Source organism: Equus caballus, chromosome 1 (assembly GCF_041296265.1).
Source record: "Equus caballus isolate H_3958 breed thoroughbred chromosome 1, TB-T2T, whole genome shotgun sequence".
NCBI lineage: Eukaryota > Metazoa > Chordata > Mammalia > Perissodactyla > Equidae > Equus > Equus caballus.
Genome location: NC_091684.1, coordinates 132,032,759 through 132,309,219, shown reverse-complemented (window position 1 = coordinate 132,309,219; position 276,461 = coordinate 132,032,759). Strand labels below are relative to the sequence as shown.

General features: G+C 45.5%; 6 protein-coding genes, 2 long non-coding RNA genes and 1 pseudogene across 41 annotated transcripts; 5 read left to right on the top strand and 4 right to left on the bottom strand.

Moving 5' to 3' along the window:
- Positions 1-24,124: 24,124 nt before the first annotated feature.
- On the top strand, positions 24,125-28,409 carry LOC102147590 (ubiquitin-like protein 7). Of its 2 annotated transcripts, none has more exons than XM_023653729.2 (5): positions 24,125-24,353; positions 25,238-25,287; positions 25,534-25,701; positions 26,079-26,132; positions 26,528-28,409. In XM_023653729.2, exons 1-5 carry the CDS (start codon positions 24,182-24,184, stop codon positions 26,546-26,548), a joined length of 465 nt encoding a protein of 154 aa, XP_023509497.1. In that variant the 5' UTR covers positions 24,125-24,181; the 3' UTR covers positions 26,549-28,409. The 2 variants fall into 2 exon arrangements, with proteins under 2 accessions (XP_023509497.1, XP_023509493.1); XM_023653725.2 differs by having other exon boundaries at positions 26,355-28,409.
- Positions 28,410-63,381: 34,972 nt separating this feature from the next.
- ARID3B (AT-rich interaction domain 3B) lies at positions 63,382-114,878 on the top strand. Of its 2 annotated transcripts, none has more exons than XM_023653670.2 (9): positions 63,382-63,602; positions 66,136-66,782; positions 92,426-92,497; positions 92,697-92,769; positions 105,848-106,031; positions 107,213-107,493; positions 107,623-107,877; positions 109,341-109,439; positions 112,374-114,878. In XM_023653670.2, exons 2-9 carry the CDS (start codon positions 66,213-66,215, stop codon positions 112,535-112,537), a joined length of 1,698 nt encoding a protein of 565 aa, XP_023509438.1. In that variant the 5' UTR covers positions 63,382-63,602; positions 66,136-66,212; the 3' UTR covers positions 112,538-114,878. The 2 variants fall into 2 exon arrangements, with proteins under 2 accessions (XP_023509438.1, XP_023509430.1); XM_023653662.2 differs by having other exon boundaries at positions 63,458-63,602; positions 109,338-109,439.
- Positions 114,879-117,466: 2,588 nt separating this feature from the next.
- Positions 117,467-162,922, top strand: CLK3 (CDC like kinase 3). 23 transcript variants are annotated; one of them, XM_070233500.1, is made up of 17 exons: positions 117,517-118,119; positions 119,512-119,575; positions 119,707-119,933; positions 124,951-125,280; positions 125,894-126,024; positions 137,936-138,087; positions 138,722-138,938; positions 140,846-140,942; positions 141,220-141,286; positions 143,635-143,751; positions 144,491-144,657; positions 145,854-145,948; positions 146,035-146,164; positions 146,420-146,502; positions 146,981-147,060; positions 147,348-147,438; positions 148,084-148,497. In XM_070233500.1, exons 5-17 carry the CDS (start codon positions 126,013-126,015, stop codon positions 148,258-148,260), a joined length of 1,485 nt encoding a protein of 494 aa, XP_070089601.1. In that variant the 5' UTR covers positions 117,517-118,119; positions 119,512-119,575; positions 119,707-119,933; positions 124,951-125,280; positions 125,894-126,012; the 3' UTR covers positions 148,261-148,497. The 23 variants fall into 23 exon arrangements, with proteins under 23 accessions (XP_070089608.1, XP_070089644.1, XP_070089621.1 ...); XM_070233507.1 differs by lacking the exon at positions 119,512-119,575 and having other exon boundaries at positions 117,467-117,525; XM_070233520.1 differs by lacking the exon at positions 119,512-119,575 and having other exon boundaries at positions 117,489-117,525; positions 119,707-119,997.
- On the bottom strand, positions 133,915-137,661 carry LOC138917398 (uncharacterized). The gene is made up of 2 exons (XR_011425348.1): positions 137,311-137,661; positions 133,915-136,407 (listed from the first exon to the last, which is right to left on the bottom strand). It is a non-coding gene; the product is annotated as an uncharacterized lncRNA (long non-coding RNA).
- Positions 149,015-208,842, bottom strand: EDC3 (enhancer of mRNA decapping 3). Of its 8 annotated transcripts, none has more exons than XR_011425309.1 (9): positions 208,633-208,783; positions 190,165-190,246; positions 188,509-188,719; positions 185,755-186,074; positions 170,389-170,724; positions 158,204-158,357; positions 154,194-154,411; positions 150,918-151,460; positions 149,015-149,131 (listed from the first exon to the last, which is right to left on the bottom strand). XR_011425309.1 is itself a non-coding variant. In XM_070233593.1 (8 exons), the coding sequence occupies exons 3-8, from the start codon at positions 188,670-188,672 to the stop codon at positions 151,126-151,128; spliced, it is 1,527 nt and encodes a 508-aa protein (XP_070089694.1). In that variant the 5' UTR covers positions 188,673-188,719; positions 190,165-190,246; positions 208,730-208,786; the 3' UTR covers positions 149,015-151,125. The 8 variants fall into 8 exon arrangements, 4 of the variants coding, with proteins under 4 accessions (XP_070089694.1, XP_023509472.1, XP_005602980.1 ...); XR_011425331.1 differs by having other exon boundaries at positions 208,730-208,778; XR_011425320.1 differs by lacking the exon at positions 190,165-190,246 and having other exon boundaries at positions 208,730-208,842.
- A 25,905-nt stretch (positions 208,843-234,747) lies between these two features.
- On the bottom strand, positions 234,748-241,800 carry CYP1A1 (cytochrome P450 family 1 subfamily A member 1). Of its 2 annotated transcripts, none has more exons than XM_023653657.2 (7): positions 240,671-241,800; positions 237,419-238,280; positions 236,760-236,886; positions 236,582-236,671; positions 236,366-236,489; positions 236,133-236,219; positions 234,748-235,969 (listed from the first exon to the last, which is right to left on the bottom strand). In XM_023653657.2, the coding sequence occupies exons 2-7, from the start codon at positions 238,253-238,255 to the stop codon at positions 235,660-235,662; spliced, it is 1,575 nt and encodes a 524-aa protein (XP_023509425.2). In that variant the 5' UTR covers positions 238,256-238,280; positions 240,671-241,800; the 3' UTR covers positions 234,748-235,659. The 2 variants fall into 2 exon arrangements, with proteins under 2 accessions (XP_023509425.2, XP_014589581.3); XM_014734095.3 differs by having other exon boundaries at positions 237,419-238,283; positions 240,671-241,710.
- Positions 241,801-253,553: 11,753 nt separating this feature from the next.
- Positions 253,554-258,765, bottom strand: LOC138924398 (uncharacterized). The gene is made up of 3 exons (XR_011439439.1): positions 258,487-258,765; positions 254,501-254,626; positions 253,554-254,093 (listed from the first exon to the last, which is right to left on the bottom strand). It is a non-coding gene; the product is annotated as an uncharacterized lncRNA (long non-coding RNA).
- On the top strand, positions 254,786-255,947 carry LOC100051534 (actin-related protein 2/3 complex subunit 1A pseudogene; annotated as a pseudogene).
- On the top strand, positions 258,523-265,391 carry CYP1A2 (cytochrome P450 family 1 subfamily A member 2). Of its 2 annotated transcripts, none has more exons than XM_001493886.6 (7): positions 258,523-258,990; positions 260,073-260,912; positions 261,473-261,593; positions 262,043-262,132; positions 262,401-262,524; positions 263,665-263,751; positions 264,727-265,391. In XM_001493886.6, exons 2-7 carry the CDS (start codon positions 260,082-260,084, stop codon positions 265,022-265,024), a joined length of 1,551 nt encoding a protein of 516 aa, XP_001493936.3. In that variant the 5' UTR covers positions 258,523-258,990; positions 260,073-260,081; the 3' UTR covers positions 265,025-265,391. The 2 variants fall into 2 exon arrangements, with proteins under 2 accessions (XP_001493936.3, XP_014589589.2); XM_014734103.3 differs by having other exon boundaries at positions 258,875-258,990; positions 261,509-261,593.
- The last annotated feature ends 11,070 nt before the right edge of the window (positions 265,392-276,461 follow it).

The following is a 276,461-nucleotide window of genomic DNA, read 5'->3' as shown; positions in this document are numbered from 1 at the left end:
AGAAAGAGGGGCTACTTCTGATTGGACTCTACTCAAGGAATTAATTGAAGGACTAAGGTGAATATAAAAAAATGAGGTTGATCACAGCCAGTGTGCACAAACATAAAAGCATCACTCTGGAACTTCCCAATGTAGGCCTGGGACTAGGGCAGCGACTGAGCAGAACAACTCGACTGAAGCAGACCAACTGCAGGGTCTGGGAGGGCCTAACAGTGGAGGTTAATCACCCCTCTGCTGCTCCGATAAGATAATGTGAGAGATTTTCACAGTCTCTCACTCTGCCTTTCAGGCTGAAGCCCAGGTCCCTCATGGCTGTCCCCAAAGTCCCCCTTCCCCCAGCTACCCCTTCTCTAGATGTAACCTCTCTTTCAGAAATCCTTCCTACCTATCCAGTCTTCTTTAGGCTCCTTCCTCTCCTATCTACTAAAGCTTGCACTTGAACCACATAATTTAGTGTTTTATTAAATTTTGTTCAGTGCTGTGCCTTAACCGCCTGCAGGAGAAGACAAGGACCCTGTCTTCATTTTGTTTTCCTCAAAGTGGAGCTGAATACACTAGATACTCATGAATTTCTTGTTTCAGTTGATTTCATTATAATCTCCCCAGGGAAATGGACAATGACTGTCTGGCACTCCACTTTATCTTCAGCAGGGCCTGACATGTAGTATTTGAGCAATAAATACTTGTTGAATGAATAATTCAGGCCAAAGCTTCTTCCAAATGTGGCTGTCTTGCTGTAGCTTGTTGATCCCAGGAAAGAAAGTAAGCCTCTCTGAGTTCTGATTCATTGCACTGTTCAAAAACATTGTAATAATAAATTATTAAATCAGCAGATGAATGAAGGCATAACCCAGGGCCAAACAGGTTCTTTGGGAACCAATTTACCAAGTAGGTGCTGTACACAGAAGCAAGGGTCAGATTCTAGATAAAATTAGAAGAACCTGGACACAAGACAAAGATGCATGACCAGACGTGGTAAAAAGGAAAGTGTTGGGGCCCAGTCCCTTGGCCAGTCCATATTTGGAGACATTGATACCCTCATTAGTTCTCTCTGAGAAAGTGGTGGACAGTTACTCATTAAACCTTCAAGAGATTGTTTGGCCCAATCATTTAACTATTGTAAAACAAATTAAAAGAATGCACATTTGCATTCTTAACTTTTTTCCGTTTATAAAATTAACATGGGGATTTCTGGGTCTGGCAAGGTAGCAAATAAAAATCGTCTGTAGGGGCCGGCCTGGTGGCACAGCAGTTAAGTGTGCACAGCGGCCCGGGGTTCACTGGTTCACATCCCAGGTGTAGACATGGCACCACTTGGCACGCCATGCTGTGGCAGGTGTCCCACATACAAAGTAGAGGAAAATGGGCATTGATGTTAGCTCAGGGCCAGTCTTCCTCAGCAAAAGGAGGATTGGCAGCAGATGTTAGCTCAGGGCTAATCTTCCTCAAAAAAAAAAAGAAAAGAAAAAATCATCTGTAAATACTCCTGCTACAAATAAATGTATAAAATAATACACTTATTATTATATCACATAGCTGTGGTCACAAGAGAAATGGGAAATCCTCAGATGGCAGAAATGAAAGGGGAATTGGAAACAAGGCAATGAGCTTGAGAGCTGATAGGTACCTCTCCGGAGAGATTAGCGGTCCTAGAAACCTTGCTTGGAGATTTTTGTGTGAATACTAAAGTACTGGGCCCCTCCAAGATCGAAACTGACACGACTGCACAAAGTTGAAACCCTTAAAAGATTTGCACCCTAAGCGAAAGGGCAGACTACAAAAACAAACAAACAAAAAACCGTGTATCAGCACTAAGAGAGGGCAAGACAAGTTCTGTCTCTGCTTCTCTCTGAGGACAGGGCAACTGATATGTGAAAGAATAATCCTCCCTGAGAATTTAAAACACTAGTCCTGTCCTTTGTGCAAGTTTGTGGTCAAACTTTTCCAGAAACATCCAAAATTGCTCCTGGGGTCTGCAGTTTGACATACAGTAACAGTACTATATAATGTCCAATGAATGGATACACAATGAATGGATACACAAACTGAGGCACTCTATTGAGAGATTAAAGATTCAATGGCAGAAAAAATATGTAGTTGGGTGGGTTTTGTGTGAGTGAACTTGACTAGACTGAGGTGTGCTATTTAATAAGAAGAAAAAAGGCAAATAACCTGTCATTTGAGTGTCTACAAATTTCAACTTTTAATCCAGTTTATTCTTTTACAGAAAGCAACAAAACCTAGATCTATATGAATAAAAAGTACAAAGACTTAAGACATGAAATTAAAATAAAGTTAGGATGTTCAAAGTGTTATCTTGATTAAGTATTACCTCTAGTTTTATAAGTCAACTTTATTTAGAAATAATTTACATTCAACAAAATGTACACTTTCTTTTTTTTTGCTTGGTCCTGGGGCTCTTGGTAAAGCAAATATAAGTCCTCTTTGGAGCAACACTATCAGAACCCATGCCATCCAACAGGAAAGGAGAAGGCTAAGCTGCAGACTTTACACAAAGAATTAGCAAATATTCATGGAAATAAGCCATTGTAAGAGCAAAGAACAAGCAAGAGTCACAACACCAAAAATGTCAGATATTACAAAGTCAATAAAAAATAAAATAAGCATGATAAAATTTGTTAAAAATACTAAAGAAGATATCAAGCCTTTGAGAAAGAACAAGACATGATGAAAAAAGAACAGGCATATATAAGAAGAACCAAAAAGAATTTTTAGAAATAAGTATTGTCACGGAAATGAAGAATTCAACAGATGCACTTTCTTCTCAAAAATGTATATTGTGTTGGGGCCACCCCCATGGCCAAGTGGTCAAGTTCGCACACTCCACTTTGGCGGCCCAGGGTTTTGCTGGTTCAGATCCTGGGCGCGGACCTAGCACCACTCATCAGGCCACGCTGAGGCAGGTCCCACATAGCACAACCAGAAGGACCCACAACTAGAATATACAACTATGTACAGGAGAGCTTTGGGGAGGACGAGGAGGGGGAGGAGGGGGAAGAGGAGAAGAAGAAGAAGAAAGATTGGCAACAGATGTTAGCTCAGGTGCCAAAAAAAAAAATGTGTATTGTGAATATCTTCTCCCAGTTGGTTGCTTGCTTTTTAACTCTTTTAATAGTATTTTTTAAGAATTTCTTAAAAGTCCAATTTATGAAATTTTATTTTGATGAAAAGTGCTTTTTGCATCCTATTTAAGAAATCTTTACCTGCCCTAATTATGAAGATATTTTCCTATGTTTTCTTCTGTAAATTTTATCTTTCACATTTAAGTCTATGATTAATTTCAAATTAATTTTTATGTATAAAGTGAGATAGGAATCAAGGTTCTTATTTTCATATGGGTATCAATTGATCCAGCACTGTTTTGGCTTTTAATCCTGTCCCTGCTGAATTTCAGTGGTAGCTTTGTCATAAATAAGGTGACTATTATGTATGGGTCAATTTCTGACTCTATTCTGTCCGGTTGATGTATTTTTGTATCCTTGTGCCAATAACCATACAACTTGATGTCTGTAGTTTTAGTGTAGTTCTTGATGCTGGTAGAATAAGCCCTCCAACTTTGTTTTACTTTAGGATGGATCTATCACCAATAGATGACAATTGTTAGCTTTTTTTATGCTTCTAAAAATATAATTATATTGAATTAAATAAATACAAGTATTCAACAAAATTTAGATTATCCTGCACATGTATTTAGTAATCTACATATTTCACTGAACTTGTTATTTCCCCATGTGCTCAATTTGTCTTCAAGAACATGATATTTTTACTTTTTATTTTAAAATAATTTCAAGTTTACAGTAAAGATGCAAAAATAGTACAAAATAACTCCCTCATAACCTTCACTCAAAGCACCCAACTGTTAACATTTTACAACATTTACCTTATCATTCTTTCTTACTCTCTCTGTATACATATTATTCTTCTCCTACCCCCATTTCTGAGCCTTTTGAAAGCAAGTGGCACATATGATGCCCCACTACCCTTAAATATTTCAGTGGGTATTTCCTGAAAACAAGGACACAGTCTCCTACATAGCCACAGTACAAGCCATAAGAATCAAGAAATTAATATTAATACAGTCCAACCATCTAATCCATAGTCAGAATTCAAATTTCATCAACTGTCCCAGGTAGGTGGAGGCTGATCACCTCACGGCTGTTTTCATCGGTTATGTGGGAGACTTTCACAAAGTCTGTCATATCAGTCATTAATCCCAGCAGGCTTGGTTCCTTTTAATGGAGAATGGCATTTAGAATCCAAGTCTGGATGCCAGATGTGCTTATTGCCACTGGGATGTCATCATTTCGAGTTCTCAGTGGATAGATCTAGGAAATATGTGAATATTTACCCACACAAACTCATTCATCTCTATTTCTATTTCATATATATGTTTTAACACCAATACTTCAAATTCCAATCCAATATCATGTATTTTTTTCTAGACTTCCCCTCTATAATTTTACCTCTCTTCTTCAAAATGCCTCCCGTTTTCCACAGTATATTTACTTGCATTTGCTCATGTTGAAATCCATGGTTCTATCATAGTGGAGCCTCTTCAACTTGAGGTCTTAGTCCTTTCGACATATGACCCTAGAAGTTTTTGATAGTTTCCTTGCTATCTGCCATAACAAGAGTTCCAGGTTCATCTTGTACATTTCCTGGCCCAGACACGAGAATGAGCCATTTCTTCAAGAAACTCAGATGGTTTTTAGTGAGAAATTGTATTTCAAGACCTCAGTCTGGGCCCTGGGGATGCTTGTTGCTACTGGATTGGTCATTATTTCTAAGCTGCTTTAATGGAGCCGGGGAGAGATGGAGAGCTAGATTTATAGTCAGAGAGAGAGAATTTATACTGCTACTTCAAATTCAAGACTACTTTTTTTTCGCATATATTCTTTTCATTCTACTCCCTCTGCTCCTTTCCGTTTTAACAGATGTATTACATATTATCAGAATCTATACTCATTAAATACTTTACCTTCTTCCTTTTAACTCTTTTCATTCTCCAAAGAATTCTATGTTTAATGTTCACCACTAGTTTTTTAAAATTGGAACACCTTCACGACTAGATTTCTGAGGAAGGGCCACAATATTCCCTGAACCTTTTCATATTAATAGCAGTTTGTCTGTGGCCTTTACTCTTGAAAATCAGTTTTCTGAATGTAAAATCCTTGGCTCGGATTTTTTCCCTTGAGATATTTCATTTTCTTTTGATGATGAAAACCTAATTTTCTTTCCCTTATAATTTACTTGCTCTTGTCACCTAGTTACCCAATGAATTTTTTCCCTTTTTCTATAAGTTTCAGTAATTTTACCAGACTATATCTTAGTGTTGTTTGTTCTAGGTCGATAGTCTCAGACATGTGGTATGCTGTTTCAAAATGAGGTTTCAAATACTCTTTATTTCAGGAAAGCTTTCTTGAATTAGAAGTTTCAGAATAGTTCTGCTCTCTTGCTTTAGTTTGCTTCTTAAGAGTACTCTTGCTATCCATATGTTGGATCTTCATTATCTCTCTTCAATGTTTATCATTTTTTCTCAAGTCTTTTATCTCTTTCTTCATTTCTTTTTATTTTTAAGATGTTCCTCCTTTTCAAACACTTTATATTTCTCTTATAGCATAATCTGTTGCATTTATTCTTTCTTGCATTCCTTTTGGTTTAGACTACCTATTGTATTGATTTTTTTTTCCTTTTATTTGTAATTTTGTTTCCTGAGATCTGTCACCTCATTTCTGAGTTTTCCTAGTTCTAATTGATGTTCTGCTTTCATGTCTTATGCCATTTTCTTAAGCTCTTTCAGTTAATTTTGCAATAGATGATTATAGTTTTTATCTGTTTCTTGCTCATGTCTTATTGGTATGCTTTTATTGTCCATTGGAATGTAATTCTGCTCCTTCTCTAGACAATTGCACTGGCAGAATCTGACATAATTATTTTGATCTCTGGAGTTTACTGAAAGCTTCAAGTTCAAGGGGAAGGCTTGGAGGGTAAATTGCAGTTAATATCAGTGAATTTCAGCTCCTAGCACAGTAGCAGCTATCCATCCCCAACCAGCCCCTTAGCAGGCAGTTGTGCATGTATTTCAGGAACAGCTTGCAGACAGCTTGCAGGAGCCAGGGTGGGCAAAAAGGACCCTGTCCTCCAAATATTGGGGATCTGTGCTCTGATCACTGATTGTTGCTTCTGATCAGACAGGTGCAGACAAAGAGGAGGATAGCCATTGTTGTGGCACCACCCCCATTGTTGCAGGTCCCTCCACCTCTGACAGAAGGGGCTTTCAGAGGATTTAGAAAGCCAGCACCCTTTCCCTCTCTCTTTCATTTTTCTCTTTTTCCCCATTTGGAAGCCAAACATTAAAGACTGGGACATTCAAAAACAACTGCATACATAGGGAAAATTAGAAAGTGACCATGCATGCTCAGGGAAAGGTACAGGCTCAGAAAAGACCTGAGAAGACCTTAAGTTTATACCTCATGTTAAGCCTTAGCAAAGAGACAGTCTACAAGAAGAAAAAAGTAAACAAAAATTTAAAAATAACAAAAAACAGAAAGTGCTAGGGAAGGGGGAGAATCTGATTTGAAGAGATACAACATTATTAGATTCAAATGTCCCATTTTCAACAAAAAATCCTGAGGCATACAAAGAAACAGGAAAGTATGGCCCATCCAAAGGAAAAAATAAATCAACATAAACTACCCCTGAAAAAGACCTGATAGCAGACCTACCAGACAAAGATACTAAAGCAACTGTCTTAAAGATGCTCAAAAAACTAAAGGAATATGTAGAGAAAGTCAAAAAAATGATGTATGACCAAAATAGAAATATCAATAAAGAGATAGAAAACCTAAAAAGAAACCAAAGAGAAATTCTGGACCTCAAAAGTACAATAACTAAAGTGAAAAATTCACTAAAGAGGGGCCAGCCCCATGGCCGAGTGGTTAAAGTTCTGTATGCTCTGCTTTGGCAGCCCAGGTTTGTGGGTTCAGATCCTGGGTGTGGACCTACTCCACTCATCAGTGATGCTGTGGAGGCATCCCACATGCAAAATAGAGGAAGAATGGCACAGATGTCAGCTCAGAGGTAATCTTCCTCAAGCCAAAAAAACAAAAGGAAGGTTGGCAATAAATGTTAGCTTGGGGCAAATCTTCCTCACCAAATAAATAAATTAATTCATGAGAGACATTCAAAGGCAGATTTGAGAGGGCAAAAGAAAGAATCAACAAACTTGAAGATAGGACATTGGAAATCATTGAGTCTCGGGAACAGAAAGAAAAAAGATTAAAGAAAAGTGAACAGAGCCTAAGGGACCTGTGGGAAACTATCAGCAGGACCCACATACACATTTTGGGAGGCCCAGAGGAGAAGAGAAAGAGAAAGGGACAGAGAGAATATTTGAAGCAATAATAGCTAAAAACTTACCAAATTTGATCAAATACATGAATGTTAACATCCAAGAAGCACAACAAACTCCAAGTAAGATAATCTCAAAGAGACCCACACCAAGGAGCATTATAATCAAACTTTCAAAAGACAAAGACAAAAGAAGGAATTTTCAAAACAATAGGAGAGAAGTGATTCATCACATACAAGTGATCTTCAATAAGACTGTCAGATTTCTCATCAGAAACATGGGAGGCCAGAAGGCAATGGGCTGATATATTTAAAGTGCTAAAAGAAAAAACTGTCTACCAAGAATCCTATATCTGGTAAAACTGTCCATTAAAAATGAGGGAGAAATTAAGAGATTCCCAGATTTAAAAAGGTAAAAAAAAGCTGAGGGGGTTTGTTACCACTAGACTCGCCCTTCAAGAAATGCTCAAGGGAGTCCTTCAGGGTGGAATGAAGGGACACTAAACACTAACACAAGGCCATTTAAAGAAATAAAGATCTCAGTAAAGGTAAATACATGTGCAATTTTAACAGCTGGTATTATAGTAACAATGGTTTGTAACTCCACTTTTTGTTTCCTACATCATTTAAGAGACTAATACGCTTTTTAAAAAATTATTAGGCTAAAAGGTAGTATTATTGTAAGTTTGATTTATAACTCTACATGTTGTTTTCTACATAACTTAAGAGACTAATTCATTTGAAAGAATTATTACTTTATGTTTTGGGACACATAATGTATAAAGACGTAATTTTGTGACATCAACAACTGAAAGGGGTGGGGAAATACCTATAAAGGAGCAGAGTTTTTGTATGTTAAGTAAGTCAAGCTGCTATAAATACAAATGAGAGTTTGTATTAAGAGTTTGAATTAAGAGATTCCCAGATTTAAAAAGGTAAAAAAAAGCTGAGGGGGTTTGTTCCACTAGACTCGCCCTTCAAGAAATGCTCAAGGGAGTCCTATACAGCTATAGGATGTTAAATGTAATCCCTGTGGTAACCACAAAGAAAATAGCTACAGACTATAAAAGAAGGAAATGAGAAATAGTTGAAATGTTTTACTACAAAAAATCAACTAAACACATAAGAAAACAGTAAAGCAGTAAATGAAGGACCAAAAAAAGCTATAGGACATATATAAAACAAATAGCACAATGACAGAAGTAGGTCCCTCCTTATCAGTCATTACCATAAATGTAAATGGGTTAAACTCTCCAATCAAAAGACGGAGATTCTTAGAATGGATAAAAACACATGATCCAGAGTGATGTCAGCATCATGGCAGAGTGAATTTTTCCCTTTGTCTCTCCCCTCTAAGTTACAACTAAACAGACATTCATTAACTAACAGAAGATTCCCTACACAACCCAACAGGATGCCTGAGAGATCCATGCAGCTGTGTGTCTAAAGGTGGGTGGACTGGATCCCCTGGAAGCAGTGGAACTAGGTGAGCAGACCCCTCGCCCTCCTCAGAGACAGTGATCTAGGTCATGGATCCTTACACAGCTGCCAGCACAACTGTGAGTGGACGCGTGGGCAGCCCAGCCCACATGCAAATGCTTTTAGAGTGGTAGCCAGGCCCACAGGAGCACCTACCTACTGAGGCAGTCCACCCACATGAACACTCCCCACCAGCTCAGCCCATGCAAAGGTGCCCCACCCACCAAGAGCAGCGGCTCAGCTGTCCTGCCTGAAAGCACAGCGGCCCCACCCATGGGAGCACAACCTGCCTGCTAAGCACAATGCCTGGCCACAACCAGCCTGCCAAGCTCAGAGTCCTTGTCCACATGAGCACAACACACTGAGCTGCGATGGCCAGGCCACATGAACACAGAGTGGCTCAACTGGCACAACTACCAGCAGACAGGGCAGGATCAGAAAACACAGCTCCTGCCCACTCCCAGTGGTGGCAGGTGGAATCTGCAATCTGATACTACAATTCATCAAACACTGTGAAGAACTACAGTAACACTGCAGAGCAGAAGGAAAATGACGAGTCTCCAGAAACCAATCCTGAAGTCACAGAACATTACAATCTAAATGACACATATTCAGAATAGTTGTTATAAAGAAACTCAATGAGTTACAAGGAAACACAGAAAGACAGTTCAATGAACTCAGGAACAAAATTAATGAACAGAAGAAATACTTCACCAAAGAGATTGAAGCCCTTAAAAAGAACTATGCAGAAATTCTGGATATGAAGAACACAATTAATGAGGTAAAAAATAATGTAGAAACCATAAAAAATACAGTAGACCTTATGGAGGACAGAATTTGTGAATTAGAAGATAGAAATACAGAAATGCTTCAGGTGGAATAGGAGAGAGAACTAAGGTTTTTTTTAAATGAACAAATCTTTGACAAATATCCAACTCAACTAGGAAAAGTAACATAAGGATTATAGATATTCCACAGTGAAAAGGGAGGGATAAAGGAGCAGAGAGGTTGATCAAAGAAATAATAGCTGAGAACTTTTCAAACCTGGGGAAGGAACTGGATTTACAAGTACATGGAGCCAATAGAACTCCTAATTACATCAATGCAAAAAGACCTTCTCCAAGGCATATATTAAAACTGGCAAAAGTAAATGACAAAGCAAAAATGTTAAGGGCATCAAGGCAGAAGAAAATAACCTAGAAATGAACCCCTATCAGGCTTCCAGTGGATTTGTCAGCAGAAAACTTACAGGCTAGGAGAGAATGGAATGATATATTCAAAACACTAAAAGACAAAAGCTTTCATCCAAGAACACCCTATCCAGCAAAATTATCCTTCAGATGTAATGGAAAAATAAATGCTTTCCCAAATAAACAAAAAGTGAGGGAGTTCATCACTACTAGAACTGCCTTACAAGAAATGGTAAAGGGAGCCCTCATACCTAAAACAAAAGGGCAAAGATTTACAAAGCTTTGAGCAAGAAGAAAAACAGACAAAATCAGAAAACTGCAGTTCTATATCAGAATATGCTAGCAGACAACTATAACATGAAATATAAAGAGAAAGCATCAAAAATAACTATAAACACTTCAATTTAGCCACAAACTCACAACACAAAAATGAATGATTTGTGACAAGAATAACTCAGAAGGGGAAGAGTAAAGGGACGGAATCTGCTTAGGCTAATAGAGATAAGAGGCTAACAGAAAAGGGACAATCTTATCTGAGATCTTTTATGTGAACCTCATGGTAACTACTAAAAAAACCAGAGCAGAGCCACAAATCATAAAGAGAAAATTGAGAAAACCACCAAACTGAAATGGCACTCAGAAATATAAGGGAAAAGAAACAATGGAAGTATAGAACAACTGGAAAACAAGAGTTAAAATGGCAGCATTAAGTACTCATATATCAATAATCACTCTAACTGTAAATGGACTGAATTCCCCAATCAGAAGACACACTGTGGGGTCCAGCCATGGCACACTGGTTAAGTTTGGCACACTCTGCTTTGGTGGCCCAGTTTCGCAGGTTCAGATCCCAGGTGCAGACCTACACTACTCATCAGCCATGCTGTGGTGGCCACCCACATAAAAAGTAAAGGAAGACTGGCACAGACATTAGCTCAGGGCTACTCTTCCTCAAGCAAAAAAAAAAAAAAAAAAAGACATAAAGTGGCTGGATGGATTGAACAACAAGACTCAACCATATGCCGCCTCCAGGAAACACATCTCAACTCTAAGATAAACATAGGCTCAGAGTGAAGAGATGGATGATGATACTCCAAGCAAATGGCAAGGAAAAGAAAGCAGGTGTTGCCATACTTATATCAGACAAAGCAGATTTCAAGATAAAAAAGACAATGAGAGACAAAATCAGCAGTATAAAATGATAAAAGGGACATATTACCAAGAGAACATAACACTTATGAATATATATGCACCTAACACAGGAGCACCAAAGTGTATAAAGCAACTATTAACAGACCTAAAGGGAGAAATTGACAGCAACACAGTAATAGCAGAGGATCGCAACACCCCACTTACATCAATGGATAGATCATCCAGACAGAAAGTCTACAAGGAAACAGTGGCCTTAAATGAAACACTACCCCAGATAGACTTAATATATATACAACATTTCATCCAAAAATGGCACAATACATTTTCTTCTCAAGTGCACATGGAACATTCTCAAAGATAGGCCATATGTTGGGAGACAAGGCAAGCCTCAATAAATTTAAGAAGATTAAAATCATATCAAGCATCTTTCTGACCACAATGCTATGAAACTAGAAATAAACTACAAGAAAAAACGCCGGAAAAGTAACAAATATGTGGAGACTAACCAACATGCTACTGTACAACCATTGGATCAATGAAGAAATCAAAGGAGAAATAAAAAAAATACCTGAAGACAAATGAAAATGGAAACACTACATACGAAGTCTTATGGGATGCAGCAAATGTGGTACTAAGAGGGAAATTCATAGCAATACAGGCCCTCCTCAACAAACAAGAGAAATCTCAAATAAGTAATCTTAAACCACACCTAACAGAACTAGAAAAAGAACAAAGTCCAAAGTCAGCAGAAGGAGGGAAATAATAAAAATTAGAGAAAGACAAATGAAATAGAGACTAAAAATACAATAGAAAGGATCAATGAAACTAAGAGCTGGTTCTTTGAGAAGATAAAATTGACAAACCCTTAGCCAGACTCACCAACAAAAAAGAGAGAAGTCTCAAATAAATAAAACTGGAAATGAAAGAGGAGAAAATACAATGGATACCACAGAAATACAAAGGATTATAAGAGAATACTATGAAAAACTATATGCCAACAAATTGATAACCTAGAAGAAATGAAGAAATTCTTAGACTCATACAACCTCCCAAAACTCAATCAAGAAGAGACAGAAAATCTGAATAGACCAATCACAAGTAAAAAGATCAAGACAGTCATCAAAAACCTCCCAAAAAACAGATGTCCAGGACCAGATGGCTTCTCTGGAGAATTCTACCAAAGATTCGAAGATTTAATACCTATCCTTCTCAAATTATTCCAAAAAATTGAAGAAGATGGGATGCTTCCTAATTCATTCTACAAGGCAAACACTACCCTGATACCAAAACCAGACAAGGACAACACAAAAAACGAAAATTACAGGCCAATATCGCTGATGAACATGGATGCAAAAATCTTCAACACAATATTAGCAAATCAAATACAGCAATATATTGAAAGGATCATACATTATGATCAAAATAGGATTTATTACAGGGACGCAGGGCTGGTTCAACATCTGAAAATCAATCAACGTGATATACCACATTAACAAAATGAGAAATAAAAATCACATGAACATCTCAATAGATATAGAGAAAGCATTTGACAACATCCAACATCCATTTATGATAAAAACTCTCCATAAAATGGGTATGGGGCCAGCCCTGGTGGCCTAACGATTAAGTTCAGTGCACTCTGCTTCGGCAGTCCAGGTTCGGTTCCCAGGCGTGGATATACACCACTCATTTATTGGTGGCCTTGTTGTGACAGTGGCTCACACACAAAATAGAGGAAGATTGGCAACAGACATTAGTGCAGGGTAAACCTTCCTCAGGAAAAAAAATGGGTATAAAAAGAAGGTCTCTCAACATAATGAAGGCCGTATATGACAAACTTACAGCAACATCATACTCAACAGTGAAAAACTGAAAGCCATCCCTCTGAGGACAGGAAAAAGACAAGGGTGCCCACTCTCACCACTCTTATTCACCATAGTACTGGAGGTTTTGGCCAGAGCAATTAGGCAAAAGAAAGGAATAAAAGGAATCCAAACAGGGAGTGAAGAAGTGAAACTCTTGCTGTTTGCAGACAACATGATCTTATATATATAGAAAACCCTAAAGAATCCATTGGAAAACTATTAGAAATAATTAACAACTACAGTAAAGTTGCAGGGTACAAAATCAACTTACAAAAATCAGTTGCATTTCTATACTCTAAAAACAAACTTACAGAAAGAGAACTCAAGAATACAATTCCCTTTACAGTTGCAACAAAAAGAAGAAAATATCTAGGAATAAATTTAACCAGGGAGGTGAAGGACTTATAGAATGAAAACTATAAGACATTATTGAAAGAAACAGAAGACGACATAAAGAGATGGAAAGAGATTCCACATGTATTGCACATGGATTGGAAGAATAAACATAGTTAAAATGTCCATACTACCCAAAGCAATCTGCAGATTCAATGCAATCCCAATCAGAATCCCAATGACGTTCTTCATGGAAATAGAACAAAGAACCCTAAAATTCATATGGGGCAACCAAAGACCCTGAATTGCTAAAGCAATCCTGAGAAAAAAGAACAAAGCTGGAGGCGTCACAATCCCTGACTTCAAAATACACTGCAAAGCTATAGTGATCAAAACCACATGCTACTAGCACAAAACCAGACACAGATTAATAGAACAGAATGGAAAGCCCAGAAACAAAACCACACATCTGTGGTCAGCTAATCTTCAACAAAGGAGCCAAGAACATACAATGGAGAAAGGAAAATCTCTTCAATAAATGACTTTGGGAAAACTGGACAGCCACATGCAAAAGAATGAAAGTACACCATTATCTTACACCATACATAAAAATTAACTCAAAATGGATTAAAGACCTGAATGTAAGACCTGAACCCATGAAACTCCCAGAAGGAAACACAGGCAGTACACTCTTTGACATTGATCTTAGCAGCATCTTTTCAAATACCATGTCTACTCAGGCAAGAGAAACAAAAGAAAAAATAAACAAAGGGACTACATCAGACTAAAAAGCTTCCGCGAGGTAAAGGAAACCGTGAACAAAACGAAAAGACAACTCACCAACTGGGAGAAAATATTCGCGAATCACATATCTGACAAGGGGTTAATTTCTAAAATATATAAAGAACTCATACAACTCAACAACAAAAAAACAAACATCCCTATTTAAAAATAGGCAGAGGAGCGGGCCACCGACGCACAGTGGTGCGCAGGTTGAGAGGCCTGCTGTCTCTCCTCCGCCCCAGCCTGGATTGGGCTCCAGACTGGCGAGCCCAGGCGGGTGGCGTGGGTAGTTGGGCCCGCGCTCGGCACTGGAGTGCAACCAGGGATTTAGATGGAGGTCCGGAGCCGCGAAAGCCCGCTCGTGTCTCTCAGCTTGCTGCGCCCTGGGGCCGCCGGACAGCGCCGGGGAGAGGCGGGAATAGCTTCTCCGGGCTTTGGTGTCTACCTCTCGTTTCTCGGCTCTTTGGTTTTGGGTCTCACACGCTGCCGGCCTCCCTCCGTGTCCCGCGCGCCCTGCAGGGCATAAATAACTTGTGGGGCGCAAGTTATGCGAGGAGGACCACTAGCGGAGGGACGCGGGGCGGGAGTGCAAACGCGGGAGCAGCCCTCCTTTGCGGTTCTGCATCGCCAAGGTGAATGCTGCGCGCTACACGTGGTCCTTTCCCCGCCCCGCGCCCCCGCCTCCTCCTTCCCCCCACCCCAGGAAGCATAAACTGGGCTCTTCTTCTGGGGCTCGTTTCCGAGGGCTCGGAGACTCCTGCATCTCTATGTTGTGTCTTCTACGGAAAGGAGAACTTCCGAAGACTTGGAAGCCGCCTGAGATCAGCAAATTGCTTTTGCGTTCGCAGGGAACCGTGTGCACATTTGTGAAACCAGTGAGCTGTAGAAGTAGTTTAGCGTTGGTTAGGTTGTGGTTAGCATCAGGTCTTAGTGGCCATCTTGAGCGGGTCATTTAATCGTTTTTTGCTTTGAGTTTTTCATCTCGAGCACGGTATTGAAAGTAGTAGGTACTGCCCAAAGGAGTTGTTAAGCTGTTTGATGGAGATGTAAGTTTTGTGACACTTAAAGGTTCTAGGGACTGTTCATCTTAAAGAGTATGATTATAACTTGATTATTAGGAAGTTTACGGTAGACGGGGCAAGTCTTGCGTTTTCAGTTCTGAGAAGCATAACTCGTTTTATACTTGCTTTCTCAGTTTCTAATAAGTCATAATTTATTTATTTATTTATTTATTTTATTAGTATTATTTTGTGTGTGTGTGTGAGGAAGGTTGGCCCTGAGTTAACTTTCATTGCCAATCTTCATCTTTTTGCTTGAGGAAGATTGTTGCTGAGCTAACATCTGTGCTAGTCTTCCTCTACTTTTTTGTGTGGGATGCCTCTGCAGCATGGCTTGAGCAGTGTGTATGTCCTCAGAGGGGATCCGAACCCCGACCCCCAGGCTGCCAAGTGGAGCGGGCGAACCTAACAACTACCCCAGCAGCTGGCTCCAATAAATCATAATTTTTTTTCTTTTTATTAAGATTATGATAGTTTACAACCTTGTGAAATTTCACTTGTACATTGTTAGTCATGTTGTAGGTGCACCCCTTCACCCTTTGTGCCCTCCCCTCACCCCCCCTTTCCCCTGGTAACCACCAATCAGTTCTCTTTGTCTAAATGTTAACTTCCACCTATGAGTGGAGTCATACAGAGTTTGTCTTTCTCTATCTGGCTTATTTCACTTAACATAATACCCTCAAGGTCCATCCATGTTGTTGTGAATGGGATGATTTTATCCTTTTTTACAGCTGAGTAGTATTCCATTGTATAGATATTTCATATCTTCTTTATCCAATCATCAGTTGCTGGGCACTTAGGTTGCTTCCATGTCTTGGCTATTGTAAATAATGCTGCGATGAACATAGGGGTGCATGGGACTTTTGGAATTGCTGATTTCAAAGTTCTTAGGATAGATACCCAGTAATGGGATGGCTGGGTCATAAGGTATTTCTATTTTTAATTTTTTGAGAAATCTCCATACTGTTTTCCATAGTGGCTGCACCAGTTTGCATTCCCACCAACAGTGTATGAGGGTTCCTTTTTCTCCACAACCTCTCCAACATTTGTCACTTTTTGTTTTGGATATTTTTGCCATTCTAACAGGTGTAAGGTGATATCTTAGTGTAGTTTTGATTTGCATTTCCCTGATGACTAGTGATGATGAGCATCTTTTCATGTGTCTAACAGCCATCCGTATATCTTCTTTGGAGAAATGTCTGTTCATGTCTCCTGCCCATTTTGTTATTGGGTTGTTTAATTTTTTGGTGTTGAGCTGTGTGAGTTCTTTATATATTATGGAGATTAACCCTTTGTCGGATAAATAACTTGTAAATATTTTTTCCCAATTAGTGGGTTGTTTTTTTGTTTCAGTCCTGTTTTCCCTTGCCTTGAAGAAGCTCTTTAGTCTGATGATGTCCCATTTGTTTATTCTTTCTATTGTTTCACTCGTCTGAGGAGTTATGGTGTCCGAAAAGATTCTTTTGAAACTGACGTCAAAGAGTGTACTGCCTATATTCTCTTCTGGAAGATTTATTGTTTCAGGCCTAATCTTTAGGTCTTTGATCCATTTTGAGTTTATTTTTGTGAATGGTGAAAAAGAATGGTCAATTTTCATTCTTTTACATGTGGCTTTCCAGTTTTCCCAGCACCATTTGTGGAAGAGACTTTCTTTTCTCCATTGTAGGTCCTCAGCTCCTTTGTCGAAGATTAGCTGTCCATAGATGTATGGTTTTATTTCTGGGCTTTCAATTCTATTCCATTGATCTGTGTGCCTGTTTTTGTACCAGTACCATGCTGTTTTGATTACCGTAGCTTTGTAGTATGCTTTGAGGTCAGGGATTGTGATGCCTCCGGCTTTGTTCTTTTTTCTCAGGATTGCTATAGCAATTCAGGGTCTTTGGTTGCCCCATATGAATTTTAGGATTCTTTGGTCAATTTCTGCAAAGAATGTCATTGGGATTCTGACTGGGATAGCATTGAATCTGTAGATTGCTTTAGGTAGTATGGACATTTTAACTATGTTTATTCTTCCAATCCATGTGCATGGAATGTCTTTCCGTCTCTTTATGTCATCATCAATTTCTTTCAGGAAAGTCTTGTAGTTTTCGTTGTATAGATCTTTCACTTCCTTGGTTAAATTTATCCCAAGGTATTTTATTCTTTTTGTTGTGAGTTCTTGAGTTCTTTTTCTGTTAGTTCATTGTTAGCATGTAGAAATGCTACTGATTTGTGTATGTTGATTTTATACCCTGCAACTTTGCTGTAGCTGTTTATTATTTCTAATAGTTTTCCTATGGATTCTTTGGGGTTTTCTATATAGAAAATCATGTTGTCTGCAAAACAGCAAGAGTTTTACTTCTTTGTTGCCTATTTGGATTCCTTTTATTTCTTTTTCCTGCCAAATTGCTCTGGCCAACACCTCCAGTACTATGTTGAATAAGAGTGGTGAAAGTGGGCACCCTTGTCTTGTTCCTGTTCTCAGAGGAATGGCTTTCAGTTTTTCACTGTTGAGTATGATGTTGGCTGTGGGTTTGTCATATATGGCCTTTATTATGTTGAGGTACTGTCCTTCTATACCTATTTTATTGAGGGTTTTTATCATAAATGGATGTTGGATCTTGTCGAATGCTTTCTGTGCATCTATTGAGATGATCATGTGGTTTTTGTTTCTCATTTTGTTAATGTAGCGTATCACGTTGATTAACTTGCAGATGTTGAACCATCCCTGTGTCCCTGGTATAAATCCCACTTGATCATGGTGTATAATCTTTTTGATGTATCGCTGTATTTGGTTTGCCAAAATTTTGTTGAGGATTTTTGCATCTATGTTCATCAGTGATATCGGCCTGTAGTTTTCCTTCTTTGTGTTGTCCTTGTCAGGTTTTGGGATCAGGGTGATGTTGGCTTCATAGAATGTGTTAGGGAGTGTTCCATCTTCCTCAATTTTCTGGAATAGTTTGAGTAGGATAGGTATTAAATCTTCTTTGAATGTTTGGTAGAATTCTCCAGAGAAGCTGTCTGGTCCTGGACTTTTATTTTTGGGAGGTTGTAAGAGTCTAGGAATTTATCCATTTCTTCTAGGTTGTTCAATTTGTTGGCATATAGTTTTTCATAGTATTCTCTTATGATCCTTTGTATTTCTTTGGTATCTGTTGTGATTTCTCCTCTCTCATTTCTAATTTTATTTGTTTGAGTCTTCTGTCTTTTTTTCTTAGTGAGTCTGGCTAAGGTTTTGTCAATTTTGTTAATTTTTTCAAAGAACCAACTCTTTGTTTCATTGATCTTTTCTACTGTCTTTTTTGTTTCAATATCATTTATTTCTGCTCTAATTTTTATTATTTCCCTCCTTCTACTGACTTTGACTTTGGGCTTTGTTCTTCTTTTTCTAATTCTGTTGGGTGTTGTTTGAGGTTGCTTATCTGAGATTTTTCTTGTTTGTTGAGGTGAGCCTGTATTCCAATGAATTTCCCTCTTAGGACTGCTTTTGCTGCATCCCAAATGAGTTGGTGTGGCGTGTTTTCATTTTCACTTGTCTCCAGATAATATTTAATTTCTTCTTTAATTTCTTCAATAATCCATTGTTTGTTCAGTAGCAAGTTGTTTAGTCTCCACATTTTTTAAATCATAATTTTTAAGCCATTTGGTGAATGATGTCCACAATTAGTTTGCAATTAGTAATGCCTTTACTGGACATCCTTTAGCTATGTAGAAACTATGGTACAGGGCCAGTTTGGGCTGCTTTGCCTCCTTTGTTTACTCTGTTAGTTTCCTCGCTCCCCAGGACCTTTCCCCTTGATGAGGAGGGAAATAGTGGGATACCTCTCCTTGCCCACTTCCCCTCAGCAGACTCATGACAAAAACAGCCCGCTTACTATTAGGGAACTGCTACGAAAGCTACCTTCATCCATAATAATTGATGCATAAGCTTCACGATTTTTGTTTCTTCTCCAAGTAATATTTTAAGTATCTCCTATTTGAGGCCTTGGATACATTGAAAATATTTTAATGTACATGTTCAGTTTTCCTTCTTTAGTACTTCTCATGGTTGTGCATGGTTGTTCCTATAAGTAAATTGTTGGATCTTCCAGTAATAAATGTTTTCAGTTTATATTGCTTTAGAGTATCATCAGTTGATGCTATTGAGAGATTTGCTACTGATGTCTGTATAAAGAATCAGAATATCTCAGGACTCAAGTGGTATTGATGTGATTTTCTCCAATAACACGGAGGATGCATGATGTGGTGGGAAGATTATGATTTTGATAATGAACAAAAGAGATTTGAATTCAAATTCTGACTTGGTAATTAATTATATTTGTGATATTAAGGCAAATTGCTTAAACTCAAGCCTCAGTTTCCTCATTTGTAATATGGATATAATTTCTTTTTTACAGGTTGATGTAATATTAAATGAGTTAATGTCTGTAAAGTACATAATAAATCTTAGTTTCTTTCCCCTCTCCTTTTTTTTTAGAAGAAATAAAAAAAAGTACTTACTTTTCAAAATGTCAGGATAAATTCTAATCTTGAGATTGATAATCTAAGTCATCAACTATCATAATGACTGCCCAGACTGTTGTTTTTTGTTTTTAACCCAAGTCCAGAAATTATTGGAGAGAGTCTAAAATCATTTTGACTAACACCACAGTGTTTGGAATTTCTAGCCTTTGATCTCTGTGGTTTGATTTCCCTTCCTCTGGGGAGAGCAGATGAGCGATATATTCTATAGTACAGATGGAGTGAACAGGTTCTAAAAAAAAAAAAATAGGCAGAGGATATGAACAAACATGTTTCCAAAGAAGATATACAGATGGCCAACAGGCACATGAAAAGATGTTCAACATCGCTAATTATTAGGGAAATGCAAATCAAAACTACAATGAGATATCACCTTACACTTGTCAGAATGGCTGTAATTACCAAGACAAAAATAAGAAATATTGGAGAGGATGTGGAGAAAAGGGAACCTTCGTACACTGCTGGTGGGAAAGCAGTACAGACAAAATGGAAGACAGTATTGAGATTTCTCAAAAAATTAAAAATAGAAATACCATACAATCCAGCTAGCCCACTACTGGCTATTTATCCAAAGAACATGAAATCAACAATACAAAGAGATTTATGCATCCACATGTACATTGCAGCATTATTCATAATAGCTGAGTTGTGGAAGCAACCCAAGAGCTCATCAACTCACAATTGGATAAATTGTGTATATATACACTGGAATACCACTTAGCCATAAAAAAAGACAGAATCATCCCATTTGCAACAACATGAATGGACTTTGAGGGTATTATATTAAGCAAAAGAAGCCAGACAGAGAAAGACAAACACTGTATGATTTCATTCATATGTGGAAGATAAACAAACACATGGACAAGGAGAACAGATTAGTGGTTACCAGAGGGGAAGTGAGTGGGTGAGGGGCGTGCAAAAGGGCTAAAGGGGCACATTTGTATGGTCATGGATAATAAGTAGACTATTGGGGGTGAGCAAGATGCAGTCTATACAGAAACTGATATATAATGTACACTTGAAAATACACAATGTTATAAACCAATATGATATCAGTAAAATAATTTTGTAAAAAACTACACAAGGGGCCAGCCCTGTGGCCTGGTGGTTAGGTTTGGGCATTCTGCTTCAGCAGCCTGAGTTCATGCATTCAGATCCCAGGCACAGACCTACATCACTTGTCAGCCATGCTGTGGCGGCAACCCACATACAAAACAGAGGAAGATTAGCATGGATGTTGGCTCAGGGCAAATCTTCCTCAAGCAAAAAGAGGAAGATTGGCAACAGATATTAGCTCAGAGTGAATCTTCCTCTGCAAAAAAAAAAAAAGCCACATGACCCAACAATATACTGCCTATAAGAGATTTAGTTTAGATCCAAAGACACAAATAGATTGAAAGTGACAGGATGGAAAAATATATTTCATACAAGTAGTAATCAATAGAGAGCAGAGATGGTTATACTAATATCAGACAAAATAGACTTTAAATCAAAAAAGTTTACAAAAGACAAAGAAGGGCATTAAATATTAATAAAGAGGTCAACACAGCAAAATACAACAATTATCATTGTAAACATTTATGTACCTAATGATAGACCATCAAAAATATATGACACAAATTGACAAAATCAAAGGGAGAAATAGTTCTATGGTAATAGTTGGAGACGTCAATGCCTGACTCTCAATAATGGATAGAACATTCAGACAAAAGATAAGGAAATAGAGGATGAAAACAGCACAATAAACCAACTAGATCTAACAGACATATACAGAAGGCTCCACCCAACAACAGCAGCAGGCACATTTTTTTCAAGTGCACATGTGACATTTTCCAGTATAGAAAGTACATTAGGCCACAGATTCTCAATAGATTTTTTTTTTTTTTTAAAGCTTGGCACCTGAGCTAACAACTGTTGCCAATCTTCTTTTTTTTTTTTTTCTGCTTTATCTTCCCAAACCCCCCACACATAGTTGTATATCTTAGTTGCAGGTCTTTCTAGTTGTGGGATGTGGGACGCTGCCTCAACGTGGCCTGACAAGCGGTGCCATGTCCACGCCCAGGATCCAAACCCTGGGCCACCACAACGGAGCACGCGAACTTAACCACTCAGCCACGCAGCCAGCCCCTCAATAGATTTTAAATGATACATTATCATACAGAGTATCTTCTCTAACCACAACAAGATGAAGTTTGAAATCAATAACATAAAGAAAAATGGAAAATACACAAAATTATGGAAACTAAAGAACATCCTTTTAAACAACAAATGGATCAAAGAAGAAATCACAACAGAAATTAGAAAATACTTGGAAACAAATGAAACAAAAACAGAAATACCAAAATTTATGGAATGCAGCGAAAGTGATGCCAAGGGGGAAATTTATGGCTATAAATCCTCACATTGCTTGTCAGTGCAATTGAGTTGATGCTGACTCCTAATGACCCTGTGTACAGCAAAGCAGAAGCCTGCCTGGTCTTTTTTGTGCCATCCTCTCACCTTCCAGCACCAGAACAGACAATGCTCTGCTGCTGTTCATATGGTTTTCATGGCCAATTTTTTCGGAAGTGGGTGGCCCCAACTTTCTTAGTCTGTCTTAATCTGGAAGCTCTGCTGAAACCAGTCCACCATTGGTGACCCTGCCGGTATTTGAAATACCAGTGACGTAGCTTTCAGCATCACAGCAACACGCAGCCACCACAGTATGACAACCAACAGATGCATGGTGTGGTTCCCTGACTGGGAAAAGAACATTGGCTGAGGTGATGAGAGCACCGAATCTTAACCACTAGACCAACAGGGCTGCCTAATCCTTATGTTAAAAATCAAGAAAGTTCTCAAATCAAAAACCTAACTTTACAACTTAAGGAACTAGTAAATGAAGAACAAACTAAAGTCAAAGCTAGCAGAAGGAAGGAAATAATAAAAATTACAGCAGAGATAAATGAAATAGAGAAGAGAAAAACAATAAGGAAAATCAATGTAACCAAAAGTTGGTTCTTTGAAAAGATCAGCAAAATTGGCAAACCTTTAGCTAGATGAACTAACAAAAAAGGGAGAAGACTCAAATTACTAAAATGAGAAATGAAAGTGGGGACATTACTACCAGTTCTAGAGAAATAAAAAGAATTATAAGAGAGTACTATGAACAATCGTACAGCAACTAACTGGATAACCTGGTAGGGATGGACAAATTCCTAGAAACACAAAACCTACCAAGACTAAATGACAATAAAATAGAAAATCTGAACAGACCTATAACTAGTAAGGAGATTGAATCAGTAATCAAAAATCTCCCAATGAAGAAAAGCCCTGGATCTAATGGCTTCACTGGTGAAATCTCCCAAACATTTAAAAAGAACTAAGACCAATCCTTCTCAAACTTTTCCAAAAAACTGAAGAGGAGGAAACACTTACTAACTCATTTTACAAGGGCAGCATTACCCTGATACCAAAGTCAGACAAAGGGCTTCACGAAAAAATTACAGGCCAAAATCCCTTATCCACACTGATGCAAAAATTCTCAACAAAATCCTAGCAAACTAATTTCAGCAGCACATTAAAAGAATTATACACCATGACCAAGTGGGATTTATTACTGGAATACAAGGATGGTTCAACATATGAAAAATGATCAATACAGTAATACACCACATCAACAAAATGAAAGAAAAAAACCACATGAGCATCTCGATATAGAAAATGCATTGATAAAATCTGACACTCAAGATAAAAACACTCAACAGACTAGAAATAGAAGGAAACTACCTCAACATAATAAAGGGGCCTTCTTAATGAGTTTGGATTTTCTGAGCATACACCAGCTGGCTGGGGGGACGCAGCCGGGGGAAGGGGGAGAAGGGAGAAGGGAGGGGAGGGAGCCAGGCCAAGATGAAAATCCCCAGTGTTCTCACAGTAGAACAGTGATGGGGTGCTGAGTGCTCCTCACAGATGGTCGACCCTCCGCCCTCCTCCTTAAGGGATAGCATCTTGCTCCTGCTTGTAGGCTCAGAGGGAGTAGTGTCCACTCAGGTCAGCCCATCTTCTGAGAACCACAGAACTTGTTCTAAACCACTTTGCGGGCCATTCGAGGTTTTCTGGTATCAGGCTTTTCTGTGCCCTCGGAGAGATCCTCCCCGACTTGTAGGCCAATCCTTTCATGGGCTTGGAGGAGTGGATCTGAGGCCCTGAGAGGGAACCACAAGTCTGTCCTGTCCCCGCCCGCCCGGGTTCTCCCCGCGGAAGTACCGGGGAGGGGACGGCGAAGGTTCCTGGGGCAGCAGGCACTTCGCGCCCCTTTGCGCAGCCGGGAGGCTAGCAGGGCTGTCGGGGCGGGGGAGGGGCGGGGTGGGGTCAGGCGTTTGACTCCGCCTCCTCGCGCTGGGCTCAGCCTGCGGTCGGGCGCTGGCTCAGTCTAGGCTGCTCTCCGCTGTCGCTCCCGGGCCGCGGGATGACACCGCCTCCGCCCCGATGCGCCGCCCTCGGCGCCCCGCGCGCCCGCGTCCCCGGTCCGCTAGCTCGGTCCGGGTTCCCGCTGCGGCTGCTGCTGCTACTGGTCTGGACGGCCGCCACCACCCAAGGCCACCCGAGGAGCGGACCCCGCATCTCGGCTGTCTGGAAAGGTAGGTGGCGCCGCGCGGCCGGCGGCGCGCGGGATCGGACGCCGTGCGGGGCGGGTGCGGAGTGTGCGGCACCGGAGGGAGTGCGTGAGCGCGGCTCTGCGGGTCTCGGGCTGTCCCCGCGGGGAGCGTGCGGGTGTGGGTGAGTGTGTCTGTGTGAGCTGGCACGCGGGAGCGGGCTGCAGCGCGGCGCCGAGCGAGCGGCGGGGCCCGGAGCCCCGGCTAAGTCGCTCCAAGTCCGCGCGCAGCCGGGAGCCGCAGCGCCGGGGCGCAGGGGAAGGGAGCGGGCCCCTGTCTCGGCTCAGAGCCGCTCTCGGTTCTCCAGGGCCGGGGCTTCTGTGCAGGGCCCTTTCTCCTTATGCATCTCACTCAGAGCCTCGCTCTGCTGCGTCCCGGCCCGGTGGCTCGGTTGGAGCTCCTGCTGTGGCTACTGCTGCTGCTCTGTGCTGCCACCACCACTGAGGCCACCCGAGGAGCGGCCCCCGCATCTCCGCTGTCTGGAAAGATAGCTGGCGCTGCGCGGCGGGCAGAGCGTGGCTCTATGTCCCAGGCTGTCCCCGCGGGGAGCTTGCGGGTCTGGGTCCGCCCGCAGCCCGGAGCCGCACGGCGGGGACTGACTTCTCCTCCAGGAGCATGCCCTCCAACTGGTACAGGGAAGTATCAGGTGAGCCCCAGGAGAGGTAATGCAGGTCCCCTCAGGAACCTGCAATGGCCCAGGGATTTACTTTACTCAGCAGCCATGTGTAGCGCTGGCAGGGGGTGTTCCTTTCGAACTCAGAGTCAAGGAGAGAGGAAAATATGAATTTGGAGAGTATGTGAGCTGAGATTCTGGAGCTACACCTGTGCCTTTCTGTTCTTCCTCCGGAAATCTGTTCTCCCTCCTCCAGGTGGCTTCCTCTTTGAAGGGCTCTCTGATGATGAGGACGTCTTTCACCCTGTAAGTGGCCTGGCTGCCTGCCCTTTGCGGGAGATGGTGCTGAAGATGGGCCCCTCCCTGGGACCTGGCACGCCCAAGCTGGGAGGTTGGCATAGGCCATTTGGTGGCCAAGTCTCTGTCATACTGTTCCTCTCTGAACCTGGCAGCTTGGGGAGTCTTCCCCAAGAACGGTTCCTGGAGTGGGGTGGGGTTCACATGGGAGTGTCACAGTGCCGCTTCCCTGATTCTGGTGCCTCCTATCTCCAGAGTGCCAGGTCCACGCCCTCTAGCAGCACACCCAGCTCCCGCCCAGCCTCCCTGGGCTACAGTGGAGCTGCTGGACCCCGGCCCATCACCCAGAGTGAGCTGGCCACCGCCTTGGCCCTGGCCAGCACTCCGGAGAGCAGCTCTCACACGCCAACCCCTGGCACCCAGGTATGGAGAGAGAGCCAGAGGATGGAGGCTGGGCCCCCAAGGGAGAAGCTCCCTAGCAGTAGAATGGGTTAACTTTTGCTGGCCCTGGTGCTAGATCTGGTTTGAGCTGAACTAACCTGTGTGGTTTCTGCTACCCTATGTGGCCCTGGTAGACAATGAGGGGAATAGGAACAGGACCTATGGACAGCTTGTTTTTTCCTTTCCCTCATCTTCCCCAGCTAGAGGCCTGTTCGCTCTGCTCTCTAGCTCAGGAGCTTTCACTGGCTCCACCTGGCCTGTAAAGTGAATCTGAGTTGGTTTCTGTAGTTTTTTTAAAAGCCCTCCACATCCTCACCGTTGCCTTCCTGCCTCTCTGAATTTGCATCTCTTCCCCACAGCCTTCTCCTTTTCACAGTGTGAGGCCCTACCATGCAAGAAAGAAGCCCCAACAGGTTAGTATTAGAGTTCATACTGACTAGACTGCTCCAGTCCCTTCAGACCTTGAAACGGACCCCTTGCACTTAGCCGCTATTGCAGTGGGCAAAAAAACCTCCCAGTTTCGGCTGCCGTTCTCAAAATGGTCAAGCTTTCCAGTAAATTTCTCTATTTATAAGAATTCCTATTCTGAGAACTGTTAGATGCCTCATTATTTCCCTCTGCTTCTTTCTGCATAGATGCTGATACCATGCAAGTCCTGTGGTTGCCAATAGTTTGCCCTCAGCAACTTGTATTTTGGAGTTCGTGGAAATAGCTTGTCACCTAGTATATTATTCTGCTCATGCTGCCATAAAAAAAATACCACAGACTGAGTGGCTTAAACAAAAGAAATTCATTTCTCACATTCTAGGGGCTGGAAGTTCCAAGATAAGAAGGTCCAGCAGGGTTGGTTTCTGGTATGATGAAAGTCGTCCTCATCATCAGAGAGCCCTTCAAAGAGGAAGCCACCCGGAGGAGGGAGAGCAGATTTCCAGAGGAAGAACAGAAAGACACAGGCGTAGCTCCAGAATCTTGGCTCACATACTCTCCAAATTCATATTTTCAACTCCCTTTGGTTCTAACTGAGAGTTCCCGAGGAATGCCCTCTGCCAGCGCTACACATGGCTGCTGAGTAAAGCAAATCTCTAGGCTATTGCAGGCTCCTGAGGGGGCCTGCATTACCCCTCCTCCAGCTCACCTGGCACTTCCCTGTACCAGTTGGAGGGCATGCTCCTGGAGGAGAAGTCAGCCCCCTGCCGTGCGGCTCTGGACTGAAGGCAAACTAGGAGCCACTTAGCCTGGTTCTGGCCCCACCACTCACTCGCCTCAGCGTTCCAGCCCTCTCCACCATGCCAGCTCACACATACACTCTCACATATCTCCAGACCCACACGCTCCCCGCGGGGACAGCCTGGGACATAGAGCCACGCTCTGCCTGCCACACAGCGCCACCTACGTTTCCAGACAGCAGAGATGCGGGGTCGCTTCTCAGGTGGCCTCAGTGGTGATGGCAGCCCAGAGGTGCAGCAGCAGCCACGGCAGGAGCTCCAATCAAGCCGTCGGGCTGGGATATAGCGGAGCTGGGCTCTGAGTGAGACGCATCCTGGCGAAGACAGTGTTATCCCGCAGCCCAGCAGTGACAGTGGCGAGCAGCCTAGACTGAGCCAGCAACTGCTGGCTGGTCCCAGCAGAAGGAGGCGGAGTCAATTTAATAAATATGCAAGACATTATGCCAGGAGCTGTGGAAATGTAAAATGAAGTACACACAAGAAGTTCATAGTCTGGGAGGGGACGTGTCTGTGCATTAATTATTCCATGAATTTTTTTTTTTTTTTTTGGTGGGGAAGATTTGCTCTGGGCTAACATCTGTGCCAGTCTTCCTCTATTTTGTGTATGGGACACCATCACAGCATGGCTTGACAAATAGGGTAGGTCCATGCCTGGGATCTGAACAACAATCCCAGCACCTAAGCAGAGCAGGTGGGGCTTAACCACTATGCCAGGGGGCCGGCCCCTCCAAGAATAATTTTAGATATAAAATATGAAATTTACCCTTTTCTGTGCCACTAAAGCACCCTGTGCTTCTCTCAATTATTGTATGTGTTTCCCTATATTGTCATTAACTTCATTTTCTTTCTCCCACACAGTGGTAGATTGTGTTGGTGGCCCAAGTCCTCACCCTCCCTGTATCCATGCCATTGTCTAACTTTTCAGTGCCCATCCTCCGTGAGTGGAGTAACCTGCCCCGCCCCTTGAGTCTAGCTTGGCCATGTGACTTGCTTTGGCCAATGGAATGTTAGCAGATATGGTGGAAGCAGAGGCTTGAAATGGACTTGAGCTTTGGGAGCTACCGCTTTGCACTTCTGCCATCACCATGAGATCAGGCCTGGACTGGCCTGCTGGAGGATGACAGACACATGCTACTGAGCTGAGTCTTCTGAATTGCTCCCGCCTAAGCCAGCCTAGGTTCTCTGCCTGTCAGACAACCTACAGACATATGAGCAAGCCCAGCCAAGAAAAGTATACGAGTTATAACTGTACAACTTGATGAATTTTCACAAAGTGAACACATCTGTTTAATCACTGCCCAGATCGAGAACAAGAATATTAACAACACCTTTGCAGCACCTCTCATGCCCCTTCCCGGTCATTACCCACCTCCTCCTCCAAAGGTACCTATTATCTTGACTTCTAGCATCATGGATTCGTTTTTACCTGCTCTTGAACTTCTAAATGGAATGATGCCACATATAGTCTTTTGTGTCTGGCTTCTTTCATTCAACATTATGCTAAGGAGATTCTTCCAGGTTGTTGTGGATAGCAGTAGTTTCTTCGTTTTCATTGCTTTACAATATACCAAGGTATGGATATAACAGAATGCATTTATTAATTCTGCTGTTGATGTACATTTGGGTTATTTCCTATTTAGAGCTATTATGAGTGATGCTGCAATGAATATTCTTGCACGTGTCTTTTGTTGAGCATATGAATGCATTTCTGTTGTATACATAGCTGGGAGTAGAATTATTGAGATATAGGGTAAATGTATGTTCAGCTTTGGTACATATTGCCAAAAAGACTTCCCAAGTAGCTGTACCAGTTTACACTCCAAGCGGAAATATATAAGACTCCTGGTTTCTCTACCTCTTTGTCAACACTTGGTATTGTCAGTCTTTTTAATTTTAGCCATTCTGCTTGGTATATAGTAGTATCTTATTTCGGCTTTAATGTAGATATCCCTTATGACTTCTGAGCATGACTACATTTTCACACAAACATTTGAATATCCTCTTTTGTGAAGTGTCTGTTCATGTAAGATTCAAATTTGTGCCTTATAGACTCTTCTACTGTAAGATCAGAAGGGCAGCTAGGCAGGTCATGAGGCTCACAGCAACAGATCCTGAAGGTAAAAAAGAATTTTGCATCAGCTCAGACCCAGCCATATCAACATCAAGAATGACGCAGTGGGGTTCCAGCATAAGAGCCTGAACTCTGAGGCCTCAAATCAATATCTAAGAAGTAGGTGATGGGTTGGACACATGGCAATGTGGGAGTCTTCAAGGGAAACCCGTTTGCTGGTTACTCTTAGCTTCAGAGGTTGCTAGAGGTCTTGGAAACACCAGGGCTTCAAGGTCTGGTTCTCAGCCATGCAGCCTCAGAAAAGAGCTTTTGCAAGACACGAGTCAGAAATTAATGTAAAAATCAGAATGCTGATTTATTAATTTACACTATGAACCAGATGACCAAGAATTCCAGTCTCTGATTAGGACACTCTCTCCCTATAAGAAAACACATTGGGATGTCAAATATAATCAGAAGGCTGCATGGTGAGCTGGAATCAGCACCAGAATGAGAGAGGAGCATTGGGAATAACAGGAGTGGGCTTCCAAGACCCTCATAGTGAAGATGGATCTGCCACTGGAACTGGACGGGTGTGATCTCGAGCCTGGCCTCCCTCTCCCCAGTCAGTGCTCCGAGGAACACTGTCAATGTCACTTCAGAGGCTGTCCTTTTGTCAGTGTTTCCAGTGCTAACTAATCCTCTCTCTGATTGACTCTTTCTTTCTTCAGATGTCCTGGAGGACATTTGTTGGTTGTCTTCCTATCGTCCATTTCCCCACCTCACCCTCCAGAGGTCCCTGGCCCCTTTTCAACAGACCATACTTTCCATCTGGGGATCCATGGTTTTCCTGGGATAGTTCCATCCTAGATCTCGGTTTGGAGCTGACCACCTAGGCCAAGTCAATCAGCACATTCCATCGTCTGAGCCCAGTGATGAGTTAAGCATGTTAGCCACAAGCGCTGGCGTCCTGATACTCTGTATTTCCTACTAGGCACGAATGAGAAAGCTTGTAGCCCTAGGAGCCATCTGAGGACCACAAGAGGAGTCAGCTTCAGATTATTCTGACACAGAGAAAGGCAGAGTGAAGAGCTGAAGAGAAACTGATTCCTGGTGATTTTAGTAAGCTGTTGAGTCAAGCAAGCACAACCTCTGGACTTTTCAGCTCTTTGAGCCAAGAAATTCCTTCTCATGTGCAAAACAATTTGCTTTGGTCTGGCAGACCTAGTTGACTATCCAATAGCTGTTCTCCTCTTCTTCCTTACTTAAGGAACCTCAATTTTATTGATATTTTAAAAATATTCATCTCCCCATACTCCCCTGGAGCTAAGGGTGGCAATGTGGCCAATAAGGCACAAGTGAAAGTCACTGGGTGGTGCATCTGGGAAAGTGATTGATTTCCTCATTTAAAAAAAAGAAGAGTGCAGACTCAACTGGCGCGTGCATTCTGCCTTCCCTCACTCCCTTCTTCCTGCCTGCAAAGCAGACACCATACCTAGAAGAGTGACAGCCAACTTGTGATCACGAGGCCAAAAGACACACACTAGGGATGGACAAAGAAGACAGAAGGAGCTGGGTTCCTTGATCAGCTGCATGAATCCCGGACTGCCTATCCCAGACTCCTCATAACATGAGAAAAGTAAACCTCTTATTGGTTTAGTCACTTTGTTAGGTTTCTGTTAAATGTAGCAAAATGCAATCCTACCAGATAGAGAACTCAGTACACTAACGTGGGAGGCTGCAAGTAATAGAAGCTGAAACATGGACTTTGTTTAGTGGTGGAGATGGAGTTTGGGGCCGTGAGGGTACAGACTTTGCAGACTGGAATGCCGATAACCTTGTCATGCAGTGGTGAAACGTTTGGTCCACTGCTGTTCTGTGGGAGACACCGCACATGCCAACCAAGTCTGTAGTGTTAGGGGAAGTGTTAGAGTAATTCAGAATGGCACATGCTAGTGACTTCTCTCCACTTCAAAAAGTCCTGAAGGAGACTGATGAACTAAAGTTATCCAGGCTAAAGAAAAAAGGGAAGGAAGTACCACTTCACTAAGGAAAACACTCTCCCTGGGGCCTGCAAAACTCCTTTGAATGAGCATCTCATCACCTGGAGACTTGCAGGGCTGAAAAAGATCCTTGCTTCTGTTCTCCAAATAGGAGTGGTGGCTGTCAAGCAATAGCTAGAAGAAGAAAAGACTGTTGTCCTGGGTCTTTCTTGAGTTCTTCCTTTAAGAATCACCATTAGGGGCCAACCTGTGGCTGAGTGGTTAAGTTTGCATGCTCCACTTTGGTGGCCCAGGATTTGTGGGTTCGGATCCTGGGCGCAGACCTACACACCACTCATCAAGCCATGCTGTGGTGGCATCCCACACAGAAGAACTAGAATGACGTACAACTAGCATATACAACTATTTACTGGGGCTTTGGGGAGAAAAAAAAGAATCACCATTAACAGAGGAAGTAAGGTCTGCAAAGTGTTCTTTATCCACCAGAGCTTTTTGTTTCCAATTGTCTCAAGTCAGTAAACATTAAGTTGAAGGCTATAGGGATGGGCAGAGCACAGAGACCAATAGGTAATAGAGGAGGATTTTCAGGTTTTAAGACAGGCCGTATAGGAGCTTTGGCTGTGGTTACTCACACATAAGACTGAAGAAGAAGCAAATAGACTGGAAGCCTATAACATTTTTGGGGGAATCACATCACCAAAATGAAAATTTAAGAACCTGGCCAGCCAAAGCTTATCATTTTTCTACCCCAGGCCCCTGAGCACACCAACAGAAAGGGCATCCTCCCCAAAGTTCACTTCAGATATGGCTAAAGAGGATAATGAACAAGAAGTCATGTTAAAAGAAGATGGAACTTGAACCATGGAGCACAATAGGAAAGAGAGTTCCTTCCCGAGAGGAGGTCAGCGGAGGAAGGAATTCCTGTCGGGGAGGGAGTCCTAGCTGCTGCTGTCTAGCAGAATCTGGTATTTGCTGTAGATCTGATGTTCGTTATACTTTGACGTGCTTCCCATTCTTCCCTTTCCCGTGTGGGAGTTTTATTTTGTTCCTTCTCCACTATTATAAATACTATATGTTGAGGGAAGATAACTCATCTTTTAGTTTATAGGCTACTGGACTATAAGGACTCACATCAGGACTAAATGGAGAAAACTGCGTTTGGGCTAGATATTCTGGCTTTTTTTTTTTTTTTTAAGAATGGCATCTGAGCTATCATCTGTTGCCAATCTTTTTTTTTTTTTCTTCTCCCCAAAGCCCCCCAGTACATAGTTGTATATGCTAGTTGCAGGTCCTTCTAGTTGTGGCATGTGATGCCACCTCAGTATGGCCTGATGAGTGGTGCCATGTCCACACCCAGGATCCGAACAGGCGAAACCCTGGGCCACTGAAGCTGGAGCTCGTGAACTTAACCACCCCGCCACGGGGCCAGCCCCTATATTCAGGCTTTGAGGTGGATGCAGCATCTGGATGAGACTTTGAAACGGTCCCGAGTAGAGAGAGTGTATGTTCTGCCTGTGGCAGGATGGATAGCCAAAAGTGTGGATGGTGGCAATCACTGCTTTCTTTCTACCCAACGGCCATTCTTCTTTTGTTCTTTACTAGCAGAGCCCTGAATTTGTTTGGGAAAGCAATTTGCCCAGCTAAAAATGACCAGAGTTTTTTCGCCAGTGAGACATAAGCAAGACTCTGCTGAGGATGTCCGGGAAAGCTTTGCTTTCTGATTATAGGTGTCACTCTTCTCCTTTTCACTTCTCTCGTCTTTTCTTGCCTGAACCAGGTAGAAATTGAATCTTCATGAAAGAATGAAGAGCATTGGAAATGGTAAATATATGAGTGTCAAAGACTGCTTTTTCCTCTTGGTTTCTTTCTTTCTTTCTTTTTTTAAATTCCTTTTTTTTTTTTTAAGATTGGCACCTAAGCTAACATCTGTTGCCAATCTTCTTCTTCTTCTTCTCCCCGAAGCCCCCACAGCACACAACTGAGTATTCTAGTTGTAGGTCGTTATGGCTGTGCTGTGTGTGCTGTGTGGGATGGCGCCTCAGCGTGGCTTGATGAACACCCAGGATCCAAACTGGTGAAACCCCGAGCCGCTGAAGCAGAGCGTGCGAACTTAACCACTCAGCCACAGGGCCAGTCTTCTTGGTTTCTTTAAATGCATGTGGCTATTTAAAAATAATGTAGGAGTTTCCTTTTTCCATGCTCTGGAACATTTTAAATAGCTTTGAAGGTTTGGTAGATTCTCCTCTGAGTCCTTCTGGGCCTTGTGACTTTTCGAGGAGTGACTTTTTAATTTGTTTAAATTTTTTATGTTTACTAAGGTCGATTTTAGTAAATAATATTTTCCTAGGAAATTGTCTATCTAATCAGGTTTTCAAATGTGTTTGTCTAGACTTGTGAAAAGTACTATCTTAAGATTTTTCATTTTTCTTCTGTTTCAATGGTTATTTCCTCCTTATTGTTTCTTATCTTGCATATTTTTGCCTTTTCTTTTTTGTTCCTGATTAGGGTAGCTGGTGGTTTGTCTATTGATTGATTTTTTTCCTGAGAACCAGCAGTTGGATTTATTTTTTTTTTTTAGATTTTTTTCTGTTTCTAACTCATTAACTTCTGCTCATATCTTTAACAGTTCCTTCATTCTGCTTTCTTTGGATTTACTTCCTTTTTTTAAAAAAAAAAGATTGACACCTGGGCTAACATCTGTTGCCAATCTTCTTTCTTCTTCTTCTTCTTCTTCTCCCTAAAGCCCCCAGAACATAGTTGCATATTCTAGTTGTGAGTGCCTCTGGTTGTGCCATGTGGGACACCACCTCGGCGTGGCCTGATGAGCGGTGCCGTGTCCACACCCAGGATCTGAACTGGTGAAACGCTGGGCCACTGAAGCAGAGCGCGAGGACTTAACCACTGGGCCATGGGGCCGGCTCCTGCTTTTTTTTTTTTTTTTTTTTAGCTTTTTAATAGATGTTTAATTTTACTGCTACAGGTACTTATTTTTTATTTTGTTGAGAAAGATTAGCCCAGAGCTAACATCTGCCACGAAACCTCCTCTTTTTTGCTGAGGAAGATTGTCCCTGAGCTAACATCTATGCCCATCTTCCTCTATTTTTTTTTTATATGTGGGACCCCTGCCATAGCATGGCTTGATAAGCTGTGAGTAGGTCTGCACCTGGAATCTGAACCAGTGAAGCCTGGTGTGTGGAAGCAGAACTTGCAAACTTAACTGCTGCGCTACTGGGCCGGCCCCCGGTACAGGTATTCAAGGTAATACATTTCCTTCTAACAGCTGCTTTTACAGTATCTCATAGATTCTGATAAGCTGTGTTTTCATTATTGCTATTTCATAAAATTCTGCGATTTTGGTTTGTATTACCTTGTTGACCTAAGAGTTGCTTAATACAGAATTTTTAAAATTTCTAGGTCGAAGTCTTTTTGTTTTTAATTTTGTTGTTATTTTATTGCATTGTGATGCAAGAATGTTACTTATACTATTGCTATTTTTAAAGTTTTTGAGATTTTCTTTTGCAACCTAATATATCATCAATTTTCACGAATGTTTCTTCTGATTACTCAGTAGCTGGTGGTCTGATCCACCAGGCTCAGCCCTGTCCTCAGTGTTTGCCCTCTCAGGACAGGATCCTCTTCTTCTGGGGATAATCCGAACAGATGTTGTTGGTCTCTGGCCTCCTCTAGGACCTGGCTGCGCTCTCCTCTCCTCCACACGGCTTCCCTCCCCCACTCTCCCTCGGTTCAGATGTGAGCTCTGGAGCTGGCTCTGTGGGCTTCAGGTGCTTATCTCCCATTTACATGGCAATTGAAGTTTAAGGTCTTCTCGTCTCCTGGGGTCATTTAATTTGCTTTCATTGTTGATCCGTGTGGTTTTGGGGGGATTGTGAAGGGATTGAGGCATCAGGAAGCTTTGTACTTTCTTTTTATCACATCTTTACTGCTTTTTCTTCATTCCTGCCTTCCAATGGCTTAACCAAATTTTCTTTTTTGCCCTTTCCCTCCCATCAACATTGAAGTCACAGATCTGTGTCTGTCCTCTGTGCGGTAACCCTGAAAAGTGTAGCATGTACATTTAGCTTAGCAAAGGCTAAAGTTAGTTAATATCACTACCTTCCCTCCCAACAAGATAAGGCCCTTGAATGCTTTCACTCCCGCCATCTTCCTCTCATGTTAGTATTCCTTCACCAAAAAATTTTGAGTGCTTGCTCTGAGCCAGGTTGATACAGTAATGAACAAAAGGTGGAGGGGAGAGAATCCCTCTTCTAATGGATTTACATTTTAGTGCAGAAGAAAAACAAGGTACAGATTCGAAATATGTAGCATGTTATACAGTGAAAAGTACTAAGGAGCAAAAAATAAAGTAAGGTACGGGAACATGGAATCTCCCATGTATGTGCGTGTTGTATGTAGCTAAGCATTCAGATATCTTGGGAAAAACATTCTGGGCAAAGAGAATAGCAAGTGCAAAACCTAAAGGACTTTTTGATGTGTTTAAGGAATAGCAAGGAGGCCTGTGAGGCTACAGTGAAGTGAAAGAGGGAAGAGTGGTAGGATTTGAAGTCACAGAGCTGATGAGACCAAAGTAGAACCTTACAAGAACTACAATATGGACTACAATCCATATTAAGGATTTTGGCTTTTATTCCAAGACAGGCACCCATTGAAGGATGCTGAACAGAGGAGTGACATGGCCTGGCGTATGTATGTATGGTTCCAGGACCACTCTGGTTCCTGTGTTGAGAACAGATTGCCGAGGGCAAGCCACTTAGGAGGTTACTGCAGTAATCCCTGTGAGAGATGGTGATGCTGGCCCAAGATAGGGAGTGGGAGGTGAGAAGAAGTGGTTGAATACTGTGTGTATTTTGAAAGCTGAGCTGACAGAATTTACTGACTGACCAGTGAGGTGTGAGGAAAAGCAGGAGGACAACGATGACATCCATAATGTTGACCTGAGCAAGAAGAGAGTTGCCATTAACTTCCTGTTGACTAGAAGTTAGTCACGTAGTATCATAGGCTGAATTCTGAGAATGCCCCCAATGCCCTTCCCCTTGCATAATCCCTTCCCCTTTGAATATGGGTATGATCTAATTCCTGTGATTATGGTATAGCATATGGCAAAAGGAAGACTATCAAGGCGGGCCTAATCTAATCATGAGCCCTTTGAGAGCACAGTATTTTGCGGCTGGTGGGCAGAAGGGAAAGTCAGAGAGATTCAAAGCATGACAAGGACTTGCTGTAAAGGTGGAGGAGACCACGTGAGAAGGAGCACAGGCAGCCCCCAGGAACAGAGAGCAGCCCCCAACCAACAGCCGGCAAGGAAATGGAACTTCAGAACCATAGCTACAGGGAACTGGATTCTGCCATCAACCTGAATAAGTTTCGAAGCAGGCTCTTCCCCAGAAGCTCCAGACAAGAGCTCAACCCAGCAGACACTTGATTTTGGCCTTGTGGGACCCTGAGCAGAAAACTCAGTCAAGCCCAGACTTCCGACCTACAGAACTCTGAGATAAAAAGTGGGTGCTATTTTAAGCTGCTGCATTTCTGGTGTCTTGTTACTCTGCAGTAGAAAACAAATACACAGGCCACATGTAGCTCTCAGGGAGACGGGGAAACGGCAGCTCCAGCTGGGCATTCGTGTGCATGGGAAACTTGGCGGAGTGGGGGAAGTTCTACAAGGAAAGAAAGAGAAGAATGAGTATGGGGGGCGGGGAGCGGGGGCGATTGGGTGTTCTTCCACACAGTAAACCTGCACTGTCCAGGACAGCGCCACCAGCCACGTGTGGGTACTGAGCACTTGAAATGTGGCCAGTCCAAACTGAGATGTGCTATAAGTATAAAAACCCACTAGATTTTGAAGACCCTGTATGACACAAAGGAAGGTAAAATATCTTAGTAAGTATACTTTATATTGATTACATTATGAAATAATATTTTTGATATATTAGATTAAACAAGATGCATTATTAAACTTAATTCCAACTTGTTTCTTTTTATTTTTAAAAAATTTGGTTACGTATGTAACTTAAAATTTAAAACTACATATGTGTCAGAGCTGGCCTGGTGGTGTAGTGGTTAAGTTCCCACTCTCTGCTTAGGCAGCAGCCTGGGGTTCGCAGGTTCAGATCCCAGGTGCTGAGGACCTAGCGCCACTTGTCAAGCCATGCTGTGGTGGCATCCCACATAAAAAATAGAGGAAGATTGGCACAGATGTTAGCTCAGTGACAATCTTCCTCAAGCAAAAAGAAGAAGATTGGCCACAGAGTTGGCTCAGGGCCAATCTTCCTCACACACACAAATTACATATGTGAGTCACATTATAGTTTTATTGGACAGTGCTGCTGTAAACTCTTTTGTACACATCACGGTTTTTTTACATGTACATGAATTGAATTTTTTTAAATGTTATTTTGTTTTTTCATTCAACACCACAGGTTTAAAAAGGCAATGTTCCCATAAGAAATAAGGGCAAAGAAGGGAGTTCCTAGTCACACTCAGCAAACATGTTTTCCCAGACTATCTTAATACACTAGGCAATGCATGGATGTATATAGGAGGAGAGGCTGATGGAGAGATTGGAGGGTCTCGGAAGGAAGGAAAAGTTATGACATTAGATGACCACTATCACGGAGATGGAGACGGTGCTTATACCATCATAATTCATCCCTTGAGGGTGGGCACACCACAGTCTCAAATAAAATCTAAGTTCTAGTAGCAAAGGGCAAGGGGCGGCTGTTATGTAGGTAGATTTCACACCTGTCTTTAGGGGAGGATGAAGAAAGGAGTCTGTCACAGCTCAGCCTCACCAAGACACATGTACTGCCCTCTGGTGGACTCTGGTGGCACTTCAGCTGAGCCGACCAGAATCCCCCACTTACCACCTCCACCACCCCTATCCAAGCCACCTTCATCTCAGGCAAGGATTATTCTAAGAGGTTCTTAATTGGTCTCCCTCCTTCCATTCCTGTCCACCAGTATGATCGTTTAAAACCTTCATCAGATCTTGTTACTCCTTTGCTCAAAACTCACAAGTACCTTCCCTTCCCAGGTAAAGGCAAACTCCTCACCAGCCCTGTCCCCTACCCATGTACCACTCACTCACTCCGCTGTAGCCACACTGGGCTGCCTGCTCTTCGTCTGCCAGCATAACACGCCAAGCGTGCTCCCACCCTTGCATTTGCTGTCTCCTCTGCCCAGAGTGTGTGGAGTGCTCCTTCATAGCTGTGCTCAAATGTCACCACACCAGCTTATCACCCTAAGTAAAAAAACAGCCCTCCTCCCGCTGTTTTATATCCCCCTCAACTAGATTCATTTTTTTTGTCATAGCATTTAACACCCTGTGACATAATGCATATTTCCTTATTATGTATATTATATATTTATTACCTGTCTCCCCTGTTAGTATGCATATATCAGAAAGGCAGGAGCCTTGTCTGTTTTCTTCACAGTTGTATCCCCAGCACCATGAACAGTCCTTAGCATGTAGTAGGTATTCAAAAATATTTGTTGAATAAATAAATGAAACAAGATCTGAACAATGAAGAGGCATTGTATGGCCTTCGCTGTTTATTCTCAAATATGAAGACCATGTCACAAAAAGGCCAGCTCCAAAAATTTGTATAAAATTAAGAAAATTCTAATCCCCACAGATTTCTTTTTAATTGGATTAAATTACTTTAGAATTCATTTGGAAAGAATAAAGCATCTGTGAATAGCCAATAAATGTAGGGGGAAGTACACTAAGGATGCACTTGGCTTCCAGATATCAGAAGACACTGTAAAGCTACCATAATAAATTCCACATGAGACTGGCGAAGGAATAGACAAATAAACCAGTGTAACAGACTAGAAAATCCAGGTATAGGTGTCTGTTGATAAGAATATAACACAGGAAAGGTGAAATTTTAATTCAGTGGGAAAAGGATGATTATATAATAAATGGTGCTGATATTATCTACCAGGAAGAAAATCAGACCTTCATTTTATACCATTTATAAAAATAATCTCTAAGTAGATCAAATGCTGAAGTATAGCTGGAACTTTTATTTTATTTTATTTTTGAGTAAGATTGCCTCTGAGCCAACACCTGTACGAGTCTTCCTCTGTTTTACAGTCTCCACTGTGTAGCTTGACAAGAGGCACCAGGTCCACACCAAGGATCCTGGCCTCTGGACCCTGGGCCACCAAAAGAGAAGACACGAAGTTAACCACTATGCCACCAGACTAGCCCTCTGTAGCTGGTACTTTTAGAAGCCTAACGTAAGTTCAGAATATTGTTAATTTTGTCCTTATGCCTATATAAAGACATATAACTGATTTCATCACAGTTGCAATTTATAATGCACATTCTTGATCTCTTTGCTTTAAAAAAATCACATTGCATGGCTGGGCTCAGAGTGTTGAAGCCCAAGCAGTGAGGAGGGAGTTGGTGTTGGGGAGCGGGGGATCGGTGGGGTCGGGAGGGAGGTGTTGGAGCCCAAGCGTGAGGAGGGTTTCCACAGGGCAGCGAGGAGGTACAGCAGCCACCCAGCTGGGAAAGTCGGAGTCGGAGCCAGGTGAGGAGAGGGTTCATGAAGAGGCGGGACAGTGGTGATACAGAAGATGCAAAGGGATTGATCAAAGAAGTAAATATTTTGAGAACAATGGGATGATGGGAGCCAAGTTTTCCATTGTCAAAAATGAAAGGACAGATATAGTAATGGAGAAACCAGACAAACCCTATGGTGTTGGATTGGAATTGGAATGGTTTTTGTTTAATATAAATAGATATAATGTATGTGTAAGCGTATTATGTATGTATATGAAAAACATATATTCCCTATATCTGCCCACAGAGAGCAAATGGGAGCAGAGACATTCTAAAGCAAGGAGCCCATTTAGCACTCAGATCTTAGATTCTTAGTGCTAAGAAGCCTGGCAAAGACCATCTTACTCAAGTAAATCAGAGAATGAAAGTCAACATCACAAGTAACTGAACAAATTGAAGTTGTGCACCACCTGATAGTATGCAATGGGAGGAATACAGGATCACTGCCATGATATTCCCGCCAAAGTGCATAACTTGAATCTACACATGAGAATACCTCGGACAAACTGCAATCAAGGGAAATTTTACAAGATAACTGGCCTTTTATCATCAAAAATGGTCATGAAGGTCAAGGAAAGACTGAGGAAATGTTCCAGACTAAAGGAAACTAAAGAGGGATGAAAAACAAAGGCAAGGTGTGATCCTGGCTTGGACTCTTTCACAAGAACAATGTTGGGACGATTGGTGAAACTTGAATGGGGTCTGTGGGTTAGACTGTAGTTAAGTGTCATTGTCAATGGCCTGGTTTTGATGGTCACGTTGTGGTTTTGTAAGAGAATGTTGTTGTTTGTAGAAAATACACACAGCAAAGTATTTGCGTGGGTGACAGGGCATATTGCTAACAACATGCTCTTAAATGGCTCAGGACAAAAAAATTCTTTGTGCTAGTCTTGCAGTTTTTCTGTAAGTTTAAAGTTATTTCAAGATAAAAAGAAAGGAGGGACCGGCTCCATGGCCGAGTGGTTCAGCTCACGTGCTCCACTTCAGCAGCCCAGGATTTCACCAGTTCGGATCCTGAGTGCCAATATGGCACCGCTCATCAGGCCATGCTGAGGTGGCATCCCACATGCCACAACTAGAAGGAGCCACAACTAAAAAAAATATACAACTATGTACTGGGGGGATTTGGGGAGAAAAAGCAGAATAAATAAATAAATAAATAAATAAATAAATAAATAAATAAAAAGGAAAAAGATCTTGTTTTAACCACTGATCCAATGGGGGGAGAAAGAAACACAAAACTGCACAGGTACAATTCGAATCTACATTTCTGTGTACCTGTGTACATACTTCAGTATAAAATAATTGTCAACTTTTAGAAAGAATGAGTTGATGTATTTCTAGGAAGAAAGGAGTGTCAGGCACGGAAAGTCAATCTGTGATCACCCGTACCAGTAATCCATATTATCCATTCTAGTGTAATTCCAGACACTTGTGGCACACCACTCCTGCTATATTGATTCAATGCATGTTCTGTATTCTGGAGCATGGCACCCTTCTTTGCAGAGTATTGCTTCTGCTTCCGCTGTGCCTTCAGCAGATTGCCCCAGCACTCTTATCAGGCAAGATTCCTCTTGCATCAAGTACAGCATAGGATATGACCATTAGTACCAGGGTCATGGGTCTAGCTCCACAATTCCTTTGCTGTAAAGTGGGCCCCTGGTCTGATTCAGTCAGGTGGGATCCCATGATAGTGCATCTTCATGGTGCTGGCTGAGACCCTCTGGGCAGGAAAGGCAAACCCATACCTGGGATATGTGTCTGTTCCTGTGAGAATGAACTACTGGCCCTTCCAGGATGGAAGGGATCCAATGTGCTCTGGGCCTGCTTTAGGCTTCACTCAAAGCTGTCAGTCCTTCATGCCATAGACTGAAACAGTATCCCTAAGGTGTATAATATGCTCACTCTAGAACCTGAAGAGGCCCACCAGGTGGAATGCTTCCTTCTTTGTGGCTGTTGTAAGACACCCATAATTTGTCTTTTACTTTGGAGGGCAGTCATCATGCCCCTGACTGGACTCCTAAAAATATTATGCATGTATAAGGCCCTGAATCCTCACAGAGCTGCCTCTGAAGCGCATGTGTCTTACCAAGGTCTCCAGTGTGCTATCCACTCTTGTTCCTCTGGCCCATTAACGTAATGTCATCAACGCGATGGGTCACTGTGATACTCTGCAGTATGTCCAGATGTCCAAATCTCTTCAGACTATATTATGACATATGGTAGGAGACATAACATAACCCTGGGGTAAAACTTTAGGTGTATATTGTTCTCCATTCCTTGTAAACGCAAATGCTTTCTGTCCCTTTTTTTTCTGATTGGAATAGTAAAGAACGCATTTACCAAGTCAATGATTGCATAGCACACACCTGAGGCCAAAGTAGCCTGCTCTAGCAAATATGCCACCGCTGGCACAGCAGCTGCAATTAGGGCTGGAGTCCCTGGGTGAGCTCGTGGTAGTCTACAGTCACCCTCCAGGATTCATCTGGGTTCTTGCAGTGGTGAGAAGGGTGACTTAAAAAGAGATGGGATGGGCGGCCAGCCCAGCGGCATAGTGGTTAAGTTCGCCTACTCTGCTTCGATAACCTGGGGTTCGTAGGTTCAGATCCTGGGCTCATCAGACCTAGCACTGCTCATCAAGCCATGCTGTGTGGCATCCCACATAAAATGGAGGAAGATTGGCATAGGTCTTAGCTCAGTGACAATCTTCCTCAAGCAAAAAGAGGAAGATTGGCAACATATGTTAGCCCAGGGCCAGTCTTCCTCACAAAAGTTAAAAAATGAAATAGAGAGAGGGAGATGATGGAAACCAGCATCCCTGCATCCTTAAGGATGGAACTAATCTCTGTTTTCTCACTCCCAGCACTTTTCTATGTTGATCCCTAGGAGTAAGCCAATCCCAATTATACACTCAGGGACTGGAAAATGACCATCAAGTGGGTCCAAGAGCCTGGTGGACCCACTGTAAGCCAAACCTAAGACAGGATTCCACTTATTACCGGGCCCCCATCTGCCTCCCAAGCTCTAATGGGGAGGGGACAGATGATACTTCAGGTCTCTAGTACCAGTGTCAACACAGAACATGTGTCCAACAGACCTTGATATGGCTGGGTATTCCGCCTTTCCCAGTACAGTTGCCCAAGCAAATGGCCACAGGTCTCTTTCGGAAAGAACTGGGGGAAACATTAGCATGGATTCTTGCTTAGGTATTGAGGGTCCTTCCTCCCATGGACCCAACCACCTCTTCAGTCATGGTCTGAAAACTAGCTCAAGTCCAGACAGTGGGCAAGGGATTGTGATTTTTTTATTGGGGCTATTGCCTTCAGTCTTTAGTCATCTATCCTAAATTTCTTCTGCTGGTACAAGCTAAGTGGTGTCCTTGACCATTGCCCGTCTATTTTGCCTCTAGGGACGCTTTGCTCTGTTAACTGTCTCCATCAGTCTCCGTGGGCCAGGTGTTCCCGGCTGCCACTCCAACCTTACCAGCCGCTGTGATTGCTGTGATTCTCCAGCTTCTGGAAGTTAAGCACTACCACCTGCCTTTATTGTTTCAGGGTCCGATTATCCCCATTGCTATCAGTAAACCAAGTTCTGTAACCGTCTCTTCTATCACCATCCCTAACCTACAGAAGAGAGCCACCACTTAATTAGAGATTCTGGTGGGCCTCTCACCAGCAAATTCTTTATGGCTTTGGTAAATAGCGTGTCTTTTGGTTCTTTCCATGGAACATAATTATTTGGCAGGCCTTCTAATTATCCGTAGTCCATCTGGCATACCCACTTCCTTGAGTCTTTTAATCCCACCTCTATCACCTTCCTTAGCTATTCTAACATTTAAGCTCCCTTTCACACAGGTCATCGCTCTTTTTAAGCTCTAGGCCCTATCCTAGTGATGAATTTGTGCCATCTCCTGGTCCTTGCCAGGACATTGAATCCTGTAACTCAAAAGAGAGATCCCAAGTCAATAAACTCTTCCCTTTCCAGTTTTAAGTTCCTTCTGCCTTCATCAAGCACCCGCAGAAGCCAGTTCCACGTGTGTCCCCTCTGGCTCCTGCTAGTACATGCTGGCTGGGCCTTGCCACTCCTATGGGGCATAGTCCCTTTCCTCCCTTAGCAGGCCCAGCACTTCCATAGCTGGGTTACCCCGCAGCTAACCTCATACAGGCCTGCAGGCTGGGAGGGGAGGGGGCAGATCCTGAGGGGGTACCTGTTGCTTTTGGGGGGACAGTTTCGGCATTGTCTTCCAGCAGAGAGGGAGTGCTGGCTCCTGCTACGGAGGAGTGGGCCACTTCTGCAGGCTCAGAAGATTCAGGGGAATTTGTAGAGCTAAAATCTTCAGGAATGGCCAGCCTGATGTCTCCATTCCATGTGTCAGAATCCCAGGTTTTTCCAATGAGGACCCTGACTTCAGCGTAACAGATCTTCCTTAGTTGGGCATTTAACCATCTTTAAAATCAGTCATTCACACTATTAAGTCCTGGGCTTTGTCCTCACCTTCTCCACTCTCCCACTGCAGGAGGTGTGGGCTTCTTTGTATGAACCAAAGACCCTCTGGTTTTCATAACTGGCTTTCACTTTCCTGTTACTGGCCCTAAGTTGTTCATTATCCAGTAGCACATCCGTGGAGCTTAGTAATAGCCACTCAATTCCATCATCCTTATAGCTACTATTCCCTCCATACATCTCAAGCATTCTCCATTGTGCCTTCTAGAGCATTCCATTCTATTGGTCCACTCCCCCAGTTCACTCCTGGTTGTGCTCCACCTTCCTCCAGTAATGGCATCCTTGTTGTGAGATGGGTGGGATCCAGTTCCAAAACTCCATCTTATCAGCTTTCTCGTCCACTTCTGTTACCAACTGTTGAAGGTCACTTTCTCAAGAAGGAGATGCTGAGACAGAGCTTGGGATATAAAATACTTATTAGAGATCTACACCTGTCAAAGGAAGGGAGTGAAAGCAGGGTTGGGCAGGGAGAAAGTCAACCTGTGCTGCAGGCTCAGCGAAGTCTCAGCCAATCAGCAGATCACTCTGGAGTGAGAAGTCCCATCAATTGTCCAGCATCAAATTGAAATGGCTGGACCTTTATGCCCCTACTTTGCTCAGTCACCAGATGAAAGTTGCCCCAGGAAGGATGTGACTTCAGACAAGCCAGCCCTCTGCAAGCTCTGAGGGAACTGACAGCTGGAGACGGTCTGCTGACCCCTCCACCTGCAGTTGACCAGTAGGTCCTTCCTTGAAGGGAGATCTGGGGAACACATCACCAGGTGTCCCACGGTAACATGAGAGTGCATAAACCTCAGGGTGCAGCTTGGTGATTTCACCCAGGTAACCATCACCCAGTTCAAGAAATAGAAATTACCAGCACCACAGAAGTCTTATTTATCCCTCTTCTCAGTCATTATCTCTCCCCCAAAGTAACTATCCTTCTTCTATCACCATAGATTCATTTATCTGCTTTTTTAAAAAATTTTTAACTGTAGTTAAATACACATAACGTGAAATTTACTATATTAACTATTTTTTAATGCTTTTTTTTTTTTCTGAGGAAGATTGGCCCTGAGCTAACATCTGTTGCCAATCTTCCTCTTTTTTTTTTCTCCCCGAAGCCCCAGTGTATAGTTGTATATCCTAGTTGTAAGTCATTCTAGCTCGTCTATGTGGGATACTACCACAGCTTGGCTTGATGAGCAGTGCGTAGGTCTGTGCCCAGCATCCTAACTGGCAAACCCTGGGCCACCGAAGCAAAGTGCATGAACTTAATCACTCGGCCACGGAGCCAGCCCAGAATCTTAACCATCTTTAAGTGTACATTTCAGAAGTGTTAAGTAGATTCACGTTGTTGTGCATGCATCTCCAGAACTCTTTTCATCTTGCAAGACTGAATCTCTATACTCATTAAATAACAATTCTCCTTTCTCCCTACCCTCAACCCCTGGCAACCACAATTGTACTTTCTCTCTCTATGATTTTGACTACTCTAGATACCATATATAAGTGGAATCATACAGTATTTGTCTTTTCGTGGCTGGCTTATCTCACTTAGCATAATGTCTCAAGGTTCCATATTGTAGCATGAGTCAGAATGTCCTTCCTTTTTAAGGCTGAATGATATCCTATTGTATGTGTCTACCTTACTTTGTTTATCCATTCATCTGTCGATGGACACTTGGGTTGCTTCCACCTTTTGGCTACTGTGAATAACGCCACTATGAATATGAGTATAGTCATTTACCTGCTTTTGAACTTTTTATGAATGGGATAAATTATACCATGGGTATTCTATTGTGGCTAGTTTCTTTCCTTCAATGTTACATTTGTGAAATTCATCCATCTTGTTGCATATAGCAATGGTTTATTCTTTCTCACTGATATATGGTATTCCATTGTGTGACCACACCCCAATTTGCTTATCCATTCTACCATAGATGGACATTTAGGTTGTTTCCAGGTTTTAGCTATTATGAATAGTGCTGCTATAAATATTCTTGTTCATGTTTTCTTATTCTTGTTTCTCATCCTCAAGAGTACTTGATATCATCAGTCATTTTAATTTTAGCCATTCTCGTTGGTATAAAGTGGTATCTCATTGTGGTTTTAATTTGTATTTCCCTGATGACTAATGACGTTGGAAAACTTTTCATGTTTATCAGTCAATTGCATATTCTCTTTTGTGAAGTGCTTGTTCATATCTTTTGCCCTTTTCTTAATGGTGTTGCCTGGGTTTTTCCTTATTGATCTTTGGTATTGTAGTATGTATATATATTTTCCAAAGGGTGTTTAATTCTCCACTGCAGATGGCATGGCCTTCCTCCAGAACCCCAGGGATCCTTCTGAGGCTTGCCACAAATTACACAACTGTCCTCTCCCGTCTCCCATACACATATGTGTGTGTGTGTTCTTGATAAGTGTCCATTGTTGGATATATGTATTGCAAATATAGTCTTGCTGTCTGCAGCTTGCCTTTTTGCTCTCTTAATGGTGTTTTTGATGAGCAATAGTTCTTCATTTTGGTGTTTGAATTATCGATCTTTTTCCTATGGTTAGTACTTTTTGTGTTCTGTGTACTAATTATTTTTAAAATATATATAAGAATAAACATGTATCTATTGAAATAAAATATTCTTTTGTGACCAACCTAAGATTATGCTGTGTAACCCCAGCGGTCCTCATTGGCCTACTGGATGAAGCACAAACTGCCTAACGTGAATCCACAGTCGCACCGCTGCTAAGCCCCCCTGCCTCCTCTCGTTGCTTCCTTTTCTGTACTTCATCCTGCAGCTATTCCAAGCATTGTTCCCTCTCCTACAGCATGGTGTTGCTAACCAACCACCCTGCGCCCGTATCAGCAGTTCTGGAAACAGTGTGTCAGGAACTGTAGCAAACACTCCTCCTCTTTCCCACAGAGCCCTGATTGTGTTCAGGCGTCCGCACTCCTCCACATAGCCCTGTGCTTCAGGGGCAGATGGCCCAGCTCTGAGCTACTGAAGGGGCATCCTGATTGCCTAATCCAATCATGGCTCCACATCCCTCCGGCCGTGGACATAGGACCCAGTTCTGGCTGCGGAAATGCCAGAGGCTCCTGGGAAAGTCATCTTTGTTCCTGCCAAAGAGAACAGGAAGAGGTGCTGCATTTCTTACTTTGGACGTTGTGGGGCCTGAGGGCAAATCCCATACAGTGAGCACAGAGATTTACCTAAAAGAATCCGGGCCTTTGGTGATGTTGGGTGCCAGTGTTCACATTGTGCCTGAAGAACAACCTTCTGCTAGTCTATATTTCCTCCTGATTTAAGCCAGTTTGAATCAGGGTTTCAGTCCCTTTCAGTTGAAAGCAGCTAGTGACCTGGGTGAATGACTGAAAGTGGACATCCTTGGTGGACTGTGATGTGCAGGGCCAGCTTGAGGAGTGTGTGACCTGTGCCACGACATAAGGCCTCAAGGTGAGTAGGACACAAACACACTCTTGGTTTATTGTTCTGCTGTTACTGTTTTGAAATTCTTAATAATTTATGTTCAAGAGGCCAAGCATTTTCATTTCACACTGGGCCCCCCAAATTATGTAGCTGGTCCTGGTGATGTGACATTTTTTTTATCTCTTTGTTTTTCTTTATCTTCCCTCTCAATCTTTGAATCTTCACAGCTTCGTCTTCAAGACACTAGGCCAGATGTGTCATCTGTGAAACCCACCAGCTTAACTGTAAAATGGGAGATTGAACCATTCATCAGCTCATACCTCTGGATACCTTCCAACACTGTTAAGAATTCAGCTTTCCTCCCACCCACTTCGGTAAGCAATGACTTTTTAGTATCCAAAAGTGACCTCTACAAGGCAAAGTCCAAGCCCCCGACCTGGCATTCAATATCTTTCTCAATAGGTTGCTCACGTCCATCTTTCAACCTCAACCTCCATTACTCTCCAGTGGGAATCACCCACTTCAACCAAAATGAGAACAACAATAATAATAATGAAAACAATGCATTGAATAGTAGTTTACAGACTACATTCACACATATTACAGCATTTAATCCTCACAGTAATTCTGTGGGACATAATTTAAAAAATAATTACCCTGTACCTTTATTCTATTACAAACAAGAATTTGCTTACCAGCATTATATTTAGTCCAAAAGTCCACAAACTTAATAAGTATCATTAGTTACTAGTCACTTTTAACAACTTTTTATTTTGAAGTAATTTCGGACTTACAGAACGGTTGCATGAAAACTACAAAGACCTCCCATATACCCTATATTCAGATTCCCCAAATGTGAACTTTTTACCACATTTGCTTTATCATTCTCTCTCTATATATGTATATATAATAAATATACACACATGTAAATGATTTCTTCCTGAACTATTTGAGAGTAACTTGCAGATATGATGCTCTTTTATCCCTAAATACTTGATTGGGTGTTTCCTAAAGCAAGGACATTCCCTTACATAACAATAGCAAAATTATAAAATCCAACAAATAGCATTGATGCAATAATACTCTCTAACCTAGAGACCTTATTCAGACATTATCAACTGTCTCAATAATTTATTTTATAACAAAGAGGAAAAAATCATTTTTCTGCTTCATGATCACACATTACATTTAGTTGACAAGTCTCTTTAGTTTTTTTCAATCTGGAATAATTCCTCAGGTTTTCTTTACCTTCTACAACCTTGTCACTTGAAGAATACAGGCCAGATATTTTGTACAAAGTCCTTCCAATTAGGTTTACCTGCTTTTCTTCGTGATTAAGTTCAGGCTGTGCATTTTTGGCAGGAATATTACAAAAATGATGCCGTGTTCTTCTCAGTTCACTAAATTAGGAGGCATGTAACGTCTATTTGTCCTATTATTGGTGATGTTAATTAACTTTGATCCCTCGGTTAAAGGTGGTATCTGCCAGGTTTTTCATTGTAAAGTTATTCGTTGTCCACTGGCAATTAATAAGTATCTTGTGGGGAGATATTTTGAGACGATATCCTATTCCTCATAAAACTTTCAGCTGCCAGTTTTAGTATCTATTGATTCTAAAGTTACTAATTCTTTTAATTGAAAAAGTATACATGACCCAATGGTTAAAAAAATCCACACAACGTAGTGAACAGTTCAGTACAATACAGTGAAAATTAATTCTTCTGATATCAGATCCTGACTCCCTCTTCCTGTCACCTGTTTTTTGTGTGTCCTTGTGGCAGAGACAATGTCACATGCTACTGAAACCCATTTCCTTTTCTTCTTCTTGGGCCTGAAGGATGACAACATTTCCTACCCTGCTTTGCTTGAGGCTGCACCCATAAGACTAGTTCTGGCTCAAGGGCTATGAACAGAAGTGATATGGGCAGTTCTGGGCCGAAGCATTTAGCGTTAGTGTGTGACCCTCCAGCTTTCCCTTCCCTTGCTGCGACAATTGTGGAGGCCATACCTTTAGATGGTGGAGCCACAAGATGGAAACAGCCTGGATCCTTGAGTCACCAGATGGAAAATACCTATCCTGAAGAGTTTCCCATCTCACATTGGACATGTGTATGCACAAGAAATACAAGCCTTTGCTGTGGTAAGCAACTGAAATTTCAAATTTAATATGTTGCTACAACATAATTTAGCCTATCCAAATAAAATTCTTCTGGAAATGTTCCTCACATATTAAAAAAACATGTATTTATGCATAATTTTATTGTATGTAAATAGGTACATTATGAAATATTCTGTATGTTCCTTTTCTTACCTAACAACATTTTTGAGATTTTTCTACATCAGAACATATAGCTCATTCTTCTTAAGAGTTGGAAAGTGCTCTATGGTGTGAATGTACTTTCTTGAGTTTCTTGAATAAGTACTACATACATATGATTTAAAATTAAGATGGTTCAAAAGAGTATATGTGAAAAATTCTCCTTCCCACAGCTTTCCTGAGCCAACAAATTTCCCACCAAAGGTAACCAATATTTCTGGTTCCATATGTATACTTCCACAGATGTGTTACATATAAGATGTTTAAATGAATCTCACTTAGTCTCAGGCTTGGCTGAGACCTAAAACAATAAGGCCATATTCAAAGTTAGATGCAAATCCAACAACACAGGATTTGCCATGGGAGAGTATAGAAAACCAGTCTTTCACTCTTAGTTCACCACCCACCTCCAGCTTACAAAAGATGTTGGAGAGGTTGAAAAATGATAGGAGATTTTTTAGAGATAGAGATAAAGTTTTTAGAGAAAGCTATTGGTGTAATGAGTCATTGTCACCACCCCTAAGGAGTGTATGACCCTCACCTCGTGCTGATAGAAGGAGTTTTGCTGGGATCCCACAGCAGTACATGGTATTCCTTCCAATGTGAGAGACATGGTGGCTGATGTCTGAGTTATGTCTGGGACATGTAAAAGGTGAAGGGCTGGCTCGGGCATCCTGTGGGGTTGGGATGAGGCTGTGGTTTGGGATGGAGTAGCACTCTCAACAATGGTTCAAATGAACATGTTTCCTCTAGTCCAAATATAGTACGCATAAGCCAGAGTTCTGGGGAAGTAATGTCTTGGATCCTGTTCAAGAAAACTGCCTAGAGAAGTGAGTGGACTTCAGCAGAAGGAAGGTAGAGGCATATAACCAGATGCCCTGAGTTTCGAGAAAGAATTGTAAACAAACAGCTGTAAACACAATGCATTCATGTATGGGAAAGAAACCGCAGAGATAAGATCCTCAAAGATGGTACGAGGGAGCTTTAAGAACTCAGGAATACAGCCCCCCCACCCCAAAAAGGAGTAAGCCTTAAACATCTGCAAACCCTTGAGAATGCAGGTGCCACTCACAACAGTACTAGTCAAGTACCAATGTTACTGTCCCCTCATTACTTCCTCCATATGCCCCAACCTTCACAGGTCTCACGATTGTGTAAGTCCTTCACGAAAAGGGTGCCTGGCTGCAGGTGCAAATGGGCGCTGGAATCCAGCCTGCTTTCCACTCTCCAAACCATAAGCCCCAGTAGAGGGCTGTGTCTACTTGGAGGAAGAGTTGCTTTTTCCTACTTCATGAGAAGCAATTCTCTCACCGTGGAATTGCATCCACCCAGAAGGGGAATATTTTTCTAAACTACGCAAAGACACCAGATGGACAAACAACCACTCAGGGATCATCTTTCTAGCAAGATGAAGAAAGGAGTGGAAGCACTGAACGAGGGAAGAGTGAAACTGGTCACACACTCCTTTTCCATAGGCGTTGGCCCACCTTATAGAGGCCCAAGCTGGGAGAGAGAGAGAAGCTTCAGTTTTAAATAAATTTTAGTGTGATGACTATTAGAGGGGGCTGGGTATTTTTGTTACTTAACTGATGATGTTTGGGAGACCAGCATGACAGGAGAACTTTTAATACGTAAGAGTGATCAGAAAAGTTGAGGGACCTGACCAAGTTTTCCTCTAAGGGGGCAAGAGAAAACTAGCCCCAGAGAATAAATTAATGGGCCAGTAGAAGACAAAAATTAAGATGTTTTCTGATTTACACCCTGTAGTGGAGACCGCTAGCTCCCTACTAATCTACATTCTGTCCTTTAGGCACAAACCCAGGCTATATTTCCCAGTGTCCCTTGCAATTTGATATAACCTTTAGACTAAATTCTTTTCAATGGAACATGAGATGGGTTAGGGCTAATGCGATGGATGCCACTTCCAAGACCGACCTATTAAACACCCTCCCCCCGCCTCCCTACACAAAACTCTTTCTCTCCTCTTCTGCCAGCTGGATGGAGATGGTGATAAAGGCACAAAAGTTGACAGATAGAAGGAATCTGGGTCCATGAATGACAGCAGTGATGAGAGCTGCCCTATGAAGCTAAACACCTGTCCAGATTACTATGTGAGCAGAAAATAAACCTTCATTTTGTTACATCATTATATTTTAGGTTTGCTTATATTAAAGGAATCCCAATTCTTTCAAATCTAAAAAAAATAAAACACAAGTAGAAATTATTTCTTGCCAAGCAAGAGAGAATTGCAGGGAGACATATAATCTCTGTGAACAACGTAAAAGATAGGGTTTATAGGGCTTGGGGAAAATGTGGGATTTAGGTTAAATATAGATGATTGGCTTTGATTGGCTCAAAGCAAAATGGGGTTAGTCATTGATTAGATGGATTTCAAGAACAGACCTATTGGGACAGGGTTTGGTGTCTGTGGGTCATTCAGCCCAAGACTGATATTGACTGATCTTACAGTTTCCTGTTTAAATACCTGAGAGCATGAGTAAGGTCCTTCAGGCAAGAGTGGAATTTTCCATTCTCATTTACCTTTTGGTCCTCATTGACAGGTCATGGAAGAGGCCGTTAAATATTGTCTAGAACAGGGATGGGCAATTTTTTTTTTCTGTAAAGGGTCAGAAGGTAAATATTCTAAGCTTTGCAAGCCATACTGTCTCTGTTTCAGCTACTCAACTCTGCTGTTGTAGCACAGAAGCATCATAGACAATATAGAAACAAATAAGAGTGGCTATGTTCCAATAAAACTTTATTTACAAAAACAGATGATGGCCCAGATTTGACCCACAGGCCATAGTTTGCTGACCCCCGGTCTAGAACTCTAGATCTAGTCTATCCAGACTAGATATGGTTTTGGTTTTTCCTACAGGGTGAAATGGTGGTTGTGGTGATCACCATGATTTCATTTTGTTTTTGATTCAGGATCATCTTTTGCTCCATCTGATGAGACAGTCACCACACGGTAGAGGTTAAAATTCTGGCCACCAACTAGACAGTATACAACTGCAACATAAACAAATATACGACTAGGAGAATCAGGAGGAACCGGAAAGCTCACCAAAATCAAGATCCAAGTTTTCAGAGATTAAACTCCCAGAAAAGAACCACTTCTTGACCTGAGTTATGGGAATGAGACAAGGAGTATTGACCAGGTTGTTATCTTTTGAAATTTTTTGAAGTTTCTCTAACTTTTTTGATAATGTTGAAAATCCGTCTGAGAGATCTTTGGGAATATAAGCTGCTTAGAAGCAAAGAGATCTGAAGTTTCTGAGGAAGTGTATTGCCAAAAAGCCCACAAGCCTGGCCTGAATAAATAAGTAAAGCCATGAAACAACACTTGAATCTGCAAACTTGCGCCATCAGGAATCAAGTTGTCAAAGCTGTATAGTCAGTCCCCAAGGAAGGCAAGTTCCCCACTTCACGTAGAGCCAGGGACAACAATGGCTGGGCGAGAACTTGCCAGAGGGCAGAACCAGGGCCTAAGGAGAACAATGACAGAATTTTTCCTAAAGAGCAAAATTGGGTCTAATCTAGGAACTTCCTTCACTGTCAGGAAAGGGCATCTTCATACATCTCAGGATTCCATAATTGCTTTTGACATGACTGTTTTGTGTTTCCCATTCTCCCTTTTCCAAATAGGAGTTTTTATGCAGTTTTTCTGTCCCCTCTATCACTGTATATTGCGTGGGTGGGTTTATTGGGATAGTGATGAAGTGGCAACACCTTGGATTTTAGTTCACAAGTTGCTGGACCATGAGGAAATTCATCCAGGCCGATTAGAAAAGACTGAGACGGGGCTGGCCCGGTGGCGCAGCGGTTAAGTATGTACGTTCCACTTCGGCGGCCTGAGGTTCACCAGTTCGGATCCTGGGTGCAGACCTATGCACCACTTATCAAGCCATGCTGTGGCAGGTGACTCACATATAAAGTAGAGGAAGATGTGTACAGATGTTAGCTCAGGGCCAGTCTTCCTCAGCAAAAAGAGGAGCATTGGCAGCAGTTAGCTCAGGGCTAATCTTCCTCAAAAAAAAAAAAAAAGACTCAGATCTAGCATTTGATATGAAATGCTGTAATTGGGTGGGACTATTTGTCATCTTTCTTGGGGGAAGGGTGAGTATCTTTGCTGACCAGAGAGACAGACTGTAACAGAGACCTCTTCTGTTACAGACTGTAACAGAGACCATTATTCTCTTTAGGCACACAACTAAACTCTTTCCCACATTACCTTTCAATTTGTGTGTGGCCATATGACAAAGTTTTTTCCAATGTAATGTGAGTGGAAGCAATGTGCACCACTTCTGACCTAGTGGATGGTAGACCACAAGATGGAAGGAGCCTAGGGCCCTGAATGACAGCAACGAAGGAGAGCCACCTCCTTGACTTGAATATCTGTTCAGGACTGTTAGGTGAGCAAGAAATAAACTATTTTGCCTAGTCATGTTTTGGATCTATTTGTTGCAGTAGTTTAGCCTACATTAACTGATACACACCCCTTGAGTCATGCTTGTTCAACATAATGATTACATATGTACATCCTTTTTAAATATAATTATTTATTTATTTATTTTTTTGGTGAGGAAGATTGGCCCTGAGCTAACATGTGTCAACCTTCCTCTATTTTGTATGGGGGACGCCACCACAGCATGGCTTGATGAGTGGTGTGTAGGTCCACGCCCAGGATTCGAACCTGTGAACCCCCGGCCACTGAAGCAGAGCATGTGGACTTAATCACTCGGCCACTGGGCCGGCCCCATCAAACATAATTACTAACGGAAACATACTAGACACCCTGTAATGAAGCTTGCTTTTTTCTTTAATGTCTTGGAAAGGGTTCTATATCAGTATATTTAAAACTTGTTCTTCTTTTCTTTCTTTTTCGCTTTTTGATAGCTTAAGTATCATGTTAATTAACTAATTACCTACTGATGGATGTTTAGGCTGTTTCTAATCTTTTGCTAGTGTCCTATGTTCAGCTTCTTTCAATTGGTACTCTGCAAATGCAAGGCACAGGTCAGCTTGGTGTTTAGCATTGTCTAGTTTTACTCTCTGACTTAGGACTTGACTTAGCTTCTTTTAGCCAAAGTACAAAGCTAATATGCGACCCTACTGATTCTCTGTGGCCCATTATTGTAAAATGTATATTGAAAAGTAAACTCAAATGGTTACAAGTCAAATTTTTACACTGATAGGAAGAATATGGCTTGGTGGTTACCAGCATGAATTATATAGTCAGACAGCCCTGGGTTCAAATCCCAGCTCTGCTACTTGTAACAGGGAACTTAACCTTGGGCAAGTTATTTAACTCCTATAAGCACTAATTTTCTCACTTGTACCATGGGGGTTACTGTGAGAATTAAATGATAATGTAAGTGAAGGGCTTAGTGCATGATAACTATCAATTAACAGATACTGTAGATTTTTCCTTAATATGGAATTTTTTCTAATTATCAAAGAAAGCAAAAATTAAATGTGAGTCTAAGGTTAGGACATATAACTATCTTTATTGTTAAGACGGGAACTTGTTTTTCAAAAGATTAAATCATCATTCAATGTTTTTTTCAAAATGATTTTACCTACTTTTTGGTAACTTGCTAGTTTCTCTTTAAATTCTACCACTAACATCTCCCCATGTCAATAGAAATGTATTGACTTTATTCTTTTTAATGGTTAAACCATTTTTGGGGTAACTACAGTATTCGTTTTTAATAAGTAGAGAGCCCTCAAATCTTGTGACTATTCATTTGAATTTTGGATCAAACTATGAGCATTAGATTGTATTGGGTCAGGGCTGATCCTATACTGTAGGTTCAGAAAATGCGGTCATTGCAGATGCCATAACAAATGTTAAAGCAAACAACACAGCGGCTTCCTCGCTTTGGGAGGGAGAAGGGAAGGAGTTGTAGAAAATGTACACAAATGTACATGCCATTCTCCTAAGCCCTTGAATTCCAGAAGTGAAACTGGAGGGCTGTGCTGTCCATATTAGGAAATGAATGGTTGCTTGATGACCACAGCATTAAGCTAAGTATTTTGCCACTTTTTTAGGGGGGAGGCATGGAAGGGAATTGGTCAGGAAGATATTATTATTAGATGAATTAGCTTTATAACCCCTCTATTCTCTTCCAACATAATCTCAGTGCAGTCACAGGCATTATAAAACCAAACTTTCACTTTAACTGGAGAGACTGAAACCCAGCTCAGTCTTTAAAGATGAAGTTTCTGAATCAGATTCCCAAATGAGGTTATCTGTCATTCTCTGAAATTGCAGCAGGGTTAAAAACCTGTGTTAAGATTGGTTTGAGGGGCCGGCCCCGTGGCCAAGTGGTTGTTAGTGCACTCCACTGCGGTGGCCCAGGGTTTCACCGGTTCGGATCCTGGGCATGGACATGGCACACTCATCAGGCCACATTGAGGCAGCGTCCCAGCTAGAAGGACCCACAACTAAAAATATACAACTATGTACCGGGGGGCTTTGGGGAGAAAAAGGAAAAATAAAATCTTAAACAAAAGATTGGTTTGAATCAATCAAAGCATTCAATATGTGCTCCTGCTATAAAGCAGTAAATGAAGGCCCAGGGTACAGACAACCTTTTCAACCTCTCTGCCACTGAATATATTTCACCGTAATAAATATCAGGAACTCCCATTATACTATACTTAGTTTCCTTTAGCTTAGAATCAGGGATAAAATATCATTAAGCTTGCAACAGGAATACAGCTGTATGGCATGTGCTGTGTGAGGGCAGTAAAGATGTGATGAAGGCCAGCCCCAGCAGCCTAGTGGTTAAGTTTGGTGCACTCCACTTTGGCCACCCAGGTTCAGTTCCCGGGCATGGACCTATACTACTCATTTGTCAGTGGCCATGCTGTGGTGAAGAAGATTAGCAGTGGATGTTAGCTCAGGGGGACTCTTCCTCTGGGAAAAAAAAAAAGATATGATTATCCAGGGGCCCAAACACCTCAAACCTAACAAAAGCAAGTGGGAAACTCCTTTTCTACACCTTCTATTTAGGAAACTTCTTTTTCACTGAAGTTTCTCTGGGCCACCTTGCATCCTCAGAGCTCATGTTTCCAAAATACTTGCCTGGTGTCCTCCATAACTCCTCTATACTTTTCTCCTGAAACTGAAAGATTTTTTATTTTTAACTCAGAAAGGACAGATTTTTTTTTTTGAGGAAGATTAGCCCTGAGCTAACATCTGCTGCCAATCCTCCTCTTTTTTTTGCTGAGGAGGACTAGCCCTGAGCTAACATCCGTGCCCATCTTCCTCTACTTTATGTGTGGGACGCTTGCCACAGCATGGCTTTCCAAGCGGTGCCATGTCCGCACCCAGGATCCAAACCAGCGAACCCCAGGCCACCCAAGCAGAATGTGCGCACTTAACGGCTGCACCACCGGGCTGGCCCCTGAAAGGACAGATTTTTGTTTTTTTTTAACTCAGAAAGAATCCTGGCCAACCTTGACAACAGAAAATGTTTATTAATATACTTTATAACTCAATATTCAGTGTTGGTGCTTGGAAATAAATATTTTTTTTGAGGAAGATTAGCCCTGAGCTAACATCTACTGCCAATCCTCCTCTTTTTGCTGAGGAAGACTGGCCCTGAACTAACATCCACGCCCATCTTCCTCTATTTTATGTGGGACGCCTGCTGCAGATGGCTTTGACAAGCAGTGTGTAGGTCCACACCTGGGATCCAAACCGGCCCTCCCAGGCCGCCAAAGTGGAATGTGCGAACTTAACCGCTGTGCCACTGGGCCGGACCCTAAATATTTTTGATAGATGTAAAGCCCCTGGGCACGTGTAGGTGTCTATGGACACATTTACAGGAACTGGTTGGCCCTACAATTCTCCCAGGCAGCCACGCTTTTTGCTAGGCTGACTTCAACTTGGGCATCCTCTCCTAAGTCTTAACAGTACTTGACAGCATCTTGTTTATAACAGCTCTGTCAGACGGGGGGGCCAGATGGCTCCCAAAGAGCCCCGACTAGAGGCCCAGACCTGTAACCAGATGTCTTGTTCTAGGACAGATGGCTTGAACTGCCTCCTATTCCCTTTTGCTCTGACAGGCTGTGGGACTGCTGAGTGCTGGGGCCACCACAGAAATCTGGATGGAGCTGTGCAAAGACAGCTTTCAATTAAGTATCAAGGAGAGTGACATGATCCAATGTTTTCAAAGATGAGTTACTCGGGGGGCCTGGCCCAGTGGTGTAGTGGTTAAGTTTGCACGCTCCACTTCAGTGGCCCAGGGTTCGCGAGTTTGGATCCCAGGTGCAGACCTACACACCACTCATCAAGCCATGCTGTGGCAATGTCCCATATACAAAATAGAGGAAGATGGGCACAGATGTTAGCTCAAGGACAATCTTCCTCAAGCAAAAAGTGGAAGATTGGCAACAGATGTTAGCTCAGGACCAGTCTTCCTCACCAAACAAACAAAAACCCCCCCCAAAAAACCAATGAGTCACTTTGGGATTGGCCTTTTTACTTGCCTTAAAGTTCTGACTACTTCCATTCCCAGGTGAGTGAAGAACAACATGGTGCACTTCATCAGGATGTTGGCAAATCCCAGAGTCACAGGAATGGAAAGGACCTTTGTGGTGAGAGCAAGTTGAAAGGGAATGTGAGCAAAAAAATTGAAAGGGCAAGAGAGCATCTACCTGCAGAGGAATGCTGGCTGCCATAGGCCAGCGGCCCTCATTACCTTGAAGACATTCTCAAATTTCAGCTTTGGGCCTCAGGAACTAGGTGCTGGCAGTTCCTCAGGGTTGACTGGCTGGGGGAGGCTGACACATCATATAACTCATGACATCAGATACCAAATGGCAATTGACTGCTTTAAAATGCAAACTACAACACCACAAATACGAACAGTTCTGTGAAAGAAAGGACCTAGGAGTCATGGGCATATCACCCTCTGTAGGAACACACACCGGAAGCCCAACCAGACTGCAGATAACATTCCTGGTGTATCCATCTCCACAGCAGCGAGGTCGCCTCAGGAATGTGTTGACTTGATATACCTCCTTTCAGGCACCCCCTGGACTGTCACATTCTTTCTTTTACACAAGTTAGCACCATTTACTTAGCAGAGGCTTTACACATGCTAACAGAGGCTCCTGAGGCTATACCTTGATCTCAGAAGAAGAAACATTAATCTTCTTGTTACATTTTAATTTTCCATGACAGTAAAAGGTACAGTAACTGCAGGACAGTCCTCTTCTGCCTTCCTAGGGTAATTAATCCTGAAAAACCTCATGTGGGGCCAATGTAAGTCAAAAACGTAATCACCGTTAATTTCAGTGGGAAAACATTTTATATGTTCCCTGAGTCCCAAAACTGATGCCCCCCATGCTAAAATACCAAATCTCATTAAGACGGACACAATTACATCAATAATTAACATTGGCTGGGGCCGGCCCGGTGGCACAGCAGTTAAGTTCGCACATTCCGCTTCAGTGGCCGGGGTTCACTGGTTCTCATCCCTGGTGTGGACATGGCACTGCTTGGCAAGCCATGCTGTGGTAGGCGCCCCACATATAAAGTAGAGGAAGATGGGCACAGATGTTGGCTCAGGGCCAGTCTTCCTCAGCAAAAAGAGGAGAATTGGCGGCAGATGTTAGCTCAGGGCTAATCTTCCTCAAAAAAAAAAAAAAATTAACATTGCCTATCATAAACACAAACTAAAGACATTTTCCCTTCATTAGTTATGACTGATTACATTATTATAAAATATGGCCATTTACCTGTTGTTTGTTAGCTTTTGTCATGCACATTTAAGATTAAATTTATAATAAAACTTACATACAAATGATACCAAATATTTGTACAACTCAACCTTTATTTTAAAAAAGAGTAATAAAATCAATGAAAACCATGCAAATGGTATTACCTTTACTAAACATGTGGAAATATAAGAGACATGATGTGTAAGATTATTTCTGCTATAAATAAGCAAAACTATGAGAAATCTGATGGGAGAACTTAAGGTAACATAAGCCAACTTCACCAACTAACATAGTGAAGATGATCCACAGTGGCTCTCTTCTTCAGGTGCTAGCAGCTCCAAGAAATAGACCCAACCAAACCCAGCCTGTTGATGCAAAGAAATGCCTTGGGTATCATTTAACTTTTATTGCAAAACAAACCACCTCAGAACTTATTGGTTTAACTTTAAAGCAATAAACATTATTTTTCATTGGTCTGTGGGTTTGCTGGGGGGTTCTTCTGGTCTAGGTCAGTACAGCTGGGCCTACATGGTCTACGATGGCCTAGCTCACACGTCTGGTGGTTGGCAGGCTAGTCGGTCTAAGGAGCCAACCTCATATGTCTAGCAGTTGGTTAGATGTCAGATGGGATGATGACCACATCTCTCATCATGCATCAGGTTAGCCAGGAGTTTTTCACAAGGTGGTGGAAGAGTTCTCAGCAGCAAGAGAGAACAAGCCATAATTGTAAGCACTTTTCAAGGCTTTTCTTGATCAGATTTGCTAATGTCCCATAGAACAAAGTAAATCACATCACCAAGCCTAGATTCAGAGAACGGAGAAACAGACTCCACCTCTTGATGAGAAGCTGAAAAATACCGTGGCTATTCCAGCCAATCTACTATAGCTTGGAAGCCAAAGCAGAGAGATTAAATGATATTACTTGTAACCAGATGGGTGAATATCTCAGGGTTTAAACATATTTCTATGAAGGGAGAGGGACTTTTCTGTTTCAACTACTGAGGTCATCTAGTACGGCTGCCCTCTTGGGTCCTCTACACCTGAGGCAAAGAGATAAAACCAAAGAAGTAGGCAGAGGTTAGGGCTCTGCAGGCCACATGAAAGAATTTAGGTCTTGATCCCAAGAGCAATGGGAAGCCATACAGTGTTTTAAGAAGGAGAGATAAGATCACTTGGGCTGCGGTGAGCACAGTAATTCTAGAAGCTCTGTCAGGAATGGGAATAGTGAGATAAGGCTTCAGTCACAGAATATGGCATCAAGAGAAATGTTTTTTGGTTTTTTTTGAGCAAAAGATGGTTGAAACTAGAGCTTGTTTGAATACTGATGGAAGGATTCAATATTGCAAGCGGTTAAAGGGAGAACCCTGAGAATTGGGAGGGAAAACTTGAGCACGCATGAAAAGTTTGCCTTTTAAAAAAAATCATCATATAATAAAATTGATTATATCTTTGTTGTACAGTTCGATGGATTTTAACACATGTATGGATTCATGTAACCACCACCACAATCAGGATACAGGAGTTCCATCACCCCAAAACCCTCCTTCTTGCTATCCCTATAGTCACTCCTCCATTCCTAATTCCTGGCAACTGCTGATATAGTCTCCATCACTATAGTTTTAATCTTTTCAAGAGTGTCATTTTGAGACTAGCTTCTTTTACTAAGCATAATGTCTTTATTGTTATGTTATTATAACGCCAAGTTGTTGGGTATATCAATACTTCATTCCTTTTCATTGCTGAGTAGTAGTCCATTGTGGTCATTCTGAAAGTAATCCCCAGGTCAGTAAATGATATCACTATTCTACCAGGTACTTGGCCCAAAAACCTTGGCAACATCCTTGACTCTATTCTCTAACCTATACTTCCAATCCACAAGGAAATCCTGCGGGCTTCACTTTCAAAATACACTTGGAATCTGACCGCTTCTTACCACCTCCCCTGCTATTACCTAGTTCAGGCCACGATCATCTTCTACCAGGACTAGTGGTTCCACTCTTACCCTTCCACTCCCATAGTCTATTCTCCACACGATAGCTAGACTGATCCTTTTAGAGGCTTAAATCTGATCAAGTCAGTTTTCTGCTCCAAACTCTCCAGTGGTTTCAGTGGTAACAATCCAAAGTTGTCACCAGGGCCTACAAGGCCCCACATGATTGGGCACCTGGTTACCTCTCTGAGCTCATCTCCTACCACTCACCCCCTCAATCACTCTATCAGCTGTAGGGGTCTCCTTGCCATTCCTATAGCACGTCAAGCATGCTCTTGCCTCAGCGCATTAGAACTTGCTATCTCCTCTGTCTTGAAAATTCTTTCACTAGATATCCACATGGCTCACCCTTATCAAGTCAATTTCAGTTTTTGCTCAAATGTCCCTTACCAATGAGTCCTTCTCTGACTAATATCTAAAATAGCAGCCACCTGACACCACTGTCTAACCCTGCTCTGTTCTTCAAAGCACACGTATGTTTTTCTGTCTCCATACACTACAAAGATCCTTGAGAACAAGGAATTTTTTTGTTTACCACTCAACAAGCACCTAGATGAGTGCCTCACCTGGCATATAGTGAGAGTTCAACGAATATTTTTGATTGAATACTAAATTACAGGAGGGAAGGACAGGATAGAAACACACGTAGATTTCTAGATTTTAGGGCATCCTCCATTTTTCTGTTACTTATACAGTAGGATAATCAGGGGAAAGAGTATGGGAAGTGTGGGGTTAGAGATCTGCAGACAGTGGAGAGCAAGTTAACTAGAAAAATATAATGAAATTTCCTGGCACTGTTCAGAGCCCATTTAAGGCTGAAATTACTAATTTAGTGATGCCAAACTATTCAGCAGGACAATTTTCTGTGACAGAGTACAGACATGAAGAAGCATGTTGGTCCATTCAGGGCAGAGGATTTGGCTGGGGAAAAGGTAGTACTGGGGCAGGCTTAAGAATAAGTAAGAGCAGGATTGTAATGATGTACCTTGAATCTAAAATGGATAAGGAGGGAAGTGAGGAGTGAGGATTAAGTACAGGCTTTCAACAGATTGGAGGTTCTGATTAAGTGAAAAAACAGTTATGGTGAAGTTCTTGAGCAGTCAAGCTTAAAGGATATCAGGCTGTGATTGGACAGAGGGATGTTCTAATTACTGAATCGTGATGCGATAGCGGTTCTGGTGACAAGGTCCAGGGTTTTGACTGGGATTGGGAGGCTGACATAAGGGTCCTTAGAGATGAGGCTCGGACGTTAAATGAGTTGTCCACATTGACTCTGAAATTATCAGGATGGAAGATGGTTAGAGGAGAGAAAGTAAGACAAGGAGCTGGATGCACAAATAAGCAGATGATCTCTACACTGGCAGCTGACAAAGTCTAAAAAGTAAGCGTCAGAGAGGCAAAGGTTTTTACAAGAGGCGACAGTACTGGGCACGCAGCCCCTCATCTTTGGAACCTGGGAAGTGAGAATACTAATCCATAAGAAGGGGTTCCAGGGAATGCTGCACCCTCAGGGGACGGCCAGGTCTCCGTCCAAGGAGTGTAGAAATTCAGAGAAAAGCCGATCTGGAAGCGGGAATCTCAGAGGAAGACTCATTGTCCTGTATTTACCTTCTTCAACCTACCGCCCGCGCCACAACAAACTCCGCAAACCAGAAAACACACAGAGAAGACTGCATGCAAACCAGCTCTTTTCAACTGCCCGCGGAAGTGCTCACACCGGAACTCCTCCGTGTCCGCGCTTTCCTATTGGCCGAAGCTTCCCCCAGCTTCAACCCGCTTCCGCCCACGACTCAACCGGGCGGGGCCATCCCTAGAAGTCACTTCCGCCTGACCCCGCCCATCGTTCCCTTTTTGGCCGCTTCCGGCCTCCGGCCCCGCCCCATCCTTGCGGCCCCGCCCCCGCCCCGCCCCGGGCCGGCAGCCCGGCCCCGCGGCGCCTCTTCCGGTGCGGGCCCCGCCCCGGCTGTGGCCCCCGGCTGCGGAGAAGTCCGAGACGCAGCTGCCGCGCCGGGGCTGAGCGGCCGCCTCCTGCACTGCGGGCGGACCGGAGCGCCCCGCGCAGGTAAGGCTCACGGGGCCCGTCTCCTTTGGCCGCCGCGGGAGCGGGGGTTGTGGCAGGTGGAGGGGACGGAGGAGTGGGAGGGGAGGCAGGTGTGTCAGGGGAGACGTGAAGGCGCGGGCTGGCGGAGCGTGGGGCCGTGGAGGAAAAGTGAGAGCTCTGGGAGGAGCCCGGAGGCGCCCTGCTCCCATCAGGGTGATTTGAGATAAAGGAATGGGAAGAGTAAGGGGCCCCCGGGAACTGAGAGGGCAAGGATAGGTGGGGTTGGGGTGATCGGAGAAGAGCCAGCGGATTGGCTGTGAGGGCTTGGTAAAGGTAAAAGTGATAGGGCTGGACCTGGGGGCGGGGGGGGTGGTGTAAAGAATGGGGGAGGGGGCTGGAGTAACCTGGGAGGGAGGTCTGGGGCTGGAAGGGGGCCGGGGCCTGAGGGATCCGCCGGCGAAGGTAGAGGGAACGGTGGGCGAGGCCGGGTTCAAAGCTGCAAGTAGTCCGTTGCGCTGGGCTTGGTGGTCCGGGAACTTTAGGGGAAATGGGGGAGGGGGCCGTATGAAGGGATGAAGTGGCTTAGATTTCTGAGACGTTAAGTTTTCTAAGTGTGGGCCGGTGGTATTGTTGTTTGGATCAACTGGCTGCTTAGGGACAGGGGGAAGATGGGCTCTTTGGGGGAGGGCGTGTGTATTGAGTTGTAGAACTGAGTCATCTCAATCTTACTAAAGAGGCCGTGAGACACCTCCCCCTCTGCTGGGGACAGCATGCAGAGAAGATGGTGCCACAAGACAAGAAGCAGTTGTTCAATGACTGGCAGGACTTGGTTGAAAAATTATCCTGCTTGTGATCGATTGACTGTGATGATTATAAGGAAAATTAAAATGACCACCGAGTTATTTGCTTTATTCTTTTGTTTCATTTTCTTTGAGGCAAATTGTTTTTATTTTATATGAACTCTTGTCCACTGGATTTAATGTGGGTGCAAATCTTTTCATGCTTTGTTACACTATAAAAAGGGCTAAGCAGAACGAAAGTATTGCTACAGGCATAACTCACACTTTCTAAGGTGCCAAGAGAGGAAGTAAAGGCAGTAAGAGGCAAATTGGAATTTGAATCTTTCACAGAATACACAGACTACAGAAGGCAAAAGCAGTGTTTCTAAGATAAACAGAAAATGAGAATTTTTTAATCTCCGCTTTTTGCCTAACTTTAAAAATTGTACCTTTTTTCTCTAACCCATTTAAAAACTCATAAGTCCAAGCAGTTTTTATTGCTAGGGATGTGATTATTTCCCCATGAATTTTTGGAAATGCTAAAAACATTTAGGTTTTTAAAATCTTTCTCCGCAATCCTAAAACACTTCCACAGAATGCAAATATCAAGTCCTAACCTGTGCCACCCAGGTCCTTCTTTCATGTGATGACAACATTGTAGCCATGTTGCAAGTCCTGTTCACCTAAAATTTGCGCATGCATAGTAATCCGTTCAGTTTTGGAGCTTGCTGAAGAAAGTGAGGTTTGTGGGGGTGGGGGCCTGGAGAGGAAGAAGGGAAGTGGGGGTTAGAGGAGGAGAGGGTGTGAAAGGGGAGTGTGTTTGGAGACTGATTGGTAAGAATGCTGATAAACCTGCCCACAGAATACTTTTGGCCTGAAAGCCTTTTCTTTTTGTATTCATCATAGAATATCATAGAAGTGAATCAGAAAGAAAGGGGATGTGAAGAGATTTACTTGGCTGTTCATAAAAAAGAAACATTGACTTGTTGTTTAGACACTGTTGATATCTCTTTCAAATTAATTAACTTTAAAATCTCCAGAGGAACTCCCCCTTATTTGTTTTTGAGTGACTATTGCAATTTGAAACTCTTGCCTCCTCGCCTGTTTTCTTTCTTTCATGTTGTTGAAATTGGATTCTTTTTGAGGCTCTAATGTCAAGTTAGCGTGGTTCAGCCCACAAATGCTGGCAGTTTGATCTGGGAAATTTGAAAAGTTTAAACCCCAGAGCATTCTGCTAGGTTCTGCTTTTCTGTGAGAGAAATCTGTCTGCCTGATAGTTGTGTGTCTACCTGATGGTGCTTTCTCTGATGGGCCTGGGAACCTAAGCACTATTCTCTCTTTGGTAGGCAAGCCCTTCTTTCCCTTTATTATTGTGGTTTTCATACTCACAACCTTTGTACAGTGCAAAAACCCAGTTGCCTTCTCAGTAATAAACAGATTAATGTTTGATAATGTTGAGGGAGAGAGCACACAGATGTTTGCAGGCTAGATATTGTCTAGATTTACGTCTTTTTAAACCCACAGTAGTCACCACTACTGAGATTCATCCCTTATTTCTCCTCTTAAATCCTATTCCTCTTCTTCATACTCTTCCTTACCCACCTACCTCTCCACTCCTCCCCGAGTCCCACCACTCACTCACCTTAAAACTGAAGTTTAGGGACATATGTTTAGTGTTCAGAATTCATGCCCTTTCCTGGAGAAAAGAAAGCCTTCTTGTACTTGTTTTACATAGTGTTTTTTTTCTCTTTTGTGGTTTCTATCAATCACTTAAGGTTTAGGCCCAGTGTGCCTGCTGGGCTGTGCCCACATTCAGAGCCATGCCAATCTGTGGGTGAAGCTTGAGGTAGTGATGGAGCCACAGCAGCAGCAGAAGCAGCAGCAGCAGCAACAGCAGCAGCCGCCACCACAGCCGCCACCAGCACACCTGGCTGCTCTGCAGATGGATACCAGAGAGAAACAGGGACAGCAGATGAGAGAAGCCCAGTTCTTGTATGCCCAGAAGCTGGTCTCACAGCAGACTCTCTTTTCTGCCACACCTGGGAAGCCTTCTGGTAGCCCTGCCCTTGGTCCCTTAGCCAGAGTTCCGCAGGCCCCAGCAGTGACCCGAGTTTTTGAACGGAGCAGTGTGAACTCAGAGCCTGAAGAAGAGGAAGGATGTTTGGAAGATGAGGAAGGGGATGACGAAGTTACAGAGGTGGCTGAGAAGGAGGCCCAGGCTGCTTCAAAATATTTTCATGCGCAGAAACTGGCTCGCCAAGACCCCAGAGCAGCACCTGTGTCTGGTCTACTTCCAGCACCAGGGCTCCCACCACATGGACAGCAAGCTAAAGAAGACCATACCAAAGATGCTTCCAAGGCCCCACCTTCAGTCTCCGCAGCTGGGCAGCCAAGCTGGAATCTGGATGAGCAGCTCAAGCAGGTCAGTCTTTCTGGCATGTGAGGTCCTTTATTCTTCCTAAAGGCTAACCAGAGAAGGTACTAGATTGCCAGGGCTAGGGTCTCTGCCAGTCTGTGCCTTCTCGTCCCACTTCAGTGACCAGCAGCCTAGATATAAAAAGACTTTGAATTTTTTTCTCACATTTGTTTTCTTGATTAAAGAAATGAAATGTGTAAGTTATTCCTAATATAGATTGTTCCAGGTTTGATGTGAAAGAATATAAGTACAATCCCTTTTTTTTTTTAAAGATTTTATTGTTCCTTTTTCTCCCAAAGCCCCTCGGTACATAGTTGTGTAGTTTTAGTTGTGGGTCCTTCTAGTTGTGGCATGTGGGATGCCTCCTCAGCGTGGCCTGATGAGTGGTGCCATGTCCGCGCCCAGGATTCAAACTGGTGAAACCCTGGGCCACTGAAGCGAGCGTGCAAACTTAACCACTCTGCCACAAGGCCGGCCCCTCCTTTTTTTTTTAAGGAAGAATGAGGTTGCAGCAATGTTATGAGGCATATCTAAAAATGAGATATGTGACTCTAATTATAGTTTTTCTAGTAGTAACGTAAAGAGCAGTCTTGCCTAAGACAGTGTCTTAGCCCCAGGCTAACCCAGGTTCATGCCCTTTAAGGACAGTTTTGTTGTTTTGCAGCTAAACAAACATCCTTGCTGAGAAGCTTTTGCATTGTATGTATTTTCCAGCAAAGAGCCTTGTAGACATGATTTTATTTCACCTTATATATCGCCTCCTTTGAAACAGGAAAAGGTAGACCTCACAATTGCCTTTTTAGCCAAGGCAAGTTGCAGTGATTCCAATACATCGCTGAGCATAAGAGTCATCTAGGGAGCTTTAAAAAATACAGATTCCAAGTCCTAATGAATTATCTCAGGGGGTGGAGCCTAAGGAACCTGTGTTCTCAACCAAGCTTTGACTTCTAATTTCTCTTCTCTTTCTGACCTGTAATGCAGCTTTTCCTCACCCAAAGAATGGGAGTGATGATAAGTTGTTCCGGGTTAAGTGTCTTGTTGGTGCTTAGGCAGGAAGTTCATGATAAAGCTGGTAATATCTGTCTGGGTACTCCCCATAAGCATATACTCTTCATGTAGTCCACTGGTGCTGTTTAGAAATCAGTTGTGAGGAGCAGTGGGTTTATTCAGTGCAACTGAGAAGTCGTGTAAAAAATGTCCTTTGGAACCTGAAAAATCAGCATCTTTGTATCAAGGAGCCCTGTGCAGTTGATCTGAGTCTTACAATAGCAGTGTTTGCAGAGTTTCCAGAGCCAACAAAGTGAGGTTCAGATCCCATCTCTTCCATTCATTACCCTTGTGATCTTTCGGTAGGGCTCTTAATTCCTCTGAGCCTGTGTCTTCTCCTCTGTGAAATAAAAATACTGAAGTGTACCTCCAAGGATGTTATGAGGACTAACTGAGCTAGCACATGGTAGGTAGTATTGCTCCAGGCGCACTTTTATGCAAATAGTGCCATCCTCTGCTGCATCCACACAGACATGCTCGGAAGCCCCGAAGGTGCTGAGATGCGTAGAGGTTTTCCCTCAGATCACCTGGGAGGTAGTGGCAGAGCTAGGAGTAGGATCAGAGAATCCCAGCTTCCACGACAGCGGCAGCCTGGCTGCCAGCCCAGACCCGCCTCCTGGCTGATTGCTTTGGTTTAGCAAAACATCTGTGACTTGCCGGCCGCCCCCGCATTGCTGTGGGGTTGGCAGAGTTCCATGCCGGCTGCTGAGTCAGCTCATAGTGGGATCCCGCCCTGACAGCACTGGGAAAGTTCAGGCCCGAGGCGGCTGGGCTGCCCCCACCTTGGCAGCTGGCCAGCCTCTGCATGTGTGCGGTCGTTCCTAGAAAGTGCAGCCGCGTGCGAGGAACAAGTGGAGCTCCAGAGCCTGTCTGTCTTCAGGAAGTGCAGCAGGTGTTGAGGTCAAGCCATTAGAGCTTTGAAGAAAGAGACTGTTTGGAACGGGCGTGTGCAAGCACACATGTGTGCACCGTGGCCGGCACCCAGCTCTGTGTTCTGGGCGGCAGCAGCCCCATGGCTACACAACTCCGTGCTCAGGAGGGTGGCTCTTGGCTTCTGAAACCCTTTGAGTTCATTTTAGGTTTCTGAGGCTTACTCGCTAATTATAGACTGCCTGGCAGAGCACCTGCCAAAATGTTTTTAAATGCCAGCATAGCTGAAGCCTAATCTTGCACCCTAACTTTACCTCCCCCTGGGTTTGGAGATTGAGAACTGGGTTAGTAGGTCATTGGGTAACAGTGACTTAAAACCTTAGATGTGCATCTCCTTTTCCCCTTTTGAATTTAGTTTTTCAAAACTGATTTGGCCTGTGTCATCCTCCTTTGTCTAACCCCACTTTTAAAGTAGTAAATATTGTGTTTGGGAATTTAAAAAAAAACTTTTTAGTTGTGCTTTGGAAGGGGGACTAAGAAAATAACATCCTTAGGGAGAGCCTATGGGAACCATTACAAACTATGAGACTAGCTTTTTTTAATTGTCCAGTCTTTTGTCTCTTATGCAATTAACTTCTAGAGAGCAGAAGTAGAGTGTCACTTGCTCCAGCAACAATTAACAAAGATCTTTTACAGTTGATGCAAAATGATCTTGTTAATATGTTACAGTGTCCATTTTGTTCTTTTACACAACAAACTTTTACAGAGGCTTGTTGGGTCAGGCCTCTGTTCCCTGGACAAAGGCGTGCTTCTCCCTCAAAGAGCTCGGGGTCTAGTGGAGGCAGAGCGGGAACCTCAAGGGAAACTGGGTCCTGAGTCAGCTGAAGCGCAACTGCCCAGTCTGAGCTGTGCTGCAGATATTTTAAAATAGGATTTTGTTTCAAACGTTCCTACACCAATACAAAAGTTGATTTCGTCTACAGCATAGCTTGGTAAACCAACAGGAGTACTCAAAGTAATTTTAAGAGGTTGGGGAGGGACAGGCAGCAGGCATTTGTCAACTGAAAAACAAAATTTGAAAAGCTTAAGGGCTTTACAGATTATTTTTTGTGTCTGAAATTCCTTTCTTAGAACATGTAAAATCAAAATTATTTCATGGATTCTCTTTGAAGAAACTCTTAGAAAATAATTGCTGAGGCCTGGATTGTTAGAAAGAGCATGGCGTTCTCTGACGCCAGAGTAATGGGAAATGGATAATGCCGTTGAGCCGAGGGTTCTAAAGCCCATCAGATTTCCATGGGCAGAGTAAATAATTGTAAAACAAGACAAGAAACAAAGAGCTGAGTGTCCCTTCTCTCGAGGGAAATCAGTAGAGCCCTGTCAGCATACAACCAACTGGGGGGTGTTGCTGGCCTATTAGGTCTTCTGTCCTCCTGGGAAGAGGTCGGTTCAGGCAGTACAGGCTTTGTCTGTCTTGAGCCCATTAGTGGAGCTAGTTTTCCAGAAGGGCACAGACTGTCTCCCATAGAATAGAAAGATGAGCGATGGCTTGATAGGCATGTGGGAGCCAGAGTGTGTGTGTCTGATTCTCTGCATACTTTGGCAGGCAGTCAGTTTGGTTACTGAATGTGAAGAGGAGAAGGATGCTTAGTCTCCAGAATCTATTACCAAGAGTCCCTCTAAGTAGTAAGGTCTGGTCTCCTGGGCTGGGCCTATTTTTCTTGGTATGTACTGCATGTCTTTGAAACATCTGATGCTTTTTGTAAACATTGTACAAACTATTGCCTGAAAATAAATAAGGTCATAAGCTTTCACCAGTTTCTTTGTAGGTCTCTCTTGCATGCCCTCAACTTCTATAGTAACAGTGAAATTCATCCAGATCAGTGTTCCTCAACTGGAGGTGATCTCCTCCCTACGCCCCCACCCCCCCACCCCTGCCCCCGGGGGATGTTTGGCAGTGTCAGGAGACATGTTTGGTTGTCATGACTGCTGCCTTGGGGGGAATGTGCTACTGGCATATAGTGGGTAGAGGCCAGGGATTCTACTAAACATCCTACATGCACAGACAGTCCTCCACAACCAAGAATTATCTGGTTCAAAATGTCAGTAGTACCAAGGTTGAGAAACCCTGCTTTAGATTGTGTAATTAGAAAGAGATCATATGTTGTGCTTTCATCAGACACTGCCTTGGACTCTGTTCATTTGTGTTTTGGTCTTGGTAACTGAGAAGTTTGGCAACCTTGAGTTTTCTTCACTTCTGTTTTCAATAACCATGTTGAGTTCATGTCTTCACCCATAGTCCTCTGGGTGAGCAGACTCTGTCACTTGAGAGAGGATTGGGACCTAGAACGTGCACTCATTCTTCCAGCCCAGCATTCCATGATGTCTAGGATGTCTGTGGTGATTTGTGAGAGAGCTTGATTGCTCTTCTAGACATTAACCCCAAAAGATTGAGGTGTAATTACTCAGCAGACTTGTTACGTAACAGATTTAATTATTAAATCAGCCTTGATTTTAGAGCCAAAAGATGGGCATTTAGATCCCAGCTCCACCACTTGCTTTCTATAGTACTTGGGACAGGTGTCCTAACCCACCTTTCTGAACTCGTGCATACATCTATCCCAGTGGATGATAATCCTCTCCTGCCATCCTCCCGGAGCAATTTTAAAGATATTACAAAGGTGGAAGAGGAATATGAGTGTGAAAGATCTTGGAAAAGCTATACCATCATACAAAGTTTAGGTCGAATTGTCATTAGCACCTAAATACTTGTTGAAGCTATAATTTTTCAGTATTTACTATCTTTGTAGGTAAGATGCTCCATAAATCCTAGACTCTAAAACAACTCCTTTTCAAGTTTTCAAGAACTGTGACCAAACTCTAGTATTTTGGAGTTGTCTGAAACATTTCAGGATTATGTGAGCTAAAACCGTTGCACTTTTGAAGCCACTTCTTTCCATATTAAAATAAGGATATGTGCATATTTGTTCTTTAGTAAGCTTTATTTATATTAAATTCTTATAAATACATGATCAATGACTTAACTTGGGTCCTTATCCATCTTACCAGAGACTATTCCCTCCTGATTTTTGAGGACTTGCTCCATCAGTGAACTCCCCATTCTCTTTAGACTCACTCTCTTCTGAAGCCTTTTCCACATTCACCCGTGTTCTACTATCTCCCAAATTTAAAACAATCCCCTTTAATCATAAATCTACCTGACTTGATTGTTACAGGGAAATGAGAAGTCGCTTTTTAAACGCTTTCCCGTGACTACAGTCTCCTTCCAGCTTGTTCTATAGTCCTAGCTGTCCCCCACTCCTCACAGCAGAGCTTCTCAGAGGGATTGTGTGCGCTCCTTACCTCCACTCTCACCTCCTACTCACTCCTCAGCGCATTTCAGTCTGGACTCTGTTTCTTCCATGTCCCTGAAGTTCCTCTTGGTAAGGCCTCCCAGTGACCACCATTTTGCGGTGCCCAGCCTGCCCTTACCGTATTTGATTTCTCAGCAGTATTGAATACAGTAGTTCCCTCTCCTTGAAACAGTCTCTTCTTTTACTTTCTATAGCCCCTCTGTCGGCTTATTTTCCTTTATCTCTTTCTCTTCTATCTGACCTCTAGAGCTCCAAGTTCCCTAGGGCTAAGATTTAAACACTCTTCTCTGTATGTTCCCCCTGGGCAATTTCTTTCACTCTCATGGCTTTAAATACTATCCACAAGCCACTGACTCCAGTATATATGGTTTGAGCTCATGTTTCCATTTGAGCTCAATGGATATATTCCCAGCTACCTTCTTGACATTTTCCCTTAGAAGTTTTACTGGTATCTCAAGTTTAACACATATAAAGCCGAACTCTTGATTTCCAACCTACTCCCCCACAATTATTTCCTCCTTTATTTTCCTTCTCTGTAAATGGCATTTCTATCCACTTGGTCATTCATATCAGAAACCTTGGAGTTGACTGTCTTTCATACCTCCTACTCTGTCACTCCATCTAGTAATGTCCAGTCCATCACGAGGTGTTACCAGTTCTCTCACCTAAATATCTAGAATCCTGCCACTTCTCTCCTCCACCATCATTTACCTAATCCAAGCTCCCTACCTACTGCTGTAGCTGTCAACAGGTTTGTGTCTCCGCCCCTCCCATCCATTCTCTACCCAGCAGCTAGGGTGATCTTCTGAAAAACAAATCAGATTATGTCACTCCTTTAACACCCTCCAAGTATGATGTCACTTGCTCTAATTGGAAAAGCCAGAATCTGCATAATCTGATCCCTGCCAGCTTCTCCAGCCTTATTTTTACCAATCTCCTGACCTGTCACTGTACTGCAACTACCCTGGCCTTTGCATATGCTAGTCCTTCTGCCTAGGACACTCCTCCAGGTTAACTCTTACCCAGCCTTCAGTCCTCACCTTAAACATCACTTCTTCAGAGACACTGTCTTCACCTTTAGTATAGATCAGGGTATATGCTCTCATTAAACATTATACTTTTATATTTGTGTTCTTTGATATCTGATTCCCATACTAGATGGTAAAGCTCCAAGAGGACAGGGACCATCTGTGTTTTGCTTGTCATTGTATACTAGCACCCAGCAGAGTGATGACAAATAAGAGGCACTGAATAAAAATTTGTTTCTTCTACTTTCTTTTAATTTGCCTTGTGGCGTTTTGTTTGTTTGTTTTTGTGAATGGCACCATTTCATTTCTTAAAAAAAAGTAGACTTTATTTTTTAGAACAGTTTTAGATTCACAGCAAAATGGAGAAGGTGCAGTGGTTTCCCATATACTCCCTGCCCCAACATACACACAGCCTCCCCCACTATCATAATCCCCCACTAGAGTGATAGATTTGTTGCAGTTGATGAGCCTACATTGACACATCGTTGTCACCCAAAGTCCCTAGGTTACAGTAGGGTTCACTCTTGGTGGTGTACATTCTGTGGGTTTTGACAAATGTGTAATGACATATATTCACCATTATAGTATCATACAGGGTAGTTTCACTGCCCTAAAAATCCTCTGTGCTCCATCTCTTCATCTCTCCCTCCTTCCTGAGCCCCGGCAACCACTGATCTTTTTACTGTCTCCATAGTATTGCTGTTTCTACAATGTCATCTAGGTGGAATCATATAGTATGTATCCTTTTCAGGTTGGCTTCTTTCACTTAGTAATACACCTTTAAGGTTCCTCCATGTCTTCTCATGGCTTGATAGCCTCATTTCTTTTTAGCGCTTAATAATTTTCTGCTGTCTGGATGTACTACAGTTTGTTTATCCACTCACCTACTGAAGGACATGTTGGTTGCTTCCAAGTTTTGGCAAGAATGAATAAAGCTGCTATAAACATCTGTGTGCAGCTTTTTGTGTAGACATAAGTTTTCAACTCATTTGGGTAAATACCAGCAAGTACAATTGCTGAGTTATTTTGTAAGAAACTGCCAAACTGTCTTCCAATGTGGCTGTACTACTTTGCATCCCCACCAACAATGAATGAGAGTTCCTTTCGCTCCACATCCTTGTCAGCATTTGGTAGTGTCAGTGTTAGGAATTTTGGCTGTTTTTTTAGAATTATTTTATTAAGGTCGTATTGACTTATAACATTGTGCATTTTTTTAATTGAAATTTTCACTGAGAAATTGTAGATTCACGTGCACTTGTAAGAAGTAATTTAGAGAGATCCCTGTACACTTTGCCCAGTTTCTCCACCAGTAACATTTTATAAAACTATAGTATACTATCACAACCTGGATAGTGACATTGATACCATCCACTGATCTTATTTAGATTTCCCCAATTTTGCTTGTTCTCTGTGTATGTGTCTGTTCTATTTTTAAGCCTATTTTGTTGTATGTTTAACATATCTAGATTTCTCCCAAGGTCGCACTTTGCTGTATCCCACGTTTTGGTATGTAATGTTTTCATTGGTTAGTACTAAACATTTCATAATTTCAGTTGTGATTGCTTCTTTAACCAATGGCTTGTTCAAAAGTTTTTTAGTTTCCAAATATGTGGGGTTTATCTTTTTCAAAATATTAATTTATAGCTTATAATTAAGCTCTAACCATAGTGATTAGAGAACTGGCATGATACCAATTTTCTGGAATTTCTTATGATATCCTTTGTGTTGGCCTTGTATATGATCCGTTTTTATAAATTCTGCATATGTGCTTGGAAAGAATGTATATTCTGTTTGATAGATGTGGGGCTATATATCTGTCTATTTGATCGAGCTTATTAATTGTGTTGTTCAAATCTTCCTTATCCTTACTAAGTTTTGTTTGTGTGATCACTTCAGAGAGAGGTGAATTAAAATATTCCAGTGGAAGACTGGCTTTCTTTTGATTAGTATTAGTACATTTTTTTTCCTTACACATTCCAAATCTTTATATCTTGAGATCACATATAAAAGACCTATAATCTCTGTCTTTTTTTATTAGGTTATCTTTTTTATTAGGTTAATTTAAGCCATGTAGTTAGTAGGATTGTGATACATTTCAACCTGTTTTTGCCCGCTAACTTTGGATTTCCTGTTTAACCATACTTTGTTTCTGGTTTTCTCCTTTCCTATCTTTTGTTCATTTGATTGAGTTTTCTTTATTCAGTCTTTATCTCATCTACTGGTTTAGAAGTTATACTTTCTGTTTCTGTTCTTTTATTGATTACTTTTAGATTTTTTACTTGCCTTCTTTCCTTTTTACACAACTTCCAAACGATATTAGGACCTTAGAAATTCTAGTTTTAACTTCCACTTCTCTGCTACCATCTTCCAGTTTATTGTGGCTAGCAATTTATATCCAATTTGTTTTAATCCCTTCCCCAAATTAGTTTTTTTCCTCCCCTAACAGTCAATATTTATTTAGACTTCCCAGCAAGTTTATCCGTTTTTTTCCTCCCTCATATCTCACTATTTCCCTTTGGGCTCCGTCGTCTTTTTCCTTTTTTCGTAACTCTCTTAGCAGAGATTTGTATATAGTAAACTCAGTCCTAGTGTGTCTGAAAAAAGTTTTAATTTATATCTTTGGTTTTTTTGCCCTTACTTTTCAACGATTGTTCATAGCTCTAGATTCTAGATTGGCCATAATTTTCCTAACACTTTGATGGTATGATTCCATTGTCTTCTAGCAACTATTTTTGCTGTTGAGAAATCTATGTTCAGTCTAATTGTCACCTTTGTGAATTCTTTTTCTCTTTTGTAGCTTTTAAGACTTTTCTTTTTGACTCTGCTATTTTTCACTTGAACTACAGTATTTTAGGTCTGGACTTATTTTTATTTATCCTACTTGGGCCCCTGGTCTGCTCCTTCAACCTGATTTCTATTTTTTTTTCCCCTTGGCTTCTATTTTTTCTTGACCATTATTCTAATAGAAGTACTTGGAACCTTCTCATTCAGTCTTCTATATATCTTTTTTTTCATAACCTTCTCTCTTGATGTCATTCTCCTGCATTCTGGAATATTTTCACATTCTGTTTTCCAATTTCTAATTCTTCATCTCTATTCTACTTAATAACTTTTAAAAAAATTATCTTAATACTGTGTTTAATTTCTGTACATTTTTTTGGCTTTTAAAAATCTGTTCTTATCATATGGTTTCTAGTTCTTTAGCTTTTTGAACATCTTTAACTTTTTAAAAACTTTATCTTATGGAATTGTTAAAACTTTTTTTATGGAAATCTCAAACATACAAAAAAGAGAATGGTAATGAACCATCTGTGTTCCTTATCCAGCTTTCAACAGTTACCAGCATTCTGCCATTCTTTAAACATGCTTATTTTATTTAAACTTTTAGATTATTCTGTTGTTATCCTTAATTCTTGGGGTGGAAGTTCTCCTTGTGTCCTGTTACTCTCGCACCTGATGGTTTATTTCCTCTTGTGGTGATGTGTTTTTGTTTTAATGTAAGCTCATTTTGAGTTGGGACTTGTTTCCATGGAAGTTTCGTGTGCTTTGGTTTATGGAAGCATTCGTAAGGGAGTTTTATTTTCTCCTCTACTGGGTCCTACAAGTTTAGCTGGTTGTCATTGGTTTGGCGTAATGTGAATTTGGGGTCTACATCTGTGCCTGGTCTACAGTCTGTTTCTTGTAGACCCTCTTTTTCCCTGAGGCCTCTGGCAGATGGCAAGGTTCCTTGCTTCGATTCTCCAGCGTGGTAAGCAGTTTTTTAGGCCCCAGTTCAGAGGGGTGGAAGTGTAGTCCTTCATGGCCTCTGGCTTTGTGCATTTATCTCGATTCTGGTTCCTGGCATGCAGGGGGCTGGTAGCCTGGACTCTCCTCCTTTGGGGGTGATTAAATCCCCAGTCTTCAGCCTTCAGCTGTTAAGAAGTCTATCCGGATCCCTTCTCCCTTGAGCCCTTCAGCTTCCGTGTCTGCTCACTGCTGATTCCTTCCTTTTTGTTTCTGGCGCTGTGGACTCTGCTGCCTTTCTGGGTTTCAAGCTTAGCCCTGTGTGTAGGGGGTGGAGTATTACATTGTATCCAGCATTTCTAAGCAAGGTTTTCTTTGGAGAGGGAGGGAAGCGGTAGAGTTCCTCCACATCAGACTATCCTCACTCCTGGTTTTGTTTTCTGCTTTTTTATTTGATTTTTGATTTTTAATAACTTAGACTTGATGTCTCATGTGCCAAGTACTTGCCTTCTTTCATTGCGTTGTGTGAGGCAAGCCCTGATAGTATCCTCCCTTCACGGGTTTGTTTTTATTTTGCAGAGGAGGGAAGAAGGGTGGAATGGGCTGCTTGCAGTCTGGTGGGGCAGCTGGGCTCTGAACGCAGGCGGCTGACTGCAGCCTCCATGCTCACCTCTCCCCGTGTTCCCTCTCGCCCCATTCCAGACAGAGGAGGGTGAGGATGATCTTCTTCGGTGGGCTCCTTATGTCAAAAGTAACTTTGATTTATTTTTCCTGATTGTCAGAGTAATTCAGACTCATTAGAAAATATGGAAAATACAAAAATTTGTAAAGAAAAAAATATAGTCACATAACTTAGATATAACTGTAAACATTTTCTTATATTTCCTGTGTTTACAAAAAAATCCTATTATAGGGATATTTTTTGGTTTTATGTATAATTTTGTGCCCAACTTTTATTACCTAACAGTCCACGAGCAATTTTTATCATTAAAATTTATTTTAAAGTATTATTTTAAAATAGTTTAATTTTTTAAAAACATATTACAGAAGTTATATTGACTCAAATAATTTTAGAAATATAGAAATGTGAAAAGTAAATGTCAACCTGACTTTCCATGGCTCATTGTTGTTACCAGTTTGGTCTTTACCTTTTCAGAACTTTTTCTCTTCACAAATACATTTTTGCTTGTTTTTAACAAAAAAAAGGAACTCTACGTATTATTCTACAACTTGCTTTTTTGACTCAGTATTATGGCTGTCTTTCCATATGTGTTCATAAAGATCTATTTATTAACGTTTTTATAATCACTTATCTCACAGTTACATAAGTAATGTGAATAGATGCTCATGAAAAATTAAAACAATATAGGAAAGTAAACTTTATACTATAGAAAAATATTAGAGTGTCCTTTTGCCCACCTGCCCTTCCCATCCACCCCCTTATTCCAGAGGATGCCACGGTCAGGTGTGAATCAGCCTCTAGGGCTGTTTCTAGATATTTAACTACCTTAAGTGGGTGGTCCCAGAGAGTGTGTGTGTGTATGTTTAGTATAAATATAGACTCTCTTCATGGATGCTGTATAACCCTGTGCCCTTGTGTCTGTATTTCTGTAGTAGATTATTCTAGAGGTTGAATTTGCTGTATCAGTGGGTATATGTATATTACTATCTTTTCAAGTGTTTATGTGCTTTTTGTATTTGTTCTGTGACTTATCTTGCTTGTAGCCTTTGCCCATTTTTCTTCCTTCCTCCCTTCCTCTCTCTCTCCCTCCCTCCTTCCCTCCCTCCACCGTCCCTCCACCCTCCCTCCCCCTCTTCCCTTCCTTCCCTCTCCTTCCTTCCCCACCTTCCCTCCTCGGAGCTAACATCTGCTGCCAATCCTCCTCTTTTTGCTGAGGAAGACTGGCCCTGAGCTAATATCTATGCCCATCTTCCTCTATTTTATACGTGGGATGCTGCCACAGCATGGCTTGATAAGCAGTGGGTAGGTCTGTGCCTGGGATCCAAACCAGGGAACCCCAGGCTGCCGAAGCAGAGCACACGAACTTAACTGCTGCACCACCAGGCCCCTTTCTTTCTTAATCATAAAAATCATGTGAGATTTACCATCGTAGCAAATTTTAAGTGTACAGTACATATTGTTAACCGTAAGTACAATGTTGTATGGCGGATCTCTAGAAATTTTTCATCTTGCACAACTAAAACTTACACCCATTGAATAGCAACTACCCTTTTCCCCTCCCCACAGACCCTGGCAGCCACTATTCCTCTTTCTGCTTTGATGAGTTTGACTACTTTAGAGCCTCATGTAAATGGAATCATGTAGTATTTGCCCTTCTGTGACTGGCTTGTTTCACTTTATTTACATTTATTTAAATTTTTATTGAAATATTTACATTATTTAGCATAATGTCATCCATGTTATCACATATTGCAGGATTTCCTTCCTTTTTATGACTAAATAATATTCCAGTGTGCATATACCACATTTTCTTTATCCTTTCATCCATCAACGGACACTTAGGTTGATTCCATATCTTGGTTATTGTGAACAATGCTGCAATGAAGACGAGAGTACAGGTATCCCTTCAAGATTCTGATTCCAATTCGTTTGGATATATCCCCATAAGTTGGATTACTATATCATATGGTAGTTCTATTTTTTACTTTTTCAGAAACCTCCATACTGTTGTCCCTATCAGCTGTACCATTTTACAATCCCATCAGCAGTGCACAAGGATTCCAGTTTCTCCACATCCTTGTCAACACTTGTTATTTTCTGTTTGTTTGTTTTTATAATGGCCATACTAGCAGATGTGAGGTGACATTGTGGTTTTTATTTGCATTTCCCTGATGATTAGTGATGTTGACCATCTTTTCATATACATGTTGGCCATTTGTATGTCTTCTTTGGAGAAATATCTATTCAAGTCTTTTGCCTATTATTTAATTGGGTTATTTGGTTTTTTGCTAAGTTGTGGAAGATCCATGTTTTCAGTGCTAAGTTGATTCTAACTCCTAGCAACCTTTTGTACAGCAGAGTGGAGCCCTGCTCAGTCTTTTTGCACCATCCTCTCACCTTCTGGAGCTATTTCAGACAATGTTCCACTGCTATTCATAGGGTTTTCATGGCCAGTTTTTTCAAAAGTGAGTGGGCCGGTCCTTCTTCCTAGTCTGTCTTAGTCTGGAACCTCTGCTGAAACCTGCCCACAATGGGTGACCCTACTGGTGTTTGAAATACCCATGATATAGCTTTCAGCATCACAGCAACATGCAGCCACTACAGTATGACAGCCAACAGACAGGTGGTATGGTTTCCTGACTGGGAGACGAACCTGGGCTACAGCGGTAAAAATGCCGAATCTTAACCATTAGCCCACCAGGGCTGGCTTGGAGTTCCTTATATCTTTTGGATATTAATCCCTTATCAGAGAGATGGTTTGCAGATATTTTCTCCCATTCTGTAGGTTGCCTTTTCACTCTGTTGATTATTTTCCTTTGCTGTGCAGAAGCTTTTTATTTTGAGGTAGTTTCATTTGTCTGTTTTTACTTTTGTTGCCTGTGCTTTTGGTGTCATATCTAAGAAATCATTGCCAAGACTAATGTTGTGAAGCTTGTATCCTATATTTTCTTGTAGCACTTCGGCAGTTTCAGGTCTTATGTTTAAGTCTTTAATCCATTTTGAGTTGATTTTTATGTATGGTGTAAGATGAGGGTCTAATTTTATTCTTTGCTTATGGATACCCAGTTTCCCCAGCACCGTTTGTTGAAGAGACTATCCTTTCCCCATTGTATATTCTTTGCACCCTGTCAAAGATCAGTTGACCCTATGTGTGTAGGTTTATTTCTGGGCTCTGTATTCTGTTCCATTGGTCTCTGTGTTTGTCTTTATGCCAGTATCATACTATTTTGATTACTGTAGCTTTGTAATATGTTTTCAAATCAGGAATTTTGAGGCCTCAGCTCTATTCTTCCTCAAGATTATTTTAGTTATTCAGGGTCCTTTGTGGTTCCATATGAATTTTAGAAGTTTTTTTTCTATTGCTTTAAAAAATGCCTTTGGGATTTTGATGGGGGTTGCATTGAATCTGTAGATCGCTTTGGGTAGTATGGATGTTCTAACAATAGTAAGTCTTCCAGCCCATGAACATGGGATGTCTTTCCATTTATCAGTGTCTTCTTTAATTCCTTTCAGCAATGTTTTGTTGTTTTCAGTGTACAAGTCTTTCACTTCCTTGGTTAGGTTTATTCCTAAGTAGTTTATTCTATTTAGTGCTGTTATAAATGAGATTTTTTTCTCTTAATTTCCTTCTCAGATTGTTCATTTTCAGTATATAGAAACACAACTGATTTTTGTATGTTTGTTTTGTATCCTGCAATTTTCCAGAATTTGTTTGTTAGTTCTAATGGGTTTTTTGTGTGTGGAATCTTTAGAGTTTTCTACATGTAAGACCATGTCACCTGCAAAAAGATAATTTTACTTCTTTCCAATTTGAATGCCTTTTATTTCTTTTTCTTGCCTAATTGCTCTAGCTAGGACTTCCAGGACCATATTGAATAGAACTGAAAGAGTAGGCATCCTGGCCTTGTTCCTGCTCTTAGAAGAAAAGCTTTTAGTTTTTCACTGTTAAGTATGGTATTAGCTGTGGGCTTTTCATATAAGGCCTTTAAAATGTTGAGGTAATTTCCTTCTATTCCTAGTTTGTTGAGTATTTTTATCATGAAAGGGTGTTAAATTTTGTCAAATGCTTTTTCTACATCTGTTGGGATAATTATGTGATTTTAATCCTTGGTTCTCTTAATGTGTTGTGTCACATTGATTGATTTTTGTCTGTTGAACCATTCTTGCATCCCAGGGATCAGTCCCAATTGGTCATGGTGTATGATCCTTTTAATGTGCTGTTGAATGTGGTTTGCTGGAAGTTTATTAAGGATTTTACATCTGTATTCATCAGATAGTTTTGTTTTAGTGTCTTTTTCTGGCTTTGGCATCAGGGTAATGCTGGCCTCATAAAATGACTTTGGAAGTGTTCCCTCCCCTTCAATTTTCTGGAAGAGTTTGGGAATATTGGTATTAATTCTTCTTTAAATATTTGGTAGGCTCACTCATGAAGCCACCTGGTTCTGGGCTTTTCTTTGTAGGGAGGGTTTTGATTACTGATTAAATCTCCTTACTAGTTATAGGTCTTTTCAGACTCCCTATTTCTTCGTGATTCAGCCTTGGTAGGCTGTAAATTTCTGGGAATTCATCCATTTCTTCTAGATTATCCAATCTGTTTGCATATAATTGTTCATAGTAGTCTCTATTTCTGTGGCATCCATGGTAATGTCTCTTCTTTCATTTCTGAATTTATTTGTCTTCTCTTTTTTCTTAGTTTAGCTGAAAGTTTGTCAATTTTGTTGAACTTTTCAAAAACCAACTGTTAGTTTCGTTGATGTTTTTCTATTTTCTGTTTTGTTTATTTTTGTTCTAATCTTTATTATTTCCTTCCTTCTGCTAACTTTGGGCTTACTTTGTTCTTTTTCTAGTTTCTTGAGGTATAGAGTTAGGTTGTTTATTTGACATCTTTGTTTATCATATTTATTGATCATGTTTATCCCTGTAAACTTCCCTCTTAGTACTGCTTTTGGTGCATTCCATGAGTTTTGTTATGTTGTGTTTTTGTTGCTTTTACCTGTTTTTCTACTCTGTTATCTTTTTCTTATTGATCTGTAGTAGCTCTTGGGCATAGGCCCTTGTCTTTGTGTGTCAGATATTTTTCACAGTTGTTGGTCTTTCAACATGATTTGTAGTTCTTTCATTAAGTAGGAATTTAAAATTTTCGTGTGGCTAAATCTATTGATCTTTCCCTCAGTGGTCTCTGTCATAATTTAAAAAGCCCTCCCCTCCCCAGGATTATAAAAAAATATATTGTTACTGTTATTTTATGGTTGTTTTTTTATATGTAGATCTTTACTCCACCTGGAATTAATGGGAAGGATGTGGAGTAGGGATTGAACGTTTTTAAAAGGCAATGTTCTTTTTAAGGCCTGCACAATGGTCTGTCACGTGGATAGCACCTTCATTTGTTGCCTGTTCCTTTAGTGTTAAGACATTTAGGCTGTTGCTAATTTTTTGCTATTATAAATAGAATTGTACTGTACTTCTATTAATTTTTGTGGGGTAGATTCATAGAACAGTATTACAAGATCAGGAGAAGACTGAAAAAGTGAGGCTGTTATGAGCAGGGACTTGAAGGTGCACTGCTGGCATTTGATTCTCAGCTCCACTGTTTGGTTGCTTTGCAACCTTCTGCAAATCACTTTCTTGTACCTTGGTTTTCTCATCTGAAAGATGGGGGTTATAATAGTACCCACCTCAGAGCGTTGTGCTGAGGTTTAAATGTTTGATACACATAAAATACTGGAACAGGGCCTGGCATGTAGTAAGTACTCGATTCTTGCTAGTTGTTGCTGCTGCTGCTGTTTTTATTGTGATGGGCATTTTAAGGCAAGTGACTTTGTGGAAAGGTCATGCCATTTTTATATTTCCTTTATGGGAATATAGGAGATCCCATTGTCCCAACCCTTGTTACCATTGAATATTATCATTTTTTAAAGCCTTGCTAATTTTACTTAGATAATAGGCTCCTGTTTTCTCTTTTTTTTTCTTTGATGCACCCTCTTCTGTTATCCTCTTGAACCTAAAAATTAAACTGCTATCTTTAGGAAATGGTTTATATTGCCTTTGAGATCCTTTTTATGGACTTGTGTTTTAGAACTTGAAGCCCACCTTTTAAGTGTGCGATTTTTTTGCCCCAAATTCATCACTTAGCCTGAGGCACTTCTTCTAAGTTTATTCCTGTGGCTTGTTCTTCAGGTACTGACGTTCATTTGAGTTCCTACCATCTGCCAGGGACTGTGCTGGGTGCACAGGCCTCATCGAGGAATAAGCTTCTGTCCCTGTATGAGAGAGACTCATAGCGTGGGAGAGGTGGCAGACAGTGCAGGGACAGCTGGCATCAGAGTTGGAACTTGTATGCCATAGGACCACCCCCTGGGATGGGGATGTGGGGATGGGAGAAGCCCTAAGAGAAGCTCTCAAACTGGTAAATGGGGTTGACTTTTAAACAGAAGTACAAGTGTGTTCTGTCTGAGGAAACCTGCTCTGTGGAATCCAAAACTTGAAAATGAAAGAGGGACTTTTTTTTTTACTGTATAAAATAATTTATCATAGCATTTTTTAAAAACGTGGTCTTCCTATATATTTAAAATATATAGTTTGAAAAAGAGAAGTTTTTAGGAAACTTGTCTGAAGCACTGCCTTTGGCGCTCAGTTTCCCCTTCTGTCAGATGAGGGGTTCTCCCGCTCTGCTCTCCAGCTCTGACTCTGAGCTCTGTGGTGTGCGTGGTGTCAGCGGCCATTATGAAAGCTCAGGTGGTAGGTGGCTCTCGGGGTTGAATGAGCAGTACTGCCAACTTGGATTCTGCAGAGAACAGGGCCTTCCTCTGTGGCTCTCAGACTTGGACTTGGCTGGGCCGGTTCACTCTTCGACATAGAGCTGTCCTTGTCGCCAACATTGCATTTTAGTTTCTCTGCCTCCTTTTGTAGGAACAGAGCATTTCTGGGCAGTCTTCTTGATTATTGACTGCGTGGACTGATTGTGTGCCTAGATGGAAAGGTAGGCCTGCCGCCCTCTCTCCCTTCCCCCACCCATCCTCCTTTCTACTGCTTCATCAGAAAAGTGTCCTTAGTCTTTTTCCAAGCCACCGAGTTTGAATTGATCTTTGTTGCTAGTAAGAGGTGGGGAGGCACTTTCTGGTTCCTGCTAAAGTTACCTGACAGCGGAAGGTGTGCATCTGATAATTATAACTCTAGTGCTTTCCAAGGCCCGAGCGATTTAGCTAAGAGCAGTAATCCTGATCTTATCAGGAGGGTTTTGTAGTCCAACAGTGTTGCTTATAACAGTATCTGTTTTACTTCCTGGGCTTCCCCTCTCCTTTTAGGATTCTCCTATAATCCTGCCCATTACCCTCTTGTGCATGTCTCCTTACCTCCTGGAATCAGTTAAAACTGGTAGGAGGACAAAGATAGCTTTCTTTTCTTCCTACCAAGATCTGGGAATTGGACTTTTAACATTACAACATCATCAGCCTGGCCAGCAGTAGAGCAGTCACAAGTGCGGTACAGATAATACCTGCAGAGCCACAGACCTAGCCAAAGAGAAGGTAGTTTATGCATTGCTTATTAAAAAATAGTAACAATACTAGCAACAGCAGTATTCAGCCCAAATCAGAACTTCAATTGCATTTTGTATTTCAGAGTAATTAATTGGTGTCCATGAGCGTGGGATCAGCCCCTTACTAATGACTACTTTGAGGTTCAGGTCCTAGGCATTTGCCCAGATCCTTCACCTTGGGATTCAGAATCTATCCGATTGTAGAGAGTAGACAGAAAGGAAACACGTTACTCTTCTATATCTTCAGAGAACACTCAGGAATCTCTATAGAAGTTGTCAGTGTGCATGATGGTGTTCTAAGGACGGGACAGTTTCTTAGAGGTTTCAGAATACAGGGAGCCCAAGTGAAGAATAGGCAGCTTAGCCTCTGTGCTTTGAACCTGGAGGCAAGGGTTAACTCTTGCCTTGCGGGGGAGTGAGGAATGGGAACTAAAATTGCTTTGGACATCTGAGCTGTGCTTTAATAAGATATTCCAGGTGGTCAAGGAGTAATCCTAAAATAGCCTAGATACTTAATTGCTTTTAAAGTCAGGCACTCCTGTCTCTGGGGAGGTACAGCTCTCAGGAATGCAGTGCTGGCTCCTAAGGTCTTAGAGGCGTGGTCTGGTTGGGCTTTTTTTAAATCCCAGGAAAAAGAAAGGCGCAAGGTAGTCTTCTTGTCAGGAGACACTGGATAAATACTCCCTTTCTCCTCATTGGAAAGTTGGCAGTAAGCCTTTGGCTCCTGCTGCTGCCAGCTGCCATAACCTGGCTTTGTCTAGGGCTGTGGGATTGGTCTTGTCGCCCCCCACCCATCCCCAGAGACAGTGGCCTATTTTCATGAGTGCTCAAAGGCTTCCTGTTTGATCCTCTGCCCAGCGTCTCTCCATTTCCGTCAGAACATACCTTTCTCACGATTAGATTCAGATTCATCCTGCCCTTTCTCTTTCATCCCCTCAATCCAGATCCAGTTGATTCTGATTTGGCTGCTGCTTAAAGTCCTTCCTCCCTGGGCTGCTACTCTGCCAGCCCCTGAGCGGGCTCTCAGTGTGGGAGACTGCCCAGTGGCCAGCACTGGCTTCCCTCTCAGATCTTCAATACTGTTTACAAAAGTAACATATTGACATTGTAAATCATTACTGAGGGGCATTAAAAATATATTTTATTAAATGAGTCATACTGCTCTCTTGCTTGAAAGACCAAATATTGTGAAGGTGTCAGTTCACTAAATTATTTTATAATTTCAGTGCAATCCAAATTTTCTTTGTTGGCAGGGGAGAGCAAGTGATGGGTCTTGACAAATGATTCAAAAGTTAATACAAAAAAAAAAGCAGGGGCCGGCCCGGTGGCACAGTGGTTAAGTTCGCACATTCCGCTTCGGCGGCCCAGTGTTGGCTGGTTCAGATCCCGGGTGTGGACATGGCACCGCTTGGCAAGCCATGCTGTGGTAGGCATCCCACATACAAAGCAGAGGAAGATGGGCACAGATGTTAGCTCAGGGCCAATCTTCCAAAAAATAAGAAAAAGTGTTTTGATTCTTTCTCTCTCCATTAGACTGTAAGCTGTGCCAAGTCAGAGGCTCTTACCTGTCTTGTTCTTTTCCTCTCAGAATCTTTCACAGTATCTGGTATATCCACGGTGATCAACGTTAGTACGTAATTGAATATCAGGAAAAAATTGAAAAATGAAAATCCCAATCCAAGTAGGTGTCTACATACATTTGTGTGTATATATTACATTTTTTCCAACAAAATTGGGCCATTAAAATAATCTAAAACGCTGATTTAATCCTTTGTGTGTCTGTTCAGAAAACACCCACTGCCTCCCTACAGTTCAGAGTGTAAACTTCCTCCTGGTATTCAAGGCATCTCACAGCCTGTTTCCACTTTAACTACTCTGACTTGCATCCTCCCTGCCAAAACATGCCTTGTTTATCCCCTTCTCCAGGCTCATTTAAACTGTAAATCTCCCCCACCCCTCCTCCACCTCCCGGGCACTTTGTGTCCTGGTACTTTGACTCGCTTTGTTCAGTGCTCTGTGTGTTCAGCTTGTTTTGCCAACTGGGAGGTAAAGCTCCCAGTGGTGGGACCGCTGGTTTTTTTGTATCCTCCTCAGCAGCTTGCACAGTGCTCGACCTCGGGTGGGTTCTCAGGAAATCAGTGTTGAATGAATTTGGCATAGGATCTTCACTTCTCAGGACAGAAAGGAGCCCTGGAGGCCCTCTCGTCCAGCCCTGTCTCTTGTTGGATTCCACACCATGACATCCCAGACAGATGGTCATCTAGGGCTAGGAAGCTGCCCATCTCCTGAGAAGGCCCACTGCATTACTGGGCAGTTTGGATTGTTAGAAAAGTCCTTCTATCAACCTGAAATCTTCCTGGTTACTTCTGCCAGTGACTCTAGTTCTCCCCTCTGGGGCTTTCGAGGAAAACAAAAAAAAAACGAACAACAAAAAAACCCTGCTTCCTCTTCCACAGGCAGCCTTTTAGATTTTCAAACACAGTGAATACATTTCCCCCTGTCTTTCAATCTCCCGAGGCTGAAGTGTTGGGGAAGCACTGTTTTAATTTTGAGTAGCAGTCAGGTTAGACTTAGAGTCATTATTTTTTGAAGGCTTTTATGTGCAAGTCACCGTGCTAGCTGCCATATTTCTCTGATCCCCTCAGAGGTGTAACCTGCTTGTCTTTCTTTCCTGATCCCCTGTCCCCTGGGGGAAGATGGGGGCCCATCCTACCCAGAATGTTCTGTTTGGGAGGTAGTGGTAAAAAGTTAGCAATTCCTTTTTTTTTAAGGTATGCTTTTTATTTACCTTTTTGGTGAGGAAGATTGGCCCTGACCTAACATCTGTTACCAATCTTCCTCCTTTTTTTTCCTTCCCAGTGCCCCAGTACATAGTTGTATATCCTAGTTGTAAGTCCTTCTAGTTCTTCTATGAGGGCTGCCACCACAGCATGGCTTGATGAGTGGTGTGCAGATCCGTGCCCAGGATCTGAACTGGCGAACCCAGGCCACTGAAGTGGAGCATGCAAACTTTAACCACTACGCCATTAGGCCACCCCCCGGCAATCCTTATTTCAGTATCCCAGATAAGTCTCCTGGGCAAGTGTTGTGTGAGGGCTGGCTTTCTGTTTGGCTGCCTCTCCCAGATGAAGCCAGTGAGATGAATCAAGAAATAAAAAAATCTCCCACTGATAGGAGCCTCCCAGAGCCATGACTTGACGTTGTCGGCATTGTATGGTCAGAGGATTTCATTCTTTTTCTCCCTCTCTCCCTTCCTGATATCCCTACTCAGAACTTTCTACTGTTCTTTCAGCCCACATGGCAGCATGGTATAACAAGGAAAGCCAGACAGCCCTGGGTTTAGGTGCTGGCACCACGACTCAGAAGCTCTGAGGCCTTGGGCAGGTGAAGTTACTTGCTCTTTGAGCCGTTGTCTTCCCATCTCTAAAATAACCACCTCAACATAGTAGAATTAAGTGAGGAAATGCTTCTTAAGCGTTTGGCCCAGTCCTTGATACACAGAATGTGCACAGACACTAGCTTCCTGCTTCCCTTTCTCCTTCCCCCAACCTTCTTTCACTACCATTTTTGAGGGATTTAAAGGCAGAACACTCTGTGGCCTCCCAGGGGAAAATGAGCTAGTGTGGATATAGTAACCAAAGCTAGTCTTGGGTGAATATTTGGGAATAAACTGTCTGTTTCCTGTGAGCCCCTGGTGAGATCAAAGCTGCTAAAAGAGAGTTCTCAAGTAGGAGAGGCTGAGAAGGTTGTAAATAGCAATAAGTGACCACTCTGGCTACTGTTGACTTCTCGCACACATTTCTGCCTGCTGCCCATGGGGGAGTAACAGAGCCTGTTCCCTGGGCAGGTGAGACGTGCATGCAGCGCCCCCTTATCTGAATTGTGTTTCTCTGGAACCTCTCTGGATCCCTAACCTGTTGAGCTGGCTCTTTTTGGATATGTTTTCCCTGTACTTGCCTCTACCACTCCCTGTTTCCTCCATCACTACCATATCAATCAGACACACTCAACATTGAAGAAAAGAATCATTTCTCTGGGCTGATAACTGTCCAACAGTCACACCCACACCATGTTGATAGACCAGGAACCCTCCTGCACGTAAACCTGAACTGCATAAGTGAGCTATGTTGTGCAGCAATTGGTCGGAGTTAAGAATCAAGAAAATAACTGCTGAAGCCTGTAATCCTCCCAATGAAAGGAGGAGAGAAGAGAGGTGTTGTGGGGTTGGTGGTCTCATGGGAGAGCCCATCCCTGTCTTTGAGCAGATATGTCAGGGCTTTCCATGTCCTGGGGGCTGGGGGTACCCTGCCAGGATGCTTACAGACTGGGAACATAGGCAGAGGCACAGGGAACCAGAACCCAAGGGGACACAGCCCAGAGGAGAAAGGCATTGATTCTGCCTGGTGGGGAGAGGCTAGAGGCTTCGTGGAGGAACTGGCATTCCAGCTGGACTGTGAAGGATGGGCATGGTTCAGAAATTACTCTCACCTCAGCCAGAAAATCTTGTGAAGCAGAGTCGAAGTTTAACGGCCCCAAGACAGAGTAATGCAAAGAGAGTGGATGTTTCCCCATCAGCCCCAACTGAATATTTTCAATTAAGCAATGGACCATCCTGGCCTTGGAACTGGACAAAAGAAAACGCCTGCACTCCTGGGCAACTCTTGTGCGCGTCTTCTTTAAATGGTAGCTGACATTCCTATCCATGGAATGGGTCAAACAATGGCATTGCTCAAAGAGTTTAGTGTCCCATTTCTACCCTGTTCTGGCAGGTTTCTCTGTTCTTTGTGATCACTGTCAGGGGCGTTTCAGGCTAAAATCCAATCACTAAACAGATTTTTAAGCAAAATAGTTCACCCTTAGTGCAAGGTCTGACCATCCCACTGTTCAGATTCTGTTGCGGTTTGGGCAGAGCTGGAGAAAGTGAAGGGAGGGGGTCATAATGACCCCCAGACCCCATCCTCCAAGGCATTCTCCTCTGTTCCTGGAGCTGAGCTCTCACACTTGGGTGTTTATTTTCACACGTAGTCACACAGTGGTTACACTGACGGGCTTGTTTTTACACTCCTCTCCTGCTGTAGAAAACTCTGTCTGAGAATCTAGGTTGTGGATTCCATCCTCTCCACCCAACAGAGTGTTAAATAGTTTCTGAGTGAGCATTCGGAGTGCCTGAAAGTTACTGTAATTAGCAAAAAAAACTGTTTTCATCTCCCTTGGTGACCAATAGAGAAAGAATCCTCCTGTGAACAGAATCAGCTTCAGATCTCCAGCTGGAGAGAGTTGGGAATTGAGCTGCCACAGTAAACAGCTGACATAACAGAAGCTGCAATGATCCCCCATTAAATGTCTTTCAGCCGATAGGGGCTCCCACGATAATTGACTTTCCAGCAGGAATTACTGGCTCAAACGAAATCACTGGGCATTAGGGCAACCTACTGCATCCTTTGAAAGGAGGACTGTAACTCTGTTCGGTTTTGCTGACCTGACAGGCATAATTCATCTTGATTATTCATTGTGCTAGATGACACCCGATTTCTGTTGACTGTAATTACAGTGTCGGGGTGAGTTTTAGCTTCTTTTTTTTTACTAAACAGTGTTCCACCTGCTTGGTTGTTGGCCTCCCTGAGCTGAAGGTGCTTGAGGAAGATTCCTCCAACATCTGCCTGGGAGATGCTGAGTGCACAGTCAGATGGCATTTACTGAGCACTTCCTTACACGTCTTTTACTAGATAAGCAGGGAAACAATTTGGTGTAGCCTGTTTCATTTCAACTGACAGGGTGTCACTTCTTCTTGGTTGTACTTACCTCCCTCTGTGCTAAATTGCTGCTCTCAGGCAGTGGGTCTACATCTCAGAGCCTGCTTTGAGCAGGGGAAGCACAGGATGACCCCAAAATATAACTGAATAATACCTCCACTTTCAGGCAAGCTCTATTAAAGGGAGAGGATGGACTAAGACCAGGCTTCCATTTTGTTGGCTTGGTTTTACAACGAAATCCCTGTACCAAGGATTTCCTCCAAAGAATTTCCAGTCCAAAGAATGTCCTCCCAAGAAACCCGTTCCCCATCCCCAGATGCCCCTCCCCAACCACTTAACACACCCCAGCCAGCTGTGTGGCATGTGTGTGCATGTGCATACATGTGCCTGTGGTCCTAGGGGAGAAATGAGAGTGTGCCGGGCTTAGTGCATTTGGTCCCATCCACTGGGTCCTCCACTGGCCAGTGGAGCAGCAGTGAACGGCAGCTTTCTACTGACGTTTCATAGTCCCCACTAGCAGAGGGCCTCTTTGACTCTCTGTATGGTGTATGTGTTTGTATATTTTCTGAAGAGGTGCTTAATTGGTTCAAATAGCCAGTTAATGTCTTTTAACAATGATTATAGTTCATCACGAATTCCCTGGGGCCTAATAAGAGCCAGGCAGTGTGCTGTATGCTGGACGTGCAAAGATAGATAAGACACCTTTGCTCCCAAAGAGCTTACAGTATGGTGGGGATGACCGATAATTTCAAAATAAGATGTTAAATTCTAAGCTTGAAATGTACGGAGGTTGCTTCCAGCGTTGTTAGCACAGCTGGGAGTGACTGAGGCCTCCCTGAGAGATGTGCCTGCTTTGGGGAATAAGAGTCACCCAACTGAATAAAGGTAGGAAGCGATTTCAAGAATGTCAACAAAGGCATATTTGCCATTTCCTCCTGTTCAGTTGAATGGTGTTGGTCTAACCTAATCAATTAAATTAGGATTAGGTTTTCATTACTTCTCGATGAAAATGAACTCCACCCTACTGGCACTGGAGTCTCTGTATTTTGGGAATAATCTCAGGTCCTGGGGGCCTCATATCACTCGGGAGTTCTGATTGCTAGACTTAGGGCTTCTAGTGGTGAGGCTTGGCTGAGAGACCACAACTTTGTCTAGGTCTTGCTCCCCTTGACCTTTCATCCCCACTTAGAGTGTTGCGTGGCAAGCCAGGCCAGGTATCTTCACAATATACCATAGAATGTACAAACACATAGACCATACAGAACCTGCAGAAAAGTGCTACATCTCAGAGTATTGGCTTCTGGAAGATCAGCTAGGGATGAGCAGGTTCTCAGAAAATTGAGCCTTTGTGTCCTCTTCTTCCAAGATTATCGGGTATAAGTAACACCCCCCCTCCTCTGACAAATGGCGATGATTCTTCTACCTGACTCCCTCTTAGTTTGGAGCTGTAATTGAAAGCAAAAGACCCAAAATGTCCCTGTAAGGGTGGCGGTGGCAGTTACCTGAACAGTCTTTATACTGTGAGCCAGGATAGCACAGTTGGTACGAGTCTTCATCTTCCCCCTAAATGACTGCCTTGCCCTCTGTCACTCTCTTCCCATTCCCTTCTGAACGCTGTGCTTTGTTCCCCTTCAGAATGGTGGTTTGGCCTGGAGTGACGATGCGGACGGAAGCCGGGGACGAGAAATCTCTCGAGATTTTGCCAAGGTCTGTAATGTTTCCTTTGTGATAACAAATGGGGTAGTTCTGCAGTGGGTTGTTATATCTGATCCCCAAGGAATAAGGACAGGAGTGGTCTATGAGTCCCATTTGTAGTCGTTCAGATGGTTCTGTGTCTCTGGTGTAGACTTCCTGCACAAGATGGAATTTTTCATTGTGTTTTTTTCTTGGGGGATCGGGACTGCAGCTGTATGAACTGGACGGTGATCCGGAAAGGAAAGAGTTCCTGGATGACCTCTTTGTCTTTATGCAGAAGAGGGGTAAGTGTGCAGTCCCCTCATCATTTCAATTCAGTGGATATTTATCAAGTGCCTACTGTGTGCAAGTCACTGTTAGCCATCCTCCCCACAGAGTACCAGTGTCTTAGCCCAGGAGGACAAGAGGCCTTTACTACTGATTGGTTCCAGACTTAGCCAATAATTGACAACCAGATCCAAGAGGGCAGAAATGGCCTTGGCAGAAAATGAATAGAATGATCATCCAAATTTGGTGCTGCCTTATTTTTGTCACTCTTTTTCCTCTGATTAACTGATCTCTGGAGTCATTTCAAATTCAAATATACTTTTTTCTTAGCCTTATAGCTGCCCTAGACATCACTTAAACTAGTATGTGGGACTTCGTATTGGTGCATTTAGTCTTATAGGGACGGAGAAAGGTGGATGAAAGAATGGCGGTCCCTCAGGATTTGTTGGGAGAGTCTGAAATGATCCATGAGAGAGAAGGGCTAACAGTTTTCCTATCCATCGGCTCTTTGATTTTTGCATCCACTGGCTCAGTTGGGGCATTCTTGCAGTTTAACTGTGGGGTACGTGGGCATCTGCTTTATAATGCACATTCGTACTTCTCTGTCCCTCTCTCCTTCTCACGCCTCCCCCACACACCCCTAACTAACTCCACCCTGGACCATGGCGTGACTGGGTCTTGAGCCCAGTGACTCAACTTCCTGGCTTTATATCCTGTCTCAGCAATGGGTTCACCAGCTGGGTCAGCCCTCAGGAAGCACGGCCAGAACCCTAGCCTCTCTAGGAGAAGGTCTTCAGTAACCTGTGCAGCTCTACCTTCATCACCCTCAGGACAAACCAACAGGAGAGAGCTGCTCCCACCAGCCTCTTCCCTGGGACCCTCCTTATGTCTGATGATGTATCTCTTGGTTTCTGTGTCAGCTCCTTTATTAAGATCTGGGAGTGAAATCTTCCTCTCTATCCTAGGCTGAGCCATAATGGCAGCCCCCAGCAGCTAAATATTCTAAGTATCCTTTCCCTCCCTCTTTCCCCCTCCTTCTCTTTCCTTTACCTTCTAAAGCCTTGTTGCCTTCTTAGTAGCATGCCTGTTACTGGTGATTTGCTTACAAAGGCAATTGAAAGTTTTGAGTCTTGGTTCCCCCCCATATTCAAGCTCATCAAAGCAGTCTAAGCAGCCTTAATTAGTTTATTCCTTCAACTGTTATCTGGAGATGCATGTGTCAGTAAAAAACAAGAATATAATCCTGAAAGATAATGTGACTGGCAGCAGTGAAACTCCCTGGTTACCCTGAGAGAGAGAAATCCACTTAATACTTTGGTCTCCCCTTCCAATTACCTTTTAATTATTTACAAGCTCCACAAGCCCAGCTGGTGCAAATCCACGAGCTGATCTAGTCTCAGAGGGGCTGCCATAGCAATATAGATTTTAATCAGTGGTGTAGCGCCACTGCTTTATTTTCTACTTTATTGTTTTTCTCCCTTCCCAGAAGGATTTTTAAAGGAAAATGGAAGTTATATCAGCCTAGCCAAGAAAGAAGACCAGTCATTTTTGCTTATTACTGTGTGTCCCCACTAGACTGGGGACTCCTTGAGGGCAGCTACTTTGTCATGTCTTTTTGTCCCCAGTGCTAGCACAGGGCTAGGCAGGGCGGTGCTCAGGACACATTTGCTGTATGAGCAGTCCTGTCGGTTTTCCTGACTCAGCTGGCCACACATGGGGAGGCTGTGCTCCCCTTTAGACAGCTGCGCTGCAGTTGAAGTCAGCAGCGGAGAGCAGTGAGCGCTGCTCCTCCGCAGCGTCGAGGCACTCCACACTGCCGTCTCGTGCACTTCTGAGTGAACCCAAAGCAGGAGTGAGTGACTGCCTTTGGTCGTGTCGGTTTAGGGTTGTTCAGGCCCCGGGTAAACCTTTTTCCTGTCTTCAGCACTTATGTCAGGTATTTCACTATTTGCTGGCATCGCCATTGAGGGGAAACAATTGAGCCAGTCTTCCTACTTGTGAATTAGTCTAATACAAGGCTTCTCAGCCTCAGCATATTAACTTTGGAGACTGGATAGTCCTTTGTTATGGGAGGCACCCCTGAGGTGTGATAACCAAAAATGTCTCTAGATATTGTACATGTCCCCTGGGGGACAAACTTGCCCCCCTGTTGAGAACCACTGCCAAGAAGGATGGGAAAGAGGGTGAAGATCTGAATTTCCTCTGCAGAACAACTGTTTATGGAAATCGTCTTCCCTCCACTCAGGTTCAGTATCTGAGGGCTGCAGGGCCTGTGTCAGGCACTAACGTGAGCGCCCCTCCTGTGGCTGAGTGCCAAAGGAGAGGGTGCTGGGACCCCATCCTGGGCTGGAGTGCAAGGCAGGCCTCTGAGAGGAACTGCAGCTCCAGCATTTTGGAGGTAATAGGAGTGAAGAAAACCACACAGGTGGAGGCAGAAATGCAGTGGCATGCGTGATGTGCAAGGCCTGCATGACCAGGCACAGCTGGAACCCTTGTCTGCGGCCTGGACGAGTGAGCTGGCCGTGTATGGCCAGGAAGTTAGCACTCAGTCTATGGACATAACTGAGTTACTGAAGTTGAAACATGAGGAATGTCTCCAGAGGTGGGCTTTCAGGAAACTTGCTGTGGCAAGTAGTGTGTAGTTGGGCCGGAGAGGGGAGACTGAGGCATGGAGACAGTGTGGAGGCTGCTCCCTTTAAATTCATCTCCTCCCTGGAACAGGGCACGTGTCTGATGGTCTAGAGTGGCTGGCTCAGGAGGGCTGGGAGCAGACTGCACTTGAGTCATGTGAAGCTTGCTGTGCTCTTCCTAGAATGGTGAGACCAAGGGCCCCAGGTCATCTGTGACTTATTTGTCACTCCCAAATTGGAGTGTCTGGGGCACTCAGGAGCCACATCTTGTAAGCTCGCTCCAAGGAAAGGCCTCATAGACCTCAGCAGCAGGCCAGCAACTCATCCTCCAGAGCTAATGTGAAAGATAAGCAGTAGATTTCATAGGAGCCACTGAACATGCCTGTCTTTGAAAGGCCTGGTGATGCCCACCTGGGCCGTGAGTGGTGCCGGGCAGCTTTGTCACAGCAGGCTGCACTGGAGAGGAAGTGGCCAGGGCTCCAAGAGAGGCACACACAGCAGGCGGCCCGGGATGACCACAGCTGCAGGTGATAAAACGGCTGTCCAGAGGGAGGGGGCCAGCCGTAACTGCTGTTTTTTGCTGGGTCTATTTTGCTTGTTAACGTCTTTGGGTGAATTGACTGCAACAGATGGACCTTTCAGCCTGAGGCACCTTGGTTTCTAGGCCAGGCTGGGTTACTTACCCCCTGGTGACCCCTCCCCCACCAGCAGAGCAGCCAGCTCCAGGAGGACCCTGAGAAGAGACCTAGGCAGTGCCCGGCGGCTCACTGTCTCCTGTCTGCCTCGGAAACAGCACAGCAGCCCTGTCGGGAGGCATGCAGAGGGGAGAGCGCTCTAGACAGAGAAGTGGACAGCCAGGGCTAACATCCCACCCCTCTCCATGGTCTTGAGCAAATCCTTCCCCTTCGGGCGCCACAGTTTCCTTATCTATTAAAGGAGAGGCTTCACTTAGAGTCAGTGTAGAAGTTTCTCCCAAATTCTCTGTTCTGTGTTATGCATCCATGATTGAGCTACCAAGAGATAATGAGCCACCCTTGATGACAAAAAAAAAAAAGGAAGAAAAGCCCTTTTTAGCAATTTTCTGTCAAAATAATTGTGTAAAAACTACACCAAGGACGCCCAAGACCAAATGCTCCCCTGTCCTTGCTGAATAATGTTTCCTCTTTTGTTGACTGAGCCAAATGTAATTAAACAAGTTGCTTTTGATTCTCTTCCCCACCCCAAATCTTTCTCTAGAAAGACTGGTTGGATTTCAGAACTCTGATGCCCCTTTTTGCTCACCTTTTGCCGTGTGTGTATGTGCGTGTGTGTGTGTGTGTGTGTAAAATATACACACATTTCTTTGCCAAAATAAAGCCAAACCACTGTAAATAGAATTCTCTGGGTAATTTAACCCCCTGTGGGTGGTTTCTGAGATATGAATCCCTGGTAGATTTTCCAGGGGAAAGCTAAGGAGTGGACTAATGTGGAAGTCTGCTAAGCAAAGGCTTATAGACAGTTCCACTCTGCTTTTATCAGTGAGGAAGAAAAGCTTATTCTCTTGTTCCCTAGGCAGTGGAATAGAAAGTATGGTTTCATCAAAGAGGAGGAAGAGGAGGAGAATTTTGCTGTTATTTTTATTATTATCTCTTGCACTTTACAGAGCCCTTTCAACCCAGTATTGGGATCTGCTGCTCCCCACAGCTCTAGCTCTGTGGGGTAGAGAGAGCAAAGGTTATCTTGTTAGCCAGGAAGAATTGGCCCCAGGTTACATGACTTCCCTGAGGCCGCAGAGTCTAAGCCTAGGGTCTCCTGACCCCTAGGCCAGTGCTCTTTCCCTCTCCTGCACTGCCTTTGAGAAACTTGGCCCCCATCACCCGTAGCTCCATCACTTCCCCTTGGGGCCTTGGACAAGCCTTGCTTCTCCTTCACCCTTCTGAGCCCCACAGAGAGCACTGGCCTGCCTCCACAGGCCAGTGGCTAGAAGGGTCTGACAGCGTCTGGCTGATTAACATGGGGTAGAAGTCTTTGTGCAAGAAGAGTCTTCATTGCAGGGTAAGGCCTATCTCTCAGGGAAGGGCAGATGTGACAGTTCACAGTGGCACAGAGGCTGCCGTCTGTCAAGGCAGGATGGAGTGGGGGTGGGGGCACAGGAGACAGAAGCCCTAATCGTAGCATCTTGCACACACCCAGAGTGCCCAGGAGCGGGGCTCTCCTCTCCGGCCCCTGCCCCAGCTGGGCACACTGGGCTGGGGAACTGCTTGGTCATGTAGAAGACAAGTTTTGTCAAGATCTCACCCGGAGAACTGCCTCCCTCCCCCACCAGTTCTGTTCAAGGCTGCAAACTGACCTTGGTTTTCCCAAATGGCTTGTTGGATCTGTTTTTGATGTGTATATACAAAGAATTTACTGTGGGAAAAGGGCTTGGTCTGCCTTAAAGTGCAATTTGAGTGTTTTTCCTTCTGTTGTGTGCTTATCTATCCATCTCAGGCAAGGAAATGTTCGTGACATATATTGCTTTGCCTTTTGGTGGAAGCAGTTTCTTGTATATTCTTTGTATCTTGCAGTAAATGGCCTGTGCCGTGGACATTCTTCCTGATAGACTAAAATACGTTGTCTCTGTCAGATAAAATAGGCTTTCGGGCTTCCTTTTCTACCTTTATCCACAGACGAAAGTCTAAAATGCAAGAGTTTGTCTCAGGGTTAGCCGTTTGTCTGAGGCCAGATCTTTCTCTCTCCCCAGGTGATCCAACTGCTGTTGATATACTTTCTTTTTCCCACTTTTAGTAGTCATTTAATACCCTATAACAACCCAGTTATCCATGATAATGGGAAGGGATCCTGGTTTTTGAAAGGCATGATTACTTTGTTTGTTTGGTTTTTTTTTTAAGAATTTATTTTTCCTTTTTCTCCCAAAGCCCCCCAGTACACAGTTGTATATTTTAGTTGTGGGTCCTTCTAGTTGTGGCGTGGGGGATGCCACCTCAGCATGGCCTGAAGAGCGGTACCATGTCTGCGCCTAGGATCCGAACCTGCGGCAGAGCCTCGAACTTACCCACTCGGCCACAGGGCTGGCCCCAAGCATGATTAATTTGAATAGCCCACTTTTGTCATTACAGTCAGCCTCTTATCCCTTCAAAATATTTTATTGGTCCTTCTAGCACTTGGTAAAATTGGGTTGATGAGTTTTGCCTCCTTTGTTCCAAGGTGAGCCAGTAGTCAGTAAGTCGTCCAAGGGTTGATGCAGGCAAAGTTTAAAGTGAGGGTTTGGTCCCCTTACACTGTGGGGAAGTCTACTGGGTCTTGAGAGGCTAGTGGCACGGACTGGCAGTGGAAGCTCAGAGAGCGGTGCGCTGCCCATGCCAGAAGGCCCTTGAGTTGCTGTGCCTCTCCCTGGGCAGCCTTCCACCCCCTCTCCTGGAGACGACAGCCGGGTCTGTTGATCAGCAGAAAGCAAAGCAGAGAAGACACCACAGTCCACCTCCTTCTAACTCCTTGGCCAACTTCTTTGAACACAGTTTTTAAGGAAGGAGACAGCACAGCCATAACCATAATTTTATTATTAGCCATAGTAGAATACAGCATTGCACATACTGTTGAACTTCAACTAAAGCAGTTTGTCTGAGCTAGAGTATCAGAAAGCATAATGAGTTTAAAATTAACCTCTTGGGTTCTGGTGCCTCCAGAACTCCCATGCATTGCTGATGGGAATGTAAATGGGCATAACCACTTTGGAAATCTGTTTGGTAGTATTTTACTAAAGCTAAACATACACTGACCCTGTTACCCAGCAGTTCCCTCCTGGTTTATACCCATCAGAAATGAGTGCTTGTGTTCACCGAGAGACACGTACAAGAATACTCATAGCAGCACCATTCACTAGAGCCAAAAACTGGAAAGAACTCAAATGCCCATCAACAGTAGAATGGATAAATGGTGGCATAGTCATATAGTGGAATACCACAGCAATAAAAAAGAATGAACTAGGGGGCCAGCCCTGTGGCCAAGTTCTGTGTGCTCCGCTTCAGCGGCCTGGAGTGCACAGGTTCACATCTCGGGCTCGGACTTACTCCACTCATCAGCCATGCTGTGGAGGCATGCCGCATACAAAGTAGAGGAAGATTGGCACAGATGTTAGCTCAGGGCCAACCTTCCTCACACACGTACAAAAAAGAATGAACTACTGCTGTACCCAACGAGGGTGACTCTCACAGACCTGTTGTTGAACAAAAGAAGTCAGACACAAAAGAATATATACTACATGATTCCATTTATATAAAGTTCAAGAAAATCACCCATGGTGATACATGTCAGAATAATGGTTACCTCCTGGGAAGGCTGGTGTCGGGGGATGGGTATTGATTGGGAAGGGGCATGAAGGCGTTTTTTGGGGTGCTAGAAGTGTTCTGTATTTTTATCTGAGGAATGGTTACAAGGGTGCACACAGAAGTAACACTCCAGTGAGCTGTATACTTAAGATTAGTGTGCTATACCATATGTCAGTTGGACCCACTCAGTGGGAACTCGGAGCTGGAGGGCTTAAGGATACCTGTCAGTCCAGTGTTAGATATTTGCACATCCTTGCCTCTGCCCTGTCTTGAGGAACAGTCAACTACACACTGCACTGCACACTACCAGACACGGCTACCCTGTTTCCCGATGGGGAGTGTTTTCTACATAAACAAGTCTGAGGGGAAAATCACCAGTCATTTCTCCACTTGTTCCTGGGGACTAGAGCGGGGCAAGAATTAATATGCAGAGGAATGGGCAAGAGGCCTACCTACCTGTCTGTCTGTGCACGTTCACCACTTAACATGGGGCTTAACTCTTCTAGGCTCTCTGGTCAGCTGCCCAGCTCTCTTGACAGGCTATGGAAATGATTAATGATCTTTTTCCAAGTCAGGAAAAAGCAGCAAGGGTCCCTGAGGGCCACGCCCTGGGTCCTGGGCCCTCACCCCTGACCAGTAGGCAGGAAGACAGCCATGCAGCTCTGTCTGGGGTCCCTGCCCCCTGATTGCTTCTGGTCTTCATTGGAACATGCCCATTCTCTGCGGTGGGGAGGAAGTGGCGCTCCCCACAACACTCCTGCCATCTCCAATCTTTATCTCCAGTGCCAGAGGAGACCATCCTGAGACTCCCTATGCCCTCACCCCTACCCCCACCTCTGTCTCCATGGTTTGAGTGGTGGGAAGGAGAGCAGAGTGCCAGGGAGCAGCTTTTGTTTGGCTCCATCTGCACTGGAAACTCCTGATTATAGCTTTGGCCCACTAATGCCTGTGTCCGGAGGCATACCCACCACCAAGGGTTAAAGCCCCAGGAGTCCCCACGGCTTCACTGGGTCTGTGGTCCTCATAAAAGCCTTTCCGCATCATCCCTCAGGCTGCCTCAGGCTCCCTGGCTGAAATCTGATAAGGGGTCTCTTTGATGGAACTGTCAGTCTCCTTTATTGAGGAGGGAACTGGAGACCAGCGGCATTTCTTGGGGTACAGATAAGGCCCTGGATTCCTGTCAGAGGGAGCATGATTAATTACCCTCAACCCCAGCTCCTGCTTTGATAGCAGTGACTGACAGTCCGCAGGCTTCCCCATCAGGTGCTCACCCCGCTCTGGGAGGCATGATGGGGGAGGAGATCAGCCTCCTGCAGGGCCAACACCAGTGACCCACAGAGAGCTCTCTGCAGTGGTTCTTTGCCCCCTTCCTGGTTCTCTGCAGGTTGCTTTTGCATTTATTGTGGACAGAGGCCTGTCCCCTCTCAGATGAAGAGCCTCCTTAGAGGAAGATGTAATCCGGCCCAGAGAGCAAGACAGAGACTCCCTGCTTCCCTGCAAGGCTAGGGAAAGAGCCATTGCGTACGGACTTGAACTTCACAGACCTGGTCCTAAGCCACACAGGGGCCCTTCATAGGAGAAGATCCCAAACCACCCATCTCAAGGTCACTTGGCAACATTATTCCATTATTCAGGCAAGCTCCCCAAACCAGCTTACCGTCCCTTTGTAATAATCACAATCACCAATTTTTGTTTCATTTTTATTCATAGCCCCATAGGAGTTTAGAACTGAGAGTCGTCTAGTCCAAAGTCCTCATTTCACAGATGGGGAAACTGAGGCTGAATATGTCGATCCCCCATCCCCACTGCCCAGTATAATGTATTGGTTTTCTTTCTTGTTCAGGCAAGTAAACTCAGCTAAAAGGCTTTCTCCCTTCTCTCTCCATAGTTGAGTCTTAGGACAAAGGAGGTGGACGCCAGGGCTGTCAAGCACAGAGCAGGCTGCAGACACAGGGCAGCCTGAGGATCCTGCTCCTCCTTGTTGTCAGAAGAATTGAAGCCAGGGCAGGTTTTGTTTCTGGATTATTTGGATAATGTGAGAAAACCGTACTGTCGTCGGGAGCTAGCTCTCAGAATAGCCTCAAGTTTATTTCCGACAGTACCAAGGGGCCTGTCTGCACTGGGAGCTACTTTTAGCAGTGTCACAGGTGTCCACACAAGGAAGAAAGCGCCTGTGCCCCCTACCCACTGACCTCTGGAACCAGGGTGCCTGGCCAAGCCGTAGGGGCCCATGTGAGGGAAAGCAAGATCCCTGTATGCCCAGAGTAGGGCTGGGCCACTGAGCACGGCTGCTGGGGTCACCACCAGGGTCCCAGTGCACCCCTGGCCTGTGGTTTCTCTGGAGAGCTTGGAAGAGGTCCCTCTTTGGTTAGGCTTACGTCCTTGACTTCAGACACCACTTTGCCCCTTCCTTGTCCTCTCAGGTCCGATATCTACCTCTGTTCCCCTTGTCCCTGACCAGTTCTCAGCCTAATGCAGTCACACTCTGGGTGACTATGAAAAGGCCAATTTTTAATGAAATTTCTGCATCTGTAATGTTGTCTTTCAAAGAAGCCATTTTAAATAGCTAGACATTTAGTTCAATGGCTACTCAGAATTTATAATTCCTCTCTGGGGAGTGGCCTTCAAAGGCAGTTTGAGCCATACTAGAAAATCTGTCATGGTTTATGGTCACACCCATCTTCAAATAAAATCAGTATAAACAGCCTGGTTACTTCATCCTATTCTGGCTTGCCTCTGTGAATGGCCATTTCTAAACGTAAAATACACCCTTTACTTTTGAAGATTTACCACCATTGAAGAGATTCAAACGAAAATAGTGCAAACTCTGAAGGCTTTTCCCAAGTGGAGTTCCAAAACCTGGTGGTAGCTGGCTCACCAGGGGGACTGTTCTGAAGGACAGCCCTCCATTGCCTGGGCAAGCCCTGCTTGGTAGTTATATGCTCAGCCACACCTGTTCTGTGTAGGTCACAGCCCCAGCCCCCTCCCCTCTTTAATATGTTTTCCCTTCTCTTTGGCCCCACTGAATGAGGTCATCGTTTCTTTACCTTCTCAAAAGCCCCAACTCTCCATCCATTCTGCTGCTAGTCCTCTTACTGTGAGACTTTCACACAAAGAGCTTAACCACTCTGAGCCTCAGTTGCCGCATCTGTTTAGTAAGGGTTGTGACCCTGATGAACCTGCTTGGACTTGAGAAGAGAGGGTGACTTCTATTCAGCGCTCTCAGCATTAGACATTGAAAGCTAGTGACGGGTCCTGGCGGGCACACCACAAGCATGAGGGAAATGCAGTTAAGATTCCCACTTGGGTTACCATGGAGCTGCTTGTTTTTGACTCTGAGAAGCACTTTTGTTTTTTAGTCTGCATGGTGGTTTGATTTATTAAATAGCACAATATTCGAGACGTGTGAAGGAAAAACAATCCCTGCCTTCACAGAGCTTGCAGTCCTCCTGGGACACCAGGCAAACATGCAGTCATGTGCTGCATAACGACATTTTAGTCACCAATAAACTGTGTGTCCAACGGTGGTCCGTCAGATTAGCGCCATGTAGCTTAGGTGTGCAGTAGGCTCCACCATCTTGCACTCTACGATGCCATACAATGACCAAATCGCCTAATGACGCATTTCTCAGAACTTATCCCTGTCGTTAAGTGACTCATGACTGTACATGAAACAATCAGAATAATTATTTGCTGAACTTGTAGGGTTTATAGTAGAAATTCTGAGCAGGAAGAAATCCACGTGAACTGGAGTAGTGAGAAAGTTCTCCCTGGAGGGAGTGCAGGTTGAAGGCCATTGTAGAGGTGATTTGAGCAGAGGCAGATCATTTTAGGCTTGATGAGGGAGAGCACAAAGCAAAAATTAGGGGAGAAATGAGCGTGGTTTTAGGGGTGACAGTGAGAAGCCCTGACTCACTGGAGTGAGAGTGAGTTGCTGGGATGTGTTGGAAATGCTTCATACGTAATCTTTTAAGGAGTGTTGACGAACACGGGTCGTGAGACTGAACATGTACGGTGGGATGGGTAGGCAATAAGAGTCTTTGTAGCTTTTTAAACAAGGATGTGAGTAATATGGTAAAAGTAGTATTTTAGTAGGATTGTCTGGCAGCAGTGTGCAGATTGAGTGCATGGGTGAGTGGCTGCTGTAGGCATCTAGTTGTGAGCCACCAAGGGCCTGGTCTGGGGTAGTGGTTATGGGCCAGAAAGGAAGATAGCTTTGAGAGGCACCTCAAAGGAAGAATCGGAGAAGCCTCATTACAACCTAAAGGTGGGTGAAACAGGAGAGAAGAGGAGCCAGGGCTGCCTCTGAGGTTTCTGCCTAAGACCTCAAAGAGTGATGGTGTTGCTGGAAGAGGAGGAAGCAGTGGGAAAAGGGAGCTAGCTTAGGGGATGAAGGGGAGCTTAGTGTGAACATTCTGACTTGGAAGGGAACAGGTCACACATGTGAAGATGTCCTGGAAGCTTCAGGAAATGTGAACTGAGGGGGCCTATGTGAGGGGACCTTAGGAGTGGTCCTCCCAGAGTCTCCAGGTGATGCCATGGAGAGTATGAACTTGCCAGGCCGTGAGGGTGCCCCGGCAGTCAGGCCTCCAAAAGGAGGTGATCCTTAGCCCTGTCCTGCCAGGGGACCAGTTCTGCTGCATCAGGCTCTTGTCTTTATGACAGGAATAAGGTTTACCATCTAGAGCAGCAAAGGGAGAAGGTAACCAACACGCGGGCTGTGTGTCTTAGGCGGATGCCATTAATCCTCTGATGCTTTCCCTGTGAATCTTTGAATTTAACTCCATGACCCCTTTATCCTTGACCCTCCAAAGACCAGCTGGTCAAGACAAAGGTCTTCGAGACCTCTAACTCCCTCTCCACACTTAGAAAAGAGGCCTGGTCCCACCATAGCAGTCCCATGTGTTCATGCTCACGCTGCTTTCTCTTCATAAATGTGGGACCCCTCACTGCATTCTCTGGCTTGAATTCTCCTATAGAAGAGTTGATGAGGCTGATGTTCCAGGGCTGAGAAGAAAATGCCATTCCTTGAGGGGAAAGAAGTGGGAGGAGTGAAACAAACAGTCCTTCTCTAATCAAGCTGGCCTGAAGTCCACCAGGCAGTCAGTGAGACCTCAGCAAGATTGGGGCAGTGGGAGAGGGGCAAGACGGGAGGAGCAGTCTGTGTACAGTAAAAGGGGTTTGCCATCAAAAGGCAACAAGTCTCATACGCTGCCCTGGACGGTGACCCTTCCCTGTGGAATTCTCCCCTCTGACCTCCAGATCATTAATCTCGAGGCTGCCAAATGACAGTCATCCATCACGCCTCCTGACGAGCATCCCGGCCGCCTGTGAACAGGGCTCTGGCCCCGCCCTCCCTGCCGTCCCCTGGTGCTCATTAGTAGGCCTTCCTGTCCGGTGCCCGGTTTCCTAATCAAGTCCCTGGCTCCTCTCACTTCCCTTCGGGCCCGTGGCCGGAAGCTGCGCTGACCCTCCCTCTTTCAGAGGCCAGGGACTCGGCAGAGTGATTAGTGGGGAGAGAACTGTTGAGTAGCTTTTCATCCCTCTGGAGACCTGTGTGTCCAGCAGCTCCTTTGACATGGTGGGGACACAGGAGAGAAAAAAACCATTTCTGCATCCTGCAGCAGGAGAGGAGAAAGCAGGCAGGATGCAAATAAAGCACTGTTACAACTGCACTGAGAGCTGCAAAGGAGAAGCCAGGGAGCTGCCCGGGGGATGATAGGGCAGGACCGGCGGGGAAGGCTTCCCTGAGGAGGCAGCTGATTGGCTTCTGAGGCTCCAGAGGAGTGTGAGTTGCCACATCATTAGGAGAGAATCTGGACTCTACTGCTAGCACAAAAAAATAGAAAATAAAAAATAAATCTTCGAAGTCATCTAGTCCAGCCCTCTTATTTACAGATGGGAAAAGAGACCCCGAGAGGCTACATGTTTCACCCAAGGCCACACAGCCTGTGAGTTGGACCTATCTTTCTGCTCATCCCAAGGACAACTGGCAGCTAGTCTGAGAGCTTCCAGGCTTTTAAGGGTTTAAGTCAAATTTACTTGTAAGCAGATTTCCTGACAGATTTCCAACTCAGCAGAAGGTGGTATGCATAAGCAGATGTATTCTCTGCTGGATGATGACATACCCCTCTGTTTCTCTCTTTGGACAATCACAGGGACCCCCATCAACCGAATCCCCATCATGGCCAAGCAGATCCTGGACTTATACATGCTCTATAAGCTGGTGACGGAGAAGGGGGGCCTGGTGGAGATCATCAACAAGAAGATCTGGAGGGAGATCACCAAAGGCCTGAACCTGCCCACATCTATCACCAGTGCCGCCTTCACCCTGAGGACACAGTGAGCAGCCAGGGCTTGGAGAGAGGAAGCCGAGGCTGGAAAAGGGGAGGTTTTAACCTAGAGGAGGGGAAGGAAGGATGTTCCACTGTACAGTGAGCAAGATGAGTGGAATTCCCGAAACAGCCGGGAGCTTGCTGAGGTGACTCCCTTGCTAGACCTAAGTACCAGTGAGAGCCCTGTCCCCCAATGTCCCCATGCGCTGCTCCTTCACCATTCTGTTTCATTCAAACCTCCCGTCAACCCTGTAAAGGAAGTGTTGTCTTCACTTTCCAGATAATAAAAACTAAATCTCAGAGGTTAAATTGTTCAGTCAAGGTCATACCAGCTAGTAAATGGTAGAGCTGAGATTCCCACCTGGGCTTCCCTTTCCAGGACATTGACTCCCACACAGCAGCTCCAGTCTAAGCCTGGCTCTTCCTCCCCGACACTCAGCTTGCCCAGCAACAGAGGACCCAGAGGAAGGCAGGCAGTCAGGCCCCACTGGGATTGGTAACCTCTTTTTGTAACCATTTGAGTTAATTACAAGGGTGATAGAAGCAGTGAAACATTGGAGAATGAGGGCCAGAGGGGAGTCTGTTCTTTGGAACACACTGGAAGTTGCTCTATGAAGAATAAGGAATGAGCAGCTGACATATCAGTTCGGTGGCATGTTATGACCTTGTTGGAAAGTGAAAGGGCTTTATCTAATGGAACGGTTCCAGCAGAATTGGGGACAGAGTCATAAGCAGTATAACAATCTTTCTCTCACAGTTCTTAGGTAGAAAATTGCTTTTTGGGACATCTGACACTAAGAGGGACAGCATTTCTGGGTCCACGCACAACAGGAGGAATTGCACCTCTCTGACCAGCTTACTTAGAATGGTTTGGAGACCAAGGAACCGGAAATACGTGGCAAAACACGGGCCTAATTTCTCGTGGGGTGTAGGAAGTTAGGGAAGATGTTACCTATTCACCTTAACGATGCCTCCAGTCTGAGCAGTGTTTAGAATTGAGTAGCAGTTAGAGGGGCCTGGGGCCAAGTGTCCAGCAGTCCTGGACTTTTCCATCAAGTGCTCAGGTTGTGATCCTTTGTCCTAGAGGCCCGTCCAGCAAAGGCAGCTTCCAGAGACCCATCAACTTAAAGTGAGCGGTCTCTGGTGCGTGTTTTGCATTGTTCTCCTTGCTTCCTTCCTTCCCTCCAGGTACATGAAGTACCTCTATGCCTACGAGTGTGAGAAGAAAGCCTTGAGCTCCCCAGCTGAGCTCCAGGCAGCCATTGATGGCAACCGGAGGGAGGGCCGGCGGCCCAGCTACAGCTCCTCTCTCTTTGGCTACTCGCCCACTGCTGCCACTGCTGCAGCTGCCGGGGCCCCTGCCCTTCTCTCCCCACCAAAGATCCGCTTCCCCATCCTTGGACTGGGCTCCAGCAGTGGCACCAATACCAGCAGCCCTCGGATATCCCCAGCCACCACTCTCAGGAAAGGTCTGCAAGGCCCTTGGGAGAGAAGGGAGGGAGGGAGCCAAGTTCCCCGTGTCCAAGACTGGGTGGGGGAGTCGGCTGTCAGGCAGGAGGGTGGATTGTGGGTGGGTCCAGCTCTGGTGCTTTTGCCAGGTGATGGAGTCTCAGTGACAACAGTGCCCGTGCCAAATCGCCTGGCTGTGCCTGTGGCCTTGGCAGGCCAGCAGGCCACTACCCGGACGGCCACGCTGGAGCAGCTGCGGGAACGGCTGGAGTCAGGGGAGCCCCCTGAGAAGAAGACATCCCGGCTGTCGGAGGAGGAGCAGCGCCTGGTACAGCAGGCCTTCCAGCGCAACTTTTTCAGCATGGCACGGCAGCTGCCCATGAAGATCAGGATCAACGGCAGGGGTGAGCGCTGGCCCAGGGCAGGTTCCTCCCCTCCCGATGAGTGCCAGCCCGGCTCCAGTCAAGGGCATGGCCCCAGGACCGTCCCCCAGCACCAGGGTGAGGCCCCTCAAGGCCCCTAGAAAGGTCTAGAGGCCAGAAAACCATATGAAATCATGGCCACTGAGATCTGAGTTCACCAAGCAAAGGTCATTTTTCAAGGGGCCAGAAATCGCCTCAGGCAGTGCCCTGTTCTTTAGCAAAAAAGGAAAGAGGTTGTTGGAGGAGGGGCCGGAGACCTTCAGGAACAGCTGCTGTGTCTCTCTCCCCCACGAGCCTTTTGATGTACCCAAATTAAAGGGCTCAGCCTTCACCCCAGTTCCTCACGGGATGTAGGTCTCTGGCCTGGGAGGAAGACAGCACCTCTATTCTTGAGGCTCAGAGAGGAGCCAGTGTTGCCTCAGGCCAGGCTGCCAGTGACCCTGGGGAATGAAAGGAAAGGAGGAAGTACAAGTTTGGCAGCATTATTGACATCCTCCCCTCACCTCTGCATTTCCTAGGTGCTCCACCTTCTCTCCCCCAAACTGCAGTGCCATGTTCCTTGTTCCTTCTTCTCCCCTTTTCCTCTTCACACACATATTCTTTGTCATTCTTGCCCTTGGCTCTGTCTCAGAACAAACATGAATAAGCGTGTGTTGGGAAGAAATCAGGTGTGAAGGTTGCTGTGCATATTCCCAGGCAGCCCCTCCCTGTCCCACTTTCCCCTGAGCGAGGAGCAGAAGGGAGCTGGAGCTAACAGCCCACACAGCAGGCCTCCACCCTGTTACCCATTCAGGGCCAGGTGCCCCTGGTCCTGCACAAGCCAGAGGCTAATAGAAAAGGCAACTCATCTGGAAGAATCTCTGCTGTCTGCGTAATGAAGGGGCGGAGCCTGGGGTGAGCTGGGCAGAGGCCCTATGTGCCAGCACCCGCAGCCTTCCCTGAACCCCACATGCTCAGGTGGAGATGGAGTGCCGGGTGCCAGGCCACGTGCTGGGCAGGTAGACCCTCTCCTTGAGGACTTCCCAGCCTGGTTATGGGGAGGAGGCGGCAAGGCGAGTCCTCAGAGGCAGGGACTGGGTCTTACTGGTCTCTGATCCCCAGCCTGATGGATAGAGGGTGCTCAGTTAGGCCTTGCTGAATCGCGTTGAAAGTGTCAGTGCACAGCTGTGAGCCAAGGTCAGCCTCCTTGCCAACTGATCCCTTTTCTCCGAGAGCAGCAGGACTTGGGAAGTGAAGTGGCTCAGTGGAGAAAGCAAGCAATAGAATGCTGGCAAGCCTGGTTCTCCTGCCAGGCCTTACCCTCAAGTGAAGGTTATACAGATGCTCTCTAACAGTGGGAGGCCTCATCCTGCCACGGTCAGGCAGGGAGAGTGGGAGAACCTCAGAGAGGACAACAAAAGAGCCAGGAGGCCTGACCAGGCCTGCTGTCTCCCTTGTCCCAGCAGAAGACAGATCAGAGGCGTCGGCTGCAGCACTGAACCTGACCACGAGCAGCATTGGGAGCATCAACATGTCTGTGGACATTGATGGTACCACCTACACAGGTGAGGCTCCTGGAGCTCTAAGGGAGGCCGCCGGTGTGGGGGCCCTCTTGTCACTGTCCTATCTGAAAACCTTCCTGGGGGTGGCTTCCTTCTTTGTAGTTTCCAGGTCCCAAAGGTCAGGTGGTTCTTCTGGACCAGTAGGAGCTGAGGATTGCTAACAGGATGACAGGTCCGTCCCCTCCACCTTTGACAGAATGATAGAAACCCTTCATCTAACCGTTTTGGACCGATGGTTGGCTCATTAATTGAAAAAGTCATTTAATGTGAAGAGTTAGAGTCTAGCGCCTTACACATCATATTGTAAGTCACATCAGTGTCCACCATTACAGTCTTCTAATGCATCGCTCTCCTTTCTTTGACTGTGGTTCACCTCTTCTCTTCCTAATCATCGTCTTTCATTCCCCTTCTTTGAAATGGACCAAGCAGGGGCCAGCCCTGAGGCGCAGCAATTAAGTTTGCACATTCTGCTTTGGTGGCCCGGGGTTTGCTGGTTTGGATCCTGGGTGCGGACCTACGCACCGCTTGTCAAGCCATGCTGTGGCAGGTGTCCCACATATAAAATAGAGGAAGATGGGTACAGATGTTAACTCAGGGCCAATCTCCCTCAGCAAAAAGAGGAGGATTGATGGCAGATCTTAGCTAGGGCTAATCTTCTTCAAGAAAAATAAATAAATAAAAATAAAAAATAAAATGGACCAAGGACTGAGCTACAAGCAGTGGAATCTGAGTGCAGCAGAATCAGCCTATAATTTTTTTTGAAAATTTTCCCAAGTCTTTTACAGTTCTGTCTCCCTAAATCTAATGGCAATAGTTTTTTTGTTTTTTTGTTTGTTGGTTGCTTTAGCACCTTTACCAAGACTATCCAAGACACTCAACTTCATTTTCATAGAAACAGCCATCCTTTTCCCATTCCCATTTCTTTGGGAACAAATGCAGCCGACTCTTAAGTGCAGCTTCATGAGTGGCGGCCAGGGAGCCCCCGGGGCACACGAGCCAGTGGCCTCCTCCGGGAGCCTGGGCATTGGCCTCCTGTTAGAGAGGCAGAAGGAGGGGCCTGCGGAGGGCGTTACAGCTGCACCTTCCACCAAAATGGGGGCATTTCCTCAGGGCCTGCTCCTGTCTCTGTGAGTGCTCCTGTCCTGGGGGCTGGGGACTAGTCCCCCTGAGGCACCACCGGCAGGCCTCATACTTGGGATCTCTGCTGGGCCACCCGCTGTGGCATCAGGGTCAGGACAGGGAAGGGGCAGAGCTCCTGGAAACAGCCTGCAAGCAGCCTGCAGAGAGGCTGTGATGCCAGGTTGCCTCGCAGGCACCACGTAGTTGGCGCTTCAGAGGCCACATGCTGAGGTCTCTGCCTGACATAGGAGCCCCTCGAGGAGACCGGGCGAGCCAGCTGGTAGGGCCAGAGTGCCCTCTGCCTCCTGGTGTGCTGTGGTGGTCCAGGAGGCTTGGGGGTTAGGAGTGGCTCTGTGGAGAAGGCAGGGACGGAGGAGATCAGCGCCTGGATCTCAGTATCCTCTCGTCCTCTGTGAGGAGAAAGGAGAAGACAATGCCTCTTTCTCAGAATGGGGAGCACTCAGAAGAGAGTTGAAGGCTCCCCAAACCTCACTTGCCTCAGTCCCTGTCCCACTTGTGCCCTTCTCAGTGGGTGTGCAGTTGCCCAGGCAGGGAGCCTGGAAGTTGTTCCTGAGAGCCCCTCATGCCCGTCCTCGTCCCCCAGAGCTAAGCAGGCAGCGCTCCTCTGTGCTCCCTCTCCTCCTCTCCCATCCTTGCTGCCACCGCCGCCCCGGTTCAGACCTCTCTTGCCCTGCTAGAGTGGCTACCTTGCAGGCCTCCATCACCCATATTCCTCCCAACCCCACAGAGAGCATTCTGTAACTTACATCTCATGATGTCCCTTCCCTGAAAATTTTCAAGGGAGGGCTGGCTTGGTGGCGCAGCAGTTAAGTTCACATGTTCCGCTTTGGCGACCTGGGGTTCGCTGGTTCGGATCCTGGGCGCAGACCTTCACACTGCTTGTCGAGCCATGCTGGGGCAGCATCCCACATAGAAAGTAGAGGAAGATGCACATGGATGTTAGCTCAGGGCTAATCTTCCTCAAAAAAAAGAATGAGTCTTTGGGCCGGCCCGGTGGCACAGCGGTTAAGTGCTCATGTTCTGCTTCAGCGGCCTGGGGTTCGCTGGTTTGGATCCCGGGTGCGGACGTGGCACCGCTTGGCACGCCATGCTCTGGTAAGCATCCCACATAGAAAGTAGAGGAAGATGGGCACAATGTTAGCTCAGGGCCAGTCTTCCTCAGCAAAAAGAGGAGGATTGGCAGCAGATGTTAGCTCAGGGCTAATCTTTCTCAAAAAAAATACCAAAAAACTTTCAAGGGCTTTATGACCCCTACCGGGTACACCCCGGGCTTCCTAAGAGGCATACAGGCCCCCGTTACCTCGCCCTCCTGTCTCTCCAGCCCCACCTGCTCCCGTGTCTTGCCTTCGGCATCCCCTAGTCACTGCACGCCACTGTGTCAACCCGGCACATTCGCTGCCTCTCTCTGCTCTTTGTTCTCTCAGATCTCCTTTGCCTGCAAACCATCCCTTCTTGATTTGGCCCTTTTTCTGACAGTCTAGGCATGCTCTCCCTCTGGAGCCTTTCCTGATCAAGTCTCCCCTGCCCTCCAAAACCTTTTGGTTCCCACAGTGCCCCGCGTACACTTCCCCCAGAGCCTTTGTGACATTTCAGCAGAATTACTCTGTTTCCCTGTCTGTCCGCCTCTCGGGCCTAGAAGCCCCTGAGGGCAGGACAGGGTTTGGACATCTGTCAGCACTAGCACGATGTCTAGAATGGAGCCTTGTGCAGAGTTAGGCAGCAGTCAATACGGTGGAAATGAACTGAACCTTCCTCTCTCCGCATCTGCTCACACTTTCGTCTCCTCCCCTACCCCAGGTGTGCTGTTTGCCCAGAAGCCTGTGGTCCACCTCATCGCGGGATCTGCACCCCAGAGCATCGGCAGCAGCGCCAGCAGCAGCAGCAGTTCACACTGCTCACCAAGTCCTACCTCATCTCGGGGCACCCCCAGTGCAGAGCCCTCCACCAGCTGGTCCCTCTGAAGGGCAGACCCAGCTTCCCATTCCCCACTCTCCTGTTGAGAGTGAAGGAAGTTGATGCACAGAATTTACCTCATCTCATGGAGCCCACGTCAAACACCATTTGGCCAGATGTTGAGAGTTTGGACATGTCTGTCTGTCCAGGCTCCATTCGGGTCCTGCTGTACTCTGGGGACAGGGGGAGGCTCGAGGGGCAGGACAGGGCAGCGTTGTCCAATCAGGGATTGTCCTGGAGAACTGGGTGGGGTCTGTGGGCATCCAGCTTCCTCCAGAGTTCCCAGGCCACCTAGCATCCCAGGCACAGTGTATCGACAATCTGTAAGCCGACACGGGGCTGGAGGCCTTCCATATTCCTTTCCCTTTAATTTATTTCCCTTCCCCTCCCTTCTGCCATGACCCCAGGGTCACTGGTCTCTTCCCCTGCTCAGTCCCCAATCTGTAACTCCCCTGTGGGGCTGCTGGGAGCCAAGAGCAGGCCTCCATGGACTTTCTCTGCTGGGCATGGGATAGGGCCGTCCAAGCCCACCTTGCCTACCATGTTTGGTTCCTAGGGTGTGGGTCCCTCAGATTCAAGTCTTGAAGCAGTCCTCAGGGCCCCACTTCCCCCTTTTAATTGTCCCATGAAAGGTCACCTGCGGGCAGTCCTCAGGTCCCAGGGCCTACTGGGCATCTGCTGAGGGAGAGGCGGGGCCTCGGGGCTGCCCAGGCAGGTCCTGGCACCCACTCCACACTGACCCTCCCGACCCTCCCAGACCTCACGTTCCCCACTCGCCCTTGTTGGCCAGCAGTCCCGAGAACAGCCCACTTGTCCCTTGGGCCTCCCTTCTTCTCATGGGGCCGTCTCAGCCCCAGCATCCCCAAACCTGCTGATGTCAGGTTCATTGAAATACCTCAGATTTGTAATTGTTGATGTTTGATTCTTCAGGAAGTATTTGCATTTCTGAAATCTTTTTTATATGTGTTTTGCTGACTTTTTTTTTAATTTTTATTGTTGTTATTGTAGCACCAAAGAATGAAAGCAGATCACCCCCAAAGCCGAGCAAATGATTTGTTACCCCAGCCCCTCTGGCCCTTCCCTAAGACCCCAGTGAGGAGGTGGGGGAGGCAGGCAGGAGAGATGACTCAGGGATCACAGGTGGGGGAGGAGGTGGAACAGAGAGGCCCGCTGTTGTGCAGGTTGGGTCCTGAAACCACACCAGTTCTGAAGATGGTCCTTGACCCATTTCCTGCCAGAGTGGGGCCAGTCCCACACCCATACCCCCAGCTCACCAGGGTAGGGGCAGGACATCTCCCCTTCACTCAGCATTCCTGCCTCAGGGCACGGGCAGGCCGTGGGCCTTGCAGAGGTCCAGCTGCCCCAGAGGAGGAGACGCCGAGAGAGCTCCGCCTCCTCTTGGACCCTGGGCTGGAGCAGGCTGCTCCTCTGTTGTAAGAAGAGGTGATTCTCACACAAGGCTCACCTCGCAGTCGAGTAAGCCTTGCAGTGATCAGTGGAATGCCGCCCACGGACATCATCAGCCTCTGGTGGTCAGGGCCCACGCCTGGCCCACGTTCCGTCCTGTCTGGGAAGGGAAAGGGAAATCAGAAGCTTGAGCACAAAACAGATACCTCAGCCTGGTAAGCCACGGCTCTGCTGCGCTGCATCTTCTCTCCCTCCCCCAGCCCCCCAACAGACCAACGCACAGCCCCTCCGCGGGGGGCTGACCCTCCTCGGTCCTCACTAGCCTTCCCCACCTTCCCCACCAGGCGAGCGCAGGGCGTGGGCAGAGAAGGGAGCCTGGGAGCTGGTGCCAGGGAGGAGCCCAGTTGGCTGGCGCTGGGCCCACTGGAAGGTGTCACAGATATTTGGCCAGTGTGTCTTTCTCAGGGGTTTGGTCACGAAGGATGGACTCTTCCCACCCGGAGGACGCAGGGACAGCACACTGTCTTTCCGGTCACTGGATCCTCTCCCTTTCCCCATGCATCTTGCCCAGCCTCACCTTCTCAGCAAACCTTCACTGTCCTCAAGGACAACAGCAGGGTCTCAGCCTGAGTGTCCAGGAGTGGGGCCCCAGCAGGTGCCCCCCAGAACGGGGCCCTGGGCCAAGAGGAGCTTTCCCTAAAGGTGCAGACCTGAAGGCCGCGTGGTGGGCAGGTAGCCGGGGCAGCTGTGTTCCGGCCCCCCCCCCCCAGCGTCTTATATGTATTCTAACCAGGAAAACGTGATAGCACATGGGTAGCCTAGCCAGTGGATAAATACCTCAGACGTCCTCTTGCAGCAAGTGTCTGTATATGTTGTGGCTATTTTCTATCTTACATGTTCTCGAATGTTTATATTTCAATAAACCTCTACCTCTTCACACCAGCGGTGCTCTCAGGTGCTTTCAGTGACTCTTCCATCGGACAGGAATGGGGAGAGGCAAGAGCCTTCAAAGTAAAAAGGGGTACGTGAACTGCTCCTCTGATCCCCTGATTTTTCCTGAATCTTCTCCCCTTCACTGCTCACCCATCCTTTCCCCAAAGCTCTCACTCTCCACCTGTTTTCTGTATTAGAGTCCCTCTGGTACTGCCTGATCACCAAAACTGACTCCAGTGGTATCACATCAGTGTCCTGGCAGGTGCAGGGCCCAGGGATCACCTCCATTTAGTAAGTCCTTTTTGAGATGCTGCCGAGTACATGTGGTCCCCATGCTTGTGGAGCTCACAGTCTGTCTGGGAGGCATGCACAATCGTCTTTACAAAATCCGGTTCTTTAGAATACAGCATGACTGAGACAGTAGGCTGTTGGTGGGCAGACAGATGCTGGAGCAGCTCACTAGGGAATCTCTGGAAGGCTTCCCAGAGGTGGTGAAATTTTAGCTGGAAGAATGAGACTGCCAACCGGAGACGAGAGAAAGCATTCTCAGCAGGGGAACTGATAGATATATGGAAACTCAGTGGCATCAAAGGACCTGGCACTGGGGAACTGTGGCCATTGCCTAGGGTTGGTGGGACGGAGAGGAGGGGAATTGGGAAGAAGTGTGTCTGGGGCTAGGATGGATCCCAGGCTATGGGTTTTGTGTGCCATTCTCTGAGCATCAGGGCACTGCCAACATATTTTAACCAGGACATAGAAGCTTTTCTGGAAGGGTGGTCTGGAGCCAGGAGGGCACCCTGGGACACTGCCACTGGAACTGGGGCCTAGACCCTGGGCGCTCAGCCTTTTTCTCTTGCCGTGATACACATCCTATGGGCACAGCCTGGTTTTGGCAAAACCAAAAGAAACGGGCAGAGAGGTAAAGCACTGGATGGATTTGTAACTTCCTCCTCTATCCACAACAACACCCACCTCACCTGTCTGTGCAACCCTCTGAGGTAGGCAAGCGGGGACCCCTCTCTGCCATTTTGAAGTGCTAGAAAATGAAGGTGACATTGGGACAGTCTTGAGCCTCTCTCACTGATTTCGTAAAATCTTTTGAAAGAAGTGACCAACCCTTTAGGACTTTAATTACTGGTAACCGGTAGTTGGTATCACACTTCAACTTGCTGTGACACACCAGGGGCTGCCACGTGGATATTCAGTCGGCCTAGTCTAGGAGGGCGCTGAGAGAGGAGGAGAAGCAGCGTCCAGAGATGTTTAGATGGAAATGGTATGTAGTGACTGGATGGGCTGCCGAGGGAGAAGAGGCAGCTGACTAAGGCTCCTGATAGAGATGGGGAATCTAGGAAGAGCAAGGCACCTGGCCACTGCAATTCCATCCCATTTCAAATTCACAGAAGAAAATATAAAAGAATATCTCAAAGACATTGAAAAAAGGGAGAATTTCTCCAACTTGACCCTCCAAAAAAGTTCATCAAAAGATACCGTGAAGTAAAAAGACAAAGTGGGAGGAGATACTTGGACCACACAAATAGCAAAGGAAAAGTCAGAATGTATTCTTTAATGCTTATTGTTAAGATAAAGGCAAAAAGGATTGGGGAGAGGGGGCAAAGTTAGGAAGAGGTGTTTTGCAGAAGAGGAAATACAAATGGCTGGACCTCATTAGTGATCAAGGAAATGCACAAAAAGCCATTCACACCAGCATCATCGGAATAGCACAAACTCTAGTCTTACAATACCAGGACGTGGTGAGGATGGGGACCAGTGGGAACTCTCACAGACTGCTGGGGGAGTGTAAATTAGTCTGACCACTTGGGAAAACACTTCAGCACTATCCGGGAGCGTGGAACGTGCACATGCCGTAGGGCCCAGCAATTCTGCTCCTAGGTTTGTACCCCAGACCAGCTCTGAACATGTGCCCCACGAGATGGGACAGCACTGATGCTAATAACTTGGCTGTGAAACTGGCATGTGCCAGGTGCCTTTTAAGGTCTTTGCATGAATTAAGTCATTTGATCCTCTACAGATTTATGAGATGGACTATCACTATCCCCATTTTACAGACGAGGAAACTGAGGCACAGAGAGGTGGAGTAACTAGCCTGAGGTCCCATTGCTAGTGAGAAGAGCAGCAGGGGTTCTAATTCCATGGCTGCAGAGCCGCGAGTCTGTGCCCTAACCCCGTGCTAAGCACTCCATACACAATATCTCATTTAACACTCCACCCACAGACCTATGAGGCAGTGACTTTGTTCATTAGTCAGATGGAGAAACTGAAGAGCAGAAACGTGCTGGAGGTCACAGATCTAGTGGATGGCAGGGCTGGGAATGGACTCCAACGGAGCTGCCCTACCCTCTCCTGCATGTGCCCGCATGTGCCTCCCGTCAGTGAGAGGCAGGGGCGACTCTGCACGGTGACGAGAGGGTGGAGGGGGTATTCGGCAGTCCCCTCTCTCTGCTCCGCCTCGCTGCGCACAGCCGGGGGTCTCCTGAGGCCCTCAGCGGCTGCAAGCACCCGCGAGAGCAGCTTTCCCGGCTACGCCGCAACTCCCCCACCTCATTGGTCAAGGCGGGTCACGTGCCCTCCGCATAGCCAATGGGGGCGAGGGGGCGGGACGACTAGGAAGGACCTCGGACTGCGCGGCGCGACGAGGGTAAGTTGCGGGCAGACTGCGCCGCCGCTCGCGGGCGCGCGTCCGCGGTCCCTGTGACACGGAGTGCAGGTCGTTGCCCGGAAGGAAAGGGGAGCTGTGGCTTGGGCTTCTGAAAGAGAAGGTCCGGAATCACCATTGGAGGGAAGGGGAAAAGGAACCGACCAGAATAGCAGGACTGGGAAGAGTGGGGCCCTGCTGCGCTTGTACACACCTCGCAGCAGCTGGGACGCAGGGACAGATGAGAAGGCCGGGGACGGGGGAGACGCGCTCTGTGCCAGGGAAACAAACAGGAGCCGGGTCCGAGAGGGTACGTGGCGGGCAGACGCCCGGCCTAAGGGAGAGCCTTGCATCAGGGCAGCGGTCTGGTTTTGGAGGCACTGGGGATGTTTCCCGGGCAAGGGACCCAAACCACTCGGGCCACGTAAGCAGAAAGGAGAGGGATTTATTCTCGGACCCCAGGGTGTATGGAGGAGCCCAAGGGCAGCGGGACCTGGGGCTGGCCTCAGGAAGTGTCTGGAACCCCAAAGCGCTGCCCATGGAAGTTATTCCTCTCCTGAAGACCAGCTCACCCTGCTGCCCAGGCCACAAAGCAAGGTGAGATGACCATCCCAAAGGCCAAGTTTATGTCTTCTCCATGCAAGAGATCCCCCCGAGCTGAACCACACTCTCTCCATCCCATTTCCACTCTCTGGGACTGGTTGGCTCTGTTGGTTCTCACTGAACTCCAGGTTTTTCCACAGTGAAAAACAGGGCAGTTGACAGTTCCCATGTTCTGTGCGTCCAGTCGTCAACTGTGGAGAAACTACTCTTTTGTCCCAAGTCCAGTGATCCTAGGAAGGGGCCCATGGGTCCCGCTGGGCTCAGTCCCCAGTGCTGGATCAATCAGTTGAGAAGACGGCAGCCCCCACAGCAGCCATGTGGCTGGCAGGAAGGGCAGAGAACACTCTGCAGAAGGCGATGCTGGGGCAACAATCCCAGAGATGGTCTGACCCTCCACCCTGCCACAGAGTCCCCCTCCGCAAAACTCTGCTGCAGTTAAAGCAGTAGATGGAGAGAGTGTTCACTGACAGAGTTGAGGAGGATTCTGGGGACCCGAGGCCCAGCTGACAGAGCTCTGTAGAGGAAAGGTGGGGACAGAAGTGCAGAAAAAGAAAAATGGCCAGTTGACCTCCAGGGGGATGTCAACCCTAAAACAGTCTTGCCTCTGGCCACTGAAGATGGGTCATGCTGTCAAGCTCAGAAAAGGTAGTGTGAAATGAGAAACCACCTTTTTGGGACAGGTTAGAGGACCAGGGGACTTAGCTGCTGTGTGGCCCAGGGCAAGTTACTGCCCTTCCCTGGGCAGTTTCCCTGTCTGGGACATGGGGACTGTACAGAGGTCTGAGGCACAAGTGAATGAGAACTCACTTTGAAAGTCTAAAGCCCAATGCCCAAGGCCTTCACCAGTAAGACAGAGGGTCCCTGGTTGTCACTCTGCTGGCACTGCAGCATGAATGGGCCAACCAAACCCCACAAGGACCCCAGCACTTCCACTGGCCACTCCCTGCCCAGCTCTACTCCTAGCTACAGGGTCCCCCTGGGAAAGAGACAGGTGGCCTCATCTACTGAGAGTCAGGACATGGTATTCAGGCCAGGGACAAGGGAGGCCTCTCTGCAGCCACCTTCAACGGGCCCCATTCCTCAGGCCTGACTGAGACCCTGGCCTTGGGGGCTAATGGCATAGCAGAGGAGCCTCCCTTCTCCCCAAGGAGTCCTTGCTCACCCTTGATTCCCTGAGGCCTGTCAGTCCAGACCTTCTGTGCCAGGACCACCCAGGTCACTGGGGGTGGGCAAGGGGCTGACCTCAATCTCTTGTGCTGCAGGGGGCACTGTGAATCTTCCCTGCTGGCTCTGGGCCTCAGTCTCCATGCCACCTTTCTCCCCCAGCCTGGGCACTGCCCCTGGCCACGGACTTTTCTCAGATGCTCCTCTTCTCTGTGGTTCCAGGGCTGTGGCTGAGGTCCGGGGGTCGATGAGGCAAAGGCTGACCCCATGGAGGGTAGAGAGGCAGGTCAGTTACCAGGTATGGGGTAGCTACGGCTTTGTCCAGGGAAGGGGGGCCCGGCTGAGGAGTCCACTCAGAACCAGCAAAGGCCCAAGCTGGAAGGACCCTTCAAGCCTCTGTTTCCCCTCCAATTGCAGGCGGAGAGACGAAGGCAGCGAGAGGAACTGAGCAGAGATGGACTGGGCCTGGGTCCCACAGGGAGGCAGGGTCACTCCTCCCGCCCTTCTAAAGAGTCCCTAACTGCTGCCTTCAGGGGTTGAGAGGTGGCTGGAGACTCCTGTCCTCCCGATGCCAGCACTGGAGCCCTTGATGCTTGGAGCTGCCCCAGCTCCTGCTCCCTGAGGACACAGTTCTCAGCCTGAAGGTCAGCAGTCTTGGAGTCTCCCCAGCATATCTGACCCCCTTCCCTAGGGGTCCCCAGAGAACAGGTGAGGCAAAAGACAGGAGCCCCACCCCATCAAGCTCCTGCATGCAGGGTCATAAAGATGAGGACCTCTGTCAGAGTGGAACAGTATGCAAGCCTAGACCAGGAGCGCTCCAGGCAGTGGAGCATGCTACATCGTCTGTCACTGGAGGCTGCATATCACATCACAGTGTTTCCTGAATTTAGTAAGAAGTGCAAATAATGCCTTGTTTTGTTTTTTTAAAGATTGGCCCTGAGCTAACATCTGTTGCCAATCTTTTTTCTTGTTCTTGTTCTTGTTCTTCTTCTCCCCAAAGCCCCCCAGTACACAGTTGTAAGTCCTTCTAGTTGTGGCACGTGGGACGCTGCCTCAGCGTGGCATGACGAGTGGTGCCATGTCCGCGCCCAGGATCTGAACCAGCGAAACCTTGGGCTGCTGAAGCGGAGCGTGCAAACTTAACCACTCGGCCATGGGACCAGCCCCTCAAATAACACCTTGTTGATGGAACACTGGATAGCTTTGTGACTAGAGCCCTCTATGCAGATGGTCTTGGGCACACCTCCATGGTTTTATGACTTTAGCACTGACTCACACTATCTGGACCCCAGGTACAGGGAGACTCAGGAGGACAGGAAACAAGCATTGTGCCACGTGCGCTGTCTCATGGAATCCTCACTTCATCCTGTGAGGTAGTACTGTTAGTGTCCCCACTTTCCAGATGAAGAAACTGAGGCTTAGAGATGGCAGACTTACGCTCACTGGGCTGGTCGGGGTGGAGCTGACTTGAGCACAAGACTTCTTGGCTCTGAAGGCCACTCTCCTTCCGTCCATGATCCTGGCCCAGGAGCCCAGATGTCCTGACTCCCTGGGCCCCCCAGAGCCCACCTAGCCACGTCCCTTCCTGCTTCTTCCCCTCTTCAGAGGGGAGAGGACAAACCAGGAGATAATCAGCCTCCAGGACCAGCAGTCCCTCCCCAGAGAGTGAGAGGACTTTCTCCACAGCATGTCCCCAAATGCCCCCTCCCACAGGCCCCAGGTCCTCAGGGAAAGGGGAAGAGCTCTGGGGTCTGGTGAGCATCTCTGTGAGGGAACAGGGGTTTCTCCCTCAGAGCCCCTCAGACCTGGGTGCCCCCTTGCCCCACGTCCCTCGCTTTTCCACCAGCTCCTGCTCCAGAGTCCTCAGCTGCTGCTCCAGGCTCAGCTTCTCAGCAAGGCTCTCTGCCACCTTGGAGGGAGTAGAGAGAGGCAGTGAGCATGCTCCAGGCCAAGCCCTCCCAGGGGTAGGAGTGAGGGCGGCTCAAGGGCTTGGGAGGGACTTGATTGCGTGAGTCTGGGGAAGGGAGGTCAATGGCCACAGTGGGCACCAAGGATTGGGCATGAGGAAGACTTGGGGTCCCTCCCTAAGCATGCAGTCCTGGCAGAGGCACGGAGCTGTGGCAGTGCTGAGCACCTGGTTCTGCGCACCCTCCAGGGCCAGCTGCTGAGCCTCCAGCTCTGAGTCCCAAGCTTTCAGCATATCCCAGACTTTCTTGAGCTCGGCCTGCATCTGGGCTAGCTCTGAGCCTACTTCCTCCAGGGAAGTCTGGGAATGGGGGCAGGGTGGGGGGCACTGGTTCCTGTCGTGATCTGGTGCTTCCCCACGGACATCAGCTCGCCCTGTCTCAGCGCTCCATTCTCACAGGGGCCAGCCTGAGACCATGCCTTGACCCTTCAAAGAAAAGACATATGGCTATCCTGTGTTGGCAGAGGCTGATGGAACAGCACTGAGGGGAGGGAGCACGACGGCCTCATTCTTCCCCTCCAAACTGTACAGGGGACTCCAAATTTCCCTGAATCTAAAAGTCTTGATGGGTGAGACTCCCTCAGTGCTCCCTGTGTAAGTAGTACCACTCAGCCTGAGGCTCCCTGAGGGCATGCCCAAGTCTCCAGACACCCTCCCTCTCCAGACCCTTCCCTTTGTCCCTCTGCAATGGGTCCTTGTGCACCAGGCTGTGCCCTCAGTGCCTTGGCCCCCATGAACTTGCTTTGTGTTGATTGGTGAGCCCACCCTGCCAAGGAGTGAGTCACTGGTCCCCTCTCACGGCCACCCCGAGACAGTGCTAGGGCAGGGCAGCCTGGAGGTCCACCTGGGATGGGTCTAGGCTCAGGTCTTGGCCCTGGGTGAAGATGTCCCAACAAACCAGGTGCCATCCCCTCCCCCCCTCCCAGGTTCAGCTGCACCTTCACCTCTCCGGGTGGCCTCAGTCTCAGCTCCTCTGGTTCCTGGTCACAAGGGCCCAGTGTAGTCTGAGAGTGTCCAGTCCACACAGCAAAGGGAGACAGAACCCTCTGCCTGGAAGGCCCCACCTCCAGCCCTGTCCCCCACTTGATCTGAGGGAGGGCAGCCCGGACCACCCCAGCGCAGCTCTCACCTTCTGGGGGGTACTGATTAGCTCTGCCCCCGCCTGCCCCTGAGATCTCCCCTCCACCCCTGGTGGGCCCCCCCAGGACACTCCTCTGGCTCCTCTGCGGGCTTGACTCTGGCAGCTCCTGAGGCGTGGTGGGGACAGCAGGACTGTGTCCCCTTATCCTCATCCCATTCTGAGCATCAGCCCAACCGAGGCCAGTGGGCCAGTAGGCTGGGACACAGGCCCAGTTCTAAAGAGCTGGAGAGAGTGTGACCAAGGGACAGTGACCCAGTGGGTAAACTGAACAGGGTCATAGGATCACTAAGGGTCAGAACCCCTCCCAGAGTACACCACTCCCAGAGTACAGATGGGGACCTGGGCCCAGAGACAGCAAGGGGCTTGCCCAAGGCCACCAGCCACAATCCCATCTCTGTGTTCTTGGAAACTGCTGCTTGAGAGGCCCGGGGAGGATTCCACGGCGGCCTCCCTGACAGGCTGTGGGGCTAGAGGCTGAGGGAAGCAGGCTTGGCTGATGCCCACTCAATAAATGCCAGTCTGGTCCCCAGAGAGAAGCCAAGCTGGGCCCAGAACTCCACAGGGGCTGGGGGCTGGGGGCAGAAGTGGAGCCCACCTTTCACGTGCAGACTCTGGGAGCTCGTGCCTGGGTGCTCTGCTGGGGGCTGCGCCTCTGGGAAGAGGGCAGGTGGTCAGGACTCAGAAGCACCTCGGCTGCTTGCCTTCCTTCTAGGTTGGCTTGATTGTCTAGTTGCTCATGTCCCAGTCCTGGGGTGTGGGCAGGCCTGGCCACACTTATCTGAAGGCACCTGACCCTCACCCCGAGCAGCTGATGCTGCAGCTTCCAGTGCCAGCTGCCCCCAAAGCCCTGCTCCTGCCCCCAGGGATCCAGTTCAACCTGGAGTACAGGCTCTTGTGCATTTGTGGACAGATGGGCAGCTCAGCCCAAGAGGCCCCACTCCTGGACCTGAGCCCCCAGGTATGGCAGGGGCTAGGGCAGAGTTGGGACCCATTATACAGACAGGGAAGCTGAGGCCCCATGAGGGGAAGGGGCTGGTGACTGTGACTGAGTGAGCCCAGGCCTCCTGCTTTTTTGCACTAGGTCCTGACTTCAGGTTTGAGGAAGACTCTAGGGTCATTGGGAATTGGGGACCTTGACCCCAGGTGGGCCCCACCTCACCCCACCCCAGGCAGCCCCCAGCTCCTCCCCACCTCCCACCTCTGGATCCCAGCTGCCATCTGGTCGTCTTCCTTCTCCAGAGCCTGCATCTTGCTCCTGTTGCTGGCTAGGGAGAGGCAGTGAAGGAGCAGACTGCATCCCCATCTCAGGGGACCCCCACCTCATCCTCTGTGCCTGCAGACACCCTCACACAGGCTTGTGGGTCTGGGCAGGGCTTGGCCCACAGGGAGGAGCCCAATCTCCAGCCTGGACCCCAGCCTGCCTCTCACCCAGATGCAGACAAGGGGTCTGGGGGTCACTGAGTGGCACACACCACTACTCACAGCGACCCCTCTCTTGGACGCTGCAGCCTCTCTGCCGCTCTATCAGGGTCCTAAAAATGAGACAGGGAGGGGCCGGCCTGGTGGTGCAGCGGTTTAGTTCGCGTGTTCTGCTTGGGCAGCCTGAGGTTCGCCGGTTTGGATCCCAGGTGCAGACATGGCACCGCTTGTCAAGCCATGCAGAGGCAGGCGTCCCACATTCACATATAAAGTAGAGGAAGATGGGCACAATGTTAGCTCAGGGCCAGTCCTCCTCAGCAAAACAGAGGAGGATTGGCGGCAGATGTTAGCTCAGGGCTAATCTTCCTCAAAAAAACACAAAAACAAAAAAACGAGACAAGGAACAGCTGCGCCCCTGAGATCCCAAGTCACACCCAACCCCCCCAACAGGAAGGTAGAAGGAAGCAAATTAGGATGTTATGGGTTGAACTGTGCCCCCCCCCCCCCAAAAAAAGACATGTTTCTGTTCTAACCACCAGTAACGCAGACTGTGACTTTATTTGGAGACAGAGGTAATCAGTAATCAGGTTCGAATGGGCTCATCAGAGTGGGCCCTAATCCAGTCTAACTGGTGTCTTAGAAAGGGAGAGCTGGACACAGGAACCTGCAGAGAGGGAGAGTGCTGTGCGCACATGAAGGCAGAGATGGGGGTGACACATCCACAAGCCAAGGAATGTCAAAGACTGCCGACAACCACCAGAAGCCAAAGAGAGGCAGGAACAGAGTCTCCCCCACAACCCTCGGAAGGAACCAGCCCTGCCAACAGCTTCATCTCAGACTTCCAGCCTTCAGATTGTGAGACAGGAAGTTCCTGTCATTGAAGCCGCCCACCTTGTGGTGCTTCATTATGGCAGCCCTAGCAAACTACCACAGAGGGTGAATGGGATCCAAAGGAACCCTGACTTAGAAGGGGACTTTGGCCTCAAAGCGGCCGTGCCTGCGGCAGCTAACATTTTATGCCTGCATGCCATGTGTTGAGCACTGCACTGAGCCTTTTACATGCTCGTTGAATTTAACCCTCACAGCCAGCTGATGGAGAACTGTTATTGTTCTCACTTTTTGTTTCTTTTTACAGATGGGGCCGAGAGAGGTGGAGTGACCTGCGTAAGGTCACACAGCTAGTATAACGTGGAGCCAGGAGTATTTAGGCTCCTCAGCCCACAATCTTAACTACTAATTTGGGGACAGTAAAGACCACAGAATCCTAGGATTGAAGAGGAACACAGACTGAGGGAGAGACCCAGAGGGGGTCCGGGTGGAAGGAGCTTGAGGTTGAGGATGGGACTGAAGATGAAGACTGCTGGGGGCCGTGGAAGCCCCTTCCACCCCCTGCCAGCCAGATGTAGATGCAGCGTCTGGCCCGCATCTAGCTGCTGCTGTGTCTCCTGAGAGCCTCTGCCCTGCTGTAAGTTTGGCCCATCAGTCACTCCCCGCAGGACCCTGCTCATCACCCAGAGCTGAATTCTAGGTCACCCTGGACAAGCCCAGGGCCTGGGGCACCCACTTGCTCACAGAAGGCAGGCCTCCCTGGGGACTGGAGAGAGAGGGGAAATGGCTTGACATCCCTGAGGGGCAAGGGCCCTTGAAAGAAGGCCCTGCAGTTGGGGCCCAAATTGGCACTAGTTTATGGGTCATTTGCATGTTCTTGCTTAGGGCTCACCTGGCGCCACCTCCTTCCCAGAGCCTGAGTCTGCTCTGAAGGCCCAGCACATAGTCCACTGCAGACCCCCAAACTGACTGGCGTGCACACCCCATAAAGAATAGAGTCCCTCCAGGCCCTGAGAAGACAACCTCCAAGCCCCAGGGGTCAGGGATGAGAAAGAGAAAAAAACCCAAGATCTTTTTCCGTACAAATGTACAGTTGCAGACTATCATTGCAAATTTGCTTCCTTAAGGAACTGACAGCTCTCTCGGAGCACAGTTCTGGACCCCTGGTTCAGACCAACTCCACCTTTCATGAGGCCCGAGGCCAGCTAAGTGCGGCTGCTGAGGCCTCCTCTCCCGCTCCTTCCCTCCAGGTCCACAGAGCAGCTCCACAGGACCTCACAACTCCACATCCCTGGGGCTCCCAGCCACCTCCTTGGCGTCTGTATCTGTTTCTCTGTGTCTCCGGGTGTGCACATCTGGGAGCCCGTGCATGTGTCTCTGGGTGAGTGTCTGATGGGTATTTTTGGGGGGGGGGGGGTATCCGTCTGTCTGTCTGTCTGCCTGCCTGTGCACACATACATTTGCTCAGGAGACTAAAGGAGGACACAGGCCAGGAGGAGGCAGTCACCAAGCTGGAGTTGGAGTTGGTGGACAGGACATGGGATACCAGAGCCCTTGCTCTGGCCTCTGTCCCGCATTTCAAGTAACCCCTCACCCCCTCCACTTCTTACTGGGTCAGGGACTATTTACAAGAGCCCCACCTCCACGTCTCTCCTCTCTGGGCCTTTGCACATGCTCCTCCCTTTTGCTGAGATGCCCTTCATTCCTTCACTCCTGGAAGATGCCTGTTCCTCCTTCGGTGAGGGTTCAGAAGCTCAGAAACACCCTTTCTGGGGAGAACTTTCCTCTCTGCTGCCCCTGCTCTCAGCTCCCATGTGTCTCTACCCTCATGAGGCATGTTAAATTGTAATTGCCTGCTCAATGACCGTGTGACCCAAACCATAAGCTTTTGGGGATGAAGAGCAGTCTGATACGACTTTGGTTGTCCTGTGCACAGGCCAGACATGTAGCAGATGCTCAGTGACTGCATGCTGAATGAGTGAATGAGTGGCTGATGGAGGAGAATGAGGAAGAGGTAGAAGGGAAGAAAGGGTAGGATAAAGCTAGGGGGCATCCTAAGAAGGGGGAAGAGACTAATTGGCTTGCAGTAGGAAAGACACGGCTGTGGGGAAGAGAATGGAGGAGATTGTGGGGATGGAGAGGAAAGGGGTGGACAGAGAGCACCCACCGGGGGAGGCCAGGCCTCATTCTGCCTCTGGAGTCCCTGCAGTTCCTCTTTAAATTGCAGCCAACTGCCACCTGGTGCCAGCGTGCCTTCCAGTACTCACCCACCTTCTCGTGAAGCCTGGGATGTGATTCTTCCTCCTGTAGCTCTTTCCTGAGGAACACTGGTACCTCCTAGACCAGGAGTGTGCTAGGAGAAATGGGGCAATCTGGATGTAGCATGGCCCCTAGATCGCCCCCACGCCATTTTCAATGATTTCTTTCCAAGTGGCATGGATGTCCTCACTATGTCGTCTTTTTTTTAAAAAAGATTTTATTTTTCCTTCTTCTCCCCAAAGCCCCCAGGTACATAGTTGTATATTTTTAGTTGTGGGTCCCTCCATTTGTGGCATGTGGGATGCCACCTCAGCATGGCCTGATGAGCGGTGCCATGTCTGCGCCCAGGATCTGAACTGGCGAAACCCTGGGCCACCGAAGCAGAGCGTGCGCACTTAACCACTTGGCCACGGGGTCGGCTCCCCTCACTATGTCTTGTTGACTGGGATGGGACTGGGGCAGAGACATCTCCTTCATGGCTCCCTGCACACATGAAACCCCCTGTCCTGGGCACTTCCACTCCCAAACATCTTGACTTGAGCCCAGCAGCTAAGGTTATCTCACCTCCCCCAAGCCTGGCCTTGGGCTTGCAGAGGGACTCAGCCACGTGGAGGGGAGACAGGACTTGTTGCAGCTGAAAGATTTTCCACACGCGCCCATAAAAGAGCCAGAATGTGACAGCCAGGCGTGTTGATACCTGGGGAAGGGAGTGGAAGTGGCTTTGGCCATGTGATTCAGAGTTTGGGTCTCTGGGCTGTTCCAGCTGGTGGCAGAGGCTGGCCCACCTCCTGCCCACAGGGCCCTCTCACCCAGTGTGAGAGCAGGACCCCAGCCCAGCCTGGCTTGGACACTCTGGGGGGTGGGCTGGAGCAGCCACTTGCCAGGTGTCCCCGCCAGGGGCCACTCCCAGCACTGCAGCCGCACTGACTTCTCCCCCAGCAGCCTGGCCCACTCTGCCTCCAGGGTCTGCAAGCGGCCCTCCAACACCGTCTGCTCCCCTTGCAGCTGCGGCGGCTGCTCCAAGCAGACCCCTAGTCGCTGGTGGTTCTGGCCCAGCTCTTCCGAGAGTCTTTTATTCACCTGTGAAGACCCTACTCCACACGGAGTGATGGCTTAGTCTCCTTCAGGCCTGTGGGCCTCATCTGGCTGGGATCTGTCTGCACAAGCTAGCTCCCAGGCCTTTACCGATGCAGTCTCCTCCTCCCAGAGCCTCTGATCTCCTCGTCCTCTGGGGCTCAACCCTTCCAGGAGGCCTTCTCCGATTACCCCAGCCCACAGAGGCTTCTCTAAACTCCAGGCTTCAATCTGGAGCAAACGATTTAAGGCTAGCCAGTACCTGGCTGCACACCACCAGAGGGTGCTGTTTTAGTGGACCACGGTGTGAATGTGCTCCCTGGAGTTGTGTGGAGGCCCTGCTCCAATCTGTCCCTCCTGGTCATTGTCTTTTCCATGGTACCCCTAGAGCCCCTCCCCCAAATTCAGAATCCCCCAAAGACAGAGCCCAGGCTCCCCTGCTTCTCTGTCCCCTGGCACATGTGGGCACAGCCTGGCTCAGTTGCAGCCCTGCGTTCCCTGCGGGGCTGACCCTGTCATCTGTGTTGACCTACCTGGGTGAGCATCAGCAACCGCTCCTGCAGGAAGGTTGTGTCCTGAGCCTAGGTAAGGGTCTCAGCTGCTCCCATTGAGACTCCATCTGGGCCCTGACGTACCTGGGCCCCATCCCCATCCGATCTCTGCTCCTGGCCCTGCGTGCCTGGCGCCAGCATCTCCTGCAGATATACTCAGTCCAGGATCCTGGGCTCTCCTCTCAGCCTCCAGACCATGCTGTTATGACCCTGTAGAAGCTCTTCCCTACCCTCTGGGCTCTGTTTTCCCATCTGAACTAGGAGGAGAGTTAGCTAGATGATCTCAGGGTCTTCTCAAATGTGCATGTGTGGGTGGGTCTCTGGGCTGTTCCAGCTGGTGGCAGAATAGAAGCCTCTGTACAGTACCTGACACAGTAGCCTCCTTCCCCAGCTACTGCTCCAAGAGTGAAGACCAGAGAATGCAGTATGGGACAGGGCCAAAGGTGCGGCAGGGTCAGTGGTCAGGGCCCTGCCATGCACCCGCTTAGAGGGGGCTCTGGGGTCATTCCTACCCCAGGGGGCCCCAGGCTGGGGTCTGGGCCAAGGGGCTGTCGGCTCATCTAGTCCAAACACCGCTGGGCCTTTTCCACTTCTGTCTACAGTAGCAGGATCCTGGGGACAGAAGGGTCTATCTGCCTGTCCTCTGTCACTCTGCCCCTCCCCATCTCCCAGCACCCTCACTTGTCTTCTATGTCTTGGCCTCCTCCACTCCTGTCCCTGAGATCCCCGCAGCTGGTGCCTCTCCTGCTCCAGGTGGGCCAGGGAGCGTTCCACCTGCTGTGGGTAGGGCTGAAGGCAGCATGGAGCCCCTGCAGAGGGCTGGCCCTGCCTACTCTCCACCCGCTTTAAGGCATGGCAGTGTCTGCGGCCTCTGATAAAGCAGGCTGACTCCACAGGGCCCTGCCTGCTCCACCAGCTGTGATAAACCCAGCCAGGGGCCCAGCTGACGGCCCAGCATGGACCTGTGCCCTGGCTTGTACACAAGGGACTGTGTCCCATGGCTCTGAGAGGCTGCCCAGCTATTATCACTCAGGCACCAGATGTGCAACCCTCCACCCCCAGCTGGACCTGAAACACTTCCCTTCTCCACCCCAGCTGCTGATGGCTTTGGAGCTCCAGCAACAAGACCTTGGACGCTGTCATGGAATGCCAGAAAGTGGGCAGGCATGAGGAGACAGGCTGTCAACTGGGTCCCCTGGGTCCCCTGAGGCCTGGTAGGGAGCAGTGGCTCTAGGAGGGTCAGCTGTGGGCTGAGATCCCCAGGTCACTAAAGGCTTAAGTATCTAGGCCATCACACTGTGAGAGTGGCGCTGTCCACACTCTCACATGGGGCAGGGATGCTCCCCTAGAAGTCTCAGTTTGCATAGCCCCCTCGTTCTCCCTGGGGAGTGCAACTTTCACCAGAGGCCACTGGGCTTCTGAGGAAACTCTTCTGTCCACTGAGCTAAAACCAGCCATCTCCCTCCAACTCTCTCTGGGGTGGGGGGCAGGGCCCCACAGGGCCCTTTGCCTTCATCCAGTGCCCCTAGTCACACGACGCAATGCCCTGCACGCCTCCAAGGGGTGCCATTCACAGAGAGGACACTGTTCAGCACAGCAGCCCTGTTGGGATCTCGATTACCCTCTGTTTCCTTTGGGTGTCCCAGACCCTGACAAGCCTTCTTTCTGAGAACATGACACCAGATGTGGTTCAGCCTGGTAAGGGGACTTTGCTAGCTCAAGGGACCTCCCAGGGGTTGCGGACAAGCAAGGAAGGTCAAGGAGAGAGGACGGGAGCCTCATTTTCTGCTTCAGAGCCAGCAGTTCACACTGGGCCCTGCCAAGTCCCAGCTCGCGTTCTCGCCTCTGCAGCACCTGTGCTTGCTCTGACAGGGTGTCCAGTGCCGCCGGAGGGTGGCCAGCCAGGTCGGCCCACTGCCTTCTGCTGTCTGCCAGCCACACCCACAGGTCCTTCTCTCACTGCCTCCTGTCCTGCTCAGGGACCCTGTCTGAGCACCTACCAGGAAGACAGGAGCTGTGCTTCAGCCCGGCCCCAGGGGCTGCTGTGCCCACATTCCCCACGCTCACCTGGCAGGCCTTTCAGGGGGGCTCGGTGGGCAGGCACAGTCCAGTGGCCAGAAGTGACAGTGAGGACAACAGGCGGGGCCAGGCATCAGGTCCATGGGGCTCTGCCTCAGTAGGTCCTGAGAGCAGGGCAGATGGTAGCCCCTGGAGCTGGCACAGTCCTGCTCTCCCAGAGCACCAGCCTCTGAGGCCCCTCCTGAGATGTGGCAACCGAGGCCCTGGGGCTGCGCATGCACTTAAACCCTTCAACCCCAACTGCATGGCCCAGGATTTTCCCTGGTGGTTGAGATTTCAAACCAATACCAGCCTCAACCCCACTAAACAGTTCTCAGTTCCAGCAGGTTCCAGGAGCTGGGTGCTGACTATAGTCCGGCCACTTGCTGAACAACCAAGCTTCTCCCGTTTGGGGAGGTGGGACTGAAGCTCAGAAGGGGAGATCGATTGCCCCAGGTCATACAGGGAGTCCACCGTGAACTGGGCCCATGCTCCCCCACCCCTGCTGCTCCCCTTCCCAGTGTGGGAGTCTGGAAATGGCAGGGGTCAGGGGAACATTTGGGGGACACCGTAGTTCAGCTCTGATGTAGGAGTCAGAGCCCTCAAATCAAGTCACCGCTGGGTACTTCTCTGGCTTCCAGAACCTCAGCTGTAAGGTGGGAGCCCCGACCGCCATGCCCCACCAGCTTGGTAAGGGAACTCACGGTGTAGATAGGGGCTGCTCAGCTGGTGTTACCTCTTACCCCACTCCTCCTTACCCCCTCCCACTTCACCTCCCGGGTATAGGTGTCAGGATTCTACCATTGTCTCCCTACCCACAGCCTGGGACACCAGGCACCTGCCCGAGCAATGTGTGGACACAGGAAGAGGGCATCCCCTGAGGAGAAGGTGTACTGGGCTGAGCTCCCCCTGACCCTCTAACTGACTTGCCCACTGCTCACATTCTCAGACCTGCCCCCTGCTCCCCACTCAGGATGGCGGCCCCCCCCCCCCGACAGGCCCTCTCCCCTCTAGACACCTTAACTCTCTCCTCTCCCCTGACTCCAGGCCAATTCCTGTAGTCCCCTCTTGAGCTGTCTTCCATTTCACCACCATACAAGGCCTCTCCGAAATGGACCATGAGAACTGGCCCCTATGCCAACCTCCCATGCCCTGGCGCAGCATGCACAACTCCTGGCTGGGTGCTCTGTCTTCCCATTTAGAAATGGGGGCTCTGCACGGCAGTGCCAGCCCTCACTGAGAACTCGAGCTCTGCTGGCTTGGTTTTGGAGGGGCTCATGGCCTGCTGGAGTGGGGAGTGGCACAGGGCAGACTGTTGAGTTTGCGCAGCCAGCACAGAGGAAAGCACAGCTACAGAGTGCTGTGTGAGGACAGGGAAGGGGAGTCTGACGCTCCCTTGGGGCCCCCAGGAAGGCTTTCTAGGGGTGACCCTGGGGCTTAGGCGGGAAGGTGAATTAACTGCCCCAGAGAAGGCACAATGGATGTAGCAGGAAGGAGAGAGCAAGGGCAGCAGGAAGAGGAGGGATCAGGGAAGCTGGGGCCTGGAGGGGGCAGTGAGCTGAGCCAGAGGGGTAGAGGGGAGATCAAGAAGGGCAAGTGGCTGGTGGCAGGGCACAGGGCAGGGGTGTGTCCCTGGTGCCTGGGAATCACGCTGCAGTTCTCAGCCCACACAGAAGAGACTCGGTGGGCACAATGGTTGAGGCCTGGGAAATAGTTTGGGCCTGAGGGGCAGAGGATTGTGGAGCAGGCCTCCTCCAGAGCCCACCCCCTGCGCCCCCCAGGCTCCAGTGCCAAGGTGTCAGCCGTCCAGCACTGGAGAAATGAGGGGGTGAAGGGGGAGTTAGCCAAACTTCACCTCAGGGTAGATCTTTTTCCAAGGGCCTATCTGAATCTCTGCCTCTCTTTCTTCAAGGTGTGAGTTCTTTTAGGAATAAAGAGACAAAAGAATGAAGCTCTAATGGAAGAATCTCGGGCAGGACAGCTGCTGGGCTGCAGGTTTTGGAGAGGAGTTGGGAGAGGGCTCCTACACCACTTCAGAAAAAGAGAGTTGCTTCGTTTCTGGGAGGCAGGGACTCCTGGGTTCTCGATGGCGGGAGGGCTAGTGGGAAGCTGGGTCCAACGGAGCCCCTCAGAGCCCGGTCCCCAGCCCTGGGGACAGGAGCCTCTCTGAGCTCCTCTGCCCTCAGCTGCCGACACGGTCCTGGCTTCCAGGAGCCATGGAAACCGCAGGCAACACCAAACGGTGGGAGGAGGACACACGAGCGTCCTCCCGCCCCTCCGAGTGCATGAAACCCTGAGAGGGACCCCCGCTAGCGTGGCCGCGGCCGAGGACCAAGCACTGGAGCCGGGCAAGCAGGGCGACTCGGAAGCGCCGGCCCGAGGCGGGACCCGAGGGGGCGAAATCGGGGCAGCACAACCGGGCTTTCGGTCGCGCGCTGCGCCCTGGAAGCGGCTCCTGAATTTCTATATTGGGGGGCGGGTGCATCGGGTGGGAAGGGGACCAGGAGCCGGGCAGGAGTGGGCGTTAGCGGAGCAAGGATCCGTTTTTACTTAGCTTCGGTTGTTTCCTTCGAGCAGGGCTCACGGAGATTTGGGGGGTACTAGGCACCCGCTCAAGCCACGCCTTCGGATCCCAGTTTGAGGGGAGCCAGAAGCTAACGACTAGAAAGCCCGCCGGCCCTCGGGAGCGGGGGCTGCGCCCGGACCGCGCCGCCCGGGCGGGGAGACGCCGCCCCATGTCGGGGTCGCGCCAGCCCTCCGGGGGCAGGGCGGGGGCTGGCGGACGGCCCCCGCGGCGCAGGGGACAGCTGGCGGCCCGACGGAGTCGCCCCGGGGGCAGGGCCCCACCCTCCTGCTCCGGCCCCTGCGTGGCGTGGGGGCAATTAGGGGCAGCTCCCGCCCGCGTCGCTGAGGGGACGTCCGCGAGCCGTGAGGTCTCCCAAAGGACTCGACCTCTGTTTCCTCATCCGGAAAACAGGGGCCTCGTTATCCCGCCCTCACCGACGCGGGACAGGAGGTGGGAGGGGCTTTGAGGACCCCACGCTCGCGGCCTCGGCAGAGGAGTCGTCGAGTGCCTCCGAGAGATGGCGAGGGGGGCCTGACGGCGGCAGGGCTCGGGCTTTATGAACTGAGAACCGACGCTGGCCCTTTTCCTGCTGTGCTCAAGGAGAGGGAGCCCCCTGTACCCCAGACCCCGTCCCTCGAGGCCCTGCCGACGGGGCTCTCGGGCGGCTTCCCAGACACTGCTCTGCGTGCATATGGAAGCTTGGGCGTGCCGCCATGGCTTTAAAACCACCCCCCCCCCCCCCCCCACACACACACAAAGAGAATAAGGTCTCATTTGCTTCTTTCACGTAACCGAGTCGTGACCGCCTTCCCGAGCCTCGGGCACAGACCTCCATAGTCTTTAGCGCCCTCCGGGGCCCCGGCACCGGGCGAGCGTTCAAAGTCCTCCCGGTTCTTACCGAGGAGACAGCGAAAACAATGCCCTCCTCCCCGCGCGCAGCAAGGGTTGGCGGGCACAGGCGGGGTCGGGGCGGCAGAGCGGGCCAGCCCCCGGTCGGGCCGGGGCTCCACCTTCCGGCTCCTAGCGCCCGCCGGCGGAGGACAGCGCCCCTGTCGCGTCCTTGGGGCCTACGTGCGTCGCAACACGGCGCGGGGCGGGCCGCGGCCTGGGACGTCCCCTGGGCTCTCCCGGAACCAGTCTGCACAGCTGCCGCACCGACCGGGGCGGAGAAGACGGGTCCTCCAGAGCCTTCGAGTCGGGGGCTAGAGCGGCCAAGCCACTGAGCTGGGTCGAGCCCGCGCTGGCGACGGCTGCGTCATGTGGGGGGCGGGGCCGCCACGGGCGGAGGCCGGAGCCGGAAGCGGAAGAGGCTCTCGGAGCGGGGAGTGGGGCCTAGCTGCAGCCGGAGCCTGGGAGACGGTGAGTGCGGGCCCGGGCCCGCGAGGGCGGCGGTGGCGGGGGGTGAGTCGGCGGTGCGGGCGCGCTGGGTGCGGTTCCCTGGGCTCTCGGTTCGGTGTCGACCTGTTCTCGTTCTTTCTCCTTGTCGGCCTAGCTCAGACCGCGGCCCCGACCTCTCACCCCTGACCCGCCGCTTCTCCCCCGGAGCGCGGTCACCGCACACCCCGACCTCTCGATCCCGTGGTGTCGGAGTCCGAGCCTGAGCGGCCTCTGAGGTCCCTGCAGGGATCCAGTTTCAGCCCTGCACCTGCCCGCGGAATGGGGTCGGGGTCCTACCCGGGATAGCCTGGAGGAGCATTCAGGCCCCCCCAGCCTCCTTCGAGGCGTGTTCCGCAGACGACTCCTTTCCGCGCGGCCTGGAGTTTGATTCTGGCCCAGGCTGGCCTTCTCCCTGCCCCCCAGGTCTTCCCTTGCTGCCACTGGCGGCGGTTATGGGGGACGGGGCTCTGAGACCCGACGCTCCGGGAAAGGACGCGAGCGAGGGCCCCGGGCTCCCTGCGTGTTTTGCTGTGATTGTGGAGCCGCTCCAGCCCGGGGGAGGGGCCTGGCCAAGCTGACTGTACAAATGCCCTGGCTGCTCCCCGGCTCGGGAGTCTCTGTGCTTTAGTTCCGGGTGCGGGTGGCTTGGTGTGGAGCTGGGGTGGGAATTGCCTGAGCCAGGCCCCCGTCGAGGCGGAGTTGGCTGCCTTCCAGCTTCCCTCCTCCGTGCCCTTGAAAAGGAGGAGCGTTTCACCCGGTGGTGGCAGCATGCAAGGTGGCAGGTTTGAGGTTGCAGTGGTGGGGCAGCGTCAGCCAAAAATAACCGTGGGGCGCTGGGGTGGCTGGCATCCGGGAGGGCAGCCGCTGACCTGGCTGGCTACTCTTCTTGTCTGCCCAGTTCTCTGGCCAGGAACAGCAAATGAGAAGCCAGCTAGGCCTGTGCTCAGAGAAAAGCTGGCATTCTCGGCCTGGTTTCCTTGACATTATCTTTTTCTTCATTTTGCAGAGCAGAGCTCTCTGGAGCATAATTGTGGCTTTTAGCATTTTTAAATAACCCGTTTGCTGTGGTCTCAGAGAATCAGAGATAATTGAAGAGAAGTGAGCCTTAGAGCCCTGGCTGGGAAGATAATCAGGGGCATCTAGTATTTCCAGTATTTCACCTGTCTAGGATATGTTAAAGGAGAGGTTATCTCCTCTATGATTGCTTTATGTGTGGTACTTTATAGCTCTCATATTTGTCTTCTTTGCCAAGTTGGCTGGGAGGTGTTGTTATCTCCATTTTCCAGGTATGGTAACCAAGGCCTAGAGTGACTCGTATAAGGTCACGAGCTCAGGAAGTGGCATTACTGGGATTTAGTTAAGGATTTTCTACCTAGAGCTCTCCTTGCACACTTTGGAAGGGACTTTGGAACTTTTTTACTGTTCCTTCAGTATTTCTTGTGGGCCCAGACCTGTGCTAGGCATTTGACCTAAAGGCATGTGTGACACATGTACTTAAAGGAGTGCCATAATTTAATCTTTGCAGAACCCTGTAAGAAATTACTATTCTCTTGTCGCAAGAGGAAGCTGGAGGTCAGAGTAGTTTAATAACTTGCCTGAAGGCACACAGCTAGGAAGTGGCAGTGCCAGGATTCAGATTGACATCTATCTGACTGAAGCTGTTTTCTTTCTACTAATGTGAACATGTGTGAACATAAGATCGTTTAGGTCCCAGAAGGGAGTCTTTGGCCTAGTGTGGACTAGACTGTGTTCTCCAGCTCTGGTGCTTTGTCTGCACAGTGAGGATGGGCAGGGCTTCTGCCTTGGCCACCAGAGCATTTTCCATGTCACTTAGTGAGATGTGAGATAGCGCCTTTGTTCCATAGCTTGGGCACCTGACCTAGGGTCATCACAGAAAAACAGTGAAACATTAGTCAGCTGAACATCAAAACAGAAGAGCAGTCTAAGCTCTTGAGGAGCTCTCGGTGATTCTACATAGTATTTATCTCCAGGGATCACGGGGGCTTGGACTTCCAAGTGGACGGGGAAGACACCTGCTGATGGGGAGATTGAGGGCATCTCAGGATCAGGATCTTGGAGAAGGAAGATCAAGGAGAAGTTTGATCAAGGAGATCAGGATCAAGGAAAAGCTCCCAGGGCTTTGGTCAGATAGGCCTCACTGTCCTGCTCATGCAAGGGGAGCCATTGTGCTCTGCCCCTGACAAACCCTTCTCATGAGATGGGGTAGCCTCTCTGGGTTTGTCCAAAATGTGCTTGGTCAGGCGAGCCCAGGACTGACTACCACTGGAGGTTGTCAGAGAGGCTGGCCACGATCTCTGGCTTAGCCTTCCCCTGGAGGCAATGTCAGGGTTTTCGGTGTGGGTGGAACAGGGAGCTGGCCTCACATAGCCATCTTTCTCAGCTGGTGGCTGATCCATCCTGGCAATTTCCTGTGGCGGATAGAAGTCCCTGTTGAATGGGGATAGTGAGGTGAAGCCCTTTTGGCCTGCCTCCCTAGCACACAAGCCTGCCAGACAGCCAACCGTCTGGCTACTCCTGAGATGGGCGCAGGAGAGGGTACACTAGTGATACTGTTGGATAGAGGTAACGCACTGCCTGGCATGGTGCTGCAGAGGTCTGAGGATGCTAAATAGGCATTGGGCAAGATACTTGGACGCTCTGAGGACCCTGGCATCTTTACTGGTGCTAAGACTGTATAGACCAGCAAAAGCTGGACAGACCCCCATGTCTGCTTGGACAGACCCTCAGGTGGGCTAGGGAAGGTTTGTGAGACCCTGTGTACCTCTTTCTCCAAGGGCTGATCATCTTGTTTCTGCCTGTGGCTCTTCACACTGAGTTGTGGTCCTTGTTCTATTATGTGGGGTCCAGTTCAGGGCCTCAGCCAGGCAACTTGGCTTCTCAGACTTGAGGGCTTCCCCCCTTGTTCCTGTGTTTTGGCTTCCTGCCAACAGCCCTTTGGCCTCTGGCTTGACACAGCAGTTACTTCATAGGCCCCTGCAGACAGGCAGGAGGGAATTGAGTGCAGGAGCCTCCCATTTTTCCTTGACCTTGGTCTCCTGTGATGGTGCTCAACAACTCCCCCCCCGCCCCCCGCCGCCGCATGTTCCACCTCAGCACCTGTCTTGGCTCGCCCAGTTCCCTGAGTGCTCAGGCCACCAGGCCAATGATGCTGTGTTGGGGAGGCAGCTGTTTGTTTGTTCACTGGCAGAGAAGGGTGTTACCCATTGTCTGCTGTTTGACCAGTGTGACCTCAGAGTTCTTCCTCACTTCATAAACCGCTGGGAGGGGCTACCCCTAAACAGAACAATGGGCCTCTTCTTCAGGAGCGCCTAGGCTGCCTGAGCAGCCCTGTGGCTGGAGGTGGCTGGCTGTGTGTTTAGCAGGGCTTTCTATTTCTCGTGGCCTAGATGCATCACTGTAAGCGATACCGCTCCCCTGAGCCAGACCCGTACCTGAGCTACCGATGGAAGAGGAGGAGGTCTTACAGTCGGGAGCATGAAGGCAGACTGCGATACCCATCTCGAAGAGAGCCTCCACCCCGGAGATCTCGGTCCAGAAGGTGAGAGGGAACTAGGTCAGAAGGAAGGGCTCCTTCAGGTGACTGCCGCTTCTGTGGCTGCACCTCGATCACTGCCTTGTCCTCTTCGGGTTTCTTCCTGATCTCACCTGCAATCCCTGGCCTCAGCATTCACTGCTATCCTTGCTGCCCCTTCTTTCTCCATCCTTGAATTGTTTCTCTCCCAACACATTTCCCTGTTTTCTAGGCCAGCATCTCCCTTGCTAACCTCTGAGCCTTCCTCGGTGGGCATTTGGAACGTAACCTCAGCCCTTTCCAGGGGTTGGTCCATGGTTCTATCTCAGCCCCTGGACCAAAATTACAGTCTCAGCAGGCCACAGGGAGCTCCGGGGCGTTGGAACCCTCAGAGGCCCTCAGCCGTGCTTACCTTCCCTTCGTCTTCACTGTGCTCTGCCTTCTGTGGCACTAGAGGGATGCTGTCAGTAGCTGAAGTTCTTGACGTTGGACTTCCCCCCTCCCCCACATCCCCCAGCCTGAGGGCCTCTGCTCCAGCAGGCTACCCTTGTGAGCCCCTTGCACAAGGGGCTCCACCGCACACCTCTTGCCTGGTAGCAGAAACCTGGCTAGTGGGAGGAAGGGCCCCGTCTGACCAGTGTCCCCATCCCCCTCTTGGCAGCCATGACCGCCTGCCCTACCAGCGGAGATACCGGGAGCGCCGTGACAGCGACACATACCGGTGTGAAGAGCGGAGCCCATCCTTTGGAGACGACTGCTATGGGTCTTCACGTTCCCATCATCGTCGGCGGTCACGGGAGAGGGAGCCATACCGGACCCGCAAGCATGCCCACCACTGCCACAAACGCCGCACCAGGTCTTGTAGCAGCGCCTCCTCGGTGAGTGGTGGCCAGAGTGCGCTGGCTGGGGCTTAAAGGCCTCATCTCTTTCTAGCCTTCTCTCAGGCTGGCTGGTCTGGGTGAGTACTGCCAGCCCTGCGCACGCGCATTTGGTGTGCGTGCATGTGTGTGTGTATGTGTTGTCTAGTCCAGGTGCAGGGCTGAACAGCGCGCCCGGCTCCTCTATCTTCTGGCCCATTGGCAGTGGCAGCGATAGGGGCTCTGGCTCCGTCCGGCGCTGACTGGCCCCTGGCCTCTCTGTGTCTCCACACTGCTTCAGGCACAGGCCACATGGTGCAGGTGGCTGTGGACACTTCGTAAGGATCCTAATAGGGTTGCTGGTATGTGGTCTGGAGCTGTATGGCCTGGTCCTTCCCACCCACAGATTGCCTCCACATGGAGCTGAGTGCTCTGACTGGTGTGGATGGCACCCACCTACCTCTGCAGTCTCATCTCCACACCCCTCCCCAAAGGTCTGGAGGCTGGAGTGCCCACGGGTACGGGATGGTCTACTTGTCAGTGAGCTCTGACTGGGAGCTTCCCTTCTGACCTCCTGCCAGGCCCTCTTCAGCCTAGCTTCTTCACATGAGGGGCAATCAAGGCAAGGGGAACGAGCTGCCTATGTGACGGGCATGTGAAGAAATGACAGAAAGGTCCACGGCCCCAGGCTTTATCCAGTTGCAGGCCACGTGCCAAGAGCAGGGCCTGGCAGTGTTCCTAGCCTGGAAGGTTGTGTAGATCTCTGCTGAGACCAGGAGCCCACACTGCACTCAGATCCCTGTGAAGGAAAGCCACTTGTGTATCCCTGAGGTTGTCTGTCTTCTCTTCTCCTCCCCATCCCTCTTTCCTCCTTCATTCCCTCCCGCCGGCCATGAGGAGTAGTGGCGGAACCAGTGGAGGAGGCCAGGCATCTTCTCTGCCCAGCTCTCCTGTGACTTCTTTGAGTGGCCATGGGTTGAGGGTTGACTGTGCAAGTGCCCAGCAGGGCCTGGTGGCCTCTCTGCACACTGCCACCCACTGCCACCAGATGGCAGTGCAGGTCTGTGGCTCTGTTTCTTCTCTTTTTGGTGCCTTCTCTTGTCATGAGGCTCGGGATGGGCCTGGCCTATGAGTAGCATGGGTGCCAAGGCCAGGGCAGGAGCTGGCTCGGGGCCTGTGCGGGCCATCATGGTAGAGGGCCTGGAGGTCAGCTGGCCCAGAGGGACCCAGGCTCCTTCCCTGCTCGTGGCTGGTGGCACAAGGGCTGCTGATGGAAGGCTGTTTCGGATGGTGATATTAAGTCTGGCCAAGGATGCCGTCTGGGGGGCAGGTAGCAGCTTGGCTCTGAGTGGCAGCTGTCGGGCACGTTCAGGATTGTACATGCGAACAGAGGCAGGCAAGGACAGGCGGGGCATTCTGCAGCTGAAGCCAGAGTGTCCTCTGACCATTCTGGATGATCGGACCCAGTCTGGGCCAGCCACCTTCTTGCGCCGTTCATGAATCACTGCGTCTTCGCTCTGGCTGAAGCCGTCATGGGAGGGTCCGGGAGGGGAGATTCAGTGGAGGAGGGAGTCAGGGCTGTGGCTCTCCGCACGGCCCCGGCCCCTCAGCAGCAGAGGCTGGTCATCTTTCTGAGCGTTTGCCGCGCCCTTCTCTTAGATAATGTCCGAGTTTTCTTTACATACCTGTAGCTGTTTTTACTTTTCTGTTTTTGAAGTCAGTTTGTGTCTTGACGTGTCCCTTGCAATATCCCTATCGTTATATATGCTGTGTGCCTTATGAAATGCTGGGATCTGGAAAATCCAACCAACCAACCCACCGGCTCCTCACCGTCTCCACCTCTGCCTTTGACTGACACCTCAATCTGTCAATCGGAACCGCCTACCATGCGATTGGTCGGATGGCGTTTCGGGGGGCGGTGCATGCAGAGAAGCCAACAGAGCAGTAAGCGCAGCAGCCGGAGTGTGGAAGATGACAAGGAGGGCCACCTGGTGTGCCGGATCGGCGATTGGCTCCAAGAGCGATGTACAGCCACCTTTCGTAAAACTTTACCTCTCTACTTTCTACCCCCCTTGTTAGATGAGACCTCTCCTGCCCGGAGGGGCCTCTAGTGCGCGTGGCGCCTTAGCGGGGCCACCAGTAATTGCCTGAATGACACAGACGCTAGCAACTTCTGTTTTTAAGAGTGTAGCAGTGAGAGAGCAACCTTTTTTGTTTTTGAGAATTTGAATGCTGTGAACTTGCAGGAGCTGCCGACCCTCTGCCCTCCAGACCCTCACGCCCTGCTTCTTTTCTCTCCTAGATGAGATCGTGGGGAACCTGGGTGAAGGCACCTTTGGCAAGGTGGTAGAATGCTTGGACCATGCTAGGTGAGCCATCTTCTTGGGAAGAGCTAGCGAGAGCTTCTTGAATGTGGTGGCAATTAGAGCTTAACTTTTTTCTTATTGATGGGTAGCACCAAAGGAGGGTTCTGATCTGCACATGTTGGGGTTTTCCTGATCCCCTGAGATAGGAGGGAGTTCCAGGGGTTCCATAGGCACGTGGCATCCCTGCCCACAAATTGCTCATCAGTGAATGGTGGTACCCCAGGTTCCGTGCGTCCCCAGGGCTGTGTTGGTGGATATCAGAACAGGGCCAAGGCCCTGGCTCCTCTGTGGTCTGGCTCTGGTTCCTGTGATCTCTTTTAGGGTCTGGACTTCGGAGGGGGTTGAGAGTACTGCTGAGCCCAGCCCAAGCATGAGCCCCCACCCTCTTGGAGGTCTGCCTGAGAGGCTGTGCAGGTCCCAGTTGAAAGAAACAGGACCCTGAGCTTTCTCACCAAGCAGGCCGCTGCCTTCTGCAGTTTGGCTAGGGTTTAGTGTGGGCCCTTTTGAGTGTGCTCAAGTAGAGCAAGGTAGACCTATGCGTGTTAGGGTGCTGCTGGGGGCACCTTGGTCCCTTGCAGCCTGAACAGTGAAATGCTTTTGTCCCCTTGCCATTCCTCAAGCCTGGAATCATTGCCTCTTCCACCTTAGGCTGGGAGACTACCTTCTTGGAGCCCATTGCCTCCTTGTCTTAATGGCCTTCTCATTGGTTCAGCGCTTTAGCTATAAAGTGTTTGTGTCCTTCCTGTTTCATTTGAGCCATGTGCCGCCCATACGTGACCCTTTCACTATTTTAGAGATGGAAGAAACATGCTCAGAGTTTGGCCATATGCCCAAGCTGTTGAATGGCAGAGCTGGGTACTGCAGTACTGCCGTGTTCCCACTGTCAGAGGGCTGCTCAGAAGGGACACTTAAACCCAGCAGTCCAGCCAGCCCTGCAGCCCCAAGATAAGGTGGTGATGGTGATTGAGAGGAAGCCTCCCTGGGCTTTCAGTTCCCATTTAAACACCTCTCAGACCCAGTGTAGCCCAAGAGGTTAGGGTTGGGACCAGTGGGCATAGGGACACGTAGACTGTACTGTGACCAGAGAGATGTGGCAGATCTGAGAGCTGTGACACATGGGGGCATCTAAGCTCTCTGAGCTGTGCCCCTGGAGGGAAAGTGAGCCTCTGAAGTCACTAAGGGACAGGCACAGGGCTCAGGAGACTTTTAGGGGGTCCAAAGGGAGTTGACCAGCGGGGTTATTGTGAGGAGGCAGAATTTAGCTCAGCAAAAGGAAGGGCCTTATCCTCAGAGCTACCCAACCCTGCCGTGGAAGTGATGAGCTCCCTGTGTTGAGGGTCAGAGTGCCATTGAGGGATGCTGTTCTAGGAGGAGGCTAGAGTGGGTAGCCTTTCCTCTGAGGTCCTTTCCTGCCCTGAAAACATGGGAAAATGGGATAGGGAGAGAAAAGCAGGACATTCTCTAGAAGATGCTTCTGCTCAGGGGCCTGTGAGCCTTGCCTTAGGCACCCAGGCCAGCCTCAGAGGCCACACCCTTGCAGGCCAGGACTGTGTCATTCCAATTTCCCACCAGGCATCTGAACTCTGGCTGCCCCTTCCTGACAGCCATTGGGCCTGGTATCCAAACCTCAGCAGGTTTCCTTCTTGGCTGTCATCCTGCAAGTGGCCTCGGGGGTGGGAAGTGCAGAGCAGGAATTGTTAAAATTCTCTTTGGACACTGAACAAGGGTTCCTGGCACTCAGTGGTCTCTGATATATGCCATGGCTGGTAGGTACGTGGGGCCGGAGGGGGTGTGGTAAAGAGAGTGGCTGTGAGCCTCCCAGTGAGAGGACCCTCCTGCTGGCACCCTTACCCTCTTGCCAGGCCTTTACTCCATCCTGGAACGCCCACCCCAGGGGGAGCCCTTTCCCCAGACTGCACCTGTGCTTGGGAAGGTCAAGAGGGGCCACAAGAGGGTTCTGGGTGGGATGGCCTGGCCAGGGACAGGGCTGACTGGCCTACAGGTTGGATTACTGAGTGAGCTCTAGGGCTGGTGCTGGTCAGCAGGATAGCCCTCTATTTCTCTGCCCACTCTCCCCTGGGAGCTGGCAGTGGCTGAGATCATAAAAGCCTAAGGATGGCATGGATGCCAAGACTGTTAACTCACAGATGCCAGGGGAGCTTGCTGTGAGGAGTTTGGAGGTCTGGTGTTGCATGGAACAGGCTAGGCATTAAGCATCTGCTCTCTTCAGGGCAGGCCCTGTTCCTGGAGTCCTGAGTGGTAGTTGCAGGGAGTTGCTGAGTTGGGGTGGAGGGTGGGGGAAGGGCTGGGCAGCTTCTCATGAGAACCTTTGCTTCCTTCCCTGGTCCCAGAGGGAAGTCTCAGGTTGCCCTGAAGATCATCCGCAACGTGGGCAAGTACCGGGAGGCCGCCCGGCTAGAAATCAATGTTCTCAAAAAAATCAAGGAGAAAGACAAAGAAAACAAGTTGTGAGTGTTGGCAAGGAATGGGAGGGGAATTTTCAGTGGAGACAGTGTCCACTCCAGTCCCAACTGCCTGGACCCCCCAGGCTGAGCAGTGTCCTCTCACCTGGTTGGCACCATGCCTCCTCCTTACACCCAGATCCAGGGGTTTGGCGAGTGAGTCTTGGTGGAAGGAGCCTTTGGACTTCAAGCCAGGCTCTACTTCACCTGCTCTGTGTTCTGAGGCAGGCCTCCCTGGGTTATGGGGGGCACTAGGCAAGATATAAACTTGAAGCTGTTTGGGGCTCTTGCATGGTCAGAGACATCCAAAGGAGAGCCGCCTTTGGCACACAGACACTGAGCGTTTCCTCTCCTGTAAGCACTGTGCTGAGCCCCGCAGACCCTCAGGAAGCTCAGCTGAGGGAGTTGGAAAAAGCAAGACTAGTCCTGTGGAGTGTACTGGCATTATTCCATCTGTTCTGAGGTGCCAGGACCATGACATATCATAAATAGGTGAGGCAGCAGACCTCAGACCAGAATGACCTCCGTCTCCCCACAGCAGGAAGTTCAGTTGCTTTGGGTAACAGCTGGTGGGGAGATGTGCTCTTCTTCTCTTAACTGATTCTCTTTCTTCACATATACCTGCATTCTGGTGTGTGACCCAGTGGCCTGGGAGGGAGTGGGGACTGGCTTCATCTGAGGGAGGGGGTGGGGTAGCCAGCCCCCACAGCACGGAGCCTGAGTCCCACCCATCCTTCTCCCCCAGCCTGTGCGTCTTGATGTCTGACTGGTTCAACTTCCATGGTCACATGTGCATCGCCTTTGAGCTCCTGGGCAAGAACACCTTTGAATTCCTGAAGGAGAATAACTTCCAGCCTTACCCCCTACCACACGTCCGGCATATGGCCTACCAGCTCTGCCACGCCCTTAGATGTAAGTGTCCACCCTTATCTGGAGCATGGGGCGGCCACATACCTGCAGCAAAGACACCTGGTAGTCTCACTCTCCCCCATTCACTCTAGCACATTGCCTAACATTCTCCTGGGCCTGAGAGACACAAGGGCCCCTTTGGCTGAAAGGCCTTCAGGTAGGAATCTGTAATAGAGAGGCTACAGTGCCCTTCAGTGGCCTCCTGAGCCACCCTCTGCCCCCAGGCACTCAGGAAGAAAAAAAAGGAAAGAGCTGCTCTAGACTTAGCCCCGCTACCAACGGCATTCCCGCCTTCCTGCATAGGAGGAAAAGGTTGAAGGTCCTGCCCACACGGACACCCTCTGTCTAATCATCACTTCGCATCTGTCTGCCAGCCTTTAAGAGCATATTTGATGGTGCCTGTGCTCAGTACTGCAGAATCTGCAGTGGTTGGAGCAGGACAGAAGGGTTCGTTGGAGAGGACGTAGATATACCTAGAGCTGGACTGTGCAGGGTGTGCATAGATGGTCTGGGAAGAGCATTCAAGCAAGGTGGGCAGCTGAGTGACAACCCCAGAGCCTGGCATGTGCTGAACCTCACTGGTGAAGAGAAGGCCCATGTTGGGGAGAGGTGGGCTACACTGTTGTGAAGGTCTTGAGTGCAAGATGGGAGCCTGGGGCCTGAAAGTGATAAACGGCAAGGCACCACCATCAGTGGGACAGGGGCTGGAGGGGAAAACTTCCTGCTCAGGGCTAAGGACGAGGAAAGGCAGGGCCAGCTTCACAGGTTGTGCTTCACAGGTGGCCCTGTGCTTGGTTTAATGCTCTGTTGCCACTATCTTGACATTCTTAATCATTTTTCAATAAGGAGCCCTGCAGATTATGTAGCTGGTGCTGGGGAGAGGGTACCACCCCAGAGCTGATGCTGCAGCTTTGGTGAGAGACCAGTTCAGGCGGCCTGGGCCCTGCAGAGGAGAGGCGGAGGGTTTTTGGAATGGAGAAAGTCTCCTCCACCCTCTCTTCTAAAGTATCAGAACTGTCCAAGGCCGCAAGCACAGGCAGAGTACAGTCTGCTCCCTTGGCCCCCTGCTGAGGTTAGGGGTGTGAGGGGCTCTGGTAGGCTGTCTTTGGAGGAGGGATCTGGCCTACAGCTGGAAAGAGGGCCAGCGAGGAAGCCCAGGTGCTCAGTGTCTGCTTCCCTCCTCTCTCCCACTTCCCCAGTTCTACACGAGAACCAACTGACCCACACAGACTTGAAGCCAGAGAACATCCTCTTTGTGAATTCTGAGTTTGAAACCCTCTACAATGAGCACAAGGTATTGGTGGGGGAGAGGGTGAGGCCCTCTCCAGGGGTGGGTTACCCTCTGGGACAGACTCCTGACCTGGCTGACTTGCATTTCAGAGCTGTGAGGAAAAGTCAGTGAAGAACACCAGCATCCGAGTGGCTGACTTTGGCAGTGCCACCTTTGACCATGAGCATCACACGACCATTGTGGCCACCCGTCACTATCGCCCGCCTGAGGTGATCCTTGGTGAGTGACCGTATAGCCCTTAGCCCCCATAAAGTGTGCAATTGGGAGGGTATGAATAGAAGCAGTGACGAGCCTGTGTGCCACCCAGGGTCAGTGTCATGAGTCACTGTGGTGGTTGACTTGGCCTTACTGAAAAAAGGACTTCTACTAGGATTTGGGCAAGAGTCCTACCAGCCAGTATGGCAGCTGCTCTGTGACCTCTAGGCTGGGAGCACAGGACTGGATCTCATAGCCTCTCCCAATCTTGGCTTTCAGAGCTTGGCTGGGCACAGCCCTGTGACGTCTGGAGCATTGGCTGCATTCTCTTCGAGTACTACCGGGGCTTCACACTCTTCCAGGTAAGGTCTGCCACGTGGCTCCACTACTCTGAGCACTGCTACTCTGACAGGCTGCAGGGGCCTGGTGCGGGAAACCCTTCCACCCTTACCAGTTGTGAGATTTAGACTCCTGAGGGTTGCAGATGCTCTGGGGAAGGAAGAGGTGAGGGTAGCTGGAGCACTCAGGGAGTCTTGCGCTGGGTCATCAAGGATGGAAGATTGGGGTGGGAGGAGTGCGCATCGTAGGCATGGAGATGGGCTGAGGCGGGGCACGTTCTAGGGAGAGTGAGGGGAGCTATGCAGTCATGGATGAGTCTACCTGAAGGGCCAGGGAGTGTGACTCGGACCTGAGAGAACAGGCTGGCACTGCTGTTCCATTGGTGGGTTTGCATCTCCTGGGGTCAGGAGGGCACTTGCCCATCTGTTTTGCCCCTCACTCTCCCTAAGGCGGCTGAGACTGGTACTGACCCCCACTTGCTCTATCCCTGACCTTCCATAGACGCACGAAAACCGAGAGCATTTGGTGATGATGGAGAAGATCCTAGGGCCCATCCCATCACACATGATTCACCGTACCAGGTAAGGAGCCCTGGTAGCTCCCTCAGGGCTGGCCTAGGGAACTTTCCCATCTTGGCTGTAGGTTAACAAGCTACTTGATAGTCTTTGCAGGACATCCCAGGGGTCCTGCCAGCTCACAGCAGCCTTCCCTGTACATGCCTGTAGGGGATCTGGCAAACCAGTTGCCCAGAATTTCCTGCCCTGCTAGGTCAGGCCAGGACCCCCTGCCTGGCTTTGCTGCCATTCCCTAGGCTGCCGCTGTCTTCTCCACCCCAACCCAAGACTTGTCCCTCTCCCTTCATTTTCAGGAAGCAGAAGTATTTCTACAAAGGGGGCCTGGTTTGGGATGAGAACAGCTCTGACGGCCGGTATGTGAAGGAGAACTGCAAACCTCTGAAGGTCAGTTTCTGGCTTCCCCCAGCTCAACTCATGCTCAGGCATTGGGCAGACATACAGCAGAGAGACAGGCTAGGCAGCTAAAGGCTGCCTCCTTGCTCCGGCTATATGGGCGGCTGCTGGGTGCTGGCAACGCGGCTTGCAGACTGCCCCAGAGGGGCCCTTAGCCCTACCCCTTCCCCACAGGGTGGCTATGAATGTAATTAGGGAACACCAGAAGAGCCAGATGTCAGGCACCCTGCTGCTTCGGCACCCTCCCCACCCCTCAATTTTGGGAAGAACTAGGCAGGACTGAGGTGAGGGGGAGGGAAGACCTAGACATGGCCAGGAAACCTCTGTCAACTGCATTTGATGCTCAGACAAAGGAATTTCGCAGAGGTGATTTCTGTCTGCCTATCAGGACTTTGCATGTGGGGGCAGAGGCACCAAGTCAGGAAGACATCTAGGAGCCTGACCAGTTCAGAGCAAAATGCTATATACACAGGCATGAAAGGAAAGGAGCTGCTCGTTGTCCAGGAGGGCAGAAGCAGTCCTTCAGGGAGGCATCACTGCCTCCTAAACCCAGTAAGGCTTCCTAGAGGCAAGGGGACCTGCTATGCCTTCCCATGGCCCTGCCATCACACTGAGGCACCTTGTGTCCCTGAGCAGAGTTACATGCTCCAAGACTCCCTGGAGCACGTGCAGCTGTTTGACCTGATGAGGAGGATGTTAGAATTTGACCCTGCCCAGCGCATCACACTGGCGGAGGCCCTGCTGCATCCCTTCTTTGCTGGCCTGACCCCTGAGGAGCGGTCCTTCCACACCAGCCGAAACCCAAGCAGATGACAGGTGCAGTCTGCTGCATGAGGAGATGGGGAGCGGGACTGGGCTGCCCAGCCCCATTTTCTCCAACCTCTACCGCCAGGCCCCAGGGCCAGAGCCACCCAATGAACAGTGCAATGTGAAGGAAGGCGGGAGCCTGCAGGGGAGGAGACGTGATGCCCGGCAGCCAGAAAGCACAGATTTGACCCAAGCTATTTATATGTTGTAAAGTTATAATAAAGTGTTTCTTACTGTTTGTAACCCCTGGTACCAGTGTGTCCATCTCCAGGCTCCTTGCCTTCTCCCTTCCCTACCTTATGAATAAAGTCTTTCTTAGCAGTTCAGCTTGTGGAGAGCTAAGTGTGAACTGGGCCAGGCACAGAAGGGCTAGCCAGTGAAGACCAGAAGCTGGGGTGTCCTTCTGGGCCCAGGAGAAGAGCAGTTTATAGCCCTGAGACAGGGCCGCCCTGAGGCAGCAGGCCTGCTGGACAGTCCTAGAAAGTACCTGAGCCTTGACCTGCACCTGCTCCCCAGCTGGCCTCTGTACCTCTCTACTCCAAGGAATTTAAGGGAAATGACCCACTGTAGTTAGCCAAGCAACAGCGAGTTTTACCTATCTTTCCAGCCCTGTCACTGGCTGGGACTTCAGGCTGTACATGCACAACCACCATGGTTTACTGAAGGCTGTCAAGCATGAGACAATCAAAGTGGGCTCCTAGGGCTGGGGTGGCAGTACCTCACTGCAGCCTGCAGAGCAATTCACCACAGAGCAAAGGACTCCATCATTCAGCTTTATTTTAGTGCTGGTTTTTGGTTCCCCAAGAGCTGCGTGAGTGATAGGCTTGACCACCTGATTGGGGCCCCTTGGGGACGGGGCACTGTGCGCAGGATGCCTCTGAAAAAGAGTTGGAGAGAGAGGAATCATGCTTATCTTTGATACCACTGGGGAAGGCCCAGGCCAAGAGCAAGGAGAGGCTCCAGTGCCACCTGGGGAGAGGAGTGAGAGGCTTGGGCACAAACTCCCAGTGGCCTCTCAACAAGGCCTTTACCCTCAGGGCCACTGTGACTTACTGGGGCAAGCAGAGTCTTCTGAGCCAGGGTTCTTCTAGCTCATTTTCCATTATACCCAATCAGGGGACCCAACTGCATTAACAGGAAGCCAGAACCTTTTTAATGGTTGCTTACTCAAATGCCTGTAATCCAGCACTGCTCCTCAGATTATGGCCCTGCCTCTAAAGTGGGGGCCCCATCTTGAGAGCTGCTTGGCCCTGAGAGTGAGCAGAGGCTCAGGGAGGATACACAACACAGGGTCACAGTCTCTGGCCTCCTCCCACTGCTGGAGACAATTTAACATTTGAGGGAGGATGAGAGGAAAGGAGGGACCAGCCCTCTCTGCCCTGCCTCATCTGCTCCTGGCTATGCTCCTATAAGAAAAGTGTTAACTAGCCTGAAACCCACGGGACTAGGGCCTACCCTGTGTCCACAATCCTTGGTGAGCCCTCCCACTCACCCCCTTAACCACAGTAGGTGGGCACAGAGCAGAAGCCTGAAGTCCTGAAAAAGGCTTCAAAGCACAAGCCTTTTGCAAAGGCCCCTGCTAGGGACTCCAGGGCATGGCTCCTGTTCCACCAGCCTCCAGGGCCTAGGCCTCTGAAGGTCTGGAGGCTTAGTTGCCTTAGGATCCGAGCAGCAGTGTGTTCCTATGGCTGAGCCCCAACCAGCTAGCTCATCTACAACTAGCCTCATTTTGGCATCTTTGAGATAGGGAGTGGACAGCCACAAAGGGTTCAAAGCCCAGACACTGTCAGAGCTGGGGTGGAGCCCAGACAGGGGAGGGACATGCACCCTGCTCTGGGATGACAGCTGCAGAGGACCGTTTCAGGGGCAAGGCAGAGGGGGCAGAAGAGAGTAGGGATATGTACGTGCAGGCAAGAAGGTGGAGGGAGTGATGGCCTAGGACAGAAGCACCAGGGAGCCTCTTCTGGCTCAGCACCAGGCTCCCCCAGGGGCCTCCCCAATACTGAACATTAAAGCTGTACCCGGAGGGGTCTGGCCCCAGACTAGGCAAAGGCTCAGCCCCCAACTAGAGAGGGTACGGTGTGGGGGGGCACTGCTGGCAAGATGGGCACTGTGGTTCTACAGTAATGTAACCTTACACCTGTGCTGAAGACAACAGAAAGAAGAGTATAAAATCCCAATACAGTAAAACCATCCTCATGGCACCCCCTTCCCTGCCTCTCAGAGCGATGGAATGGAAAGGAGGAAGGACCCCTGAAAAAAATCCCAGCATAAAACTTGCATTAGCTCAGGAGAAAAGGTCAAAAGCCCCCCAAGTCAACCTGTGGGGCTCAGGGAAGGCCGCCTCACAGTCCTCAAAATGAATGGAGCGGGCAAGTCTCCCCTCTAGTGGACAGCTGCGGTGCAGCCGCTTCTACGTGCTCAGAGGAAGGGCTGCCAGCTGGGGGAGCAGGGGAGACAAAGACACAAGCTCTGAAAAGAGCAAGTACAGGGCCCTAGACAGGATCTGCCCCACCCCACAAGGTGCTTGCCCAGGCCCAGCTGCTGTAAACCTCAAACAGTCTGAGAGCTGCCTATATCTGTAAACAAAGCCCCACCTGGCCACAGAGGGGGCCGAGCATAAGAGATGCCTGGAGCCACTGCACACTCAGCCTGCCACCTACCTGCACACCCAGTGAGAAAGCCTTCCCTGGCTAAGGGCAGGTGACAGGTCAGTTTTAAATATGATCTGTCCTCTCACAGAAGAAACAAATCCAAAAGAAAAAATTTAACATCAAAGTCCATGAAGCTTCACATCCTTAAGGCGTTTGTTGTCAAGTTCAGTGTCAGGAGCAGCAGGGGACTGCAGTGTCCAGCCTGCCCAGAGCCCCTCTAGGCAGAGTGCAGTGGGATGACAAACTTGCAGCCAAAGGGCGAGTGGTAGTTGATGCCCACCTCCTGGAATACCTGCTGGGGAATGCCAATGTCGCACAAATAGATGCGGCCTGCATGCTCTCCCAGCGGCAGAGGCAGGCCCAGAGCCAGTGACCACTTGGCATCGATGCCCTGTTCGACTTCATGCACAGGAGGGTCTATGCTGAGCACTGGTGCCCGGTTCTGGTTGGCCCAGGCCACGGCTGCCTTGTACCAGGGCTGATCCCGCAGGAAGGCATTCTCGGGGCAATCCAGGCAGTTGATCACCAGGTCCACAGGGCTAGTGGGCAGATCTGCAGGTGGAAAGAGTGCCATCTGAAAATCCCTATGAGCAGAGAGCAGCCCAGGCTAGAACTAGAGCCCAGGTAGCCCCAAGTGTGTCTTGTTCAGACACGAACCCAATGCTTCTCCACAGGCCAGCCTTCTGAAGGCTGGGCCAGGACTCAAGCCCCGGGATTTCCAAAGCCTGGCTGGGCTGGGTGCTAGAGACCAAGGGCATGTCAGCCCAAGGGACCACTGTCCTCACGGAGCTCCCAGGCTGAAGCATTGTCCTGCTGAGTGTGCAGAGCTTCTCAGGGCACAAGGCCCTCACATCCTCTACATATCCAATTAACTTCCTGGGTACATTATGAGCTCTGGGAAGGCAGGGTCCACTGCCAAGTCAGCCCTCAGAGGGAGGCCCTGCCCAGGGCCCAGCAGAAATGGGTTGCCATTTGCTGACTGGCCCAAGAAGTGTGAGCAAGCAAGAACATGCTCACTCACTCTACTCTGGGCTGGCCTACTCACTCTGCTTGAGCCAGCCTGGCCTCGCTGGCCCCTCTACCATCTCATGGGAATGGATCCTCCTTACAGCCCAACCTTAGGAATGGGGAGGGAACCTATCACTTTTCCCAGGCATTTAAAAATGCTTCTCTGCTCTAACCAGGCCTCTGGGTCAGTTTAAGAATAGATGTTTCAACAAGTGCATAAATCTTGACCAGCCTAAGAGAACTGAGAAGAACAGAAATCAGACCAAACTTAAGGGCTGGCATCCTCAGACTTGCCTCCTAGAGCAGATGGGATAAGCAGCCTTTTGGGCAGCCAGAGGAAGAACTGCCTGGAATAGGGCATCATGTTGGATTTCAACAGGAGGAACCCATACCAGGCCCCCTTCCCAGCTCTCAGCCTAAAGTAATATTTCTCAGTTACAGACTCATGGCTTCCTTAGTTAACAGGCCACCATGTGGGGGTCCCTGCAGGCCACGAGGCTCTCAAGAGTGAGAGTGGCGTCTTATCTTCTGTGTGCCTACAGGACCCTAGCTTGAGAGGAGACTGAGGCTCTGGCCCCAGCTCTAGCCCCAACTTGCCATCTGACCTCTGGCAAGGCCCTTTCTTTAGGCCATATTTGCTCTCTCTACTTCTTATCCCCCATTTTCACTTAAACTCACTCCAACCAGACTTTGCCCCATCACTCCACTTGAAACTGTTCTTGGCAAGATCATCAGCAGCTTCCACACTGCTAAATCCAGTGGTCAATTATCAGTCTTCATTTGAACTTAACCTAGACTGGCTTGCTTACAAGGCTGATCACATCTTCCTCTTTTTACTTGTCTTTCAAGTACAAGACTCTCCTAGTTTTCCTTCTCCTTCACTGACCACTCCTTCCCTGTCTCCTTAGCTGGTCTCTCAACTCCCTGACTTCTAAACAAAGAACTCAGTCTAACAACTTCTCCATCTACTTTCTCTTTCATTGTTTTTGTTTTTTGTTTTGTTTTGTTTTGAGGAAGATTAGCCCTGAGCTAACTGCTGCCAATCCTCCTCTCTTTTCCGAGGAAGACTGGCCCCTGAGCTCACATCCGTGCCCATCTTCCTCTACTTTATACGTGGGACGCCTACCACAGCATGGCTTGCCAAGCGGTGCCACGTCCCACCCGGGATCTGAACTGGTGAACTCCAGGCCGCCAAGAAGCAGAACGTGCGCACTTAACTGCTGCGCCACCGGGCCGGCCCTACTCTCTCTTTCAAGGAGATATCTTATCCAGGCCGATTACGGCTTTAAATACCACCCACACACTTGTAACTCCAGACTGGATTCCTTCACTGAACTCCAGACTCATCTGTATCAACCAACACTGCCACCTGCATATCCAACAGGCATCTGTAACTGAGCTTCTGCTCTTCCTCCCTCAAGGCTTCCCCGCTCAGTGATGGCACCTCCATCCTTCCAGTTATTTAGGCCAAAACCTTGGAGTCATTCTTAATCCTTCTCTTTCTCTCATCCCCTACATCCAATCGGTAGACTCTATCTTTAAAACTGATTCAGAAACTAACCACCTTTCACTACCCCCACCACTACCACTCTGCCTTAGCCACCATCATCTCCCCAATTTGTCACAATAGCCTCTGAACACTTTATAACTCTTTATAAGCTCATAGTCTACTCTCAAACAGGAGCCAGAACGATCATTTGGAACCTGAGTTAGAGTCTATCTTTCTTCTGCTCACTCCTCCAGTGACTCTCCATCTCACCCAGAGTAACTGTTCAAACCCTTCCAGTGACCCACAGGCCCTTTACAACCTCACCCTGAAATGTCTAAGTCTGCTACTCCCTGCCAACCCTCCAACATTCTGTATCTCCCTTCCTGCTTTTTATTTGTCTCCATAACACTTACTATTATCTGACCTAACAGAAATGTTACTTATTTGTCACTTCGTCTGTGCTAACCAGAACGTAATCTCCATGGAAGACTGGATTAAAAAAAAAAATCTATTGCTATATCCCAGTGTCAGGAACAGTGCCTGTTCTGTAAATATCTGTGAAATGAATAAATGGGTCCCCAGCCCTCCATCTGAGTAGTGGGAGAGGGGAGAGGGTGAAGGAATGGGAAGTAGGCAAGACAACACCAAACGTGTTTCCCTTATGTGCCAATGCTCCTTACAGGCAGAGCACTTTTTAATTCATGGTGCCTGCCACTGGGCGGCGCCACTGAGCCATCAAACTACCAAGGCTGAAGGCGGCCTCAGCTTAGCCCTGCACAAGTGCTCACCTTTGAGGCTAGATACTTGTTGGCCTTGGGTCTTGCTGAAGAGAGACAGCTCGTTGGTGATGGACTCCAGCATCTTCACAAAGTTTGGCAGGAAGAGGATGACCTGGACATCATGGTTGGCTAGGTGCCTTCCACAGCTGATACCTTGAGCCCCCTTCACATGGGGCCCACATAGCAGGGCCACCGTAGGCCTCTGGTGAACATTTTTGGGATTCAACCTGCAACAGAAGGTAAAGAAGCATTATCAGCTACAGACTTGCCAATCCCTTTTACCTTATACCAGATGGGTGCCTCTTGGTACCTGTTACTCCCAGAGTTCTTGATAGTCCCAGCTTCCAGAGGGGGCCAAAATCCACTGCAGTCTAATCTACAGGGTGGCATTCCCATCGTCTCACACCCCAGTGTCACTTCATCTGCTGGGTCCTCTCACTAGGTAATTCACCCAGATCTTGTTCCATATAACACTGGTGCCACAACACTGCTTTCTGACCAACAACACTTACTGTTCTCACTGTGTCACCCATTAGGTCCAAACTCTGCTTGGCAAAGAGGCTTTTCCTTCTCTGCAGCCTTCTCTGCTCTCCTTCCCCATCATACCTGCTCCACTGCAGCAAGGCTGGTCTCATCATTCTCTCCTGCACTTGGAAGACTCTTTCTTATTTCTGCTCAAACTATGTCCCCTGCCCAGAGAGCCCTTCACTTTTCAAACTCTGACCCACCTTTTCTTTGAGATCCAGCTAAAGGCTCACCTCTTCTAGGATTAGTCTGGCTCAACTCCTAAGAAACTCACAGCAAGTACCAAACAGGACAGTTCTAAATCATCCTCAGTCGGTTGCCAGTCTAAGTTCTCTTCACGGAGCTGCCAGTAAGCTAATAAGGGCAATGCTGTAGATTCTAATAGTACCTATTTCATAGGATGCTGTGTGGATTAATGGACATACCACACTTAGAACAGGGCCCGACACACAGAAAGTGCTCAATCGATGGTGGCATCATTACTGTACTGGTCATGGGGGAAGCAGCAGGCTAGGGGCTTCCCAGTCTCCTAAGCTGGCAGCTGCCTTAGACACCCACTTTATGATGAAGTAGTCATTTCCAGTTTCCTGCCATTTGAAGTTGAGATCCCTCTGAGCTCAGAGAAGCCACAAGTATGGAGGTTTAGAGGATTAGCCCTGGAGCTGTGCCCAACTCACAGGCAGTACAGTCTGCCCCCAGGACAGGAAGGTACGGGCAGATGAGAGCAAGAAACAGGCTTAGGTCTCTGCTTAGGGGCAGAGCAGGGACAGTCACTTACTGGTCTCCCAAAGGAAGGAAAATGACAGATGCCGTTGAGCCAAAGAGGAAATCCCCACCCTCAAAGTAAATTTTGGGGAATTTAGCAATGTTGTCTACAAATACAGTAAACTATTCATTTCCCCCAATATATCTGCATCATAAAGAAATATGACAAGTACTTTTCCCTTCTGACAGATACTGCAGAGTTCTGGCATCTGACTCACCCGTGTCTGTTCCCTCAATGGATTCTCCCCCTCACAGAGGCACCTCCTATCAGAGGACTCAAAGCAGACCATGGCACCCACATACCCAAGAGCAGGGGGCAAAATACAGGCACTGGAGACAGACCTATATGGATAGGAGACCTGGCTCCACCACACACCAGCAGCGTGACGTGGTGCAAGCTTTTCAGCTCTCTGAGCCTTAGCTTGCTCATCTTAAAACACCGGGCTACTATTTACCTTTGAGGTGAAGTTATGAGGATCAAATTAAATGCTGCTGCAAACGCACAGCAAAAAACTGCTTGGTACTTGACATACATGAAACTGACTACTAACTGTGGCAATCTTTCTCAAAGGAAAACCGCAGCTGCTGCAAAGGACAGAAGACGGCCCTTCTGAGAGTTCAGACACTGAGAGAAAAGACAGGTGTGAGGACAGCCAGCCCCCAAGAAGCTGGCTAAAGAGGACTGTGACTTGGTGAGGACATTCAGTCCCTGCCCCCAAACTGTTGTTTCTGGGAAGCCACTTTTATGGCCTCAAATACTCCCGGGAAGACCTTATTCCCGGAGCTGCCCCAATGGCTGCACTGGGAGGAAGCGCAGCAGCCACCAGACCCGAAGGCCCGATGCTCCTTCAGAGGGCAGCCTGCACTATTCCTTCCTTTGGGGGTCTCTATTGGCTCTTCCCTGGCACAGGAAAGGCCAGGGATCCAGCCTGATTAGCAAGTACGCCTAAATAAGGGACAAGGAGGAATGAACACCCCCAAACTCTGTAGGGCGAGGGCGGTGGAGGTACAGGGGAGGGAATCTCACAGCCAGCTTGGATCACTTTAGACACCACTCTCCCACAAGGTTGCCAACATCCTCCTCTACACTGACAAATCCAGCAGATACTCGTCAACTCTAATTTTGCCTGATCTCTCAGCAGTACGACTGGGGACCATTCCTGTATTCTTCAAACACTATTCCTTTGGTTCTTAAACACTACCCCTCTTAGTTTTCTTACCTCTCTGGCTTTCTTTCTCAGCCATTCTGAAAGGCTCTTCATCTCTAACTATGCCTTTAATGCTGACATTCCCCGGAATTTCACCCTCGGCCCTTTCTTCCCTTTACATCCTCTCCTAAGAGGATTTCATCTATTCTTACACCATCTATGAGCTGATGACTTCTAGGTCTCTATCTTCTGCTCAGACCTTTTCCTAAACTTCAGATCCAGACTGCTAATGGTCTATCAGGATATTTCACAGGGCTCCCAAACTCAACACATCCAAAACAAAATCCACCATCTCCCCCAAACCTGCTCCTCTTCCCATATTCCCTATGCCAGTGAATGTTCTCACTACCCACCAGGAGTCCAGGCTAGAAGGCCTGAAGTCAGTGATCACCGACACTCCACTTTCCACCACCTCTCACACCCATTCAGTTACCCTGCCCTGTTGATTTTACTTTAAAAAAAAAAATCCCTCATCTATCTACTTCTCTGATCCCTACTTCCTTGGTTGGAACCACCATCATCTAGCCCCTGGCTCAGTTTTCTAACTGGTCTCTCTGCCCTCAGTCTTGCTTCCATTCAATCTATTCAGCCAAAGTCATATCTTTAAAACACAGGACTAATCATGTCACTGCCCTAATGAAATCCCTTCAGCGGCTCCCTACTGCTCAGCTGTACTAAGGCCCTACTTCCCAGCCACACAGAATGACTTATGGATCCCCACAACTTCCACGGTCTCTCAATTCTCTGTGCCCTTGGCACATGCTACTCTTGAGACCTAAGACTACTTTTCCTCCTTTCTGCTTGCCACAGTTAATTCTCCCTTGTTCTGCAGGACTCAGCTTGGGTGCCACTGTTCTAGGAAGGTTGACTGGCTTCTCCAGCCTGGAGCAGAAATGTGGCTTCCTGGAGAACATTCTGTTTCCTCTACCCCAGCACTGTACTTTCTGGAGACCTCACTAGGCTACTGGAGGGCAGGAGCAATATTTTATTCTTCTTTGTATCTTTAGTGCTAGCACAAGGTCTGGTACATGGCATCAGTAAATGTCCACAACTAAAATTAAGTATTGCTCCTGATAGATGAGCCCAAGGGGCAAGTGAAAAGGTGCCAAACTCTAGCTCTCCCACCCAGTTGTCAGGGTGGCTCTACAAGTTTTCAAGTACTGAACTCAGGCTGATTTGTATTCCAGCCCCTCTGAGTGAATGACGAGTAGCACAGCCTGGGGCTCTGAAAAGCTTCTTCAAAGGCAGGCCTCCTGTAGTAAGTAGGAATCTCAAAGTCTTTCCTGTTACCAGGATAGAAGGGGTCCAAGGGTGGCTTGCTGGAAGAAGAATGAGGTCTGCCAGGAGATGAGTAAGAGGGGCAAATGAAAACCTCGTAGCATCCAGGAAAGTGACTTCATAGAGATGCGCACACTAGACAAGCAGGAACTATCTGATGAACTCTCTGTGAGGCCCTGTGGTGATGACTTGGCAGAGTAGCATCACCCCACACTCAGCCCCCACCAGTCTATAGGCATTTACCTGTTGGGTCCTCCAAGCAGGGTCAGTGCCATCTGACTGGCACATACTCCTGTCATCTCCAGTCTCCGCTCCAAAGTCAACCCATGCTTCTCAGCCACAGACAACAGCTTTTTATGCAGCTCATAGGAAACACTTGGGACAACCAGGCCAGAGTCTGTAGTTCAAAAGGAGATGAGAAGAGAAAGGGAAGGTGATTACAGGAAACCAGGTCCACAAATGGGTATACTTGATCCAGGATTCTGTGAAAGCCAGATTTTAAGACTGACCCTTCCCTGGCCCATCCACGTAATCTGGGACCTAGCCATGCTCTGCAGCCCTCCAGAGCTCGAGCAGCGGATGGGGAACTGAGGAACAACCTGTTTAGGTTACCAGAGAGCAGGGATGAACTTAAGCTCTCTTAGCAAGTTTAGCTTTAGACCTCGAAGGCCAAATCCACCTAGATGTATTTGGTAGTACCAAGAAAAGGCTGGCACAGAGTGTGTAACAGCAACTTATCGATCGCATTAGAAGAGAACATGCTTTGCTTAAGGTGGGGGAAATGCCATCCTGGCAACAGGGTCTTCCTTACCAGTAGACCCCTTATTCTTCCCCAGAAGTAGAATACACACTAGCTGACCCTCCTGACCTCGTGGTTCAATTTCAAGGCAGGATGACTTATTCATCTACCTGTTCCCCACTTCTTCTTCCTCTTCCTTTCTTCTATTTAGCCCTTCCTCTTTGCTTAAGAAATTCAATCAGAAACTTGTTTTCTCAAATAATCTGTCATTTTCTCCTCACGCAGGGTGAGTGTAACCCAGTACTCACATCACAGGGAAAGAGTACCTGGAAAGTAACCCAGAGCTTGCTGTGAGCTACTCAGAAGAATCTTGGACATTTTATTCACCACAAATAAAGAGAACTCTAGAAAGGGAGGATCACAGTCGTTGAAAGTACACCACGGAAAGTACTTAGTTTTAACAAGGCCAAAGTCTGCAGCACCTGGTACACTTGAAGGAGTCTATGATATCGTACGCCTCAGTATCAACATACCAGCTACTGTTTCAGGGCCCAGAAAACCAGGACAGGATAGAAACAGCAAAAGTCAAAAATTGTGATCTGTAATGGGTAGCTCTTGCCTTGAGAAGCAATGCCATCTTACAAACAGGGCCACAGGCTGGCCCCAAGGGAGCAGACCCTTTGCCAAATAGCCCCATTTGGACTCACTGGCTGACAGACCAATAAACATGATTCCAATTAGCAAGTCATCGTGGGACTGCATGTAACCAGTTTTGTCTGGCTGAATTAGATGCCTTTTTAGATCCTGTGTCCTCATCTATACTGAATTGTAAACTCCTCAAAGTAGGGAAATAAGCCTTTTCAATTTGGCCCCAACTCCTCAAGCTGTCTCAGCTATATATATTCAATAGGCCAGATTTCTCATCAGGTACTCACACACATAAATGATGCAAACCTAGTGCTATTTCTGGTCTGGCCTAACTCTAAGATAGAAGTTCTCAGCAAGTTCATCATCATCATTCTATTAGTTCCCGTGCTCTCTATAGAAAAACCTGTCTTCCTAACTGACCAATTCAGGAGAAATTTCTTGAGGTTTTATCGGGTGTCCAGTTCTGCCTACACAGATTCTTAAAACCACACAGAATGATTCTATGGCTGTACATTTTAACAACGGGAAACCAAACACAAACACTGAACCTTAAGCACCCAGGTCTGTATCTCTCAAGGGAAGGCGAAATAATAATTTCATGTAATGATGATAATAAAAAAGTGTCTACATATCAAAATTAACACTATCCTTTTGGTTAACTGAGCCCCTCTACCTGCCTGAGTCCTACTTCTACCTTGGGCAGAGATAACAAACAGTGCCATGAGGAGCGCTGTCTCTCCTCCCACCTTTTCTGATTTGTCAATTATTGACATCCCAGGTGCCAATGCTGGAGGCTGCAGCCTGACCTTGCATGTAAACAGCTGATTAAAACAGCCATTTTTATGGCCTGCTCCAGACACGCACATATTATCAAAACTAATTAGGAACCACTGATAGCAGTGTGGAAAAGCTGAAGGAATTCTCACGAGTCCTAAGCCACTAACAACCCTAAACCTGTCAGACAAGTCATGCACCTGCCTACTTCAAACACCCGCTTTACCTGCAAAGTCACGCAAGGGAGAACTTCCCCTCAAGTCTGCATTTCTTTACCTATTTATCAGATGAATGTGAAACAGGTCAGGGGAGTGAATCTTGGGCCTGCCACACTACAAATCAGGCTTTCTCTCTGGGTCTAGGTCTTGTGCTGTGTATACAGGCACCCCCCTCTCCTGTTGAGGGCTCTCTGGAGGCAGGCTGAAGCATTCTCTGTCACCTTTCTCCTCAAGTCCTTAAGGGTACAAAACTCATGGTGCAGGGAGAAGAGAACTTATCCCACTGTAGTGCCAGCCCTGACAGTTTTATTATATTTTTCTTTTTTGGAATGTAAGTTACTGACCTCAGCTTTGATTACTGAGGCATCCTTTCAAAGAGGCATCCACTTCAAAGATGGCTATCTCAAATAAACGCATTGCCAGTCACATGACTAGATAAAGAGTCAGGCTGCCTCCCCTGACTGAGGCTCCTTTGTTTCAGAGATCTTGGTTGATTTCAATAACTGACCATTTGGGCTATCTTTTTCTCTTCCTGCTTAAATTCCCACTCATGTTTTAAACTCGCCAATAAAAAGTGACCCCATGAAACCCTAGGTCCCCACCCTCGATCCCAGTAAAAGCAGAACCCTAGGCCCTTTCTCTCTTTCTCTCTCTCTCCCTGTGACCTCTTGTGTGGCCCTAGATGTGCTAATGTAATTCCAGGTCTTGTAAGTAATATACCTTCATTTTTTAAAAGTTTCCTGATGGTTATTGCTGAAAGGTGTCTTGCAATCATAATAAGAACCATAAGGGCTGGTCCAGCCACAATACTGGTAATCGATAGGTTGAGACCAGCACAAAACACCCACTGTGGCTGGCTGGATGCTGCAGATGGAAACTGCGTGCCTATCGCCGTCTCCCCACTGATCTGTGCTGGGGGGAAGGGGCACTGTTGATGAACTGGCTAGCGTAGGGAAAGCCAAGGCCAAGAATCTTTTCTGCTCAGTCTGCCAGCTGCAGACTAGGACTCCAGTGTACTCTTTTCTGATTGCTTCTCTGAAAGGAGTATGCAAGCACACAAAATGTTCCTTTTCAGCATTTACATACAAAGTCCAACCAGTCAGACTGGCTTATCAGAAACAGTCAGAGAATAAAATTCCAAAGGAAGGGAACCAAGAACATAGCATGTAACTGCAAACAATAACACTGCCAAAGCCTGAACATGGGCCAAGCCTAATTATGTTTGAGTTGGAAGGTGGATCTTTATTGTTTGAGAACCAAGGCAGTAAAATCAGTTGGTAGAGTTTCTCTTAATATTAATATGTATTTTACAGCTGTTGGTGAAACAAGAAAGGGAAATAAAGTTATACTGAGTTCGGAACAAGAAGAGCCTTTCTTAGGCTTAACCTTAGGGTATCAAGGAAAATGACTTCAGCACACTCAGTACAGGCCAGGGGAGAAAAGTCCTCCTCGCTGCACAACTCATTCCACAGCATGAGGCTAAGGCTACGGAACCCAGTGGCCCAAACACTGCCCATGCCTGCTGCAGTCTGCCCCTTCTTCATGGCTTCATCACTTCCACTGCTCGTTCCAGTATAGACTATTTCAGGCCTTTCCCTCCCTTAGACACATATGCAAGTTCTCACACCTTCTATCGCACCACTCCACCAGCACCATGTACAAGCCTTTTCCCAGAAAGGGTCAGCTGTAAACAAAGGCAAGTATGGGTGAGATGTTTCTGACTCTTTCCCCACCTTTTCCTTCCCGCTTTTACGACAACTAGACCAACACCCTGTCCACACTGGACCTCATTCCTTCAGGTTAAAGCTCCAGTGGAACAAGCTTTGGACTCAAGACGTAAAGGACTTCTCAAGATTACTTATTAATTACAAAGGGGAAAGTATCCTTACAAAGAAGAAATCTGGTGGACACCACCTTACCAAGTGATCAAACTTAGCCCCAGTGATGGGACAAACTGACATCACATGCCCTGAGAGAGAAAGAGCCCCACCAAAATCCTGGAAAAAATGTTTAACATGAATCATATCAAAAGGAAACAATCAGTAAAGTCAAAACTAAGGGGTATTCTGCAAATCAACTGGCCTAGATTCCTCACAAATCTGTATCACAGAAGACAACAGAAGTTGTGAGAACTGTCCCAGTTAAAGGAAAAGAAACAAAAGAGATATGACAACTAAATGTAATATGCAATGGCTGATTAAAAATATGACTTTATAAAGGACATGACTGGGACAACTGGAAAGTTTTGCATATGGAGCATATATTAGATAATACTTTTGTGTTAATTTTAAATTTCCTAAGGGCAATCTTGCAGCATGGTTGTATGGAGCAATATCCCACTGAATACTCACAGAAGTATTTAGGGGTGGAATGTAATGAGGGCAACTAAATCTCAAATGGCTCCAAGATCTGTGTGCGTATGTTTATATATTTATTAAGTAAATGTGGTAAAATGTTAGTGAATCTAAATGAAGGGTGTATGGCTATTCATTATACTATTCCAGCAACTTTTCTGAAAGTTTGAAATTTTTTTCAATATAAAAAGTTGTGGAGAAAAAAAAAAAAAAAAGTTGTGGAGAGAAAGGAAAGAGAGAGAGTTAAGAGTCTCCAAATATGATTGACAAATGTTTATAGAGTAATAATACAGCAATCAGTGGTGGAGTGGGGATGGCAAGAGACAGAGAAAATAAAGAGTATGAAAACAGACCCTGTTCTCACAATCTTACAATCCAGCTGGAAACAAAAAATATACATGTGTAAATATTAGAGAATACACCACAGTCCTAAAGTGTGTCATTCTGGGCACAACATGAACAAAATTCCAGAGGTGATGTGAAGCTAGCTTAGAGTCATGGGCAGGGCCAGATTTCAGATGGCTGTAAAAGCTGAGTTGTTTTATGCAGGATGAAGTAGACAGGGATAGAAGAGGAGGGTGGAAAAATCCTGTAGAATTGATTTCAAGGGATGTGGGGAGCCTACGGGGCAGCACACAAAACTAAATGGTCATGATAATTTCAAAGGAGATTTTGAAGGAAGAAGAGAATCTAGAGCCAGAATGAATACTGAGGATAAAGGAAAATTCCCTGACAGGGCTACTACAGAAGGAATCACCTGCTATTAAATTAGAAAAAATGGCCTCCAGGGTCCTTTCTAGTCGTGAATTTCTATGAGAAGGAAGAGGCAAAGATGGCCCCAAAGTTTCATGCTGGACACTTAAAGAATGGTGATTCCACTGAAAGGAATGGGCATGCCAAGGAGTCAAAAGATATGAGTGGGGGTGAATTACTGACTTAGCTTTGATATGTTGAATTTAAGGAGGATGGTAGGTGCATTGAAATCAAACTATTTCCTCACTCTGGCTAATACTTGTGGCTCTGAAATGGCAAGGGGACACATATTGGCAGAGGAGTCACATTTGAAGAGATCAACTCATTTTCTAGAATGACCAATTGGCAGCTTTATCAAAAACCCAGGTACCAGGCCATAATGTGCTAGGCTCCAGATCCTCCAGCCCTTAGTCTGAACTTAAACTCTTAAATTAAAACTCTGGCAACAAGTTGCCATGAGACCTTTTCCAGGCGACAGACTGCAGGAAGCACAAGTGTTCACTACTGGGGGAAGAGTCTAGGCAAGACTTCTGTCTTACGAGTATGGCTCTAAAACCTCATGAGAACACCAATGACTACAACCAAGCCCTTCAGCCCTATGACAACTGTCCACCTGATTAGCCAGGTCTCCATGTTAAAGGGACCGACTACTTCCCTCTACTCCTGGACTGGAGGATCGGCTAGAACCTGAGGTTCCCCAAATCAACCAAGTTGCTGTCAAACAAGTCTGCCTACAGAGACACAATTTTAGAAACTAGGCTCATTAGCTCTGCTCAATGAAAGTTGTGACACTTGGTGCAGGAGCACAGGTGTATTAGTGTTGGTATCCTGGTCCAGAAGACCTCCTAGAATTTACCTCCTGATATCTCCCTTAAAATAAGCAATGTAGAAGAGGTGCCTTCCTGGGAATGGCATCCCTGTAGCACCTGGTCTAACCTGTAAAAACAGGACAGGGAATGGAGTAGGGGTGGGGATCGAGAGGAGACCACGGCAGGAACCCATGTGGGTTGGGTCTCTGGTTTGAGAAGGCAATGAGATCATGACCAGTTCCACTGCAACCAACAGTGGATTCTCTGAATGAGAAGGATCCTCAGCAGGAACACAACAGCTGCTGAAGGGGCCTCACTACCCTCAGGGTAAAATTCTTAAATGGCCACTTCTAACTCAAAGATTTATTTCTTCCTGGATTCCTTTTGAACACATAACAAAACCAAAGCAGGTTTCCTGATTATCTGTCCTTTCAGAGATAAAAACACTGCTGGTCTTGAAAGCATTAGAATGCTTCTTGAAGGACTCTTGGTGACAAGAAGCAGAGAAAGGCAACCAGGGCTCAGAGGCAGAAATGGAATGCCAGCTGTGGAAGACAACTGCCAGCATGGAATGGTGAAAGCCAAGCTTGTCATGAGAGCAAGATACATCCCCACTGAATCTAAAAGACTTAGCTCGCAAAGGTGGGAAGAGTAAAGAGGCAAGCCACAGGAACAAACCCACTGTGCCTTTACCAGCTGTTCCCCTTCAGAGTAGGAGCTAGAAGTGCTTTCACCAAGAGAAATGAGTATGGATAAGTCGTGTTGGACCCAAAGGGAGCTCAGACCGGAGTGCCTCACGCAAACTCTGACTGGATCCTTTTGCAAGACAGTAAAGAACAGTAACCCTACTTCAGGTCACCCTCACATACTTGCTGCTCCCTAAATCTCAGCAGACACATAGTGTGGAGGTAGAAGAAGGTCTTTCAGACAAAGCAGATGGGACAACTGCGGAGACTTGGTGCCTGCACCAACAGCACCCCACTGCCTCCCATCTGGGCTTCTACATACTTGAGGACAGAAAAAGGCCCCACAGTGGAAAACAAATGACATAAGTTAAATAAGAATTCTACCCAAATGGAAGCGCTCTTGAATAAATATACCTAAGAAGAATTTATTAGAACCCAGGAAATGAAGAATTTGAGACACTTTAAAGTTATTCTTGATGAAAGTTTTACTGGAACACTTAACTCCAGCAAACGGGGATAATAACAAAATGGAGCTAACAGTTCAACCTCATAGAGATGCCATGAAAATTTACTGAGATAAGCACATGAAGTGCTTAGAATGGTGCCTGAGACATAGTAAATACCCAATGAACATTTCATATTATGATGTTGGCTATAATCATGTTGCTTCTCTTGAATCAGGCCCCTATCCTCCCCTTTCTGCCACCTCTAAACCTTGTACACACATCTATTATTTGTTTGTTTATACATCTGGTTATCCTATACTCTAAGGCCCCTGAGGTGACGGACCATGACTTACCCAGAGTATCTAGAATGGTGCCTGACACAGAAATTCTGTAAAGGTTGATGTTTTAAAATAACCTTACTGAGGCAGCCTTTCCAATTCACATTTAGAGTCAAATACTGATTGAATAACAATTACATGCCAAGCATTTTGCCAGCTGCTTTTTCACATGATCTCCTTTAATTGACATGTATTACGCCACTTTACAGATAAGGAAACAGGCTCCGTAGCCTCCATTTGGCTACATAACTCAATTCCCTGCCATTTTTCCTGCCCCACAGGTCCAGTGCCTCTGAACCCTTTTACTCACTCAACCCTTTCCCACCTATTTTCAATCACCAATCTTATCAAATTCCCTTTTGTCATTTCTCTCACACCTTCGTCTTCCTTTCCATTCAGAGGCCCAAATCCCTGGTACGTTAGTCATGACATGAGCCTAACTTAACTGGTCTTCTGCTCTGGTCTCTCTCTCCTCTCATTCTATCCTGAATCCTCCCATGAGACCAGTCTTCCTAAAGACTAAAAGTTTTCTTAAAAGAGATTTTGGATCATGTCATTTTCGGAATCCTTCAGTTGTTCCCCATGGCCACAGGACAAGGATAACATTGGCACACAAGGTTCTCTGTGCTCTGGTCCAAAGCGTTTTTTTTTTTTTTGAAAGATTGGCACCTGAGCTAACATCTGTTACCAATCTTCTTTTTTCTTCTTTCTTTCTTTTCTTCTTCTCCCCAAAGCCCCCCCGCACATTGTTGTACATTGTAGTTGTGGGTCCTTCTGGTTGTGCTATGTGGAATGCCGCCTCAGCATGGCCTGATGAGGGATGCCATGTCCACACCAAGGATCCAAACCAGTGAAACCCTGGGCCACCAAGGCAGAGTGTGCGAACTTAACCACTCGGCCACGGGGCCAGCCCCCAAAGCTATTTTTAATTCCTCCTACCCCCAACACAAACTCTGTCCTGGCCAAACCAGACAATGGCTAATTTCCCACACAGCCCTTTACTCACACTATTCACCAGCATCTGCCCAGCCTACCCACAAACATCCTCCTCTTCCTCTCTGCCTGATAAAATCCTGCCCATGCTTCAAGGCTTCTGTCCTGCTCCCTTTGTGAAGACTTCCCTGATCAGCCCAGCCTTTAGGACCCCTCCCCGCCTCTCAACACCCAGTGCTCTTAATGTCCACACTCTCACTGGACTCTGGGCATATATAGTATCTTTCCATCTCCAAGTACATTTTAACAACATGAAGGTAAGGACCATCTTAGGGTGACTTACACATAATAAGCACAGTGTTCTGACTGACCCAAAATGTCTTAAACATCTCTTTTTAGAACATTATGAGTGTCGAGCAAAGATTCTTCACTGAAGCCTTACCACTCTCCTAACCATTGCTCTTTGGGGACCTCTCACCACTGAACACAGAGGGCTCACACACATCTAGCATTTTACAGCCAAATGTAACACACATGTAGCTGATCACTGGACACGATTACTTAGCGAGGTATGTCCAAGCTGGAGGAATGTCTCACAATCTGTGAATGTTGGAGATAGCAGCACTGTCAAAAGACCCAAAAGAGCTTTCCAGAGAGAAAAGATTTGGGTTAAACAAAGAGATAAATTTAATTGCTTCCTGAACATGTTTTTCCAATCACCAGCCTTTTTATAACACTGCCCCCCCCAAAACACCCACATCCACACCCACAGTTGGCAGAGCATTGCCAAGAGGAGTATGAGCAACTAGAGAATAATGGTTTAGAAACTGTTGACAGCACTTAGCATGCAGTCCATGTGTAGGACACTAGTAGCAAGCTGTTAGAATCCTAAAACCCAAGCCACCATCCAACGGGGAGTAAACATGTTGTTCTTCCTTTGCGACTCTGAGGATTAGCAGAAGATAAGGTATTGGGGGCGGAGGGGCCGGCCTGGTGGCACAGCGGTTAAGTTCGCATGTTCCACTTCTCGGCAGCCTGGGGTTCGCCGGATCGGATCCCAGGTGCGGACATGGCACCGCTTGGCACACCATGCTGTGCTAGGCGTCCCACATATAAAGTAGAGGAAGACGGACACGATGTTAGCCCAGGGCCAGGCTTCCTCAGCAAAAAGAGGAGGACTGGTAGTAGTTAGCTCAGGGCTAATCTTCCTGGAAAAAAAAAAAGGTATTGGGGGTTCTAGGACACGAATGCTGCAAGGCTACACTGGGGAGCTGTCCAGGCCGCTCTCCACAAGTGCTGATGTAAGTTGGTTCATTTCTGAGGGAATACTAAAAAGAAAAGACTATAGTCTATTTTGCCATTAAACTGCCCTTCTCTTCTTATATGTACTCTTCTTCCTCTCTAACTTATCCACATTCAGAAGAAGAGAGGAAATGTGATGGAAATGGTTTGCAAGAGCCTCTACCTCTCTGGGCCTCAAGGGCCTTATCTATATAAAGGAGCAAATTATACTAGGTGATCAAGTAACCTAACACTAACATTTTACGGTTCTAAGTTGTTTCCCCACATATTCCAGATGGTTTGCCTTATTCTGATCCTAACATTTGGATAGTAGATCCAATTGGAAGAGTGTCTCCAGCTCTGCACTACCTGAATACCACTCAGTAAAAACCTGCTTTGAGGCTTGTGCCTGGGAGCTGGCAGAGATAAAAATCACCTGTAGGAGAAGCTGCTCAGCAAGGCAACTGCTTGCTAGCTCTATTTCCAGCAAACACCCTGCTTGGCAAAAGGACTTTATTTCCACTCCTTCTCACTGTTGAGAACACAGAGAAAAACCAGATGATATGAGGCTGCGAGACCTCTCGTCCCCTCACTATCATCACCAGCAAAGTGCAGCCAGTCGCTACACATCACAAGCCACCAGAGTGACTTACTGGATAAGGACTAGCACGTGTGGTTTGTAGTATGTTTGTTAACGGCAATTCTGGAAAAATAATTTCACAAGAGAGGAGGCAACTTTTTACTTCTGTCATTAAATTAAATAAGCTGCAAGGATCAAGGTGTGGAGGTAAAGTGTGTAGATGGAAAAATTTCCCACCTCTCCTTGTGTCTACTTTAGCAAATGTTTTCTCGGCCTCTTTTAGATCTGAGAATCTTCCCTGATCTTCACTGTTATTCTCTCCATTTTGGGAACTTTACTCCAAGGCAGGCTATAATCTCCCCAAGCTCAGGAATTTCAGGGAAATCACCACTGCATGACCCATCCACCACAGCTCAGAGAGCTACCAGGAGAGGCAGCTTATTTTGCAACTGAGGGCAGTAAAAAGGGGAGCAGCCAGAGGTGGATGGATGGCAGGATCTGAGTATACTACCAGACCTGCTTGATGATAGCAGTCTTTGAAAAGCTTAAACCCTGGAAACTTAAGCGTGATTGTGAGCTGGGCTGTTTGACTTTACACAGGTGGTAAAAATCAAGAGTTCAGCAAGTCACACTGTCAGTGCCACTCAAGGAAACTACCTTAGTATAGAGGCATGCCTGCCAGTCTGCCAATGAAAGATAGAAACAATTTAGTAGTCTTTCTTAGCCTGACAGTCTGCTTTTTTTGTTTTTAACATATAAAGCACATTCAAGCTTCTGTACTCAGCAAAACCAAACACAATACAGCCATACTGTTGTCTGCAAAAAAGCCATGCCATTGTCTCTGATTTTCCTCTAAATGTAATTAAGCTGTCTCCAAAATTCTCCCTACAAATGCTACTAGCATTCAGGATTTATATTCCCTATATTCAAAACTTCAAACCAAAATGAATATTATATTACTAAAATGATGATTCCCCCTTTAGCTCTTAAAATCATTCAACAACAATCGTATTCAAACTGTATTCCAAGAAGCACAGTTAATAATGTGGTTTTGGTGGAAAGGATAGGGACAGGGATGAGGCAGACCACCTCTCCCACAGCTGCTTTTATCTGCTTCAAATGCCATATGTTTGAGGAAAGATTCTAATGCTAAAAAAAAGAAACCTAAAAATTACTGAGGTAATAGACTAGACTACTATATACAGTGACCTATATAACTAAACAGGCACTACTACCTTGCTACGAGAATTATGACTAGCCAACTCTCAATGACCAGGGCTAGCAGGAGATGAGGACAGTGGAGTAAACAAATGTAATTTACTGAAACCCTATTTTCAACCAATGGATTCAACCATTCATCTCCAACTGTGTTTTACCCCAGCAAACAATCAGTAAAACAGAGCTGAACTTCTGGTAAAATGTACAGGCAGTAACAGGGAAGCTAAAGTGAAAACAGATCTGATCATGTGAATCTAGACATCCTCATCTGGCTACCCTCAAAGGGTGGACCAAATGACTGGTATGCCAAATGAACCTCAAACATAGTCTAACTAAACATAATGTACTTCCTTTTGAGAGACTGAGCTCCTCAATTTTACAGAAAATATTCTGTCTTTAGTTGTTACTCATAAGCAGTAGACCAGATCCTGCCAGCTGCAGGATATAAATGGACGTGTAGAAAAATTAGCCCCTCCACAGTGGCAGGCAGGATGCTGTACTGGTCACAATCCCCAAGAGATAATAATAACCACGAAGCCACTTTACTCAATTCCTAGTGCAAGACTCTGACTCAGAATCTGGGTCATTCTGTTACAAGCATAGTAGAAAAGGAAGAAGGGCCAGTGGAATGTGGGACCTGGTGCAACTCACCTGTGCAGAATTCCTTGCTCACATTGTGGGGCACTGTGATCCGTCGGTAGACGATGGGCTCTGACTCTAGGATGTTCTCATCATGGCGGTAACGAGCAGGCTTTTCATTCGGGATGCCCCGGGAACGGGTACCACTTCTCCTCTCATAGGTATCAATCTCCTCAAACACAGCTGCCTTGTCAAAAAGTGCCAAGTTCCCTTCAAAATCAAAATCTGTGTCTGGGATCTCCTCAATATCATCCCCGAAGCACTCGTCATCTTTACTCTTCATTTGGCCATTCTTTAAACCACTTTTCTTTGGAGTTGCCTGATTTGGGTGCCTGCTACTAGATGACCCTGGAGAAAAAAAGAGGGACTAAAGTTAGAGTGCCCACAGAAAGTGCTCAATGGAAATGGAAAACACAATACATTAGTCCTTTATGGAGTATGTTACAAGAATCAAAGTGAAGATGGTAAAGATAAGCTATTCTTAAATCATATTAGGTTTACTAACACTTTTTTTTTTAAGATTTTATTTTTCCTTTTTCTCCCCAAAGCCCCCCGGTACATAGTTATACATTTCTTTTAGTTTAGAATTTTTTTCTTTAGAAGTGGGTCCTTCTAGTTGTGGCATATGGGATGCCGCCTCAGCATGGCTTGATGAGCAGTGCCATGTCCGCACCCAGGATCCGAACCGGCAAAATCCTGGGCCGCCGCAGCAGAGCGCGCGAACTTAACCACTCGGCCACAGGGCTGGCCCACTACCACATATCATCATATTAGGACAAACTACCAGAAATCTCAAGGAATAACTGACGTTGTATATTACCCAAGTAATAGTGAATATGAAACAAGCAGTACTGGAAATCGCAACCAGTTCTGCCCTTCATAAGGAAGTTGGTAATGAGGCTTTTTTGACAACTGAATATCAAAAAAGCAGCAGAAGGGCAGGAATACAGCAATCTCCTCCCACAGGTCAGGGTGGTTTGATTCTGAATGTGTGGCAGTTGTTTAAGAGAGAATTACTTCCAGAGTAAAAAGTGGCCAAGCACTCATAATCTGAAGTTCACAGGAAGATACCATTCAACTGGTTCTTAATTCTATGCTTACAAAGTAAGCAACCTTCTGATTTTTAATTTGTTCTCTAGACCCCAGCAAGAGGGAATCCCTGATTTAGACAGATTTCAGATCTTGAGCCAGATATACATTTACCACTAGAAGTTGGTATTTTGACTTATAAACTTGTTTTTAGATCTTTTGGTTAATGTGATCTCTTTTCTCAGAATTTTATTACTTCTGGGTAAGTAATTTCTAAACCATTAAATAAGGACAAAGACTATATTGACCTGATCCTGTAGAGGTCACACCAAGACGCACATCAACACCAGAGCAGCCAGGTATCCTCTGTCTCTGAGTCTCTATTTGGCCACCACATATCAGTCAACTCCTCCTGTAGCAGCCAAGCCGGAAGACCCCACAGAATTCTCCAAACCATTCATTCCCAGAGAATCCTGAATTGAGTTTATACTCTGATCCCCACCTGGCTACCCCAAAGGGTGGACCAAATGACTGGTATGCCAAATGAACCTCAAACACAGTCTAACTAAACATAATGTGCTTCCTTTTGAGAGACTGAGCTCCTCAATTTTACAGAAAATATTCAAGTAGAGGTTAGAATGATCACAAGCAAACCCCTTCACACATTTCATCCCAACTATACTGCTCTAACTCTTCTCACAGCAACTCCCTTCTACCCAATGCACCATGAGTCAGGAGACCCAGGGTCCAGTTGCAGTTCCGTCATTAACATGATCTAAAAGATCTAAGAAGGTGGCCTCCTGACCATTTTAACCATTTTTAAGTGTTACACAACATGCTATATAATCTTACACCTGCCACCCAACTTCTCAATTTCCTTGTATGTAAAATGCTCACTGTGGTATCCCCAGCAGGGTTTCTAGCACATAGCAAGCAGTCAATAAATATTGGTTTAACAAATTAATCAATATCAGCAAGATTAGTTATAATAATTATTCTGAAAGATGTGTACTATGCAAATGCAACTCATGTCTAAGTCTTCCTAATGCCAAATATTGGTATGGAAAAGGGCTGTGCTAGCAGTAACCATGAGATTTATGCCTCTGAAAAAAAACTAAGGCTGACCAAAATTATGAAGAGGAGGAAGAGTTGGCTGAGCCACCATAAATAGTTCAGATTATAAACCACTGAGAAGCTCGTCAAAGTATGGGTTAAGTTCTAGCTCCAATAATTTGATAAAAACATTAAGCAAGAGCATGCTGTGTGCCACAGCTAGGTGCTTGGAATATAGTATATAACCCAGACATGCTACTCAAAAAAGGAGGAGGAGAGATATATAAGTAAATAACTAAAACATAATGTAATGAGAGTTATAATAGAAGTTTATATAAAGGGCCACTGAAACATGGATGAGAAAGCAGAGCTGGATTAGGAATGGGAGAGCAGGCATGAAAATACAAGGTCAGGATAACACCATTAGCAATACATATTGGTAGGGGAAGAACTAGAGAAAAAGTCTAGTTTGCAAGATTACCAACGTACTCTCTCAATATTAATTCAAACTATCCTATTACCAAACAGGTCTCTAGCCTAGCAGTGTCTCTCCAGTGGGTATGTGCATACCCAGGAATGTACAGGATGACCCACTTGGATGCAGAAAGAAGATACTGAATATTCTATTTACTTTTCCTTTTAACTAAAAACAGTAAGAAATTAAGCTTTATGATTTTTTTTTAAGATTTTATTTTTCTTTTTTCTCCCAAAGCCCCCGGGTACATAGTTGTGTATTTTTAGTTGTGGGTCCTTCTAGTTGTGGCATGTGGGATGCCGCCTCAGCATGGCTTGATGAGCAGTGCCACGTCCGGCGAAACCCTGGGCCGCCAAAGCGGAGCGCACAAACTTAACCACTAGGCCACGGGGCTGGCCCTAGCTTTATGAATTTAATGTATAGATGGAAATTGGCACTCTTATAAGGTTTCATGCCAGTCAATTACTGCCAGTATTTGAGACATCTGAAGAAAGAGTGACGTTCCATAACAAGAAGTATATCCATGCAAGTAGACTTACATCAATTTTTTTTATTGTCGTTAAATATACATAACATAAAATTTACCATTTTAACCATTTTTAAGTGTATAGTTCAGTGGTAGTAAGTACATTCACATTGTTGTGCAACTATACAAATTTTTAACTAAAGCATACAAAAATGAGTAAGTAGCTTAAGAAGATTCCTACATAGAAACTATGTATTAAAGATAGTACTGATAACGCAATCCTAAGTGAGCGAGAGTGCAGAGTTAACACTTACCCTGTTCTTCTGATAGGCCTTCTTCAGCTAGAATGAGGTTTTTAAATCCATCTACTCAGTTCTAAGAAGGTGGCCTCCCAAATTAAAAAGGATCAAGGTTATTCCAAACATGAATCCATATGGACCATCACTGATTAACTTCACCCTAAGTGTATACTCCACATCAGAAGTCTGCAAACTATAGCCCTGGGGCCACACCTAACACACTGCCTGTTTCTGTAAAGTTTTATTGAAACACAGTCACACTCATTTGTTTACATATTGGCTAAGGCTGCTTTTGTGTTACAAAGGCGAAGTTAAGTATTTGAGACAGAGACCTTATGGCCTGCAAAGCCTGAAATATTTAACACTTGACCCTTTACAGAAAGTCTGCTCACTCTGCTATACATCATGCCTCTCAGAGGTATTCTTTCTATTACGACAAAGAAAAATTAAAAAATTAACTGAACCTGGGATCAGTTCTTTGAATCTCTGTCTCATTCAAAGTATTAAGTGTGTCACTTATTAAACTACGGTCTTTCAACTCCACGGTCACTCTTGTGATGCAGGGCTGGAACCCTACAAACTACATTTTTCCTTCTTTACCTAGCTTCCTGATAGGTTCCACCAGTGGTAGCAGATACTTGAAGAGACTAGGAGGAAGGAGAAGGGCTTTCTCCTTTTTGTCTGCTTGCTATTGGCACCAGCACTGCCCTGGCAGTTGGTTCCAGTCTCCAGCTTTTCCTTCTGGCATGCACAGACAGAACCAGCCTCATTGCACCCCCTCAGAAGTACTGGCATCAACTCTGTGAAGCCTCTTCTCTGAACTTCAAGGTTCTAATAACCCCAACCTCTTCCCTTTGTTTCTTTTCCCTCAACATCTCTTTTAGCCTTTTTAGTCTTCCAACACCTACTTAACCAATTCTCTACACTAAATGTTTTCTGAAATAAGTAGTGCGATTACTATTTTCCTTAGTGATATACCACGATTTTAAAAGTTAATGACTCAAAGTTAATCACTCTGTTTGAGCCAAATATTAGTATTTAATAAGTAAAAAATGTTTTGAACCATCATTAAATATTACTGTAAAAACAGTTCATTTCAGTTTATCTAATCCTTTTTAATTTGTAAAGGTAAAGACCTTTCTGAATTACTGACACATACACATACAGAGAAAGAGAGATTATAGATTCATTTCTAAAATCACAGACATGGGTCAAGAGTAAACACAGAAATATAAACACTCAGCAGTCTAGATATCAAAGAGCTGATCTTCTCCCAGTGGGCATGAAAATCTTAAACGATTTGAAGCTCAAAGTAGATGAACAGAAAAGACTAAAAACAGGCTAATCAACCCGATTCTCTGTTGTCTCCCACCCAACAGAGATTAGATATCTAGCAACATTAATCCCTTCACAGAGATCACCAAGTGTTCAAACCATAAAGCCAAACACTTTCAATCACTGCTGCTCCCAATAGGGACAGCTTAGCTGTAAACCAACCAAAAACAAAGTAAAACCACAAAATTAGCAGAAGGAGAAAATACTAAAGAAACAAAGTCAGCCAAGTTCTATTATTGCTTTGGATTCACCCCCGGGAGCCAAGAAAAGATGCGCCTGGGCATCATCTGCTCATGAGGTGCATCACTATTTTTGTTTGTTTTACAGCTTTACTGAGGTATAACTGGTACACAGAAACCTGCATATATTTAATGCATACAATTTGATGAGTTTGGAAATATGCATACACCTATGATACCATCACCACAATCAAGGTAATACATATATCCACCACTTTCCCCCAGACCCCCAAAAAGTCAATGATCCACAATCACTCTGTTCTAACCAGATATTAATTTTTAATAAGCAAAAATTATTTTGAACCATTGAACCATATTTTGAACCAGTAAAATATTACTGTAAAATAATTTACTTCATGTTTATCTAATTATTTTTAATTTGTACTCACGTCTCATAGCTAACATATATAATATGTAGGTATGGTAGAAGTCAATAAATAGGTAAGCCAATCAAGAGTTCTTATCAATGTCACAGAAATGTTTAGGAGGAAGTACAAGAAACCTAATGAAATAATATCAATATTATGACTCACCTACTTCAGGCTTTTTTTTTTTAAGATTATGATAGTTAACAACCTTGTAAAATTACAGTTGTACATCATTATTAGTCATGTTGTAGGTACACCACTTCACCCCTAGTGCCCTCCCCCCACCCCCCTTTCCCCTGGTAACCACCGATCAGTTCTCTTTGTCTCTATGTTAACTACCACCTATGAGTGGAGTCATACAGAGTTCGTCTTTCTCTGTCTGGCTTATTTCACTCAACATAATACCCTCAAGGTCTATCCATGTTGTTGTGAATGGGATGACTTTGTCCGTTTTTATGGCTGAGTAGAATTCTATTGTGTATATATATATATATCTTCTTTATCCAATCATCAGTTGCTGGGCACTTAGGTTGGTTCCATGACTTGGCTATTGTGTATAATGCTGCGATGAACATAGGGGTGCACGGGACTTTTGGAATTGCTGATTTCAGGTTCTTAGGATAGATACCCAGCAGTGGGATGGCTGGGTCATAAGGTATTTCTATTTTTAACTTTTTGAGAAATCTCCATACTGTTTTCCATAGTGGCTGCACCAGTTTGCATTCCCACCAACAGTGTACGAGGGTTCCTTTTTCTCCACAGCCTCTCCAACATTTGTCACTCTTGGTTTTGGATATTTTTGCCATTCTAACAGGTGTAAGGTGATATCTTAGTGTAGTTTTTTTTTTTAATTGAGTTAATGATAGGTTACAATCTTGTGAAATTTCAGTTGTACATTAATGTTTGTCATTCATGTTGTAGGCGCACCACTTCACCCTTTGTGCCCACCCCCCACCCCACCTTTCCCCTGGTAGCCACCAACCTGTTCTCTTAGTCCACATTTTTAAATTCCTCATATGAGTGGAGTCATACAAAGATTATCCTTCTCTAGCTGGCTTATTTCATTTAGCATAATTCCCTCAAGGTCCATCCATATTATTGCAAATGGAATGATTTTGTTCTGTTTTGCAGCTGAGTAGTATTCCATTGTATATATATATACCACATCTTCTTTATCCAATCATCTGTTGATGGGCACTTAGGTTGCTTCCATGTCTTGGCTATTGTAAATAATGCTGCAAGGAACATTGGGGTACATAGGACTTTTGGAATTGCTGACTTCAAGCTCTTTGGATAGATACCCAGCAGTGGAATGGCTGGATCGTATGGTAGTTCTATTTTTAAATTTTTGAGGACTCTCCATACTGTTTTCCATAGTGGCTGCACCAGTTTGCATTCCCACCAGCAGTGTATGAGGGTTCCTTTTCCTCCACAACCTCTCCAACATTTGTTACTATTAGTTTTAGATATTTTTGTCATTCTAATGGGTGTAAGATGTATCTTAGTGTAGTTTTGATTTGCATTTCCCTGATGATTAGTGATGATGAGCATCTTTTCATGTGTCTATTGGCCATCCGTATATCTTCTTTGGAGAAATGTCTGTTCATGTCCCCTGCCCATTTTGTGATTGGGTTGTTTGATGTTTTGTTGTTGAGCTGTGTGAGTTCTTTATATATTATGGAGATTAACCCTTTGTCGGATAAATAACTTGTAAATATTTTTTCCCAATTAGTGGGGTTTTTTTTTTTGTTTCAATCCTGTTTTCCCCTGCCTTGAAGAAGCTCTTTAGTCTGATGAAGTCCCATTTGTTTATTCTTTCTATTGTTTCCCTCGTCTGAGGGGTTATGGTGTCTGAAAAGATTCTTTTGAAGCTGATGTCAAAGAGTGTACTGCCTATATTCTCTTCTAGAAGACTTATTGTTTCAGGCCTAATCTTTAGGTCTTTGATCCATTTTGAGTTTATTTTTGTGAATGGTGAAAAAGAACGGTCGATTTTCATTCTTTTAGATGTGGCTTTCCAGTTTTCCCAACACCATTTGTTGAAGAGACTTTCTTTTCTCCACTGTAGGCCCTCAGCTCCTTTGTTGAAGATTAGCTGTCCATAGATGTGTGGTTTTATTTCTGGGCTTTCAATTCTGTTCCATTGATCTGTGCACCTGTTTTTGTACCAGTACCATGCTGTTTGGATTACTGTAGCTTTGTAGTATGTTTTAAGTCAGGGATTGTGATGCCTCCAGCTTTGTTGTTCTTTCTCAGGACTGCTTTAGCAATTTGGGGTCTTTTCTTGCCCCATATGAATTTTAGGATTCTTTGGTCAATTTCTGTAAAGAATGTCACTGGGATTCTGATTGGGATAGCGTTGAATCTGTAGATTGCTTTAGGTAGTATGGACATTTTAACTATGTTTATTCTTCCAATCCATGTGCATGGAATGTCTTTCCATCTCTTTATGTCATCATCGATGTCTTTCAAGAAAGTCTTGTAGTTTTCGTTGTATGGATCTTTCACTTCCTTGGTTAAATTTATCCCAAGGTATTTTATTCTTTTTGTTGTGATCGTGAATAGCATGTAGAAATGCTACGGATTTATGTATGCTGATTTTATACCCTGCAACTTTGCTGTAGCTGTTGATTGTTTCTTATAGTTTTCCTATGGATTCTTTGGGGTTTTCTATATATAAGATCATGTCATCTGCAAACAGTGACAATTTTACTTCTTCATTGCCTATTTGGATTCCTTTTATTTCTTTTTCCTGCCGAATTGCTCTGGCCAACACCTCCAGTACTATGTTGAATAAGAGTGGTGAAAGTGGGCACCCTTGCCTTGTTCCTGTTCTCAGAGGGATGGGTTTCAGTTTTTGTCCGTTGAGTATGATGTTGGCTGTGGGTTTGTCATAAATGGCCTTTATTATGTTGAGGTACTTTCCTTCTATACCTATTTTATTGAGGGTTTTTATCATAAATGAATGTTGGATCTTGTTGAATGCTTTCTCTGCATCTATTGAGATGATCATGTGGTTTTTGTTTCTCATTTTGTTAATGTAGTGAATCACGTTGATTGACTTGCAGATGTTGAACCATCCCTGTGTCCCTGGTATAAATCCCACTTGATCATGGTGTATAATCTTTTTGATGTATTGCTGTATTTGGTTTGCCAAAATTTTGTTGAGGATTTTTGCATCTATGTTCATCAGTGATATTGGCCTGTAGTTCTCCTCTTCAGGCTTATTTTAAGGCACTGTTTAGGCCAAAGCATAATTCTTTCGAAGCTGATCATAATGTATTTGGAAGAAAGGAATGGGATTGTCTACCTAAGTCTCTTCATTTCAGCCAACTGCATTTATAATCACAAGACTGCTGACTGAATCTAAAATACCATTTCACTCACGAGAGAATGCTGATCAGCATTTCTCTATATTCATTTATTCAAAAAACTTTCATTAAGCATCTGCTATCTACTAGGATTTGTGCTAGGTGCAGAGTCAACAGTGAATAATACCAGTATAACCCCAGTCCTCACCTAATGTTATACTTATCCCTTTACTATTATTCCAAATCACTCCTGCAGACTCAATAGTCAAATTGACTGCATTTTCCAACATGGCACTTGCAATAGGCCCTTGCCACAGGTAAGCAATTTTAGAGTGAATGTTTTTTTTCCCTGTTAACAGACTCTGTTATTGCCTGTCCAACATCCAGACCCCTCGACCCTCAGAATAAAACCCATTTTTATTCAGATAGCTACCCCCCTCTCAGGTGAGGGAGCTGATTAATTTCTAAATTGATCAAGGGGTGCTAATAACTGATTTAAACATGGGCATGTGAAGCAACATTGGCCAAGAAGACATGAAGGGGCAGGGGCTGGGGAGAAGGAGATCTTGGAGCAGGGTTTTTTTTTTTTGAAGGTTAGCCCTGAGCTAACATCTGCCGCCAATTCTCCTCTTTTTGCTGAGGAAGACTGATCCTGAGCTAACATCCGTGCCCATCCTCCTCTGCTTTATATGTGGGACACCTAGCATGGCGTGCTAAGCAGTGCCATGTCTGCACCCAAGATGTGAACTGGCGACGCCCGGGCCGCCAAAGCAGAACATGCACACTTAACCGCTGTGCTACTGGGCCCGCCCCTCACTTAACATTTTGATGTATTTCCTTTTGGTCAAAATAGATTATACCATATTGATATATAACATGTCTATTACAAATTTTTAAGCTATTTCTCATTTTTATTGTTACAGACTCAGCCCAAACATGCTGCCTTTGATCACTCCAGCTAAAAATCACTTCCTTCTGATCACTTGCAGTAGTGTGGGTACAATTCATCCAGCACCTACCCTGTACTACTTACTTTGTTCTGTAGTTATCTGTGTTCTTACACTAACTCTCCAAGGACCTTGTAAGCCAAGAGAGGGCAGAACCATGTCACTCAGACCTGTCACCCAACACTACGCCTGATCCACCATAAGCACAAAAAATCAGTGCTGAATTAAGAAATAAAAACAGTCATATCAAAAAACCAACCAGGGGCCAGCCTGGCAGTGTGGTAGTTAAGTTCACGTGCTCCGCTTCAACAGCCCAGAGTTCGCCAGTTCAGATCCTGGGCACGGACCTACATACCACTCATCAAGCCACGCTGTGGTGGCATCCCACATAGAAGAACTACAAGGACTTACAACTAGAATATACAACTATGTTCCGGGGATTTGGGGAGGAAAAAAAAAAGAGGAAGATTGGCAACAGATGTTAGCTCAGAGCCAATCTTCCTCACAAAAACCAAACAAACAAAAAAACAAATAGTAAAAGTTAAGAGTTTTAAGAGGTTATAAAGAAAAGGCAACTCAAAATTAACTATGAAAAAAAAGGGAGTCATCGAAAACTATGCCAAATGTGTTGTGTGACTGAAAAGGACAGGAAGATGAAGTTGTCAACAATAATACAAGAGAAAATATAAGGCAAGGGCTTCAGAGGAAAGGAGTTCAGTCATGTCCAGTATTAACTGACAATGAACTATCCTGGACCTATCACAGCAAGAGATGAAGACAAGCAATTGATCAATGTGAGAGAAGAGAGGGTAAAAGCAGCAAAATATGAAACCAGTGCTGGCGTGGCCATAGGACTCTACAAACATAACTCACAACCAAATTCAGAGCTGTGTCTTTAGAGGGTACCAGGCACTTCCTCATGCTCCCTCTGAATACAGATCTCCCGCTCATTCATGTGACAAATATACACTGACTAGCTACGTTCCAGGAAAGTAGAGAATGAAAAAGATTTCTGAGAGGTCAGCAAGGAAAAGATAGGAGAATATAAAATAAATGAAAGGCAAGCTAACATGCTTAGTTGTCTCTTATTCTTCCCTTTCCTCATACTTTAATACAATATTGAGAAATCCTGGGTGAATAAGCTGTCTCAACACTTGGCTTACTCAGCTCAAATGGCCTGGCTCTGTATTAAACTGGCCTTTGACCACTGGGAGAGAAAAACATTTCCCTTGGAAAAGATAAACAGTGTTTCCCAGATTTATTTTCCTTCCAATTACAAAGGCCAAGTATGCGTTAAGACTGGAGGATGGCCCTCTTCCTGTGCCACTTTGCTGCCAGCCTTTGGCACAGAGGCCCTTTGGCCAGGATAACTTATAACAAACACATTGTTGTGTAACTCTCAGTACCACTTATTTATTGGTTTCTGTCACACACACATATTGTAAAACGGAACTTTGTCCTGCACTTAGCACGCTAAAGGGCACCTGAAGGTCAAATTGCAAATATTTCAGTGCCAGACTCAATAGGCTTTGTGAGGAGGTGCCGGAGAATATCTGGGGACTTCTTTTCAACTTCCAAATTCTAGGCCCTGATAATCAGTCAACTTCTTGGGCTCCAGCAGTAGCACCAGGGTTTGCAAGTCTGTTGGCTATATAAAGCACATTCAAGGAAGTTAAGAAGTTACATTAAGACCTTAGTAAGACCATGAAAACTTTGTAAAAAATAACTTTCTGACCTCAGATGGTGGGATCACTGTTAAAATGAATAGACCATACATAGACCTGTATCCCTTTTTTTTTTTTTTCCCCCACAGACCTGTATCCTTAACTGGCGTCAAGTGGTTTCCCTCTGCTCCTGAGACTGATGTTCTATTCATCCATTTGACAAACATTCCCAGTTGGTCAGTTCAATGATCAAGGTCATATAAAATATTCTTTATAATCATGTCGTCAATCTAAAGTAAGAGATTAAAATCTGCTTGTGCTAAAATTTCTCAGCAATGTTGGACTAGGTAACGACCCAACAATTCCCTCAACAGCTCATAACTAACCTTGAAAGAACACTTAAAAATCAGAATTGAAGAGAGATTATGTTCCTATAGCTTTATCAAGCTACTAGCCTCAAAATCCATGTAAATATACCAGAGAAAATTCTATTTATAGATTTCTAATAAGAAAAATATTTAATCTCCATTTCTTCATCCAGCATTGAGAAAAACATTGATAATCTACATTACAACTGTAGCAGGAAGAAAGCCATCTAGTTCCTTGGAATCCTTAAAATGCTACATAAACGCTAAGTAAAACTCTGGCAGACCTATCTACTCACCTTACAGGGCTCACTGTAAATATACCTTCTACCACAAACCACTTCTGAGCCACAGCTCGACATCAAATTCCCAGGCCACAGACATTTTCCACACTAACCTGGATTCAAAAGAAGTTCTCTCAAAGAGAATAACATTTTATTGCCTATGACCTCTTTATTTACACACAGTTGACAATCTACGAAAAGGGAATGGACTAAACAGCAAAAGCAGAAGCAGCATCAACCAGGGTATACTTTTAAAAGTGACCCCTACTTTTTAATATATCAGAGTGACCTGTTAAAGATCAAATAAATTATTTGTTTTGACGTTAACTGCACTCCTTCAAGAGAGTTGCTATAATTGTTAGTAATGGAAAAAAAAAAAGAAACACAGTCTTACCATAACATCCAGCAATCACATTCCTAGTTATTTATGCAACTTATCTGAAAACTTATGCCCACATAAAACCTGCACACAAATGTTTGTAGGAGCTTTATTCATAATCACCAAAAGCTGGAAGCAATCAAGATGTCCTTCAATAGGTAAATGGATAAACAAACTTTGATAAATCCGTACAATGTAATATTATTCAGCAATAAAAGGAAATGAGCTATTAAGCCACAAAAAGACATGGATGAATCTTAAATGCATATTAAGTGAAAGGAGCTAGTCTGAAAAGGCTTCATACTGTGTGATTTAACTTCCAGAAAAGGGAAAACTAAAGAGATGGTAAAAAGATCAGTAGTAATCACTGGGGTGAGGAGGAGATGTCATGGAGGGAAAAGAGGAAGGACTGAATAGGTGAAACACAATGGATTCTGTATAATATTATAGTGATGGATACAAGACACAATGTATTTGTTAAAATCTACAGAATTTTAGAGCACAGAGTGAGCTTTAATGTATGCAAATCTTAAAAAATTCATTGAGGAGGCTGGAGGATCCCAGAATGGAATGCAGCATGTGACAAAACAATGCAGAATGTTACAACGAGGGTACAGGTTACATATATAAATAATTATAGATGTGTATATATACTGGTTAAGTGTACACATATATATTCCCTTGCTCTGTTGGCTGAAAGGGTGACACCCAGTAGCAATGAGCACATCTAGTGCCCAGATTGTGGTTTGTAATATCTAATTCTCCAATAAAAGGAAACAGGGCTCCTTGGAGACATGGCTGAAATATAGAAAATAAACCTGGAGCATCTTGTAGTGCCAGAAAGTAAGGAAGTACTGGGAAAAAAACCACCCACAATGATGAAGCCATGTCAAAGGGACTGAAAGAGTTCCCAGTGGCCAAAGCTGAAACGATTTGAGCAACAAAATAAAGCAGTACTTAATTATAACCTGAAGTATAAATTAAATATTTATGAATCCACACTGATAAAAATGAACGACTGAATAAAGAAAGAAACGGGGGAGAAGAGACAAATCTCTGGTGCAGAAGAATTCCAAATAATTTATGTAGTTACTCTGCATAACTCCCCACTCCTTACATGTGGGCTGCACATAGTGACTTACTTCCAAAGAGTATAGTATGGAAAGGGGGGAAAAAGAACTTTACAAAGGAGAAACCTGACACACACTATCTCAGCCAGGCAATCAAGGTCAACATCAAGTGATAAACCATGTCAACAGTACACACCCCTGATATGATGTGATGAAAATGACACTTTATCCCTGTGCTCTTCCTCCCCAAAACATATAACCTCAGATATGAGAAAAACACCAAATACCAACCATGGAATATTCTACAAACACCTAACCAGTACTCATCAGAACTGTGTAGGTCATCAGAAACAACGAAAGTCTGAGAAACTGTAAGAGCCAAGAGGAGACATGACTGCTAAATGTAATGTGGTATGCTGGAACACGGCCTGTAACAAAGACATTATGTAAAAACTAAGGCAATGTGAATAAAATACACACTTAAGTTAATAATTATGTATCATCATTGGCCCATTAATTCTAACAAATGCACCATAATAATGTAAGATGTTAATAACAGGGGGAAAAATAATATATAAATTGCTAATGAAGTCTATCTCCAAGTGCATGATAGATTATAAACTGATTGAATATTTGAACTTTTAACAAACAAGTCAATAGTTTTGGTAAAGAAAAAACTTTTTTTTTAAAGAGAGAATAAAGCAAAGTAGTGAGGGTTAAAGTCTAAATGGAAAGAGCCATTTCTAGCCAAGCATTCTACAGTTTTTCAAAGGATACAGAAGTAATAACTCAATTTCAGTCTCAAGTTTTCAATCGTTGTCAATTCAGATAGTTACTTAAGAAGCACTGAAAGAGGGGCTGGCCCTGTGGCCAAGTGGTTAAAGTTCCACACACTCCAGTTCAGCAGCCTGGGTTCGCAGGTTCAGATCAGCCACGCTCTGGAGGCATCCCACATACAAAATAGAGGAAGATTGGCCCAGATATTAGCTCAGGGTGAATCTTCCTCACCAAAAAAAAAAAAGCACTGAAAGAAAGTGCCTTGAAATACATTTTTTGAGGGCGGGCTCCATGGCCAAGTTGTTAAGTTTGCGCGCTCCACTTCAGCGGCCTAGGGTTTCACCACTTGAGATCCTGGGCGCGGACATGGCACCGCCCATCAGGACCATGCTGAGGTGGCGTCCCACAGAGCACAGCCAGAGGCACTCACACTAGAATATACAAGTATGTACTGGGGGGCTGTAGGGAGAAGAAGAAGGGAAAAAAAAGAAGATTGGCAACAGATGTTAGCTCAGGTGCCAATCTTAAAAAAAAACAAAAACCCTTTTTTTTAAATTTTCAAAATTGCAACCATTTATTCATGGAATCAGGCATTTTCAAAACTTAGAAACGTTGGCTCCTGACACAGGTGCCACACAGATTATAGTGAATCTGCTATAATTCACTATTTTAACATTATTCTAATGAATATGTTAAAGAGCATACCAGATTCTAGTGAATTAACTATGATTCTATAATGAGTAAATACTATTCAATAATTTGTTAGTACCAAACAAAACTAGGCATCAACACCCACCAGTGCATGCTCTCCCTGATGTGCCAGTAGGGACAGTGAATATAGAAAATTTAAAATTGTCAGTCTGTCAGAAACTGTAAGATCACAGAGATGTCTAGACTAGTCCTTTCCTCTCTTCTGAGGATGGTAGCCAAATTGCAAGAAGAAAAGTTATTGAAGAATCCTCCAGAAGAGCCCAAGTGCAGGTTTAACTCAGACATCACTACCATCATCGTTACCAAATTAAAAACAACATCCCTTTGTCTATGTGAACTCTAGCAGATCGCTGACTTTTCTTGAAGGAATGGAAGTGGTGGGAGAGGGCAGGGACTAGTTTTAGTCTCCAACAGCTTATTCCTTTTCCCTTAATATCTTGAGGGAATAGCCCTGGAATAATAGAACCATGCTACATTTTTGTGAAGCTCTGCCAGCATCCTTTTTTATTAGGGTAATAAAGGACTAGTTTAAAGAAAAGCAGTGGATAAGAATTCATAGCCCTGAAACATCAGGTTAAGAAGAAATATCAAGTTGATCCAACTTACAAGAGTTGTGCCGACGACGGAAACTTCTGGACTGACTCAAGGATTCCATGTGCCTGTCCACATAGCTCTTTGAACACTGCTGCTGCTGGGGGGAAACGGCAACATCTTGGCTCTTCACATCTGTCCTCTTAGGGATGTTCTGAGGGGCACTGCTGGAAGACGCTGGCTTCTTGACCAACTTGCCCATGCCATTCTGATTGATACCTACTTGGTACCCAACACCAGAGGGGCCTAATTCTGTCTGATGGAGGTCTCCAAAGTGTTGGTTTTCTCCAGGACCTGGTATCTCCAGAATTTTTAATTCTGTAATGTCACCTGCCCTGAAACACACAAAAGAGTCCAAGTCTCAAAACTATAACAATGATAACAGTGATAAAACTAGCATCAATAGCAACCAGCCACACCTTTGCAGGGCTGCATTTCAATGAGTTAGCAGAGGCAGAAACTAGAAAAGGTGGTAGAGCACTCACAGACAAGGCTTAGCCACCAACATTCAACTGACACAGCACTGGCCTTTAAAGAGACCTACTGTTAATCACACAACTACCATTAGCATCTTACATTTCCAAAATGCTTAATGGTTTTTTTTCATTCATTCACTCAATTACTCATTCAACAGGGATATGTAGAGTACTTACAATGTGGTAAACACTGTGCTACGAATGGGTATATACAGATGAAAAGCAATACATGCCCACAAGGAACTTACACTCTGGTGAGCATAAAAGACAAGCAGACAATCAAAAGTGTTAAGTACTATAACAGAGGTGTGCAAAGAGGACTAGAGATCCCAAAAGCAAAATATATAAGTTAGTCTGGCAGAGACACATAAAACACTTAAGCTAAGTCTGGGTGGGGAGGGAAAATAAGAGTTGGCCAAGGACAGTATGGTAGGGAGACGGGCATTTCAGGCCAAGGCTCAGAGACTGAGAAAATGTGGCCCATTTGAGGAACTGCAAACGTTATGGCGCTACTAAGGGAAGGATGCTTGTGGAGGGCCATCAGGTGGTAAGGCTGTCGAGGTAATCAGGGACCAGATCATCATCACACTGGATTTTTCTGGTGGCTGCAGGGAAGGTGGAGAAACTAAAGGCAGGAGCACCAGTCAGGAGGCCAGACAAGAAATAAGAGATGAATAGGGCAAGTGACGATACAAAGGGAGAAGGGAGGATGGAACCAAGAGACATTTGGAATCCACAGGATTTGGTGACTAACCGAACATGAGGATCACAGAGAAAGAAGAATTTATTATGATTCCTAAGTTTCTAACTTGGGTGAAAGGTGTCAGTCACAAATTAAGGGTAGTCGATTGGAAGAAATCTGCAGGTAACATAATGAGTTCAGCTTTGAAAATCTTAAATTTAAGATATCTTGTGGGATATCCACTTGGAAACGACAATTAAAATAGTGTCTGGAGTTAAGATAATGGGCTTAAAGATTTGGGGTCTCATTAATGTATTAGAAGGTACACATGAGATTGTCTAGAGAGAATACAGAGAACAGAAGCAAAGATAGAACTTTGAGTAAACCAATCTTAAAAAGTGAGTAGAAGAAAAAGAACCTGGGCAGAAAAAAAGATGTAAAGGAAGAATACATGGAAAGAAAATCCAAAGCAGTGACAGAGAAACTAAAAGAAGAGAGCACTTCAACAGTTAGGAAGTACTTGAGTAAGATTAGAACTGAGATACTGCAACTGAATTTGGCAATTAGGTCATTTGTAACCTTGGCAAGAGCTAATTCGGCAAGACGGTAAAGTTAGAAAAAAGATAATGGTGTGGTAAGGAAGGACTAGAGAATGAGGCCACAAAGGGAATGAAGGCAGATTGTTTTGCTCTGAAAAGAACTGTGGGTATAAAGAGAAGGGAAATGACAGGGCTATACTCAGTGGCAAATGCAACGTGTGGGCCAGGGGAGTATTTTTACTATGGGGGAGGCCTAGGAATGTTAGAATGCCAAGAGGAAAGAGACAGTATAAACGTTGGAACTGAAGACACAAAAGAGAGGGAGTAGAGTCTCAAAGCAGACAGAAAAGGATAGCATATAAAGCATAAATGATAAAGTTAGCCCTGAACATAAAGGGTATTTCTTCTATTGAGACTTCCGAGGAAGTAACAGATAACGAAACCTACAGAAACGGTTATGTGTCGGTATTGTTCAGAAAGTCAAGGAAGTTCGTGCTGGACAGTCTTTTTTTTTCTTAACATAAGAAAGCTCTCACAAAGTGGTGAAAAGAGGGATGTGAAAACAACTGAACTTGAGATCTGCTGCCAAACACAAAGAAAAATACATTCCTGTAACTAAGTGCTTTAGTTACCACCTACAGTGTGGTTCTGGAGATAAATTATAATACAAATCTACAAAGAGAGAGAGATTTATGCAGGGGGAAAAAAATCAATAAAGACCTTAGCTGTAAGAAAGGGCAAATAATACAAAACTGAGAAAGAAAATTTGAAATTCTAAAGGAAAACAGAAAGGTTATTCTGAATTTGACCCATTTAAATAATGTAACATCGCGTGCTTGAAATAGATTAGAAAAATGTTTTACAAACCCTGAATCATTCGCTGAAAGGTAATTATGACACAAAGTCTCTGCTGAAATAGCAGCGGGACTATAAGATCTAAAACTGCAAAATCTTGCCCCGACAAGACTCTACTCAAAAGCAGCCCTGTGCAAGAGAATACTGGCAATCAGATCTAGGTTCAAGCTCCATAGACCACCAGGCTGGATTTAGAAGAATCAGTCAAGACACTCACCTGAAGGTGACCTCTGGCACGAGGCACTTCACTCCATTGTGGAAAGGCCGAGTGAGAGAAATGGTCTGGCTGACCTGATCCACTGCTGACACTCTTCCCTGATAGACACCCAAGCTATCTCCACAGTTGATGGACACAATACTGCCCAGCCAATCCGTAGCCATGTTTCAGATGTGGGACCACCGTGGTGAGGAGGAACCATTCAGTGTGCCTTGAGAAACAAAGCTTTAATTAAATTCAGCAAATAGTATGTCAAGCTCTGTACCAGGTGTTGCTCAATACATATTCTGTCACATCTGTAATTGAAGTAATAAAGCATAAAAAATAAACATTTTTTTCAGTACAAGTAGGCATATTAATGAATAAGCAATATCAGTTAATATATATAAAGATCTTATCATTTCTTTAAAGCACATGTACTAGATGAAGATAATATATACCTAGACATTAAATCACACAAACTACAACCTGTTTATAATCTATTACATTTTATTACATCTGCCATCAGAATCTTCCTAAGAGAATATATTATGAACAAATAATACATAAAAAAAATAATACTGGTAATGTCAGAGTAGCTCATATCAGACTAACCCGCTTGTTGATGATAATGATAAATTCTGGACAAAAATTTTTTTTAAAAGCTGACTGAAAGCATTATAGAGCACTATACCTAACAACTACAGAACATACATTCTTTTCAAATCCACATAAAACGTTCGCCAAAATATGCTGGGCCTTAAAACTAGTATCAGTTTTGAAATCAGAGTACATTCTTTGTCCACAATAGAATTAAACTTGAAATTGGTAAGATATTTCAAATATTCCCAAATATCTGGAAATTAAGAAAGACATTTCTAAATAACATATGGGTTGAAGAAGAAATCAAAAGGGAGATTAAAAAATAGTTCAAACTCAATGATAATGTTAATACAATAAGCCAATATTTGTGGGATGCACTTAAAACCATGCTTAAAGGGAAATTTATAGCTTCAAATGCTTATATTAGAAAAGAAGAAAGATTTAAAACCAATGATTGAAGCTTCCAGCTTAAGAAGCTAGGAAAAAAAGAGCAAATTAACCCAAAGTTATTATAAAAGAAATAAATAGAAATCAATAAAACAGGGAACAAGAAAAATAAATAAAACCAAAATAGTTCTTTGAAAATATTAATAGTTGACAAATCCCTAACTAATGAAGAAAAAGAGAGAAAACATTGTCAATATCAGGAATGAACAAGGGGACTTCACAGGCATTAAAAAGTTAACTTTATGCTAGTAAATTTGACAACTTAGATGAAACAAATTTTTTGAAGACAAAAGTTACCAAAACTGATACAAGAATAAAAAGAAAATCTGAAAAAGTTTATATCTATTTAAAAAACTGAATCTGTCAAGAGAGTGAGAAGACAAGTGACACACTGGAAGAAAATATTTGCAAAAGACAGATCTCGATAAGAGACTGTTATCCAAAGTATATAAAGAACTCTTAAACACAAAAATAAGAAAATGAACCATCTGATTAAAAACCGGGCAAAATATCTGGACATCTCACCAAAGAAGATATACAGATGGCAAAAAAAGCCTATGAAAAGTTGCTCTACATCACATGTTATCAGGGAAATGAAAATTAAAACGACAAGATACTACTACACACCTATTAGAATGATCAAAATCCAAAACACCGACAACATCAAATGCTGGAGAAGACATGGACCAAGAGGAATTCTCATTCATTGCTGGTAAGAACACAAAATAGTACAGCTACTTTAGAAGACAATTTGGCAGTTTCTTACAACACTAAATTTACTCTTACCATATGGTCCAGCAATCAACTCCTTGGTATTTACCCAAATGAGTTGAAAATTTATGTGCACACAAAAACCTGAACATGGATCCTTATAACAGCTTTATCCAAACTACCAAAACTTGGAAGCAACCAAGATGTCCTTCAGTAGGTGAATGGATAAATAAACTGTGGTATATCTGGACAATGGAATATTATTCAGTGCTAAAAAGAAATGAACTATCAAGCCATGCAAAAACATGGAGGAAACTTAAAAGGATACTACTAAGTGAAAGAAGTCACTCAAAAGGCTACACACTGTATGATTCCAACTATATGACATTCTGGAGAAGGCAAAACTATGGAGACAGTAAAAGGATCAGTAACTGCCAGGGGTTTGGGGGAGGGAAGGATGAAAAGGCAGAGCACCATTCTGTATGATACTATAAAAGCGAATACATGTCATTATACACATTTGCCAAAACCCATAGAATGTACAACATAAAGAATGAACCCTAATGTAACCTATGGACTCTGGATGACAATGATCTGTCAATGTATATTCACCAATTCTATCAAATGTACCACCGTGGTGCAGGATGTTGATAGTGCTATATGTGTGTGTGTGGGGGGCGGGTAGAAGGTATATGGGAACTCTCTGTACTACCTGCTCAATTCTGCTGAGACCCTAAAATGGCTCTAAAAAATGAAGTTTATTTACAAGAAAAATAATTGAATCTTTAATTTAAAACTTTCCCACAAAGAAAACTCCAGGCCTAGATGGCTTTATCAGTAAATTATCAAACATGTAAATAAGAAATAATGCCGATCTTATACAAACTTTCAGAAAATACAGGAGAATGAAACACTTCCCAATTCATTTAACAAGACCTACATAATCCTGATATGAAAGCTTGACAAAGGCATTACAAGAAAAAAGAAAAGATCAATATCCTGTACAAATATAAGCCAAAAATCGTCAAGAAAACATTAACAAATCAAATTCAGCAATTTTTTTTTTTGAGGAAGACTAGCCCTGAGCTAACATCCATCACCAATCCACCTCTTTTTGCTAAGGAAGATTGGCCCTGAGCTCACATCCGTGCCCATCTTCCTCTACTTTATATGTGGGACGCCTGCCTCAGCATGGCTTGACAAGTGGTGCCATTTCCGCACCAGGGATCTGAACTGACAAACCCTGGGCCACTGAAGCAGAACGTGTGCACTTAACTGCTGTGCCACCAGGCCGGCTCCCAGCAATATATTTTAAAAGGATAATATATCATGATTATTTAGGTGTTTACTCCTGGAATGCAAGGTTGGTTTGATATTTTAGAAATCTATCAATGCATTTCACCACGTTAACAAAACAAATGAGAAAGTCATATGATTTTTACCACACCAATAAATGCAGAAAACTATCATGATATCAAAACTAGACAAAGACAGTACCAAAGCAACAATAAAAACCAAAAAATAGCTACAGAACATCCCTCGTGAATACAGAAATAAAACTCCTTATCAAAATAGTGAATAGAATTCAGCAACATATAAAAAGAATTATACACCATAACTAAGTGGGGTTTAGTCCAAAGTGCAATGCTGGTTCAATGTTAGAAAACCAATGTAATCTACCATATTCACAGGCTAAAGAAGAAAAATCACATGATCATAGCAATTGATGCAGAAAAAGCATTTGACAAAATTCAACACCTACTAATGATAAAAACTGTCAGAAAAACAATTTTACCAATTTGATAAAGAATATCTACAAAAAAACCTTACAACTAACATTATCCTTAATGGTGAAAGACTGAATACTTCCCCCTAAGATCAAGAACAAGGCAAAAATGTCCAATCTCACCAATCATATTCAACATAGCACTGGAATTCTTGCAATTAGGCAAGAAAAGGAAATAAAAAGCACACAGATTGGAAAGGAAAAATAAACTGTCCCTATTTGCAGATGACATGATTGTCTATGTAGAAAATCCCAACAATCTATAAAACAAACTCTTAGAACTAACAAATTAGATTAACAAGGTCCCAAATACAAGATAAACATACAAAAGTCCATCTTACTTTAATATACTAGTAATGAACACATGGGCACTGAAATTTAAAATGCAATGCCATTTAAAATTGCTCAAAAAAAAAGAAATGCTAGGTCTAAATCTAACAAAACATGTACAGTATTTATATGCTGAAAGCTATACAATGCTAAGGAAAAAAATGAAAAATATAAATGGAGAGACATTCCACGTTCATGGATTGAAAGACTCAACACAGTAAGTATGTTGATTCTTCCCAAATTAGTATACAGGATTAATGCAATTCCTATCAAAATCCTAGCAAGATTTTTTCTTAATATAGACAAGATTATTCTAAAATTTACATGGAAAAGCAAAGGAATAAAATAGCTAAGTCAATTTTGACAAGAAAATGGGAGGAAGCAGTCTACCCAATTTCAAGACTTAATATATAGGTATAGCAATAAAGATTATGTGGTCTTGGTGGAAGAACAGACACACAGATCAATAGAACAGAATAGAAAACCCAGAAATAGACCCACACAAATATGCTGCACTGATTTTTGACAAAGTGCAAAAGTAATTCAATGGAGATAACACAGCTTTTACAACAAATGGTGCTGGAGCAAATGGATATCCACCAGTAAAAAATTAACCTTAACCTAAGTCTCATAACTTAAATATTTACTCAAAACAGATCATGGACTTAAATGTAAAATGTCAAACTATAAAACTTTTAGGAGAAACATAAGAGAAGTCTTTGGGATCTAGAGCAGGGGAAAGAGTTCTCAGACTTGATGCCAACAGCACAATCCATAAAAAGAGAAACTGATCAATTGGACTTCTTGAAAATTAAAAACTTTTGTTCTGCAAAAGCACTTATTAGAAGGATAAAAAAGACAAATTACACACTGGGAGAAAACATTTACAAAACCACATATCTGACAAAGACAAAGGACTAGTATCTAAAACATATAAAGAACTTTCAAAACTCAATAGCAAAAAGTGAATCCAATCAAAAATGGTCAAAAGACATTTCAACAAAGAAGATATGCAGATGGCAAATGAGCACATCAAAAGTTGTTCAATATCATTAACCATTTGGGAAATGCAAATTAAAACCACAATGAGCCATCATGACACACCCACCAGAATGGCTGAAATGAAAAACAGTGACAACACCAAGTGCTCACAAGGATGCAGAAAAACTAAATTACTCATATATTGCTGATGGGAATATTAAATGGTGCAACCATTCTGGGAAACAATTTGGCAATTTACTAAAAACCTAAACTAAACATGAAACTACTACATGAGCCAGTAATTGCACTACTGGTCATTTATCTCAGAGAATGGAAGACAAGCTCACACAAAAACCTACACATGAATGTTCATATCAGGTTTACTCCTAACAGCCCCAAACTGGAAACAACTCAGATATCTTCAATGGGTGACTGGTTAAACAAACTGTGGCACATTCATATCATGGAGAAAAAGTGAAAAAAGCCAATCCCAAAAGGTTACATTCTGGATGATTCCATTTGTGTAACATTCTTGAAATCACAAAATATAAACATAGAGAAGAGATTAGTGGTTCCCAGGGGTTAAGAAAGGGGTGGAGGCAGGAGGGAAATGGGTATGGCTATAAAAGGGTGACAAGAGGGATCCTTGTGGTAATGGAAATGGTTCTGTATCTTGACCATATCAATGTCAATATCCTGGCAGTGATATTGTACCATAGTTTTGCAAGATGTTACCAATGGGGAAAATCAGGTAGGGTATATGGAATCTCTCTCTGTATTATTTCTTACAAGTGCATATAAATCTACAGTTATCTCAAAAAGTTTAATTTTTAAAAAATTAATGTCTTCTACCACATTAACAAAATAAATGAAGAAATCATGTACAATCATATGGATAAATGCAGAAAAATAATTTGACAACATTCAACATCCATTCATGATATCAAAAGGAGGGGGGTTGGTATCTACAAAACAATTACACCTAACATCATATTAATGATGAAATAATGAATCCTTTCCCCTTAAGACTGGGACAAGGCAAGGATGTCCATTCTCACCACTTCTTTATTTTTTTTTTTAAAGATTTTTGATTTTATTCCTTTTTCTCCCCAAAGCCCCCCAGTACATAGCTATATATTCTTCGTTGTGGATCCTTCTAGTTGTGGCATGTGGGACGCTGCCTCAGCGTGGTTTGATGAGCAGTGCCATGTCCGCGCCCAGGATTCGAACCAACGAAACACTGGGCCGCCTGCAGCGGAGCGCGCAAACTTAACCACTCGGCCACAGGGCCAGCCCCCCATTCTCACCACTTCTACCTCTATTCAACACTATACTGTAGGTCCTAGCCAGTTCAATAAAAGAAAAGAAATAAAAAGCATAAATAGGAGCCGGCCCCGTGGCCAAGTGGTTAAGTTTGCACACTCCGTTTTGGCAGCCCAGGGTTTCACTGGTTTGGATCCTGGGTGTGGACACGGCACTGCTCATCAGGCCATGCTGAGGAGGCGTCCCACATGCCAGAACTAGAAGGACCTACAACTAAAATATACAACTATGTACTGGGGGGATTTGGGGAGAAATAGTAGGGGGAAAAAAGCATAAATATTGGAAAGGAAGAAGTAAAACTGTCTTTTTTGGTAAACTGTATGATTGACTATGTATGTAGAAAACTCTAAGGAATGTACCAAAAAAAAAAAAAAAACTACTAGAATAAGTGAACTTAGCAAGGTTACAGGATACATGCTCAATATAAAATAAACGTATTCTATATAATAGCAACAAACAAATGAAAATGAAATTTTAAGGTACTATTTATAATAGCACAGTCACATGCCTCATAACAATGTTTCAGTCAACGACAGACCCTAGATATAACAGTGGTCCCATAAAATTAGTACTATATAGCTTAGGTGTGCCAGTAGGCTACACCATCTAGGTTTGTGTAAGTACACTCTATGATGTTTGCACAACAATGAAATTACCCGAAGGTAACCCTGTTGTTAAGTGACATACGACTGTGTTAAAAACCATCAAATACTTAGGAATGAATCTAAAGGAAAATGTGCAGGACCTCACAATGAAAACTAGAAAAATTAAAAGAAGATTTACATAAATGGAGTCACATACCACATTCATGGATTGAAGAGCTTAATGTTGTCAAGTCTCCAAAATGATCTACAGATCAAATACAAGTATCAATAAAAATCCCAGCTGGCCTTTTTGGAGAAACTGAAAAAGTGGTTCTAAAATGTATATGGAAAGGAAAAAACAGAATAGCCAAAACAATCATGAAAAATAAAGTTAGGTGTTCTACATTACCTTATTACATTACCTGGTTTCAAGATTTACTACAAAGCGACAGAAATCAGTGTGCTGTTGGTGCAAGGACACAGATCAATGGGACAGAACAGAGTCCAGAAATAGACCCACACACATGTGGTCAACTGATTTCGGATCAAGGTAACAAGATAAATCAATAGAGAAATCAAAATATTTTTTCAATAAATGGTGCTACAACTAGAAATATATGAGAAAAAATAACAGTCTATTTCTATCCCACACCAGATACAAAAAAATTAATTTGAAATAAACAAACATAAAAGTTAAAGCTACTAGGGAAACAAAAAATTGAATAGCTTAGTGACTGTAGGTACAGAAACATTTCTTAGGTCAAACACAAATAAGTACTAATCATAAAAGAAAAAATCTGATGAATTAAATTTCATCAAAATTTTAAAGTTCTGCTCATCAAAAGTCACCATTAATGAATACAAATTGGAAGAGGTGCAAAAAAGATGCAGTGAAGCCAGTTAGGAGGTGATTAGAGCAGTCCATTTGAGAGATGATGGTAAGCTGGAATAGGGAGAATCAATGGAGATAGAAAAAGTTGATGGATTTAAGACCTATGTACAGGTGGTGGTTTGAATTTGGTGATGGTTTAATATGGTAGGTAATGGAAAGGGGGAAAAAATCACCATTGAAATGATAAAAGGTGAGTAGAACACACATAATCCCATAGCCTTTACACACATGCCATCGTATCGTGCAATGACAGTGGCAGCAGTAGCATTTCTTACACACTTACTATATCCTCACGCAGGAGCTAATACTTTAAGGGCAGTCTTTCCTTCATCCTCCATGACAATCCTATGAGGTAGCTACTTTACTACCCCATCTTACAGATGGGGAATTTGTAACAAAGAAATTACAATGGACATTTTACACACTTGTAACCACAGCATAAAGTCAGCTTCTTAGTACAATGGCATATTTTCTATGTTGTACATACTATTTCACTGCATTCATATATCATGGTTTTCTTGTCATTGGACATTTAGATAATTCCACTTTTCATAATTACAGTTAATGCAGCAACGATCAATTTCATTTAGTGCTTAAATTATTTTCTTAGGATAGAGCCTCAATCAGTCAAATCATCATTCTATCATGTTACAACATACTAAAGCAGAAAACTTCTTTTTCTCATAGGTAATTTTTTTTTCTCCCTAAAGCCCCCCGATACATAGTTGTATATATTTCAGTTGTGGGTCCTTCTAGTTGTGGCATGTGGGATGCTGCCTCAGCGTGGCCTGACGAGCAGTGCCATGTCTGCGCCCAGTATCCGAACCAGGAAACCCTGGGCCGCTGAAGTGGAGTGCACGAACTTAACCACTTGGCCACGGGGCCAGACCCCAGAAAACTATTTTTTAAGCCATTTTTTTTGGAAACCAAATCATTCTCTGGACGAGTTTAGATAGTTATACATTTAAAATAATGGTATTGTAACAAAATATTTAGGAAGATATTCCATAGAGTTTTGCCCCATTCCATAACCACTCCAGTGAAGGCTACATGCCGGGGAGCCAAGCACTTCAAGAAATCTCCAGACTTATGATGGCAAAAAGATGTTTCTCCCCTCTTCTATTATAATCACTCCAAAATGAGAGGAAAAATAAGAAAAGCTAAGCCATAATCAAGGAGAAAATATTTACAATAGCTTTATCTGATAAAGGACTTGTATCTGGCTAGGGGGTTGTCAATTTTGTTTGTCTTCTCAAAGAACCAGCTCTTTGTTTCATGGATCCTTTCTACTGCCTTTTTTGTTTCAATAGCATTTATTTCTGCTCTGATTTTTATTATTTCTCTCCTTCTGCTGAATTTGGGCTTTGTTGGTTCTTTTTCTAATTCAGTTAGGTGTAGTTTGAGACTGCTTATTTGGGATTTTTCTTGTTTGTTAAGGTGAGCCTGTGTTGTGATGAATTTCCCTCTTAATACGGCTTTTGCTGCATCCCGTATGAGTTGGTATGGCATGTTTTCATTTTCATTTGTCTCCAGGTATTTTCTGATTTCTCCTTTAATTTCTTCAATGATCCATTACTTATTCAATAGCATGTTGTTTAGTCTCCACATCTTTGTCCCTTTCTTAGCTATTTTCGTGTAATTAATTTTTAGCTTTATAGCATTGTGACCGGAAAAGATGCTTGTTATTACTTCAATCTTAAAGTTATTAAGGCTTGCCTTGCTTCCCAACATATGGTCTATCCTTGAGAATGTTCCATGCACACTTGAGAAGAATGTGTATTCTGCTGTTTAGGGATGAAGTGTTCTATATATGTCTATTAAGTCCAACTGGTCTAGCTTTTCATTTAATTCCAGTTTCCTTGTTGATTATCTGTCTGGATGATCTATCCATTGATGTGAGTGGAGTGTTGAGGTCCCCTACTATTATTGTATTATTAATATCTTACTTTAGGTTTGTTAATAGTTGCTTTATGTACTTTGGTGCTCCTGTGTTGGGTGCATAGATATTTATAAGTGTTATGTCTTCTTGGTGGAGTGTCCCTTTAATCATTATATACTGCCCCTCTTTGTCTCTCTTTACCTGTCTTATCTTAAAGTTTACTTTGTGTCATATAAGTATTGTGACGCCTGCTTTCTTTTGTTTGCCATTAGCTTAGAGTACTGTCTTCCAACCCTTCACTCTGAGCCTATGTTTGTCTTTGGAGCTGAGATGTGTTCCCTGGAGGCAGCATATTGTTGGCTCTTATTCTTTACTCCATCTTGCCACTCTATGTCTTTTCATTGGAGAATTCAATCCATTTACATTTAGGGTGACTGCCAACATATGAGGGCTTAATGCTGCCATTTTATCACTCATTTTCCAGTTCTCTTGCATTTCCTTTGTTTCTCGTCCTGTGTATTTTGGTCTACCAATTGAGTTATGTAGTTTTTTATGTTGTGTTTGTTTCTTTCCTCCTTATTTATTATTTGTGTCTCTGTTCTTTTTGTTTACTGGTTACCATGAGGTTTGTATTCAAAATCTCATAGATAATATAGCGCATTTTCTGATGGCCTCTTATTTCCTTAGACTAAACCAGTTCACTCCCTTTCCTCTGCCCCTCCTAAGGTGTTTTTTTCACATCTTATTCCATCTTGTGTTGTGAGTTTGTGGCTAAAATGACAAGATTATCTTTGTTTTTGGTGTTTTCCTTTCCTTTATCTTTAATGCTGTACTTGAGCATTTGCTAACTTGTTCTGATGTATAGCTACAATTTTCTGATTTTGTCTACCTATTTATCTCCTTACTCTGTGCTTTGTAACCCTTCTCCCTTTTTTCCCCCCAACCAGGTATGAGGGCCATCTTGAGGATTTCTTGTAAGGGGGGATCTCATGGCTATGAACTCCCTTAGTTTTTGTTTATCTGGGAAAGTTTTTACTTCTCCATCACATCTGAAGGATATTTTTTCTGGATAGAGTATTCTTGGCTGAAAGTTTCTGTCTTTCAAAGATTTGAATATGTCATTCTAGTCTCTCCCAGCCTGTAAGGTTTCTGCAGAGAAATCTGCTGAAAGCCTGATAGGGGTTCCTTTGAAGGTTATTTTCTTCTGCCTTGCTGCCCTTGGTATTTTTCCTTTTGCATTCACTTTTGCCAGTTTCATTGCTATATGCCTTGTGCTAAGTCTTTTTTCTTTTAAGATTTTTTTTTAATTTTAATTTTTTTTGAGGAAGATTAGCCCTGAGCTAACTACTGCCAATCTTCCTCTTTTTGCTGAGGAAGACTGGCCCTGAGCTAACATCCATGCCCATTTTCCTCTATTTTATACGTGGGACACCTACCACAGCATGGCTTTTGCCAAGCAGTGCCATGTCCACACCCGGGATCCAAACCGGCGAACCCTACGCCACCAAGAAGTGGAACATACCAACTTAACAGCTGTGCCACCAGGCCAGCCCCTTGTTAGGTCTTTTTACATCAACATATTTAGGAGATCTGGTAGCCTCTTCCACATGGATTTCCATCTCCTTCCCTAGGTTTGGGAAGTTCTCTGCTATTATCTCTTTGAACAAGCTTTCTGCTCCATTCTCTTTCTCTTCTCCCTCTGGAATACCTATAACTCTTATGTTGCATTTCCTAATTGAGTCAGCTATGTCTCAGGGACTTTCTTCGTTTCTTTTTAATCTTAGTTCTCTCTCCTCCTCTATCTGGAGCATTTCAACATGTCTATCCTCAATTATGCTGATTCACTCCTCTATGATGTCCACTCATTCAGGGAATCCATATTTTGTTTTATCTCTTCCATTGTGTCTTTCATCTCTAATATTTCTTATTGATTCTTCTTTATAGTTCAACCTCTTTTGTAAAGTAGCTCCTGAACTCATTGAATTGTTTCTCTAATTCTCTTTTAACTTGTGGAGTTTTTTGATGATCGCTATTTTAAATTCTCTGTCATTTAGGTAACACATTTCTGTGTTCTCAGGACTGATTTCTGGGTACTTGTCATCTTCTCTCTGGTCTGGAGATTTAATATAATTTGATACTGCTAGAGGGCATGGCTCTATTTTTACATATCATGGTATTATTTAGTCACAGTTGCCACCTATCACCACTGAGTGGGGGTCAAGAGCAACGTATTCTGAGCCCTCTGCATTCCGCCAAGATCCCAGGCACTGGAGCTGGCGCTGGGCGGGTTGGGTGGAGGGGCACTTTCTTCTGCATGCTCTTGGGGTTTTCCTCACTCTGCTCTATCTGTTCTCCTGGGGTGCTGGCTTGATGAGGTCACCCCCCACAACAGCTCTCACTCTGATAGAGAGCTTCCCTCTAGGCTGTAAGAGCCCTCAGGGATCTTCGACATTCCCACGAATGAACGTCCCCTCCCCTGTTCCTTCTTTCTTAGAGGCTGCCTGCAGTCTCGGATCGCAGTCTTTTGGGGAGGGAGCGAAAACTTCTCTTACCCCATTCCACCTCCTCCAAGTAGGGGCTCCAGCCTCCCTGCCCTCTGTCATATGGCTGTGTGGGTCTCTCAGACGTCTTTTGTGTTGTTTGGATGTCCTCTGTTGGAGTATGAATGTCTTTTCCATTGTATGGTGGAGGGGAGAGATTACTGGGAAGCTCACTCCACCATTATGCTCGCAAAACTATTTTATAGCGAGAAAAATCATACGTGATTGCCACTAGAGTGGAGACTTTATTAAAAAGGGCACAGGGGCCTTCTGGTGTAATAGAAATGTTCTATATTTTTACTGATGCAGTAGTTACAAGGATGTACACATTTATCAAAACTCACTGAACTGGGTACTTAACATCTGTGCATTTTATTGTACATAAACTATATCCCAATAAAAAAGGAGAAAAGTATATGTAGCCAACATAATCACCATATGCCACAAAATATTTAGCCATTCCTCCAATATAAGAGAAGATTAATTTCCTAGAAAGATTTTCTACAAAACATAAAATGAAAATTCACATATACAGCAGTTTCTAGCAAGATGTCTATTAGGCGTCTCAAAAGTGTCCAAAAGAGAATTTCTCCAGCCCCACACTCACATCTCCCAATTTGTTCTTTCCCAAGCTGTTCCCATCTCAATAAATGGCACCAACATCCACCAAGTTGCTTAGGTCAAGGAAAAAAAAAAAGTTACCCTTAATTCTTTCCTGTCTTTCATCCTATACATTCAATGCAACAGCAAATCCTATTGTCACCACCTTAAAAATATGTCCATTTCTCTCCATCTCCACTATTGCCTTTCTAGTCCAAGACACCTCATGATTACAAGAATTCCCTAACTGGTCTCTGCTCCCACTCCTGCCCCCTTCCTTCAATTCTTTCTCTACACCACAGCCAGAGCAAATTTTAAAATGTAAATCAGTTGTCATGATCCTGCTTAACAACTGTACTTATAATCAAGTCCAACTCCCTTTCCATGGACTATAGGCCCTACATGATCTGATTTCCGCTAACCTTTACAGCTTTATCTCTCATCACTCCCTTCCCACTATTGTAAAGAAACAGTGACCTTCTTATTCTTCCTCAAATATATAAGCTTGTTGCCTCCAGAACTCTAAACCAGGCATTCTCAAAACATTCTTTCCCCAGCCCTGTGAAGGGCTAGTTCCATCTCGTGTTTCTGGTATCTGCTAAAATGTCACCATCCCAAAGAGGCCTTTCCTGCCTACCCAATCTGATGTAGCTACTCCCCAACACTCTCCAACACCTCATCTCCTGTTATGATCTCAAAATGAATCACCACATGAATTATCTTGTCTGTTTATGTTACATGTGTAACCCCACCAGAATGTAAGCTCCACGAGAGCAAGGGACCCTGTTTTGTTTAGCCAACAAGAGTGCCTAGAATGGAAGAGGAGCTCAATAAATATTTATTCAATCAATGAATGAATTAGATGTAATAAATCTGACAGAAGTTAATCACTCAAAATCTAGAGTATCTAAATATTTATATCTAAATGCTTTGGCTCTTCTTGGAAATGGCTGTAAAACTAAAATATCCTTTAAGCATACTCTATGCAAAATCATATCTATTTTAGATCTGAAATCTAACACTGCCCTACACACAGAAGGAAGTCAGGAAATAGCAGATGAGTATAAACATAACACACAATATTAAGTTCGAAATGAAATACTGGCTTAGTGTTTTCCATGAAAAACAGAAAAGAAATAGAACAGCATTTCAAGTTGTTTTCAAATATTAATTTCAGAAATATACTTAGATAAAATATAGAGTCTAAAAAAGGAAAAACAGCAAAACAACATATAAAGGAGAAAAAAGCACTCCTGTGGTGAAGAGTATGCCCCATCAGAAACACAAAAACCTAAAGACAAACTCAGGTAGTTCTCTAGTGATCTGAGCAAGTATCACAAAACTAGGCTGACAGAACAGAAAATAAAAGAAACAATGTATTAGCAGGCTCATCCTTAAGATTTTTTTGTACATTTTATTATAGAAAATTTCAAACATACAAAAATGTCGACAGAACAGCATAATGAACACCCACATATCCATCACTGAGTTGCAACAATTATCAATATATCTATAAGAATTTAAGAGATCAGGTGAATTTCCAATGCAACAGAATTTCTACAACACTGATGATGGTAAAAGGCACGAAATACACATACTTTAGGCTTATTTCCACCTTCCTAATCAGCCACGTCTACCTAACATCACAAAAGTATGAAATTCCTTTCCTATCATTTACACCCCCTCGTAATCCTACTCTGATGCTTATTTTAGATAGATTCAGAATGAAAAGCTGTAATAAGAATTCTAAAAATACCAGAAATTAATCAGATGTGAAGACTTTTTACTTCTTCATTCAACACATCTGTATGACGCTGATGTTGTACATTCAAGCTTATATTATGTTAATAACTGAGTAGAATGTTTAATAATTCTAAAGTGGATTGCTAGTTTACAAGTATGTGTGTTTCTATTTAGTTCTATATGAATAGAAACTTTTTAAAAAGTAACCACTAACTGTGTAACAAACTGTCCTTTCATTATCTGAAACTTTCCTCTATGTAAACTACAACATTAATGCATTATTCAAAACTCATCACATAAGTTTATTCCATAAAGAAAACTCCTTTATTAACTGAAAACAGTAAATCTAAAACAAGTGGAGTGCCATCACCTGGGTTCCTAATCAGATGAATACACTAAGGATGGGGGCTTCATGAATTACAGGGCTAATACCATGGCAAAAGAAGAGCCACAGCTGAAGCGAGAGACCTAGGAGGATCTTCGATGCCTTTTATTTTCTACTTTTCTATCAAGGTATAAACTATATAGTAAGTCTACATATTTTAAGTGTACAGCTCAATGAATTTTTACACATTAACAGCCCCACATAACCACCACCCATATCAAGACAGAGGATATTGCACACGCCCCACAAGGTTCCACTGTGTCCTCACAATGGTAGTCATTATTCTGATATCTATCACAAAAGATCAGTTTAGCCTGTTTTTGAACTTCATAGAAATTGAATCGTAAAGGTTCTCTTTTAAAGTGTTTGGCTTCTTTTGCTCAAGATTACCGCTGTGAGATTCATCCTTGTTGTTGCATGTGGCAATAGCTCATTCTCTCTCATGGCTATGTAGTATTCTTTTATATAACTGTGCCTCAATGTATTTATCCATTCTACTGTTGATAGACAGTTGGGTTATTTCCAGTTTGGGGGCTACTATGAATAAAGAACTAAACATTTTTGTATATGTGTTTGTGGTGGACAAATGTACCCATTTATGCTGGGTACATTCCATATTACATAGGAAGTCAGAGTAGATGAGAACTATTTTGCTCAAATGCTGAACTTTCAGGACTTTCCGACTACCAAATTCCACACTAAGTATGAGAGTTTACTGTTTCATTTCTTTTATAAGTAGTCTTTGTATAACAAAGTCAAGTAGCCTAAATAGTCTTCTACCCATTACACAACTGAGGTAGTTGCCAAAACGATCCACAAACTACAAATAAACAACTTGCCAATTACAGACCTATCCACTTTCATCTCAACTGTCACATCAGACAGAACTCACAGCATTCAGATCCAAGGAGCAACTCTTTGATCTGCTAGGGACAATTACAATCAACAGCTGTGAGTGAGTGAGTGGTTAGTTATGCATTTCTGAAAAGCTAGGCATTTTTCCACGCATCTATCTGGAAAGGTGTCTGTAGAATCAAAATCTTGGGAATGGCAGAGATCTTAAAAGAAAACATCTAGTACAATCCTAATACTAACTCCCCATCTTCCATAAAAGGTGGCATAGTGAAAAGGGCATGGACTTCAGAAGTCAGACATCACAGGTCCTGGTTCACTTCTGGACTTCACCACTTACCAGCACTATGACCCGGACAAATTATCCTAATCTGAGTCTCAATTGCCTCAACTATAAAATGGGAATTATACCAACTTTACCACCACCTCACAGAACCACTGTGAAGATTAAGTGAGATAATCTATATAGTTTCTACCATATAATGAATTTTACTTCAAATGTCTCCTTTTAGCAGAAAGAATACTGGCTAGATAGGGGACTTGAGTTATGTCCCTAGAAAATCATACTGTGAGGGCCACCTCCCTCTTCACCCAAACAAAACTACAAAAAGGCCTGAATTACCTCTACAACATCTTGGAAATGTCCCAATCTTCAAAGTGGAATACACACATCCCCAGGGGTACACAAAGATAGGCAAGCAAGGGAATCAATTTCCATACTACTCTTCCATAAACCTGATCTGCCCAGATAACTGGATTATCAGTAAAAAATTTTCAACCATAGGGGCTGGCCCAGTGGCCTAGTGGTTAAGTTCAGTGCACTCTGCTTTGGCAGCCCAGGTTCAGTTCCCAGGTGCAGAGCTACACCACTTGTTGGCAGCCATGCTGTGGTGGCAACCCACATACAACATAGCGGAAGCTTGGCACGGATGTTAGCTCAGGGCAAATCTTCCTCAGGGGGAAAAAAAAGTTCAACCATAAAATGTATTATTTTGGCACCGGGGTCAGAAAACTAGGCCCGTGGGCTAAATTTGGCCCACTACCAATAAACTTGCATTGAAGCACAACCATGCCCAGCTGTTTGCTTATTGTCATGGCTGTTTTCACACTACAATGAGATAGTTGAGTAGTTATGACAGAGACCACATGGCCCACAAAGACTACTAGCTGGCCCTTTACAGAAAAACTTTGCTGACTCCTGCTTTAGGATAAAATTCCGTGGGAAAAGAATGGGTACATTCAAAAAGGAAAAATATGAAATGGACAAAATCCCAGACCAAAAAAATTACCAAAACTGACTCAAGGACTAAAAGAAAATCTGACTAGACTTATATCAAGTAAACAAATAAAGAAATTGAATTAATAGTTAAAAATCTTTCCACAAAGAAAAGCCCAGGCCCAGAAGCCTTCACAAATTCTATCAAACATATGAAAAGAAATAATTAACAATCCTACAAAAACTCTTTCAGAAAACAGAAGAGGAACATTTCCCAACTCATTTTATGAGGATAGTATTACTCTGATACTATGGCCAAAGACATCAAAAGGAAAACCTCAGACCGATATCTCTTATGAACAGTCACACAAAAATTCTTAACAAAATATTAGCAAATTGAATTCAGCAACACATAAAAAGTATTATACACCATAACTAAGTGGGGTTCAGTCCATGAACACAAGATTAACTTAACATCTAAAATCAAGCAATAAAACACACCATTTATACACATACACATCTTAGCGTTATTTTAATATAAAAAAGGTTATTTGTATATTTTAAAAATATCACATTGCTACTGTATTTAGATAACTTTGTATTTTTAAAAAGCCAATGTTTACAACATGTCAGAAATTACATGCTAAACTACTTAAAATTAGTCTTTTTTTTCTTTTTGAGGAAGATTAGCACTGAGCTAACATCTGCTGCCAAATCTCCTCTCTTTGATGAGGAAGACTGGCCCTGAGCTAACATCCATGCCCATCTTCCTCTACTTTATATGTGGGACGCCTGCCACAGCATGTGGGGGGATGCTTGCCAAGCGGTGCCATGTCAGCATCCGGGATTCTAACCAGCGAACCCCGGGCCACCGAAGCGGAACAAGCACACTTAACCGCTGCGCTACGGGGCTGGCCCCTAAACCACTTAAAATTAAATACTTAAACTACTTAAATTTCTGATGAAAAATTTCAGACGCCAACTTAAAAACATGTAAGAGATACACAGATTTCCCAATGTTTTGGACACTCTCAAGCAAAAATATTTTACCATCACTGACCCTGAATATACCCGAAATGACAAAGGGAAAAGGAATCACTCATGCCAAAGCAAGTCCACTGTATCTTCAGCCAGCCAATAAAAAACAACTTTTTAAAATTTAACAAATCTGACTCCTTTTAACTTTTACCCCAAAACTAATTTACTCTTGAAGAGTACCCAGACCTAAACCTAATATTCCCAGTGTGAGCCAACCAGTGCTGAGTCAAGTACTGCAACCTTACCTTCCCATTCTAGATTGTATATTTTCCTAATGCAATCTACTACTGCAGGTCACATCCATTCTTCTCATAGTCTAACCACACCACTGATTCAGATGACTGAGACTCCACATATTTTTATTACATGAACCTCTCCTAAGTCACATCTCTACCTTCATTAACTGGTATAATTGAATTTTTTTGACCCAAGTGAAATTCCTCATGTTTATATGACCCTTCCATTTCATTAAACTGTACTGTGCAAATCTTGAGATTAACCAGATGATACTTTCTCTCGTCACTCCATAAACACAAGTTTGTTAAGCTCACCTTCCAGATAAGGCTTCAAATACATATTGTGTATAAAGAAAGTGATAGAGTCTCAACTCAGATTACCAGAATCCCAGCTGTAAATTGTGTCCATAAATCAAACCCCTCCAGACATAGATGCTTGTGACTCCATCTAATTTTACCACAAACTGGCAAATTCCCCCACATCACCCACCAGGTCATCCTAAAAGACTTAACAAACGCCTTATTAAAATTCTGACACACTGTCACTATGGATACTATACTCTTTTGAGATACAAATTTGGATGTCCTGCCCTGTTCTGGCTAAATTTAGAACTCTAGTAACCCTGCTCCTCTGCCTGATAAGAACAGAAAAATGACACTTTCCACTTTGCATTAATTACAGAATCTCAGGAATTGCAAGGATCTTAAACATTTTCTTGTCCAATGTCTGTCAAACTAAAGGTCTTTAGCTGTCAGACCCATTAGCAGTCAGAGTCAATTCAATAAGTTGCAATCAACTTTTTTTTTCTTTTAATGAAACAGAAGATGTCAAAGGGCATCATACGTAGAAAGGGTAAACTTCTGTTTCCTGCACGTGTGTGTGTACACACAGTCTGTGCATGCAGGGGGCACACTTAAGTCATGATGTAAAATGTATCTAACTGTGGGTCACAGGTCAAAAAAGTTTAAGAAACACCTTGCTAGTCCCACCACCTTACCCTCACAAGGAAGCTCCACAAAAAAATTCTTAGTAATCAAAAAGTTATTTGTAATGATCTTCACCTTATACGGAGAAACCAACAAATAGCAATTTTGTGCTAATTACACCTAATCTACCATTCAACAAAAAACAAGACTAAATCCATTTGAGGTTTCCAGTTGAAACACTCATCTGCTCAGAGACAGTCACTTGTTTTAATGGGATTTAGACATATTTGACAGCAGGCTGAAATCAGGTTATTCTGTGGTTAGGGAAGAAAACAAAAACCATTCTGAGCCTCGAGTTCCTCATCTGTAACCACAGGAGAGGATTGTTAGGACTCCTAGCTCCGAAATTACGAGATTTTATTGAAAACCAACCGGCCAAGCAGAGGAAGACTATGCTTCCCACACACCAAAACACTTTAACCACTCAACAAGTCAATTATTGGTAAATTCAATCACTATCACACAAAGAGTACAAATAAGAATCAGCTCCGACTTAAATCAATAGCCGGAAAGAAATCAAGGGGAAATCCCTAGGATTCAGCATTAGCTGCGCCCGAGTAGGTATCGTTAATTTCTCAGCCACTCTCCCCTCTCACACCCCAGTTCACCTCTGTCCTCAAACTATCAGTCATGGATGTGGTACTCGAGCTCTTCCCTGCCACCCTACTCCACTGTGCAAAAGGAAACTGAGGCATGGAGCAATGAGTGGGCGAGCTGCAGCAGCCATCAACAAGGCTAAACCAAGACCCTAGGCCGCTAAAGCCTCATGCCTCACACAATTCCCAGGCTACTCAGAATCCTGCTGTTCTCGGCCTCGCATCTCAAACCACAGCCCTGACGCAACCCCCAGTACCTGGCCGCCTGGGCACCCAACGCGGTCACCAGCTCGCGCCCGCCTCCGTAAGGGTCTACAAGGCCTGGAACCCCGAAGCCTAAACGCAAACCCGCCTGGCAACCCCGGAAGCCCCCTCCCACGAGCGCCCACAGACCAGCCGCCTCCCCTCACTCCCACCTCCACGCCGTCTGGCCTACGCCTCCTCCGCACACCACACCAGGGCGAGCCCGCAACTCCAGAACACCCAGAGACTGAGGGGCTTCTCCACACCCACCCCCACAGCTGCGCCCCCGCCGCCGGAAACTCCTCTCGTCTTCACGCCACCGTCGTGAGGTCACTTCCGGCGCGACGCTTTGGACACCCGAGGGCAGGCCGTTGAGGGGCGGGGTGCCCGGGAAATTTGAAAGCTTGCGAGAACGCGGCCAGGGCCAGCCCGGCGGCCTTCCAGAACCGCGCCTGGGCGGCTATTTTGCGTGCTCCGCCTACTTGTTTTGGGTGGAGTCCTGGTTAGAGTTGAGGCCCTGCCTCCCTCTCCCGCCCAGATTCTTGGGGGCCTCTGCTTTCTCTTGCAGTCTTGATGAAATGCTCCCCCTTTGCTTCAGTCCCCCTTGCGCTAGTCGCCGAACAAGAGCGGAGGCGTTTGTGGGGGAGGGCTGCTGACGTGGACCCCATACTTGATCATTTGCAGCTGTGGGACGCAATAAGCGGGCTCCCGCGACGGATTAAAGGAAACGACATTCTCTCCGTGGTTGATCTTCAAAGTTTCTCAGCTTCAGCTCATTTTGGGGTTAGCGTCAGCCATTCTGTGCTTGACTGCTCTCCTCCCAGGACTCGGTACAAGGGAAAGCGCCATTCTCCTCCCCATGGCATTTTAGAGTCTTGATTTTGAAAAAAAAAAAAAAAAAAAAAAGGCGTTTACAGCCAAGACGGAGTGTAATGAGGAATTTTAGAGCTTAAAGTTTGCCTCTTGAAGCTTGACACTTGGTTTGGGAACCACTGCTTGGGCAGGCAGCACAGAGTAAGGCAGTGGTTCCAAACTTGGCCTTACAAAATCAGTTGAGGAACTTTATAAAATTTCCTCTTTCCAGGGACTCTCCCCTCACTTCCACCGTCATCAGAAATTCAGTTTTAGTAGGATGTAGGGGTCCTGGCATCTATTATTTTAAAGGTTCCTTCCAGTCAATTCTTTGCACACCACAGGTTTGGGAGCCATTGGTGTGTCAGACTCAGGGTTGAATCCTATCTCTACCCGTTTGGTTTTGGTTTTTGTTTACAAATGAGCTGTGCAACTCTGGAGATAATAGCTAACAAAGTTGCTGTGAAATTAAATGAGATAATGTGCACCTGACCATGGTTGATATTCCTAAAAGGGTGGATAATTCTCTTGTGCCTTCCTTTGATTAGGGTTTTATAGTCTACACCAAACGATTTTTTAAACTCACAGGAGACTCGATCTTCCATCACATGGTTGTTTGCTGCATGTGCTTATGTAGCCCCAGAGGTCAGTTGATGTTGTGCCTACCCTTACATTGCCATCACCTTGCACAGTGCCTGCCAAATAGTCGGTGCTAAAATAAATATCTGTTGAATGAATGAAAGGATTGTCCTGAGACCCCCTACATAAACTTTCCCCAGAGTCCAAACTGAGAAGCTCTAGTTAGATCAGAAGTCATGGTTGGTCAGCCATTAAACTTTAGAAAAGGGATCAACAACTGCCTTAATTCCACTAATGAATTGCTCTACTTGGAGAATTACTCTGTATTGGTTATGAATTTTCACCTCATGGAAGGATCAATCACCCAGTCTTTTAACTCTGTTAGTGCTTTTAAGCATTATTGAGTTTCTCATTCTGTCTACAAGGAGTGGCAGATACATTCAGAATTGGAAAGGGGAACACTGTTTTCTCTAAACTGTGTCTCCATTCTCCTTTCTTTAGGGCTGGTCGTCTTGAGAATCTCAAAGATTCTTTCCAAGAAGGAGATTGTTTCCTAACCTGAGCACAGAAAAGTTGCTCTCATTAAGTTCTTTCAGAAACCACAAGCCAGTGGCATCCTGCAAAAGTTGTTAAAAATGCACATTCTAGGCCTCACTCTCAGAGAGTCCAATTCAGTAAGTCTAGGGTAGGAACCAGGAACCTGTACTGTGTAACAAGCTCCTCAGGGTGTTCTGATGCTGATACCTAGAAGACCATACTTTTGGAGCCACATCAAGCTCTTTGCTTAACATTAGATGGAAAAGCCTGCTAGCATCACCATTCCCTCCCCAAGCCTCTCACCACCACCCTGTGCCCAAGTCACACGCTGAAACTGACAAGGTACACTCCTCCAAAGCCTAATTTAGTTCTTTCCTTTCTTGCCTTTTGCCCTGGGCTCTGATGGCTCCTACACTAATGTATATCCAGTTTTACACAAGAGGTATGTTGTCTCAGCAAAATCTAGAATTTGAGGTGTTCATTAATTACACTACAAATTCGAATTAAAGATCAACATCTGACAGAATTAGAGGAGAGGAGTCATGCTGTAACTTTGCTCCAAAAACTTTGTCTTTGCTACAACCACCCACTATACAGATTGACTCTCTCTGTGTTAAAATTAAATAATAGTTGGGACAAGAAATAGACACCATATGCCTGGAACATCTTGTGGTACAAGAAAGCAAAGAAGCTGTCAAAGACTACTAGGTTTTTGTTAAAAGAACTCAGAAGCCAACTTGAAGAGGTTCCCACTGGTCAAAAGTGGGGCAATTTGAGCATCGATAAGAACTATAGAAATTCATCAAATATATTAAAATCTATGTATCACTAATGATAATTTTAAAAAACTTAATTGGAAACATACTTAACCATACTCCTGGCACTCCCACTCCTGCTTATTTTACTCAAGTGAAATTAAAACCTATATTCATGTAAAAACTGGTACACGAATAGATATGTCAGCTTTATTCATAATCACCAAAAATTGAAAACAAATGTTCCTCAACTGGGGAATCAATAAACAACCTCTAGTAGGTTCCATTTGTAGGACATTCTGGAAAAGGCAAAACTATAGGGACAGAAAACATCAGGATTTTCCTGGGTTTGACTAAACTTTCTGTCCCTCAAAAGGGGTAACACAAGGGAATTTGGGCGGGGAGGGTGATAGAACTGAATCTTGAATGTATGCGTTTGTGAAACTCAGAGAAATGTACACCATGAAGAGTGAATTTTACTGTATATAAATTAAAAATAAATTTTAAAACTAGATTGCAACATTTATCCATCAGAGAATGTATGGAATTTCATTTTCCCAGCTGTTTAGTTGGGAATAATGTTTTAGTTAGTCAATTAGTTGTACTTGTTGCAGTATAGGAAAAATAAAACAATATAAAAACCAAAAAAACCACGATAAGTCATTGTTGGAGGATGCTAGAAACCAACACATTATTTTGAAAACTGGTAAGTGAAGGGAAAGAATCAGCATACAGCCTGCCTTTCTTATGCCATCTGTACTACTGAGTAACCAAAAAATAGAGGAGGGGAAGTTTCTCTTTGAAAAAGTATTCCAGCTAATAAATGAAGAAGAAATGGTAGAATATCGTTTTGCTTCCTGTAATGAACTAAAGGATCTAGGCATTGAAGATCAATGGTTTCTAACACCATGAAAAGAGAGACAACCAGACGAAGTGCTTCCTGATGGAAGAACACAACACTATTTATGGAGTAAACTTGCCCCCCCTAAATCAAATCTGAAGCTGAACAAACCTCTGATTCAACCACCAATTTACAGGAAATACACTGGACAAAGAAACATATTAAATGACCCTACAGAGTTACAGTCAGCTAAATCCAGACTGTGAGAAATTCTACAAGACAAATAACCTGTTTTTTTCAACAAATTTCAAGAGAGAACAAAGAGAAGGGTAAACCTTTATAGTTTCCATGAGCCTTAAAAGACAACCAATCACAATATGTGGCTCTTGTTTGAACCCAGATTTTAAAAAAATACTGTGAGAAACGTGTTTGACATTTATTAGACAATTAGAAGTTCGAATACTCTGGATATTTAATGATATTAAGGAATTATTAATTTTTTTACAACTATTCTTAAGATCGGCACCTGAGCTAAAAACTGTTGCCAATCTTTTTTTTTCTTCTTCTCCCCAAAGCCCCCCAGTACATAGGTGTATACTTTAGCTGTAGGCCTTCTTGTCATGGCATGTGGGACGCCCCTCAGCATGACCTGACGAGCGGTGCCGTGTCCACATCTGGGATCTAAACCTGAGAAACCGCTGGTCATCGGAGCGGAGCTGGCGAACTTAACCGCTCTGCCACAGGGCCAGCCCAAGGAATTATTAATTTTTAAGCATGGTCTTATTTCTTAAAAGTCCTTTCAGAAATACATACTGAAATAATTACTGATGAAATCATATGATGTCTGTTTGAAAATAATCTGAGGGTATCAGTGGGGTGTTGATGGAACATGACTGGCCATGGATTGATGGTTGTTGGGACTGGATGATGGTATATAGGGATTTATTATGCTATTATCCTGTCTACTTTCGTGTATGTTCAAAAGTCACCATAATAAAAATGTTTTTTTTAAAGTAGATTTTTTTTTTTTAAAGGCTGGCACCTGAGCTAACAACTGTTGCCAATCTTTTTTTTTTTTTCTGCTTTATCTTTCCAAACCACCCCCCATACATAGTTGTATATCTTAGTTACAGGTCCTTCTAGTTGTGGGATGCGGGACGCCGCCTCAATGTAGCCTGGCGAGCAGTGCCGTGTCCGCGCCCAGGATCCGAACCCTGGGCCGCCACAGTGGAGTACACGAACTTAACCACTCGGCCACGGAGCTGGCCCCAAAAGTAACAGATATTTAAACATGAGTAACTGACGAATGTCCAGCTTTATCAAAGCCAATGCAGCCTTATTTGGTGTGTTAGTATAGCTCAAAAAATATTAGGCATGAAGTTGTTAAAATAGGAACACCCCAAGCCACATAGCAACCAGGGATAAGTTTAACAACATTACACTGACAGGGTATTTGTGTTCCTTTATGGCACATATGTGAAGCAGTATGGGATAAAATTTAACAATGACTATTGTAATAGTAAACTGTAAGAAATTTGTAACTCCAAATAACTATTGTGGAAATAAAGCATGATTAGTAAGGAAAGTGAGTAAAAGAAAAGGATTCATAGATTTCAAACTGGTCTTGGAGAGAAAAAAAAAAAAACCAGCCAACTAGCTAAGACCTCATCTCAACAAAACCAAAAGTAACCTTCCTAGTTTGTTAAAATTAACTCACTTTGCGAGACTTAAGCATAGTAATCAACAGTGGAATGCTATGCAAGTGCTAAAAGTTGGCAAATAGCTGCTGTTGGAAGGAGCTCCAAGAAAAATGTAAAAAAGTAGGCCACGGAACAATATATATATTACAATCTCATTTGTGTGAAAACAAGCTATATATGTGATATATACAAAACTACCTGTGTATAAACAAACAAAAAAAACCTACCTGTGTAAGTGCAAAGAGAAAGGTCTAGAAAGTATACCCTCTAAACTGTGTACTGTCGCTATCTCAGGGAAGAGGTGTGGCATGGGAGTATGAGAATAGGCGAAGATTTTCACTTTTTACTCTATATATTTCTGCATTTTTTAAATTTTTATGAAGATTATGTATAATTAAAAAATTTTAAACACTTTTTAAAGTTTTTCAAAGAGTCTCTTGAAATAGAGCTTATTAGGGACATTCTATCCACCCCCTCTACCCACATACCCTCAGAAAAGTTAGCTCCCACTACACCAAAACCAGAGCTAGCCATTCAGAATGGTTGTTTACACAGAAAAAATGTGAGTTCAAGCTGTTGGGAAATTAAAATTTCATGCACACCAGCTATAAGTGGAGAAATTCATTTTTACAATTCCAAGTTGGATCGGATCCAATCCCAATCAGAGAGTTACTTCTGGCTTATACTCACAAAACAAGGAGTTTGGGGCAATTCTGCATTTGCCTGAGTGTGGTGAAGAATGCAAAAGGGCAGAATTCAGGATTTAGAAACACAAGTCAGGACACTGAGAACCCAGATGCCATCCATAAGCTCAAGTACCCCACAAAGTGAGAAAATTCTCAGTTTAATAAATTAAGCAGGATGCCAGCAATTTACAGGGAGGAAATTAAAGGAAAACAAGGCCTCCTAACAGCAATACAAGCAGCAATTGTTTAAAAATTAAAGTGAAGGCTGAGGAAGGACATAAGTAGCCCAAGACCGGCAATAAGCTATGACAATCCCAGTGCACAGCATCTTGGCATCCAGAAAAGGCTCCACAGAGCTTGGAAAAGGAGGAATCTGGGCTAACCATAACAGAGGCACTTTTCATGGTCTCGCCCGTTTAATGATTGTCATCAGCAAAAACTAGAAATTGATTTCAGAACTCCTCTACCTTATAGTAATTGCAGCATATAAAATTGCTTATTAATTGCATAGACAAATAGTATCTTTAAAAAGTATTTCTAAATAGACTCTTTAGTCCATAGTTCTTTGATTCATTTGGTAAACATTTGTAAAGAGCCTGCCTACTAGGTGCCCTGTACTGTGCTAGATACTGGGACAGGGATAAAAACAGAGCTTCTGCCTTCAAGGTGCTTACAGTCCAGAGGGGAAAACAGAAAATTACAGACTAGCATGATACAGAAGCATGGAGTACCAAGAAAGCACTAAGAGGAGATCTAACTGAGACAAGGAAGTGGCGGAAAGGGGCACTGAGGGGGGCATGAGGTTTTCTAGATGTGATATCTGGGCTGAGGTACAAAGGATGAAAAGTGATTAATTAGCTGAAATAGGGAGAAAGGTCATTCCAGTAGAGGGAGAAGTGCATAGAACCCAAGGAAATGTAAGTATGGCCCATCCAGTGAAATACAAGTGCAGTGGTTCAACTCGGATGGAGCATATATGGAAAGGGAAGAAGTGATGATAGATTGATCTGGAAAAGTAAGCTGCCGGATCCCAAAGGGTTTCCTACGCCCTAGGAGCTTGGATTTATCCTAAGGACAATGGGAAACAAATGAAGAATTTTAAGCAAGAAAGTGTCCCAGTCAGACTAGTATTACGGAGAATGGACTTGAGAGAAACAAAACTGGTGGGAGTAAAACCAGATGAGAAATGATGATAATTCATACTAAGGCATTAGCAAGTGGGGTTGACGAGATGAAGACAGACAAATTATAAAGATGTTTAGGTGAGGGGATCAACTCGTAGTTTTATGGCTAAGGCAAAAGATTGTTTGCTGGTGCTATTTGTTCAGATATGGAACAGAAGAGGATGAAGAGGCTGTGGGCAGGCTGTAATAGAAGAGGAAAAGGAGATAGATGGTAAATTCACATCTGCATATGTCGAGTTTAAGGTACTGTGGGTGCAGTTAAAATCCCTAGACTTGGGAAATTGGGGGCCTTTCCCTAAACTCCACACTGTAGATGGTCTCCACTCTGGTTCTCCTCGAGCCAAGCCATTCTCTGTGGGGCTAAGGGGACATGACTACCCAGAGCTCACACCCCTACTTTCAGACCTGCTCTATTTCACATTCCTAGGATTCCCAAATTCCCTCCCAAACAGCCTGAGTCCACTTTCAGCCCATAGACAAGCCTCTTGCCCAGGTCTTCCAGATGATGGACCTCACTGTCATTATGCAACATCCCTAGAGCCAGGGAATGGCCAAAAAGGTGGCTGTTTGGGAGGAGTGTGGAAGGAGCTTGGAAATTCAGCCTGGGGTATTCACACATGGGGACCTCAGAAGCCCCTCACAGTATGAGGGAGAATAGGGGTGGGAAGACGTGGGGAACAGGTCAGGGATCTCTGTGTGTACTCCTGTCTGGCTGTGCACGTGTTAGGTGCGGGCCTACTATAGGGTATCTGGTGGGAAATTCGATATGTGGATCTGGAGCACAGGAGAGAGATATGAGATTTAGAAGTCATCAATAACCAGGCAGTAATTAAAGTCCCAATATTGGGCAATATGGTCCAGGCATTGCATATAGCATGAGAAGAGTCAAAGGCCAAGGACAGAACTCTGAGGAACCAACATTTAAGGTTGAGAACAATTAGGAACAGAACAACTCAAAAGAAATTGAGAAGCGTCAGCTAGGAATATAGAAGAAAACTCAGCAGTGGGTGATGGCAAAAAGGCCCAAAAAATGGAAAATTTTAAGAGAATAGTCAACAGTGCTAAATACTGCAAAGAGCTTGAATCAGAGGAAGACTGAATATGTCCGTTAGATTTAGCAACTAGGAGGTCCCTGGTGATCTTGACAGGTGTTTTATAGCAAAGTAAAGGGGCCAGAAACCAAATTTCGTTAGGTGAGGAGAAAATGGGAGATGAGCAAGTGGGAGCATTCAGTGTGGTCAACTTCAAGAAGTTTGACTATAGAGGTAAGAAGTGAGATATAGCAACAGCCACAGAGGCGGGTGGAATGACAACAGTTCAGTGATAGAATTTACTACTTGCCAAATCCTATTGCAGCCTTCCTAGACTCCCAAGTTACAGAACTCCACCAGGTAGGGCAGGTTATAGAGAACTATCTGAACTGGGTTGACCCTACCCAACCACTGGAGCCAAGTTTCTGGGAACTATTGTAGATAAAACCAGTGGGCAGCACCCACTTACCTCTCCTGACTTAAGGAAGGGGGCATTTGTTTTAACAAGACTTGTTTCTGCCTTAAGGTACTGCAGGCCACACTAACTGTTTATCTTATTGAGTTATGAGGCTTCTTTATTCTGGATAGTAGACGCTTATCAGATTTTTGATTTGCAAATATTTTCTCCCATTCTGTGGGTTGTCTTCACTTTCTTGATATATCCTTTGAAGCACAAAAGTTTTCAGTTTTGATGAAGTCTAATTTATCTATTTGTTTCTTTTTTTGGTGTCATAGAAACTCTTCCCTAATCCAAGCTTATTATTCTTTTTAATCCTGACCTTTGCTTAGCATTTTATAGTCTGGGACTTGCTTTCATGTACATTACCTCACTTATAAAATGACATGTAAGAGTCTAAGACACTTAAACCTTTGAGATCATATAAAAGAAAAATAATTTTATGTTAAGTAAGTAGTAATACTTCCTTAGCCCCAAAACCTGTGCTATATAAGTAGGGTGACTATAGAATTTATTGTCTAAGCCAGAATACTTTTGAGAATAAAAAGGGATGATATTAATCATTATGACAGGGTAACAGGCATGAACAGGGACTGTTCCAGGCAAAGTGGGACTTATGTTCCCCCTACATCTAAGTAATGGAGACCCAAGCCCCAGTGTTGGATCCACCATTAATTTGCTAAGCCTTCACCTATACAATGAGGGGTGAATTAGATCATTTCTAGGGTTCCTTTCAGCTCTACCATTCTAGAACTCCACAACATGTACTGTCAAGTCAAGAACTGTAGATTAGTGCTGTGCTGTTCTCAACCAGAGAATTCGTTTAATTCTCTGATGGCGGATGTCCTTTTTAGAGACTTCATACACTAAGATGGCTATAATTTTTTTTAAAAAAAACTGAAAATAAGTGTTCGTGAGGATGTGGAGAAATTGGAACCCTCGTGCATTGCTGGTGGGAGTGTAAAATGGTGCAGCCACTGTGGAAAACAATTTGTCAGTTCCTCAAAAAGTTAAACATAGAATTACCATATAACCCAGCATTGCCACGTCTAGGTATATACCCAAGAGAATTAAAAACATATGTTCAAACAAAATTTTGTATACAAATGTTCATAGCAGCACTATAGACAATAGCCAAAGGTAGGAAAAACCTAAACGTTCATCAACAAACAAATAGATAAACATAGAGACAGAAAGTAAATTAGAGGTTGCCCGGGGCTCGGGAGAGGGAGAAATGGGAAATGACTGTTTAATGGGTACAGGATCTCTATAGATTTGCCTTTTCTGGACATTTCATCTAAATAGAATCATACAACATGTGGTCTTTTGTGACTGGCTTCTTTCACTTAGCATAAGTTTTTCAAGGTTCATGCACATTGTAGCATATATCAGTACTTCATCCCTTTTTATAGCCCAATAATATCCCATCTCCACATGGTCACCGACATTGATTTTCCATTTTTTATTATAGCCATCCCAATGGGTGTGAAGCAGTATCTCACTGTAGTTTTGATTTGCATGCCCCTAATGACAATGATGTTAAGCATCTTTTCATGTGTTTTCTGGCCATTTATATATCTTTTTTGGAAAAATGTCTATCGAGTCTTTGCTCATTTTTAAATTGAGTTGTTTATCTTTTTGTTGTTGAGCTGGGGTTTCCTTTTGGGATGATGAAAATGTTCTAGAATTAAATAGTGGTGATGGTTGCACAACATTGTTAACATGTTAAAAATCACTGTTACATGTTAAAAAATCACTGAATTGTATACTTTAAAACAATTAAAAGGGTAGATTTTATGTTATGTGAATTTTATCTCAAAAAAATTGTGTGCATGTGTGAGGAAAACTGGCCCTGAGCTAACGTCTGTTGCCAATCTTCCTCTCTTTTTTTCGCTTGAGGAAGACTGTCCCTGAGCTAACATCTGCACCAATCCTCCTCTACTTTGTATGTGGGACACTGCCACAGCATGGCTTGATGAGTAGCATATCAGTCCGCACTGGTGATGCAAATCCGCCAACACTGGGCTGTCGAAGTGGAGCCCGTGAACTTAACCACTATACCACCAGGCTGGCCCCTCAAAAGACTTTTTAGAGAATAACATACATTATGCACAGTGAAGATCCAGTTCTTTAAAAAAAATTAGTTCTCTCACTGTTAGCATTATTATCACAATTATTTTTGCTTGCAAGAACAGAAACTCTCTCCATCAGTGGACTCCATCAGTTTTATCATGGAAGTCAATGGGATTTATCTCATAGAAACTTGCCTCACCATCAACTTGTTGCAATTTCTCCATCCAATTATACAAGAACTCCACAAATAAATGAATCCAGATTTGTCAAGAGATAGCTTTGCATTTCGGCTGAAATCATCTGAGAATTCCCTTTCTTTCTACCTTATTCTGGTGAAATCAGCATAGGCATGACACAGGGATCCTGCATCATAGCAGATGAGGCCAAAGGGGTCACCATAAGGAGTCCATGGCCCACCGCCACAGCAACTATACCTCTGTCCCCCAGTGCAATGCCCTCTCTCCTGCTACACCCCTCCCACCACACCCTGTAACCTTTACCTTTTCCTTGGCCTTCTCTCTCACTCTCCTTTCCTTATGTCCAAACTAGAGAGAATTGTTTTATTTATTTATTTATTTATTTTTGAGGAACATTAGCCCTGAGCTAACATATGCCGCCAATCCTCCTCTTTTTGCTGAGGAAGATTGGCTCTGAGCTAACATCCATGCCCATCTTCCTCTACTTTCTATGTGGGATGCTGCCCCAGCATGGCTTGCTAAGCAGTAAGTAGGTCTGCACACGGCATCCGAACGAGGGAACCGGGTAGCCAAAGCAGAGCACAGGAAGTTAACCACTTTGCCACCAGCAGCCCCCTAATTTTTTAAATGAGGCAGGGATAGATATTGAGCATAAAGAACAAGAGGAAGCTCAGACTGTGCTGGGTAACACAGGAGGGTGTGTGTTGCCTGTTTGAAAACATGTCCAAGAAGAGAACTGGCAACAACTGTCACCGGTGTGGCAGCAGCCTTGCCTCAGGCGTGAGGCCCCTCCCAGCACCCACCATTCAGCCTCTGTATCCCCCCTCTTCTTCCCCTCCTGGGATACTCCCAGAGAAACTGGCTCAGCAACAGTTGGCTTTTTCAGATGCTGCCGCTAAGTTGCCACTTCTTACTCCTGGGACTTTAAACAATTTCAGGAATGCCAGCTTCACATCTCTCAGGTTCCCAGGCAAGCCAAGGGGGTTACGCGCAGACACAGAGGCTCCCGATTTTCCTCCCTGGGACCTGCAAACCAGCTGTTAAAATATTCAGGAGAGGCAATCTTACCGTGCAGGCACAGAGCTGAACCAAAGAGAAGCCTGGATGTTGGCAGGTAGGGGGTTGCTTGGGGAAACCTCCTAGGTTTTCTTGGCAGACAGCCCAGAGGATGGGCTCCCTTCCAGGTTCAGTGTGCTCCTGGGGACCTAGAAGGCACTATCGTCCCCAAGCATACCTCAAGGGTCAGACCACTGTGCAGAATGTTTAGGAGTTCAGGACACTTCTGCATGTTCTCCACAGCCCAACTGGGTGAAGACTGCAAGTTGTATATCTCTTTGCACCCTTGTTCTCTTCCTCCATTACCACTCACCGCAGCGCTACATTCTGAGATATCTGACATTTCCCCTTCAAGAGAGGTGCAAGGAAAAGTGGGCAGTAGAGGAATAATTTTTCATGCAGAGTAAAAGCATTTAAATAAACTTTGTGATAAACTCAAGGATGCTTTGGCCTGTTTCACAAGTCTGCATTTTTTTAAAATAGATTGGCTATTCTTGTGGAAGACCCACCAAGAGATGCTCAGGAAAAGCGCCAACAGAGAAACTTACATCTTTATTTACTCATGATCCAATCCTTTGGAAAGAGCAGGCAGAGGTGTCGACAGGAGAGAAGTAAGCCCAGACAGGCAAAAGGAGATGCTCCAAGGCACCCACCCAACCAATAAAGTTATTAGGGAAGAACCGATCAATCAAGAAGTATGTATGATGTGCCAACCATGTGCTCTGCCCCAATGCTAAAAGCTGGGAGGAGACAACAAAGAAATAGGCCTGCCCTGAAGAAGCTTAGTGTTCAAGTAAGGAAATCAAATTAACACAGTGTATCAGTTATTTATTGCTGTGTAACAAACTACCACAAAATTTAGTAGCTTAAAACAGCAACCATTTATTTAGCTCATTAGTCTGTGGATTAGTTGGATAGTTCTGCTCATTGGTATAGGCCTGGCCGATCTTGGCTGGATTCAGTCAAGGAAGGTTGGCCAGGGTCTGGCTGATTTAAGGTAGCCTTGACTGGGGCAACTGCTCTCTGTTTCATATGGTCTTTTATCATCCAGCAGGTTAGGCCAGATTTGTCTCATGGTAGTAGCAGGATTCCAAGAGAAAACAGAATTTTGAAAGGTCTCTTGAGGCCTGGGCTCAGAACTAGCACACCATCAGTTCTGATGCATTCTATTGACCAAAGCAAAGCACAAGGCTCCTGTCTTCTGCCACCTGACCAAAACCTGGCACTTTGCCTGTGGCCCTGCACGGCATGCAGTGATACTCTCGCTGGGACCTGTGAATATGAACTTCTTCCTCCAAGCCTTGTTCCTGTTTCCTCCTGTAGCCTCACCAACTTTATCATACGATATCCAACATGTACATTCTTCCAACAGGTAGGAAGTATTACCCCATTTTATAGTTGAGAAAATGTGGACCCAAGGAGCTTAAGTCACTTGCTGAGGATCATACAGTAAGTGGAGGAACTGAGATCTGAACTATTGATAAAATAACAAGACCAGTGGAAAGACAAAACTGAATGTGTAAAACTTGCCCGGCAAGGGGGCCCTGTGTTCCTTTGGAAACAGTCTCTCCCAGCAATGGTTGAGCAGGTCTAATAGAATTTACACTGAGTAAATGGAGAAGATTTTGATTGGCTCTAACAGAAGCAGGAAAAGATTCTGAAAGGCCCTGACAGATATGGGGAAAGACTCTGATTGACTCTTAGACTAAAGCTGAACAACTTCAAAATTCTATAAGGTTGGTTTATTCTGACCTCTTACTCCCTGCTATGAGTTTTTTCTTTAATTAAAAAAAATAAATTTTACAGGCCGGCCCGGTGGCGCAGTGGTTAAGTTCGTACACTCTGCTTCAGCAGCCCAGGGTTCACAGGTTCAGATCCCAGGCGCGACCTATGCACCACTCATCAAGCCATGCTGGGCAGGCGTCCCACGTATATAATAGAGGAAGATGGGCACAGATGTTAGCTCAGGACAAATCTTCCTCAGCAAAAAGAGAAGAATTGGCAGTGGCTGTTAGCTCAGGGCTAATCTTCCTCAAAAATAAATAAATAAATAAATTTTATTGTGGTAAAATATACATAGCATAAAATTTGCCACTGACATTTAGTACATTCACAATATTGTGTAACCATCACCACTATCTAATTCCAGAGCATTTCATCATCCCAAAAGGAAACCCTCATACCCATCAAGCAGTCACTCCCCACCCCTTCCTCCCGACCAGCCCCTGTCAATCACTAATCTGCTTTTTGTCTCTATGGATTTGCTGACTCTGAATGTTTCATATGCATGGAATCATATAATATGTGACCCTTTGTGTCTGGCTTTTCACTTAGAATAATGTTTTCAAGGTTCATCCATGTTGTAGCAAATATCAGCACTTATTCCTTTTTATGGTTGAATAATATTACATCGTGTAGATATAACACCTTTTGTTTACCCGTCCACTAGATGATGGACATTTGGTCTGTTTCCATCTTTTGGCTATTGTGAATAATGCTGCTACAAACTTTCACATACAAGCTTTTGTTTGAGAACCTGTCTTCAATTCTTTGGGGTATATATCTAGGAGTGTAATTGTTGGGTCATATGGTAATTCTATGTTTAACTTATTGAGGAACCAATGAACTGTTTTTCACAGTGGCACACATTTAATATTCCCATCAGCAATGTACAAGGGTTCCAATTTCTCCACATCCTCTCAATTCTTGTTACTTTCCTTTTTGAAATAATTGTTATTATTGCCCTCCTAGTGAGTGTGAAGTGATCTTATTGTGGTTTTGATTTGCGTTTCCCGAGTGACTAATGATGTTGAGCATCTTTTTACAATCTTGTTGGTCATTTGTATATCTTCTTTGGAGAAATGTCTATTCAAGTCATTTGTTAATTTATTAATCGTGCTTGTCTTTTTGTTGTTGAGTTATAAGAGTTCTTTATATATTCTGGATACTAGTCTCTTATCGGATATGTGATTTGCAAATATTTTTCTCCTATAGAAAATATTGTCTTTTCACTTCCTTGATAGTGTCCTTTGATGCATGAAAGTTTTTAATTTTGACGAAGTCCAAATTATCTCTTTTTTTCTGTTGTTGCTGTGCTCTTGGTGTCATTTCTAAGAAACCGCTGTCAAAGGCTTGCATCTGTGTTTTTTTATAAGAGTTTTATGGTTTTAGCTCTTATATTTAGGTCTTTGATCCATTTTGAGTTAATTTTTGTATACGATGTGATGTAAGGGTCCAACTTCCTTCTTTTGCGTTGGGTACCAAGCACCATTTGTTGAAGAGACTATTCTCTCCGCATTGAGTAGTCTTGGCATCCTTGCTGAAAATCAATTGACCGTAGATATATAAATTTATTTCTGGACTCTCAATGATATTCCACTGACCTACATGTCTGTCCTTATAGGTCACACTGTTTTGATTAGCTTTGTAGTTAAGTGTTGAAATTAGAAGTATGATTCCTCCAACTTTATTATTCTTTTTCTGCTATGATTTTAATTAGCAAAGTTTCTCCTAGTCTTATGGTTTAAAAGAACAATATTTCAGGGGGCCGGCCCCATGGGCGAGTGATTAAGTTCGCGCGCTCTGCTTCGGCGGCAGCCCAGGGTTTCGCCAGTTCGAATCCTGGGTGCAGACATGGCACTGTTCATCAAGCCATGCTGAGGAGGCATCCCACATGCCACAACTAGAAGGACCCACAACTAAAAATACACAACTATGTACCGGGGGGCTTTGGGGAGAAAAAGGAAAAATAAAATCTAAAAAAAAAAAAAAGAACAATATTTCTCAGCACTTCTTACTGTTGATGTGATTTCAATGAACATGCCCTAATTTTATGCCCTTGATATTCATTATCAGGAGCAGCACCCTATTTGTCTTTTTAAAAATCTTCCTTTTGAGAGTCTGGCCCCGTGGCCGAGTGGTTAAGTTCGCGCGCTCCGCTGCAGGCGGCCCAGTGTTTCGTTGGATCGAATCCTGGGCGCGGACATGGCACTGCTCATCAAACCACGCTGAGGCAGCGTCCCACATGCCACAACTAGAAGGACGCACAACAAAGAATATACAACTATGTACTGGGGGGCTTTGGCGAGAAAAAGGAAAAAAAAAAATCTTCCTTTTGATCCTTTTTTATCTAAGATAAGAAGAGACTACAAAATTCTGATTCATGTCTCCAGATCTTCACAGCTTTGTTTATTCCTTCTCAGTATCCAGTTGATCATCAGTTGTTTAAGCTGAGGTGATAGCATAATCGAGCCATTTTCTTTTTCTGCAATGTTATTTGATGAATCAGTTTTCAAAATAACAGCTGCACAGTAGCTTTTAAGACTCTGAAGTTTAAGCATCATATGACTCTGATGTAAAGTTGCCAAGTAAAACTATAAGGAGGGTTTAAAAAGCACTTCTAAACCATAATCCAAGGCTTCCCAGAACTAGCCATGAGAATTGATTCCAAAAGGGTACCTTTAAAAGCCAAGTAGCTTATTTTTGATTTTGTGTGAAGATTTTTCTACTTGAACAGCAGTAGAACAAATATACAAGAGGAGGTATTTGCTAGTAGACAGACAATACCTTATTCAGCCAACAAGTAGCTCAGTCTAATTCTATGATTTAATGCCATAGTGGCAAATGAATCATGGCCCTCTCACTGGGCATCAGCAGTGACTACCACAGGAAGAAAAAGATTTTGTATATAACGTTCAAATGCAGGTATACCAAATCAAGGAGCAAATACATTCCCAAAGGGTTGGAAAGTAATTCTTTGAACTCCTTCTAGATGCTCTGTACTTTAACAGGCATACCAGTGAGAGCAGATTAAGTAATTTGTGATACTATCAGGGAGTGAAAAAGTATTACAATCCAAGAATGACGTAAAACACATTCCCATGTGGTGGGCTCCTCACCTCCCAAGAAAGAAAAGCCCAGAACTAGATGGTTTCACTGGTGAATTCTACCAAACATTTAAAGAAGAATTAATGTCAATCCTTCTCAAACTCTTCCAAAAATTGAAGAGAAGGAAACACTCCCAAACTCATTTTACCAGGCCAGCATTACGCTGATACCTAAGCCACATAACGACACTACAAGAAAAGAAAATTACAGACCAATATCCCTAATGAATATAGATGTAAAAATTCTCAACAAAATATTAGCAAACAGAAGTCAACAGCACATTAAAAGTATATACACCATGGTCAAGTGGGATTTATCCCTGGGATGTAAGGATGGTTCAACATATGCAAATCAATAAATGTGATACACCACATTAACAGAATGAAAGAAAAGAATCATATGATCACCTCAATAGATGCAGAAAAAGCATATGACAAAATACAACACCCTGTCATAATAAAAACACTCAACAAATTTGGTATAGAAGGAATATACCTCAACATAATAAAGACTATATATGGCAAGCGCACAGCGAACATCATACTCAATATTGAAAGGTTGAAAGCTTTTCCTCTAAGATTAGGAACAAGATAAGGGCACCTACTCTCAGCACTCCTATTCAACATAGTTCTGAAAGTCCTAGCAAGAGCAATCAGGCAAGAAAAAGAGACAAATGCATCCAAATCAGAAAGGAAGAAGTAAAATTGTCTTTGTTTGCAGATGATATGGCCTTATATATAGAAAATCCTGAAGATAACATCAAAAACTGTAAGAACTTATAAACGAATTCAGTAAAGTTGCAGGATGCAAAATCAATATACAAAAATCTGTTGCATTTCTATACACTAACACTGAACAATCTGAGAAGGAAATGAAGAAAACAATCCTATTCATGATAGCATCGAAAACAACAAAATACTTAGGGATAAATTTAACCAAGGAAATGACAGTTCTGAACACTGAAAACTCTAAAACTTTGGTGAAAAACTGAAGAAGACGCAAACAAGTGCAAAGGTATCCCATGTACATCGGATCACAAAAGTTAATCATTTTTAAATGTCCATACTACCCAAAGCCATCTATTGATTTGGTGCAATCCTTATCAAAATTCCAAAGACATTTTTCACAGAAAGAGAACAAACAATTCTAAAATTTGTATGGAACCACAAAAGACTCCAGAAAGCTGAAGCAATCCTGAGAAAGAGGAGCAAAGCTGGAGGCATCACACTTCTGATTTCAAACTATACTACAAAGCTATAATAAGCAAAACAGTATGGTACTGGCATAAAGATAGATACACAAACCAATGTAACAGAATTGAGAACCCCGAAATAAATCCTCACATATATGGTCAACTAATATTTGACAAGGGAGCCAAGGATACTCAGTGGGGAAAGGATAATCTTTTCAATAAATAGTCTTGGGAAAACTGGACAACTACATGAAGAAGAACAAAATTGGACCCTTATCTTACAGCACTCACAAAAATTAACTCAAAATGGCTTAAAGACTTAAACATAAGAACTAAAACCATAAAACTCCTAGAAGAAAACATAGGGGAAACCCTCTTTGGTCTTGGCAATGATTTTTTGGATATGATACCAAAAGCAAAAATAAACAGTGGGACCACAGAAAACTAAAAAGCTTCTACACAGCAAAAGAAACAATCAACAAATGAAAAGACAACCTACAGAATGACAGAAAATATTGGCAAATCATATATCTGATAAGGGTTAATATTCAAAATATGTAAAGAACTCATACAACTCAGTAGCATAAAAACAAACAACCCATTTCAAAAGTGGGCAGAGCAGCTGAATAGACACTTTTTCCAAAGAAGACATATAAACGGCTAATGAGTCATGAAAAGGTGCTTGACATCACTAATCATCATGAAAATGTAAATCAAAACCATAATGAGATATCCCCTCACACCTGTTAGAATGCCTACCATCAAAAAAAGAAGACATAACAAGTGTTGGCTAAGATGTGGAGAAAAGGGAACCCTTGTGCACTGTTGATGAGAATGTAAATTGGTGCAGCCACTGTGGAAAACAGTATAGAAGTTCCTCAGAAAATTAAAAATAGAACTATTGTAAGATCCAGCAATACCACTTCAGAGTATATATCCAAAGGAAATGTAAGCAGCATCTCAAAGAGATATCTGCACTCCCATGTTCACTGTGGCATTATTCACAATATCCAAGATATCTAAACAACTTAAGTGTCTGTCAACAGATGAATGGATAAAGACGTGAGAGATATATTTGTAGACACATGCACAATGGAATATCATTTAGCCATGGAAAAGAAGGAAATCCTGCCATTTGTGACAACATGGATATGCCTTGAGGGCATTATGTTAAGTGAAATAAGTCAGACATGGAAAGACAAATACTGTATGATCTCACTCATAGGTGGAATCTAAAAAAGCTGAACTCAGAAACAGAGAGTAGAGTGGGGGTTACCAGGGATTTGGGGGTGGAGGAAATGGGGAGATGCTGGTCAAAGGGCACAAACTTCCAGTTATAAGATGAATAAGCTCTAAGGATCTAATGTACAGCATGGTACCTATAGTTAATAATACTGGGTTGTGTACTTGAAAGTTGCTAGGAGAGTAGAAGTGTTCTCACCACAAAAAACAAATGGTAATTACATGACGCAATGGAGGCTAGCTAAGGCTATGGGGGAATCATTTTGCAATATATAAGTGTATCAGATCAACACATTGACTCATACATCTTAAACTTATACTATGTTGTATGTCAGTTATATCTCAATAAAGCTGGAGGGGAAAAGAAAAGAAAGCGGGAAGAAAAAAGGTTAAGCTTTATAAAGGATAATTGTGTTTGTATGTAGGCAAAAGAATAAGAAAAAGCTATTATCCTAACTCTGTACATTTGTTCTCACTATCCTATAAATTCTAATTTCCTTAGGTTATTTTATCATTAAAAATTAATAATTAATGAATTTCAAGACTTCAAAGTCAGTTAGGGATCTTAAAAACTAAATTTAAGTCACTTAAATACAATCAATATTAACAAGAAAAAATCACCAGAAAAATACACGACATTTTTAGAATTTACGTAGATAGCTCAAGTTTAGATTCAATTTGCAGTACTGTCTGAAGTTACAAAAATCTTGTTTATGAAAACGTTAGTTATCATTTAATTTAGTCGAACACATAGGTTTACGTATTTATAAATAATAATGAAAGCAACTTTAGCTTGTCTAGTACAGGAAACTTAGAATGTTCAAACTAATTAGGCTTTCTTTAAGAAAGTGAAGGTTTTGCATCGCCTAGAATAGTGCTACAATTGCTAAAATTGTGATAAAATCTGGGATAAGTCATATTATCAAACCAGACTAATTTCCAAAGATTCATCTTAACTAGAAATAGTTTTATTTTTTCCTTCGATAGATATATTCTGATTATTAAATTACTTAAGCTGATTAAAAGCTCTGAGTGGACTGCATTTCTTTTTACCTTCTAACTTAGTAAGCAAGGCCATTAATTTAATTCAGTTAATTCCTTTTTTCCCTGCAGAGTTCAGCTTCAGCTGGAGAGACAAAAAAAATCTTTTAAAAATCAGCTTATTTTAAACATTATAAGTTAAAATTTTCTCTATTTTAAAGAAATTCTTGTTTCCTTGTTTTAAATTCACATAAGTGTTTAGTCTCCAAAATCAATTAGCACAGAGCTCTGATAGATTCTAAGGGACCTTATAATCTAATTTAGTGGTTTGCTCTTTTTTTGTTGTGAGATTTGTCTGAATGGATTAGATACTCCTAAGGTGTGCATAAAATGAAAGGCTTTATCACCAACAAAAAGATGGACTCTTACAGAACTGGGTTTTTGTTTTCCTTTTTGTTCTAAAACATTGAGGCAATATAAGACTTAATTAAATCAAAAAATTTCCAAAAAAGTTCCCTGAAATGGCCACTGTATTTCTAAACTGTTTTTAATGAAAAACTGCTTTTTTACCAAATGGGCTCAGAAATTAGAGTTACAAAGAGGTTACAATATGAAGCAAGAATTCAGCCAGGAGGAGTTTGAGGTCAGATGTTAACAAACCCAAATGGATAAGGGAAGAAAATATCATGATTAGAACAAAGTATGGGAGTTTGAACCAAGCATACAAATAATGCTTGAGCCTGTCTTATATGTATTTTACATTAAATATATTACACTTGAGTATGCACAGAGGATTCTGATTGGCTGTAACAGAAGGGAGAAAATTCTGATTGGCTCTTAGACCCATTATGAGTAGCTTCAACATTCTACAAGGCTAGTTTATTCTGGCTTCCTGGTCCCTGAAGTGATTTTCTAAATTAAGATATAATACATATACCATAATATTCACCCTTTTAAAGTGTGTAATTCAGTGGGGTTTACTATATTCACAAAGTTGTGCAACCATCACCACTAATTCCAGGGCATTTTCCTCACCCCAATAAGAAACCCTATACCCATTAGCTGTCACTCCCCATTCCTCCCTCCCCTCAACCCCTGACAACCATTAATCTGATTTCTGTCCCCATGGATTTGCCTATTCTGGATATTTCATGTAAATGGAATCATATAATATGTGACCCGCATATAATCTGTGACCTGGTTTCTTTCACTTAGCATAATATTTTCAAGGCTCATCCATGTTACAGCATGTGTCAGTCGTTCATTCCTTTTTATGGAAGAATAATATTCCATTCTATGGATATACCACATTTAATTTATCCATTCATCAGGTGATGAACATTTGGATTATTTCCACTTTTTTGTCTATTATGAATTACACTGTTAAGAACATTCATGTGCAAGTTTTTGTGTGGGCATGTTTCAGTTCTCTTGGTTATACACCCAAGAGTGGAATTTCTGGGTCATATGGTAACTCTATGTTTAATCTTTTGAGGAACTGTTTTCCAAAGCAGCAACGTCATTCTACATTTCTGCAGCAATGCATGAGTGTTTCTTTTTACAGACACTACAGTACATCATGTTTTCTTAAAAAGACACTCAGAAGCCTCCAAAATGAGGTAAGCACAAGTTATCCAGGAGAGCTTCCAGGAGGGATAACTGATTCCCTCTTCATGTGTACTCTACCAGCTACAATTCCCACAATTGGGATAGTATAACTAGAAGAGGTTCAAATCTGGTCTCTGACCTACCAGAAGTCACGTATGAGCCCACTTCTGCTCTGAAAGCCCAACAAACTAGTCTAAATTCATTAACTAGAGTTTCCACAGACAATTGTATAGCCCGTGATTTTCTCTTAGTCAACCAAGGGAAAATTTGGGTTATAGCACAAACTACTTGCTGCGCCTATGTAAATACAACAGGGTAAATAGAAAAAGCCACCTGATTCTCTAAAATAGGCCCAACTAAATTCTAAGACATGTTTTGATTGCCTGGATTCAATAATCTAGGTCCTTGGCTTCCAAACCTATCAGAAGACTAATAGTCATTTTGATTCTGATGATTGTCTCTGTTACAGTTGGCCGATATAACCTGTCCAGAATCTCAAGTTCTACTAGGGCATTACTAACAGGGCAGCCGCTGTCACATCAGATGGTTCATAACTCATCCTGCAATAGAAGAAGGAAAGATTAGTCCTGGTTCAATTATAGACTATGTTCAGTGGATGCTCTTCTTAATCAGCAAAACCTTGGCAATGATGAAAATCTGGGTATAATGGGTGAATGTACTTTGTTTGTATTTGACAAAAAAGGAGCACTGAGAAAGAAGGTCCCTGATAGCTGGAACCAATCTGATGCTCTCATCTAGAACTCAATATTACTACAAGCTGTTCTGATGCTCATAGGCCACTTTGTGTTCCTCTTCTCCAGTTCTTTCCACACAGAACACCAACTTCAGACAAGATTATTCTGAGAACATGATAAGGTCACTTTTCATGGAGACAGAAGAAGAATGGCTGCAGAGAGTGGGGAGCAGGCAGTTACTGTTTAATGGGAATAGAGTTTCAGCGTTACAAGATGAAAAGAGCTATGGAGATGGATGGCGGTGATGACTGCATAACATTAGGATTGTATTTAATGCCACTGAACTATACACTTAAAGATGATTAAGATGGAAAATTTTACGTTATGTGTATTTTACCAAAATAAAAGAAAAAGACAAGGCCGCTTCATAATTTTATCTAACCAAGGTCATGATGTTACCTATCAAACATCCAATCATCAAATAGCCCCACTTTCTGACAGCATCTATTCTAGAGCCAACCCTCCCCTAAATCATTCAACCAAAGCCAAAATGGTATAACGAGCTCTTTCTAACGTCTTCATATGGAGACATCCTACGGTTTCCGATGGTGTGCATTCTTGCTCACTGCAGTGAGTCATAAACCCGATTTGTTTAACGATAGGTGCTGTCTCTGGCTGAAGAGCATGACAACATATATTAATTATATTTCTAAACAGCGAAGAGCAATACAAGTTATTTATATTTTTTCTTCATTTTTATAAAGCAAGCCTCCTTGAACCATGCCAGTTTAAGAAATGGAACTTTATAAACCATCCTAGAAGCCCTCCCTTGTTCCATTTCAATTATAACTCACTCCCTCCCCCAAAAGTAACCACTCTCCAGACTCCTATAGTAATCATTTCCTTGTTCTTACAAGATTTACCACAAAGTGTGTATTCTGAGATGCCATAATTTAGTATTGTTCATTTCTTAAAATTTGATATGTCTTTTAAGTCTCTTTCAATCTATAACTTTCCCCTCCATCCCTTCCTTTTCCTTACAGTTTTTCTGTCAAAGACCCCAAGACTTTTCACCTTTAGAGTTTCCCAAAGCCTGAATTTCACTGACTTCACCCTTATGTTTCGATTCAGCGTGTTTCTTCATCCTCTGTGTTTACTGCAAACTGCAGCTGATCCAGAGGCTTGATCAGACACCGGTTTAATCCTTTGGGCAGTACTGTAGGCAGTGTTGGGTCTTTCATCAGGAGGCACTGATCTGGTTTTCTAACTTTTTATGATGCTAGCAATTGTCAAACACAATGCCCAGATCCATTTATTTATTGGTGGATGCAAAATAGTGACATTCTAATTCTATTATTTCTTTTCCATTTGTTAATGGGATTCTTTTATTAAGAAGTGCTGCTTCTCTACTCTTTGGTAATCTGTAGGTATAGTTCGTATAGGAAAGGCAAGATAAATACTTGATTCTTTGTCTTTGTTTTCACTTTTCAATATAGCGAATCAGTTCTTCTGAAGGTGATCAGCTAACCAAAAAAAAATCTTTATGAACTCATGGATTCAAGGATCATTAATGGGTTTTAATCAACAGCAACTGTTGTTATTGACACTCAAATTGTCCTATCTTTGCCCTGTTGGAGCCTCTTCAGTTGGTTCCTGAATGGCTTGATCCACTTCTGGTAGTCTTTGTGGCTTCTTTGCTATCTGGTATGAGCAACTCTTCCAAGTTCATCTTTTACATTTCCTGCCCTAGATCTGTAATAAGCCAAGAAGCCATAGATGGTAATCTAGGCATTAGGGATGCTCATTGCTATGAGTTGGTTATTGTTTCTAACACTTAGAAATAGATATACATAATATATATACAACATATATATATATTTTTTTAAAGATTTTATTTTTTCCTTTTTCTCCCCAAAGCCCCCCGGTACATAGTTGTGTATTCTTCGTTGTGGGTTCTTCTAGTTGTGGCATGTGGGACGCTGCCTCAGCGTGGTCTGATGAGCAGTGCCATGTCCGCGCCCAGGATTCGAACTAACGAAACACTGGGCCGCCTGCAGCGGAGCGCGCGAACTTAACCACTCGGCCACGGGGCCAGCCCCTACAACATATATTTTTTAACTTGTTTTTCTGTATTACATCTGTATCTCCTTTTTTCCATACCTAAAATCCTGGTACTCGAGACTACAGGGGATGATGAATTAGAATATACTCATTATTAATTGCTCATCTGTTTTATTCCACATTACACTACAGTCTCAATATAGAAATACTAATATTACCATTACCAGTATGATTACTGAGAACAGTTATATAAATTGTTTTGCATATGCCATTCCCTTTCCTCCCTCACTTTTTTTTCTTAGAACAAAGGCTGGCAAACTTCTTTTTTTTACTGCTTTAACCATTTTAAACTACATAATTCAGTGGGTTTTAGTATATTCACAAAGTTATGCAACTGTCACCACTAATTCCAGAATATTTCCGTCACCCCTAAAAGCAATCCTGTGCCTTCTGTTCCCCCCACCCCCAACCCCTGGCAACCACTAATCTACTTTCTGTCTCTATGGATTTGCACGTTCTAAAGATTTCATGTAAATAGAATCACACAATATGTGACCTTTTGTGTCTGGCTTCTTTCACTTAGCATGATGTTTTCAAGGTTCATCTATGTTATATAATACAAGTTATTTTTTAAGTAAAAAATAAATCAATACACGAATGATTGAGCAACACATTCCCCATCCCCCTGCGTAAACAGGGTTGCTTGAGCTCACCTTGGCTCCTTACTTGCAGTAGCCTGAAACCCCTGGTGAATAGGAACTAGCTACCCCTGCCAAAAAGCACAGCACATGAATGTCATCTGCTGGCCCCTGCACAATGCCTCAGGAAGAAAGCTGGGCTGGGTGTCACATCCCAAGATGCATCTCCCCTCAGTCCCTTAGTTAGAACGGCTTCTGGCTACGTGGGCCCAGCCTCTGCCCCTACTTGGCACTACTTCTCTGCTATCCCAGATGGACAGGAGCTTTCAGTGTTGAAATCTGTGCCACAGTCTGCTTATGGGGCCCGACAATCCAAGGCCTTGTTCTCCATCCATGACCAGGCTTGGGTTCTAATAGGGCTGCAGGACCTGAACCAGGCATGACTAGTAAGGAGCAGACCACAACTTCTGAGCTGAGAACTTCTCTCCTCCCCCAACACCATGACCAGAATCTACCCTGTTGGACTTGAGCATATAATGCTGTGAGAACCAAGTGAGACTGCCTCTCATCCCTCAAGAAGGGCTCTGTGAAGATATCCCCAAGATCTGGTAACCTTTCCCAGCACCCACTCCCCCCAACTCAGCCCTGCCCCGGCTCTGGGCGTCGCCCTCTTGTATGCATCTGTCTATTCTAGTGAGACCTGATCACAATGAATTGGATGATGTGTTTATGAGTTGGTTCCTCCAACCAGCTTGGGAGGCTCTTGAAGACAGGGACTGTGTTTTATTCACTTTATACCCCTGTGCCTGGTCCAGAGAATGCTCTTCATCAATGTGTGATCACTTACAGAAGGAAGAAAGCAGTGAAGTGATAGAGTCCCATGCCCCAAGCAGACTGTGTGCTGCCTGCTTTCATCTCTCCACTGCCTCCTCATCCTCTCCCTCCTCCCCCAGTAAAAACCAACAAGAGATGGGGCTCAGAGTGGGCATGTGGATGAGTGATGGTTTCATGTAAGATTCAAAAAAATCTCCACTTGTGGGACTTCTGGATAATTCTTTATTTAGCTCAGGTAGCTGTTTCCTACACATTTCTGGATACTTGGGTTAGAATTTTCTCCATTGCTCTAAATAAATTGTTCTTAAGCTCTTATATATGATAAATGCAAACATGCAAGTACAATGCAGGCTAAAATAAAAAGCTCCTTGCATACAAACATTTTTTAAAAAACATTTTAATACAGGGTGTAAGAAAGGAGACCAGTAAAAGGTGACTGAATTACTACAGCCTCACTCCTGACCTGTCCTGGTGCCTGGATTTGCGCACTCCCTCTGCTCTCTGCTCCTCTTTGACACAAGTCCCCAGTGCTCCCTAGAAAGGAACAGGGGCCTTGTAAGGCCAAGAGGCTGCCCTGTTCCTGCCTACACAGAGGGCAGAGGGAGGCAATCCCCCCAGGCACTGTATCCCACACCCATGTGGTCAGATTGCTCAGCCTTGTTCAAGTGGGCAGACCACCTGTGCACCAGTATTCTGGGATGCCTCTTCCCTTCACTCTTTACTGCTCTCAATTGTCAAAGAGATTACACAGGCCCTGGTGTGGCCTGCTTTAAATGTTTCTCAAGCCAGTCAGCTCCCACAGAGAGTCAGTCAGCTGCTGGGCTTAGGGGCTTTCAGAGGCCTGAGGATCTCCTAACCCTACCAGGCCTCCTAGCTCAAGCATAATTCAGAAGGGTCTATCAGCTCCTGTGTGGCCCCTGCTGTGTCCACTGTCTGTGGTCAGTATGCAGAGGGGCAAGCCTAGGGTGGGGGGGCAGGCATAATACCTCAGACTTGCCTGCAGCCTAGACAGCAAAAATCAGCCAGACCAATATCTGTGGGTTTCAGGCCAAAGACTAGACCCCCCAGGCCAGCACCCTGGCCTGGCTGCCCAAGCAGGTCAGGTAGACAGAGTCTAGGCTGCAGGGCTTTCAGTCCCCTGAGGGCGCACCTGCACCTGGAAGTGCTCGCAGCGGGCATGCTTCATGCTCAGCCCGTAGATGGGGGTCATGTCCACCTTCACACCTGGCGGCACGCTGAATTCCACCTGCTGCAGCAGGATGGCCAGGAAGAGAAAGACCTCCAAGCGGCCGATGGTCTCACCGATGCACTTCCGCTTGCCCAAGCCAAAGAGAACCACCTTCTCACTCAGTGCTTTGTTGATGGTGCCGTTGGGGTTGAGAAACCGTTCTGGTCGGAACTCAGATGGGTCACCCCACAGCTTCCTGCAATCAGAGAGAGGCAGCTAAGGGGCAGCTTAGGGGCTCAGAGGCATCAAGTGAGTTGAGCCCCAGTCCCAAAGAGTAGGGGGATGGGAAAGTGACCCAGAGACAGCAGAGGCTGAAGCTTGGGAGAGGGTGGAGTTTCCCCTGCCCCCTCTCAACTTACTGGTCATGGTTGATCTGCCACTGGTTCACAAAGACACAATGCCCCTTGGGAATGTAAAAGCCACTCAGACTTGTGTTTCGTGTGGTACTGGGGAGGGAGGAAGCTCAGTCAGGCTCAGGGCCACAAGGAGATCCCCCTGTCTCCCATACCATGTCCCTCCCACCAACCCTGATCAGGTACATGGACTGGAGTAAGGCCCAGTATCAGACAGCCGCGGATCCATGGGGTCTCACCAGTGGGGGATGGTGAAGGGGACGAAGGAGGAGTGTCGGAAGGTCTCCAGGATAAAGGCCTCCATATAGGGTAGCTGGGGCCTGTCAGAGAGCCGGGGCTGCCGCGCCCTGCCAATTACCGTATCTGCAGAACACAAAAGATCAGATGGATTAAGGGGCTGCCCAGACCTTGGCCAGCCCCCTGCCTTGAGTGCTTTGAAGGAAGCCCCCACCTACCCAGCTCCTCCTGGATTTTTTTCTGCATGCTGGGCCTTGTCACCAGGTATAGGAGGCTCCAGGAGATGGCAGTTGTGACTGTGTCAAACCCTGGCCAGGGGAGGACAGAGGGAGAAGTTAGGCAGTTGGTGGATCAGGGCAGTTGAGCACAAGAAAGGCATAGCGAGGTAGCTCATACCAGCTCCAAAGAGGTCCAAGACGACATTAATGATCTTCTCGTCTGACAGCTGGATATTGGCATTCTCATCCAGCCTCTTGTCCTGACAGTGCTCGATCAGGCTGTCTGTGATGTCCCTGATGTGGCCCTGGGTAGGGAAAGCTCACTGGTGAGCAAGATCCCAAACCCAGACCTACCTCTCCATCCAGGCCTGGTCCCTCACCGTCCCTAGCTCCTTTGTTCAAGAGGCTGCCATCCCAGCTTCTCTTGCCTCTCCAAGGCTTCTCCTGCCTCAGAATACTGACAGCCCCAACTCAAGGGACTCCTATCACAGAGTCTGGTACCATTATCATCTGGATATGCTCTTTTTCTCTCCTTTTTCCCTCCCATAAGGCCAAGAGACCAACTATTTAACTCTTCCTTGTCCCCAACTGGCCTAGGGTCCTGCATGGACTGGCTATTCAGTAAATATTGCTGTCTCATGGAAGGATATTAGGGCTGCTCAAGAAAAAGTTCTATTTCTCTACAAGGATGGAATCTATTTCACCACTGGCTTCAAAATCCCAGGGTGAAGGCCCCCTGAGAGCCTGCCAAACCCCATGCTGCTCCAGTTATCTCTGACTTCCTGGACCCTGACCCCACCTGCTCCCCACCACCCACTGCCTCTCTCCAGCCTGTACCTTCTCAAATGTTTTGTTGTGTTCCTTGATCATCTTCTGCATGAAGATGTAGAACTTCTTATTCAGGTCCTTGAAGGTGTCCAGGGCAGAGTTGGGCAGATAACGGAGAATAGGGATGAAGTCAGCCGGATTCCCGGAGGCAGCCACCTCCCCAAACTCATTATTCAGGTTGATTAAGTTAAGCAGCTCTTCGTCATCATGATCATATCGTCGGCCAAAGCACATGGCACAGATGACATTGGCCACTGACATAACTACATACTTGTAGGGGTCGAAGTGCCCAACCCCTGCCATCAGCTCCTGGAACTTGCGGATGAGATATTCTGCCTCCTTGCTCACGTGCTCCTCCAAGTAGCAGGAGGACATGGAAGCTGGGTCTGAGGCGATGGAGAAACTCTTCAGGGCGTTCTGGGCCAGGCGCCGGCGGGCAGCCCACACTGGTCCAGAGTCTGGGCTGAAGGTCATGCTCTGGCCATCAGAGATCAGAGTGAAGCTGTGAAGGTCAGGCCGGCCCTTGAAATCATCGCCCTGCCGCACCAGGGCCTGCCGGACGGTGTCCAAGCCGCTGAGTACCAGCACAGGTGTGCTGCCAATGCGGATCTGCATCACGTCCCCATAACGCTGGCTCAGCCTCGACAGAGCCAGATGTGGGTTCTTCCCTAGGGTCAGCACGTGCCCCAACAAGGGCCAGCCCCAGGGCCCTGGTGGACTCTTCAGGCCTTTGGGGATCTGGGGCTGCCAAGCTCTGACCAACCAGAATACCAGACAGAAGATGGCAGAGGTCAGGAGAAGCTCTGTGGCCGAGATGGGGACAGAGAATCCAAACACAGAAAACATGATCAGCGTAGGGATCTCAAGGTGGCTGCTGAGGGATGGGGCAGGAAGAAAAGATCAAGACATCAGATGGGGGGATGGGAGGAGCCAAGGTCCTAAAGTGTCAGCATGCTGATCAAGGAAAGGGGAAACCTTATCCAGAGCTGCTCACTGGACATAAAGGGGAGGAGGAGGCGGGAGAAGCTACTTGTTGAGTTGCCATTATGTGCCAAGTAATTCATGGTCATTTTTCGTTCACACCTGGTCACAGCCTATGAGGTAGGCTGCAATGAACCTCAAAGCAGGTAAGTAACTTGCCCAAGGTCACACAGCCAGGATGTATCAGATCCATTCTCCCAATCCAAACTGCCTAATTCCAAACACCCTCTCTTAACTGCTGCACCAACCTAAAACAGCATTTTCCAAACTTTAGTCTGTGATTTCCACCTGGCACCTGTACTATTATTTACTTCATATTTTTCTAAAATCAACTTTAAATCCACCCACATAGCATCATCCCAAACAATAATATCTGTGAAAGTGCAAGTTTGATTTCGTTTTCCCAACATATATTAAAATAAACACATAATTGACGTGTATCACCCCAAATCCCCTTGAGTACTACCCACGACCCTTGGGAAAACGCTGCTATCAGGAGAACTAGGGATCATCTGCTTCTTTAGCCTCATTTCACATTTGAGAAAATTGACCTCCAGAGAGGGCATTGACTTGCTTAAAGTTACCTGGCAGTCAGTGACAAAGCCAGGACTCAGACCTCTCAGGGAAAGTTCCCCAGGAAATGTCTAGCTCCTGTCATAGGTGACTCCCTTTGAAAAGTGGTCAGATTAATCAATGAAAAGGAACTTTCCCAGAACCCTCAGCTTTCCACTGCTCAATCCCAGCATCCAGGCAATCCTACCAGACCCTGGGAAGGGGTGGGGAGGGAACAGGTGACAGGAAGGCCACTGCTTAAGCCACACTGCTCTCAGCCCCAGCTCTCTGAGTTCAACTGACCCACAGTTTAATAGCAGCTGGAGACTAGCTAGATTGAGGCTTCTGGTTGCAGAAATCCAGGCCAGGGTTTTTGATGGGCTCAATTCTCAATGAATGAATAGTCGGGGCCTCCCCCATTTGCCCTGTCACTAATCACCAGAGAGCAGAGAATAAATGGAAGGCTCCCACCAGACCAGGGCTGCAAGAAAACTCCAGACTGGAATAAGGGAAATTAGAAATGGATCTGAACTTAACAGAGGTGGAGACAATATTTTCTCTCTAGGCTTGGTCTAGAAAGGGTGTGTAAATTCATGGAGTACTCTCTCCAAGGCATCTGCCTGGTGCTCTGGACTGGAGGTGAGGAGACCCAGTATTCCAGGCTCCATAACGGGGCCTTGGACTGGTCATTTTACCTTTCTGGGCTTATATCACCTGAGAGAGGGGGTGGGATGTGATCTCTGATTCAGGGTCCCAGCTACATCTCAGAGAAGAGAAAAACCCAGATCTGACCTGGGGAAACTCACAGTCTGACTAGTAAGTTTTCTCCACAGGAGAGCCACCCAAGATGGGGAGGTTGTATGGTTCCCATCTCAAGTACTATAGTCCTCTGTCTAGGGAGGCATCTTGGAGGAGCTGGATCCCAAAGCACACTGGAGCCCTGATCCCCTGAGTGAACTGGGGACAGGACTTGGTGTGCCATGGTGTCCTCTTCTGTACATCGGGTGCCCCAAGGACTTCCGGCCTTAGTGAGATAGTAAGAGGCCAAGAGAGATGTGACCGGTGAGTTTTCAGGGACTGGTGGTCCAGCTCTCTGCAGCTGGCAGTCTCTCACACTGATTGCCCCCCAGCGGAGGCCAGAGAAGACAATCAATGAAATAGGAAAGGCCTCTGGGCAGTGCCCAGGACTCCTGCTCAGATCGGCCTCGCTTGTCCTACCCAGCACATCTCAGCTCTGACAAGCCATGCCTTGGGAGGGTAGAGCCAGCCAGGGGTAGCTTTAAGATAAGGCAGCTGATTAGAACCCAACCTGCCCCCTTCATCCACCCTGACCACCCAGGGAGAAGCCCTCCTCATCACCCAGCCTAAAGCTGGAGCTGCACATGCTCCCAGCTTCCCACAGCTGTGTCCTTATTCCAGCCTCCCATTGACCCTGATGGGAAGTCCCAGCCATTCAGGGGGTCAGTGGGGGATGGAGCTGGAGCCTGGTCCTAGAGTTCTGAGAGGAGGGCCATCTATATCCAGATTTCTGGTACTAGCTGTGGGACCTTGGGCAGGTCCTGCCCTTCCCCGGGCCACAGTTTCCCCCCTAGGGAGCTGGACTGCCTGGTCACTAAGGACCTCCTTTTTTGAGGTTCTAGGCCAGTGGCTTCCCAGAAAGACCTAGAGGCGTCAAAATTTTCTTTTTATTAGGAGGGAAGGGGCAAGCCAAAAGCCCCCAGCACTCACCTACGGCTGTGAGGAGGTACTGAGCTGAGCTGGGAAGAGTGATCTCTGGAACCAGGGACCTCAAAGAGATAAGGGAAAGCTCCAAGGAACCGACACCTTCAGGGTGAGGGTGAAGGCACTGCCACCTTTATGGGCAGCTTGTGCGTGTGGCCACGCCCCCTGAAGTGCCGGGATGGGACAGAGGGAGGTGCCGGTCTAGGGGGGATGGTGGCTCTAGGATAGAGGGGAAGCGGGGAGGGACGGGAGGGAGGTAGATGCAGGGGGTCAGGTGAGAACCCACTATAGGGACTCCTCATCCAAGTGCTGGCACGTTAAGGGGTGAGAGCTGGGGACACTTGAGATCCCCAGTTCCAAGGTACCTCATGGACAGCGCAGAGTTCAGCTGAGGAGGAGATTTAGGGGAGAAGTCCCAGGACTGCCCTAAGAAAGGGTATGGGGAGCCTCCATCTTTGGGTTCGGGGTCCCCTCACCCTCATTTTTGCACTCACTGGAACACTGGGCGTGTAAGTGCCTCCCCCTCACTACTAGCGGACGGGGGGTCCAGGCAGGCAGGGGCGGGGCTGCCTGGTGATGACCTCTTTCCCCTGGGTTACTGAGTCCAGGCTCGCGTGAGAAGCGCGGCGACCCCAGTCCTGAGGTCACTGGGGCCGGAAAGCCAAAGGCGCCAATGGACTGGCCCGGTCCCCTGGAGCCCCCAGAGCCTGGGCGGCTAGCACAAGTCCGCGCTCCCTGACCGAGCGGCGGGAATGGATGGAGAACGCGCATTCTCGCTGAGCGCTCAGTGAGCGCTCAGCGCCATCTCTAGGGCCACTTTGGAATGCTGCAAACTAGGGGTACCTCCAGCAGGGACCCAGAGGCCTTCGAGGTTCCCACTTGGCTCCCGGGGTTGCTAGCGCTAGGTGGGTAGAGAAATCGAGCGGCGATTGGGGCTGCGCGTCTAGCTCGCAGGGGTCGAGGAAAGGGTTAGAGAGAGGCCCTCGGGCCGGGCAAGAGAAGGATCCAGGGACAGAGGAGCGGGGCACCCGGCGCAGATGCTTCCCTAGGCTAGCGTGCATATGTCTGGTACATCCCTCCAGGGGGCAGAGTTCACGGGGCCTATCCCCGCCCCACCTGGCGGGGGCGCGGTGCCCGGGTGTTGCGTGAGAAGAGCCCGGAGGCTCGCGCAGCCACCCAGCCGCCCAACTCCCCGGTCCAACACGGGCTCCGGCACAGTCACGCGAGGGGGGTGGGGAGTCGGGGGCAGGGCTCTTAAAGGGCCAGATTCTAGCCGAGCGTGGGGGTAGGGGTGAAGGGACAGGAGCCAGCAAAGACTTGCGGGTGCACGATTGGACGGGTCCGGGGCGGGGAGTGGGGCGGTGCAAAGGGCCCAGGTTTGCGTGCGGAGCTGGGCTTTTGGCTGCAAGCTGGCGCCTGCATGTGTCCGTATTTTTGGTGAACGCCTGTGGCAGGACACGCAGCCCCAACGTCGCCCACTTCGCCCAGTTCGCCTGGCTGGCTGCCTCCAACGCTGTCCCCGCCCCTGCTGAGTCCTCCCGGTGTAGCATGTCCAGAGAGAAAAAGCTGTATTTGCGTGTCTAGCTCAACCTGTCCCTAACTAAGCACATCACCTGTTCTCCCCATCGTGCTGCGAATGTCATCGCCACCCCCTGGCCCAGGCCAGAAAACAGAGCCTCATCCGGCCCCCTACCTCTCACTCCAGTCAGATGCCACCTCATGCATTGCACAAATAATTTATCAAACGCCTACTATGTGCCAGGCACTGTTCTGGACGCTGGTGGATTGATACAGAAGCTAACAATACAGACAATGCTTCTGCTCACATGGAGCTTACTTTCTGGAATGGGGAGACAGATAATGTTCAGAGAATCTCAGAGGATGATAAGTGCTAAAGAAAAATAAAGCAGAGAAGGGGTAGGAACCACATGGGAGCAGACTGCAATTCAAAATAGGGTGGTCAGGGTGGGCTTTACTAAGAAGATGACACTAAGCAGAGGCCGGAGTGTGGAATCAAGAATGAAGGCGCACACATCTAGAAGAAGAATGCATGAACCTGGCAGAGGGAAGGGCAAGTTCAAAGCCTCTGTACAGTGATTCCTGAGGGAGGGAGCAGTACAGGGGCACTGGAAATGCCTAGCAGTGGTCATGTGACTGGGGAGGCTTCCTGGAATTTAGCGCTGCCAGGGGATGGGATGCTTGTGGGGGCCAGCCCTACCCGAGGTGCAGGAAGCACCCTGTTGAGAAACATGGGACCTCCTCTGTGTGAAATGGAGACGTTGTGGAGTGTGAGCCAAGCAAGATTCCTCTGGCCATTATGCTGAGAATAGATTGAAGGAGCAAGGACACATTTCTCCACTCTGAAGTCTGTCCAGCCCCACTGCCATATCCTCAGCCAGGCCACCTCTCTGCTCCCTAGAGGACTAACAGCCTCCAGACCTGGTTCCCATTTGTCTTTCACTCCCTCGAATTCCTTCTCCACCCTGTGGCATCCAGAGTGGTCTCTTCAAAAACACAAAATCTCGGGGTGGCCGGGTGGCTTAGCAGTTAAATTCTGCTGCGGCGGCCCGGCAGCCCGGGGCTCACCAGTGGCCGCAGACCTACTCATCAAGCCGTGCTGTGGCAGGCGTCCCACATATAAAGTAGAGGAAGATGGGCATGGACGCTAGCTCAGGGCTAATCTTCCCCAGCAGAAAGAGGAGGATTGGTGGTGGATGTTAGCTCAGAGCTGATCTTCCTCAAAAAAAAAAAAAAAAAAAAAATACTAAAAGAATATCAAAAATGCAAAATCTCATTCCATCACCACCTTGCCCCTTCAGTAGCTCCCATCTGAACAGAAACCAGAATCTTTGGCAGAACCTACCATGTCTGCCCACCTCTACTTCTAATCTCCCCTACTTTAAGTCTCAGCTAAGACATTACTTCCTCTGGGAAGCCCGCCTGAATCTCCTCCACAGCAAGTTAGGTGTCTCCTGGTCTATGTTTCCAGCACTTCTCCACGGTAATTCTCAGGACACCTGACCCTTGTTATGACCCTGACCCAATCTATCACTTTCTTCCTCCATGTTCCAACACAGAAAACCAGCCTGTGGGAAATTGGTCTGACAAGCCAATTCCTTGCAAGATATGAACAACTGGTAAAGGAGTTAAATCTAGCTGTGTTATGGATGGGGCATGGGACCCAATGTGATGTTGAGCCCAAAGTGCTGATGCTATAATGGTGGAATTTAGGCAACAGAACAGGCAGGAAACAAGGGAGATATTGCTGGGCTTCCGGTCCGTCCAGCATCCTTCCATTCGTTCCACCTCTATGTCTCTAGCTCAGCCCAAGGAGCTTCACGGTACCCAAAAGAGGTCTGTCCTTCAATCCCAGTTTGAGCTAGAGCCACAGAGAGTAGAAAGAAACTGTGTGGAAGCCGTGGCAAGGAAGTGGGGAGCAAGGCACTCCCGGGTCCCTCATCCTGCTCTGCAGCCCAGTCTCTCCCTCGGCTCTCCAGAGTCCCCACCAATGCCCTAGCTCCAGAGAATCATGGCAGCCTGCTCATCAGGACTGGAAAACCGTCTGCTGGGGCTCCTCGCCAGGGACCCAGAAAACTCCTGCTCTTGGTAGATGTATTGCTTCACTCACATTCTCTAAGGACCTTTGACCCCAAAGAGATTCATTATTTTGAATTTTGCCCCAGACTACCAGCAAAGCCCCAGGGGCCAAAAGCGGACAGGCTCAGACCCTGAGTCAGGGCCCCTATCTCCCAATACTCCTAGACAAGAGTCTAGCACTGGAGTTACAGGAGGCTTTGCACTTCTCATCTCCAAGCTCTGTCTCAGAAAGCTCCCAAGACACAAAGGGGCCCTCAGGAGCACTGGGCAGAGAAAGAGGGAGACAGGCAGGAGGTTAGAGGACCTTGGCCTAGAGCTGAACAGCCAATCCTGGGTCAAAGTTTGCACACCTTTGCGTGAGAAGCTCTTTGGCTAGGATTCCCTAGTGATTGATACCGGGAATGCAGAGGCAGAGGGGCAGTAGTGGGGGGAGAAGGCTCTGGGCTGGAGGGAGAGAGACAGCTGAGTGTCTTGGCCCAGCAGAGTGATCCAGCCTAGAGTCTTCGGTCAGCACTGCTCAGGGCTATGTGGCAGGGGTATGAGGAGACAGCAAGACCCACAACAAACCCCAACCCCATGGTGGAAACAGGAACCATGCTCCAAACATAGCCTATGCTGAATCTGGAAATTCTACAGGAGCTGCGAGAAGGCTGAGGACCCTGGGGGAGGGGGGCAGGTGAACACACTCTCTAGGAGAGTAGAGGACTGGAGAAGAGTCATAGGGCATGAGGAGTTTAAGAAGGGCATTCCTGGCATGGGGAGGGATTATAACGCAAACAAAGAATGATAGTAGGAGGTTGGGATGAGGCAGTTTGAGAAGAGTGGCGTTTGAGTGGATGTGGAGAACTGGGATTTGTCTCCCAATGTATCCTCACCCCACCTAGCCACCCTCCACCCTACCCGAAATCTGAACCCTGAGCATCCTCTCCTCTCTACTGATACCCAGAAAGCCAGAGAGATTCGGTTTGCAGGATGCAGGGCTCAGATGGGGCTGCCCCCGCTGGTTCTCTGGCTCTTGGCTGTTATTAGAGTGGCGATACTTTCCCAGGATAATGTCGGTCTAAGCCTGTTGTCCTGGTATAATTATTAAAAGTGCCCTCTTTCACACTCAAAAGAGTCCTGGCTTGGATAACAAATCATATGGTCACCCCAGTGATAGTGGACATCTGAGGGGTTTTGTGTGCCCAGCATCCATCATCTCTTCTTCTGGCAATACCACTTTGATTGTCCTTTGGGGACTACCCCACCTCTACTCTCAGCCAGTACATTTGGTGGAGCTGATCCCACCCTAGGCTACCAGGCCGGCACATGACCCAAACTAGACCAATGAGAACTCTACGAAGGTTTTTATGAAGCTGTTAGAAAAGAGAGGTTCTCTTTCTCCAGGAGTGGCTACACTGGTTAGAAAATGTCTGGACCCACCAGTGGCCATTTTTTTTAAGAAAGCCTACTTTAGAATGATGCCCATTCAGGGGAAAGCAGAACTGGGAGGTGAGGGGAGGGAGAGAGGGATGAAACTGATAACATTGAGCACCTAGATCCAGTTATTCCTGAAGCAAATGAGATTTACCCATAGAACATCTCTGTTACGTGAATCAACATCACCATACCTCCCCTTCTCTTCCTTTCCCCTTCTTCTTCACTTTTCCTCTTTCTCTTCTTCTTCCTCCTGCTTCCCTTTCTCCTTCTCTTCTTCTACTAGGAGTTGGGTTTGGCGACTTGTAGCTGAAAGAACTGTGACCTAAACCTGCCAGCCAGAGAGGCTTACCCAGCAGTGCTCTCTGCATGCTGAAACCTAGGCCCTTAAGACAGGCCTGGGCAGGCAGAATGGAATCCTAAGTTACTCCTGTCCAATAGTTTCCCACTGGTCTGCCCCTGTGCCCCAAATGCCACCATTAGCACCACTGTGGGAGGCTAATTTTATCTCCAGAAGACCCCATGACAGTGTGGAGGAGTTGTTGGCTGGTAGTGCCTGGAGAGAACCCATGTGAATGGCAGAGGTCATCAGATGAGTCTGTGCCACCTCGCTATGCCAGGAGCAGAGCTCACCACCCTGTCAGCTAGAGGCCCTTTTGCTGGGGATGCCCTGGGAAGAAAGCGGCCGTGGCCAAGTTCCCGGTGCGCCCCAAACTCTCCCTGCTCCTAGCTAAGGAAGAGAAGCCATTCTTTCCCCCAAGTTTGGGACAGGCTAAGTGGAAGTTTTCAGAAGGAAGTTTATGAGACATCTCAGGGAAACAGTCCTTACAATGGCCTGCATCCCCTTCCAGATGTGGCTCCCATTACATCTCCCACCTCCTTGCCTGTTACTCTCCCTCCCCCTGGCTCATTCCTCTCCAAGCACAAAAGACTCCTTGATGTTCCTAAGACACTCCAGGCAAGTCTCTGCCTAAATCCATCAGGGTCAGTCCCGGCAGGGCAGAGGGCCCCTTCAAACCAGTCACTGAAGAGGATTAAATACAGGAACCATTTACAGAGGTATGGGCAAGGTCTAGGGGAGCCAGCAAGGGACAGTGTGGCCCCAAGGCCTACAACAGCAGGGCCAGAAGTGGTGAGGGGAAAGAGCACAAAACAGACCCCAGAGAAGGTGGCCATGGAGAAACTGTGGAGAGGCGCTGTGGCCTTCAGTAGAGAGTTGCAGCTAGCACACAAAGACCCTACAGTTAGAGAGCCTAGATTCTCTGACCTCACTCTTTTCATGCCCTCGAATGTCCTGTTGGTGTCTTTTGGGGACTGAACCTAACTGGAAGCCAGAGAGCAAGGGGCCCATTACCGCAGCCCATAGAAGTCAACCTCCCAGGACTGAGAGTAGAGAGGGACGGAGAGTGTATCTGAAGAGGCAAGCGGAAGACATCCTGCACTCTGCCTCAGGACCTTTGCACTTGCTGTTCCCTCCACCTAGAAACTCTCCCTAAATTCTCTTATGTTACTTCCTTGAATATCACCTTCTCAATATGCCTTTCTTGGCCATCCTATGTAAAACTGTTACCCTGACTCATAGTCTCTATCCCTGTTCTTGACTTGATTTTTGTTTGTAACACTTAGGAACTTCAAATATACAATGTATTTTACTTATTTATGTTGTGTATGATCTCTCTCCCTCAACTAGAATGCAAGCTCCAGCAGAGCAGGGACTTTTGTCTGTTTTGATCAATGTTTCATCAAGAGCAAACTGGCACACTGTGGATGCTAAATGAATATTTGTTAAATAAATTAATGGAAACATGCCAAACCCCTAAATAGGAAAATACACTAGGTTTGAAATGGCAGAGGCCTGGTGAAATTCTAGGTCTTGGTAGGCAGGGCACCAGGTCTCAGATGGTCAGCTCAATGGATCACCACAGCCCGATCCTTTCTTCAGCACCCACTGGGTGAGTGTAAGTCATTTTGCTGCCGGAAGACAGGTGACTAGGCACAGTACTGCCTTAAGAAGCTCATCTCAGTCTGGCCTGGCTCAGGCATCCTACCTTACGCCACTTTCACTCCTGTCCAGGGCCAGCATCTAGGCTAGGCCTCGCTGCTAACCACATGGCCATGGTCACCAGAAGTCCCCAACCTCTTTCAGTGTCAAAGCCTCCTGGTTCCTCTTAACGGGCACAGCTCCTCTCTGCACAGTCTGGCCCTGCCACGACCATCAGCAGGAGTAGGTTCCGTGGCCGCCCTCAGCAGAGGGCTCTGCAGGGTTGGGGCAAGAGATACGCATATTTTTTTTTTTTTTTAATTTTTTTTTTTTTTTTTTTTTTAAAGATTTTATTTTTTCCTTTTTCTCCCCAAAGCCCCCCGGTACATAGTTGTGTATTCTTCGTTGTGGGTTCCTCTAGCTGTGGCATGTGGGACGCTGCCTCAGCGTGGTCTGATGAGCAGTGCCATGTCCGCGCCCAGGATTCGAACCGACGAAACACTGGGCCGCCTGCAGCGGAGCGCGCGAACTTAACCACTCGGCCACGGGGCCAGCCCCCCATATTTTTTTTTTATAGGACATTTTTTTTTAAATTTTTTTATTGAGTTAATGATAGGTTACAACCTTGTGAAATTTCAGTTGTATGTTATTGTCTGTCAGTCGTGTTGTAGGTGCACCCCTTCACCCTTTGTGCACACCCCCCACCCTACCTTTCCCCTGGTAGCCACTAATCTGTTCTCTTTGTCCACATGTTTAAATTCCTCATATGAGTAAGAGATCTGCATCTTTTGATGGACGGGGAAGGGCTGTGAAGGTGCAGAGCCTGGGATGCTGCCCAGCGAAGGCAGGAAGAAGGCAGCCCAGAGGTCTGGGCGGACCTAGATAGAGGGCAGTGCAAATGAAGGCAGATCTGCTTTTTTCTTTTTCTCTTCTTCCTTCGATAGCATCAAATACAATAAATTTAGACCCACATTATGTATCAGAATTTGACTAATTCTGCAGCTTCCTTTATCATTGGGGAAATGTTTAGCAAGCCAGGGAATTGTGAAAGCAGCTTTGCAGGGAAAGGTTTGACCTCCTGAAGGGCATGTTCGGCCTGTTCAAGGGAAGGCTCTGTTTACAAGTTAGAGATGCCCTTTTAGACATAAACACAGAGGTTTGCTGATCATGAGCCTTCTTGTCCTCTCATCAGAGCAGGGCCTCTGGGGACACTGCTTTGTCAGCCAAGAGCTCCTGGACATGCTCCCACAGTCCCTGCCAAGGAGGTGGTCTCATCCAGACCTGTTGGTGCACAGCCTGGCTGTCCCACCAGCCAGTGACAGGCCCCTCAACCAACTTAAGGACTCTTTCCCAACTACGCCATCACTTGTAGACACCCAATAGCCATGCACCCCACCTTGATTTTTCCTCCTTCCCAGTACCCTCCCCCAATTCCAGTTTTGTCCAGGTACCCTCCCTCTTCATTTCCAGAGCTATGTGCTTTTAGGGGAGGCTGACCTCAGCCCTCCAGCCTCAGGGACTGGGTACTGGCTGGTCTGAACCAGCCATTGTGGCCCCAGTTGCCTTGCTGGTGATTGGATTAAACATAGATCTGTTACAGGATTCTGGCCAATTATACATAGGAGAATTCTGGTGGGATAGCTTTTAGGGAAGGTTTCCCCACTCTGTTTTTTTTTTTTAAGATTTTATTTTTCCTTTTTTTCCCCAAAGTCCCTCGGTACACAGCTGTATATTTTTAGATGTGGGTCCTTCCAGCTGTGGCATGTGGGACGCCGCCTCAGCATGGCCCAACAAGCAGTGCCATGTCCGGGCCCAGGATCTGAACCAGCGAAACCCTGGGCTGCCAAAGCAAATCTCACAAACTTAACCACTCGGCCACGGGGCCAACCCCAGGTTTCCCCACTCTTAAATGGGATACATGGCAAGAGATGCACTCTTGTCCATCTGGTCCTTGTCATGGCCATGTCTGGATGTGATGGCCAGAACTGCAGCAGCCATCTTGTGACCATAAGGGAGCCAGCTTGGGAGAAAGGCTGATATTCCAAGGATAGTAAAGCAGGAATTTGAAAAGAACCAGTTTATTATTCAGGGTCCCCACAAGAAACAGGATCCACTCAATCTGGGTCATTGAGGAGAGTTTAATAAGGAGACTATTTACAAAGGTGTAGGCAGGTTTACAAAAACCAACACAGGATAGTGTGGTACAATGTGACTAGTAACGGAGAGGAGCTCTCACTATCTGGGGCCTAAAGGGACAAGAAGGAGCTGTTTCAGAACCCAGAGAGAGACTGTAACAAGAAGAGAGCTGCCTGGCGGGAGCTGTGGCCTACCATGGTGACTGGCAGGGAGGGTCTGGAGAAAAAATACCCCAAACTCCCTCTCTTCCTGCCCTCCCATCTCATGCCAATGCCTCCCATTGACTGAACCCGACAAGAAGCCAGAGGCTGGGGGAGCCCAGCGACACAGCTTGCAGAGGTCAGCCTCTCAGTGCGCAGAGCAGGACAGAGAAGCAATGGGAGTGGATCTGGGGGACAAAGGATTTTTCAGCACAACCTAGGTCTGCAATTATCTTATTCATCTGTTTGCCTGCTTGTTGTCAGGCTCCTCCGTAAAGGCAGGAGCATTTATGTCTTACTCATGGCTGTAAATTTCCTAGAACAGTGGCGGGCAGCATAACTTATGCTCAAAGAATATGGTCGAACACCCACTATGTGACAGCCAGTGTACTAAAAATCGAGTGAACAAGAATAGTTTGCCTCAGGTTGTTCATAGTCCAGAGAAGGAGAATGAAACCAAAGCAATATGGCAGCACGGTGTTAGTGCCATGAGAGAGCTGTGCCCGGGGGAGGCTGGGAACCAGAGCGGGGGCGGGCTGCCCTGGAGGAGGTGGGCCTGGAGCTGAGCTTGGAGGATTTGCTTTAATGGAGAGATGAGAATGCTTTGTCATGAAGGCATCATAGTACTACAAAGCAGGCAAACATCTCTAACCTGGAAGCACTGTGTTTCCCTGAGATCGTTTCCTGGCTAGGGAAGAAGTGGTTGGGAGGAGGGTAGGATGTTCCAGGCAGAAGGAACAGTGTGTGTGACTGCCAGAGGCAGAAAATTGGAAGAATTGTAAGAAGTTCCCTCTGCCTGGTGGGAAAGCTGCATGGGAGGGAGGGAGCAGTGGGAAATGTGAGAGAAGTGAGTAGGAACCAACTCCCACGCTGAGCTAAGGAGTTTGAACTTTGTTTTGACTGACTTAAGAAATTACTAACATATTTTACTTAGTGATATGACATGCTCAGATCTGTGATCTCAGCAAATTCACTTGGGTGCAAATGTGGAGCACGGATTGGAGGGGTGAGGTGGGAAGGGAGCCAGAACTGCACTGCCCAATGCAGAAGCCACAAGCCACATGCAGCTACTTAAATGTAAAATTAAATAGAATTAGAAACTCAGGGGCCGGCCCCATGGCCGAGTGGTTAAGTTCACACACTCTGCTTCAGCGGCCCAGGGTTTCACTGGTTTGAATTCTGGGTGAGGACATGGCACCACTCATTGGGCCATGCTGAGGTGGCGTCCCACATGCCACAACCAGAAGGACCTACAACTAGAATATACGACTATGTAGTGGGGGGTTTGGGGAGAAGGAGAAAAGAGAAAAAAAGAAGATTGGCGACAGATGTTAACTCAGGTGCCAATCTTAAAAAAAAAAAAAAAAAAGAAGAAGAAACAGTATCTCAGTTTCACTCGCCACATTTCAAGTGCTCCACAGCCACATATGATAAGTGGCCACCCTATCAGATAGCACAGATCTAGAACACTTCCCTCATCACAGGAAGCTCTGTGGGGCAACACTGGCCCAGAGGCAGCGAGACCAGGCTGGAGGCTCCTGCAAACGTCCAGGCGGGAAGTGGTGCTGAGAGCCTGCTGCAGGACAGGGCCACAGTGATGGAGAGGAGGGGTCAGACTCAAGAGGTATTTAGGTGGTAGAATCTTGAGAATGTGGTATGAGGTAAACGAGAAGAGTCTTCAAGGATTCCCAGGTTTCTGACTGGGCTGATGACCCAGAGGGAAGCTGTTTGGGCAGAGAAGTGACATGATCCGTTTGGGCATAGTGAGGATGCAGTGGCAAAGGGCCTCTAGGTGGACATGTGCAGCAGGTGATTGGATGTCCAGGACTGAAGCTCCAGGTCCATGCTAGAGAATTGTGAGACCCTCAGCTTTAATTATTCACCTGTGCTTCCCATAGCACCTGTGTCCACAAAGGTCTTTCCTCTCTACCAGGTCTGGGCACAGAGATGGACAGAACTCGGCCCCTGCCTTCAAGGAGCCCATAGTCTCTGTTTGGGTTTGGGTTAGTTGAAAGGCCACCCAAACACCACAGCTCCCTGTGGCCAGAGCCATGACAGAAGTGAGAGTGGAATGGTGAGGGGAACAGAGGAGGACTCACCCACAAACAGCAGTGAAGGGTCTGCCAATTGCTGAGTTCTGGCCGCCAGCTCGGCTGATGAATGTGCGCTGAATAAATCTGTTGAGTGACGCAGGGGTGTCCTTCTCTTATCCCCCCACCTCAACCTGAGTGACACCCTGCATCTCCCCAGGTTCCTCTCCTTTGGGCAGTGAATTCTGTCTGTGCCTTCTCTCACAATAGCCTCCTGATTTGTCCTCTCCCTTGCCCCATGCTCACTGAGCTGCTTTTTCCCCACATTCTGGCTCTGGGAAATTACTTAACATCTCTCGGCCTCCATTTCATCAACTGTAAATGAGACTAATAATAGTACCTACTATTAGTACAGCGATAGTTGCTATGAAGCTGAAACAGAGATGGCTGATATTAAGCTGCAGCCCAGAGCCTGGGGTACAGTAGGCTCTCAATAAGTTTTAACGGTAAGGATTATCACTTGCAATTTCCATGAAACCAAGGCAGGAAGTCCGAAGCAGAATCTTCATGAAGCTCTTGGGCAGGTTAGCACTCTTACTTGTGAACATTAATTCACTCAACAAATCTGTTTCTGAACATATGTTGCATGCCAGTGCCTGTGCTAGAGACTAGAGATACGAAGAAAAGCAGAGGCTACCTTGACCTTCAAGGAGCTCACAGTCCAAAGGGGAGAAATCATGATGGGTGCTACTGAGGAGGGCAGTATAGGGCCTGTGGGAACTTGGAGGAGGGGCTCAGACCCAGCCAGTGTGGCGATAGCTGAGCAGGGTATTAGATGATGAGGAGGAGCTGGCCAGAGAACAGAGGATGGGACATGGGTTTCAAGTAAAGGGATCAACATACGGAGTGGATCAACAGTGGAGGTAGGGGGCAAGGGAAACATGGTGACAAACAGGGCTGGGGAGGTGAGCGAGGGCTGCTGCTGAAGCCTTTGGGTGCCAAGCAAAGGAGTTTGGTCTTTATCCTGAAATCTATGGGGAACACTGAGGGATTATAAAAAGAGAGGTAGTCAAACATGATCCAGAATGACTGAAACGAAAAAGATTGGAAATAATCTAGTGGTGGTGAGTATGAGAAGCAACTGGAAGCCTCATACACAGGTGGTGGGAGTAAAATTGGTTCAACTACCTTGGAATATTATTTGGGAGAATCTAATAGTGCTGATCAAATGCCTAGCCTGTGACCTAGCATTTCCACTCCCGGGTCTATACGTAGCAGAGATGCATACAAAAACAGCTGCAAGAAGGCTCACAACAGCAGGGCTCATCATAGCCCAATACAGAAGGCAACTCAAATGTCAACCAGCAGTTGAATGGATACATAAGTTGTTGTGTATTCGTATTATAACAAACCACCACACAGCAATGAGAATGAACTCCAACTACACCCAACATTGTTGATGAGTCTCATAAAAAAAGAGTAAGTGACAGAAGCCAGACACAAAAGAGTACAAACCACCCACTGAATCATACACTTAAAAATGGTAAATTTTATTTTATATTTTATGTTTTACCAAGATAAAAAGGTGAAAAAAATTCATAGAACTATACAACACAAAGAGTATACCCTAATGTAAACAGAGACTTTAATTAATAATAGTGCATTAATATTCATTCACCTATTGTAAGATGTAATATGCTAATAAGAGATGTTAATAATAGGACAAACCATGATGCAAGGAGAAATATAGGAGCTCTGTACTTTCCGTTCAATTTTTTTATAAACCTAAAACTGCTATAAAAAATAAAATCTTCTAATTAAAAAAAATTCCAGGCAAAAAAAAATATGCATGGCATGATTTCAATTACATAAAGAATAAAAACTAATACATTAGCTTTTATTAGACATTAGAAGTTGGGATCATGCTTACTTACGGGGAAGGAGCACAAGGAGGTTCTAGGATGCTGGTAACATTCTGTCTCTTGATCTGAGGGCTGGTTACATGGCTTTGTGAAGTCTGTAAAAATTCATCGAGCTGTACATAGTATCTGTACTTCTCTCTATGTGTCCTGTAATTTAATAAAAAGCTTTAAGAAAATATTTTTTTAAAAAAGATAAATAGTCTATCATGTAGAAGTCCAAATAATTTATGTAGATACTCCATCCTCAAGGAAGGGGAGGAGAACTCCCCGCTCCTTAGGTGTGGGCTGGGCATAGTGACTTCCTTCCAAGAGCACAATATGGTAAGGGGGAGAGGAGTAATTTTACTGCAGAGAAACCTGATAAACACCACTTCAGCTAGCTAAGCACGACCAACATCAACTGTCCTAAGTTGGCTTGGTAATACGCACCCTTGATATGATGTGATGAAAATGATGCTTCCTTCTGTGATCTTACTACCAATAGCCCATAACCCCAGCTTTGCCATGAGAGAAACATCAGACAAATTCCAATCATGGGACAGACTACAAAATACCTGACCAGTACTCCTGAAAACTGCTGAGGTCATCAAAACAAAGATAGTCTGAGAAATGTCACTGCCAAGGGAAACCCAGAGAGACATGATGACTCGGTATAATGTGGTGTCCTCCTTGGTGGGATCCTGGAACAGAAAAGGACATTAGGTAGGTCAGCTGCTCCCTCTGGGCCTTGGTCCTCTGCCCGTGCCCACCGGAGCCTGTTTGTGTAGACTAACCAGAGCCGGCGAATTCTCCACTCCGAGCCCATCCAGACTGCCCCGACCCCAGCTTTCTGTCCTTTGAAAACACTAAGAATAATGTCCCTGAATCAATTTTTACTAGAACCGATCACCTGTCACACCTGGAACAGGGATCATACCCAGACTGCCCTTAGCCCCACTAATCACGAAGTCCACATCTATAAGAAGAACGGGAGTCAGTGGGTGAAAGCTCATGAACTCAAGGAGCAACAGACACATCACAGGCATCAACTGGGCTCCCAAGAGCGACCACATTGTCACTTGCGGGGCAGACCGCAATGCCTATGTCTGGAGTCAGAAAGATGGTGTTTGGAAGCCAACACTGGTGATCCTGCGAATTGATGTTGCAGCCACTTTTGTCAAGTGGTCCCCTCTAGAGAACAAATTTGCTGTAGGAAGTGGAGCACGGCTCATTTCTATTTGTTACTTCGAGTCTGAAAATGACTTGTGGGTAAGCAAGCACATTAAAAAGCCAGTTCATTCCACGGTCCTCAGCTTGGATTGGCATCCCAACAATGTCTTGCTGGCAGCAGGATCCTATGATTTCAAATGCAGAGTGTTTTCTGCCTACATTAAAAAAGTATATGAAAAGCCAGCCGTACCCCCTGGGGCAGCAAGATGCCTTTTGGTCAGCTGATGTCAGAGTTTGGTGGCAGTGGCACTGGTGGCTGTGTGCACGGGGTCAGGTTTTCCGCCAGTGGGAGCCGCCTGGCCTGGGTCAGCCACGATAGCACCGCATCTGTTGCTGATGCCTCAAAAAGCGTACAGATCTCAACTCTAAAGACAGAGTTCCTGCCCCTCCTGAGTGTATCATTTGTTTCGGAGAATAGCGTTGCAGCTGCTGGCCATGACTCCTGCCCAATGCTCTTTAACTACTATGACCATGGTTGCTTGACCTTCGTCTCCAAGCTAGACATTCCAAAACAGAGCATCCAGCACCACGTGTCTGCCATGGAACACTTCTGCAACGTGGACCAGAGGGCCACAACTGAGGACCGCAACACAGCCTTGGAGACGCTGCACCAGAACAGCATCACTCAAGTGTCTATTAATGAGGTGGACAAGCAAGATTGTCGCAAATTTTGCATGACTGGCATCGATGGAGCCATGATAATTTGGAATTTCAAGACCTTAGAGTCTTCTATCCAGGGCCTTCGGATAATGTGAAGCTGAGTGAGCCTCCCTGATCGTGTGGCAAACTGACACACCGAAGTGACGGCAGCCCCGCCCGCCATTTGCATGATGGCAGCGTGAGCCACCCGCAAGGAAATACTGAAGACACATCGTGCAAATATCGTGTGTTTTTGTTTGAATATAATTGGTGAAAGTGTTAGTTTTTTAAAAGCAGCAGTGACTTGGGGTTTTTTTTGTTTTTTGTTTTTGCCTTTCATTCCATTCTTGACCAAAGCGTCTCTTTAAGTAGTTTATTATGGAAAATTGTCACACTAAGTAAAAGGGTGGGGAGGTATGTAAATTATCTACTAAAAATTAAGTTAAAATGCTGGGAAAAAAAGGACATTAGGTACAAACTAAGGACATCTGAATAAAGCGTGACTTTAGTTAATTAAAGAAAGAGAGGGTATAAGAAAGAAAGGAAAAAAGAGGTTGTCCATTTTCTATAAAATTCAGCCTAACCTCGAACCCTGATACTTTTTATCGAGAGAGCTGAACCCTGTGGAGGTACGGTTAGAAAACAGCTTTTCTTTCCTCTCATCCGTGGTTTTCAAACAGGTTCTGTCAGTGTCGGGTTCCCAGTCGTTGTCCTTGACATTTTCACAGGTTGACCCCACAGCTTTCTCATTTTCAGAAATTAAAAAGCCCAGTCTAGTCTAAATCAAAATTGGCTTCTCACACCCAATTTAAAGTGGGTCCCCATCTTCCTCTCAGATGTGACCCTGTGGGAAGGGGAGAGGCGTGCTCTTTTTCTGCTCTTCTTTCTTCCCCTCCCCCCTCCTGATGCTCCCACAGGGCAGGGAAAGCAGGGCACTGGAAGAAGAGCCAATCTCTTTTAATTCGACTGGAGCTGTTTATTTTCTCAGCTATGGACACCCTGGTGTGGAGTAGATGTTCTACTGCCAGCTTTTCATTGAGTGCCTTTGAGTCCCAACAGTGTCCCCCACGTCACACAGTTCCTAACGTAGTTGACGGACTCTCTAGATGAACTTTTGCCCACCCCCAGCTCAATCCCACAGGATATGCCCTGTAGTCTGTCACTGCTGGTGTCCCCTCCCCTCTGCAGTGAGGTGCCATGCATGCAGCTTAAGTCCATTCCCTTCAGCATGTCCGCCTGCCTTAGGAGACTCACGTTCTGTAAGGTAACCAACTCTGGCCCTGCAGGCTGCCCTCTGCTGCCTCTGCCATCACAGGCTGCTCCACTCAGTCTCTGTGTCCTTGGATTTCCCCCAGACCCGAGGACGCATGTCAAGCAGGTGCACTGCATAGTGGTCCAGAGCACAATCTTCTAAAGTTTCGAGTCCCAGCTCTAACATACTGCTATGTGACCTAGAATAAATTACACAACTTCTTTCCACCTTTATTACCCTATTGTAATATGAGAATAGTATTAATTTCTGTCTCATAGGATGACTGAGAATGTTTTTTGTTAATACGTATAAAGCTCTTAAAACAACACTGGGCCCACAAGAATTGAGCACTGTGCAGTGTGTGATAATAACACACATGCCAGACAAAGAGAACAGATTAGTGGCTACTGGGGGAAAGGTGGGGTGGGGGGTAGGCACAAAGGGTAAAGGGGTGCACCTATAACACAACTGACAAACAATAATGTACCACTGAAATTTCACAAGATTGTAACCTATCATTAACTCAATAAAAATTAAAAAAAAAACACCACATGCCACAATCTCCCTCACCACGCTCTGCCCCACCTGGACTCCCGGCTGGGGAGAGAGATACCATTCTCCCTTCCTTGCAGGTATCCCACTCCCAAAGTTTTGGTCTCCTGGGAATCCCTTCACTTGGCTTTGTGACATTGGGAGGGCGGGGGGGGGGGGGGGTCCTCCTTCCTTCCCCAGGGGGAGGAGAGAACCACTGTGGGACTCCTCACCAAGAATCAGCCCTTTACCTTAAAGCTCTCTTTCACACAGTGAACGCCCACATACCATCATGTAGGTTCAGATTGCTGACATCTGTCTTATCTACTCTCCCTCTCTCCTCTCTATATAGATACATAGTTAGATGTACATTTTTAAACTGAACTATTTAAAAGTTACAGAACTCATGACCTTTCACCCCTAAACCCTACAGCATTGCTCTCCTAAGAATGTTCCCTGAAATATTCTCCCACAAGACCATTATACTACGTTCACACCTAAGAAAATTAGCATTAATTCCATAATAGCATCCAATCTCTAATCCTTGGCCATGTGTCTTCAATTGTCCCAAAAATGTCTTTTGTAGCTTAAAAAAAATTTTTTTTAAATCCAAGATCCAATCAAGGTTCACATATTGCATTTGATTGTTATGTCTTTAGTCTCTTTGCTCTGAAAAAGACCTTTGTCATTTTTTTTTTATGACATTGACCATTTTGAAGTGTCCAAGCCAGTTGCCTCGAGGAACAGCTCGCACATGGATTTTCTTCGCTCACCTTTACCATCTCTCACGACGAGGGAGTAGGTGAAAGGGGACTTGTCTTTGGAATGCAGAATTCTCATCGTCTCTTGTTTTCAGATTAAAGACTTGGGCTGAAGTGCCAGGTGGCTGGGACCACGACCTTTCCTTACCTGCTTTCACAAGTTGTCAGAGAGGCACTGCCGAACACTCTTCCGCAGAGGAGCGGGAGCCTCCTCCCCTGATCAGCATGGACTTGATGCCCATGCAGGGTCCCTCCTCCCGGGCACAGCAGGAAAAAAGGCTGGACCAGCCCAAAGGCCTTTCGCTCCCAGCAGCCTACCCTGCCCTTGAGAGAAATAAGCCCCGCACCCTCTCCACTCCCCTTCACCCCGACCCTGGACCCTGAAAGGAGCTGAGCATTCCTCCCCCAGAGACACAGCACCTATCCCCAAAGAGCTGCCCCTGGGCTGTGGGTAGTAGGTGGAGCAGAGGGATCATGGCCCAAGGCCAAAGACTGATCCTTTCATCTTTACCAGTGACTTTGATATCAGGTGACCAGCACGGCCAGCCCAATCTGATAGGGGGTGGTGTTCATAAAAGGCCCCCTCACCTGGAGCCAGAAGCTCTGTACCGGTCCCCACAATCCTGCTGATCTCAGGCACTTGCCTCCACAGGTACCTTTCCTGGGCCCATTTCCCAGTCCCTGGGATCTCCCACCATGTATTCTGGGGGCCAGTAGCGATGGAGGATGGGGGACCCTGGGTCAGATGTAGGAGGCCTGAGTTCTAGTCCTTGTTGCCTTGCTCCAGTCCTCAGTTTCTCAATTTTTTTTTTAAAGATTTTTTTTTTATTTTTTCCTTTTTCTCCCCAAAGCCCCCCGGTACATAGTTGTGTATTCTTCGTTGTGGGTTCTTCTAGTTGTGGCATGTGGGACACTGCCTCAGCGTGGTCTGATGAGCAGTGCCATGTCCACGCCCAGGATTCGAACTAACGAAACACTGGGCCGCCTGCTGCGGAGTGCGCAAACTTAACCACTCGGCCACAGGGCCAGCCCCAGTTTCTCAATTTTTAAATGAGCAACTTGGACTGGGCCATCTCCAAAGATCCTTAGTCTGACTGGAGCGGAGAGATGGGGATGGGTCCCCACCTGGCATGAGGCCCTGGCTACAGCTGAACCTCAGCCTCCAAGACTGTGAGGTGAGGGGTACTCATCCTCAGGGGAGGCGCCCTCCTTGGTCTTGAAAAAGAATGCCCTGGGGGAGGGGGCATCATGAGCCATTTGCATCAGCCCTGGGACTTTGGCCCCTCAGCATTGCTGGGAGGGATCGGCTTCCTGTTCCCCGGGTATGAGGAGGTATCAGCGGGAAGCCAGCACTGTCAGGGACCCTTCAGCACAATGCCCAGCATACACCTTGTGCTGGGGGCTGGCTGGGGTGCTTCCCTGTTTTGAAGCGGTCACTTGGCTCTACTCCAGCCTCAGAATTGGAAACTGAGGTGATGGGCAGAGGGGAGGCCGGGGCTGAATTTAGATGCTCAAGTTGGGAATCTTGAGGCTTCTTTCCAGCCCTCAGGTTCTGTGCTGAGCTAAGGGTGAGCTCCTGGAAGTAGGACCCATGGTGGATGTATCTTATGCTTTCTGGCGTCCAGCTGGGAGCCAAGCACAGAACAGTACCAGGGTTTACTGACTGAGTAAATGAATGAATGAATGGCTCTATCTCTACTCTCAGCTTTGCTCCTCCTTCTTCTTCCCCTGTAGCTGATACAGATGATGTTGTCCCAGCTCAGTCCCTTCTCGGCCACAGAGCTTCTCCTGGCCTCCACTATCTTCTGTCTGGTATTCTGGGTGGTCAGAGCTTGGCAGCCCCAGATCCCCAAAGGCCTGAAGAGTCCACCAGGGCCCTGGGGCTGGCCCTTCTTGGGGCATGTGCTGACCCTAGGGAAGAACCCACATCTGGCTCTGTCGAGGCTGAGCCAGCGTTATGGGGATGTGATGCAGATCCGCATTGGCAGCACACCTGTGCTGGTACTCAGCGGCCTGGACACCATCCGGCAGGCCCTGGTGCGGCAGGGCGATGATTTCAAGGGCCGGCCTGACCTCTACAGCTTCACTCTGATCACTAACGGCCAGAGCATGACCTTCAACCCAGACTCTGGACCAGTGTGGGCTGCCCGCCGGCGCCTGGCCCAGAACGCCCTCAACACCTTCTCCATCGCCTCAGACCCAGCTTCCATGTCCTCATGCTACTTGGAGGAGCATGTGAGCAAGGAGGCCGAGGCCCTCCTCAGCAGGTTGCAGAAGCTGATGTCAGTGGCTGGGCGCTTCGACCCCTCCAGCCAAGTGGTAGCATCCGTGGCCAATGTCATTGGTGCCATGTGCTTCGGGCAGCACTTCCCCCACAGCAGCGAGGAAATGATCAGCCTTTTGAGAAGCAGCCATGAGTTCGTGCAGACTGCCTCCTCCGGGAACCCCGTAGACTTCTTCCCCATTCTCCGATACCTGCCCAACCTTCCCCTGCAGAGGTTCAAGTCCTTCAACCAGAGGTTCCTGCGGTTCCTGCAGAAAATAATCCAGGAGCACTATCGGGACTTTGACAAGGTGAGCCCAGGGTGTAGGTGGTGAGGGGGCACCGTGCAGAGCCTGGGTGTGGCCCCGCTTACCCATCTCCCAGGTACCCACACAGCTGCTGTGCTGCCAAGGCCTAAGAAGACCTGGGACACCTTGGGCCAGCTGTGTGACCTGGAGCCAATCTCTTTCCTTCTCTGGCCTCAGTTTCCTCATAACTATGGCCTTTCCCTCAGGGCCACTCAAAGCCCCAGAGAGATAAGGCCAGGAATGGGTCTCTGGCAGACACCTGCAATGTGGGGGCCGTTAGTGTGAGTGAGAAGACTTTTGTTCTGCAGGAACCTGAATCCCCAGTTCAGATGTCACTTTGCTTCCCTATACATGAACCAACCTCCTCCTTTGGAATTGGATCCCTGGGGTTATTGGGAGGAAGGGTCAATGGGGCATCAAATGACACCTTAAGCTCTACCCAGCACTGCTACCAGCTCCTGTTGTGAGCCTGGAGGCCAGGCGGGAGTGCCAGATGGGATGGGGCAAGGTCCAGCCTTTGGCCCTGGAAGTGTTGGGGTGCTCCTAAGATTGTGCCTCCTCAGAACAGCATCCAGGACATCACAGGCGCCCTGTTCAAGCACAGAGAGAAGAGCTCCAGAGCCAGCGGTGTTCTCATCCCCCAGGAGAAGATTATCAACATTATCAATGACATTTTCGGTGCCGGTAGGAGCCAGACCGCTGTGCCTCCATCCACGAGTGACTGCCCTTCATCCACAGACTTGCCCAGCCCCAAGACCATCAGATATCTCACCAACCACATGGCCACATGGTGCAGGTCACAGGTTCAGGGTTTGAGCCCAGACTATGCCACCAGCTCCCAGTGGAAACTCAACCAATTCCCTCTCCTACTCTGAGCCTCAGTTTCTCCATCTGAACGATAGAGTGTTCTCTGGCCTGTAAGTCTAGGGCCCTGTAATTCCAGCAGCTAATTACAAAACCAGTAACTCAAGTTTGTGTTGAGGAGACCTGGCCTCTCCCCTAAGAAAATTTATGGGGGCTGGTGGGGGTGAGGCAGAGAAAGACAACACTTGGTACATTATGGTGGGTGCTAGGTAAATGCTGGTTTCTTATTCCTTTCTTCTTCTTTCTTTGCCTTACCCCATGCTGCCCAGGATTTGACACAGTCACAACAGCTATCACCTGGAGCCTTACGTACCTTGTGACAAATCCTAAGATACAGAGGAAGATCCAGGAGGAGCTGGGTATGCTGTGTCCTGCAACTTCTGGTGGAGAGAAACCTTGGGGCCCCAGGTCATTTGTTCAATCTATATATAGTGTTATGTGCCTACTAAGTGTAAGCCCTGGGCATACAATTGTGCCCACTCTTGCCTAGAAGATGCTGGGTAGGGGGTTAGTGGGCCTCAGACATGTAAACAAACGTAGTACCACATAGGGGAAAGGGGACACAGATGCCATGGAGCAGTCAGTCAGGGCAGCCTCTAAGCCCTGTCTGTCCTCTGTGGCCTGCAGACACAGTGGTTGGCAGGGCGCGGCAGCCCCGACTCTCCGACAGACCCCAGCTGCCCTATATGGAGGCCTTCATCCTGGAGACCTTCCGACACTCCTCCTTCGTCCCCTTCACCATCCCCCACAGGTGAGGCCTGCCTATTGTGCCCTCCCACCTCTGAAGTCCTCACCATATCTTCTCCTCTCAGCTTCTCAGCCCTGGCCCTGCCTTAGACCTCAGCATCTTCTTCCTGGCCATGACACCAGGTTCCTCACAGACCTCTGGTCTGCCCCTATCCAGTCCAAACATGATCAAGCTGCCCGACTCTCAGGAGAAAATCACACTCCTGACCTCAGCTCTCATTTCTTCCCTACAAGAACCCCATCCAGCCAGGCTGGTCTCACTGTCCCGCACAAGCATGATCCAGAATCCTCCAGGTTTGCTTACGCTGGACCTTCTGCTTGGAATGCCTGCTACTCTTTTCTCTGGCTACCAGAATCCTATCCTTGCCCAAGGTCAATCCCGACACAAATTTCCCCTCCCCTAGAAGACTTTCTTGACTCCTCCAGCTGGCACAGCTTATTCTTTGATATCTTATAGGACTTACAGAAATTTGTCCTTGATTATGCCCTGGGATTTTTTTTTTCTTTTTTTGAGGAAGATTAGCCCTGAGCTAACTACTGCCAATCCTCCTCTTTTGCTGAGGAAGCCTGGCCCTGAGCTAACATCCATGCCCATCTTCCTCCACCTTACACGTGGGACACCTACCACAGCATGGCTTTTTGCCAAGCGGTGCCATGTCCGCACCCGGGATCTGAACTGGCGAACCCCCTAGCCTCCAAAGCAGAATGTGTGAACCCAACCGCTGCGCCATCAGGCCGGCCCCTGTCCTGGATTTTAACAATGTCAACAGACTTAGTGAACACTTACTTCTGCCCATATACTGGTCTAGTTATTCCCAGAGTAAGAGGCCTAACTCCTCAGCCAGGCTGGGAACTTCCCAGGACTGGCCCAGATCGCCTGCTTCTTGGCTCCAGAGCATGGCCAAGTGCACAGCTGGGCACAAACAGAAGTTTAATAAACACTTGTTGAAGTTGAAGAACAGAAGCCACAGAGGGGGAAGGATAATTTCACCTCTTCTCTGCTCCTGACAGTCCCTCCCGGTATAGGGTATGGAGACCATGGTGGGCAGGCTCTTGGGGTGGGGTGGAGGTAGGAGCAGGAATCTCCTGGAGACATGCCCCAGTTTTCCAGCCCCTGAGCCTGACAGCCCTCTTCCTTCCTCAGCACAGTAAGGGACACGACACTGAACGGCTTCTACATCCCCAAGGAACGCTGTGTCTTCATAAACCAGTGGCATGTCAACCATGACGAGTGAGTACACATCCTCCACTGAAAAATGTGTGAAGTTCAGCAGTCAGGAAGGCTGTTTGTCCCCCTAGGAAGTGGTTATATAATAAAGGAATGGTGCCTCAATAGTTATATAGCCTGCTCTAGGTGACAAAATTTAGATCCATGTTTCTCAAACTTTAGTGCATATAAGAATCGATCAGGGGCTGGCCCCGTGGCCGAGTGGTTAAGTTCGTGCGCTCTGCTGCAGGTCGCCCAGTGTTTCGTTGGTTCGAATCCTGGGCGCAGACATGGCACTGCTCATTGAACCACGCTGAGGCAGCGTCCCACATGCCACAACTAGAAGGACCCACAACGAAGAATATACAACTATGTACTGGGGGGCTTTGGGGAGAAAAAGGAAAATAAATAAAAAAATAAATAAAATCTTAAAAAAAAAAAAAAAAGAATCGATCAGGCAATTGGTAATAGATTATGGCGCCCCATCCTCCAAGATTCCACTTTGGTAGGTAAGGTGGGAGTACCTGCAGTGATTCTGATGTGAATGGCTGAGGGACCTCTCTTTGGAAATCCCACTTTAGTCTATAGGTAGGGGGATCATATAATTTATCACCCAAACTGGGGCACTTCTGAGTGTGAAAAGGGATGCCATCAATAATTAATATGAAACAATGGCATAAGTTGGTATATACTGTTGATTTCCCTTGTATATTGAGTAGGATAAAGACAAATATGTTTTCCTTCTTTTAGTTTCTTTTAGTTAAAGCATTATTTCTTTAAAATAACAAATAAATATTAAAAAGCACTATTTTCAAGGCTGATCATTTTAGAGAGAGCTATGTAAAAGAAATAAGCATCAAAGTACAGTTTGGTCCCTTTCCCCACTCTCCTTTCATTGCTCTCCATCTATTCTAACACTTGTGCTATCAATAAAAGTCTGTTCAGAAGTTCTCCCCAGGCCTTTCCTCCCAGAGATCCCATCTCCTCTGTTCCCTGCAGGGAGTTGTGGGAGAACCCGTTTGAGTTCCGGCCAGAGCGATTCCTCAGTGCTGATGGCACCACCATCAACAAGACCTTGAGTGAGAAGGTGATGCTCTTTGGCATGGGCAAGCGCCGGTGCATAGGAGAAGTCCTGGCCAAGTGGGAGGTCTTCCTCTTCCTGGCCATCTTGCTGCAACGGCTGGAGTTCAGTGTGCCACCAGGCGTAAAATTGGACCTAACCCCCATCTACGGGCTGACCATGAAGCATGCCAGCTGTGAACATGTCCAGGCACGGCTACGGTTTTCCATCAAGTGAAGAAGGCACCAGCATGCTGAGGCAGAGGGAAGGGTGGGGGCACCTATGGGGCCTCAGCCCTTGTTTCTTTCTTTCTTAAATAACAGCTTTATTGAGATATAATTCACATACCCTATAATTTACCTCCTTAAAGTGTACAATCCAATGCTTTTAGTATATTCACAGAATTGTTCTGTTACCACACCACAATCAATTTTAGAACCTTCTCATCTCCCGTAAAAGAAACCCCATACCCAATAGCAGTCACTCCCCACCTCCCCTAATGCACCTCCCCTGCCCAACCAGCCCTAGGCAACTACTAATCTATTTTCTGTATCTATAGATTTGCTTAATCTGGATATTTCATATAAACGCAATTATACAATAAGTGGTCTTTTGTGACTGACTTTTTCACTTAGCATAATGTTTTCAAGCTTCATCCATTTTGTAGCATGTATCAGTAAGCCCTGGTTTCTTGAGTCTTGAGAATAAGCCCAGGTCCGTTTCCTCATTCATCAATTAGTACATCTTTCACTGCTCTCTTCTCTCCTTTCCTGTATAATCCAAGTCTTTGAACACTTGAAGGGAACAAAGAGGAAGGGACCCAGCCCTGTGGACCAACCCCAGATGGGAGAATGGGGATCCCTCATGCCCCATCCTCAAAAGGTCGGATATCTGACTTCTCACAAGGCCATGATTTGTTTGTCCACAGCTAGAGGAGGATAAGCTCCCCAGAAGTGCTTGAGTTACCTGCAAAAGGCTCAGATCTCATGAAAGGGCACTATCAAAGAGTAAAAAGATAAGCCACAGAATGGGAGAAAATATTTGCAATTCATATATCTGATGAGAGATTAATATCTAGAATATATAAGGAACTCCTAAAACTCAACAACAAAAAACCAACAACTCATTTCAAAAATGGGCAAAAGACTTGAATAGACAGTTCTCTAAAAAGGATGTGCAAGTGGAGAACAAGTACATGAAAAGGTGCTCACCATCATTAGTTATTAGGGAACTGCAAATCAAAACCACAATAAGATACCGTTTCACACCTACTAGAATAGCTATTAAAAAAAACCCCAGAAAGTTATAAATATAAGTTGTCCTATGTAAGCCTAATAATAACCACCAAAAAAGCCTATCATAGATGCAGAAAAGAGAAAGAGAAAGGGAAAGGAATCTAAGGCATCTAATTACCAATGATAATGGTGTCAATTCAACAAGAAGACATAACATTTGTAAATATTTATGCACCCGACATAGAAGCACCTAAATATATAAAGCAAATTTTAACAGACCTAAAGAGAGAAATAGACAGCAATACAGCACCACTACAGAAAAACCATCAAATCACAAAGGAAGAGAGCAAGATAAGAAAAAAGGAACAGAAGAACTACAAAACAGCCACAAAACAATTAACATAATGGCAATAAATGCATACCTATCAATAATTACCTTAAATGTAAATGGACTAAATTCTCCAATCAAGGCATAGAGTGGCTGAATGGATTTAAAAAAAAAAAAAAAGACTCACCTATAAGCTTCCTACAAGAGACTCACTTCAGATATAAGGACACACACAGACTGAAAGTGAAGGAATGTAAAAAGATATTCCATGCAAAAGGAAACCAAAAGAAAGCAGGGGTTGATATACTTATATTAGGTTTAAAATATTGTATTATAACTTATGCTTAAAATAGACTTTAAGCCAAAAACTGTAATAAGAGACAAAGAAGGTAATTACATAATGATAATGGTGTCAATTCAACAAGAAGACATAACATTTGTAAATATTTATGCACCCGACATAGAAGCACCTAAATATAAAAGCAAATTTTAACAGACCTAAAGAGAGAAATAGACAGCAATACAGTAATAGTAGGGAACTTTAATACCCCACTTTCATCAATGGATGGATCATCTAGACAGGCAATTAATAAGGAAACATTGGTCTTAAATGACACATTAAACCAGAAGGACTTAATATATGGATACCAAAAATTCCATCCAAAAGCAACAGAATACAAATTCTTTTCAGGGGCACACAGAACATTCTCCAGGATAGATCACGTCAGGCCACAAAATAAGTCTTAATAAATATAAGAAGATTGAAATTATATCAAATATCTTTTCCAGCCACAACGGTATGAAACTAGAAATCAATTACAAGAAGAAAACTGCAAAATTCACAAATATATGGAGATTAAACAACATGCTACTGAACAATCAATGAGTCAAAGAAGAAATCAAAAGAGAAATCAAAAAATACTTTGACACAAATGAAAATGGAAATACAACATACCAAAACTTATGGGATGCAGCAAAAGCAGTTCTACAAGGGAAGTTCATAGCAATAAATGTTTGTCTCAAGAAACAAGAAAAATCTCAAATAAACAACCTAACTTTATACCTCAAGGAACTAGAAAAATAAAAACCAATGAAGCCCAAAGTTAGTAAAAGGAAGGAAATAAGAAAGATTAGAGTGGAAATAAATGAAATAGAGATTAAAAAGAAAATAGAAAAGATCAATAAAACTAAGAGCTGGTTCTCTGAAGAGAAAAACGAAATTGACAAACCTTTAGATAAACTCACCAACAAAAAAAGAGAATTCAAATAAAATCAGAAATGAAAGAGGAGACATTACAACTGATACCACAGAAATACAAAGAATCATAGGAGACTATGAACAATTATATGCCAACAAATTGGACAATCTAGAAGAAATGGATAAAGTCCTAGAAATATACAACCTTCTAAGAATGAGTCATGAAGAACAACTGATTACTAGTAGATTACAAAGAGATTGAATCAGTAATCAAAAACCTACCAACAAACAAAAGTCCAGAAATAGACAGCTTCACTGGTGAATTCTACCAAACATTTAAAGAAGAATTGATAACAATCCTTCTCAACTCTTCCAAAACATGGATAAGGAAGGAACACTACCAAACTCATTTTATGAGGTCAGCATTATCCTGATACCAAAACCAGACAAGGTCACCACAAGAAAAAAATTACAGGCCAATATCCCTGATGAACATAGATGCAAAAATCCTCAAAAAAAATTATTAAACCAAATTAAACAGTACACTAAAAGGATCATACACCATGATCAAGTAAAATTTATTCCAGGGATCCAAGGATGTTTCAACATCCACAAATCAATCAACATGATAAATCACATTAACAAAATGAAGGGATAAAAACCATATGATCATCTCAATGATACAGAAAAAGCATTTGACAAAATTCAACATCCATTTATGATAAAAAAAACTCTCAACAAAGTGGGTATAGAGGGGATGTACCTCGACATAATAAAGGCCATGTATGACAAGCCCACAGCTAACTTTATACTTAACGGTGAAAAGCTGAAAGCTTTTCCTCTAAGATCAGGAACAACACAAGGATGCCCACTCTCGTCACTTTTATTCAACAAACTATTGGAAATCTTAGCCAGAGCAATTAAGCAGAGCAACAGAGAAAATTGGAAAGCAAGAAGTAAAACTCTCACTATGTACAGATAACATGATATTATATAGAGAAAAACCCAAAGACTCCACCAAAAAACTGTTAGAACTAATAAATGAATTCAATAAAGTTGCAGGATACAAAATCAATACACAAAAATCTGTTGCATTTCTATAAACTAATAATGACCTAGCAGAAAGAGAAATTAAGAAAACAACCCTATTTACAATTGCTTCAAAAAGAATAAAATACCTAGGAATAATTTAACCAAGGAGGTGAAAGATCTGTACACTAAAAACTGTAAGACAGTGATGAAAGAAACTGAAGAAGACATGAATAAATGGAAAGGTATTCCATGCTCATGGGTTGGAAGAATTAATACTGTTAAAATGTCCATGTTACTCAAAGCAATCTAAAGATTCAATGCAATCCCTATCAAAATTCCAGCAGTATTTTTAACAGAAATAGATCAAATAATCCTAAAATTTGTATGGAATCACAAAAGACCCCAAATAGCCAAAGCAATCTTGAGAAAGAAGAAAAAAGCTGGAGGCATGATTTCAAACTATACGACAAAGCTATAGTACTCAAAACAGCATGGTACTGACATAAAAACAGACACATAGATCAATGGAACAGAATAGACAGCCCAGAAATAAACCCATGCATATATGGTAAGTTAATTATGACAAAGGAGGCGAGAATACTCAATGGGGAAAGAACAGTCTCTTCAATAAATGGTGTTGGGAAAACTGGATAGCTATGTGCAAAAGAATGAAACTGGACCGCTATCTTACACTATACACAAAAATTAACTCAAAATGGATTAAAGACTTGAATCTAAGACCTGAAACTGTAAAACTCCTGGAATAAAACATAGAGGGAAGTCTCCTTGACACTGGTCTTGGCAATGAGTTTTTGGATTTGAATCAAAAGCACAGGCAACAAAAGCAAAAATAAACAAGCGGGATTACATCAAACTAAAAAGCTTCTGCACAGCAAACAGAACGATCAGTAAAATGAAAAGGCAACCTACCAAATGGGAGAAAATATTTGCAAATGATATATCTGATAAGGGGCTAATATCCAAAATCTATAAAGAACTCATACAACTCAACAGCAAAAAACAAACAATTTGATTTAAAAATGGGCAGAAGATCTGAATAGACATTTTCCCAAAGAAGACATCCAGATGGCCAATGGACACATGAAAAGATGCTCAACACCAGTAATTGTCAGGGAAATGCAAAGCAAAACCACAATGAGCTATCACCTCACACCTGTTAGAACGGCTGTCATCAAAAAGACAAGAGATAACAAGTGTTGGAGAGGATGTGGAGAAAAGGGAACACGTGCATTGCTGGTGGGAATAGAAATTGGTGCAACCACTATGGAAAACAATATGGAGGTTCCTCAAAAAATTAAAAATAGAACTATCATATGACCCAGCAATTCCACTTCTGGTTATTTATCTGAAGAAAACAGACTCCTTTCTGTGGCTTTGAAGAAAATAATAAATTTAACAAGGAAAATCCGCTGGAGTCTGTGCTAAAATCCTGAAAGGAGGAAGCACCTCACCCAGCTTCGTCTGTCTGTATCCATGCCTGTCCTCAAACCAAAAGCAAACTCCTCAAGGAACCTCCATCTGAGAGAAAACTCAATTCACCTGTCCGTTGGAGGCAGCCTACCTGGGGGCTCCATTCTTAGGGGAGAAATGAGCCTGCTCTGAACGTCCCAGTCTGAGGAGGGAACTGCAGCCCAGCGCTGGGAATCTCAGGAAACAGGGCCTTGTCTAAGGAAAGAGACATGGCCTTGCTCTGGGAGCGCCAGTCTGAGGGGGACATGCTCCTATCCTTCAGAGCCCCTAACTAGTGGAAGACTCCACTGATGCACCCAGCAGCACATATAAAGACCCCTAACAAGCAACAAACAGATATTGCCATACTTTGTCAATCCAATATTCAGCAAGACCCAGCCTCCTGGGGAGTTTCAGGCCCAGTGGCCACCCAACGGTCACTGCCCCGTCTAGCTCCCAGTGGTCAGGAGTTGGCCTGAGCTTCTCACGCACACCTGGCCAATCTTTAACTCACTCAGGCTGGCCTGTGGCTTCCCTCTGGCAGAGCCAAAGTAAGAGGAATTGGACATCGAGACTTTGCCCCTCACCCCCCACTCGCCATTCCTGACCCCCAAGCAGGCTGGAGGCAGACCGAAACAGTTCTCTCCTGCTCCTTCCTGGGCAGGCCCTGGATACACACCATCCCAGCCTGTTCTCACAGCTGTAGGAGGTGGGCACCGTTATACCCCCTTTAGAGATAAGGAACCCAAGTCTCAGAAAGCATGAGTTGGGAATCGGTGAGGGAGGGACTCAGGGCTGCATCGCCTACATGACTCTGACGTGCGTGCAGAGTCTCTTGCCCGGCCTGTGCCTCACCCTCTTAGCTGGGACTGTCTGGATAGAACAGGGCAGTTTGGAAATGCAACATGATTACTGAACCGTGTGGAGAGTTGGAAAGAGCACTTGGCTGGAGGGTTAGGAGGCCTGACCTCAGGTTCCAGGTTTGGGTGACCTTGGGCAAGTCCCTCCCCCTCTCGGGGCCTCAAATCCCCGTCTTCAGCCACCCCTGAGGTCTTCCCCAGCACTGTAAACCTGAAGATCGGGCCACTGACAATGCTCCTCCAGTCTCACTTAAGGCTGTAGGCAAAATCCTGTGAGGGCCTGGCAAACTCAGAGCTGCAGTGCTCTGGGGAGGGGTGTGTTGGTAAAGAGGAAATGGTGGGAAAAGCCCTGGGCTTGGAATCCCACCTGTGCCTCACGGGGAAAATGAAGAGACTTTGCTGTCTCCCAGCCTGTCCAGTTCAGACCCTCAACTCCTTTTGTCTCAACCATCCACCACGAACCAGATCTTTCCTTTACTTGTGTAACTTGATCCAGGTTCTTGAGAGAGAAGTTTGACTGAGCCAGGCCATATAGGTCAGAGGTCATGGGTCAGTCAGTGGTTGGGTCCCCCTGGAGCGGTGTCCACCTCTGGTCCAAATAGACACAGCACACTGGCCACCTTGGCAGGTTGGCCCTGCATACCAGGCCTAAGAGAGATTCTGGCACAGAGGAAAGCCAGCAGAGCGACACTAGGCCTCCATTTGTCACTTTCTGCCCTGCCCACCCTTCTCCATACTGCAGCGTGAAGCCATCTTGCCCTCCCCCTCAGTCCTTCCGGAGATTCCAAAAGCCTGGGCTTCCTGACAAATGAGAGAAAGAACTACCACTATTTTTACTTTAAACCAGCTCACCCCTTCTCAGAAGGGGGCTGTGACACTGAGCCAGTTGGTCCTCCCTGGCTCCTTTTTCCTTCAGGGTGACCCCCTCAGAGGATCTCCTTGGTCCCTGTGCAAGTGAACCAAGACATTGGGGACCCCCTAGGTCTGCCCAGATAAGTCTCATGCAACTTGCTCCTCAAGAAAGGATTGTCCAATTGACAAAGGAATCTGAGGAGGGAGCAGACTGTCTGAAAGAATGGTGGTGAGTGCACCGTCTGGGTGGGGGGAACCAAGCAGAGGCTGGATTTTTCCAGTCCAAAGTTTATGAGGTTCAAAGAGTCAAACCACGAGTCAGCCTTCCACCTTATCCCTGTCACTGGCTCCTGTTCTTCCTGAGAGGGGGCTGCCGCCAGAGGTCATCACACCTAGCTGAGCTCCTCATCCCTCAGTGATCCCCTCCCTCAAAATTAGCTGCCCAAGACCCTGCACTCTGATTACCCTTTACCCTGATGCAGGATCTCCTTGCAGTGGGGGCTGTAATTCAAAGATATGCAGCTGCAGTGGGGGGCTCGTAGGCTCTGCAGTGGAGGGGGCACTTTTGGGTGAGGAGCCTGCCCTGGCCTTGCACTAATAAGGAGGCAGCCTCTGCTCTTTACTGAGGCACCTGTGCTTTTCCTGTGGGCCCTTTGTGCCAACAGATTACTCTGGTTTTAGGAGGATAATGTGGTGATACTCAATATGCTTCCCCAGGCCACCCCTTCACCTCTTCACCCACTGCATCCTGGGCCCACAATTAATAAGCATCTAATCCCCAGCAGGGCTTGGGAAAGGGAAAGGGGATAAGGCAGGAGGCTGGCTGGAGAGAGAAATCCAAATCCCAGCTCACCCAGCAGCCCTGGGCCAGTTGGGCAACCTTTGTGAGCCTAGATTTTCTCACCTTGAAGCTGGGGAGGAGAGTCTTACCCGACCGGGTTAGTGAGAGGCTTAACGAGATAGAGTATAGAGTGCCAGGTATTAGGTCAGTGTTCAACACACACACATGCACACGTACACATCACACACCAGGAATGCTGGCATGACATGTGTGTGGCATGTGCAGCTGTGTGCACACCAGGCACACATGTGTGAGCCGGCGTTCCTAGGACCCTGTGCTTTCTTACTGGGGTCTTGCCAGGGCTTGGGCTCAGCCCACTTCCTTCCACTGCTCCCCCTACCCAGAAGCTGGGGAGGGCTGGGGATGCTGGCATGCCAGGGAACAATGGGCCCCCAACCCCTTCCGGCCTATTGCGTGAGAAGGAGCTGCCGGAAGGAAACACCTCCCAGTAGGACAGGCCACCGCCCCCCTGACTCCTGCCCCAGGGCAGTCTGGAGACCCCCCCATGCTGCTCAAGGGGAGGGTCTCTGCGCACTCCAGGCCTCTCCTTTTGGTGCCTTCTGACTCTACCACCTGGACTGGCTTCCCCCATATCCTCTTTCAGAGGCATCCCAGAACCCTCCCCAGGGGCTGAGGTGGGTCCTCCTGCAAGTGTCCAGGGCCTTGTTCTCATACATCTCTGTGTCGCCAGCGTGTGGCCTGGGGAGAGCAGTCTCCAGGAGTGTTGACCAACTGGGTAAGTGACTGAGTGCAGGAAGCCATTCCGGGGATGGTGAGCGGCCCAGGGACTGAGCGGGAAAGAGGAGAGACAGGAGGATTGAGCTCGGGGCTCAGCCAAAACTCCTACACTGCAGATCAGGGTGAGGTCAGGGCCCCAGAAATCCCTCCAGAGAGCATAGGGCACACTGCTGGGGAGCCAAGGATGCTCTTGCTCTCCCCACAAAGTCCTTGCAATCCTCAAGGTTTCATTTGTGTAGCAGCACCTTCACCTACACCCCCCAAATTTCTCTCTCTCACGCACAATCACCGCCACTCAGGGTCCAGTGCCTCCGCCATCAGACTAGAGGCTCTCTGAGGCAGGGGAGGGAGCCAGCCAGAGGGGGGCTCTTCCACTATGCCTGTCCACACCCAGCAGGACGTCCCAGAGGACTCACGCCAGGTGGGCTGCTGACCAGAGGCTCTGGACAAGATACACCCAGTCTGAGCCTCAGTTTTCCCACCGAGAAGCCGCGTATGTGGGGAGTAGACTGGATGAGACCCTCCCTGCAGCTGGGCCCTCCTGGCCTGGGTGTGGGGTGGGTGCTGGAGCCCAGAGCACAGCCTGGCTGATGCCCAGGTGGAGGCTGAAGTCTGCCTGAATCTTGCCCAGCTACTAGTTTTCCACACCATGGCCTCCCAAAGCTCTGGGCAGGGTCTCTGCTCTTCCTGTCTAGGGAGGTGGTGTCACCAGGTCCAGGTCTCCAGGTTCTCAGGGGTGACCACAGCCAGTGAACAGAAAGAACAGGAATGGCTTTGCAAACCTGCCTGATTGCCCCACCAGCCACCTCCCCACATCCACCCCCACCTCAGAGAAAGCACTAACCTGGGGACTGAGATTCCTCGATTCTTGATTCTCACGGCAAGGACTCTCAGGCACTGAGCAGCAGCTCTCTCAGCCCTGAGGGCACCAGAGATGGCAGGCACACCTGCAAACACATGCCTGGCTACAAGCATGCACATACCTGGCTGGCGTGCTGATCCACCTGAATACACACCTGGCGAACTCACGCACAGGTATACACCTGACCACCCCAGGCCCACACCTGCCCATGCACATGCACCCATAGAGAGTGGGTGGCCCCACATCGGCAGCCTTATACACCGTCCCCAGGACTAGCATCTGATACGCATGCCCACCCCTACTCCCACTCCCTACTGGCACTCTTGACTGGGCCACTCCAGGAACTGCATCTTCTTGTGAACCCCATACCACCTCCACTTTGGAGTTCCAGAGGACACTAGTGGTGTAGCATGGTGTTGGAGGTGACTCCTAGGCAGGGTCCAGGGGTAACAATGAGGTCTAATTCTGTGTAGCAGAGGATGTAGCAGTGAATTTTTGTTTCCAGCAATGCTACAAATTCACTCATTCATTCATACAAGTTTTTATTAAAAGAAAACATTTCAAATCAGTGGAGAAAAGATATATTATTGAATAAATAATGTTGAAAAAAATTGGATACCTCCCTCCCTCCTAACACCAAAATTATTTCAGATGGATCAAAAATTTAGGGGCCAGCCTGGTGGCGTAGTGGTTAAGTTCACATTCTCTGCTTTGGCAGCCCAGGGTTCACAGGTTCACATCCCGGGCGCGGACCCACACACTGATCAAGCCATGCTATGGTGGCAACCCTCATACAAAACAGAGGAAGACGGGCACAGATGTTAGCTCAGGGACCATCTTCCTCACCAAAAATAAATAAATGGTTTTTGAAAATATATATAATGTTGGTAATAAAACCACAAAAGGCCAGAAGAAGACATGGAATTGATCTTTTTAAAATAATCTGAGAGTGGAAAAACCCTTTCTAAATTTGGCACAAGTCCAAAAGCTATAAAAGAAAAGATTGATTCTACTACATAAAAAGAAATCATTTCTGCATTTAAAAGAATAGTAAACAAAGTCAAAAGACATATGATGAATGTGTGCTGGATGTCTCCCATTTCGCCCCTCCAGATCCCCTCTCTACCCTTCTCACCCTGTTCTCTGCCACGCAAAGCTGACCTGTAGGGGCCTCGTCTGCAGGCTCCCTTGCCCTCTGGTTTCTAGCTGGGTCATGATATGGAAGCTCTAAGGGAGATGGGAGACGTGTCCCCTCAGGCATCCCTCCCCAGCAAGCTCTCCCCCTGGGGCTCTAGTAACCGCTCCTTCCAGCAGCATCCTTGAGGCAACCGAACTACCCTCAACTCCCCCTACTGAACTACTCCCCCTACTGAACTACTCCCCCTACTGAACTACTCCCCCTACTGAACTCCCCCTACTGAACTCCCCCTACTGAACTACTCCCCCTACTGAACTACTCCCCCTACTGAACTACTCCTCCTACTGAACTCCTCCCCCTACTGAACTACTCCCCCTACTGAACTACTCCCCCTACTGAACTCCCCCTACTGAACTACTCCCCCTACTGAACTACTCCCCCTACTGAACTACTCCCCCTACTGAACTCCCCCTACTGAACTACTCCCCCTACTGAACTACTCCCCCTACTGAACTCCCCCTACTGAACTCCCCCTACTGAACTACTCCCCCTACTGAACTCCCCCTACTGAACTCCCCCTACTCCCTGCCTACACTCTTGTAAACATTCCTGTATTAAACCTTCCTTAAATTAAACTGATTGGAGCATGTCATCTGTTTCCTGCTGGAACCCTGCATGACCCACAGAGAAAAGGTTAATTTCCTCAGTATGCAAGGAGTTCCAACAAAAAAACCCAATCCAATTAAAAATGGACAAAGAACATGAACTGTTAACAGAAGAGGAAAATACAAATGAATTTTAAAACATAGAGACGCTTAGGGGGCTGGCCCCGTGGCTGAGTGGTTAGGTTCGCGCACTCTGCTTCCAAGGCCCAGGGTTTCGCCAGTTCGGATCCTGGGTGTGGACGTGGCACCCTCATAAGGTCATGCTGAGGCGGCGTCCCACATGCCGCAGCTAGAAGGACTCACAACTAAAAATATACAACTATGTACCGGGGGGCTTTGGGAGAAAAAGGGAAAATAAAATCTTTTTTTTTAAAAAAAAGAGATGCTTGACCTCACTTATAATAAGAGAAATATAACTTAAAATGATATGCAATTTTTCACCAATCACATTGGCA

Bases quoted from the DNA above. Each gene is read 5' to 3' on its own strand.
- CYP1A1 (XM_023653657.2), bottom strand. From the start codon at position 238,255: ATGTTTTCTGTGTTTGGATTCTCTGTCCCCATCTCGGCCACAGAGCTT. The intron at 236,220-236,365 runs GTGAGACCCCAT...CTCCCTCCCCAG, and splicing joins CCCTTCACCATCCCCCACTG to TACCACACGAAACACAAGTC. The intron at 235,970-236,132 runs GTAAGTTGAGAG...CTCTGATTGCAG, and splicing joins TGGCAGATCAACCATGACCA to GAAGCTGTGGGGTGACCCAT.
- CYP1A2 (XM_001493886.6), top strand. From the start codon at position 260,082: ATGATGTTGTCCCAGCTCAGTCCCTTCTCGGCCACAGAGCTTCTCCTG. The intron at 260,913-261,472 runs GTGAGCCCAGGG...GTGCCTCCTCAG, and splicing joins ACTATCGGGACTTTGACAAG to AACAGCATCCAGGACATCAC. The intron at 263,752-264,726 runs GTGAGTACACAT...TGTTCCCTGCAG, and splicing joins TGGCATGTCAACCATGACGA to GGAGTTGTGGGAGAACCCGT.
- LOC102147590 (XM_023653725.2), top strand. From the start codon at position 24,182: ATGACACCGCCTCCGCCCCGATGCGCCGCCCTCGGCGCCCCGCGCGCC. The intron at 25,288-25,533 runs GTAAGTGGCCTG...TCCTATCTCCAG, and splicing joins ATGAGGACGTCTTTCACCCT to AGTGCCAGGTCCACGCCCTC. The intron at 26,133-26,354 runs GTTAGTATTAGA...CTTTCTGCATAG, and splicing joins CAAGAAAGAAGCCCCAACAG to ATGCTGATACCATGCAAGTC.
- EDC3 (XM_005602923.3), bottom strand. From the start codon at position 188,672: ATGGCTACGGATTGGCTGGGCAGTATTGTGTCCATCAACTGTGGAGAT. The intron at 154,412-158,203 runs GTAAATGCCTAT...CTTCTGTTGCAG, and splicing joins CTGCTTGGAGGACCCAACAG to GTTGAATCCCAAAAATGTTC. The intron at 151,461-154,193 runs GTGAGCACTTGT...TTCCACCTGCAG, and splicing joins ACAAGTATCTAGCCTCAAAG to ATCTGCCCACTAGCCCTGTG.
- CLK3 (XM_001917649.6), top strand. From the start codon at position 134,409: ATGTGGGGGGCGGGGCCGCCACGGGCGGAGGCCGGAGCCGGAAGCGGA. The intron at 138,939-140,845 runs GTGAGTGGTGGC...CGGTGCATGCAG, and splicing joins CTTGTAGCAGCGCCTCCTCG to AGAAGCCAACAGAGCAGTAA. The intron at 146,503-146,980 runs GTAAGGTCTGCC...GACCTTCCATAG, and splicing joins GGGGCTTCACACTCTTCCAG to ACGCACGAAAACCGAGAGCA.
- ARID3B (XM_023653662.2), top strand. From the start codon at position 66,213: ATGGAGCCACAGCAGCAGCAGAAGCAGCAGCAGCAGCAACAGCAGCAG. The intron at 66,783-92,425 runs GTCAGTCTTTCT...GTTCCCCTTCAG, and splicing joins TGGATGAGCAGCTCAAGCAG to AATGGTGGTTTGGCCTGGAG. The intron at 92,498-92,696 runs GTCTGTAATGTT...TCGGGACTGCAG, and splicing joins TCTCTCGAGATTTTGCCAAG to CTGTATGAACTGGACGGTGA.